The sequence below is a fragment of the Ranitomeya imitator genome, chromosome 2, assembly GCF_032444005.1.
Source record: "Ranitomeya imitator isolate aRanImi1 chromosome 2, aRanImi1.pri, whole genome shotgun sequence".
Taxonomy (NCBI): domain Eukaryota; kingdom Metazoa; phylum Chordata; class Amphibia; order Anura; family Dendrobatidae; genus Ranitomeya; species Ranitomeya imitator.
In genome coordinates this window covers 376063640-376305161 of record NC_091283.1, presented here as the reverse complement: position 1 = coordinate 376305161, position 241522 = coordinate 376063640, and the positions used below count along the sequence as shown (strand labels likewise).

General features: G+C 43.8%; 2 protein-coding genes across 2 annotated transcripts; both read right to left on the bottom strand.

Moving 5' to 3' along the window:
• Positions 1–28036: 28036 nt before the first annotated feature.
• LOC138666614 (uncharacterized) lies at positions 28037–167928 on the bottom strand. Its single transcript, XM_069754810.1, has 31 exons — positions 167873–167928; positions 162722–162871; positions 162413–162592; positions 162207–162330; positions 162029–162123; positions 154794–154940; positions 154485–154664; positions 154278–154401; positions 154091–154188; positions 153802–153892; positions 142448–143879; positions 139733–139871; positions 97081–97188; positions 96780–96959; positions 96573–96696; positions 96396–96493; positions 85277–85426; positions 84968–85147; positions 84769–84892; positions 79055–80389; positions 42646–43223; positions 35918–36067; positions 35609–35788; positions 35402–35525; positions 35221–35318; positions 34300–34449; positions 33991–34170; positions 32977–33100; positions 32800–32897; positions 32510–32600; positions 28037–30621 (listed from the first exon to the last, which is right to left on the bottom strand). The coding sequence occupies exons 2-31, from the start codon at positions 162797–162799 to the stop codon at positions 29147–29149; spliced, it is 8235 nt and encodes a 2744-aa protein (XP_069610911.1). The 5' UTR covers positions 162800–162871; positions 167873–167928; the 3' UTR covers positions 28037–29146.
• An 11395-nt stretch (positions 167929–179323) lies between these two features.
• On the bottom strand, positions 179324–241018 carry LOC138664020 (zinc finger protein 432-like). Its single transcript, XM_069750423.1, has 14 exons — positions 240953–241018; positions 236126–236379; positions 217458–217607; positions 217149–217328; positions 216942–217065; positions 216775–216860; positions 210710–210800; positions 205714–205838; positions 199104–199259; positions 198799–198978; positions 198592–198715; positions 198411–198508; positions 198144–198234; positions 179324–182247 (listed from the first exon to the last, which is right to left on the bottom strand). The coding sequence occupies exons 3-14, from the start codon at positions 217512–217514 to the stop codon at positions 180794–180796; spliced, it is 2766 nt and encodes a 921-aa protein (XP_069606524.1). The 5' UTR covers positions 217515–217607; positions 236126–236379; positions 240953–241018; the 3' UTR covers positions 179324–180793.
• Between the last annotated feature and the right edge of the window lie 504 nt (positions 241019–241522).

Here is a 241522-nt window from a genome sequence, read left to right as displayed (position 1 = left end):
AAGGTTCTCGTATTTAGGCAGTTTCTATCTTACTAAAATGCTCTGTATATCAACAAGATCAGTGAGTCTCATTATTCTGAGTAGAGAAGCTCCAGGGACAAATACCCCGTCTCTTATTAATATGCTGGAATCCAGGCCCGAAGTATTCAGCCACGGGACCCGAATTCTCTCATTTCTACCTCTAGCGTTTCTTTTAGAATAAATCTCTTTCTCATGCAGTCCTGTAGTAATGACTTTATCACGTTTTGTAGGAGGGTTAATCTGAATCCATATAAATGTTATCAATTTATGTACAAGAAACAATAAATATCCTACCGCAGTTTTACCATGTGTGTCAAGTTTAATTTATTCTACATTCCCCCAATAAAAAATACCTTGGTGTGTCCAACCAAAAACCTATCAATTATGATTACACAATTGTAGAATCTTTACTCTTAACAAGTATTTTTAATCCCACAGCATGTGTCTAAGATCAGCAACTTCCGTTAAGTACTTCGGATCTTTGACCTCCGTACGTATTCCAACTTCGTGGAGAAATAGGTGCTATATATCCCCTATGGATAATATAATTGTGACAGACTACTACTTCCCTCAGGTACTGTATATAGATCTGACCACTTCAAGGATGCTTGTCCATTGGTCATCAGTAATGGGCCCAAAGTCCATTTTCCATGTGCCCATAATTACGAAGGGATAATTTTCCAAAAAATTAGATGGCGACATTTTATAAAGTCCAGAAATCATAACAGACGTTCTGCCTGAATTTGTTATTGTGTTCAGCAACGTCTGACTGCATTTAAGGTTTCTTAATCCTGTTTTGTGCATCAAATGTTTGTCATATATAAATATGATAAAATCTATAAGGAGGTTCTATTCCTCCTGAAATTACAGGATTAACAGAAAGCATTATTGGACAATAGACGTCGGAGTCTCGTTTTACCTGATGAAATCCAGTTTTCAAACCCATCTAGATGTAGGAGTTCAGGTGGCGTCCAGTTGTTCCACACAGATGTATACAGAGTGAGGCCTGCTCTACAGAGTTGGGGATCAATCCAATGAAAATAAAAAAAACAGCAGCAACACTTTGTTCTTTCGTGGCAAGTAAACCTTAGTGGTTTATTACAAAAAGTTTTTCATGGACATGGTTTTACGGGCAGGACAAATGCAGATAAAACAGGCAAAAGGACAGGACCCTGTTTTATCTGCACTTGTCCTGCCCGTAAAACCATGTCCATGAAAAACTTTTTGCAATAAAGGACTAAGGTTTACATGCCACGAAAGAACGAAGTGTTGCTGTTCTTGTTTTTCTTTTCATTGGATTGCTTCATGTGTGATTTCTTCAGCAAGCACCTTCATCATCGTGTTTTTACTCTATGTGCCGTGGACTCGGAGCTCATCTATACCAGTAGACAAATTTCTTAGTGCCATTCGATTTTTTTTCTCTTTTATTGGCAGAGTTATGGATCAGCCCAACAGTGGTCCGGACCTAACTTAATTAAATGTTACATTTTTAGGTATCTTCCTCTAAACTACTGATATCCCTCATATATAAATACCTAATATCAGGCTTTCTGAAACCGTTCCCTATAAGTTCCCTATACGACTCTCAATAGGGAAGATGTCGGCCATTTAAATGAAGGACAATGGAGCAAAATTGTGGAACACTCAACATTTACCAATATATGAAGCGCAAAGGTTGACACAATTGTATCTCATACATAGAAAGTATAGAACTCCTAGCTTCTTATATAAAATAGGAATAAGATCAGATGACAAATGTGTAAAAGGGAAAATGCACATTTAATGCATATGATTTTTGAATGCTCTTCTCTGGAAAATTACAGGAAGGGGATACTTAGGTTAATTCACAGAGTGTACAAGTATTTTATAGGATTATATATAGTATTGACTTACAGATAAATCCTAAAATATCTATCCTGGCAATCCTAGAGGATGAAATGGATTTTGACCTGACACAAATAGGTATCTGTAGAATCTTATTCCCAGCCAGAAAGTGCCTAAAGGTACCGTCACACATAACGATATCGTCAACGATATCGTTGCAACGTCACGCTTTTGGTGACGTAGCAACAATCCCGCTAACGATCTCGTTATGTGTGACAGCGACCAACGATCAGGCCCCTGCTGGGAGATCGTTGGTCGTTGGGAAATGATCAGGACCATTTTTTGGTCGCTGATCACCCACTGTCATCGCTGGATCGGCGTGTGTGACGCCGATCCAGCGATGTGTTCTCTTGTAACCAGGGTAAATATCGGGTTACTAAGCGCAGGGCCGCGCTTAGTAACCCGATATTTACCCTGGTTACTATTGTAAAAGTTAAAAAAAAAAAAAAACACTACATACTCACATTCTGATGTCTGTCACGTCCCCCGACGTCCACTGTGTCCGCGCCGGACTTAAAGCAGAGCACAGCGGTGACATCACCGCTGTTACTGCCGGCGCTGACACAGTGCAGGGAAACTCTCGGCAGCAGCGCGTGCATTAGCAGCGCTCTTGCCGAAAGCAGTTTTAACCCTGTGGACACCGGCGGGGGGACGTGACAGACATCAGAATGTGAGTATGTAGTGTTTTTTTTTTTTTTTACTTTTACAATGGTAACCAGGGAAAATATCAGGTTACTAAGCGCGGCCCTGCACTTAGTAACCCGATGTTTACCCTGGTTACCCGGGTGCTGCAGGGGGACTTCGGCATCGTTGAAGACAATTTCAACGATGCCAAAGTCGTTCCCCTGATCGTTGGTTGCTGGAGAGAGCTGTCTGTGTGACAGCTCCCCAGTGACCATACAACGACTTACCAACGATCACGGCCAGGTCGTATCGCTGGTCGTGATCATTGGTAAGTTGTTTAGTGTAAAGGTACCTTAACTATTCGATAGATTCAAAGTAAACACTCCATCGTTATCAGACTTTAAAAACAGAATGAATCCCATAATTAGAATAGAGAAGAACATATATAAGAAAATAAATGCTATGCGTAAATATGAAAAAGTCTGGGGTCCATGGCTAGATGCTCCTGGTTTACGGTCCATACAATTACTTAGGGATAGAATGATGGATGACCCCGCTGTAAGCAGGATATACGAGATTGAAGGCTAACCCAAATTGCTAAACATGGGGCTTTAGAGTATGCAATAAGGACTAAAGGATAATGAAACTAGGGCATATGAGACATTACTTTCAAATATTTGTGTGGATATATATTTGAGGTATAATAAAGTGTTTGTTCTTTTCATATGTATGTACCATATAAATATTTAATTGTATTTATGCATGGAAATGATTTTTGTGGTTAATAAAAATATCTGATTAAAAAAATGTTCCATTTTCCAAAGCAGAAAATAAATCCATATACTTGATAATGAAACATGTCACCACTCACAACTATTCTTAGTCCCTCTCGCCACCACCTTAAATGATGGCTTTGTGCTGCAAGGTAATAAGAAAAAAGGATTTTCCAACACTTCCATCCTTAAACTTTTTATTCAAAATCTGCTTAAAAATAGGAGGATCCATCACGAGGATCAAACCTTACACGTTTCTACGCTCTTAGGCCAGTGTCACACTAGCAGTATTTGGTCAGTATTTTACATCAGTATTTGTAAGCCAAAACCAGGAGTGGGTGATAAATGCAGAAGTGGTGCATATGTTTCTATTATACTTTTCCTCTAATTGTTCCACTCCTGGTTTTGGCTTACAAATACTGATGTAAAATACTGACCAAATACTGATAGTGTGACGGCAGCCTTAATCATAGGAATAAACACACAACCATTGGCAATACTTGTCATAATTTGAATTAAATAAGCATGCAAACTGCGGCCCTAGCAGCCCTTGTCATAGTTGATTTTTTTTTTTAAACCGTAAATTTTTTATTCAGTTAAATCTTATAACACCAGAAACAACTTGTTTACACAATTACATCAATATAGCAGTCATGTCTACATAATCACCACTAAAATAAACCAAATCTAAAGTGGATATTATAGGAGTGGGGAGTAAAAGAAAGGATCACGCAGAAGGAAAAGGCGTCGGAATTGGGCACAGAAGGTAAATTAATGGATAGTGTTGTGTGTGTGTGTGTGTGTGTGTGTGTGTGGGGGGGGGGGGGGGGGTTATGAGCTTTAGGAGCTTTGTTTTAAACATTTTAGTATATCAATCTGATTATGCGAAGACCAGAAAAGCCAGGAAAAATATTAAAACCGTCCATAGTGTTAGCTAATGCCAATGCAGAAGTCTCCCAAATCACCCACTGGCAACTGACTTGTTCTTTATGCTTTATCAAGTGAACCAAACAACATTCATGTAGATCAGGGGTGGGGATCGTCCGGCCCGCGATATCATCGGGTGCGGCCCGCAGCCACTTTGCCTGTTTTTTGGCCACGGGCCCTTTAATTCTTCAGAGGTTCATGCGGTATTGAGTCTGACATCCTGTGTGTGTCGTAGAAGAATGAATGACACTGCAAAGACTACAATTCCTGGCATGCCACACTCTGGAAATCCTTGCTTGGTGACAGGCTGTGTGCTGCTCTAGGAGAAGCTAGCGTTGGGAGAGTGCAAGTGAGAAGGAGAGAAGGAAGTCTGCAGGTATGCTGCTGGGCTAGGGAGGGCAGCCGGACTACTAGCCGACCACAACCGATGCCCTGAGGAGTGTAATGGAGTCCAGCCGCCAGTTCTGTAGGGTGTGCTGAGGTAATTGTGGCAGTCACTGCTCGGTGCGGAGAGTGGCTGGTCCACAGAAGGCAGATCATCTGTACTCAGAACCTCCTTGTATCCCAGCTGTTACTGAGGTCATCCAGGGAAGGCCACGCTGCTGGTAGTAATTGGGGGGCACCATATACTGCAGAGGAAATGGTCATCATGATGATGATGATGATGGTGAAGGTCCTGCTGTAGCCACTGCATGGTCTCTAGTACAGCAATTCAGCTGCTTAGGTGTAATATTTACAAATGTGTTGGAAGCAAAATGCTAATATACAGGGATGTACCCTGCTACTGTGCAGGGATGTTCCACCCATGTGCTGTATACCTCAGGTCCCGTGTACTCCCCATGCGCTGTATACCTCAGGTCCCGTGTACTCCCCATGCGCTGTATACCTCAGGTCCCGTGTACTCCCCATGTGCTGTATACCTCAGGTCCCTTGTACTCCCCATGTTCTGTATACCTCAGGTACTGTGTACTCCCCATGTTCTGTATACCTCAGGTCCCGTGTACTCCCCATGTACTGTATACCTCAGGCCACATGTACCACCCATGTGCTGTATATCTCAGGTCTCGTTTATCACTCGTGCTGTATACCTCAGGTCTCGTGTATCACTCGTGCTATATACCTCAGGTCCTGTGTATAACCCATGTGCTGTATACCTCAGGTCCCGTGTACTCCCCTTGTGCTGTATACCTCAGACCCAAGAAATAATGCTAATCTGCAGGTTAGTAGCTTTCTGAACCTGCCTGGCTTCTGCATATAAAACCCCACTTCTGGGAGGAAATGAACCCTAATCCTCCCGGCAGTGTTCAGTAATGGCTTTGTAAATCTAGAGCAGCGGCTGTAACTGCACCTCCCCACACACACACGGTTTCCAATACAGAGCAGTTGTCGGTTAGTGCGGGAGGCTTTGGTTATAGCCGCTGCTCTCCATACACAGCGATGACTGGACCCGCACAGTGCCCCCTCCATGATGGAAGCCATAACACTGCTGGGAGAATTAAAGTTCAGCGGGGTTCAATATGCAGGCGCCAGGCAGGATTTGCTCAAGACTGACTGATGCAAACTTAGAAAACCAGTTGCGAGTAGCAAAATCATCAATACCTCCCAACATCGCACGTCTCACCAAAGAGAAGTAATTCCAGCCATCACAGTAAGTAGGAGTTATTTAAATGTTTGAATAAATATAGTTGGCTAATGTTTAAGTTAACAATTTTATACAGCCCCTGAACGCTATTATAAAATTCCAAATTGCCCTTGGCAGAAAAAAAGATTCCCCACCCCTGATGTAGATAATGAAAATTTATCCTACCAATGAGTTCCTCCTGTGTGGGGGTAGTAGCTTCTCTCCAATGCCTAGCCAAGCTCTGACGGGCTGCTGTCAAAACGTGGTTAACACTGGGATTAATTTTGGGAAAGAAAGTCCAACCCGATATTTAAGACTGCCAAGGACCCTTCTAGTGTTAAAGGGAAACCTATCAAAGTCCTAATTAAGTCTGCCACTTGATTCCAGAATCCTCTTATCTTGGGATACCACCAACACACATGACCTAGAACCCTAGATTTTTTACCACACCCCTTCCAGCATAATGAGGAATATGATTTCTTAAATGTGGAAATTTTATAAGGGGTCAGATACCAGTTCATATGTATCTTCTTTAGTTGTTCAAGATGATTAATAAAGGAGGGGTACCTTTGAGTGAATGTGGCTTCAGTCCACCAGTGTTCAGGGGTGGAAGAGAAAGAGAGTGCTTTCTCCCACTGCAGCGTGCCCAATAGCCAGTACATAACAGGCAGCCTGTCTGGTGACTAATTACCCCAGGTGCAGTACCTAATCTGACCTGAGAGTAAGGGGGGCGCCAGAGAGCTGCAAGTTTTAAGTGGAACTGTAAGCGGGATATACATAAATCCCTGCAGTTCGTGGTATATTGAAGAGCAGTAGGATACCTAGAATAAGCCCCTGCTGTAAACTAAGAGGTCAATAGCCTTGTGTGTGTTTTTTTCATCACATTGTGGAGTGGAGGGATAACTAAGATAAGCCCCCCTGCACATGTGATAGCCGTCTGTTGGCCTAAAGTCACCCCGATCCGTGATGTAGAGGTGACGGTCACGGTGTGAATCGTTACAAATTGGCAATCTGCATATTATATTACCCAGAGGAGCATTGCATGGCGAATAAGCCTCCTTAGCTTGACAAGCCAGAGATGGTATGTCACTCTCACATAAGGAGAAACAATACCCCTTAGACCCCAGTCCAGAGCCTCTCACCTAGCCAAATCAGTTTTCATGCTTCGCACTGACGAGGGCCAACAGCCCGAAACACCATGTCTGCGAATTGAGATATTGATTTGGCTTTTATCCTAAGTCATATTGCACGACTCGTTAAAGGGTTGATTGTGACTTGTAGGATCGCTACTTCCAACAGGTGGCGCTATAGAGTTTAAGTCCTCTTTTTCTCAGAAGAGGCAATTTGCATGCTTTCTCCCAGACATTCATATAGGGGAATTTGACCAACTTTTCTGGTGATTTAAGAGTCCTATAAAACTGAGACAATCCATGTTTATTTGGATATTCTACTTAACAGTATTTCTGTATCAAGTCTGATGGGTCAGGACTTAGCCAAGCTGGAAGTGTACACAAATGGATAAAATGACGAAATTGGAGGTACTGATAAAAGCACGTTTTGGGAATCTTATAAAGTTGGGACATCTGCAAAGGAGAAGAAAACAGGGCCATCAAAGAGTTTGTCAAGGGTGCTTACACCTGACCCCACTCACAGGTCTAGCAACAACCCAGAGATGTGTGCCTCTATCGCTTTTACAGAAATGAATGTAAATAGGGATTTTATCAATGTTCTATCAAGGTTATTCCAATAATAAATCAACGAGGACATCGCCTGTAAAGGAAACTTCGAATTCAGGGGCTTCAGTAGTTCAATCTCTAGCAAAAGTCTAATAGACCTGTGGGAAGCAAACTGCCTTTCTATTTGGAGCCATCTATAACTAAGATCCGCAACCCACCCTTTGTGGCCTCGAGTATGGCTGCCTTGTGGTATGAAGAAAGATTTGCTACACCAATGCCACCTCGGGAATATTGGAAACGCAGAGCTCCGACCGTCACCCTTGGTTTTTTGTTTTTCAAAATAAACTTACCTGGCAGGGATTGTAGGAGCCCTATCATCTAGATCGGAATTTGATTGGGAGACATCTAAATAAGTAGGTAATTTTAGGCAGCAACATCATTTTTAGCATATTGTAGGTGTTTGACTCACTCAGGTGCGACGGCTGATACTCAGGAGGCACATTTCTTTAAAAGTTCACAGGGTTTATTGCTCCATAAACCACATAGCAAAATAACAGAAAGCAAATAACCTTTAGCTCAGGAAAAGAAAAAACAAGTGTCCAGTCCTTCAGGCTCAGTCTTGGAGTCTTAACACACTCTGGAGGGTTTCACCTCCACACACATCTGCTGTGTTAAACATTAGCCTTTCTTTTATAGGACTAACCACACCCAGGAACCCATCACATGATTAGCCATGTGGTTATAGTTAAGTAAATAAGGCAGCACACTGCAGCGCTAAAACATGCAAACATGAAATACGAAAATTGAACTGCATTACTGCACTAGAAATATGAAAAATGAGAGCGTTTAGCGCATAAAAATGGCCAATTTTATGTGTACCTGGTAGCCACATTAGGGCATCTCTCTTATACCAGGTCCTAAACTTGCCTTTCCTCGCTGAGAATAAACGTCTCCATCTGAATGGGTACATGTGAAACCTCTTCTTAGACTAAAATTCTCTCTCTCTGTGGAGGAGTATGAGACTTGCTGTAATTAAAAGACCTGTGACTAGGAGGTGGGAGTGCTCAATCAGAAGGCTAGAGAATACATTTAACCCCTTCCCGACCTTTGACGCACCGTATGCGTCATGAAAACCTGTGCCATTCCGAACTGTGACGCAGCATATGCGTCATGGCCGGATTGGGCTCCTGCAGGCCGGGTGAAAGGGTTAACTGTAATTTCACCCGGCCTGCAGGGACAGGAGGAGTTGTACTTTAGCCCGGGGGGGTGGCTTCACGCCCCCGTGGCTACGATCGCTCTGATTGGCTGTTGAAAGTGAAACTGCCAATCAGAGCGATTTGTAATATTTCACCTAAAAAACTGGTGAAATATTACAATCCAGCCATGGCCGATGCTGCAATATCATCGGCCATGGCTGGAAACACTGATGTGCACCCACCCCACCGATCGCCCCCCCAGCCTCCGATCTGTGGTCCGCTCCCCTCCGTCCTGTGCTCCGCTCCCCCGTCCTCCTGTCCGCTCCCCCGTGCTCCAATCCCACCCCCCTGCAGTCCGATCCACCCCCCCGTGCTCCAATCCCACCCCCCTGCAGTCCGATCCACCCCCCCCGCACTGCGATCCACCCCCCCATGCTCCGATCCACCCCCCGTGCTCCCCACCCACCCCATCATACTTACCGAGCCTCCCAGGGTCCGTCCGTCTTCTTTCCTGGGCGCCGCCATCTTCCAAAATGGCGGGCGCATGTGCAGTGCGCCCGCCGAATCTGCCGGCTGGCAGATTCGTTTCAAGTACATTTTGATCACTGTGATAAAACCTCACAGTGATCAAAATAAAAAAAATACTAAATGACCCCCCCCCCTTTGTCACCCCCTTAGGTAGGGACAATAATAAAATAAAGAAATTTTTTTTTCTTCCACTAAGGTTGGGATTAGGGTTAGGGTTAGGGCTAGGGTTAGGGTTAGGGCTAGGGTTAGGGTTTCGGTATGTGCACATGTATTCTGGTCCTCTGCGGATTTTTCCGCAGCAGATTTGATAAATCCGCAGTGCTAAACCGCTGCGGATTTATTGCGGATTTACCGCGGATTTTCTGCGCATTTCACTGCGGTTTTACAACTGTGGTTTACTATTGGAGCAGTTGTAAAACCGCTACAGAATCCGCAGAAAGAAGTGACATGCTGCGGAATGTAAACCCCTGCGTTTCCGTGCAGTTTTTCTGCAGCATATATACAGCGATTTTTGTTTCCCATAGGTTTACATTGAACTGTAAACCGCAGCGTTTTCCGCAGCGTGTGCACATACCTTTAGGATTAGGCTATGTGCACACGGTGCGGATTTGGCTGTGGATCCGCAGCGGATTGGCCGCTGCGGATTCGCAGCAGAGTTCCATCAGGTTTACAGTACCAAGTAAACCTATGGAAAACCAAATTCGCTGTGCACATGGTGCGGAAAATACAGCGCGGAAACGCTGCGTTGTATTTTCCGCAGCATGTCAATTCTTTGTGCGGATTCCTCAGCATTTTACACCTGTTCCTCAATAAGAATCCGCAGGTGAAATCCGCACAAAAAACACTGGAAATCCGCGGTAAATCCACAGGTAAAACGCAGTGCCTTTTACCCACGGACTTTTAAAAAATGGTGCGGAAAAATCTCACACGAATCCGCAACGTGGGCACATAGCCTTAGGGTTAGGGTTGGAATTAGGGTTGTGGTTAGGGTTGTGATTAGGGTTATGGCTACAGTTGGGATTAGGGTTAGGGGTGTGTTGGGGTTAGTGTTGGAGGTAGAATTGAGGGGTTTCCACTGTTTAGGCACATCAGGGGTCTCCGAACGCAACATTGATTCCAGCCAATCTTGTATTCAAAAAGTCAAATGGTGCTCCCTCACTTCCGAGCCCCGACGTGTGCCCAAACAGTGGTTTACCCCCACACATGGGGTATCAGCGTACTCAGGAGAAACTGGACAACATCTTTTGGGGGGGTCCAATTTCTCCTGTAACCCTTGGGAAAATAAAAAATTCTGGGCTTAAAAATTATTTTTGAGGAAAGAAAACGTATTTATTATTTTCATGGCTCTGCGTTATAAACTTCTGTGAAGCACTTGGGGGTTCAAAGTGCTCACCACACATCTAGATAAGTTCCTTTCTGGGTCTAGTTTCTAAAATGGGGTCACTTGTGGGGGGTTTCTACTGTTTAGCCACATCAGGGTCTCTGCAAACGCAACATGACGCCCACAGAGCATTCCATCAAAGTCTGCATTTCAAAATGTCACTTCACTTCTGAGCCCCGGCATGTGCCCAAACAGTGGTTTACCCCCACATATGGGGTATCACCGTACTCAGAAGAAACTGGACAACAACTAGAGAATACATTTCAAAAAACCTTCAGATTCAGATGGAGACGTTTATTCTCAGCGAGGAAAGGCAAGTTTAGGACCTGGTATAAGAGAGATGCCCTAATGTTGCTACCAGGTACACATAAAATTGGCCATTTGTATGCGCTAAACGCTCTCATTTTTCATATTTCTAGTGCAGTAATGCAGTTCAATTTTCGTATTTCATGTTTGCATGTTTCAGCGCTGCAGTGTGCTGCCTTATTTACTTAACTATATTCGAGTTGGCAACTTTAGGTTCAGCACCTGTTCACACTTAGTCTATGTTTGGATGTGACGGTCAGGTTTTTTGAAATGTATTCTCTAACCTTCTGATTGAGCACTCCCGCCTCCTAGTCACAAATGTTTTAATTACAGCAGGTCCCATACCCCTCCACAGAGAGAGAGAATTTTAGTCTAAGAAGAGGTTTCACATGTACCCATTCAGATGGAGACGTTTATTCTCAGCGAGGAAAGGCAAGTTTAGGACCTGGTATAAGAGAGATGCCCTAATGTTGCTACCAGGTACACATAAAATTGGCCATTTGTATGCGCTAAACGCTCTCATTTTTCATATTTCTAGTGCAGTAATGCAGTTCAATTTTCGTATTTCATGTTTGCATGTTTCAGCGCTGCAGTGTGCTGCCTTATTTACTTAACTATATTCGAGTTGGCAACTTTAGGTTCAGCACCTGTTCACACTTAGTCTATGTTTGGATGTGACGGTCAGGTTTTTTGAAATGTAGCCATGTGGTTATGACATCACCACAGGTCCTGAAACACACATAGATAGGCAGGGTTATGCTACAGCGACAAGCCACCCATGTGACACATATCTCCCGTCGACTATAAAACCTTTAGCCATGCTACAATATGTATTCTGGCAACTCAGGACAGTGGGAGGAGGGTCTGCCTCTCCAAGTCCCCACAAACTTCCAAAATCAGCGATTCACAGTTCGACTTAACGAGATTTCCAAATTTTGTAATTTTAATTCCCAAATATGTAAATCCCTCTTCCTCCTACTTAAAGGGAAAATGCTCTAGTATTCCATCCTTTTCCAAAGGTGCAATATTCATGGATAATATGATAGACTTTGTGGCATTTAATTTGTAGTATGAAATTCTGGAGAATTCAGTCAGGGTGTCCATGACACCTGCCAGTGACCCCTCCATGCCGGTGAGAGATATCACATTATCTGCACACAATCTCACCACATGGTCCATACAGTGCCTTGCGTAAGTATTCGGCCCCCTGGAACTTTTCAACCTTTTCCCACATATCATGCTTCAAACATAAAGATTCAAAATGTAAATTTTTGGTGAAGAATCCACAACAAGTGGAACACAATTGTGAAGTTGAACGAAATTTATTGGTTATTTTAAATTTTTGTGGAAATTCAAAAATTAAAAGTGGGACGTGCAATATTATTTGGCCCCTTTACTTTCAGTGCAGCAAGCTCACTCCAGAAGTTCATTGTGGATCTCTGAATGATCCAATGTTGTTCTAAATGCCTAATGATGATAAATATAATCCACCTATGTGAAATCAAGTCTCTGTATAAATGCACCTGCTCTGTGATAGTCTCAGGATTCTGTTTGAAGCACAGAGAGCATCATGAAGACCAATGAACACAACAGGCAGGTCCGTGATACTGTTGTGGAGACGTTTAAAACTGGATTTGGATACAAAATGATTTCCAAAACTTTAAACATCCCAAGGAGGACTGTGCAATCGATCAAATTGAAATGGAAGGAGTTTCATACCACTGCAAATCTACCAAGATCCGGCTGTCCCTCTAAACTTTCATCTCAAACAAGGAGAAGACTGATCAGAGATGCAGCCAAGAGGCTCACGATCACTCTGGATGAAATGCAGAGATCTACAGCTGAGGTGGGACAGTCTGTGCATAGGACAACAATTAGTCGTACACTGCACAAATCTGGCTTTAAGGAAGAGTGGCAAGAAAGCCATTTCTCAAAGCTATCCATAAAAAGTGTCGTTTAAAGTTTGCAACAAGCCACTTGGGAGACACACCAAACATGTGGAAGAAGGTGCTCTGGTCAGATTAAATCAAAATCGAACTTTTTGGCAACAATGCCAAACTATATATTTGGCGTAAAGGCAACACAGCTCATCACCCTGAACACACCATCCCCACTGTAAAACATGGTGGCAGCATCAAGGTTTGGGCCTGCTTTTCTTCAGCAGGGACAGGAAAGATGGTTAAAATTGATGGGAAGATGGATGGAGCCAAATACAGGACCATTCTTGAAGAAAACCTGTTGGAGTCTGCAAAAGACCTGAGACTGGGACTGAGATATGTCTTTCAACAAGACAATGATCCCAAACATAAAGCAAGCTCTACAATGGAATGGTTCACAAATATACGTATCCAGTTGTTAGAATGGCCAAGTCAAAGTCCAGACCTCAATCCACTCGAGAATCTGTGGAAAGAGCTGAAAACTGCTGTTCACAAACGATCTCCATCAAACCTCACTGAGCTCGAGCTGTTTGCCAAGGAAGAATAGGCAAGAATTTCAATCTCTCGATGTACAAGACTGATAGAGACATACCCCAAGTGACTTGTAGCTGTAATTGCAGCAAAAGGTGGCGCAACAAAGTATTAAGTTTAAGGGGCCGAATAATATTGCACGTCCCACTTTTCAGTTTTTGAATTTCAACAAAAATTAAAAATAACCAATAAATTTCGTTCAACTTCACAATTGTGTTCCACTTGTTGTTGATTCTTCACCAAAAATTTACATTTGGTATCTTTATGTTTGAAGCATGATATGTGGGAAAAGGTTGAAAAGTTCAAGGGGGCCGAATACTTTCGCAAGGCACTGTATCTCCCACACGGACACCATGTATGTTTGGATTAGTTCTAAGAGCCTCTGCCAGCTGCTCCATTAGCAAAGCAAAGATAACCGTTGAAAGAAGGCAGCCCTGCCGGGTGCCCTGCCGGTCTGAGGTGAAGCCAGACGCACTCACCACCGCATTCGGATTAGAATATAGGGCCAATATAGCTTTTTTAATATCTCCCACAAATCCAAACTTATCAAGAACCTCTGCCATATAACCCCAGTGCACTCTATCAAATGCCTTCTGGGGAGTTTACTAGTCTCCATTATCTCCAACAGATCTATGACTGTTCTAGTGCCATCCTTGGCCTATCTCCTAGGGACAAACCCAACCTTATCAGGTACTATCAGTGAGGTAAGAACTGACATTGTTCTGGCCGCCAGAATTTTAGAGAATATTTTTAGATCACAGTTTATTAAGTAGATATGCCTAAAATTACCCAGAGTGTTTGGGGGTTTCTCTGGTTTAGGAATAGTTGTAATTACTACCTCAAGGTTTTCATGGCTTATTGAACTACATTTCCAAAAATTGAAAGTTTTTATTAGGTAAGGAGCTAAAATTTTGACAAAACAATGATAATAGGAGTTAGAAAATCCGTCCGGGCCTAGAGCAGAAGACTTTTTAGTATAACGGATTATTTGTTCTATTTCACTGATAGGGCAGTATTTTAGATCACTCAGCTGAACTGCAGATAATTTGGTGAGATTCTTTTCCACGATGTTACCAATTTCCTGTGGATTAGGCTGAACTGTATGGGGATCCTCTTTTAGGTTGTATAGTGAAAAATAAAATTGCCTAAATTCTTTAGCAATGTTGATTGAATTTAGTTCTTTTGTCCCATCAGATTTATTCAAGTATGCAATACGACTTCTTATCTCCCTTTTTTTCATTCTCCTAGCTAAAATCTTTCCTGCTCTATCTCCCATTGCTTAATATTTTGTTTTGGACTTTTTAAGAGCTTTTTCATCCTGGAATAAGAGTAGAGCACGCAGCCTCATTCTATGTTACATTATTTTTTGGGACAGCTGTGGGGTACGATTTTTCTTGTTGATTTGCTCCATATTGTTAATTAGAGTTAGTAGTTCTGACACTGCCGCATCTCTCTTTTCCTTTCTATTGCTGCCATTTTAATAAAAATACCTCTCATATATGCCTTGTGGGCTGACCAAACCACTTCATCTGAGGTGGTTATTATCATTTATGTCAAAGAAGTCCTTTAACCTGGCCTCTATTAACTCAATGGTTTGTTTGTTAGTCAGCAAAAAATTATTTAAACGCCATCTACTAGCTTTGACCAAAGAATCACTATCAGATATGGTGAGCGAGACAGGAGCATGGTTAGACCACGAGATGGCAACTATGCACAACCTACAGTTCTATCATCAGCAAGAATATACTCTATCTTGCTATAGGAATAAAATCTTGAATAGAAGTGAGAATAATCTCTCCCAGAGCTGTGGAGATATCTCCAGATATCATGTAAGGCCGGTTTCACACGTCAGTGCCTTCTGTATGTGTAGTAACAGTTTTCTCACGTACTGGAGACACCGACACACGTAGACCCATTCAAATGAATGGGTCTATGCAGGTGTCAGCATGTTTTGACGGACTGTGTGTCCATGTGCAAAATATGCAGACATGTCTGTTTTTACCCGGACAAACATCCTGCACACGTGTATAAAGAGAACAGTGAACACTGTCCTCTGTGCTCACAGACGGCCACGGGAGAAGCAGCGCTACTGTAAGTCACTGTTCCCTTCTTGTGGTGCTGAACCTGGCTTTCATCCATTGTCCCCTGCTGTGACGGCGAGCAGCTCAAGCAGGGGACAATGAATGAAAGGAAAAAACGACGTGGGGTCCCCCCTATATTTTACAATCAACCCGGCAAAACTCAAAGGTGCGAGCTGCTATTGTCAGGCTGGTAAGGGGCCATGGATATGGGCCCCCGGCCTAAGAAAAGAAGCCTGCAGCTGCCCAGAAATCCCTTCTATTAGATGCACCAATTCTGGAGCTTTGCCCGGTTCTTCCCACTTGCCTGTAGTGGTGGCAAGTGGGGTAAATGTCACCTTCCTATTGTAAGGTGACATTAAGCCGGACACCATCGATAAGACACCTATCCATTACTAAACCTATATTTGTTAAAGGGATAATCAAACACACCACACAGTTAGGAAAAGTATTTTAATGAAATAAAACAATATACACATTTTTCCATCTTTATTACTCTGCCATTCCAAGCAAAGCCCTCGATCTCCTGGAAAAAAATGTCAAAAAATAAACCAACAATATACCATACAGTTATTCCCACACAGTAATCCATATATAGGGGAATTTACAACCGGGAGCACTGCTAATGTAACCGCTCCCAGCTGTAAACTACTGGTGAATGAATGAAATGCTGGGACCAGAGCTTCGGTGAGTATCGGTGACATCACCGAAGCTGCGCTCTCTGGCGGCCTGAACTAAAATGAACTCTTCAGCGAGGGAAAATCAGCTGCTGAAGAGTTCATTTTAGTTCAGGCCGCCAGGAGCTCAGCTTCGGTGACGTCACCGCTATTCACCAAAGCTCCACTCCCAGCATTTCATTCATTCACCAGCATTCATTGCCACTCCAACTCTTTTAGTCTTGTTGTTTGCAAAGAACTGATGTGGATATCATGGGTTATTTATAAGAGTATTATCCTGCGCCAACAAGTGCCTTTCTTGAACACAGATTACATCAGCAGTTTGCAAATATTCTTCCAAAAGATGGATCCTTTACCTGGTAAGTTCAAACCATTGGCATTTATAGATAAAACTGTAACATGCACTATTAATACTATATACTGCTTTATGTGAAACCACTGCTCCTAAATGAGTGCCAAAAATGGGGAGAACAGACAAGGGGAGGACGGACAGGGGAATAAATATGTTTGTATAAAGAAATGAAGGGTCATCAAACCTAGATTTTTGCTTCAACATATGAGGAATCCCCTTATAGTTCAAAGAACAAGCAAACAGTAAAGAAAAAGAGTAAAAAAAAAACTCTGTGGGCAACTGTGTCTGGTTTCAACATCGCCATAGAGGCACCAGGTAAAGAGTAGAAAGCAGGAAACCCAGAACGGCTCTCCAGTAATCAATCATGCCTTAAACCAGTCTGGGTCCAGTTTTTTCTTTTCCTGTGCCTGAGGAGCTCTTTTGTCATTCAGATATATAGGCTTAATCTTCCACTTTCACAATAAGCCTTTTCCAGGGATGTGCAAACAAATATGGAATTGTCCCTCGAGACTTTCAATTTCATGGGGAATCCCCAGTTGTACTTTATCCCTTATTCTCTGAGGGCTGTAGTATACGGCATATATTCCCTCCTCTGAGCTAAAGTACCTGTCGATAAATCAGAGAATACCTTCAGCTGGGCCAAATTATCTGGAAGCTTCAGCCTTTTACTAAGGCAAGCCACAAAAGCCTGTATAGAAATGAATGTGGGCAATAACGGCTCGTGATAAATCTGGGCTGAGGCCTTTTGGTTTGGGAACTCTGTGTATTATATCAATCATTAAAGGTACCTTCACACTGAACAACTTTCCAACGAGAACGAAAACGATCCGTGACGTTGCAGCGTCCTGGATAGCAATATCGTTGTGTTTGACACGCAGCAGCGATCAGGATCCTGTTGTGACATCGCTGGTTGTCGCTGAAAGTCCAGAACTTTATTTGGTCGTCAGGTCGGCGTGATTCGTCATGTTTGACAGCAAAAGCAACGATGCCTGCAATGTTTTTTCATGGAGCAACAACCAGTGAGAACGATAAGTTCGTCACTGGATTGCTCCTGCATCGTTCAGCTGTTGCTGGTGTTTGACGTCTCCTAGCGACCTAAACAGCGACGCTCGTTGTCTATATCGCTGCAGCGTCGCTTAATGTGACGGTACCTTAACTCCTTGCTGTTTGCAGAAGGGATCACTGTTTGTATAAAGCTCTGCAGGAGACCTGGCAAGTCTCTGTCAGGAGTAGATTCATTAATCCCTCTAATGTGAATATTGTTCCTCCTGGACCTGTCCTCAAGGTCCAGGCTTTTGTTGTAAATTTTCATTAGCATCTATTAGTTTATTATTAGTGACTAGATGGTGGCCCGATTCTAACGTATCGGGTATTCTAGAATATGCATGTCCACGTAGTATATTGCCCAGTCACGTAGTATATTGGCCAACCACGTAGTATATTGCCCAGCCATGTAGTATATTGCCGAGCCACATAGTATATTGCCCAGCGATGTAGTATATTGCCCAGCCACGTAGTATATTGCCCAGTCACGTAGTATATTGCACAGCGACGGAGTATACAGCACAGAGCCATGTAATATAGAGACTTAAAATAAAAAATAAACATATACTCACCTTCCGAAGGCCCGTTGAAGTCCTGCTATACTCACCATCCACTTCCTCGGGACGCTCCATTGCAAGTGGCAGCTTCCGGTCCCAGGGATGGTATGAGCGCAGGATCTGTGATGACGTCGCGGTCACATGACCTTGACGTCATGGCAGGTCCTTGTCGCATACAATCCTTGGCACCGGAACCTGCCGCTTGCATGGAGCGTCCAGAGGAGCGGGAAAGGCGGCGGATGGTGAGTATAGCAGATTTTTGTTTTTTTTATTTAACATGACATATTGTTACTATTGAAGCTGCATAGGCAGCATCGTAAATAGTTGGGGACACACAGGGTCAATAGCAGCGGAAACGGAGCGCGTTACACCACGGCCTGTTACCGCTGCCATTAACCCTGTGTGAGCGGTGACTGGAGGGGATTCTGGAGCGGGCGCTGGGCACACTGACTGCAGGGGAGTAGGGGAGGGACTAATCGGACTGTGCCCGTCGCTGATTGGTCACGGCAGCTGCCTGTCATGGCTGCTGCGACCAATCAGCGACGCGGGATTTCCAGGACAGACAGACGGAAGTACCCCTTAGACAATTATATATAGATGAGCGAGTGTACTCGTTGCTCGAGTTTTCCCAAGCACGCTTGGGTGACCTCCGAGTATTTGCTAGTGTTCGGAGATTAAGCTGAATGATTTACAGCTACTAGACAGCTTGATTACATGTGAGGATTCCCTAGCAACCATTCAATCACCACATGTACTCAGCCTGGCTAATAGCTGTAAATCATTCAGCTGAGGTGATGAAAACTTAATCTCCGAACACTAACAAATACTCGGAGGTCACCCGAGCGTGCTCGGGAAAACCTGAGCAACGAGTGCACTCGCCCATCACTATTCATTATGATTCAGTAAGCTCTGTCAGTTTTTTCTCCAGATGATCTGTTCTAGTGCCCAGCTCCTGCAACTCTCTCTTAATGTCTGATATTATGGCTTTCAGATCAGATTGGAGTTCGTGTATCAGAGCAAAGCCTCCATTGTTTTTTTTTGTGTAAGGGGGATATCAGTCTGTTCCTCCTCACCTCTTTCCGAGACTGCTGCCTGTGAGCCATCAAGGCGTGAAACAACAGATACTGGAAGCATGTTCTGGCATTTCTTCAGCGGTGTTGCTATCGGTGTATCAAGAGTGGGAGAAGAGGGTTGCATTGACAATTCAACGCAATGGGCAGCACTTTAGCACATTTTATAAGTGATCATAAACTTGTAAATAACAATTGGTCGCTGAATACTTTTTTCCCCACTGTACCCTTGCGGGCTATGCTCAGGAATCTTCCCAAGTTCACGAGAAGCAGTGTGTTGCTGTGGGACTGGGTAGAAAGGCTGAAAAGCATAATCTGCATGTATCCCTTGACCCCTGCCTCTAAGGGTGAGGTAGCCCTCCTGACCATTGATCGGAAGGCACATCATACGGTTATCACTCACCTAGGACACTGTGGATAAGGTGGTAAAAATCCTGGAGGACATGCATGGCGACAGCATAGACTTAGACCTCCGCATGCGATTATTCCAGCAGGACCAAGGGGAAAGTGAGACCATAGCTCAGTATGTTAATGCATTGCAGGAAGTGATGGCCCATATCACCAAGAAGAGCCAAGATGACCACCGAGGAGATCCATCCATTAGGCAGGTCTTAAAGGAACGACTATGCTTGAATCCAGATCTGGGCTTTCTTGAGGTCGGGGCCGAAGCTAGAGTCCTGGAAAGAGAGGCCTCTTTCCTGACCGGTGCAGTCCGAAGTCATGAGTCCACCCATAATGACACTGACTGGGTACAGAAGATAAGTCAAGAGATCAGGAACAGTCGAGATGAGCTATGCAGTATCAATGGAATCCCTGCCGGCATCCCTACAACTGATCACAGGGCCCTGTGTGAAAGTAGATCAGAGCAGGAAAGTAGTTTCTCCCAAGACCCATCACTTCACCCACATAGCCCAACAGCAGAATGTCGGCCAGAGTGTTGGGCCTGCATATCTCAGGGGGGCATATCTCAAGAGACTGTCCAAGTCAAGAAAGGAGAAGATAGGGTCACCCATTAAGCTACTGCACCCCACAGTAGTGAAGCAAACTGTGGGGTTTCGAGACTCAGAGGGCGGAGGAGAGAACTCTGAGGATATTGTCTTCGAGAGACCCATTATCTGGGCTGAATTCAATGGGCAGGTAACCACTATATGAGAAGTGTATTTACAGAGTCACTTCCCTGAGGTTACTCATTCTAGAAAAGAACACACAATTTGACTGGTAGCGGCATATCAACTACCTATCCCAGTAGCTGGAGTGGTGTGGATGTTTATCCGGGTGTGTGCAAAGGACCTGGGTGGAAAGGGAATAGTGTTGACCATGGGATCCAGAGCAGGAGGACCCATTATAACCCTGGGCATGAACATGCTAAAAGAAATGGGACAGTTCTTGGCTGCGGGCACGGATAAAAACAACTGGACCTGCGCCACTCATGCAAGGTGTTTAAGCAACTCGTGTGAGTCAGCCAAATCCAGAAGTTACCCACTTCTTCCCAGCATCTTGGCAAAGTTTTGATACTGCCCAAAGCTACCATGACATTGCAGATGAGACAGACTGCACTCACTATGCCGGTACTGGCCCATGTGTCTCTGGAGGGTGGAGACAAGTTATAGTTATCATCTAAGTATATCCGTCTTACGAGTCCATCATACAAGTTAGGTCCTTGCTTCATTGGTCCCTTTGAAGTCGTCAAGCAGATCCAGCAGATTAATGTTTGTATACTTGAAGCTGAAGTTGCCAGCCTCCTTATGGATGCCCAATTCCTTCCATGTGTCTCTCCTGAAGCCAGTCATCCTGAGCTCCTTCAAGGTATTACACCTGCTTCCATCAGCTCTGAAGATGTCTTTGAAGTAAAGAATATCCTTGCCTTGAAGAATGTGAGGAAGAATATTTTTTTATTCGATTTGGGCCTGAAGAAAGGTCATGGGAGCACAAAGAAAATATTCATGCTCCACTTCTACAGGAACTCCTTGCAGGCTTGAAGAAGAGGGGGTTCTGTTAGGACACCGCAGGCGCCCCTGCACGTGTCCTCTCCCTCCATCCCTGCAGACACTGGTGTGTGTACTTACACGTCCGCACTCCCCCAGGATCTGTCAGCATGCAGGTCTCCTCGGAGTTGGCTTAGGGTGCATGCACACTCCCTGACTCTTAAAGGGTCAGCGTGCCGCTACTAAAGATGTCACCAGTCAACAGCTGGAGACATCTTGTATATAAGGCATCTTTCCCTATTGGGAGGTAAGTAACAGGGTCATGTCATGAATACTTACCAAGATAAAATCGACAACTGTGTGCCTTTAAATATTCTTGACACAGCTCAATTTATAACCCTACAGGGGGTACCCAATAGTAAGTTCAAATTCACCTATGTAAGGCTGTATCAAAGACTTTAGAATGGAATCAGATTTTGAATGGAGATTTTGTATAGAGTTATTACTCTAATGAGAGTTTATCCATTGCACTTCACCCTATCATTGAAATTAATTGATACTTCAATAGCATGGCTTTTATAACAGAAGAGATTCATGGTGTCCCACAGTCTGCACTTGTTCACTTTCTTAATGGTCCAGGGCAAGGAGGCTCTGTACAACAGGAACAAGCACCCAACACTGGATCCCTGTTGAGAGACCTGAGCAATTTAAGTGCTTGGATTAAAAATATCCCTACTTGGGAAGATATGGAGCATTATGTCTCAAGACTTGAAAATTCATATTGAGCTGTACTGTCCTTATTAAGAGATGAAGTCCAACAATGGGGTGGAAGGATTACTTCGATGGAGGCACCTACTTCTACACTTTCTGTACAAATGCAGTCTCAGAAAACTGTATTATCAACTCACACTTAACTACAATATCTTGCTGATTTGATGGATGATGCAGAGAACAGGGGCAGAAGAAACAATATCAGAGTGCGAGACCTCCCCGAATCAATAGAGCAGAAAGATCTGGATAAAACACTTTGCCATTTATTCAACTCCATCCTGGGTGTCCCTCCTGATTCTCCTCAGGAACTTGATAGGGCCCAGAGATGTGATCTGCCGGGAACACAGATATCAGCAAAAAGATGCTATAATGCCGCAGGCACGTGCCGCAGGTGTTCTACAACATCAAGGAGAATGCTTCAAATACTCCCAGACCTCTCGAGATGGACATTGCAAAAAAGAAAAGCGTTGAAACACCTTTTGAAAACGTTATAATCACACAATATTCCTTATACGTGAGGTTTCCCTTTTCGTTTGAGGGTCCTGCGCCCCAGAGGTATCCAGGTTTTCACAGCAGCTCTTTGTATCCCTCTTGTTGCAATTTCAGACAGACCCTCCTTACCATCAGGGTTCCAAGTAGATGAACCACCACAACTTCATCCACAAGATCAAAGAATGCCCAGACATGACAGAGCAAGAGAGGATTTCCAAAAAATTCAATTTTCTCCTGAATGACTGGATTGTTTCCAACCCTTCTGAAGTATAGAGACTGGTGGCAACATATTGGATTGGTAGATATGAGTAATAGTACATATGTATTTGAATATTTGTCTAGGTGCCTGAGGATCTCTATGTGACTGTGGTTTAATAACAACAGGTGGGGAATGCAGCGCCCCAGAGTCCTGGTCGTTGCAGTAATGTTGCTCTGCCACTAAGGGGAGCGATGTTATGTCTGATTGCACTAAAGGAGTTCACCTGACCAGGTATCACAGTCACACACTACACTTCACACTCCGGCCACCAGGGGGAGCAAAAGGCACTATGTACTAGGCCACTCCTCACACTGGTAAAACTGGGGGTTGGATAGGAAGTCAGGTGAGAACGCAGTCTGAGAGAGGGAGGACCTGTCAGAACTGGGAACCTGGCAGGTACCTAGCAGAAAGGACAGATTGTTACGGGACCGCGCCTGCACTACCTTGCGGCGGTATATCAAGGAAGGACATGAAGAGAAGGATATTGTGGAGAAGTGAGAAGTGGGATTATAGTACGAAGAAGATAGAACCAGAAGGAGTCGTGCCCCGAGATTGGCAACATCCTTCTGAGGCGCGAAGCCGGTGGCCGGAGCACCGAGGAAGTAACAGACTCCACGCATTACTTCAAACAGTGGCAGGACAGTTAATTACAGGTTGGCTGCCTGACTTAAATCACCTAAATGGACATAGGAGGCAATCGTGGGAGAGGGGCGTCTCTAGGGTCCCAGAATAACTCCAGGCCTACTTGCCATATGGGTGCATCCTAGCCATATTATCTGGGGGACAGAGAGAAAGAACAGATACGACAGTTGTGAGGACTATCCCGTGGTGCTCAGCAGGGAAGGACTACAACACACAGGCGCTAGAAGGTAAACACTGATCCCCACCTGCAAAGGGAGCTCTGGATGTGCCTTCGGACCGGCCGGTCTCAGCCAGCCCTGTTAGCAGTGCTCTGGATTGCGGACCCCAAAGCCTTCAGTAAAAAGGTAAAGAGACTGCAACCCTGTGTCCTCATTATTCCTCGCACCTTGCACCATCACCTTTCATTGGACGCCCCATAGCAGGGTCGCGGACCGGGTCTAGCCACCGTGACAACCCCGGACCGAGTACCCCGCGGCCCTGTGTCTGGGGGCGCTCCACATATATTTCACAGACTAGTGCTACTTAGGAGCATAGCAAGGAACAAGGCCCAGGCATCTCCAATTTAAGGGGTAATCCTGTGACAGTAATAGCCAGGGACCCCTAGAATGAGGGTCAGTATAGGTGAACATCTGCTGTACAACAGTCACACCTAAATAGACATATAGGCGGGCACCATCCACTAACAATACTAAATGATATGGTTCTAATATATATCCTGGGGATCACCTAATGCATGTCAGGAAACACGAACCAGAAAACATGAAGAAAAAGTACATGCATATAACAGGGATCACCCAAACCCATAAGAGTGTCAAAAAAGCTTTATTATAGAAAAACAAGGAGCACACATAAAAACAATTAAAAATCCTCAAAGGATAATATACATGAATGCAGATCCATAGATAAAGGGTAAAGTACCCAAAAGAAGGGGTAATCCTGAGCTGGAAGTGACAAATGTAACAATTTCACAGATTACAGCGACAAAGCATACATAAATGCCAATAAATACTACTGAGTGCTGAGTCACAGCATAAAGGCCTCAGCAATCTAAACTAAATGTGTGTAAACAATGAGTAGATGCTGTCACTCCTAAACCTGTGTGTGTGGACACTGAAACATCTTCAATGGCTTAAGTAGAGTGACAGACAACAGTCACACCTACAGCTGTTAACTAGTTCTCATTAAATCCCCTGCCTTGTTCATGGCAGAAGCTCCTATGTCAATTTAGGTTGAAGGTTCCACTCTCTCACTTCCTCAGATATAATTAATCCAATATGATTAATCTGATGGTGATGTTTACAATTTTTTTCTAACACAAGCATGGTGGAAGATACCGTGGCCCCAGTATCAAAAAACATCCAAGACTTCAAGTATAAACATAATGAGCCTATAACAAAACATGATGACCAGAAAACTTGCCGGAAGCACTTTAACTTTTGATTAGTTAGCCTTCCTGAATGTGCAGAAGTAATTGGCAGAGACAGGTTGTCTCCAACCTTAACTGTAGAGCATACACATAGAATCTTGGCAAAACCAAATCCTCTAAGAGTCACATTCAATTACTGAGAACGGGATACAGTGGTCAAGATGACTAGACAACTGGGTCACAGTTCATTACAAATTGCAAAGAAACCAGTACACCAGTTTTCTCAGCAGCAATTCAGAGAAAGCAAGAGGACGCTTTGAGACCTGAATATCAAATAAGCCATGTTATATCCCGAGATTAGCTTAGCTCACGGAAATGCTGTGCACCTGTTTCATAATGCAGAAGGGGTCTTCCCCGAAAAGAGCATTGAAGGTTGGGATCCATTAACCACTGGGAAGATTGCCACAGGATGAGTGGAATATACAATGAGCTATTTACCATTCAATTTGTATATCTTACTGAGCTCTGCAATACTGCTGTGTCATACACCTGCTATGCTATATCACCTTTGCTTTCCACCAATCAAGAAGAGAAGGGCAGTGACATCATATAATTGAGTATTTAAGAGAATACATTTGGAACAGAGGATGTTGCAGGACTTTCCCTTTCAAACCTGTGGCCTTATTAACATGCATCACAAAGCCTGTGCACTATGTCCCGGAACACAGCAAAATCCTTTCGGGACATAGTGCGCTGGCGCATGCGCAATAATGCTTTTCGGCTTTGCCCGCAGTTGGGCAAAGCATACTGCACGTGCGCAAGGCAATATTGCTTTACGCACGCGTGAACTACGGAGGAAACAGACTCATATTCAAGATAATATTGCGGCCAGCGGGAAAGGAAGGGGTGCATGAAAGGAGAGAAAACACCGCCCATCGGACCGCTAACAGAGCCCGCCAAATTCAGGTGACAGATTCCCTTTAAGGACGCCAAAAGTCCGAAGTGCTTAGCGGAAACTGCTGATCTTACGCACATGCTGCGGGATTACAAATACTTTTGTAAAGTTATTACAATTGTTTAATCATAATTGATAGGTTTGATTGAAGACACCAAGGTATTTTTTATTAGAGAATGCAGAAGAACCGACACTGGACACACACGGTAAAACTGCGGTAGGACATTTATTGTTTCTTGCACATAGTAACATAGTAACATAGTTAGTAAGGCCGAAAAAAGACATTTGTCCATCCAGTTCAGCCTATACATGAATTGATAACATTTAGATTGATTCAGACAAACCCTCCTACAAAACGTGATTAACAAAAGTCATTACTACAGAACTGTATGACAAACTGATTTACTCTAAAAGACACACTAGAGGTAAAAATGAGAGAATTTGGGCTCCGTGACTGGATGCTCCGGGCCTGGCTTCCAGCGTGTTGGTATGAGACGACATCTTTGTCCCTAGATCTTCTCTACTCAGTATAATGAGACTCACTGATCTTGTTGATGTACAGGGCGTTTGAGTAAAACAGAACCTGCCTAAATACAAGGACCTTGTCTGATCTACACTACGGTTCAAAAGTTTAGGGTCACCCAGACAATTTTGTGTTTTCCATGAAAACTCATACTTTTATTAATCAAATGAGTTGCCAAATGAATTGAAAATCTAGTCCAGACATTGACAAGGTTTGAAAAAAAGATTTTTATTTGAAATAATAATTTTCTCCTTCAAACTTTGATTTTCATCAAAGAATGCTCCCTTTGCAGCAATTACAGCACTGCAGACCATTGGCATTCTAGCAGTTAATTTATTGAGGTAATCTGGAGAAATTTCACTCCATGCTTCCAGAAGCCCCTCCCACAAGTTGGTTTGGCTTGATGAGCACTTTTTGCGTACCATACGGTCAAGCTGCTCCCACAACAGCTCAATGGGGTTTGAGATCTGGCGACTGCGCTGGCCACTCCATTACAGATAGAATTCCAGCTGCCTGCTTCTTCCCTAAATAGTTCTTGCATAATTTGGAGGTGTGCTTTGGGTCATTATCCTGTTGCAGGATGAAATTGGCTCCAATCAAGCGCTGTCCACAGGGTATGGCATGGCACTGCAAAATGGAGTGATAGCCTTCCTTATTCAAAATCCCTTTTACCTTGTACAAATCTCCCACTTTACTAGCACCAAAGCAACCCTAAACCATCACATTACCTCCACCATGCTTGACAGATAGCGTCAGGCAATCTTCCAGCATCTTTTCAGTTGTTCTGCGTCTCACAAAAGTTCTTCTGCGTGATCCAAACACCTCAAACTTCGATTCGTCTGTCCTTTTTTCCAATCTTCCTCTGTCCAATGTCTGTGTTCTTTTGCCCATATTAATCTTTTCATTTTATTAGCCAGCCTCAGATATGGCTTTTTCTTTTCCACTCTGCCCTGAAGGCATGCATCCCGGATTCACCTCTTCACTGTAGGCTTTGACACTGGCGTTTTGGGTGTACTATTTAATGAAGCTGCCAGTTGAGGACCAGTGAGGCGTCGGTTTCTCAAACTACAAACTCTAATGTACTTGTCTTGTTGCTCAGTTGTGCAGTGGGGCCTCCCACTTCTTTTTCTACTCTGGTTAGAGCCTGTTTGTACACTCCTCTGATGGGAGTAGTACACACCGTTGTAGGAAATCTTCAGTTTCTTGGCAATTTCTCACATGGAATAGCCTTCATTTCTAAGAACAAGAATAGACTATCGAGTTTCACATGAAAGATATTTTTTCTGGCCATTTTGAGAGTTTAATGGAACCAACAAATGTAATGCTCCAGATTCTCAACTAGCTCAAAGGAAGGTCAGGTTTATAGGTTCTCTAATGACCCAAACTGTTTTCAGCTGTGCTAACATACTTGCACACTGGTTTTCAAGGGTATTCTAACCATTAGCCTTCTTACACAGGTAGCAAACACAAAGTACCATAAGAACACAGTAGTGATGGTTGTTGGAAATGGGCCTCTATACAGTTATGAAGATATTGCATTAGAAACCAGACGTTTGTAGCTAGAATAGTCATTTACCACATTAACAATGTATAGAGAGTATTTCTGAATCATTTAAAGTTAGCTTCATTGGAAAAAACTGTGCTTTCAAAAATAAGGACATTTCGAAGTGACCCTAAACATTGGAATGGTACTGTATATATCATTATATAAAGAACTGTGGAGATAGCGCTATTATTCTGTATAAAATATGTGATGTTGCTGTAGCCCTAATATTTCCATACATGAGGTCTCTGAGTAGATAATATTACCCCAGCATTATAAATTTAGATAAGGGAGGTGGAAAGAGGGAGACATTTTATTTTAATAGGAATGATAAAACCAGATGTTCCAACAAAGAAGGAATGGACCGTACATGTGAATAGTAATTTACAATATGAACATGTTTATTATTGTAGTAAAGAAAAGTTATAGACTTTGTTCACACATGGCACACATGGAGATTGTGGATTGAAGAGACTGATGAATGGCAGATTGCTAATATTGAGAGTTAAGAAGAAGAGGGAGGAGGAAATATTGTTTATTATTTGGTAGATTTAAGGGGAGGTGTTGCAATTCTCTAGTTCATATAGGGCATATATAAATATGTAGCTGTGAACTATTAAAAGGAATATTGCATTTCATTTGATTTTTAGATAACAGGTGTACAGTATTTTGCAGAATATAAGACGCACCCCAAACTTTGGGGGTGAAAAATAGGAAAACATTTTACGTAAAATGGGGGTGCCTCTTATAATCCTTTTTAAGGGTAGCTTACCTGGGGGGGCAGTGGTGGAGTGGGATCACAGGAGGCAGGGATGCTGCTTCAAAAGGCTGGTGATGGTGGTAGGAGTGGGGCGATGCTTGAGTGCTCAGATATCGGAGCCTGTGAGCCTAGTCCCCTTTCCCATTCAGTTTCATGCTGTGGGCTTTGGGAAAATGGCCTTCAGATTGAGATTTCAGGAAAAGAGACCTTGTTTCCGGAGATCTCAATATACGCATGCGCCACCTCCGGTGGCCATTTTTCTGAAGCCCACTGAATTGGAAGCTGAACTGAATGGGAAAGGGGACTCCTCTCACCAACATCTAATGAGAGCCCAGGCATTGAAGCATTGCCTCACTTCACTCCTGATTCCGCCGGCCTCCTGAAGCTGCGCCCCTGCCTCCTGTGACCCCGATCCAGCACCAACCCCCCCACCCCAGTAAGCTCAATTCAGATAAGATGCACCCCCATTTTCCTCCCAAATTTGGAGGAAAAGAAAGTGCATCTTATAATCCAAAAAATACAATATATTAAGAACATATGTTTTAATTCAAATGTAAGTTCTAACTTACTTTCTGATTTACTTCTTTGTCGTTACTTTGACTCTCTGATATGTGTTTTTTGTACAGTTTGTCAAAAATATATGGTTTATACATGTGTGAGTTTTCCTTTGCGGTCAACATCATATGATTTTCAAGTAATAAGTGATTTTCATGTGATTTCCCACATTCTAGGCATCGTAATGACTTCTCCCTTCGTGAGATATTTGATGTTTAATAAGACTCTTTTTGTTGGTAAAATATTTCTCACATTCTGAACATGAGAAAAGCTTCTCTCCTGTGTGAGTTCTCTGATGTCTAACAAGAGGTGATCTATCTGCAAAACATTTCCCACATACTATACATGAAAATGGCTTCTCCCCTGTATGAGTTCTCTGATGTGTAACAAGAATTGATTTATATGCAAAACATTTCCCACATTCTGAACATGAATATGGCTTCTCCCCTGTGTGAGTTCTCTGATGTATAACAAGATGTGATCTATCTGCAAAACATTTCCCACATTCTGAACATGGAAATGGCTTCTCACCTGTGTGAGTTTTCTGATGTGTAACAAGAATTGATTTATATGCAAAATATTTCCCACATTCTAAACATGAATATGGGGTCTCCCCAGTGTGAGTTCTCTGATGTATAATAAGATGTGATCTATCTGCAAAACATTCCCCACATTCTGAACATGAAAATGTCTCCTCTCCTGTGTGAGTTATGTGATGTGTAACAAGATATGATTTATCTGCAACACATTCCCCATATTCTGTACAAGAAAATGGCTTCTTCTCTATGTGTGTTCTGTGATGTTTATCAAGATGTGATTTCTGGTTAAAACATTTACCACATTTTGAACATGAATATGGCTTCTCCCCTGTGTGAGTTCTCTGATGTTTAATAAGTGTTGATTTATCTGAAAAACATTTCTCACATTCTGAACATGAAAATGGCTTCTTGCCTGTGTGAATTTTCTGATGTTTAATAAGATCTGACTTGTACGCAAAACATTTACCACATTCTGAACATAAATATGGCTTCTCCCCTGTGTGGGTTCTCTGATGTTTAATAAGATCTGATTTGTATGCAAAACATTTACCACATTCTGAACATGAATATGGCTTTTTCCCTGTGTGAATTTGTTGATGTCTAATAAGGGTTGATGTAATGTTAAAATGTTTCCCACATTCTGAACATGAATATGGCTTCTCCCCTGTGTGAATTCTAAGATGTGCAACAAGTTTTGACTTATTTGCAAAACATTTCCCACATTCTGAACATGAATATGGCTTCTTCATTGCATTATCTTTTTCTTGTCTAACAAGCTCTAATTTCTCATTAAAATGTTTCCCACACTCGGAAGAAGAAAATGTTTTCTCCTCTAAGTAAATTTTTGGATGCGTAACGAAAGACGTTTTGAGGGGAAAACTTAGATTTTTAACGCCTCTTTTGGGACTTTTAGTTTTCTTAATAGGCTCTGATAAATCAGAAGATAAGACCCGTTTAAAAATATCAGATGATCGATCTTTGCCATGAAAGGAAGACTGTATTTCTGGAATAGTGCCATAGACATTAGTTATATCTTGAGTGATATCAAGGTCATTTGATTTAAAAATTAAAGATGTCAGCTGTCCCTCTGATCTCTTCGTGTAGTCACCTGCCAAGAATAAAGATTATTTTTTAATAAATTACGCTGAATTATATTTTTATAACATTTCTAATTTGCGTAAAGAAATTGCAAGTTATGTAGCAAAATTAAATTATTTAGCAAGACAAAACAGCTAATAATTTACCAGTAGATCTTGAAAAGCAACCTGGCTTCATGAGCCAATCCAGCAAAATCTGTCTCATATTTGTTGATAATAGTTCGTGTACCAAACACAAATCAGGACTATAAGGTCATGGGCTCCTTTTCTTGTACATCCTCCAATGTGGTGTACATGATACAATGTACGAGGTGCCCTGGAAGTATTTATATTGGGGAAACTATGCAAAGACTACAAACTAGGATGAATCTACACAGACACACAACCAGGAATGAAATGGACACACCGGTGGGAAAACATTTCTCTGGACCTGGACACAGTATGACAGATTTAAAAGTCTTAATACTAAAAGGTAATTTTAAGGACCACAGGGAAAGAAAAATTTGGTAATACAAACTACTGAATATGTTTAATTCGTTGACACTAGGACTCAATTTAACACCTGGATTTATGAGTCACTACATGGATACAATTCACACCTCCACCTGACATACTCTAGATAACTAAGAACATTAAGGCCCCGTCACACATAGCGAGATCGCTAGCGAGATCGCTGCTGAGTCACAAGGGCCGTGCTTAGTAACCCGATGTTTACCCTGGTTACCATCGTTAAAGTAAAAAAAACAAACGCTACATACTTACCTACCGCTGTCTGTCCCCGGCGCTCTGCTTCTCTGGTCTGGCTGTGAGCGCCGGTCAGCCGGAAAGCAGAGCGGTGACGTCACCGCTCTGCTTTCCGGCCGCTGTGCTCACAGCCAGACCAGAGAAGCAGAGCGCCGAGGACAGACAGCGGTAGGTAAGTATGTAGCGTTTGTTTTTTTTACTTTAACGATGGTAACCAGGGTAAACATCGGGTTACTAAGCGCGGCCCTGCGCTTAGTTACCCGATGTTTACCCTGGTTACCGGGGACCTCGGGATCGTTGGTCGCTGGAGAGCTGTCTGTGTGACAGCTCTCCAGCGACCAAACAGCGACGCTGCAGCGATCCGGATCGTTGTCGGTATCGCTGCAGCGTCGCTATGTGTGACGGGGCCTTTATTCCCACTGCCTCTCCATTTGTAAGAAAATGCCTAATTTGATTATCTTGGCTTATGTATGGACTCCTCACACTTCCCACCCCCTAACAAATGCCCTGCTGTACTATTCTTTAAATATTGTGTTTTTTTCTTATTAATCTATTTGTAATCTTGCCTAAAGAAGGAGCCACTGTGCTCTGAAAGCTTGCAAACATATTATTTTCTGGTTAGCCAATAAAGGCATCACTCCTAGAATACTTCTGTCATCATTGGGCAGAAAAGTATTCACATCGATTTTTCTGGCTAACACGGTACCACAATACAATCTGTTAATTTCTAGCACCTGTCCTTTTGTCCACTGGTGTTCGTGCTTCATACTAAAGAAAAGACTTTACGGTAAGAAATTACGCTGTCCTGGCTACAAAGGTAGAAAAAGTATTAGTGTTTCCCATTGTAGGAGAGATTGTGCAGTAATTTTCATTACTTAGGATTGAAAACATCATGAAATTTATGACATGGAGTCATTAGAGCCATCTTCTTATAAGGAAGGAATGTAATTTTCTGGCCTTGCATATTCAACAATGGATGGCTCTAGTACAATTTCTTATATAAATGCTCAAACTAATAGGGACAGTTTTTGGTGTAGGAACATGTAGTGGTGACCTTCAATGGTGATATGGTTGGACTACACAGCCGATAAAGCAGTGACAGCCAGTGACTAAGGGGAAACTGTGACTTCTCTGCATTTAATGGTTACTACTCACCCGGGTAGTCATAGGTAGAAATCTCCTCTTTACACCACTCATCATCCATCACATTTGTCTCTGTAGTATTAATATGGGTCAGATCTTTACCCTGAAACAAATATTGCAAAAGTCACAAACAAGATGGAGAAGTCACATCTATGATCAGCTCTAATGCTGACATCTCCACCGTTCTCATTACACAAGTATAAAACATATAATACTGGTGGACAAAACAAGACTGAGCACAAGACCCTCACAGCCGTCTACACATCATAGGGGAGATCTCATGACACCTTCTCTCCATCTACCTGATGATCCCAAGGAACATTGGGATTTTCTTCTTTACAGTCCTGTGCAAGAGGAGGACGGGGACATCTCTCTGGTGTTGTCCTCTTAATGAATAGAGCTAGAGGAAACACATACAGGGACTGAATTAATTCCTTCCATACAGATAATTATAGGCCGTGTGTATTTAGTCCTATTACCTGGTGATGTGAGGGGCTGGGGAACCTCCATTATGACGTAGTTGTGCAGATCTTTGTGTCCATCTAAATACTCCCACTCCTCCATGGAGAAATAGATGGCGACATCCTCACACCTTATAAGAATCTGATACATACAATGATACAGTCCTACTCAATAATATTGCCAGAATCCGTCCCTTCCTCAGCCCTCAATCTACTAAAACTCTTGTGCATGCCCTCATCATCTCCCGCCTCGACTACTGCAACACCCTCCTGTGTGGCCTCCCGCTAACTCTCTTGCACCATTCCAGTCTGTCCTCAACTCTGCTGCCCACCTAATCCACCTCTCTCCTCGCTACTCCCCTGTTTCTCCCCTCTGCAAATCCCTCCACTGGCTCCCAATTCCGCAACGAATCCAGTTCAAACTACTAGCACTGATCTACAAAGCTATCCACAACCTGTCCCCTCCCAATATCTCAGAACTAATCTCCCAATATCTTCCCTCACACAATGGTCGATCCTCCCAAGACCTCCTACTCTCCACCACACTGATTCGTTCCTAACACAACCACCTCCAAGATATCTCCCGAATATCCCCCATTCTTTGGAATTCCACGCCTCAACACGTCTGATTATCCACCACCCTCGGATCCTTCAGACGGAACCTGAAAACCCATCTCTTCAGGAAAGCCTACAGCCTGCAATAACCATTCTGCCGCCTCACCACCACCCGAGCTGCCGCCTCACCACCACCAGAGCTGCTGCACCCCGACCTTCTGTCTCTTCCCCATTATCCCGTACAATGCAAGTCCGCAAGGACAGTGTCCTCTCCCCTCTGTACCAGTCTGTCATTGGAAATTTGTTTACTGTAAACAATACCTATAACTCTGTACGTAACCCCTTTCTCATGTACAGCACCATGGAAATAATGGTGCTATATAAATAAATAATAATAATAATAAATAATAATACGGTCATCCCCCGTTCCCTTTATAGTGTTACTGTATAATGTCCCAGATTTCCCAGCAGTGTCACCTCTCCAGTCAGCAGCTCAATCATCTTGTATGTGAGTTCTAGGATCTTCTGCTCATTGATGTCATCATGCATCTGGGGGTGAGGTGCAGGTCCCGTGATTGGGCTCAGGGGTCTTCCCCATCCCTCAGACACAGGGGCCTGACAGCGCTCACTAGGGGTCTTTTTCACTACGGTGTAATCCTGGTTATGGAGAAACACATTAATAAATCTCACTACAGACATTTCCAGAGTCCTCACCTCTCCAGTTCTGTCCATCTGTTATTCCCATAGATAAGAATGATGTTAAGTGATTTTATCTGAATCTCTCACCTTCCGAGTAAGCCGGAAGAGGATCTCTAGGGTGAAGTGTAATATCCTCTCCGCCATCTTGTGCTTGTTCAGATCCATCCGTGATGGATCAACCAGAAAAATTCTCTTATATAGAAGATTTCCACTGAGAGAATCCAATATTGTAGGGACCTGAATGGGGAGAAGATGACGATGTAACATCATAAAGATCCCATGGAATAACACAATTACAGGTGATAATACGGGGAATTTATAAAGAGATAGAAAGTATAGATGTTGTATTCTCAGATTGTATAACGTGGATTGTCATAAACTTTCTGCTTTTCACAATCACTTGTCCATTCAACTACCACAATATGCTGAAAATGAGCTAAGTGCCACCCACAGTCATCTCACACATCCACACCACACTTCTCACAGTCACCACTCGCCATTTTGATAGGCCAACAAGAAGCCTGCCCTGGGTGGCACACTAGCTGACCTTTCAAAGCACCAATTAGGTCCTTCTTACACTTTGCCATACACCAGGGGAAAAAACAAGCTACACTTTTCCTCTTTGATGTGGGTACGTTTAGAACAGCAAGGAACAAACTTATTAAACTTTAGATTTAATATATGAAAAATAAAAGTACAGTGCTTAAAAATTACAAATAAGTAAAATGATAAGATTTGCACAAAAGGAAAAAAATGTACAAAAATAAATGGGTTAAATACAGAAACATGTTATGGATTCACATCTTTACTCTGAAACAAATATTGTAAAAGTCACAGACAAATGGAGAAGTCACATCTATGATCAGCTCTAATCCTGCCATCTCCACCGTTCTCATTACACAAGTATAAAACATATAATACTGGAGGATAAAACAAGACTGAGCACAAGATCTTCACAGCCGTCTACACATCATAGGGGAGATCTCATGACACCTTCTCTCCATCTACCTGATGATCCTGAGGAACATTGGGATTATCTTGTTTACTGTCCTGAGGAAGAAGAGGACGGGGACATCTCTCTGGTGTTGTCCTCTCACTGGTTAGAACTAGAGAAAACACATACAGGGACTGAATTCATTCTTTACATACAGATAATTATAGGCTGTGTGTATTTAGTCCTGTCTATTACCTGGTGATGTGAGGGGCTGGGGAACCTCCATCATGACGTCCTTGTACAGATCTTTGTGTCCTTCTAAATACTCCCACTCCTCCATGGAGAAATAGACAGTGACATCTTGACACCTTATAGGAACCTGACACATACAATGATACCGTCATCCCCCCGATCCCTTCATAGCATTACTGTATAATGTCCCAGCATTCCCAGCAGTGTCACCTCTCCAGTCAGCAGCTCAACCATCTTGTAGGTGAGTTCTAGGATCTTCTGGTCATTGATGTCCTCATGCATCACAGGGTGTGGTGGAGGCCCCATGATTGGGCTCAGGGGTCTTCCCCATCCCTCAGACCAAGTGTCCTTACAGCGCTCACTAGAAGTCTTCTTCACTACTGTGTAATCCTGGTTATGGAGAGACATATTAATATATCTTACTACAGACATTTCCAGAGTCCTCACCTCTCCAGTTCTGTCCATTAGTTATTCCCATAGATAAGAATGATGTAATGTGACGTCATCAGAATCTCTCACCTCTCCAGTAAGCCGGAAGAGGATCTCTAGGGTGAGGTGTAATATCCTCTCCACCATCTTATCCTTGTCCCTATCAATCCTTGATGGGTCAATCAGTAAAAATCTCTTATATAGAAGTTCTCCACTAAGAGTATCTGATATTGTAGGGACCTGAATGGGAAGAAGATGAACCGATGTAACGTCATAAAGATCCCATGTAATAAAACAATTACAGGAGATAATAAGGGGGACATATGAGGAGATAGAATGTGTAGAATCTACAATGTAGATGTTGTATTTTCATAAAAACTGGAATGTCATAAACATCACACACTTGCTGCACTCGTGACTTGGATGTGACTGTAAAGTAGGACTTCGCTTCTCACAATCAACTACCACAATAGGCTGAAAATGAGCTAAGCACCCCCACAGTAGTCTCGCACATCCACACAAGTCGCCATTTTGATAGCCATCAAGATGCCTGCCCTGGATGACACATAAGCTCACATGCACAGCTAACTTTTCAAAGCCACCAATAGGTACTTCTTACACTTCAGTGGCATACACTGGGTAAAAAAAAAAAAACTATACGTGCATTCAGCTAGTGAGCAGTGCAGAGGATTTACACTAAACATTTCTTCCAGATAAGAACCTTCTAGGTTAGGCTAGGGTCACATTGCGTTAGGGCAGTCCGTTTAGCGCATAGCGCTATGGACTGCGCTAACGCAATGTCCCAAAAGGGATTGTGTTAGCCGATCCCGCTAGCGCAGATCCTCGATCTGCGCTAGCGAGGAACGGACCGCGAACACTGCAAGCAGCGTTCACGGTCCGTCACTCAAAATGACGGCACATCGCTAGCGATGCGTTCCCCATAGACAGTAATGGCGGCGTTAACGGACAATGTTACACCGCATCATGCTGCGGTGTAACGTAGTCCGTTAAACGTACCGCCATAACGCAGTGTGACCCTAGCCGTACGTTGTAACCAGTGGATCTGCAGCAGCTTTAAAATACCACACACTCAAAAGACGTCTAATAAGATTAGCACAATCTAACACCTTTACCCCTTTACCTATGGATAACACCTGTCAGCCCCTCTGCCTTTGGATCGGAGACCCCGCAGCATGACGCGGGGTCCCGACCGCTCCCATGGTAACCCGATGTCGTCATGACATCTGGCTTACCAGAGCTGAGAGACTTCCTGTCTTGCGCAGTGCATATCAGGAAGTCTCTGAGGTCAGTGTGCAGATCTGCATGCCATGTAAGTGATCAGCCTGCACAAAATGAGTGTCCCATAGTGGGAAACTGTGTAAAAGTTAGAATGAATAAAAAAAATAAAAAATAATAATTGCAAAAAATATTTAAAAATAATATAAGAAAAAATCATTATTTATTCTATCAATAAATAAATATTTGAATAAAAAAATCTAAATAATAAAAGTACACATATTTAGTATTGCCGAGTCCATAATGACCCAATCGATAACTGTCCCACTAGTTAACCCCTTTAGTGAACACCATTAAAAAAAAAAAAAAAAGGCAAAAAAAAAAGGCTTTATCATCATACCATAGAAGAGAAGCAGGACAAAGGCACAGCTGTGTGACCTCGGGTTGATGAAGCTGCACATACACCAGGGATTACGGGTGCCACTTCCAAAGAAAAAGAATCTGTATGTCCATAGAAAAAAAAGAGGATTGGCACATACAGTCCCGTGCAAGAAAATCCTTTATTGTGGCATCATCATACCAACAGTAGGCAGATAAAACAGTGGAACAAATACAGAGGACGATTGTTTCACGCTTACATTGCGCTTCAACAGGTCATCACCTGTTTATCATCATACCGCCAAACAAAAAGTGGAATAACATGCGATCAAAAAGAGGGATATAAATAAAAGTGGTACCGCTGATAACTTCATCTTGTCCCGCAAAAACAGGCTGCCATATAGCTCCATCACCGGAAAAATAAAAAAGTTATAGCTCTCAGAATAAAGCGATGCAAAAATAATTTTTTTTTTAGATAAAAAAAGTTTTTACTGTATAAAAGAGCCAAAACATAAAAAAAATTATATAAATGAGGTATCGCTGTCCTGAAAAATAAAACTGCTTTATCAATTTTACCAAACGTGGAACGGTATAAACGCCTTCCTCCCCCCCAAAAGAAATTCATGAATTGCTGGTTTTTGTCCATTCTGCCTCACAAAAATCAGAATAAAAAGCAATCAAAAAATGTCATGTGCCCGAAAATGGAACCAATGAAAACGTCTACTGGTCCCGCAAAAAAAACAAGACCTCACATGACTCTGTGGGACAAAATATGGAAAAATTATAGCTCTCAAAATGTGGTCATGCAAAAACTATTTTTTGCAATAGAAAGCGTATTTTAGTGTGTGAAAGCTGCCAAACATAAAAACCCGCTATAAAAACCTGCTATAAATAGTAAATCAAACCCCCCGTTATCACCTCCTTAGTTAGGGAAAAATAATAAAATAAAAAGGGATTTATTTCCATTTTCCCATTAGGATTAGGGTTAGGGCTGGGGCTAAAGTTAGGGTTGACATTATGTTAAGGGTTTGGATTAGGGTTAGGGGTGTGCTGAAGATAGGGGTGTGTTGGGATGTGGTTAGGGTTGGGATTAGGGTTAGGGGTGCGTTCGGGTTAGGGGTGTGGTTATGTTTAGGGTTGGGATTAGGGTTAGGGATGTGTTGGGGTTAGGGTTGGAGTTAGAATTGGGAGGTTTCCACTGTTTAGGCACATCAGGGGCTCTCCAAACGCGACAATGCTTCCGATCTCAATTCCAGCCAATTCTGCGTTGAAAAAGTAAAATGGTGCTCCTTCACTTCCGAGCTCTGCCATGCATCATATGGGGGCATCAGCGTACTCAGGACAAATTGGACAACAAGTTTTGCAGTCCATTTCTCCTGTTACCCTTGTGAAATAGGGATTTTTGTGTTACTCACGTAAAATCCTTTTCTCCGAGACGCTCATTGGGGGACACAGGACTGTGGGTGTATGCTTCTGCCACCAGGAGGCTGACACTAAGTAAACGTGAAAAAAAGTTAGCTCCTCCTCCATCGTATACACCCTGACACTGGCTACCAGAGACTCCAGTTTGGTGCAAAAAGCAGTAGGAGAACAAAACAAAAAAAATAATATAACAGCATAAATACAGAAAACTTATGTCTAGAAAAGATCCTACTGACTAATGTAAACAGATATAGCAAAAGCAGCCATAATGCTACCAGGGAGGGAGCTGTGTCCCCCAATGAGCGTCTCGGAGAAAAGGATTTTACGGTGAGTAACACAAAAATCCCTATTTCTCCTTCGCCTCATTGGGGGACACAGGACTGTGGGATGTCCTAAAGCAGTCCCTGGGTGGGAAAAATAACTCACCAGTAAAAGACATCCAGATAATGGTTGTCTATAAATGCGCTACTGCCGCTTGAAGAATCCTTCTACCCAGACTTACATCCGCAGAGATCTGGGAGTGGACATTATAATGTTTGACAAACGTATGCAGACTAGACCAGGTCGCCGCCTTGCAAACCTGTTCTGCTGAGGCCTGGTGCCGAATGGCCCAGGAAGCCCCAACTGCTCTAGTCGAATGAGCCTTGATTCCGGCCGGAACCATCACGCCCCTGGTGCGATAGGCCTCCTGAATGGTCGCCCTTATCCACCTGGCCAAGGTAGATTTTGAAGCCGCGCATCCCTTCCTGCGACCCTCCGGAAGGACAAACAGAGCATCTGTATGGCGAAAAGGAGCCGTTCGGGAAACGTACCTCCTCAGTGCCCTCACCAGATCCAACGTATGGAGAGCTTTTTCTACACGATGCGTAGGTGCCGGACAAAAAGAGGGCAGAACAATATCCTCATTGATGTGGAATGAGGAAACAACCTTCGGCAAAAAGGACGGTGCTGGTCTGAGCACTACCTTTTCCTGGTGAAAACGCAAAAAGGGGATACGACAGGAAAGGGCTGCCAGCTCTGATACCCGCCTTATAGACGTTATGGCCACTAAAAATACGACTTTCCAAGAAAGAAACATCAAGGAAACATCTTGAAGAGGCTCAAAAGGAGCGTCCTGTAAAGCCCTTAAGACCAAATTAAGGTCCCAAGGTTCCAAAGGAGTCTTATAAGGAGGGACCTTATGAGCGACTCTCTGGAAAAAAGTCCTGACCTGACGATTAGTAGCAATCCTGCGCTGAAAAAGGACTGATAAAGCCGAAATCTGCCTTTTAAGAGTACTTGGAGCAAGCCCAGAATCCAGGCCTGCTTGAAGGAAGGCTAGAATGTTTGGAACGGAAAAACGCAGAGGAGGCAGCCCGCGCTCTCTACACCAAGAAAGGAAAACCTTCCAAGTGTGATAGTAAATCCTGGCCGAAACAGACTTACGTGCACCGATCATGGTATCTGCTACTTCTTGAGAGAACCCTGCCTGAGTTAAAACCCAAGATTCAACGGCCAGGCCATCAAACGTAGGACCCCTGAGTTCTGGTGGTAGATCAGCCCTTGATATAGAAGATCCGGCCGATCGGGGAACCGCCATGGAACCCCGACGAGAAGTTGTACCAGGTCTGCATACCAGGTCCGTTGTGGCCAATCCGGGGCGATCAGGATAGCAGGTACTCTCTCTGATTTGATCTTCTTGATTACCCTCGGGAGCAGTGCCAGAGGAGGGAACAGATAAGAGAGATGAAATTGGTTCCAAGATAGTACCAGCGCATCCACGGCGATTGCCTGTGAGTCTCGGTACCGAGAGACAAATCTGGGCACCTTGGCATTCACCTTGGACGCCATTAGATCCACGTCCGGAGTCCCCCAAAGATGGCATATCTGCAAAAATACCTCGGGATGGAGACCATTCCCCGGAAGCTAGACCCTGACGGCTTAGGAAATCTGCCGCCCAGTTTTCTTCGCCCAGAATGTGGACTGCTGAGATCACAGAGTGATTTCTCTCTGCCCAGAGTAGAATTTGTTTTACCTCCTGCATGGCTGCCTTGCTGCGGGTGCCCCCCTGGTGATTTATGTAGCCTACCGCTGTGGCGTTGTCCGATTGAATTCGGACAGGGCGACCCGCCAGAAGATGGTGGAAATGTAGCAAGGCTAGCCGAACTGCTCGAATCTCTAAGATATTGATGGGGAGATCTGATTCCCGAGGAGACCAGCGCCCCTGAGCTCTGTGGTGAAAAAACACCGCTCCCCAACCCAGGAGACTGTCATCTGTGGTAACCACTAGCCAATTGGTTGGGGGAAAGGGCTTCCCCCTGAGTAGAGATGAGCTGATTAGCCACCAAGAGAGGGCTTGCCTGACCTGGAGAGACAACCGAAATCTGCGGTTGAGAGAGAGAGGATTTCTGTTCCACACTGCTAGGATTGCTTGTTGGAGGGGTCGAAGATGAAGCTGCGCAAACGGAACCGCCTCTATAGTTGCAACCATCTTTCCTAACACCCTCATGCCGGACCGGATCGTATGAGAGTACGGTTGTTGAAGATTCCTCACTTCCTGCCGAAGGGCTAGGACCTTGTCCTGGGGAAGGATTGATAGGGCTTGAGAGGTGTCGACGATCATGCCTAGAAATGAGATCTTCCGAGACGGCTGTAGGGATAACTTCCTTAAATTTACCAGCCAGCCTAGACGAGAAAGGGTGTCCAGAGTGATGCCGACATTTTTCCTGCAAGATTGAAAAGTTGGCCCCTTGATCAGCAGGTGTCTAGGCAAGACAACTATACCTCGGGAGTCCAGAATGGACACCACAGTTGACATGACTTTTGTGAACACCCTGGGAGCGGAAGCCAGCCCGAAGGGTAATGCCGTGAACTGGAAGTGTAGATTGTTTAAGGCAAACCGGAGAAATCTTTGATGAGGTGGAAAGATGGGAATATGTAGATAAGCATCCTGAATGTCTACTGAGGCCAAAAACTCTCCCTTTTCCAGAGAGGCGATGACTGACCAGAGAGACTCCATCCGAAAGTGACGAACGCGGACAAACCTGTTTAAAAGCTTGAGATCTAGGATAGGCCTCACTGCTCCGTCCTTTTTGGGTACTACAAAAAGATTGGAATAAAAGCCCTGAAGGGACTCTACGGAATTGAACAGGCTTTGACGGAGATACTCGGACCTGGGAAGACGGGATGGGAAGAACCGGGGAGGAGGCAGCCGAACCAGCTCTATTTTGTACCCTGATGATACGAGCTCTCCAACCCACCGGTCGTGGATTACCTGAAGCCAGACCTGGCGAAATAAAAGTAGACGTCCGCCTACTCTGTTGGAGGCACACAGAGGAGGCCTCCAGTCACTTAGCCGAAAATCTTTGAGTCCTAGATCCTCTGGATCTAGTAGACTGGGGACGCATTCTTCCCCCCTGGCTGGCCGTATAAGAGATCCGACCGTCTCGGTCCTGATTGGGTCGACCCTGCGCAGGAGAGCCTGATGCTGGGGCCCATCTAACATTGCGAAAGGTTCTAAAACGGGCCTGAAATTGGCGACGAAAAGGCTGTCTAGACCTCTGCTGAGGAAGAAACTTACTCTTCCCTCCGGTAGAGTCAGAAATAAGCTGATCCAGCTTCTCTCCGAACAAACGACCACCCTGATACGGTAGGGTTGTAAGCGATTTTTTAGAGGTAGAGTCAGCCCGCCATGATCTTAACCATAAAGCCCTTCTGATAGCAATGGCATTAGCCGCAGCCAAAGAAGCACAATCTGCTGCATCTAGGGATGCGTTAATCAGATAGCTACCAGCAAGTGCTACCTGAGATGACATTTCCGCCAATTCCGCTGACAAATTACCTTCTTGAAGAGCCTTTGTTAACGACTCTGACCAAGATATCATAGCCTTGGCAACCCAAGTTGCCGCAAAGGAAGGGAAAAGTGCCGAACTTGAGGCCTCAAAGACGGAACGAGCCAAGCTCTCTATAAGACGATCTGTAGGGTCCTTAATCGACGAGCCATTAGGGAGAGATAGCAACGTGTTAGAGGCTAAATGGGACACTGGAGGATCTGCAGAAGGATTTTCTGCCCATTTACTACAAAGATCAGTAGCAAAGGGATACCTAGCCTTCAGGGCCCTTTGCCCCGAAAAGCGCTTGTCCGGGTGCTCCCGGTTGCGTCGAATCAGGTCCTCAAACTCAGGGTGAGAGGAAAACACCCTATGTGCCCGTTTAGCCCGCTTAAAAGAGACCTTATGATCTGAGGATGAGGCGAGCTCGTCCTCTATCCCCAAAGACTGATTGACAGCCTCAATCAGGCTATCTACCGACTCCTGAAACCCAGGATTCTCAAAATTAAGGGACCCTTCTGACTCGTAGTCAGTCTCAACTTCCCCGCTTTCTGCAGGAGGAGAAGGAGAACGAGATACGGAACTGCAGGATGCGGAAGCACCTGAGTGCCTGGGTGACGCTGTGCGAATCCGTTTTCCATGCGTCTGTCTAGTGTGAGCGCGGCCCCTGCAGGCCGAAGGCTCCTGAGACCCCGAGGCCCTCTCCGAGACAGATGGACTACCGGCCCTGACTGCCGGGGTCTGCAGAGATTTGATTGCTTCAGTAAGGGACGCCATGGATTGCGACAAGGACGTGACCCATTCCGGCGGAGCAGCCCCAGCATCTACTTGAGGGCTCGGAGCCGGAGAGATTGCTGGAGAGCTGGCAGGGGGGGGGGGGCTCCTGGGCGCGTTCAGAGTCACAGGCCTCGCAGAGGCGATTACTTTGGACGTGCGGAAAAGGGGCACGACAAGCTACACAACCGGTAAAAAGAAACGTGTGAGTTCTCACCCTTCTAGACATAGTGATCCGAAAAGCTATACCCAGGGCCAGAGACTGGGAAAAAAAGAATGCTTCAGCCAGCTGGAGGGAGAAGCACTTACCCCAGTCCTGTGTCCCCACGAGTACAGCGATGGATCCTGAATGCACGATGCGGAGCCAAAATGAGCTGTCTTATATCCACAGCAGGCCTCAGGGGGGAGGGACCGCCAATCAACGATGCGGCCTGTAGCAGGCCCGAAGCCGGGGCCTCAATTTTTCCCCCTCTCATCACGATTCTGAGAGAGGAAAACCGGAATTGACGCGCCGGAGGGGGCGGGGCCTCACAGTGTGGTCTGCTGGTCGGAAGTCCGGGCTCCAGCAAACTGCCCCACACCCGCAGGAGGCCAGGCAGGGCCTGAAGCCTCTGGGGGGATAGCGGCGCCGCCGCATCATACCGCCGCAGCGCCGGCCGTTGCTAACACCGCAGTGCTGGCCGCATCCTCGCGCTGCAGCGCCGGCCGCATCCTCACGCTGCAGCGCCGGCCGCATCCTCATGCTGCAACGCCGGCCGCATCCTCACACCGCCCGAGAAGGAAACGGCGCCGGAGGCCCGTACAGCCGCAGCCACCTCAGCAGAACAAAAAAGGCACCGCACTCCCAGAGGACGCAGCAGCAGGTAATGAGCCAGGAGCCCCCCTTGTCACACCGCACTCCAGTGAGGGGGAAACAAATGACGGTGCAGGAACCCTATCTCCATTATCCCCAGGATAAGGAGAGGGACCGTCCACCACCCCAGCTAACATCGCCGAGCAGGGGTGTAGGAATCAGGGGGGAACACACGGACATCTACGGGCACCTGTACAGCCTGGAGTCTAGCTACCTCAGGGTGGTCAGGGCCAAGTCCGGTGAAGGATCCCACGTAGCGGGAAAGGATACGTGGAGAAAATCGCACGTACTTGCCCGTTGATGGTTTGGGGAGATCGGACCCTCAAAAAAGTCCGTCGCCCCATCAATCCAAAGATGTTGAAAATCGGGTCCAAAGAATCCAGGACCCAGAGGTGTGCCTCTTTGAGACACTAAGCATAAACTGGAGTCTCTGGTAGCCAGTGTCAGGGTGTATACGATGGAGGAGGAGCTAACTTTTTTTCACGTTTACTTAGTGTCAGCCTCCTGGCGGCAGAAGCATACACCCACAGTCCTGTGTCCCCCAATGAGGCGAAGGAGAAAATAAAAATTTGGGGCTAAAAAATATTTTTTGTGGGAAAAAAAAAGATTTTTATTTTCACTGCTCTGCGTTATAAACTTTATTGAAACACTTGGGGCTTCAAAGTTCTCACAACACATCTAGATAAGTTCCTTGGAGTGTCTAGTTTCCAATATGGGGTCACTCATGGGGGGTTTCCACTGTTTAGGTACATCAGGGGCTCACCAAACGCAACGTGACGCCCACAGACCATTCAATCAAAGTCTGCATTTCAAAACGGCGCTCCTTCGCTTCCGAGTTCTGCCATGCGCCCAAACAGTGGTTTACGCCCACATATGCGGTATCGGCGTACTCAGGACAAATTGTACAACAACTTTTGGGGTCCAATTTCTCCTGTTACCCTTGGTAAAATAAATCAAATTGGATCTGAATTAAATTTTTTGTGAAAAAAAGTTAAATGTTCCTTTTTATTTAAACATTCCAAAAATTCCTGTGAAGCACCTGAAGGGTTAATAAATTTCTTGAATGTGGTTTTGAGCACCTTGAGGGGTGCGGTTTTTAGAATGGAGTCACTTTTGGGTATTTTCTATCATATAGACCCCAGAAAGTGACTTCAAATGTGATGTGGTCCCTAAAAAAATGGTGTTGTAAAAATGAAAAATCGCTGGTCAAATTTTAACCCTTATAACTTCCTAACGAAAAAAAAAAATTTTGGTTACAAAATTGTGCCGATGTAAAGTAGACATGTGGGAAATGTTACTTATTAAGTATTTTGTGTGACATATCTCTGTGATTTAACGGCATGAAAATTCAAAGATTGAAAATTGCGAAATTTTCTAAATTTTCGCCAAATTTCCATTTTTTCACAAATAAACCCAAGTCATATCAAATAAATAAATGTTACCACTATGATGAAGTACAATGTCATGAGAAAACATTGTCAGAATCACCGGGATGCGTTGAAGCATTCCAGAGTTATAACCTCATAAAGGGATAATAGTCAGAATTGTAAAAACTGGCCTGGTCATTAACATGCAAACCACCCTTGGGGGGTAAAGGGGTTACTTTTTTTCCACAGAAAAAGTTACAAGCGTAACAGGAAAAAATGGACCCCAAAATTTGTTGTGTAATTTCTGCCGATCATGCCGATACCACATATGATGGATAAACCACAGTTTGGGAGCACGGTAGGGAAGGAGCTTCATTTGACTTTTTTAATGTTAAATTTGTTGGAATAATTAGCGGACCTAATGTCCCATTTAGAGAGCCCCGGATGTGCCTAAACCCTCGAAATCCCCCACAAGTGACACCATTTTGGAAACTATATGCCTCAGGGAATGTATTTAGATGTGTGGTGAGCACCTTAAACGCCCCAGGTGCTCCACAGACGTTGATAAAGTTGAGTCGTGAAAATAATAACATCAAATTTTCCCCACAAAAATGTTATTTTGGCCACAAATATTGCATTTTCAGAAGGGTAACAGGCGAAACTACACCCTACAATTTGTTGTGCAATTTCTCCTGAGAACGCTGATACCCCATATGAGGGGGGATACTACTTTTGAGGCACAGTACAAAGCTCAGAAAGGAACAGGCGCCATATTGGAGTTCAGATTTTGCTGGAATGGTTTGAGGGTGCCATGTCACATTGGCAGAGCCCTGAGGTGCCAGAACAACAGAAACCCCCTATATGTGAACTCATTTTACAAACTACACTCCCCAATGAATTCATCTAGGGGTGCAGTGATCATACTGACCCCACATGTGCCTCACAGAATTTTATACCATTGAGTGGTGAAGAAAGAATAAATTACATTTTTACCAATAAAATGTTGTTTTAGCCCCAAGTTTTTAACTTTTGTAAAGGCTAATAGGAAAATGTTTTAAAACAAACTGAGGTCAATTTTTTCCTGAGTACGCAAATACCTTACATGTAATAAAAAAAAATATTTTTCAGGGACAGCGCAAAGCTCAGAAGGCAAGGAGCGCCACATTTTACTGTTATAGATTGCAGGTGCCATGACCCACTGGGGAAGCCCATGAAATGCCAGAACAACAGAACCCCCATAAGTGACCCCATTTTACAAACTATACATCTCAATTAATTCATCTAAGGGTGCAGTCATCATATTGATACCAACATTTTGTTTTAGCCCCAGATTTTACATTTTCACACAAGAAGTGGGTAAAAATGGCACCATAATACGTCCCATAATTTCTGCTAAACTTGGCAATATCCCATATGTGGATGTACAGTACTACTTAGCCATATGGAGAGACTCGGGAAGAATGTAATGCCATTTGTCTCCTGGACCGCAGATTTTCCTAGAATAGTTTGAGGACTCCATATACAGAGGCCACTATTGTTATAAGAGCAGAATCACCCCTCAAGTGATCCCATTTTGGAAATTATACCCCTTTGGGAATTTATCTACAGATGTTATGCCAATTTTGACTCCACAGGTGTTTTCCAGAAACAATCAGCAATGAATGTTGCCGACTGAAAATTGCAAACTGCCGTTGTAGTGACCAGTATGTTGTAGCCAACAGTACATTATGCCCAGCCCGTGCTTCTGGAGACATGCACCCGTAAGTTAGGCGGGCTCTCATCGCTTCAGAAATGCCAAACATGTGGATGATATATGTGGTTTAGGTACACTGTGGGGCTCAAAAGGAAGGCATTTGGATTTGAGAGTGACAAATTTGCTATATTTGTTTTGGAGGATGAGGAGCCATTTTGCTTTTCCAGAGTCTTTGTACTACCAGTAACGTGGAAGGCCCCTATATTTCTGTTAACAGATGATGGACCTAAGTGGGGACTTGCTTTTTTTGTGACTTGAGGCTTTTATTGGGAACATTTTATGTTTGGGATCACATTTATCCGACGCTCTTACTTTGGGGTTTCCATCTAAATTTCAGAGTGACGTGATTCAGATGAAACCCCCGAGGGATCCATTCACTATAATGACTCCGTCTGGCCTCTGTTCAGTGGTGTCCTTTTTTTTTCATTAGTACACAAAACTGTGGCCGATGGCACTTTTATGCAACCATTAAAAGACGGACACTACCGTATCACAGGTCAGACGGCATCCACAGTGCCTCCATCTGCCTCATTAGAGGGAATCTTCTGCCGGGGGTTCTGTCTGAATCATGTATTTCAGAGATTTACACAGAAACCCCGATGCAAGCGTTCAGCGCAGAATAAATGTGCGCTGAGCCTTACTACGATCTTTGGGAGGCAGAATGAAAAAATCAACAGCATGTGAAGAATTGGTTTTATTTATTTTTCTTTGCCGTTCCTCGTGTGGCATAAGTGATTAGGCAACTTTATTTTTGGGTAGGTGCAATTACAGTGATACCAGATTTATAGCGAGTTTTTATGTTTGGCTGCTGTCACACAATAAAAGATGCTTTTTATTGCAAAAACTAGATTATTGCATCCCCATATTTTGAGAGCTATAATTTTTCCATATTTTGGCCCACAGAGTCATGTGAGGGCTTATTTTTTGCCGGACGAATTGATGTTTTTCATTTGCACCATTTTCAGATACATGACATTTTTGGATCGCTTTCTATTCCGATTTTTGGGAGGCAGAATGAACAAAAACCATTAATTCAGGAATAGGCAAGAATGGACAGAGCTCCCTTTCACCAGATGACCCCATGCCTCACAGATATATCTTGAAAAAGGCAACAATATGCCAAAACGTTGATGAACTATATCTGTATTCACATGTCTGAATATTTTTGAGTTCCGAAGTTTGCTATTCTTGATTGAACTTATTTTTCTTCAGGGCACCAACATTATCACATAGTGAGTACCCCATAGTCTATTTATACAGTAAAATAAGCACTAATGATGATTAAGCTCTATCATAGTTTATCGCTAAGCAATTTTAAGGTATTATCCTGTAAACTTGTCTTTTTCTCCCTATTATTTATAGGTAAAATCTTTCACTTTCTTCCTACTCATTTACCCTCTTATTAAAAACTATGTTCTCTTTCCTATAAATGTTTACTATACTTTGTGTGGGGGGGTGGCGGCACTGTGTGAACATTATACTGTGTGTATGGGGGATGGCGGTACTGTGGGGACATTATACTGTGTGGGGGGATGGCGGCACTGTGGGGACATTATACTGTGTGTGGGGGTATGGTGGCACTGTGGGGACATTATACTGTGTGGGGGGATGGCGGCACTGTGGGGACATTATACTGTGTGGGGGATGGCGGCACTGTGGGGACATTATACTGTGTGTGGGGGTATGGTGGCACTGTGGGGACATTATACTGTGTGGGGGGATGGTGGCACTGTGGGGACATTATACTGTGTGGGGGGATGGCGGCACTGTGGGGACATTATACGGTGTGGGGGGATGGCGGCACTGTGGTGACATTATACTGTGTGGGGGGATGCCGGCACTGTGGGGACATGATACTGTGTATGGGGGGGATGGCGGCACTGTGGGGACATTATACTGTGTGTGGGGGGATGGAGGCACTGTGGGGACATTATACTGTGTGGGGGGATGCCGGCACTGTGGGGACAATATACTGTGTGGGGGGATGGCGGCACTGTGGGGACATGATACTGTGTATGGGGGGATGGAGGCACTGTGGAGACATTATACTGTGTGTGGGGGGATGGAGGCACTGTGGGGACATTATACTGTGTGGGGGGATGGCGGCACTGTGGGGACATTATACTGTGTGGGGGGATGGCGGCACTGTGGGGACATTATACTGTGTGTGGGGGGATGGAGGCACTGTGGAGACATTATACTGTGTGTGGGGGGATGGAGGCACTGTGGGGATATTATACTGTGTGGGGGGATGGCGGCACTGTGGGGACATTATACTGTGTGGGGGGATGGCGGCACTGTGGGGACATTATACTGTGTGTCTGACAGGGGCGCTATACTATGGGAGCAATATGTGTTTCCTGACTTCCGGTTCTTCATAGTTGGGTCGTATTTATCTATCAGAGGAGAGGGGAGAAAGCGTTATAGCTCTTAGTAATGGGGAATCTCCAGCACCTACCTCCACCTGCAGAGCCGCACACCACATATATGGCTGTTCTGTGCACACAGGACCTGTGATGAGGTCACAGGTGGGGAGGAGTCAGGGGTCACATGATCAGGGGCCTCAGTGTATGCAGGACTCTGCTGTGCTGGTTGTCATGGTGCTGGATGAGGGGAAGTTTCTGTGTGGGGTCAGGAGGGGTTTACAGTGTGGATGTAGCGGAGCCGTGTGTGTACGAGGTGTACGGAGCGGAGCCGTGTGTACGAGGTGTACAGAGGGGAGTCGTGTGTACAAGGTGTACGGAGAGGAGCCGTGTGTGTACGAGGTGTACGGAGCGGAGCCGTGTGTACGAGGTGTACAGAGGGGAGTCGTGTGTACAAGGTGTACGGAGAGGAGCCGTGTGTGTACGAGGTGTACGGAGCGGAGCCGTGTGTACGAGGTGTACGGAGGGGAGTCATGTGTACGAGGTGTAGGAGCGGAGCTGTGTGTGTACGAGGTGCACGGAGCGGAGTCGTGTGTGTGTATGAGGTGTACGGAGCTGAGCTGTGTGTACGAGGTGTACGGAGCTGAGCCATATGTGTACGGAGCTGAGCCGTGTGTACGAGGTGTACGGAGCTGAGCCGTGTGTGTACGAGGTGTACGGAGCTGAGCCGTGTGTGTACGAGGTGTACGGAGCTGAGCCGTATGTGTACGAGGTGTACGGAGCTGAGCCGTGTGTGTACGGAGCTGAGCGGTGTGTGTACGAGGTGTACGGAGCTGAGCCGTGCGTGTACGAGGTGTACGGAGCTGAGCCGTGCGTGTACGAGGTGTACGGAGCTGAGCCGTGCGTGTACGAGGTGTACGGAGCTGAGCCGTGCGTGTACGAGGTGTACGGAGCGGAGCCGTGTGTACGAGGTGTACGGAGCTGAGCTGTGTGTGTACGAGGTGTACGGAGGGGAGTCGTGTGTACGAGGTGTAGGAGCGGAGCTGTGTGTGTACCAGGTGCACGGAGCGGAGTCGTGTGTGTACGAGGTGCACGGAGCGGAGTCGTGTGTGTGTATGAGGTGTTGGAGCGGAGCCGTGTGTATGAGGTGTACGGAGCTGAGCTGTGTGTATGAGGTGTACGGAGCTGAGCCGTGCGTGTACGAGGTGTACGGAGCTGAGCCGTGCGTGTACGAGGTGTACGGAGCTGAGCCGTGCGTGTACGAGGTGTACGGAGCTGAGCCGTGCGTGTACGAGGTGTACGGAGCTGAGCCGTGCGTGTACGAGGTGTACGGAGCTGAGCCGTATGTGTACGAGGTGTACGGAGCTGAGCCGTGTGTACGAGGTGTACGGAGCTGAGCCGTGTGTGTACGAGGTGTACGGAGCTGAGCCGTATGTGTACGAGGTGTACGGAGCTGAGCCGTGTGTGTACAAAGCTGAGCGGTGTGTGTACGAGGTGTACGGAGCTGAGCCGTGCGTGTACGAGGTGTACGGAGCTGAGCCGTGCGTGTACGAGGTGTAAGGAGCTGAGCCGTGCGTGTACGAGGTGTACGGAGCTGAGCCGTGCGTGTACGAGGTGTACGGAGCGGAGCCGTGTGTACGAGGTGTACGGAGCTGAGCTGTGTGTGTACGAGGTGTACGGAGGGGAGTCGTGTGTACGAGGTGTAGGAGCCGAGCTGTGTGTGTACGAGGTGTACGGAGCGGAGCCATGTGTACGAGGTGTACGGAGGGGAGTCGTGTGTACGAGGTGTAGGAGCGAAGCTGTGTGTGTACGAGGTGTACGGAGCGGAGCCATGTGTACGGAGCGGAGCTGTGTGTGTTCGAGGTGTACGGAGGGGAGTCGTGTGTACGAGGTGTACGGAGCGGAGCTGTGTGTGTACGAGGTGTACGGAGGGGAGTCATGTGTACGAGGTGTAGGAGCGGAGCTGTGTGTGTACGAGGTGCACGGAGCGGAGTCGTGTGTGTACTAGGTGCACGGAGGGGAGTCGTGTGTACGAGGTGTAGGAGCAGAGCTGTGTGTGTACGAGGTGTACGGAGCGGAGCCATGTGTACGAGGTGTAGGAGCGGAGCTGTGTGTGTACGAGGTGTACGGAGCTGAGCCGTGCGTGTACGAGTTGTACGGAGCTGAGCCGTGCGTGTACGAGGTGTACGGAGCTGAGCCGTGCGTGTACGAGGTGTACGGAGCTGAGCCGTGCGTGTACGAGGTGTACGGAGCTGAGCCGTGCGTGTACGAGGTGTACGGAGCTGAGCCGTGCGTGTACGGAGCTGAGCCGTGCGTGTACGAGGTGTACGGAGCGGAGCCGTGCGTGTACGAGGTGTACGGAGCGGAGCTGTGTGTGTACGAGGTGTACGGAGCGGAGTCGTGTGTGTACGAGGTGTAGGAGCGGAGCTGTGTGTGTACGAGGTGCACGGAGCGGAGTCGTGTGTGTACGAGGTGTAGGAGCGGAGCCGTGTGTACGAGGTGTACGGAGCGGAGCCGTGTGTACGAGGTGTACGGAGCTGTGTGTGTACGAGGTGTACGGAGAGGAGTCGTGTGTACGAGGTGTAGGAGCGGAGCTGTGTGTGTACGAGGTGTGACGTCACCGCTGTGCTCTGCTTTACGGCCGGCGCTGACACAGTCAGTGCGGGAAGCTGACGCCGGGGGACGTGACAGACATCGGAATGTGAGTATGTACTGTTTTTTTTTTTTTTAACTTTTACAATGGTAACCAGGGTAAATATCGGGTTACTAAGCGTGGCCCTGTGCTTAGTAACCAGATATTTACCCTGGTTACCAGTGAACACATCGCTGGATCGGCGTCACACACGCCGATTCAGCGATGACAGCGGGTGATCAGCGACCAAAAAAAGGTCCTGATCATTCCCAGCAGCCAACGATCTCCCAGCAGGGGCCTGATCGTTGGTCGCTGTCACGCATAACGATTTCGTTAACGATATCGTTGCTACGTCACAAAAAGCAATGATATCGTTAACGAAATCGTTATGTGTGAAGGTACCTTAAGGATTTAGAGTCTCATACTGCCTTGAAGAATCAGAATAGTGGAAAGAGTGGCCTGCCACCAAGAACAGTATACAGCTTACAATCCAGAGAAATGAACATCTATAAAGCTAATTGTGAAGACAGCAGCTTACTGACGAAGCCAAGGCGGTGAAAAGCGCTCTCTCCTGTCCTGTTAGCATGCCTGCTCTCTCTTATCATCATGTCTCAAGGTATGAATTTAGAACCATTATCAACGTAGGTCAATTATTATCCTTCTACTTGGGACTTATTTATGTTTATTAGTGACTTAGATGCTCTGAGGATTCCCTGATCGACCATTAAGTCCACTTATTTTCCCGATATGGCCCTCTCTGCATGTCAATTATAGCAGCAACTGCTCTATTGCATGATATATTGCAGTTGTATCTTCAGGACATATGTGTTTTCTACCAATGTGGTGTTTTACCACCTATCCACATTGAGCTTTAGCTGTTACTTCTTGTCTCACCCTGCACTTTTTATGAATTTATATCTATATATATAATTGTCTAAGGGGTACTTCCGTCTGTCTGTCTGTCACGGAAATCCCGCGTAGCTAATTGGTCGCGGCCGCTAGGCACAGCCCGGCCGATTATTAGTCCCTCCCTACTGCGGTCCAGTCAGTGCCTGGCGCCCGCTCCATACTCCCCTCCAGTCAGCGCTCACACAGGGTTAATGGCAGCGTTAACGGGCCGCATTATGCCGCGGTGTAACGCACTCCGTTAACGCTGCTATTAACCCTGTGTGACCAACCTTTTTACTATTGATGCTGCCTGTGCAGCATTAATAGTAAAAAGATGTAATGTTAAAAATAATTAAAAAAACCCAAAACCTGCTATTCTCACCTTCCGTCTGTGGCTGCCGCCAGCTTCCGTTCCCAGAGATGCATTGCGAAATTACCCAGAAGACTTAGCGGTCTTAGCGGTTGACCGCTAAGTCTTCTGGGTAATTTCGCATTGCATCTCTGGGAATGGAAGCTGGCAGCAGCCGCGCGCACATCGGTCAGCTTCGTTGGACGCGGGAGGGTGAGTATATAACTATTTTTTATTTTATAATTATATAGTGTGGGCTATGGTGCCCACACTGCTATATACTACGTGAGCTGTGTTATATACTGCATGGCTGCTATATACTACGTGGGCAGTGTTATATACTGTGTGGGCTGTGTTATATACTGCGTGGCTGCTATATACTATGTGGGAAGTGTTATATACTACGTGGGCAGTGTTATATACTGTGTGGGCTGTGTTATATACTGCATGGGCTGTGTTATATACTGCGTGCCCTGTTATATACTACGTGGCCTGTGTTATATACTGCGTAGCTGTGTTATATACTGCATGGGCTGTGCTATATACTGCGTGGCTGTGTTATATACTGCATGGGCTGTGTTATATACTGCATGGGCTGTGCTGTATACTGCGTGGGCTGTGCTATATACTGCGTGGGCTGTGATATATACTGCATGGGCTGTGTTATATACTGCGTGAGCTGTGTTATATACTGCGTGGGCTGTGTTATATACTGCATTTGCTGTGCTATATATTAAGTGGGCTGTGTTATATACTGCGTGGCTGTTATATACTATGTGGGCAGTTTTATATACTACGTGGCCTGTGTTATATACTACGTGGGCTGTGTTATACACTGCGTGCCCTGTTATATACTACGTGGCCTGTGTTATATACTGCGTGGCTGTGTTATATACTGCATGGGCTGTGCTATATACTGCATGGGCTGTGTTATATACTGCATGGGCTGTGCTATATACTGCGTGGGCTGTGCTATATACTGCATGGGCTGTGTTATATACTGCGTGAGCTGTGTTATATACTGCGTGGGCTGTGTTATATACTGCATGGGCTGTTATATACTGCGTGGACTGTGTTATATATTACGTGGGCTGTTATATACTGCGTGGGCTGTGTTATATACTGCATGGCCTGTGTTATATACTGCGTGGTCTGTGCTATACATTACGTGGGCTGTGTTATATACTATGTGGCTGTGTTATATACTGTGTGGCTGCTATATACTACGTGGCTCCTATATACTACGTGGCCTGTGCTATGTACTATGTGGCTGCTATATACATACATACATACTCCAGAATACCCGATGCGTTAGAATCGGGCAACCATCTATTATTTATATAATTTTTTTTAAAATAAAGTATTTTTGTATTTATCTAATAAACCCCTATCTGGTATGGATTTTGTACATGGCAGCACTGTGAGTTTATGAATATTATTATTACTCATATATTATTCATCGATCCATCCCATCTTTTTTCCTGTCTACTATATAATTGTCTAAGGGTCACTTCCGTCTTTCTGTCTGTCCTTCTTTCTGTAACGGATATTCATTGGTCGCTGCCTCTGTCTGTCATGGAATCCAAGTCGCTGATTGGTCTCGCCAGCTGCCACAGTCCGATTAGTCCCTCCCTACTCCCCTGCAATCGGCACCCGCTCCATACTCCCCGCAGTCACCGCTCACACAGGATTAATGCCAGCGGTAACGGACCGCGTTATGCCGCGGGTATCTCACTCCGTTACCGCCGCTATTAACCCTGTGTGACCAAGTTTTTACTATTGATGCTGCCTATGCAGCGCCAATAGTAAAAACATCTAATGTTAAAAATAATTAAAAAAATAAAAAATCATTATATACTCACCTTCCGCTGCCTTTCCCGCTCCTGGCTATGCTCCGGTGACCGCTCCATGCAAGCGGTAGTCTCCGGTGGCAAGGATGGTATGGGAGAAGGACCTGCCATGACGTCACGGTCATGTGACCGCGACGTCATCACAGGCCCTGCGCGCCTGCACGAGAAGGACCTGCCATGACGTCATGGTCATGTGACTGCGACATCATCATAGGTCCTGCGCGAGAACGACCTGCCATGACGTCATGGTCATGTGACCGCGACGTCACCACAGATCCTGCGCGAGAAGGACCTGCCATGACTTCACGGTCATGTGACCGAACTACAAGGGGCCCTCGGAAGGTGAGTATATGTTTATTTTTTATTTTTTAACCTGTGACATACGTGGCTGGGCAATATACTACGTAGCTGGGCAATATACTACGTGACTGGCCAATATACTACGTGGCTGGGCAAACAACTTTGCAGGATGCGTTTTTTGCCATAAACGACGCATTGCGACGTCTGGCAAAAAACGCCAGTGTGAAAGTAGCCTAAGCAGCTTACATAGTGCAGACACTGCCTGTGCTGCTTATAAACTGCAACATTGTATGTGAGCTCCTCTGCAGCTAGGAACAGAACAGTCCCCACCATTGCATTCCTGTGTATAATGGCAAATACAGTATCTCTAATTCTCTGCCTGATTTACAACAGCCAGAAAAAAAAAAGACATAGGATCTCATGCAGCCTTCAGTGAAAGATCCAAACGCTTGACTAAACCTACATGGAAGGTCAAAGGGTATGTGCACGCGATGCAGATTTAGTGCAGAAATGCAGCAGATTTTTCTGCAGCAGAAACGCTGCAGAACTGCAGTGATTACAGTATAATGTAAATCAATGTGAAAAAAAAAAGCTGTGCACATGGTGCAGATTTCAAAGAAGTGCATGTCACTTCTTTTGTGCAGTTCTGCAGCGTTTCTGCACCCCTCCATTATAGAAATCCATTGGTAAAATCTGCACAAAAAACGCATAAAAAACGCACCTGCGGATTCTGCCAGGAGATGCAGATTTAGTGCAGATTTTATGCAGAAAATTCTGCACCAAATCTGCATCGTGTGCACACAGCCAAAGAATCTAGAAATTGCCAGATGTGAATTACTTTCCACTGTAACTTCCCTATGGGAAAGGGTGCAGAATAAAGTGACTGTCTTATGTATACTTGTGCTCATGAGTTACCACCAGAGGGAGCCCTGGAATGATTGTACTCAGCATATCAGTCTGTCAAGGACACTTGTGAGAAATATACAGTACCTCTGTCTTGGTGAGACTAAAAATGCCAGAGTCTCTAAAGGAACTTCAGAGCTTTCAACAACACAATTCTGCACTGTGCACGACATCATGAATAAAAAGAAAGCAAAAATCGTGCAGATGTCAGATGTGTCATCTCGCAAATCCAGGTCCGCTAAGTACTCAAAGCACTCATCCAGATCAAGTGCATCACAATTGTCTACCTTCAGTGAACAGCTTATCACGATCTCTGCTCCCCAGATTACTTCCAACGGTGAAGACGCCGGGGTTACATACCTTGGTGGACTACTGAATCAGCCCTATATCTGTCCCCCCCACAGTGAAGTGGAGAGTAAAGCCCCCGTCACACACAGCGAGATCGCTAGCGAGATCGCTGAGTTTTGTGACGCAACAGCGATCTCAGTAGCGATCTCGCTATGTGTGACACGTACCAGCGATCAGGCCCCTGCTGTGAGATCGCTGGTCGTGTCGGAATGGCCTGGGCCATTTTTTGATCGTTGAGGTCCCGCTGACATCGCTGAATCGGCGTGTGTGACGCCGATTCAGCGATGTCTTCGCTGGTAACCAGGGTAAACATCGGGTAACTAAGCGCAGGGCCGCGCTTAGTAACCCGATGTTTACCCTGGTTACCAGCGTAAAAAAACAAACAGTACATACTTACATTCAGCTGTCTGTCCCTTGCCGTCTGCTCCTGCACTGACTGCTGGCCGTAAAGTGAAAGCACAGCACAGCGGTGAGTCACACAGCGGTGAGTCACCGCTGTGGCTGTGCTCTGCTTTCACTTTACGGCCAGCAGTCAGTGCAGGAACCAGACGGCAAGGGACAGACAGCTGAATGTAAGTATGTACTGTTTGTTTTTTTACGCTGGTAACCAGGGTAAACATCGGGTTACTAAGCGCGGCCCTGCGCTTAGTTACCCGATGTTTACCCTGGTTACCGGGGACCTCGGGATCGTTGGTCGCTGGAGAGCTGTCTGTGTGACAGCTCCCCAGCGACCAAACAGCGACGCTGCAGCGATCCGGATCGTTGTCGGTATCGCTGCAGCGTCGCTAAAGTGTGACGGTACCTTAATAGCGTATGTATATACACACAAACCAGATAAGAAGGGAGGACATACCGGGATAAATTAAATACTAAACATACAAGTATGCACTCACAGACAGAAAGGTACACCAGGGAGAAAAGGAAGGAAAACCAAATAGCAGAGGATTAGGATTTGCACACAGCCAAAACACCAAGCAACAGTCTCAGATGAACACTCCAAATGCTTCTACCGGCTCTTCCGCTCCACACTAGGAAGTACAAAACTAACACTGGTTATCCAGATTACCAGAGAGTGAGTATACATAGGAAAGAGGAGTGGCTAATACTTAACAGCTGAGATCATCCAAGCAAGAAGGCATCAGAGACTCTAAGCTGAACAGTGTAACCCCAGCACTGCTAAGCGAAGCCTGCATTGTTTAATATGAAGAAGTGCTTCTAATCAGTGCAGGAGTACATGAAATCAGATGATGTAGTCTTCTTGTCCCTCTCTGTCATGGTAAAGCTGTGACAGTACCCCCCTTATAAAAGGCAGGGTTTGTCAGGGTGTGCTGCATGAAAAGACCAGATCAGCCTAACCGCATGGACATCAGATGCTGGTACTCACATTTTCTTTTCAGGACCATAACCCTCCCATTGTATCAGATACTGAAGACACCAATGAACCAAACAAGAATCAACGATTTTGGCTACCTGAAACTCCAAATTTTCATCAACAATGACTAGAGATGGAGGTGGTGGTGATGGTTCAGAGGAGACAAAATATTTTATGAGCAGACTGGTGAAACACATTACGAAGCCTAAAAGTAGGTGGCAGAGCAAGACAGAATGCTACAGGACTGACTATGGCCACAATGTTATGAGGACCAATTCAACCTTGGACCCAGTTTCCAAGAAGGGACCTTTAACTTTATGTCCCTCGAGAACAACCCCACCAAATCACCAACACACAGGTCCGGACCCGCCAAACCTCTGCGATCAGCCACCCTTATATTTGAACCCCATCTTTTTCAAATTATTAAGAACCCTTTGCCACACAGATGTAATATGTAATAATAAGATGATGAAAACCGTTCCTATTCAGGTACAATTCCTGTTAAAAAAAAAGCTGAACAGAGGATTAAACTAGTAGGCCCCGAGGAAAAGGGACTTACCAGTAGACTCAGTACAGACACAAGTAAGAAACCCAATTGTTCTGATTCTCAGACACAAAACACCATAGATAAGTCTTAAGATTTTGGTTAACATGTTCAGTTTGTACATTAGACTGTGGCTGAAAGGCTGAAGAAAATGACAGATGGACCCCTAACCAAGAACAAAACGCTTTCTCAATTTTGGAAATGGATTATACCCAATGGTTACGCAATAACAATTGGAAACACATGTAATTTCACGCTTTCTTTGATTAAAATTTGCGTCAAGGACTTAGTATTGGGCAGGATAGCACAATAAAATGAGACATTTTGCTGAACCTGTGCACTACCACCAAAATAACTGTATTACCTGCAGAAACTGGTAAATCGGTAAGGAAATCCACTGACAAATGAGTTCAAGGTCTACTGGGAATCGCCAATGAATGGAGAGACCCAAACAGACGAGTATGAGGCAACTTAAAACGCGCACACACAATAAAGGCTGCTATGTACTCCTGGGCAACCTGATGCACCCCTGACAAGCAAAATGACAGGTAAGGAGATCTGTGGTGGCTTTACTAACAGGGTGTCTGGCCAAGACTGAAGTAATGATGGTCAGTCATAACTTTAAAACAGAGATTCATAAGTATGAACAGTTTACATAAAGGGCAAGCAGCAGGGGCGTCCCCCTGATCCTCTATAACTTTTCTCAAGTTTAGAACTTATAGCAGTAATAACTAACTCTTTCTGTAGTATAGGAACCGGTTAACAATTATCTCCACCCCCAGGAAAACAGTGGGATAAGGCATCCGCGTATACGTCACAAAAAAGTTGAATCTGGTGAAGAATAAAGGCCACCTTGCCTTTCTGGGCATCAGCAGATTCAAAATATGAAAACTGTTTATGATCAGTCACGAAGCTTATGCCAATAAAAACAATTATATTTTATTATTCAAAAAACAATAAAAACCTTCAGAGTAAAATGTCAATCAATGGCAATACATACGCAGAATATGCCGTCTGCACTAGAAATACACCACCATACACCTTTAAAAATCAAGTGATATATAATGGCATACAAAGCCCATAATACATATACAGAAAAATGTACAAAGACCGAGGTCTTAAAAATAGAGACGTATTACTATAAAGCACCTCACTAGTATTAAGGAAAAACAAAACATACGATTTTTCAGTTCTATAACACCTACTGTCCAATATAGGAGCATTTAACACCCATTTGCCCATTGGGGTTTATTTTTTACAGTTTGCACATATTCAGTCTAATAGCATATATCATATACTTATAACACTCATTTTTTTATGTGAGCACATAATATTCATTTGTCCACTTGGCTTTATATTTTCTTATGCCCTGTATTTTTTTTTTTTTCTTAGTAAAGTGAATCAGTTGTTTTTTACATATTCTCTTATTGGGTGTTTTGTTTTTCCTTGATACTAGTGAGGTGCTTTTATAGTAATACGTATCTACTTTTAAGAACTCGTTCTTTGTAAATTTTTCTGTATATGTATTATGGGCTTTGTATGCCATTATATATCATTTGATTTTTAAAGGTGTATTATTATTATTTCTTGTTATAGCGCCATTTATTCCATGGCGCTTTACATGTAAGGAGGGGTATACATAATAAAAACAAGTACAATAATCTTAACCCCTTAGCGACCGCCGATACGCCTTTTAACGGCGGCCGCTAAGGGTACTTAAACCACAGCGCCGTTAATTAACGGCGCTGTGGAAAAAGTGAATAGCGCCCCCCAGAGTCGGATTTTCTCCGGGGTCTCGGCTGCCGGGGGTAGCCGAGACCCCAGAGAACATGATTCGGGGTTTTTTTTACCGACCCCGCATTTGCGATCGCCGGTAATTAACCGTTTACCGGCGATCGCAAAAAAAAAACCCGCAATCTCATTTTAATTTCTCTGTCCTCCGATGTGATCGCACATCAGAGGACAGAGAAAGGGGGTCCCAGATAGCCCCCCGATACTCACCTATCTACCCCGGTGCTCCTCGTGGCTCCCGGTGGGCGCCGCCATCTTCAAAATGGTGGGCGCATGCGCAGTGCGCCGGCCGGCCCCAGGAGAATCTTTGGGGTCTCGGCTACCCCCGGCAGACCCCCAAAGAGCATGATCGGGGTCGATTTTACCGACCCTTGTTTTGCGATCGCCGGTAATTAACTGTTTACCGGCGACCGCAAAAAAAAAAAAAAAAGCAAAGTGTAATTCTCTGTCCTCTGATGTGATCGCACATCAGAGGACAGAGAAATAGGGGGATTCGGGAACCCTATTATACTTACCGGTGTCCCTGGGTCCTCCTGCTGCTCCTCCTGGCCGCCGGCATCTTCTGGGCAAAAGAAAATGGCCGGCAGGAGAAGAGCAGTTGGGGCTAAAATTAGGGTTAGGGCTAGGATTAGGGTTAGGGCTAAATTTAGGGTTAGGGTTGGGGCTAAATTTAGGGTTAGGGTTGGGGCTAAATTTAGGGTTGGGGCTAAATTTAGGGTTAGGCTTCTTTCACACGTCGGTACGGTGCCGTTGCAATGCATCGGCCCGACGCAAAAATTGTGCACAACGTGGGCAGCGGATGTAGTTTTTCAATGCATCCGCTGCCCAATCTATGTCCTGGGGAGGAGGGGGCGGAGTTACGGCCACGCATGCGCGGTCAGAAATGGCGGATGCGACGTACAAAAAAACGTTACATTGAACTTTTTTTGTGCTGACGGTCCGCCAAAACACTGATCCAGTGCACGACGGAGGCGACGTGTGGCCATCTGTCACGATCCGTCGGCAATACAAGTCTATGGGCAAAAAACGCAACCCGCGGGCACATTTGCAGGATCCGTTTCTTGTCCAAAACGACGGATTGCGACGGATGCCAAACGACGCAAGTGTGAAAGTAGCCTTAGGGTTGGGGCTAAAGTTAGGGCTAGGGTTGGGGCTAAGGTTAGGGTTAGATTTAGGGTTAGGGTTTGGATTAGGGTTGGTATTAGGGTTAGGGTTGGCATTAGGGTTACGCTTGGGATTAGGGTTAAGGTTAGGGTTGTGATTGGGGGTGTATTGGGATTAGGGTTAGGTTTGAGGTTAGGGTTGAGATTAGGATTAGGGGTGTGTTGGATTTAGGGTTTTGATTAGGGTTATGGTTAGGGTTGACATTAGGGTTGTTTTGGGGTAAGGGTTGTGATTCTCGTTAGGGTTAGTGATTAGGATTATGGATCAGGTTGGGATTAGGGTTAGGTGTGTTGGGGTTAGGGTTGGAGCTAGAATTGGGGGGTTTCCACTGTTTAGGTACATCAGGGGGTCTCCAAACACGACAGCCAATTTTGCGCTCAAAAAGTCAAATGGTGCTCCCTCCCTTCTGAGCTCTGCCGTGCGCCCAAACAGTCGTTTACCCCCACATATGGGGCATCAGCGTACTCGGGATAAATTGGACAACAACTTTTGGGGTCCAATTTCTCCTGTTACCCTTGTGAAAATAAAAACTTGGGGACTACAAAATCTTTTTTGTGGAAAAAAAAAATATTTTTTATGACTCTGCATTCTAAACTTCTGTGAAGCACTTGGGCATTCAAAGTTCTAACCACACATCTAGATAAGTTCCTTGGGGGTCTAGTTTCCAAAATGGGGTCACTTGTGGAGGGTTTCTACTGGTTAGGTACATCAGGGGCTCTGCAAACGCAACATAACGCCCACAGACCATTCTATCAAAGTCTGCATTCCAAAACAGCGCTCCTTCCGAGCTCTGCCGTGCGCCCAAACAGTGGTTTACCCCCACATATGGGGTACCAGCATACTCAGGACAAATTGGACAACAACTTTTGGGGTCCAATTTCTCTTGTTACCCTTGTGAAAATAAAAACTTCAGGGCTAAAAAATTTTTGTGGAAAAAAAAAATATTTTTTATTTTCACGACTCTACATTCTAAACTTCTGTGAAGCACTTGGGCATTCAAAGTTCTCACCACACATCTAGATAAGTTACATGGGGGGTCTAGTTTCCAAAATGGGGTCACTTGTGGGGGATTTCTACTGTTTAGGCACATCAGGGGCTCTCCAAACGCGACATGGCGTCCGATCTCAATTCCAGACAATTCTACATTGAAAAAGTAAAACGGCACTCCTTCTCTTCCAAGCTCTGCGGTGCGCCCAAACAGTGGTTTACCCCCACATATTGGGTATCGACGTACTCGGGAGAAATCGCACAACAACTTTTATGGTCTAATGTCTCCTGTTACCCTTGTGAAAATAAAAATTTGGGGGCAAAAAGATCATTTTTGTGTAAACAAAAGCGATTTTTTATTTTCACGGCTCTACGTTATAAACTTCCGTGAAGCACTTGGGGGTTCAAAGTGCTCACCACACATCTAGATAAGTTCCTTAAGGGGTCTAGTTTCCAAAATGGTGTCACTTGTGGGGAGTTTCCACTGTTTAGGTACATCAGGGGCTCTCCAAACGCGACATGGCGTCCAATCTCAATTCCAGCCAATTCTGCATTGAAAAAGTCAAACGGCGCTCATTCACTTCCAAGTTCTGCGGTGCGCCCAAAAAGTGGTTTACCCCCACATATGGGGTATTGGCGTATTCAGGAAAAATTGCATAACAAAATTTATGGTTACATTTCTGTTTTTACACATGTGAAAATAAAAAAAATGGTTCTGAATTAAGATGTTTGCAAAAAAAAGTTAAATGTTCATTTTTTCCTTCCACATTGTTTCAGTTCCTGTGAAGCACGTAAAGGGTTAATAAACTTCTTGAATGTGCTTTTGAGAACCTTGAGGGGTGTAGTTTTTAGAATGGTGTCACACTTCGTTATTTTCTATCATATAGACCCCTCAAAATGACTTCAAATGTGATGTGGTCCCTAAAAAAAAATGGTGTTGTAAAAATGAGAAATTGCTGGTCAACTTTTAACCCTTATAACTCCCTAACAAAAAAAAATGTTGATTCCAAAATTGTGCTGATGTAAAGTAGACATGTGGGAAATTTTATTTATTAACTATTTTTCGTGACATATCTCTCTGATTTAAGGGCATAAAAATACAAAGTTTGAAAATTGCAAAATTTTAAAAATTTTCGCCATATTTCCATTTTTTTCATAAATAATCGCAAGTAATATCGAAGAAATGTTACCACTAACATGAAGTACAATATGTCACGAAAAAACAGTCTCAGAATCAGCGGGATCCGTTGAAGCGTTCCAGAGTTATAACCTCATAAAGTGACAGTGGTCAGAATTGTAAAAATTGGCTCGGTCATTAAGTACCAAATTGGCTCTGTCACTAAGGGGTTAAACAATACAAGTCAGAACTGGTACAGGAGGAGTGAGGGCCCTGTGTATGGTGGTGTATTTCTAGTGCAGACTGCATATTCTGCATATGTATTACCATTGATTGACATATTGCTCTGAAGGTTTTTATTGTTTTTTGAATAATAAAATATAATTGTTTTTATTGGCATAAGCTTCCTTGTTTCTTTATGATGGAAGTGCTTTAAATTAGGCTTGCAATAGGTGATGTTTATGATCAGTGATTACCATGACCGGATGAACTGCACCTTCCAGAAAATGGCACTCTTCAATAGCCCTCCTGATTGCCAAGAGTTCACTTATTACTAATGTCAAAGTTTTTCTCAGCGGTAAAAAAATTTCTTAGAAAAATATGCACACGGATGCCATTTACTAGGAGATGCACCCTACGATAATACAGCACACATTTCAGATACATCAACTTCTACTATAAAAGGCTGTGTGAAGTCAGGCTGTATAAAGGATTGGCTCAGTTGCAAAACATCTTTTCAAGGTGTCAAAAGCCTACTGAGCAGGACTGGACCATTTGGGAAAGTCCTTCCATTTCCTGGTCTTATTCGTCAGGGGTTTGGCCACTAGTGAAAAGTTTTTGATGAATTTCCGATAGTAGTTATCGAAACCCAAAAACCTTAGTAAGACCTTTAGGTCCACAGGATGATCCCAATCCAGTACTACCCGAATATTCGCCGGATACAGTTAAGTCCATATATCTTTGGACAGAGACAATATTTTTCTAATTTTGGTTATAGACATTACCAAAATTAATTTTAAACAAAACAATGGGTGGCACATGTTAAGGAGCTGAAACTCCAAACCCTTCATCCAATTTTAATGTGAATACCCTCAAATGAAAGCTGAAAGTCTGAACTTCAACTGCATCTGAATTGTTTTGTTTAAAATTCATTGTGGTAATGTCTATAACCAAAATTAGAATAATGTTGTCTCTGTCTAAATATATATGGACTTAACTGTACATGCGAAAACTGGGAGACAATAAAAATAACTCAGAAATGGGATCTCCTGAACCGAGAACATGCATTTCTTTGGTTTGACAAATTTTTGTCTATGCGTATCTGGAAGATCTGTGTGACATGTACTTGAATGTGATTCGAGGTCAGGCAAATAAATCAAAGTGTCATCAAGGTAGATCACAACAAAACTACCTGCCAGTTGGCTAAAAATGTCATTAAACTGCTGAAAGATGATGGGATCATTAGTCATCCTAAATGGCATCACACATTTTCATAGTGTCCCTAAGGCGTATTGAAAAATCAACTGCAAAGCTCTGGGGAAACAAATCAGAGCAAAATAGTGTCTTATCCGGAGGATATTTCTAATTTCTGCTTAGGTTATGCTAACCTGATATATCCATTATTAGAGCGAAAATTATCAGGGAAATGTCAGCTGCAGCAGTTCTACGGGTCAGCAGGCAACCATATCAAGCTTGGAATGAAAGGAATAATGTGGATATTACTTGCGCTGCTGAATAAAATTCCAGTCCAGACGCGATTGTATACAAGTGGTAAATTCCTGATGAAGAAGTAACTGAATACTTCGAAACGCGTAGAATAAATCACCATCTTTCATTCATCTCGTCTGGGTTGGAATTTTATTCAGCAGCGCGGGTAATATCCAGATTATTCCTTTCATTCTAAGGCATATTGAAGTCTGTCTTCCACTCACACCCCCTCCTAAATGCGAATGAGATTATAAGCCCCCCCACCCCGAGATCCAGCTTAGAAAACCATTTGCTCACAAAATCTGATTAAAGAGGTCTGGGATAAGGGGGAGAGGGTGTGCATCCTGGACCGTGACCAGATTGAGTTCGCAAAAGTCTAGGCAAGGACGTAGCACCCGTCTTTTTTCATGACAAAGAAAAACCCTACAGCAACAGAGATTTAGAAGGTTTGATATGACCCTTTGTCAGACTTTCAGCGATATAGTTCTTCATGGCCTTTCTCTCTGAACCTAAGATGTTGTATAACCTACTCTTTTGCATCTTGGCTCCAGGAATCAGATTAACGATGCAATCATAAGGATGATGTAGAGGAAGTTCTTGGCACCCCTGTTCCGAAAATCAGGCAGGTATACTGACAGAGATTGCGTACTCACGCTGGCCAAGCAGTGTTCTTGGAAATAGTCGCTCCATTTCACCACCTCCCTAGTTTGCCAGTCTATCACAGGTTTGTGCAGCGTAATCCAAGGTAGTCCAAGAACCACAAAAGAGGGCAAGTCCTGTAGCACATAACAGTCTATAAATTCAGAGTATATGGCCCCTACTTGTAAATGCAGCATATGAGCAACCTGAGTAAAATACCTCTGGTGCAAGGGTACAGAGAGTCAATAGCGATAATGGGTATTGATCTATACAAAGGGTCCCCAACCAGTAGCTTAGTAGCCACATGTGGCTTGCGGTCCCATGAATTGTGGCTCACGGTTGTCTGCCAGCTTGATGCATTAGCTGCAGGTCTAGCAAACAGGTATGATGAGAAAACCTAAAAATGGTGAATTTTGTGCATAGCCCTGCACAGAAGAGCGGATCTGATGCACATATACTTGTCTTAGGGGTTTACAGATTAAGTATGGTACGCTGGAGACAGGATGATACTACCTGTTGGAGAAGGTGCCTGAAGCTGGGTGTGACAGTGTGTTGAGAGTGCTGGATGGAAGAATACTGAATGGGACTATTGTGGGGACCACTGGATCTTGTTATACTGCTTTGGGGTGATGTCTGTGGAAAACCTTTGGTTATTATTATACCCATAATGGGGGCTCTGGTTGCCACCACTGTGAGGGGGAGGGAGCTAGATGTGGCTCGCGATGCCCTCTCAGAGCGGAATGTGGTTCACAATGCTCTCACAGAGCGGAATGTGGCTCTCTAGGTCAGAAAGTTTGGGGACCACTGATCTAGACAATATTTGACATTTGAGGCCATAAGCCTAGACAAACCCAGCATCAATCAAATTAAACCCCGCCCCACTGTCCAGAAACACAGAAATTACCACCTTATCTTTACCAAATGGATCTCAGCCAACCAGTCATGTATGCTAGAGAGCAAAGAAAAGAGTGGAGATGCTGTAAGGGATCTAATAACTTAGCAACAGTACAGTGTTGGAGTTGTGGAGAAAACGGACATAACTCCAAACACTGCAAAAACCCTAAGAAGGAGACGGAGCAGACTGATTTTCCACCTCCTTTGCCTTTGGCCTAGGAAACTGGAAACCCACTGACAATTATGTATTCTGTTTTTGTCCCCTCAGGACCTGTTGCTAGTTTGATTACGACCATTACAGGGGGGGGGATGAGGCAGAATTTTTGATTAACATTGGGACAGCCAGAACAGCGGTGACAAAGACCAATAGCTTACCACTCAGCACAATTATACCCAGTGATCAGAGGGTCTCCTATGTGTGTCCGTGCTGCAGGGATTGCTGCAGTAATTTTATGGAAAGCATGTAAGATCATACTGACCTTTTTCTTTTCAAAACCAACTTCCCATAACAAAATACAACAGGAATAACGAGGCTATGGCTGAAAATATAAAATAAATAAATGTTTATTCATAACAATTAAAATATGAACAGCAGAAAAATTCTTCCTTTAAAAACACGCTGGGAACAACACACAAATACGCCGCTAAAGTCCAGTCCAGTATAGTCATATGAAATAATGAAGCATAACGGTCTAAGGAAAGCGGCAGAAGCACAGGTGTAAATACCTATCAGTACAAAGACTATTGCTTGCACAACGAGAATACTGAGGAAAGGAAAAAACTTGGAATAAAGCAATTCTCTAAGTGAGGAAAATGCAAAAAAATTTTTTGCTATAAATATCCTCACAGAGGTTCCAAGGTCTCTGTACACTCAGAGTGTCAGCAAAATGTATAACAAAATAATCATATGTACAGGACTAGGCACTATAAAAGGACTAGTAATGAAATAACTTACGCCCCCATGTTGAGGAAGCCAGTCAGGCGAAACGGCGCTGTCGGGGTCGCTGTGGGACGCACTCCATTAGGACCGCTTGTCCATGTAAGTTTCACTCTGATTAGTACTTTGAGCTGATATGGTCTAAGAGTTTATGTGGCAGGAAGGCTAGTGTTGCAGGCTAGTTTGCACCTTGTGGCAGCACTTTAGTTTTCACTTCTATGATTCATTACTAGTCCTTTTATAGTGCCTAGTCCTGCACATATGATTATTTGTTATACATTTTGCTGACACTCTGAGTGTACATTTCAAAAACCTGACCTGCACATCCAAACATAGACTCAGTGTGAACAGGTGCTGAACCTAGAGTCGCCAACTCGTATATAGTTAAGTAAATAAGGCAGCACACTGCAGCGCTAAAACATGCAAACTTGAAAACACGAAATTTGAACTGCATTACTGCACTAGAAATATGAAAAATAAGAGCTTTGAGCGCATAAAAATGGCCAATTTTATGTGTACCTGGTAGCCCCTTTACGGCATCTCTCTTATACCAGGTCCTACGCTTGCCTTACCTCGCTGAGAATAAACGTTTCCATCTGAATGGGTACATGTGAAACCTCTTCTTAGACTAAAATTCTCTCTCTCTGTGGAGGGGTATTGGACCTGCTGTAATTAAAACATCTGAAGCTAGGAGGCGGAGTGCACGATCAGAAGGCTAGAGAATACATTTCAAAAACCTGACCTGCACATCCAAACATAGACTCAGTGTGAACAGGTGCTGAACCTAGAGTCGCCAACTCGTATATAGTTAAGTAAATAAGGCAGCACACTGCAGCGCTAAAACATGCAAACTTGAAAACACGAAATTTGAACTGCATTACTGCACTAGAAATATGAAAAATGAGAGCTTTTAGTACCTAAAAATGGCCAATTTTATGTGTACCTGGTAGCCCCTTTACGGCATCTCTCTTATACCAGGTCCTACGCTTGCCTTACCTCGCTGAGAATAAACATCTCCATCTGAATGGGTACATGTGAAACCTCTTAGACTAAAATTCTCTCTCTCTGTGGAGGGGTATTGGACCTGCTGTAATTAAAACACCTGAAGCTAGGAGGCGGAGTGCACGATCAGAAGGCTAGAGAATACATTTCAAAAACCTGACCTGCACATCCAAACATAGACTCAGTGTGAACAGGTGCTGAACCTAGAGTCGCCAACTCGTATATAGTTAAGTAAATAAGGCAGCACACTGCAGCGCTAAAACATGCAAACTTGAAAACACGAAATTTGAACTGCATTACTGCACTAGAAATATGAAAAATGAGAGCTTTTAGCGCATAAAATGGCCAATTTTATGTGTACCTGGTAGCCCCTTTACGGCATCTCTCTTATACCAGGTCCTACGCTTGCCTTACCTCGCTGAGAATAAACGTCTCCATCTGAATGGGTACAGCAGGTCCCATACCCCTCCACAGAGAGAGAGAATTTTAGTCTAAGAAGAGGTTTCACATGTACCCATTCAGATGGAGATGTTTATTCTCAGCGAGGAAAGGCAAGTTTAGGACCTGGTATAAGAGAGTGGCCCTAATGTGGCTACCAGGTACACATAAAATTGGCCATTTTTATGCGCTAAAAGCTCTCATTTTTCATATTTCTAGTGCAGTAATGCAGTTCAAATTTCGTGTTTTCAAGTTTGCATGTTCTAGCGCTGCAGTGTGCTGCCTTATTTACTTAACTATATACGAGTTGGCGACTCTAGGTTCAGCACCTGTTCACACTGAGTCTATGTTTGGATGTGCAGGTCAGGTTTTTGAAATGTATTCTCTAGCCTTCTGATCGTGCACTCCGCCTCCTAGCTTCAGGTGTTTTAATTACAGCAGGTCCAATACCCCTCCACAGAGAGAGAGAATTTTAGTCTAAGAAGAGGTTTCACATGTACCCATTCAGATGGAGACGTTTATTCTCAGTGAGGTAAGGCAAGCGTAGGACCTGGTATAAGAGAGATGCCGTAAAGGGGCTACCAGGTACACATAAAATTGGCCATTTTTATGCGCTAAAAGCTCTCATTTTTCATATTTCTAGTGCAGTAATGCAGTTCAAATTTCGTGTTTTCAAGTTTGCATGTTTTAGCGCTGCAGTGTGCTGCCTTATTTACTTAACTATATATGAGTTGGCGACTCTAGGTTCAGCATCTGTTCACACTGAGTCTATGTTTGGATGTGCAGGTCAGGTTTTTGAAATGTATTCTCTAGCCTTCTGATCGTGCACTCCGCCTCCTAGCTTCAGGTGTTTTAATTACAGCAGGTCCAATACCCCTCCACAGAGAGAGAGAATTTTAGTCTAAGAAGAGGTTTCACATGTACCCATTCAGATGGAAACGTTTATTCTCAGCGAGGTAAGGCAAGCGTAGGACCTGGTATAAGAGAGATGCCGTAAAGGGGCTACCAGGTACACATGAAATTGGCCATTTTTATGCGCTCAAAGCTCTCATTTTTCATATTTCTAGTGCAGTAATGCATTTCAAATTTCGTGTTTTCAAGTTTGCATGTTTTAGCGCTGCAGTGTGCTGCCTTATTTACTTAACTCTGAGTGTACAGAGACCTTGGAACCTCTGTGAGGATATTTATAGCAAAATTTTTTTTTGCATTTTCCTCACTTAGAGAATTGCTTTATTCCAAGTTTTTTCCTTTCCTCAGTATTCTCATTGTGCAAGCAATAGTCTTTGTACTGATAGGTATTTACACCTGTGCTTCTGCCGCTTTCCTTAGACCGTTATGCTTCATTATTTCATATGACTATACTGGACTGGACTTTAGCGGCCTATTTGTGTGTTGTTCCCAGCGTGTTTTTAAAGGAAGAATTTTTCTGCTGTTCATATTTTAATTGTTATGAATAAACATTTATTTATTTTATATTTTCAGCCATAGCCTCGTTATTCCTGTTGTATTTTGTTATGGGAAGTTGGTTTTGACATGAATTATTGGAGGTGTGCTTTACACTATTTATGTACATTTGATATTATTATATGACCTTTTTCTTTGACAACTTACTCTCAACATGACAACCTTGTCATACTTGTACAAGTTCAACCAAAACAACTGTCTATGGCCAGCCTCAAGACTTATTGTTCTGAATCCAGCCACCCCTTTGCCTATGGATTCAGAAACGGGGGGATTGGTGACAGTGTTAGCGAGGGAGAGTACTTTGACATAACACGCAAACATGACTGACATGACCTGATAAACCTGTTCCTAAAACAGATTTTGAGGTCTTGTAAATGGCTGCAGATACCACCAGGATGGGCGATTCTACTCTGGATATGCAGTAGTATCTTCACATGAGGTAATCTGAATTGAAACTCTCACACCTTCCATGAAAGTGTGAAGGAGACAGAATTGAAGGCACTCACTGAGGCATGTAGAGCTAGTGCAAGTAAAGTCACTAACTTTTATTTTGGCCCTATGTGGAGAAGCAAGCTTTTCTTTCATCAGCTGGTAAGCATATTAATAATTCAGTGCTGGTGAAGCAATTAAATGGAGGCATTGTTACCAGTCCAGGTAGGCATAATCAAGGTGAAAACACGACAAAAGGGTGACTCCTTGAAGGTAGAAGGTAGCAGATGGGCTAACGAAGCTGCTAAAAATAGCAGCAAGGAGGCCTAGGGAGCAGAGGACGGTGGCCAGGAGTCGGCAAGTTCAAGCCACGGTGAGCCTAGAGATAGTGAAATCCCTCCAGCAACAGGCTTACCTGAGACAGATGGAACACTGAGGAAAATGGGAGACTAAGGATAAGTTTACCCAAGTCACAGTGATGGCGCAAGTAACACATGGCCCACTCAAGCCTCATAAAGTGACGTGTACAATGGTAAACGCCTTCTGGATTGTGTCATGTCAGATGCTATTCACACTAGGGTGTCCGACAGACAGCGGTAATTCCATTTACGACCACTATACGCTCAGTGGCGCTGGCTAGACTTTACTAGACTTTATCCAGGTTTCTCGGGGTTAATTTAGTTGGTAATCGGGTTGGAGGTTGGGTTACGCCCATGGCCTTTAAATAGTCTTGCTGGACTTTGGGCGTCGCCAATTATAGCTCGTGCCTAGTGATTCCGGTCTGGAGTGGTGGTCTTGGAGAAGTAATATCGTATCTGGTGGTGTATGATCCGTTGTTATATTTCTCCTTCCTATATTTGTATTTGTTTTGCCCTGTGCACATTATCGTAGTTTCCTGTGTGCTTGCGGCGTGGTGCGTTTTTAGTTTTCCCTGTCTGTGCTTTCTGTGGGGGATTGGTATGAGTGTATCAATATGTCCTGGTATGTGTAGATCTCTTCTCTGGTTGGCCAGAAGCCTATCAGACCAAATGTGCTAATGCAAAAACTACTGCGGACAAACTGGTGAAAGAACTAATCTGCAGATATGGTGTCCTAGAAACCATAGAAAGTGGCGGGTACACACTTCACTGGAAAAATAATTAAAGAACTGGGTAGAGTGTTTATTCCTTGCACTCTTGTCAGTCAGAGACACTCCAAATAGAAATACAGGCTTGTCTCCTTTTGAAGTCCTGTTTGGTAGAGCCCCAAAGACGGGTCTGTACTTGCTAGAAATACAACACGGTACTATGACAGCCTATGTCCAGGCCTTGCAGAAAAGACTTAATGTGATGCATAAACATGTGTTTTCATCCATTTCAGATCCTAATGCAAGTGCAGATGTGCATCAGCTGAATCCAGGTTATTGGGTGGTCATATGCAGACATGTGAGGAGTCTAAATCCATGGTTTGATGGCCTTTTCTAAGTTCAGCTGACCACATCCACCTCAATGAAGCTTAAGGCAAAGCCCACTTGCATCCACACCAGTCACTTCACCGACAGAATGACTGTTCTAATCACCTTGCTGGGAGTAGCTGGATTATTGCACCCTACAGAGACACTGGATAAACTTTCAAATAAGGACTAGGACAACTAACTTTTTTGACATTTTTTCATATAATGGACATGGAAGGAGAAAAACCAAAGGACTATTGGATCTGTACACACAGCCCAGTTTCTGCAAGAACTGTGCCATAATTAGCCTTACTTCAGGAGCCACAGAAGCAATTAACACCACACTGCATACACAAAGAAACCTGGAATCCATCTAAGTTTTGGGGAAAAGATGTGCTTTGTGACATATCTGCCTCATTGACTATAGGCGGATGGGTCACCAATCCATGATTTTAGTAAATATAAAACGACTAAATAGACTCCTGGTGGGGGAATACAGTCTCCTTTTTAAATCCATCCAGCTGGTTTAAGGGCCTAGCAGGGTTGGATTTTTAGCATCAGACTTTCAGGCTGATTTGTAGATTTTATTGTTTTGGTAATTGCTCTATTAAGACATAAAAATGCTGATATATATCTATCTCTCTCTCTCTCTCTCTCTCTATATATATCTATATATATATACACATATATATATACAGTGGGGCAAAAAAGTATTTAGTCAGTCAGCAATAGTGCAAGTTCCACCACTTAAAAAGATGAGAGGCGTCTGTAATTTACATCATAGGTAGACCTCAACTATGGGAGACAAACTGAGAAAAAAAAATCCAGAAAATCACATTGTCTGTTTTTGCAACATTTTATTTGCATATTATGGTGGAAAATAAGTATTTGGTCAGAAACAAAATTTCATCTCAATACTTTGTAATATATCCTTTGTTGGCAATGACAGAGGTCAAACGTTTTCTGTAAGTCTTCACAAGGTTGCCACACACTGTTGTTGGTATGTTGGCCCATTCCTCCATGCAGATCTCCTCTAGAGCAGTGATGTTTTTGGCTTTTCGCTTGGCAACACGGACTTTCAACTCCCTCCAAAGGTTTTCTATAGGGTTGAGATCTGGAGACTGGCTAGGCCACTCCAGGACCTTGAAATGCTTCTTATGAAGCCACTCCTTCGTTGCCCTGGCGGTGTGCTTTGGATCATTGTCATGTTGAAAGACCCAGCCACGTTTCATCTTCAATGCCCTTGCTGATGGAAGGAGGTTTGCACTCAAAATCTCACGATACATGGCCCCATTCATTCTTTCATGTACCCGGATCAGTCGTCCTGGCCCCTTTAGAGAAACAGCCCCAAAGCATGATGTTTCCACCACCATGCTTTACAGTAGGTATGGTGTTTGATGGATGCAACTCAGTATTCTTTTTCCTCCAAACACGACAAGTTGTTTCTACCAAACAGTTCCAGTTTGGTTTCATCAGACCATAGGACATTCTCCCAAAACTCCTCTGGATCATCCAAATGCTCTCTAGCAAACTTCAGACGGGCCCGGACATGTACTGGCTTAAGCAGTGGGACACGTCTGGCACTGCAGGATCTGAGTCCATGGTGGCGTAGTGTGTTACTTATGGTAGGCCTTGTTACAATGGTCCCAGCTCTCTGCAGTTCATTAACTAGGTCCCCCCGCGTGGTTCTGGGATTTTTGCTCACCGTTCTTGTGATCATTCTGACCCCACGGGGTGGGATTTTGCGTGGAGCCCCAGATCGAGGGAGATTATCAGTGGTCTTGTATGTCTTCCATTTTCTAATTATTGCTCCCACTGTTGATTTCTTCACTCCAAGCTGGTTGGCTATTGCACATTCAGTCTTCCCAGCCTGGTGCAGGGCTACAATTTTGTTTCTGGTGTCCTTTGACAGCTCTTTGGTCTTCACCATAGTGGAGTTTGAAGTCAGACTGTTTGAGGGTGTGCACAGGTGTCTTTTTATACTGATAACAAGTTTAAACAGGTGCCATTACTACAGGTAATGAGTGGAGGAAAGAGGAGACTCTTAACGAAGAAGTTACAGGTCTGTGAGAGCCAGAAATCTTGATTGTTTCTGACCAAATACTTATTTTCCACCATAATATGCAAATAAAATGTTAAAAAAACAGACAATGTGATTTTCTGGATTTTTTTTTTCTCAGTTTGTCTCCCATAGTTGAGGTCTACCTATGATGTAAATTACAGACGCCTCTCATCTTTTTAAGTGGTAGAACTTGCACTATTGCTGACTAAATACTTTTTTGCCCCACTGTATATACTTATTACCCAAGCTATTGAATAGTGTAGGTGTCAACAGATCTAGTGATGAACCATCCGTAGTGTATTGTAGACCCCAGACAACCTCTGCTGACAGGGGAGTGGATGTCCACACTGAGGGTGGATGGGCGAAGCAGGTAGGAAGCCCCTAGACCCATAAGACAGTAGCTCCTTTTTGGACAACTAACCCTGTGGATAATTTTATACCATTTCCAAAAGGGGGACATTGATATAGAAGGGTTAATATTTTTCCTTTCTGTTCTACATATTGTTTAAGCAACATTATAGTCTCATAGACAAGACAAGGGTTTCATACTTTATCAAATACTTTCTAATATCTTAATGTGGTCTCACTAGTGATCCTGCAATTAACATTGGGTCAGAACATAATCAGCCATTTGAAAGCACTGAAGTTCGGGTCGACATTGACTTCTATGAGGTTCTGGGTCAAGTTTGGATGCCGAACCGAACTTTTAACTCTAGTTCAGCCAAACCAGACGAACCTGAACATCCACTCATCCCTATTCTTAAGTGCAAATAAGGCATTATTTTCTGGGGGATTAAAATTCTGTCCTCTTCCAGAATTCTATGTAAATTGCATAATATCTGATCTGTCATCTATAATTTGTCTGTATATTACAATTATAAAATAGGTTACGCCACAGCACCTCAATATGCATATGGAGAATTGAATTATATAGAAATATGTAGGAGTAATCTACAAGATTAAATATGGTGAATTTAATGTTGTCAGAAAATAATCCATTGGCTTTAACTAAAATTATGAATCCATCCACATTAATTAGGAAACTGTACATAAAAATATCAATTTAAAGCATACAATTTCTAAAAAATTATATACTGTATATATGCATTCATCTATGACGTGCTACATTATTTGACCATTATTTTCTACCATCAATAATTATATTAAAATTTCTAAGAGCATATCATACGCATCTTTCTCTCTATGATGTGCTGCACCATAGGAATAATTCTGATATCATTTATCCCATTGGCTTTTAAAGTGTTCAGTCTATACATCCAGTAGATCGCTTTCCTGTTCAGTTTTTGAATGTGATTTGGAGTTCACCAGGATTTGTTCAATTTATGTTCCTTATTATGTTCAATTGTGCAATGCTGAGAACAGCCATGTTTGGGGGAATCCTTTACTGGTGGGAATTAACTCTATGTTGGAGTGTTTGGGTTGTCCTCTCAACATATTGTTTATTGCACATCACGACATATGCTACAAAATTAGAGTTGCAGGTAAGATGTTGATTACAATAGCTGAGAAACCAGACCGTATAGTCCTTCATAAAGGATTATGGACACCACATAGTGCTCCATACAGAATAATGAGCACCATATATTGTTCCATACAGTATAATGAGTCCCGAGTCCAATATAATGCTCCATGCAGTAAATGATGGGCCCCATATATTGCTCCATACAGAATGGGCCCCTTATAACGCTCCATACAGAAAAGGTTCTATATAATGCTCCATATATAATGGGCCCCATATGATGGGTCCATATAACACTCCATATATAATGAGCCCCATATATGATGCTCCAGTGTATGATGGGCCCATATAATTGCTCCATATATAATGGGCCCTGTATATGATGGGCACTTATAATGCTCCATATATAATGGGCCATGTATATGATGCTCCCCATATTTTGCTCCAAATATATAAAAACAAAATGAAATACCTCTCCTCGCGGGCGCTGCTCTGCTCTGGACTCCTCGGCGTCGCCGTTTTCCGGCTCTCTGAGCTGTTCCGAGCAGAGGGTACACACTAGTAACGTCATCGTGCCCTCTGACCTGAACGTCACAGTCAGAAGATGCGTGATATGCCGTTTCGGTGAAACTGGGAGAAGTATTGCTATTACCGGGGCCCTGATCAAATGGGAAGCCGACTCGTGGGTGCCGACACTGGTGTCCCCGACAGCAAGTGGGCCTGCTCAGGGACCCGGCACCTGCAGGGTGCTGACGCCAACCTTGCATAGCACCTTCTTCCTCATCCTGGTATGCATGGCCCTCTCATCCCCATCCTGGTCCTGTTATATATGGCCCCATCAGAAAAAATAAAAAAATCCCAAACCTTTCTACATGTATTCCCTGCGCTCCTTCACAGCGTCCTGTCCTGATTGCAGCAGTCGATTTATGCTTGTAAACAGCGCATGGCAGTGAAATCATGCGCTTCTTATAAGCCGAGGACAGCTTCCAGGTTACTCGCGGCTCATCACACCCGGGACTATGGGAGTGTGGAGCAGTGAATATTATTTTCACTTTAATAGCATGCACAGTGTTAGCCGCAGGCATCCTGCAGCAGCTGGGCAATCACGTGTGTCCGCTACTAAAGGGAATGAATATTCACTGCTCTCTACTCCCATGGGCGTGGGTAGCAGTGAATATTCATTCTCTTTAATAGCGGGCACATGTGAGGGCCCAGACGCTGCAGGAAGCTGGCTGCTGTGGCTATCAGTGTGCCTGCTATTAAAGAGAAATTAATATTCACTGCTCCACACGCCTATAGTCACTCCCACATCTCAGTGCTGGCTTCAGTGCATAGAAGTGAGAGGCATTATGGGCATGGGGAGCAGTGAATATTCATTTCTCTTTAATAACAGATACAAGGGTTAACAGCAGCAGCAACTGCTCCTGCCTCCTGTGACCGACTGCTCCACAGCTGCCGTTCCCCCACCTCCCCATCTAAAGCAGGTACATCTGGACTATAAGACGCACCCCCATTTACCTCCAAATTTTTGGAGGAAAAAAGTGCATCTTATAGTCTGAAAAATATGGTATATATCATTGTATAAAGAACTATGGATATCCCGCTATTCTTCTGTATAAAATATGTGATGTTGCTGTAGCCCTAATATTTCCGTACATGAGGTCTCTGAATCGATAATCTTACCCCAGCATTACAAATTTAGATAAGGGATGTGGGGAGTGGGAGACATTTTATTTTAATTGGAATGGATAACACCAGATGTTCTAACAAAGAAGAAATGGATCGCACATGTACATAGCAATTTGCAATATGAACAAGTTTATTATTGTAGTACAGAAAACTTAAAGACATGGAGATTGTGGATTGAAAGAGACTGATGAATGGTTGATCGCTGAGATTGGGAGTTAGGAAGAAGAGGGAGGAGGAAATATTGGGTATTTTTGGTAGGTTAAAGGGGAGATGTTGCAATACTCTTGTCCTCCAAATAGTGAATATATAAATATGTAACTGAAATATTCAAAGGAATATTGCATTTAATTTGATTTTCAGATTACAGATGTATATTAATAACTTTTTAGAATTGAGAGTCCTCAGTGGTTGATACCTTTTAATGGCTAACTGAAAAGATGGTAACAAATTGCATGCTTTCGAGACTACATGCGTCTCTTCATCAGGCAAAGACTAAAACAAATTCTGAAGAATCACATATTTATGCACAACATAGTATAGAAAAAAAAAGATGTTACCATCTTTTCAGTTAGCCATTAAAAGGTATCAACCACTGAGGACTCTCAATTCTAAATATTTTTCTATCTACTGGGTAACACGGTACCAAGATATATTTCTTTCCTGTATTAATAACTTCACGTTTTAATTCCAATTTAAGTTCTAACTTACTTTCTCGTTTACTTCTTAGTTGTTACTTAGACTATTGGTTATGTCTATCCTTGTCGTTCGCCAAAAATATATGGTTTACACCTGTGTGTTTTCTTTTGCAGTCAATAAAATACGATTTACAGGTAAAACATTTTCCACCTTCTAGGTATGATAATGGCTTCTCCTTTTGTGGGATATTTGATGTTTAGTAAGACTCCTTTTGTTGGTAAAATATTTCTCACATTCTGAACATGGAAATGGCTTCTCCCCAGTGTGAGTTCTTTGATGTGTAACAAGATGTGATTTCTGGTTAAAATGTTTCCCACATTCTGAACATTGAAATGGCTTCTCACCCGTGTGAGTTCTCTGATGTTTAACAAGACTTGATTTATTTGAAAAATATTTCCCACATTCTAAACATGAAAATGGTGTTTCCCCTGTGTGAGTTCTCTGATGTTTAATAAGAGTTGATTGATCTGCAAAACAATTACCACATTCTGAACATTGAAATGGCTTCTCACCTGTGTGAATTCTCTGATGTGTAACAAGACTTGATTTATTTGAAAAACATTTCCAACATTCTGAACATGAATATGGCTTCTCACCTGTGTGAGTTCTTTGATGTGTAACAAGATATGATTTATCTGCAAAACAATTACCACATTCTGAACATGAATATGGCTTCTCCCCTGTGTGAGTTCTCTGGTGTGTAGCAAGATACGATTTATTTGCAAAACATTTACCACATTCTGAACATGAAAATGGCTTCTTCCCTGTGTGAATTTTCTGATGTTTAACAAGATACGATTTATCTGCAAAACATTTTCCACATTCTGAACATAAAAACGGCTTCTCCCCTGTGTGAGTCCTCTGATGTGTAACAAGATAAAATTTATCTGGAAAACATTTACCACATTCTGAACATGAAAATGGCTTTGTTCCTGTGTGAGTTCTCTGATGTTTAATAAGATTTGATTTCTTGTTAAAATGTTTCCCACACTGTGAACATAAATATAGTGTCTCTCCTGCTTGAGTTCTCTGATGTGCAACAAGTTTTGACTTACTTGCAAAACATTTCCCACATTCTGAGTTCCTTGTCTGAACTCTTTTTTGCCTAACATGCTCTAATTTCGGATTAAAATATTTCCCACACTCGGAAGAAGAAAATCTTTTCTCCTCTACGTGAATTTTTGGATCTGAAACAAAAGATGTTTTGAGGGAAAAACTTTTTTCACATTCTACACTTGAAAATTGCTTGTGTGCTGTAAGAGCAGTCAGATTTTTACCACCTCTTTTGTGACTTTTATTTTTCTTAATAATCTGTGATGAATCAGAAGACAGGACCTGTTTAAAAGGATTAGATGATAGATCTTTGCTGTGAAAGGATGACTGCATTTCTGGAACAGTGGCATACATGTCAGCTATATCTTGAGTGATAGAAAGGTCATCTGATTTAAAAATTGAAGATGTCAGTTGTCCCTCTGAACTCTTGAAGCAGTCACCTGCCAAGAATAAAGAATATTTTTTTAATAAACTATGTTGAATTATGGTTTCATAACATTTCTAAATTACCCAAGAAACTGCATGTTATGAAGCAAAATTAAGTTATTTACCAAGACAAAAACAGTTAACAATATAACAGCAAACCTTGAAAAACAACACCCATGAACCAATCCAGCAAAATCTGTTCTCCCAAAGCCAAACCCCTCGTTTCGGAGTCCTGCTGTCTGCTCAAATACGGCTTCCATCCACATTTTTAGCATTGCTGTAGCAGCGTATCCAGAAGCACAAGCTGGGCACCGCTTATTGGGCACTAAAATGGCATATCTGCAATTTTCACTCTCCAGGATCAACTGCATGCTTGTTTTCAGAGATTAGCTGTGGAGTCAAAATAGTCACACTCCTAAAGATGAATTCTATGAGCAGGGCCGGCTCCAGGTTTTTGAGGGCCCCGGGCGAACGAGTCTCAGTGGGCCCCCCCAACCCCCCCTTTAACACATTCATACCACGATTCATGATGCACAGATAAGAAATAAAACAGTATAGTACAATGCCAGAATTAACTTCTTACATGAGCAATAGCTATGAATTTTTTTTCCCCGTTTTCACCGTATTATATGGGAATATAACGCAGTCAGTCACATCTACAGCTCGTACTTCAAAAAGTAAAATAACAAAATGCTAAATCCGGATAGAACCACAGGGGACGGGAAGAAAACGCAACATAAGAAGATGGAAAGGAGACAAGCAATAATAATAATAATAATAATATTATTAAAGTCGCCGGGTCTGCAAAGGGTTAAGAAAGGGGGGTGCCCCGGAATCCCCCTGAGATCACGTCACAGTGGCCCCGGAGCTCCCAAAACCACGTCCAGCACATTACACCCGGCCTGGGGACAGTGCAACACCTACATAATCACTGGCACTGCGCGCAGCTTTCTGCCCATCTTGCTCCTGAATGAGCTTTATTAATTTGAGGGTGTCACGCAGCAGACCCAGCCAGGCTCAGCAGCAGCCAGCCTGCATCCCATATTCCACTCCCCCTCCCCTCCCTGCAAAGTGCAGCGTTGGGACGGGACCCTCACCCACCCCCCTCACCGAAGATGAGTCACTGACTCACTCACTGCTTCGCCGGCCCCCTCGTTGTGGACACAGCAGGAGAGGGTGCACCGACCGTACACCGTCCTCACTGCAGGCTGCAGCTGCTGCTAGTCTTCTCCTCCTGCTTGGCGCTGCCAGACCTGTCCTCTCCTCATGTCCTGGATGGTGGACGCTGGACTGGAGTGGAAGGCTTCAGCGGCGCCAGCGAACGGTCCGACTCTGAACGGCTCTCTCTCTGTCCTCTCCTTCTTGCTCTAGGATGATGAGCCCACCGACCGGATGTAACAGGAGAGGAGATGACCCAGCGACCCGGAAGTGTCTTCTGTATCCATGGTGAGGGCCGGCAGAGGTGAGTATTGCTGCTGCTATTGCAGCTGCGCAGCGCCAGGCGCCAGCGAAACGGCCTCAGACAGAGCTGACTGTGCCCCCTGCAGCCAAGGCGCCGCCGGGCGATGTGGATGTAGTGAGTGACGCTGACGTGTACTACCATAAATGGGCCCCCCCGTCTTGCCAGGGCCCCGGCATTTGCCCGGGTGCGCCGGGTGCTGACGCCGGCCCTGTCTATGAGGGTAACACAGTCACTTTATGCGCTTTTCTACTGTTCTGTTTTTCCACAATTTTGGCACCTTCGGTGATCTTCAAATGGTGCCCTCAATCTATTCCAGCAAAATCTGAATTCCCATAGCCAAATTGTGTTCCTTCCCTTCTGAGCTCTGCTATGTGACAAAAAAAGTATGATATTGTCCGATTCAGGAGAAATTGGAAAATATATTATAGGGTCAATTTTTTTCTATTTCCACTTGTGAAATTGAAAAAAATTGGGAATACTTCAACAATATATTGAATTTCTGTTTTTTTTTAACTTTTTCATTGCAATTTTTGTTAATTATTGTGATACAAGAAATTTAACCTTTTAAGTGTATTATTCACAGTTTTAAGGTTCAAGGTAGAATTAAGTCCATCGAGTTTAACCTATAGCTCAACATGTTGATCCAGAGGAAGGTAAAAACCCAATGGGACAGACAGTAATGACAGGCAGCACGGTGGCGCAGTGGATAGCACAGCAGCCTTGCAGCGCTGGAGTCCTGGGTTCAAACCCCACTAAGGACAACATCTGCAAAGAGTTTGTATATTCTCTCTGTGTTTGCGTGGGTTTCCTCCGGGTACTCTGGTTTCCTCCCACATTCCAAAGACATACTGATAGGGAATTTATATTGTGAGCCCCAACAGGGACAGCGATGATGATGTGTGCAACCTGCAAAGCTCTGCAGAAGATGTTAGCGCTATATAAAGATTATTATTAATGACTCCATATTAAGGAAAAAATTCCTTCTCGACTCCACATACAGCAATCAGACTAGTTCCATGGATCAACGTTCTCTCAAAGATTATAATATCCATAAACTATAATATATTTTTCAAAAAAGGCATCCAGACCTTTCTTGAATTTTAGTAGTGAATCTTCTATTGAAACATAATGTGTCAGAGAGTTCCATAGTATCACTGTCCGTGATTATCATTAAACCTCCTTTCCTCTAGACGTAGAGGATGCACACTTGTCTCTGTCGCAGGTCTAGTTGTAAAAAAATCATTAGAAAGATCTCTTCACTGTCCCCACATATATTTGTACAATATAATAAGATTGCACCTAAGCCTTCATATTTCCACACTGAATAACCCAAACTTTAATAATCGGTCTTGGTATTATACTTCACCCGTTCCCTTATTAACCTTAGTTGCTCTTCTCCGCACCCGCTGTAGTTCAGCTATGTCCTTCTTATACACTGGAGACTATAACTGTCTGCAGTATTCTAAGGGTGGGTGCAGTAGTGACTTGTATAGAGGCAAAACTATGTTCTCATCATGAGCATCTATGCCTCTTTTAATGCATCCCACTAATTTATTTAAAGTAATTTGGTCCCCAAAAATAGGTTTTGTAAATTTCCTTGAACATATGATAACTGGTTGTTTAAGTCTTTTGAAATCCTAAAAATATAAAAAGGGTGTTTGAAAAATGCTGTAAAGAAGAAATACGGTAAATGCTATTTATTAGATATTTTGTGTGGTATCAATATTTGCTTTCAAGGCATACAAAAATCAATGTTTGAACTTTTCTAATTCTTTAAGGGTATGTGCACACGATGCAGATTTAGTGCAGAACTGCAGCAGATTTTTCTGCAGCAGAAACGCTGCAGAACTGCACTGTGATTTACAGTACAATGTAAATCAATGTGAAAAAAAAAGCTGTGCACATGGTGCAGAAAAATCTGCGCAGAAACGCTGCAGATTTCAAAGAAGTGCATGTCACTTCTTTTGTGCAGTTCTGCAGAGTTTCTGCACCCTCCATAATAGAAATCCATTGGTAAAAAACGCATAAAAAACGCATCAAAAACGCATCAAAAACGCACCTGCGGATTCTGCCAGGAGATGCAGATTTAGTGCAGATTTTATGCAGAAAATTCTGCACCAAATCTGCATCGTGTGCACACAACCTAAAACTTTTTGGCAAATTTCAGATTTTTTCATAAAGAAACTCAAAACAAATTAACCTAAAATTACAACAAATTAAAAATACAATGTGTCATGGAAAAAAAACAATCACAAAATCACTTGGATCAGGTGAATTATTTTACAGTTATTTACTACATCAAGTGACACATATCAGATTAGAAATATGGGGGAGAAAACTGGCTACGGAAGAAAGGTATTAACTGAGAGAAACTTGTGCTATAACTACTGTAGATAAAAACTGTGACATCTCCGGGGTAATTAGAGCAGGCCTGCACAACATATGGCCCCATAGGCCACATACGACACACTAAAGGATGTGCCTTGGAGCTGAAAGGGAGGGAGACACCGCTCCCTCCATAGTATATTGAAATGTATTCATGTTGTTTAGATATGAATACATGTCCCGGCTTACATTTGCATGGTCAGGTCAGCACGTCACTTATCTCATCACACTGCTGCTGGAGCCAGACCACCGTGGTGGCGAGGATGCAGCGGGCACCAATAAGATCTCCAGGAGACACTAAAGATGAAATTTGTTTTGTGTTTGGTATTACTTTCCAGGGGATATTATGGGGCAATGGAGGACATTATGGGACAATAAAGGAGGGGTTGTGAAAGAGGGCATAGTATAGTGTAAGATGAAAGGGGACGTCACGTAGACGAGCAGTGTGGGGAGATATAATGGAACTGGAGGAAACACATACAGGGACTGAATTCATTCTTTACATACTGATATTATAGGCCATGTGTATTTAGTCCTGTGAATTACCTGTTGATGTGAGGCGCTCAGGAACCTCCATCATGACGTCCTTGTACAGATCTTTGTGTTCTCCTAAATACTCCCACTCTTCCATGGAAAAGTAGATGGCGACATCCTGACACCTTATAAGAACCTGACAAATACAATCATACCGTCATCCCCCAGATCCCGTTACTGTATAATGTCACAGCATTTACAGTAGTGTCACCTCTGCAGTCAGCAGCTCAATGATGTTGTAGGTGAGTTCTAGGATCTTCTGGTCATTGATGACCTCATGTATCAGGGGGTGATATGAAGGCTGCTTGATTGGGCTTAGTGGTCTTTCCCATCCCTCAGACACAGAGGCCTGACAGAACTCACTAGAGGTCTTCTTCACTACTGGGTAATCCTGGACAAAGAGAGAGACATTATTAAATTTCACTACAGACATTTCCAGGGTCCTCACTTCTCCAGTTATGTCCATCTGTTATTTGCATAGATAAGAATGATGTAATGTGACATAATCAGAATCTCTCACCTCTCCAGTAAGCCAGAAGAAGATCTCTAGGATGAGGTGTAATATCCTCTCCGCCATCTTCTCCTTGTCCATATTCATGCTTAACGGGTCAATCAGGAAAATGTTCTTACATAGAAGATCTCCACTGAGAGGATGCACTATTGTAAAGACCTGAATGGGAATAAGATGATGATGTAACATCATAAAGATCTCATGTAATATCACAATTACTGGAGATATGTTCTCCGTATTATCAGGAGATAGAACGTATAGATGTTGTATTCTCAGATCGTATAACCTGGAATGTCATAAACATCACCCACTTGCTGACTTGGATGTGATTGTAAAGGGGGACTGCACTTCTCACAAACACTTGTCCATACACTACTACTACTATAGGCTGAAAATGAACTAAGCGCACAATCATCTCACATATCCACACCACACCACACTTCCAAACTTCTCGCAGCCACCACTCGCCATTTTTTTAATCGTTTTATTGAAAATTGCTACACAACAATACAGGTATTCCAAAAGATTAAGGTAACGTAGGTAACTAAAACAATATGCATTGTTCTCGTTGTGATTGAGCCCTTATACTCTCATGGGGATGAACAAACCAAGGGAGATGTTTAAACTGCACACCTCAGGTTCATATACACAGACTATGAAAATTCCTAACCTGACCCTGATTTGTTCTTGCCTGACCTCAGATGTTGTCCTTCTAAAATGACACAATGGCGCCCCCAAACAATGTTGGCTGACCCTGAGTGTTCTTAACTGCGGAGTCTATGCCTGATGAAGAGACCTGTGTAGTCTCGAAAGCTTGCAATTTATTACCATCTTTTCAGTTAGCCATTAAAAGGTATCAACTACTGAGGACTCTCAATTCTAAATATTTTTCTTAACTGCACCCTTAACTTTACACAGAGTAACCTGAAACAGCCTCAAAAGAAAGTGCACAGAGAAAGAGGATGAGACACAAAGCTAAAGACATGTTCACAAAGTAATATATTAAAAAAGAAAGGAACTCAAAAAGACCTTTGGTATAAGTGAAAACCCACAGATCTTAAATATAACTAAAGGGAAAAGCGCAGAGACGGGGAACACGCAAGCAAACCGTAGGAGACGGAATACAGAAAAACATAGCAAGATAATCCTCCACTGGGGAGCTGGGACACGAAACATCCACCTAATTTGGAATATAGACAGCAAAGATTGCATGTGCCAGGTAAGTAAAAATAACCCATCCCAAGATGTGATATGACAAACCAAAACAAGAAAGTTAAAACACCTGACAAGAGCATCATCATTAGCAGTTGGACAGAGACAACACAGGCTGTGGTCCAACAGTGAGGGAAACTAACCCACAGCCAGAAGTTACCGGATCATGCTCAGCAGACGACCCAGGACAGTTCTTCAAAAGATGTACAGTGGGTACGGAAAGTATTCAGACCCCTATAAATTTTTCACCCTTTGTTTCACTGCAGCCATTTGGTAAATTCAAAAAAGGTAATTTTTTCTAATTAATGTACACTCTGCACCCCATCTTGACTGGAAAAACCCAGAAATGTAGAAATTTTTTGCAAATTTATTAAAAAAGAAAAACTGAAATATCACATGGTAATAAGTATTCAGACCCTTTGCTCAGACACACATATTTAAGTCACAAGCTGTCCATTTCCTTGTGATCCTCCTTGAGATGGTTCTACTCCTTTATTGGAGTCCAGCTGTGTTTAATTAAACTGATAGGACTTGATTTGGAAAGGCCCACACCTATCTATATAAGACCTCACGCTCACAATGCATGTTCGACCAATGAGCATCATGAGGTCAAAGGAACTTGCCAAGGAGCTCAGAGACAGAATTGTGGCAAGGCACAGACCTGGCCAAGGTTTCAAAAGAATTTCTGCAGTGCTCATGGTTCCTAAGAGCACAGTGGCCTCCATAATCCTTAAATGGAAGAAGTTTGGGACCACCAGAAGTCTTCCTAGACCTGGCCATCCAGCCAAATTGAGCGATCATGGGAGAAGACCCTTGGTGAGAGAGGTAAAGAAGAACACCAAGATCACTGTGGTTGAGCTCCAGAGATACAGTAGGGAGATGGGAGAAAGTTCCACAAAGTCAACTATCAATGCAGCCCTCCACCAGTCAGGCCTTTATGGCAGAGTGGCCTAACTGAAACCTCTCCTCAGTGCAAGACATATGAAAGCCTGCATAGTTTGCTAAAAAACACATAAAGGACTCCCAGACTATCAGAAATAAGATTCTCTTGTCTGATGAGACAAAGATAGACCTTTTTGGTGATAATTCTAAGTGGTATGTGTGAAGGCTCTCCTCATCACCTGCCCAATACAATCCCAACAGTGAAACATGGTGGTGGCAACATCATGTTATGGGGGTGTTTTTCAGCTGCAGGGACGGGACGACTGGTTGCCATTGAAGGAAGCATGAATGCGGCCAAGTACAGAGATATCCTGGATGAAAACCTCTTCCAGAGTGCTCTGGACCTCAGACTTGGCCGAAGGTTCACCTTCCAGGAAGACAATGACCCTAAGCACACAGCTAAAATAACAAAGGAGTGGCTTCAGAACAACTCTGTGACCATTCTTGACTGGCCCAGCCAGAGTCCTGAACTAAACCCAATCATCTCTGGAGATAGCTGAAAATGGCTGTTCACCAACGTTCACCCTCCAACCTGATGGAACTGAAGAGGATCTGCAAGTAAGAATGGCAGAGGATCCCCAAATCCAGGTGTGAAAATCTTGTTGCATCACTCCCAAGAAAACTCATGGCTGTAATAGCCCAAAGGGTGCTTCTACTCAATACTGAGCAAAGGGTCTGAATACTTATGACCATGTGATATTTCAGTTTTTCTTTTTTAATAAATTTGCAAAAATTTCTACATTTTTGTTTTTTTTTCAGTCAAGATGGGGAGCAGAGTGTACATTAATAAGAAGAAAAATAAACTTTTTTGAATTTACCAAATGGCTGCAATGAAAAAAAAAGAGTGAAAAATTTAAAGAGGTCTGAATACCTTCCGTACCGTACTGTATATAAAGGATATGCTCAGGTACACATATCATTGCATAGTTTTATACTAGCAAGTCAATTAAAACCAGATTTGTGTTGAAGAAACATATAAACACTATACACGTTACCAAATCTGAAAAACAAGCTCAGAATTTAAATCATTGAGAAATAACAATAAAACAGTTTGCTGTCCACTGTAAAGGTACCGTCACACTAAGCGACGCTGCAGCGATACCGACAACGATCCGGATCGCTGCAGCGTCGCCGTTTGGTCGCTGGAGAGCTGTCACACAGACCGCTCTCCAGCGACCAACGATGCCGGTAACCAGGGTAAACATCGGGTTACTAAGCGCAGGGCCGCGCTTAGTAACCCGATGTTTACCCTGGTTACCATCCTAAAAGTAAAAAAACAAACGCTTCATACTTACCTACCGCTGTCTGTCCTCGGCGCTCTGCTTCTCTGGTCTGGCTGTGAGCGCCGGGCAGCCGGAAAGCAGAGCGGTGACGTCACCGCTCTGCTTTCCAGCCGCTGTGCTCACAGCCAGATCAGAGAAGCAGAGCGCCGGGGACAGACAGCGGTAGGTAAGTATGTAGCGTTTGTTATTTTTACTTTTAGGATGGTAACCAGGGTAAACATCGGGTTACTAAGCGGCCCTGCGCTTAGTAACCCGATGTTTACCCTGGTTACCAGCGAAGACATCGCTGAATCGGTGTCACACACGCCGATTCAGCGATGTCTGCGGGGAGTCCAGCGATGAAACAAAGTTCTGGACTTTCTTCCCCGACCAGCGACAGCACAGCAGGGGCCTGATCGCTGCTGCCTGTCACACTGGACGATATCGCTAGCCAGGACGCTGCAACGTCACGGATCGCTAGCGATATCGTCTAGTGTGACGGTTCCTTAAGAGTCCGACCTACATTTCCAAACTACCGTATATGTAACCTTTAACAGGTAATATAAATAATACCTCAACTGTGAAAGAGCATGCAGCGATGAGTTCCATATGTCACATACCCTGAGGACATCCTCTATTTTGATACATTGTTTTCTCATATGTGATTGCTGTGTTTACGGAATCAACCCAGACTATTAACATTGGGGGAGAATTACCCATCCATCTTGCAGCTATCAATTTCCTGTCAAGAAGTAAAGTTTCTCTAAGGCTAGGGTCACATTGCGTTAGTGCAACCCGTTTAGCGCTAGCGGGTTGCGCTAACGCAATGTTTTTAATGTGGCCGCGTCCCGGGGTCGCGGTAACGTCCCCGCTCTCGCAGATCCCCGATCTGCGAGAGCGGGGAACGGACCGCGGGCGCGCCTCGGACGCTGCAAGCAGCGTCCGCGGCGCGCCAGGAAACACCGGCGCGTCGCTAGCGCGTGCCGAACATGGCACGCGCTAGTGCTGCGCGTTCCCATTGCCGTGAATGGGCGCGCTAACGGACGCGTTACACAGCGTTAATTTCGCCGTGCAACACTGTCCGTTAGCGCGTTCCCATTAACGCAATGGGAACCAAGCCGAAAGATTCTGGTATGATGACTCCATATTTCCTGTTCTATTACTCCAAATAAACATATTTTATGATCTAGTGGAACGGGAATGGATATCAAGGAAGATAGGAAGGTGACAATACTTTGCCAGAAGGAGAGAATAATTTAACAAACCCAAACCATGTGCTAGAAATCTATGTTTAAGGTGTGACACTGAAAAACATTTTGAAAGGGTTACTCTACCCATTCGGTACGATCTTCATGGGGTTATGTAGTCTTGGTGAATAATATATACGGTAGTTGAGTCATACAGGTTGGGGATTGCAAGATCTCCTCCTAGTGCTCCTCATTAACTGTGGGAATAAGGAGCTCCCTACTTGTCTTTCGCCTTCAGTGAAGTAGAACAAATACCTATTGATACCATGTATGTGTGCAGGCTGATATGAATCATAGAATGGTAAGAGTTGGAAGGGACCTCCTGGGTCATCTGGTCCAACCCACTGCTCAAAGCAGAATTTACTAAATCATCCCAGACAGATGTCTGTCCAGCCTCTGTTTGAAGACTTCCATGGAAGGAGAACTCACCATCTCTTGTGGCAGCCTCTTCCACTCATTGATCACCCTGTCAAAAAGATTTTTCTAATATCTAATCTGTGTCTCCTCCCATTCAGTTTCATCCCACTGCTTCTACTTGCGGATCTTGCGATTTAAGAATACCTATCAAAGGTGACTCTGCCACTCACTTTTTTGCATCAGATGGTCGTGAATTTACCATTACGCATACCATCAATTGTCTGACCACAATGGTGGTATATCATGGGACATGCCCTTGCAATAAAATATATGTGGGGCTCACAACACGTGCCCTCAAAATTAGGGCACGTGAGCATGTCCGGGATATCTTGGCGGCTGCCAAGGTGGACAATGTGGAGTGTTTAAAGACCATCCCTAGACACTTTAAATTACACCATTCTTGTGATCCCTCTGGTTTCAGGATTAAGGGCATTGACCATCTTATAACTAATTTGCGAGGTGGGGATTTGAGCCGCCTTTTGGCGCAGAAGGAAGCACGATGGATATGGAGACTTCAGACACTCCATCCTTTGGGCCTTAACGAAACACTTAGTTTTGCCTCTTTCCTTTGATCATCATGGCCACACTTTTTAATTGGCATTGTTATTGTTTATTTGTTTTTATTAACTTTTTTCTTGTTTTTTATTTTCTAGATTTTAGGTCTTTTTGGATTGATCATTATCGTGGGCATTTGACTGTGCACCATTATCTTTGGACTATTACGGGACATCGATTTTCTATGAAGACTAATGCACGTTACACACTTTTCCTTCATATGCTCAGCATATATTTATTATGTATTGCTGTGTATTTGAGACACGGCTTGTTATCACATGACTATTGTTATTGCCGAATTGTTTAAATACATTGATATTTTATTGGCTACAGTGATTTGTGCCTCCTCCATGATGTATATTTGGTATTGTCAGCTGTATTTGTACTATTTATGTCACATTGCACCTTGCACTTTAATTGTCCCCTATTTTATATTTATTATTTTCTATTTGTCCTTTCTGTTCATTTGCCCGCAATGGTTAATAATTGCGTTTGATATTTTAATGGGCTTTTGTTAGTTTATGACATTGTTCTGTATGCCGTTCTTATATACACTCATCTGACCCAGTGCGCATGGGCGCCGGCGCTCCGTTGCCAGGCGATGCTGACGGCGTCTCCTTCGGCTTGGCTGGATCCCCGCCATCTGTTCCGCTCATGTGACCTCACGTGGGCGTATCCGGTGACGTGGGTCCTGGTCTTGCTTGACGCCCTCGGTGTCGCGCTGCCTTCTGGATGCGGCCGACAGCGCATGCGCCGATTCATGGGCATTTGTGTTACGGCCATTTGGATTGGCTGTTTCAGCCTTTAAAACCCTGCCTGTTATTCTTAATGCCATACCCCCAGAAGAAGGCACGGAGCCGAAACGCGCGTTGGGGTGGGTGACACCGTGGTCTCTGCAGGTAAACCTTTTTGTATCATACTTCATGCTCATTTGTGCTCGTCCTCCTTTTTCGGACATAGCTCCCTGTTGGTGCTTTATAGCTGTTGGTACGTACCCACGCACCCCCATTGGCTTTGCACTGCTGCTTTATATTGGGCCATATATTGTATAGGTGTGCTATAGTTATTATCTCTGTACAAAGGTTTGCCTGGTGGACACCATGTTGCCACCCTTTGTGGTGTGTTCCCTGTCGTTTGTCTAGCGCTCCTGTTGCGATATATGTTTTTAATTCCCCTTTTTTGTTTAATAAACTATTATATATTTGTTATACTGGTTCTGCTGGTGCTCTTTTTTTCGTTTTGGTTATTTGTATTTATATGCACTGAACCCCTATATGTGCATCCTGGCACCCCTTCTATGTTAGTGTGGTTGCCTTAATTCTTTTCGGGTTTGCTATCAAAGGGAAGGTAGATATGATTACCCTTGCATTTTGTGAATGCAATTGTGATTGGAGAGCAGACCTTAATTTAGGAGATCTAAAAAAATTGGGATCTCGTTACTTCATATTTATTCCTCAACTGATAGTAAAATAACAGTATATTTTGGTCAATAAGGTCACCAAGTAAAAGGACGTTTTGTGTGCTCTAAAAATGGAGAAGACCATGGATAGAAAGTAAGGGTTCTGCGATAGAGGCATGTCCGCTAAAATATGAGTATTTGATACTCGTTTCGCCTGTCTTCAGACTAACTGTGCCATCATGAGCACAGGCAACATTTTAGGACGGTCAGGTTTATCAAGCTACAAAAATCCTACTAGACAGCTATGAATTTGGCAGTTGAGAATCTGGCATCAAACTACTTAGTGTCTTTAGCTGGCCTGCTATGTAATATAAAAAGAAGTTGGCGATGCAGTACCCCCAAGCTTTTTTTAGTCTTTGAAGGGTAGATAATTTAAGTTTGGGCAGAGAACTACCCCACACAAATGAAGACATTAGCGAGTTTAGTGTTGTGAAAAAGTAGAACTGAATTTTTGCAAGAATATCATCTCAATTAGGTTTTTGCGTACTGGAACTGATAAAATTAGTTTAGCGCAGAGATTAAACTTCAGTTTAGCATAATCGAATAGAGGCAGAATGTTAGAAGAGAGATTTCTTTTACTGTCTTGATAAATGTTGATCCCTGGATATTTAAAATGTGTGACCACAGGTAAGTTACAAAGAATCTAAATAGGTGGAAGGCCCACATGAAAGAGGCATTTAGGCTGACTTGTTACAGTTTGTTGAAAGGCCTGAAAATCTATCTATCTATCTATCTATCTATCTATAGTAGAGATAGCATAAGGTAAAATGGCCTCGACCCTATCCATTAAAATGATCACGTCATCACCATATAACCCAATGGTATCATTCTGATCAGCTATAGATATGCCTTTAAATAGTGGCGTGGGGTGTAGGCTAATCGCTAATGCTTCAATAGTCAGAGCAAATAAAGCAGGGGAAAGCCATGACAGGTTCCTCTTTCAAGTGAAGTAGATGCAGATAGCAGGCCATTCACTACTACCTTAGCCTTAGGGGCCACAAATAGAATATATATCTCTTTACGGAATTTGGTGCCAAATTAAAAGTTTTGAACACGTCGCATGAAATGGCCATTCTACTGAATCAAATGCCTTCATGGTATCAAATGAGGCTAATGCCCAGCTGTTCTCAGGCCGTAGTGAAAAGTGTTGGATTACGGAATGTACCCTTATGATATTTATGGAGGTGCTCCGTTTGGTCGGGATGTATTAAATCTAGAATCACTTTTATTCATTTTATGAACAAGGCAATTAGATTTGTATAAAGTGTCATAATACACTTGAAAACAATGAGTAACGCAGACGTTACTATAGAGCCATCTCCATAGCTCTGACCTTAACAACAAGATTAGACATATTTTGCTGATGAACCATAAAAGCCAATAGTTTCCTAAATCGACAAGTAAAAAACAACTTTCGTTTAAATTTAGTATTAGTATGCTGCGCATAAAAGGAGTTGAAACTGTAACCAAATCCCTTTATTTGGATCACTCTCCATTTTGATAGGTCTCCAAGACGCCTGTCCTGGGTGGCACACTAGCTCACATGCACAGATAACTTTTCAAAGTACGTGATAGGTACTACTTACACTTTGGCATACACTGAGTGAATACTTTTCCTCTTTGATGTAGATATGTTTAGAATATATTAAAAATAAAGTACACTGCTTAAAAAATGACAAATAAATGAAATAAGATTTAACCCCTTTACCCCCAAGGGTGGTTTGCACATTATGGACCGGGCCAATTTTTACAATTCTGACCACTGTCCTTTTATGAGGTTTTAACTCTGGAACGCTTCAACAGATCCTAGTGATTCTGACATTGTTTTCTCGTGACATATTGTACTTCATGATAGTGGTAAAATTTCTTTGATATTACCTGCGTTTATTTGTGAAAAAAACCGGAAATATGGCGAAAATTTTGAAAATTTCGCAATTTTCCAACTTTGAATTTTTATGCAATTAAATCACAGAGATATGTCACACAAAATACTTAATAAGTAACTTTTCCCACATATTTACTTTACATCAGCACAATTTTGGAACCAAAATTTTTTTTTGTTAGGGAGTTATAAGGGTTAAAAGTTGACCAGCAAATTCTCATTTTTACAACACCATTTTATTTTAGGGACCACATCTCATTTGAAGTAATTTTGAGGGGTCTATATGATAGAAAATACCCAAGTGTGACACCATTCTAAAAACTGCACCCCTCAAGGTTCTCAAAACCACATTCAAGAAGTTTATTAACCCTTCAGGTGTTTCACAGGAATTTTTGGAATGTTTAAATAAAAATTAACATTTAACTTTTTTTCACAAAAAATTTACTTCAGCTCCAATTTGTTTTATTTTACCAAGGGTTACAGGAGAAAATGGACCCCAAACCTTGTTGTACAATTTGTCCTGAGTACGCCGATACCCCATAAGTGGAGGTAAACCACTGTTTGGGCGCATGACAGAGCTTGGAAGCGAAGGAGCGCCATTTGACTTTTCAATGCAAAATTGACTGGAATTGAGATGGGACGCCATGTTGCGTTTGGAGAGCCACTGATGTGCCTAAACATTGAAACCCCCCACAAGTGACACCATTTTGGAAAGGAGACCCCCTAAGGAACTTATCTAGAGGTGTGGTGAGCACTTGACCCACCAAGTGCTTCACAGAAGTTTATAATGCAGAACCGTAAAAATAAAAAATCATTTTTTTTTTCACAAAAATTATCTTTTCGCCCCAAATTTTTTATTTTCCCAATGGTAAGAGAAGAAATTGGAACCAAAAAGTTGTTGCACAATTTGTCCCGAGTACTCTGAGACCCCATATGTGGGGGTAAACCACTGTTTGGGCGCATGGGAGAGCTCGGAAGGGAAGGAGCGCCGTTTGACCTTTCAATGCAAAACTGACAGGAATTGAGATGGGACGCCATGTTGCGTTTGAAGAGCCACTGATGTGCCTAAACATTGAAACCCCCCACAAGTGACACCATTTTGGAAAGTAGACCCCCTAAGGAACTTATCTAGAGGTGTGGTGAGCACTTGACCCACCAAGTGCTTCACAGAAGTTTATAATGCAGAGCCGTAAAAATAAAACAAAAATTTTTTCCCACAAAAATTATTTTTTAGCCCCCAGTTTTGTATTTTCCCGAGGGTAACAGGAGGAATTGGACCCCAAAAGTTGTTGTGCAATTTGACCTGAGTACGCTGATACCCCATATGTTGGGGTAAACTCCTGTTTGGGCACACGGGAGAGCTCGGAAGGGAAGGAGCACTATTTTACTTTTTCAACGCAGAATTGGCTGGAATTGAGATCGGACGCCATGTCGCGTTTGGAGAGCCCCTGATGTGTCTAAACAGTGGAAACCCCCCAATTATAACTGAAACCCTAATCCAAACACACCCCTAACCCTAATTCCAACGGTAACCCTAACCACACCTCTAACCCAGACACACCCCTAACCCTAATCCCAACCCAACCGCAAATGTAATCCAAACCCTAACTTTAGCCCCAACCCTAACTGTAGCCTTAACCCTAGCCCTAACCCTAACCATAACCATAGCCCCAACCCTAGCCCAAACCCTAGCCCTAACCCTAATGGGAAAATGGAAATAAATACAATTTTTTAATTTTTTTATTTTTCCCTAACTGCGCGATGCTTCCCTGCACCGCCGGCACATCGCGCCGGCACATTTGCGATAAGCAGCTGACACCCGGCGGCCGATCACCTATGACGTACTATTCCGGCCTTGGGAAGTAGGGCCCACCCCACATGGACGGAATAGTACGTCTAATGGCAGAAAGGGGTTAAACACAAGCAAAAAAAAAAACAATCCAAAAACTGGGTTAAATACAGAACTGTCTTACAGTCACAGACAGATGGAGTATTCCCATCTACGTTCAGCTCTAATCCTGCCATCTCCACCGTTCTCATTACACAAGTATAAAACATATAATACTGGAGGATAAAACAAGACTGAGCACAAGACCTTCACAGCCGTCTACACATCATAGGGGAGATCTCATGACACCTTCTCTCCATCTACCTGATGATCCTGAGGAACATCGGGATTTTCTTGTTTACAGTCCTGTGGCAAAAGAGGCCGGGGACATCTCTCTGGTGTTGTCCTCTTACTGGATAGAACTGGAGGAAACACATACAGGGACCGAATTAATTTTTTACATACAGATAATTATAGGCCGAGTGTATTTAGTCCTATTACCTGGTGATGTGAGGAGCTGGGGAACCTCCATCATGACGCTCTTGTACAGATCTTTGTGTCCTTCTAAATATTCCCACTCCTCCATGGAGAAATAGACTGTGACATCCTGACACCTTATAGGAACCTGACAAATACAATAATTCCATTATTCCCCTGATTCCTTCAAAAAGTTACTGTTTAATGTCCCAGTATTTCCAGGAGTGTCACCTCTCCAGTCAGCAACTCAATTATCTTGTAGGTGAGTTCTAGGATCTTTTGGTCATTGATGTCCTCATGTATCAGGGCGTGTGGTGGAGGCCCAGTGGTTCGGCTCAGGGGTCTTGCCCATCCCTCAGACACAGAGGCCTGACAGCGCTCATTAGAGGTCTTCTTCACTACTGGGTAATCCTGGTTATGGAGAGACACATTAATAAACCTCACTACAGACATTCCTCACCTCTCCAGTTCTGTCCATCTGTTATTCTCATAGATAAGAATGATGTAATGTGATGTCATCAGAATCTCTCACCTCTCCAGTAAGCCGGAAGATGATCTCTAGGATGATGTTTAATATCCTCTCTGCCATCTTTTCCTTGTCTATATCCATCCTTGATGGGTCAATCACAAAAACTCTCTTCTATAAAAAGATCCTCACTGAGAGAACCCGATTTTGTGGGGACCTGAATGAGAAGATGAGCCAATGTGACATCATAAAGATCCCATGTAATAACACAATTAACACCCACTTTTTGCACTCGTGACTTAAGGTACCGTCACATTTAGCGACACTGCAGCGATATAGACAACGATGCCGATCGCTGCAGAGTCGCTGTTTAGGTCGTTGTGTGGTCCGCTGGAGAGCTGTCACACAGACAGCTCTCCAGCGACCAACGATGCCGAAGTCCCCGGGTAACCAGGGTAAACATCGGGTTACTAAGCGCAGGGCCGCGCTTAGTAACCCGATGTTTACCCTGGTTACCATTGTAAAAGTTAAAAAACAAACAAACAGTACATACTTACATTCCGGTGTCTGTCCCCTGGCGTCAGCTTCCCTGCACTGTGTCAGCACCGGCCGGCCGTAAAGCAGAGCACAGCGGTGACGTCACCGCTGTGCTCTGCTTTACGGCCGGCCGGCGCTGACACAGTCGGTGCGGGAAGCTGACGCCGGGGGACAGACACCAGAATGTGAGTATGTACTGTTTGTTTTTTTTAACTTTTACAATGGTAACCAGGGTAAACATCGGGTTACTAAGCGCGGCCCTGCGCTTAGTAACCCGATGTTTACCCTGGTTACCAGTGAACACATCGCTGGATCGGCGTCACACACGCTGATCCAGTGATGACAGTGGGTGATCAGCGACCAAAAAAAAGGACCTGATCATTCCCAGCGACCAACGATCTCCCAGCAGGGGCGTGATCGTTGGTCGCTGTCACGCATAACGATTTCGTTAACGATATCGTTGCTACTTCACAAAAAGCAACGATATCGTTAACGAAATCGTTATGTGTGAAGGTACCTTTAGATGTGATTGTAAAAGGAGGACTTCGCTTCTCCCAATCACTTGTCCAAACAACTACCACAATAGGATAAAAATTAGTTATGCGTCCCCCACAGTCTTCTCACACATTCGCTTTCATATTAACCTGTGTTGTCTTGGATTTTAATCTGTAGTTGCTAAACATTTTGCTTTGTACAGACCAGATAAATTTTGGTTGGATCTAATGTTATGATCAATAAGAGAGCACTTACATTTATACACTATGAGATGAATTATGTGGATGCATTAGGAATTTTTTTGAATTGTTGAGTAATTCTGGTATATCTTTTGGTGTTATAATCGTGGTTATTGTCACCTTAACCCATGGTTAAGCAGGGCCAGAAGGGTCAGCCATCAGTGAGCGGGGATACCATTTGTACAGATATAGGATGTCAATCTCAACAAGTTACGGATAGGACAGCGACCTTGTAGGGTGAGGCATTGTTCCCCCTTGGTGCTTATTTGTTGTCATCCCTTTAGCATTTTTGGTGATGCTAGTTCTATTTTTGTTCACATATACGTGGTATTTTTAATTAACTATTAAAGGTTACATTTTAATATATCTTACAAGTACAGAGTTTTTTTTTGCTGTGAAATAATTGTCTGATATACTGTATATACTAATTGTTCCCTTTGGTCTGTGAACTTAAGGGATCGTGGGGGAAAATTAATATAACTATTACTATTTTTATTATTTTATAGTAGTCAGTTTTTTTCTTTACATTTACTAATAAAACCTATATATTTGAGGCCACACACAACAAGCAGTTTTTTCCTTGGACTCTTCAGCTGAATATGTTTCCCATAGACTCATCTTCCATAACGTTAATTCATTTCTCATTTACCGACACTGGGATCAGGATTAGCAATACTGCAGGTGATATTCATTACACGTGACATGAGAAATAACTACCGCATTTTTCGCTTTATAAGACGCACCCCCAAATTTGGAGAAAAGAGAAAAAAATATTTATTTTTATCTTTTTATGTTAAATGGGGGTCTGTCTTATAATGCCAGTGTCTGTCTTACAAATCATATATACGGTATGTCCCTCATCCTGGTATCTATATAACCCCCATGCTTGTGCTGGCACATGGCCCCCCTGTACTGCTGGCAGGCACATGGCCCCCCCGGCCACTATATGCCCCCCCTGTGCTGCTGGCATGCACATGGCTCCCCCGCGCTGCTGGCAAGCACATGGCCCCCCCGGTCACTATATGCCCCCCTGTGCTGCTGGCAGGAACATGGCCCCCCTGGTCACTATATGCCCCCCTGTGCTGCTGGCAGGCACATGATAAAATAAACACTTAACTCACCTTCTGATGATGGCTCCGTACTCCCAGCTTCTCGGTTGCGCTTCCTGTTTCTCGGGCATCAGATCATGTGACCTGGACATCACTGTACTGTGCCGATCACATGTCGGCACAGACACAGGAAGAGCCATGGGGCCGGGGGGGGGGTCCATATCCATGATTGGAGGGGGGGATAGTGCAGGCACATGCAATATGCGCCGCTCCCCTGTCAACCAACTCGGCGCGGCTTCAGCACCGAGGTGATGGACAGCGGGTGCAGTGAATATTACATGAGGCTAATGAGCGGGAGCACAGGACCTCCCGCTGTCTCTGCAGCCCGCAGCCAGCCCACTCCAGCCCCTCAACACCACTCCAGAGCTGCCCCCCCTCCTTTACAGCACATCAGATTCGGATTATAAGACGCAACCCCCACTTTCCCCCCAGATTTGGGGAACAAAAGTGCGTCTTATAATCTGAAAAAATACAGTACTTCATAACGAGGACGACATCTTCATTTTTACTACAGATCTATAACATATTTGGTCAGAGTCCATCGATGACTACATTACCACCAGCTGCCTAAAGTGGTGTGAGAAAGTGTTTGCCCTCTTCCTGATTTCCTATTCTTTTGCATGTTTGTCACACTTAATCACACAGATCCCGAAACAAATTTAAATATCATACAAAGATAACACAAGTGAACACAAAATGCCATTTTTGAATTAAGGTATTTCTTATTAGGGAAAAAGAAATCCAAACCTACAGGGGCCTGTGTGAAAAAGTGACTGCCCCAAAACCTAATAACTAAATAAGCCACCCTTAGCAGCAACAACTGCAATGAAGCGTTTGAGATAACTGGCAATGAGTCTTTTACAACGCTCAGGAGGAATTTTAACCCACTCATCTTTGCAAAATTGCTGTAATTCAGCCACATTGGAGGGTTTCCAAGCATGAATCACATTTTTTAAGGTCATGCCACATCATTTCAATCGGATTAAGGTGAGGACTTTGACTAGACCACTCATAAGTATTAATTTTGTTTTTCTTAAGCCATTCAGAGGTGGACTTGCTGGCGTGTTCTGGATCATTATCCTGCTGCATAACCCAAGTGCGCTTCAGCTTGAAGTCACAAACAGATGGAAGGACATTCTCCTTCAAGATTTTTTGGTAGACAGCAGAAGTCATGGTTCCAATTACCAAAACAAGTCTTTCAGGTCCTGAAGCAGCAAAACAGCCATAGACCATCACACTACCATTACCATATTTTACTGCTTTTTTGGTGCTCCTTTTCTGAAATTTTGTGTTACAACTACACCAGATGTATTAGGATATACACCTTCCAAAAAGTTCTATTTTCGTCTTGTCAGTCCATAGAGAATTCTCCCAAAAGTCTTGGGGATCATCAAGATAATTTCTGTCAAAACTGATATGAGCCTTTATGTTATCTTACAGCTCAGCAGTGGTTTTCATCTTGGAACTCTGCCATGCAGGGCATTTTTCCCAGTCTCTTTCTATGGTGGAGTCATGGACACTGACCTTAACTGAGGCAAGTGAGGCCTGCAGTCCTTTGGATGTTGTTGTGGAGTATTTTGTGACCTCTTGGATGAGTCCAAAGGGAGAAGAAAGGAGGGGCGCTCCTGGTGTAATACCCGGTGATCAAATGGAGGAGATTGAGAACAAAGTACACTAACCTGATGTGGTTATGCTGCCGGCATAACCACGTTAGCAGGGCATGCGGTGTTTAGCGCACACCATTCGCCATCCCTGCTTCCATGTTCAGGGGTTGACCGGTCATGTGGAATGACATGTGATGCTGATGTCACCCAGGTCCTACGTCTTACAGGTTCTACAGGATGGTAGATGGTCTGCTGGGACTGTGCTGAACCCATCCGCTCACTCAGAAGGGGTGTAAATTACAAGGAAGGAAAGGTGCGACTGATTAGGGCGCTCAGACCAAGACAGATATTTATTATACAGCTCTGGCGAAAATTAAGAGACCACTGCAAAATTTTCAGTTTGTCTGATTTTTCTCTTTATAGGTATATTTTGGAGTAAAATGTAAATTGTTCTTTTATTCTATAAAATATTGACAACAGGTCTCCAAAGTTCCAAGCAATACATTTTGTATTTATTTTCTGAAAATTAGAAGTGGTCAAAATAACAAAAAAATGCATTGCTTGCAGACCTCAAATAATGCAAAAAAAACAAGTTCATAATCATTTAGACACAGCAATACTATTGTTTTAATGTAGCAAAAAAAGGAAAATCCAGCTTCCAAAAAAAATCCAAATTTATTGTGAATACAACATGAAGTCCAGTAGGATGAATTCACATGATAATGAGTAACAGATTACTCGTTTCGAACAACAGCTTGCTCTTTCTCAAAGGCTAGGGGTTAGGGTTGGAGTTAGAATTGGGGGGTTTCCACTGTTTAGGCACATCAGGGGCAATCCAAACATGACATGGCGTCCGATCTCAATTCTGTGTTGAAAAAGTCAAATGGCACTCATTATCTTCTGAGCTCTGCCATGCGCCCAAACAGTAGTTTTCTCCCACATATGGGGTACCAGCGAACTCAGGACAAATTGGACAACAACTCTTGGGGTCCAATTTCTCCTGTAAACCCTTGTGAAAATATAAAATTGGGGGATAAAAAATAATTTTTATGGAAAAAAAAATATTTTGTATTTTCATGGGTCTACATTATAAACTTTAGTGAAACAATTGGGGGTTCAAAGTGCTCACCACACATCTAGAAAAGTTCCTTGGGGAGTCTAGTTTCCAAAATGGGGTCACTTGTGGGCAATTTCCATTGTTTAGGCACATCAGGGGCTCTCCAAACACAACATGTTGTCCAATCTCGATTCCAGCCAATTCTACATTGGAAACGTCAAACGGTGTTCCTTCCCTTCCGAGCTCTGCCACGCACCCCAACAGTGGTTTACCCCCACATAAGGGGTATCGGCATATTCAGGAGAAATTGCACAACAAATTTTGTGGTTCATTTTCTCTTTTTACATTTTAAAATAAAAAAACTGGTTCGGAAATAAAATGTTTGTGACAAAAAGTTAAATGTTTATTTTTTCCTTCCACATTGCTTCAGTTCCTGTGCAGCAAGTAAAGGGTTAATTAACTTCTTATATGTGGTTTTGAGCACCTTGAGGGGTGCAGTTTTGTAGTGCGGTGTATTATCCCGCTGACTGGAGGGGAGTATGGAGGGGACACTGACCGAGAGTAGGAGGGGGCGAATTCGCAGCCGGGCCATGCATTGCGGTCTCGCGAGACCGCTAAGTCATCTGGGTAATTTCGCAATGCATCGCTGGGAACGGAAGCTGGCGGCCGCATCGCGTGCTTAGGGACAGCTTCGCTGTTCACCGGAGGCCGAGTATATAACGATTTTTTATTTTCATTCTTTTTAACAGGGATATGGTGCCCACAGTGCTATATAGTACTTGGGCTGTGTTATATACTGCGAGGCTGCTATATACTATGTGGGCAACGTTATATACTGCGTGGGCAGTGTTATATACTACGTGGGCAATTTTATATTCCACGTGGGCAGTGTTATCTACTACGTGGGTAGTGTTATCTACTACGTGGGCAGTGTTATATACTACGTGGGCAGTGCTATATACTACATGGCTTTGCTATATACTACGTGGCTCCTATATACTACATGGCTGTGCTATATACTACGTGGCTGTCTGTGTTACGTGGCCTCTGCTATGTGGCTGCTATATATATTTATATACATACATACATACATGCATATTCTAGAATACCCGATGCATTAGAATCCTGCCACCATCTAGTATACTATAAACTGATGAAGAGACTGGAGGAGTCTGGATAGCAGCTATTTGTTCCCATCTTTTCAGTCATTAAAATGCATCAACTACTGAGGACTCTCAATGGTGATTATTTGTTATTTGATTGGAGGAGCACAGAGAGGGAGGGCTGTTCCCACCAACACACCCTAATATATTGCCATGACAGCCGGGGCCTAACAATGGGGTCCTACATCAGTGTCATTAAGATTATAAAGTGAAGAAAAAGCTAATATACAACTACATTGTCTACAGAACTAAAAAGTTCTATGGCTGCACTATGGGAAAATTATACTGTGTGTGGGGGATGGCAGCACTGTGGGAACATTATACTGTGTGGGGGGGGATGGTGGCACTGTGGGGACATTATACTGTGTATGGGGGGGGATGGTGGCACTGTGGGGACATTATACTGTGTGTGAGGGGGATGGCGGCACTGTGGGGACATTATACTGTGTGTGGGGGATAGAGGCACTATGGAAACATTATACTGTGTGTGGGGGGATGGCGGCACTGTGGGGACATTATACTGTGTGTAAGGGGGATGGCGGCACTGTGGGGACATTATACTGTGTGTGGGGGGGATGGCGGAACTGTGGGGACATTATACTGTGTGTGGGGGGATGGCGGCACTGTGGGGACATTATACTGTGTGTGAGGGGGATGCCGGCACTGTGTGGACATTATACTGTGTGTATGGGGGGATGGCGGCACTGTGGGGTCATTATACGGTGTGTGAGGGGGATGCCGGCACTGTGTGGACATTATACTGTGTGTGGGGGGACGGCGGCACTGTGGGGACATTATACTGTGTGTGGGGGGGATGGCGGCACTGTGGGGACATTATACTGTGTGTATGGGGGGATGGCGGCACTGTGGAAACATTATACTGTGTGTGGGGGGATGGCGGCACTGTGGGGACATTATACTGTGTGTAAGGGGGATGGCGGCACTGTGGGGACATTATACAGTGTGTGGGGGGGGATGGTGGCACTGTGGGGACATTATACTGTGTATGGGGGGGGATGGTGGCACTGTGGGGACATTATACTGTGTGTTGGGGGATGGCGGCACTGTGGAAACATTATACTGTGTGTGGGGGGATGGCGGCACTGTGGGGACATTATACTGTGTGTAAGGGGGATGGCGGCACTGTGGGGACATTATACTGTGTGTGGGGGGATGGCGGCACTGTGGGGACATTATACTGTGTGTGGGGGGATGGCGGCACTGTGGGGACATTATACTGTGTGTGAGGGGGATGCCGGCACTGTGTGGACATTATACTGTGTGTATGGGGGGATGGCGGCACTGTGGGGACATTATACGGTGTGTGAGGGGGATGCCGGCACTGTGTGGACATTATACTGTGTGTGGGGGGACGGCGGCACTGTGGGGACATTATACTGTGTGTGGGGGGGATGGCGGCACTGTGGGGACATTATACTGTGTGTGAGGGGGATGGCGGCACTGTGGGGACATTATACTGTGTGTGGGGGGATGGCGGCACTGTGGGGACATTATACTGTGTGTGAGGGGGATGCCGGCACTGTGTGGACATTATACTGTGTGTATGGGGGGATGGCGGCACTGTGGGGACATTATACGGTGTGTGAGGGGGATGCCGGCACTGTGTGGACATTATACTGTGTGTATGGGGTGACGGCGGCACTGTGGGGACATTATACTGTGTGTGGGGGGGATGGCGGCACTGTGGGGACATTATACTGTGTGTATGGGGGGATGGCGGCACTGTGGGGACATTATACTGTGTGTGGGGGGATGGCGGCACTGTGGGGACATTATACTGTGCGTCTGACAGGGGCGCTGTACTATGGGAGCAATATGTGTTTCCTGACTTCTGGTTCTTCTTAGTTGGGTCGTATGTATCTATCTATCAGAGGAGAGGGGAGAAAGCGTTATAGCTCTTAGTAATGGGGAATCTCCAGCACCTACCTCCACCTGCAGAGCCGCACACCACATATATGGCTGTTCTGTGCGCACAGGACCTGTGATGAGGTCACAGGAGGGGAGGAGTCAGGGGTCACATGATCAGGGGCCTCAGTGTATGCAGGACTCTGCTGTCACTGTGCTGGTTGTCATGGGGCTGGATGAGGGAAGTTTCTGTGTGGGGTCAGGAGGGGTTTATAGGGTGGATGTAGCGGAGCCGTGTGTGTACGGAGCGGAGCCACATGTGTGTACGAGGTGTACTGAGCGTAGCTGTGTGTACGAGGTGTGCGGAGCCGTGTGTGTATGAGGTGTATAGAGCAGAGCCATGTTTATGAGGTGTACGGAGCGGAGCTGTGTGTACATGGTGTGCAGAGCAGAGCTGCGTGTGTATGAGGTGTATGGAGCGGAGCCGTGTGTGTACTAGGTGTGCGGAGCAGAGCCGCGTGTGTACAAGGTGTACGGAGCAGAGCCGCGTGTGTACGAGGTGTACGGAGCGGAGCCGCGCGTGCACGAGGTGTACGGAGCCATGTGTATGAGGTGTACAGAGCGGAGCCGCGTCGCCCGTGTGTGTACGAGGTGTGAGGAGCGGAGCCGCGTGTGTATGAGGTGTACAGAACGGAGCCGCGTGTGTACAAGGTGTACAGAGCGGAGCCACGTGTGTACGAGGTGTACGGAGCGGAGCTGCATGTGTACGAGGTGTGCGGAGCCGCGTGTGTACGAGGTGTACTGAGCAGAGCCGCCGATGTACGGAGCGGAGCCGCGTGGGTACGAGATGTTCGGAGCGAAACCGCGTGTGTACGAGCTGTACGGAGCAGAGCCGCGAGTGTACGAGGTGTTCGGAGTGAAGCTGCGTCTGTACAAGCTGTATGGAGCGAAGCCGGGAGTGTACGAGGTGTACGGCGCGAAGCCGCAATTGTACGAGGTGTACGGAGCGGAGCCGAGTGTGTACGAGGTGTACGGAGCGGAGCCACGTGTGTACGAGGTGTACGGAGTGGAACCGCGGGTGTACGAGGTGTACGGAGCGGAGCCGCGTGTGTACGAGGTGTACGGAGCGGAACCGCGGGTGTACGAGGTGTACGGAGCGGAGCCGCGTGTGTACGAGGTGTACGGAGCGGAGCTGCGAGTGTACGAGGTGTACGGAGCAGAGTCGCGTGTGTGTACGAGGTGTACGGAGCGGAGCCGCGTGTGTACGGAGCGGAGCTGCGAGTGTGCGAGGTGAGCCGAGCTGCGTGTGTACGAAGTGTACGGAGCGGAGTTGTGTGTGCACGAGGTGTATGGAGCGGAGCCGTGTGTGCACGAGGTGTATGGAGAGGAGCTTCGTGTAGGATAAATAATGGGAAACTTTTAGGGTATGTGTCCACGTTCAGGATTGCATAAGGATTTGGTCAGGATTTTATGCAGGTAAAATCCTGACCAAATCTGCACCTGAGGTCACTGGCAGGTCACCTACGCTGTCCTTGCGTTGTTTCTGCAATGTAAGGACATGCTGCATTCTTAAAAGACGCGCCTCATGTGCGTTTTCGCGGGTCTGCCGCATGCGTCTTTTAATGCACAGTGGAGGCGGCATTTCATTAAATCCCCTCCACTATGCTGTAACATCTGGACGCTGCGTTTTTGACGCTGCGGCTCAACGCAGCGTCAAAAACGCAGCGTTTCCTGAACGTGGAAACATACCCTTATAGATCGGTTTGTTACAAAAGGGCCAATTCCCAGTAGGTGTACGTTTTCTTGTTTTATTTTTACATAACGACAGTGTTTTTAGTGACTAAATATTTTTCAGGACATTTTGGACTTAGATGGAAAATAGAAAAAGTCTTTGTTTTTCATTTGTCAACATTTATTTTTACATAGAAAACTATTTTAGTGGCTCAACATTTTTCTATTTTTTTTTTAAATATTATTTTGTTGAGGTTTTTTAGATCTATTTTTACAAACCTTATTTGGCTTTTTTTAATAATTTGTCTGATCTTATCTGATGGCCGGTTTATTAGCTTCAAAACCACAGAAATGAGCCGGACTATGAGCTGTTATATGTGCAGAGTGTAAGAGCACGTTCACACTGTGGCCATTTCACAGAGAAAACCCAAGAAAAAACCTAAATAATCATATACCCTGCAGTAAGGTAATAGTACATGTAATAACATCAGGGACTTCGTTATCGCTATTTTGATAAATACGCATAATATTAATATTCCCATTGTTACTTGGCCTGGGGTCTCCATGGCAATCACTGACAATGCACAATTGTGGGTGGTCTATGAGGATAAAGAGGGGGCCCCATCCCTCATATAACCCTCTAGCTACTGCAGTTACCAGTGACAACAGCATTGGGGGGATTATATGGCTGTGGTCAGTACCGGCCCAGATCGCAGCTGTTGCGGCACCTTAATAAAGGTACCGTCACACTTAGCGACGCTGCAGCGATACCGACAACGATCCGGATCGCTGCAGCGTCGCTGTTTGGTCGCTGGAGAGCTGTCACACAGACCGCTCTCCAGCGACCAACGATGCCGGTAACCAGGGTAAACATCGGGTTACTAAGCGCAGGGCCATGCTAAAAGTAAAAAAAAACAAACACTACATACTTACCTACAGCCGTCTGTCCTCCAGCGTTGTGCTCTGCACTCCTCCTGTACTGGCTGTGAGCACAGCGGCCGGAAAGCAGAGCGGTGACGTCACCGCTCTGCTTTCCGGCTGACCGACGCTCACAGCCAGAGCAGGAGGAGTGCAGAGCACAGCGCTGGAGGACAGACGGCTGTAGGTAAGTATGTAGTGTTTGTTTTTTTTTACTTTTAGGATGGTAACCAGGGTAAACATCGGGTTACTAAGCGCGGCCCTGCGCTTAGTTACCCGAAGTTTACCCTGGTTACCAGTGAAGACATCGCTGAATCGGTGTCACACACGCCGATTCAGCGATGTCTGCGGGGAGTCCAGCGACCAAATAAAGTTCTGGACTTTCTTCCCCGACCAGCGACAGCACAGCAGGGGCCTGATCGCTGCTGCCTGTCACACTGGACGATATCGCTAGTGAGGACGCTGCAACGTCACGGATCGCTAGCGATATCGTCTAGTGTGACGGTACCTTAAGTCACAATATTATTGTCCAACTAGGAAGAATATTGCGACATTTGCCGTTAGTACAAGAAATGGCAGAGGGCCAACGTGAGAGGAAGAAGATACTATCCGCACCCTCATTGTTACAGAGTAAGTGGTGCTCTGTCCACAGCAGCGGTGAGTGCGCTAACAGCAGATACATCTCTTGGCCGGGAGACTTCGGTGACACTCCATTACATCGGCCTTCACTTACACTGCTACTGGAATATCCGAGAGCGGAGGAACTGCCGGAATTCCGCCTGTGCTCTGCTCCAGGTCAATCCACATCTCTCTGCCCTCAGTATAATGACAGATCGCAGGACTCAAGAGATATCTTCAGAGAGGAAGAGGAGCTGATCTCTAGTGCCACCTATGAGAAGTAGCAATCCTAAAAGTCAATATAGACCCTTTTGCCTTGCCACATGACATGAAACTATTTACAGTATCAATAAGTCTTGCCACATCACTTAGGCTAATAGTCAAAGCAGAAACTATTTGCAGACACATGTTTCGGGGTGTTTGCCCATCATCAGTGCAAACAAAAATGTCTGATTTTGCTGTATGTGAGGCCACTGACCAACGTCTAAGATCTACTGTCTCTGTGTGCAAAATGCTAAGGAGAGTGCATGTGAACAGTGTGAGGAGACTTCTAGGCAATGAAATGTTCCTCTGGTAAATTACAAATAGCCCATTATAAAAGGAAGGATACTTGAGCTCTAGTGCCATCTATTGGAAGAACATGGGTCTCTGCAATTAACATCAAAGTCAGGTTAAGATTAGATAAAATTGTAAAGGATTAAAGAGTACATGTTGCTTTAATTCTTTTCACTCTAAGGCTAGTTTCACATTTGCGTTAAAAAATGCAGCGTTTTTAACGCAAACGCATTTGGTGCAAAAACGCATGTAAACGCGGGCAAACGCTGCTTTTTTTAGACGCATGCGTTTTTGCATGTAAAAAAAACCGTGGCGTTTTGACGCGTTTACATGCGTTTTTTCCTGCGTTTGCGTTTTTAAAACGCATGATGAGAAGTGTGTGACAGCTGCCGATCATCAAAATCAACTAGAAAACCCACTATAAACAGAAATAGTTAGGGTTAGGATCCCTAGGGTTACTAGGGATCCTAACCCTAGGGATCCTAACCCTAACCCTAGGGACCCTAACCCTAGGGATCCTAACCCATAGGGTTAGGATCCTAACCCTTAGGGTTAGGATCACTAGGGTTAGGGTTGGGGGGTGGCTTATCAGTGTGTATTCTTGTGTTTTTCTATTGAAAAGCATGCGTTTAAAAACGCATGAACTTAAAAACGCATGCGTTTACATAGACAGCAATATGTTTTTTTGCGGCAAAAAAACGCATGCTTTTTTTGCGGCAAAAAAACGCCGCTAGAAATTACTACAGGTTGCATTTCCGCAACAAAACGCAAGCATAGAAACAACGCATGCGTCGTCAAAACGCATGCAAAAAACCGCATGCGTTTTTAATGTTAGGTATAGAAAAAAAAGCATGCGTTTTTTTGCGCTAAAACGCAGCGGCAAAAAACGCAAATGTGAAACCAGCCTAATCTACATAAGCTTTTGTACAGACTAGAGTGCAGGGCACAAGCTGTGTCACATTGGTAATTGCAGGCAGTTACTTACCCTGAGACTGCTACCTATCAGCACAGGTCTCTGCAATTCACTCCAAAGTCAGTTTAACCCTGCTGTTGTTTTGGTCAAAAACGACCGACCTTGAACTTCAATATTCTTTAAAATATTCAAGATGCGGCTCTGAAACCCGTGGCCGACCAACCCATCCTCATTTAAGTCAATCAACCACAAGTTTCAGAACCGCATCTTCAACACCCCAAAAAATACCAACGTTCAAAATAGGTCTCCCCAGACCGAAGACAACAGCAGGGTTAATATACACTGCTTAAAAAAACAAAAATGAACACTAAAATACCGCATCCTAGATATCACTGAATGAAATATTTTGGCTACAAATCTTTATTCAGAAGAATGCATTGAGAACTAAAAATCATAAAAATGGTCAATGTAAATCAAAATTAATATCCTATGGAGGTATGGATTGGAATGATACTCAAAATCAAAGTGGAAAATCACATAATCAAATTACAGGTCGATCCAACTTCAGTGGAAATGCCTCATGACAGGGAAATGATGCTCAGTAGTGTGTGTGGCCTCCAAGTGCCTGTAGGACCTCCCTACAACGCCTGGGCATGCTACTGATGAGGCAGCAGATGTTCTCCTGAGGGATCTTCTCCCAGACCTGGATTAAAGCATCAGTCAAGTCCTGGGCAGTCTGTGGTGCAATGTGACGTTGGTGGATGGAACAAGATATGATGTCCCAGATATGCTCGATTGGATTCAGGTCTTGGGAATGGGCGGGCTAGTCCATAGCATCAATGCCTTCATCATGCAGGAACTGCTGACACACTCCAGCCACATGAGGCCTAGCATTGTCATGCAACAGAGGGAACCCAGGGCCCATTGTCTTGCTAATTGCCTATAATGTCTACTTGTTTCTGTTGCATTTGCACAACAGCAGGAGAAATTGATTCACAATCAGTGTTGCTAATAATTGGATAGGCTGATTTCCCAGAAGTGTGATTGACTCCGACTTACATTTTGTTGGTTAACTGTTCCCTTTATTTTTTATACAGTGTATATATAAAGTATTGTGCACATTTACCACTGAGACTAAGTGGTAATAGGCGACCAAAGATGTGTGTGGACTCTGCAGCTGCTCCTGCTGAGCATCTGAATGCTGATCACTATCTCTGCAGGACGATCAAGTTAAGTACCAACCTCTTACAGGTGCAGCACGTCGTGATCCGCCTTGTCGTTTTATTACCCTCAAGTGCTTCTCACAAAATTAGAATATCAAAAAGTTCAGTTCTTCAATACAAAAAGCGAAACTCATCATATAGAGTCATTACAAACAGAATGATGTATTTCAAGTGTTTATTTCTGTTAATGTTGATGATTATGGCTTACAGCCAATGAAAACTCAAAAGTCATTATCTCAGTAAATTAGAATACTTTATAACACCAGCTTTAACCCCTTTCTGACCTCTGACGGGATATTATGTCCGATGGTAGATCACCTGTTTTGATGCGGGCTCCGCTGGTGTTTTGAACAGCTGACATGTGCCCGCTATAGCGGCAGGTAGAATTGCGAATCCTTGAGACCTCTATGGTTGTTGATGCCGGATTGCTATGAGCGCCACTCTGAGGTCGGTGCTCATAGCAATGCTGTAATTCTGCTGCATAGAGGTGATCTGTGGATCATCTCTATGTAGCAGAGGCGATCGAGTTGTGCCAGCTTCTAGCCTCCCATGGTGTTAGGACTGGCGGAACGCACCAAGAAAGATGTAATAGATGCGTTCGCAGTCCGGGGTCCACCGTGCAGGTGAAAACCTGCTGCTAGTAAATGGCAGCGTAATATGGCGGTGGAAGCGAACCTGGTAAAGCCACAGGTCCGCAATACCGCACTAAAGAGTGCAAGCAAGGAGTCAGCGGACACAACCCCAAGACTCAGGATTGAAGTCCGATTAGACCACTTGCTGACACAACACCGCAACTGGGTGTGTTAGGTAACTATTATTATTAGAGCACCGAAGTGCGAACTGTGCCATGCTGGCAAACACCACTAAGCACCCAGACGTGGGTCAGGAAGCGCACTACTGGCGCGTGGCGCCGCACTGGCGGACACAGCAATAGACGCTGATACGTGTGTGACACGAGTGGTTAGTCGGGCGCTAGATAGCAGCCATACTCCATACGCGAACAGTCATACAATAGGGTAGGGGTATTTAATGAACGACTTGCACTCACAACAAACACACGTATACAATTGTACACTAGCGCATGGCCGAGCGGTCATGCGCAGTTTATATAGTTGCAGCACAGGAAGTAGCTACAGAAGTTTTGCCCTTTCAGGACCTGCCAAGAGGACCAATGGGATGTGCTGCAGTGCCTGAGCATGTGACCCTCGATCTCCAACAGGAGATCTTGCCCTGGGCATGCTCAGTGTGTGCAAATAAGGACTTAGTCCCAGAGAAGCCCGCTTGCTGCTGCCCAGCACTGGCTTTAATGGCAAAAGCTGGAGAAGCAACAGCAAGCCTAAGCACCGAGTGAGACTGAGCCAGACGCAAGGACCGTCGTCTCTGCTGAGCAGGTTTACCTGCGGCAGGAGAGGAATGGGAGACCGCAGCAGAAGCGGCCCGAGATTCCCCCTGTGCAGAAGCGGGAACTCGACCCCTAACATTACCCCCCCTCCTAGGGCCTCGCTACGTTCGAAGGCAGCAATGAGCTGCGGAGCCCAAATGTGCTCAGCAGGCTCCCAGGATCTATCCTCAGGACCGTAACCCCTCCAGTCCACCAAATAAAATTTTTTGCCACGAACCACCTTGTACCCCAAGATAGCGTTCACCTCGTAATCGTCCGTAGACGAATCCGACGTCCCAGTAGATGACTCAGAAAACCGGGACATGTACACGGGCTTAAGGAGGAACACATGAAAGGTGTCGGTGATACCTAGGCGTGGAGGAAGGGCCAGACGGTATACCACAGGATTAACCTGTTCGAGAACCTTAAAAGGACCTAAGTAGCGAGGTGCAAACTTGGTAGACTCAACTCGCAGCCTGATGTTACGGGCGGAGAGCCACACTAAGTTGCCAGGAGCAAAGGTTGGAGCGGGGCGCCGATGTGCGTCGGCGGAGGACCTCATTCTTTCCTTGGAAGCCCGAATGGCATCCTGAGTGCGATCCCAAATGTCCCGTGCCTCCACAGCCCAGTCTGCCACCCTGGAATCGGCGGAAGACACGGGCATGGGCACAGGTACCCGCGGATGCTGACCATAGTTAAGGAGGAATGGGGTCTGTCCAGTGGAGTCAGCTACAGCATTGTTAAGAGCAAACTCCGCCCACGGTAGCAAAGATGCCCAGTCATCTTGCTTAGCAGAGACAAAATGTCGCAGATATGTGACCAAGGTCTGGTTGGCTCTCTTCACCAACCCATTCGTCTCGGGATGATATGCTGAAGAGAGATTTAACTCGATACTGAGAAGATGACAAAGCTCTCTCCAGAACAGAGATGCAAACTGGGGACCCCGGTCACTGACAATTTTGTCTGGCATACCGTGAAGGCGGAAGATGTGTTTAATAAACAACGCTGCCAAGGCCTGTGCAGAAGGTAGCCGAGGAAGCGGCACCAAATGCACCATTTTAGAAAAATGGTCGGTGATTACCCAAATGATGGTACAGCCACGAGACTTGGGCAAACCCACCACAAAGTCCATATCGACCATCTCCCAGGGCCTGTCTGCCACCGGCAGAGGGTATAACAAACCAGCTGGCCGTTGACGGAGAGACTTATTTTTGGCACAAGAGACACATGCCCGAACGTAGTCTCCAACGTCACGAACCATATGTGGCCACCAGTACATTCTCGCCAGCAACTCAGATGTCCTCTTTGCCCCAAAGTGTCCACCCACTCTGGACGAATGAGCCCAAGAGAGAACCTCCGGTCGCAAATTGATGGGAACAATAGTCTTGCCCGGAGGCACAGACTCAAGCGAAACCGGAGCTACGGTTCTCAGACTCTCCGAAGGGACAATAAGCCGAGGCTCCTCCTCCTCCTCCTCAGTTGACACAAGGGAGCGAGAGAGAGCGTCAGCACGAATGTTCTTCTCCCCGGCGAGATAATGTAGAGTGAAGTGGAACCGGGAGAAAAACAAGGACCATCTGGCCTGACGAGAATTCAGCCGCTGGGCTGTACGCAAATAGACCAAATTTTTGTGGTCCGTGAAGACTTGGAATGGAAACCGAGCACCCTCCAAAAGATGTCTCCACTCCGAAAAGGCCAACTTCATTGCTAGCAACTCCCTATCCCCGATGGAGTAATTTCTCTCCGCTGGTGTGAAGGTCTTTGAGAAGAAGAAGCATGGATGCTTCCGACCTTGAGCATCCTTTTGATAGAGAACTGCTCCAGCACCAACGGATGAGGCATCCACCTCCATAAGGAATGGCTTATCCACATCGGGACGATGTAAGATGGGAGCGCTAGCAAAATGGGACTTTATAGAAGTGAAGGCCTTGGAGACCTCTTCCGACCACAATTTGGGATTCGCTCCCTTCTTGGTGAGGGATACCAAGGGAGCTACCAAAGTGGAGAAGTGGGGGATGAACTGGCGATAGTAATTTATGAACCCATTAAAGCGCTGCACCGCTTTAAGAGAATGGGGTTCTTGCCAGTCCATCACAGCCTGTAGTTTGGCAGGATCCATAGCCAATCCCTGGGCCGAGATGATATAGCCCAGGAAAGGTAAAGACTCCTGCTCAAACACACACTTCTCCAACTTTGCATAAAGAAAATTCGCCCGTAAGAGTTCGAAGACTCTGCCAACATCTCTCCGGTGGGAGTCAATATCTGGAGAGAAGATGAGAATATCATCCAGATAGACTACAACCGAGGTGGAAAGCATATCCCGGAAGATATCGTTGACAAAGTCCTGAAAAACGGCTGGGGCATTACAGAGCCCGAAGGGCATCACCAGGTACTCATAGTGCCCGTCCCTGGTATTGAAAGCCGTTTTCCATTCGTCCCCCTCACGGATGCGAATCAGGTTGTAGGCACCCCGCAGATCTAGTTTGGTGAATACCTTAGCTCCCCTTAGCCTGTCAAAGAGCTCCGATATCAGGGGCAACGGGTACTTATTTTTAATGGTGATAGCATTGAGACCCCTGTAATCGATGCAAGGACGTAATTCCCCTTTCTTCTTCTGTACGAAGAAAAATCCCGCCCCTGCAGGAGACACTGACTTCCTAATGAACCTCTTGCCAAATTCTCCTGAATGTATTGAGACATAGCCTCCGTCTCTGGGAGAGAGAGGGGATATACCCTTCCCCGAGGAGGTTCAGCTCCAGGCAAGAGGTCAATAGGACAGTCGTAGGGGCGATGAGGCGGTAGAGTCTCAGCAGCCTTTTTAGAGAATACGTCAGCATAGCACCAATAGCACTTGGGAAGAGAAGAAAGGTCTGCGGGTACCTCGGTAGTAGAAACCTGTACACACTCACTCACACACCTGCCCATACAAGACTTACTCCAACCCAATATTCTCCCTGAGGACCACTCAATATGTGGGGAGTGGAAATGGAGCCAGGGTATTCCCAGCAAAATCTCATCCATTCCCTCGGGAAGAACAAGAAGGGAAATAATCTCCTGGTGGGAAGGGGACATGGACAGCGAGAATGGAACTGTCTGGTGTGTGATTTGCAGTGGAAGTGTCGCCCCATTCACAACTCTAACTGTTAGGCCGCCGTCACACATGCGAGTTTTACGGACGTAAGAGCGCAGAATCTACGTCCGTAAAACTCGCAAAAAATACGGCACAATTATTCTCTATGCCCCTGCTCCTATTTGCCGTATTTTACTGATCAGTATTATACGGCTTTCTACGGCCGTACAAAATCGCAGCATGCTGCGTTTGTCACCGTACTGCGCAAGAAATACGCCAATGAAAGTTTATGGAAGCGTGAAAAATACGGATTACACACGGACAAGCAGTGTGACTTGCGAGAAATACGCAGCGCTGTTAGAGAGAAAAGCCGGTAATTCAGTGCGGTGTACAGTAAAATCACACTGACAGCTTACAGTAGAATAGGTAGAATAAATGTGTACACATAGAATAGGTATATATATATATATGTCAGTGAGACACATATATGTATATATATTAATATTTATTCCAGCGCTAGACAGCTTGAAAGCCGGTAATTCAATTACCGGCTTTTTCCTTCTCCTTCCTAAAACCCGACATGATTTGAGACATGGTTTACATACAGTAAACCATGTCTTCTCTCCATTTTTTTTGCAGATTCCACACTACTAATGTCAGTAGTGTGTATCTGCAAAATTTGGCCGTTCTAGCTCTTAAAATAAAGGGTTAAATGGCGGAAAAAATTGGCGTGGGCTCCCGCGCAATTTTCTCCGCCAGAGTAGTAAAGCCAGTGACTGAGGGCAGATATTAATAGCCTGGAGAGGGTCTGGGAGCTTTCTAGGTAATTTCCCACGATCTATGAACAGCCAGCAGAGGGCGCCTCACCGCAAATGAAGCTAAATATAGATCATTGATCTATAATATAGCCTCATTCCCTGGGGTTTTGCAGCGAGGAGCAGCCTGCATTAGCACAGCTCCTTGCTGCAAAATGTTTTAACCCCTTCAGAAGGATTTACATCGTTGGACGTTACAGATCTGCGGAGGGTAAGTATATTGTTGGTTTATTATGTTTTTTTACTCACAGAACGAGGGTCTTCAGTGACTGGATTGGGCGTTGAATAAAATACTGCAACAACCATTGTTTTTATTTCATTAAAATAATTTAAAAAAATGTGTTTGTGTTTTATTTAACCCTTTACTAGTATTGGATTAATAATGGATAGGTGTCATAATTGACGCCTCTCCATTATTAATTAGGCTTAATGTCACCTTACAATAGCAAGGTGGCATTAACCCTTCATTACCCCATATCCCACCGCTACACGGGAATGGGAAGAGAGTGGCCAAGTGCCAGAATAGGCGCATCTTCCAGATGTGCCTTTTCTGGGGTGGCTGGGGGCAGATATTTTTAGCCAGGGGGGGGCCAATAACCATGGACCCTCTCCAGGCTATTAATATCTGCCCTCAGTCACTGGCTTTACTACTCTGGCGGAGAAAATTGCGCGGGAGCCCACGCCAATTTTTTCCGCCATTTAACCCTTTATTTTAAGAGCTAGAACGGCCAAATTTTGCAGATACACACTACTGACATTAGTAGTGTGGAATCTGCAAAAAAAATGGAGAGAAGACATGGTTTACTGTATGTAAACCATGTCTCAAATCATGTCGGGTTTTAGGAAGGAGAAGGAAAAAGCCGGTAATTGAATTACCGGCTTTCAAGCTGTCTAGCGCTGGAATAAATATTAATATATATACATATATGTGTCTCACTGACATATATATATATATACCTATTCTATGTGTACACATTTATTCTACCTATTCTACTGTAAGCTGTCAGTGTGATTTTACTGTACACCGCACTGAATTACCGGCTTTTCTCTCTAATATATGTGTCTACTGACATATATATATATATATATATATATATATATATATAGACAGTATATATATATTTTCTTTTCTTTTTGGGACACATGGATCACTTCTATAGCGGTATGTTGGTTTTGCTAGCCTGCGAGAAAACCACGCAGTACGGATGCCATACGGATTACATACGGAGGATGCCATGCGCAAAAAACGCTGACACACCCTGCCTACGGAGGAGCTACGGACCACTTTTTTCGGGACTTTTCAGCGTATTACGGCCGTAATATACGGACCGTATTGTTTTACGCTGTGTGTGACGCCGGCCTTACAGGTTTGGCGAGCATGACTAGCGGTATAGCATGGCGCAGAGCAAAAGCAGAGGACATGAAGTTTCCCTCTACTCCTGAATCCACACAAAGCTCGACTGTTAGAGTGGAGGAGCCTAACAGGATTGTCCCTTTAAAGGACAGTTTGGAGGAAAATGCAGCTGTGTCTAGTGAACCTCCCCCAATGGTTACTAGACGCGATCGTTTCCCGACCGCCGCGGACATTTATTGGCGTAATGTCCTAGTTGATGACAGTTTTTACAAACCACGGGTACTCGAGCGGCCTGAGACTTAAGTCCCGCTCGAGAAACCTCCATGGCCTCATGGGAGTCAGACGCCAAGACAGGAGATTCAAGAGGTCTGGCGAAGGTGGGAGCCAGCCGAAACCTCTGCCTACACTGGGTCCGCTCCAACCTCCGCTCGTGAAAACGGAGGTCGATGCGGATAGATACAGAAATAAGTTCCTCCAGTGTGGCGGGTATCTCCCTGGTGGCCAAGGCGTCCTTCACATGGTCTGCCAGTCCCCTCCAGAACACCGGAATAAGAACTTTGTCTGGCCATGTTTATGAGGTGTACGGAGCGGAGCTGTGTGTACATGGTGTACGGAGCAGAGCCATGTGTGTACGAGGTGTACGGAGCAGAGCTGCGTGTGTACGAGGTGTATGGAGCGGAGCCGTGTGTGTACTAGGTGTGCGGAGCAGAGCCGCGTGTGTATAAGGTGTACGGAGCAGAGCCGCGTGTGTACGAGGTGTACGGAGCGGAGCCGCGTGTGCACGAGGTGTACGGAGCCATGTGTATGAGGTGTACAGAGCGGAGCCGTGTGTGTACGAGCTGTACGGAGCGGAGCTGCGTCGCCCATGTGTGTACGAGGTGTGAGGAGCGGAGCCGCGTGTGTATGAGGTGTACAGAGCGGAGCCGCGTGTGTACAAGGTGTACGGAGCGGAGCTGCGTGTGTACGAGGTGTGCGGAGCCGCGTGTGTACGAGGTGTACTGAGCAGAGCCGCAGATGTACGGAGCGGAGCCGCGTGTGTACGAGGTGTGCGGAGCGGAGCCGCGAGTGTACGAGGTGTTCGGAGTGAAGCTGCGTCTGTACAAGCTGTATGGAGCGAAGCCGGGAGTGTACGAGGTGTGCGGAGCGAAGCCGCAATTGTACGAGGTGTACGGAGCGGAGCCGAGTGTGTACGAGGTGTACGGAGCAGAGCCGTGTATGTACGAGGTGTACGGAGCGGAGCCACGTGTGTATGAGGTGTACGGAGCGGAACCGCGGGTGTACGAGGTGTACGGAGCGGAGCCGCGTGTGTACGAGGTGTACGGAGCGGAGCTGCGAGTGTACGAGGTGTACGGAGCAGAGTCGCGTGTGTGTACGAGGTGTACGGAGCGGAGCCGCGTGTGTACGAGGTGTACGGAGCAGAGCTGCGAGTGTGCGAGGTGAGCAGAGCCGCGAGTGTACGAGGTGAGCGCAGCCGCGAGTGTACGAGGTGTACGGAGCGGAGCTGCGTGTGTACGAAGTGTACGGAGCGGAGTTGTGTGTGCACGAGGTGTATGGAGCGGAGCCGTGTGTGCACGAGGTGTATGGAGAGGAGCTTCGTGTAGGATAAATAATGGGAAACTTTTAGGGTATGTGTCCACGTTCAGGATTGCATAAGGATTTGGTCAGGATTTTATGCAGGTAAAATCCTGACCAAATCTGCACCTGAGGTCACTGGCAGGTCACCTACGCTGTCCTTGCGTTGTTTCTGCAATGTAAGGACATGCTGCATTCTTAAAAGACGCGCCTCATGTGCGTTTTCGCGGGTCTGCCGCATGCGTCTTTTAATGCACAGTGGAGGCGGCATTTCATTAAATCCCCTCCACTATGCTGTAACATCTGGACGCTGCGTTTTTGACGCTGCGGCTCAACGCAGCGTCAAAAACGCAGCGTTTCCTGAACGTGGAAACATACCCTTATAGATCGGTTTGTTACAAAAGGGCCAATTCCCAGTAGGTGTACGTTTTCTTGTTTTATTTTTACATAACGACAGTGTTTTTAGTGACTAAATATTTTTCAGGACATTTTGGACTTAGATGGAAAATAGAAAAAGTCTTTGTTTTTCATTTGTCAACATTTATTTTTACATAGAAAACTATTTTAGTGGCTCAACATTTTTCTATTTTTTTTTTAAATATTATTTTGTTGAGGTTTTTTAGATCTATTTTTACAAACCTTATTTGGCTTTTTTTAATAATTTGTCTGATCTTATCTGATGGCCGGTTTATTAGCTTCAAAACCACAGAAATGAGCCGGACTATGAGCTGTTATATGTGCAGAGTGTAAGAGCACGTTCACACTGTGGCCATTTCACAGAGAAAACCCAAGAAAAAACCTAAATAATCATATACCCTGCAGTAAGGTAATAGTACATGTAATAACATCAGGGACTTCGTTATCGCTATTTTGATAAATACGCATAATATTAATATTCCCATTGTTACTTGGCCTGGGGTCTCCATGGCAATCACTGACAATGCACAATTGTGGGTGGTCTATGAGGATAAAGAGGGGGCCCCATCCCTCATATAACCCTCTAGCTACTGCAGTTACCAGTGACAACAGCATTGGGGGGGATTATATGGCTGTGGTCAGTACTGGCCCAGATCGCAGCTGTTGCGGCACCTTAATAAGTCACAATATTATTGTCCAACTAGGAAGAATATTGCGACATTTGCCGTTAGTACAAGAAATGGCAGAGGGCCAACGTGAGAGGAAGAAGATACTATCCGCACCTTCATTGTTACAGAGTAAGTGGTGCTCTGTCCACAGCAGCGGTGAGTGCGCTAACAGCAGATACATCTCTTGGCCGGGAGACTTCGGTGACACTCCATTACATCGGCCTTCACTTACACTGCTACTGGAATATCCGAGAGCGGAGGAACTGCCGGAATTCCGCCTGTGCTCTGCTCCAGGTCAATCCACATCTCTCTGCCCTCAGTATAATGACAGATCGCAGGACTCAAGAGATATCTTCAGAGAGGAAGAGGAGCTGATCTCTAGTGCCACCTATGAGAAGTAGCAATCCTAAAAGTCAATATAGACCCTTTTGCCTTGCCACATGACATGAAACTATTTACAGTATCAATAAGTCTTGCCACATCACTTAGGCTAATAGTCAAAGCAGAAACTATTTGCAGACACATGTTTCGGGGTGTTTGCCCATCATCAGTGCAAACAAAAATGTCTGATTTTGCTGTATGTGAGGCCACTGACCAACGTCTAAGATCTACTGTCTCTGTGTGCAAAATGCTAAGGAGAGTGCATGTGAACAGTGTGAGGAGACTTCTAGGCAATGAAATGTTCCTCTGGTAAATTACAAATAGCCCATTATAAAAGGAAGGATACTTGAGCTCTAGTGCCATCTATTGGAAGAACATGGGTCTCTGCAATTAACATCAAAGTCAGGTTAAGATTAGATAAAATTGTAAAGGATTAAAGAGTACATGTTGCTTTAATTCTTTTCACTCTAAGGGTACCGTCACACTATAACATTTCGATCGCTACGACGGTACGATTCGTGACGTTCCAGCGATATCGTTACGATATCGCTGTGTCTGACACGCAGCAGCGATCAGGGATCCTGCTGAGAATCGTACGTCGTAGCAGATCGTTTAGAACTTTCTTTCATCGCTGGATCTCCCGCTGTCATCGCTAGATCGGTGTGTGTGACACCGATCTAGCGATGCGATCCAGCGATGCGTTCGCTTGTAACCAGGGTAAACATCGGGTAACTAAGCGCAGGACCGCGCTTAGTTACCCGATGTTTACCCTGGTTACAAGCGTTAAACTAAAAAAAAAAAAACAGCACATACTTACATTCTGGTGTCCGTCAGGTCCCTTGCCGTCTGCTTCCCGCACTGTGACTGCCGGCCGTAAAGTGAAAGCAGAGCACAGCGGCTGTGCTTTCACTTTCACTTTACGGCCGGCAGTCACTGAGTGCGAGAAGCAGACTGCAAGGGACCTGACGGACACCAGAATGTAAGTATGTGCTGTTTTTTTTTTTTTAGTTTAACGCTTGTAACCAGGGTAAACATCGGGTAACTAAGCGCGGTCCTGCGCTTAGTTACCCGATGTTTACCCTGGTTACCCAGGGACCTCGGCATCGTTGGTCGATGGAGAGCTGTCTGTGTGACAGCTCCCCAGCGACCACACTACGATTTACCTACGATCACGGCCAGGTCATATCGCTGGTCGTGATCGTAGGTAAATCGTATAGTGTGACGGTACCCTAAGGCTAGTTTCACATTTGCGTTAAAAAATGCAGCGTTTTTAACGCAAACGCATTTGGTGCAAAAAACGCATGTAAACGCGGGCAAACGCTGCGTTTTTTAGACGCATGCGTTTTTGCATGTAAAAAACCCCGTGGCGTTTTGACGCGTTTACATGCGTTTTTTCCTGCGTTTGCGTTTTTAAAACGCATGATGAGAAGTGTGTGACAGCTGCCAATCATCAAAATCAACTAGAAAACCCACTATAAACAGAAATAGCTAGGGTTAGGATCCCTAGGGTTACTAGGGATCCTAACCCTAACCCTAGGGATCCTAACCCTAGGGTTAGGATCCCTAGTAACCCTAGGGACCCTAACCCTAGGGATCCTAACCCATAGGGTTCGGATCCTAACCCTTAGGGTTAGGATCCCTAGGGTTAGGGTTGGGGGGTGGCTTATCAGTGTGTATTCTTGTGTTTTTCTATTGAAACGCATGCGTTTAAAAACGCATGAACTTAAAAACGCATGCGTTTACATAGACAGCAATACGTTTTTTTGCGGCAAAAAAAGGCATGCTTTTTTTGCAGCAAAAAAACGCCGCTAGAAATTACTACAGGTTGCATTTCCGCAACAAAACGCAAGCATAGAAACAACGCATGCGTCGTCAAAACGCGGCAAAAAGCATGCAAAAAACCGCAGGCGTTTTTAATGTTAGGTATAGAAAAAAAACGCATGCGTTTTTTTGCGCTAAAACGCAGCGGCAAAAAACGCAAATGTGAAACCAGCCTAATCTACATAAGCTTTTGTACAGACTAGAGTGCAGGGCACAAGCTGTGTCACATTGGTAATTGCAGGCAGTTACTTACCCTGAGACTGCTACCTATCAGCACAGGTCTCTGCAATTCACTCCAAAGTCAGTTTAATATACACTGCTTAAAAAAACAAAAATGAACACTAAAATACCGCATCCTAGATATCACTGAATGAAATATTTTGGCTACAAATCTTTATTCATTATATAGAAGAATGCATTGAGAACTAAAAATCATAAAAATGGTCAATGTAAATCAAAATTAATATCCTATGGAGGTATGGATTGGAATGATACTCAAAATCAAAGTGGAAAATCACATAATCAAATTACAGGTTGATCCAACTTCAGTGGAAATGCCTCATGACAGGGAAATGATGCTCAGTAGTGTGTGTGGCCTCCAAGTGCCTGTAGGACCTCCCTACAATGCCTGGGCATGCTACTGATGAGGCAGCAGATGTTCTCCTGAGGGATCTTCTCCCAGACCTGGATTAAAGCATCAGTCAAGTCCTGGGCAGTCTGTGGTGCAATGTGACGTTGGTGGATGGAACAAGATATGATGTCCCAGATATGCTCGATTGGATTCAGGTCTTGGGAATGGGCGGGCTAGTCCATAGCATCAATGCCTTCATCATGCAGGAACTGCTGACACACTCCAGCCACATGAGGCCTAGCATTGTCATGCAACAGAGGGAACCCAGGGCCCATTGTCTTGCTAATTGCCTATAATGTCTACTTGTTTCTGTTGCATTTGCACAACAGCAGGAGAAATTGATTCACAATCAGTGTTGCTAATAATTGGATAGGCTGATTTCCCAGAAGTGTGATTGACTCCGACTTACATTTTGTTGGTTAACTGTTCCCTTTATTTTTTATACAGTGTATATATAAAGTATTGTGCACATTTACCACTGAGACTAAGTGGTAATAGGCGACCAAAGATGTGTGTGGACTCCGCAGCTGCTCCTGCTGAGCATCTGAACGCTGATCACTATCTCTGCAGGACGATCAAGTTAAGTACCAACCTCTTACAGGTGCAGCACGTCGTGATCCGCCTTGTCGTTTTATTACCCTCAAGTGCTTCTCACAAAATTAGAATATCAAAAAGTTCAGTTCTTCAATACAAAAAGCGAAACTCATCATATAGAGTCATTACAAACAGAATGATGTATTTCAAGTGTTTATTTCTGTTAATGTTGATGATTATGGCTTACAGCCAATGAAAACTCAAAAGTCATTATCTCAGTAAATTAGAATACTTTATAACACCAGCTTTAACCCCTTTCTGACCTCTGACGGGATATTATGTCCGATGGTAGATCACCTGTTTTGATGCGGGCTCCGCTGGTGTTTCGAACAGCTGACATGTGCCCGCTATAGCGGCAGGTAGAATTGCGAATCCTTGAGACCTCTATGGTTGTTGATGCCGGATTGCTATGAGCGCCACTCTGAGGTCGGTGCTCATAGCAATGCTGTAATTCTGCTGCATAGAGGTGATCTGTGGATCATCTCTATGTAGCAGAGGCGATCGAGTTGTGCCAGCTTCTAGCCTCCCATGGTGTTAGGACTGGCGGAATGCACCAAGAAAGATGTAATAGATGCGTTTGCAGTCCGGGGTCCACCGTGCAGGTGAAAACCTGCTGCTAGTAAATGGCAGCGTAATAAGGCGGTGGAAGCGAACCCGGTAAAGCCACAGGTCCGCAATACCGCACTAAAGAGTGCAAGCAAGAAGTCAGCGGACACAACCCCAAGACTCAGGATTGAAGTCCGATTAGACCACTTGCTGACACAACACCGCAACTGGGTGTGTTAGGTAACTATTATTATTAGAGCACCGAAGTGCGAACTGTGCCGTGCTGGCAAACACCACTAAGCACCCAGACGTGGGTCAGGAAGCGCACTACTGGTGCGTGGCGCCGCACTGGCGGACACAGCAATAGACGCTGATACGTGTGTGACACGTTGAGTGGTTAGTCGGGCGCTAGATAGCAGCCATACTCCATACGCGAACAGTCATACAATAGGGTAGGGGTATTTAATGAACGACTTGCACTCACAACAAACACACGTATACAATTGTACACTAGCGCATGGCCGAGCGGTCATGCGCAGTTTATATAGTTGCAGCACAGGAAGTAGCTACAGAAGTTTTGCCCTTTCAGGACCTGCCAAGAGGACCAATGGGATGTGCTGCAGTGCCTGAGCATGTGACCCTCGATCTCCAACAGGAGATCTTGCCCTGGGCATGCTCATTGTGTGCAAATAAGGACTTAGTCCCAGAGAAGCCCGCTCGCTGCTGCCCAGCACTGGCTTTAATGGCAAAAGCTGGAGAAGCAACAGCAAGCCTAAGCACCGAGTGAGACTGAACCAGACGCAAGGACCGTCGTCTCTGCTGAGCAGGTTTACCTGCAGCAGGAGAGGAATGGGAGACCGCAGCAGAAGCGGGAACTCGACCCCTAACACATGGAGGCTATTGAAACATGGCAAAAGTAAAAAAAAAAATGTTTTAAAAAATTTGAAAAAAATAAATAAAAGTTTAAATCACCCCCCCTTTCACCCTATTCAAAATAAAAAAATCAAATATACACATATTTGGTATCGCCGATTTCAGAATCACCCGATCTATCAATAAAAAAGGATTAACCTGTTTGCTAAGCAGCGTAGCGAGAAAAAAATGAAACGCCAGAATTACGTTTTTTTGGTCGCCGCGACATTGCATTTAAATGCAAAAACAGGTGATCAAAAGAATGTATCTGCACTAGTGATGAGCGATTGTACTCGTTGCTCTGGTTTTTCCAAGCATGCTCGGGTGGTCTCCGAGTATTTATGACTGCTTGGAGATTTCGCTTTCATCAGCGCAGCTGAATGATTTACAGCTACTAGCCAACTTGAATACATGTGGGGATTCCCTAGCAGCCAGGCAACCCCCACATGTACTCAAGCTGGCTAGTAGCTGTAAATCATTCAGCTGCTGTGAGGAAAACTATATCTCCAAACACTAACAAATACTCAGAGACCACCCGAGCGTGCTTGGGAAAACCTGAGCAACGAGTACACTCACTCATCACTAATCTGCACCAAAATGGTATCATTAAAAACGTCAGCTCGGCACGCAAAAACTAAGCCCTCACCGACCCCAGATCACAAAAAATGGAACCGTTACGGGTATCGGAAAATGGCACAATTTTTTTTTTTTAGCAAAGTTTGGAATTTTTTTTCACTACTTAGATAAAAAATAACCTAGACATGTTTGGTGTCTATGAACTCGTAATGACCTGGAGAATCATAATGGCAGGTCAGTTTTAGTGAACATGGTAAACAAAATACAAAAAACAATTGTGTTATTGCCCTTTTTTTGCAATTTCACCACATTTTGAATATTTTTCCTGTTTTCTACTACATGACATGCTAAAACCAAGGATGTCGTTCAAAAGTAAAACTCGTCCAGCAAAATATAAGCCCTCATATGGCCATATTGACGGAAAAATAAAAAAGTTATGGGTCTGGGAACGAGGGGAGCAAAAAACAAAAATACCCAGGGTCATGAAGGGGTTAAAAATTATTTTTAAATCCAAAATGTTGGCCTATTGAAATGTATTTTCAGTAAATGCACTCAATACTTGGTCAGGGCTCCTTTTGCATCAATACGGCATGGCATGGATGCGATCAGTCTGTGCCTCTGCTGAGGTGTTATGGAAGCCCAATTTGCTTTTATAGCAGCCTTCAGCTCGTCTGCATTGTTGGGTCTGGTGTCTCTCATCTTCCTCTTGTCAATACCCCATAGATTCTCTATGAAGTTAAGGTCAAGCAAGTTTGCTGGCCAATCAAGCACAGTGATACTGTTGTTTTTACACCAGGTATTGATACTTTTGGGAGTGTGGACAGGCGCCAAGTCCTGCTGGAGAATGAAATTTCATCTCCAAAAAGATTGTCGGAAGAGGGAAGCATGAAGTGCTCTAAAATTTCCTGGTAGACGGCTGCGCTGACTTTGGTCTTGATTAAACACAGTGCACCTACAGACAGCAAATGACATAACTCCCCAAACCATGACTGATTGTGGAAACTTCACACTAGACCTCAAGCAGCTTGGATTGTGGCCCCTCCACTTTTCCTTCAGACTCTGGGACCTTGATTTTCAAATGAAATGCAAAATTTACTTTAATCTGAAAACACCTTGGACTACTAAACATTGTCTATTGGTCATGTGTGGCTTGACCCAAGGAATGCGACACTCGTAGCCCATGTCCTGTTACATCTGTGTCTGGTGGCTCTTGAAGAAATGACTCCAGCAGCATTCCACTCCTTGTGAATCTCCCCCAAATGTTTGAATGGCCTTTTCTTAACAATCCTTTAAAGGCTGCGGTTATCCCGGTTACTTGAGCACCTCTGTCTACCACACTTTTTCCTTGAAATCAACTTCCCATTAATATGCTTGGTCAGCTTCTTTAGCAATGACCTTTTGTGACTTACCCTCCTTGTGGAGTGTGTCAATGACTGCCCTCTGGACATCTGTCAAGTCAGCAGTCTTCCCCATGATTGTGGAGCCTACTGAAACAGACTAAGGGACATTTTTAAACACTTGGGAAGCCTTTGCAGGTGTTTTTTCGTAATTACTCTAATTTACTGAGATAATGACTTTTAGGTTTTCATCGGCTGTAAGCCATAATAATCAACATAAACAGAAATAAACACTTAAAATAGATCACTATGTTTGAAATGACTATATATGAGTTTCAATTTTCGTATTGAAGAACTGAAATAAATTAACTTTTTGATGATATTCTAATTTTGTGAGAAGCACCTATAGACTCTTCAGTTAAGCAATACAGCTATACTGTGAATGCTCTCCTTGTGCTTTTAAGCTAGTGGATAGCATAAACTAGACTCGGATGCTGGCATATAATGAAGATACTTGAAGAAAAGGATCACAGTTCCAGCTCCTTAAAACGATTAGTTTATTAAGTTCAAAATATAAAATCCAAATATCCAAGGTGAGTAAACTCCCAACGGTTGGTGCTAAGATAGCGAAGACTGACTGGCAACGCGTTTCGATCACATTGATCTTTATCCGAGCCACATGTCAGTATGGTTGCGTCTTTCCTATATAGGGAGACTTGTCCAACCATGACACAGATTTAAGTCATATGACTACCTCGAAGGTCCTGTCTAAAACCAAATACTATTACAATAGAGATGCAATAAAACAGTAAAAATAAAAATAATCATCTTTAGCAATAGTGTAGCATAATTTCGTTTCTCTTATTTAGTCCCATTGGAGCCCGGGTATTTAATTGTAGAATCCAATACGCTTCCCGTGTGAGAAGTCGGCGTCTGATATCACCGCCGCGGGGGGAGGGATTAACCCTTTCTATTCCCTGGACCTGAAGACAGCTTATGCTGCGTGCATGATGAATGACAAAGTGTTTTGATGCCACTGACATGTTTCTATTTTGGTTATCCGTATTTTTTATATCATATAGGTGTTCCCTAATGCGTATTTTTAATTTTCTGGATGTACATCCAACATACATTAGATTGCATTCTGTGCATCTGATGTTATATACTACGTTGGACGAGTTGCAATTAATATATTGCTTTACATCAAATTCCATAGTTCTATCCGCATTATGGAAAGTTTTAGCAATGGCAGCCACTTTGCATGTGCCACAATTTTGTATGCCGCATCTGAAAAATCCTGGATAATTCAACCAGGTTTTTTTATTTCTTTCCGAACTGAACATGCTAGGAGCTATTTTGCTGCCAATCGTTGGAGCCCTCCTGGACACAACATTAATACCCGAATTCAAAATTTCGTATAATTGATCATCCTCATACAATAATGGCGAGTATTTGTAAATGATATTTTTAATTTTAGGGAACTGGGGACTATATTGAAAACATATAAATGGTTTCTTATTTATTTGTACATTATCTTTGTTTTTTTGGGGTGCAATTAGCTCTTTTCGATTTTTTTCATTAACAATTCCCTTAGCCCGATCAATTGTCCATTGAGGATATTTACGGCATTTTAGTTTTTTCGTTATCTGATTGAACTCACCATTTAGATCTTTTGATGAGCTACAATTACGCTTGATCCTGGTGAGTTCGCCCACAGGTATTGATTTAATTGTGTGCTTGCTATGGCTACTATGGGCATGCAAAATTGTGTTTGCCCTAACTGGTTTATGATGTGTTTTAGTTGCAATTCCCTGATCACCATGTCCTGTAAGTTCCAGATCTAAAAAAGAAATATTATTTTTATCCACTTTGTGCGTAAATCTAATGTTATACATATTACAATTCAAGTACTCCATAAAGTGTGGTATGGTAGATACATCCCCCTCCCAAATTATGAGGGTATCATCTATGTATCTACCATACCACACCAGATGTTCCAGAAAAGGATTAGCCACAGAAAATACATACTCCATCTCCCAAAAGGCCATGACTAAATTTGCGAGGGAGGGTGAATATTTAGCACCCATGGCCACTCCTGCTTGCTGAACAAAAAACTGACCATCAAATGAAAAATAATTATTAGTCATCAGAAAATGTATAGCCATAAGCAAATATTCAATCAGGTCCACAGAATAATTACTATGTTTCTCAAGATGATATTGTATAGCCCTCATTGCCAGATCATGCGGAATGCACGTATATAAGGATATCACATCGCAACAAAGCCATGAGTAATACGACTGCCAGACTTTATTCTCAAAGATACATAGGACCTCTTTGGAATCCCTGATGTGTCCTGGAGTGCGTTTGACCAGTGGTTGGAGGAGAGAATCGACCCACTGGCAAAGTTTTTCGTTACATGATCCGATTCCGGACACAATGGGACGCATGGGGGGAATACCTTCTTTTTTGTGTATTTTTGGTACCCCATAAATGATGGAGATAACCGGATTTCGTACTGTAATGTAGTATATTCATTTACTTCGCATGTAATTTCTTGTTGCGTGTTACCATCCCCCCTTCGTCTGTGCTTTTTCCCCCCCCCCCCGCCTCTTACGTTTTTTGCCTGGCGGTGACCATCTTTCGAGGTACATGCTCTATTTTCATTCAGAGAAACATCTGAAGCGCTACCTTGATTATCTGAAGATTCCGGATCTGATGATGTAAAATATACATGTGACTTTGTTCTTTTTTTAAAACTTTTCTTTTTATGTTGGAATTAAAACGATTATGTGAGGACACAATAAGTAAAAGGAATAGTAGTCAAAAAAATATATCTATAAAACATCGCAATGCAATAAAAGAACTTCAAGACATGTCAGACTTAACTATTAAGATGTCAGATAAAGGGGGAGTAGTTGTGGTACTTAACACAACGGATTATCAGAAGAAGATGGTAGAATTATTATCTGATCATACAATATACAAAAAATTGAAATATAATCCCTCTCAGGAAATCATTGACAAAAGAGATCAAATCATAAAAGAAGGACAGAATTTGGGGGTATTAACTAAAAAGCAAATAGAATACCTTACAGTACGAAATCCGGTTATCCCCATCATTTATGGGGTACCAAAAATACACAAAAAAGAAGGTATTCCCCCCATGCGTCCCATTGTGTCCGGAATCGGATCATGTAACGAAAAACTTTGCCAGTGGGTCGATTCTCTCCTCCAACCACTGGTCAAACGCACTCCAGGACACATCAGGGATTCCAAAGAGGTCCTATGTATCTTTGAGAATAAAGTCTGGCAGTCGTATTACTCATGGCTTTGTTGCGATGTGATATCCTTATATACGTGCATTCCGCATGATCTGGCAATGAGGGCTATACAATATCATCTTGAGAAACATAATAATTATTCTGTGGACCTGATTGAATATTTGCTTATGGCTATACATTTTCTGATGACTAATAATTATTTTTCATTTGATGGTCAGTTTTTTGTTCAGCAAGCAGGAGTGGCCATGGGTGCTAAATATTCACCCTCCCTCGCAAATTTAGTCATGGCCTTTTGGGAGATGGAGTATGTATTTTCTGTGGCTAATCCTTTTCTGGAACATCTGGTGTGGTATGGTAGATACATAGATGATACCCTCATAATTTGGGAGGGGGATGTATCTACCATACCACACTTTATGGAGTACTTGAATTGTAATATGTATAACATTAGATTTACGCACAAAGTGGATAAAAATAATATTTCTTTTTTAGATCTGGAACTTACAGGACATGGTGATCAGGGAATTGCAACTAAAACACATCATAAACCAGTTAGGGGAAACACAATTTTGCATGCCCATAGTAGCCATAGCAAGCACACAATTAAATCAATACCTGTGGGCGAACTCACCAGGATCAAGCGTAATTGTAGCTCATCAAAAGATCTAAATGGTGAGTTCAATCAGATAACGAAAAAACTAAAATGCCGTAAATATCCTCAATGGACAATTGATCGGGCTAAGGGAATTGTTAATGAAAAAAATCGAAAAGAGCTAATTGCACCCCAAAAAAACAAAGATAATGTACAAATAAATAAGAAACCATTTATATGTTTTCAATATAGTCCCCAGTTCCCTAAAATTAAAAATATCATTTACAAATACTCGCCATTATTGTATGAGGATGATCAATTATACGAAATTTTGAATTCGGGTATTAATGTTGTGTCCAGGAGGGCTCCAACGATTGGCAGCAAAATAGCTCCTAGCATGTTCAGTTCGGAAAGAAATAAAAAAACCTGGTTGAATTATCCAGGATTTTTCAGATGCGGCATACAAAATTGTGGCACATGCAAAGTGGCTGCCATTGCTAAAACTTTCCATAATGCGGATAGAACTATGGAATTTGATGTAAAGCAATATATTAATTGCAACTCGTCCAACGTAGTATATAACATCAGATGCACAGAATGCAATCTAATGTATGTTGGATGTACATCCAGAAAATTAAAAATACGCATTAGGGAACACCTATATGATATAAAAAATACGGATAACCAAAATAGAAACATGTCAGCGGCATCAAAACACTTTGTCATTCATCATGCACGCAGCATAAGCTGTCTTCAGGTCCAGGGAATAGAAAGGGTTAATCCCTCCCCCCGCGGCGGTGATATCAGACGCCGACTTCTCACACGGGAAGCGTATTGGATTCTACAATTAAATACCCGGGCTCCAATGGGACTAAATAAGAGAAACGAAATTATGCTACATTATTGCTAAAGATGATTATTTTTATTTTTACTGTTTTATTGCATCTCTATTGTAATAGTATTTAGTTTTAGACAGGACCTTCGAGGTAGTCATATGACTTAAATCTGTGTCATGGTTGGACAAGTCTCCCTATATAGGAAAGACGCAACCATACTGACATGTGGCTCGGATAAAGATCAATGTGATCGAAACGCGTTGCCAGTCAGTCTTCGCTATCTTAGCACCAACCGTTGGGAGTTTACTCACCTTGGATATTTGGATTTTATATTTTGAACTTAATAAACTAATCGTTTTAAGGAGCTGGAACTGTGATCCTTTTCTTCAAGTATGAACATTTCGCCTGTCTGCAGCGGAGTTCCGTGCACCTGCGGTGATTACTGGTGAGCTGGTTACATACCCCTTCTCTATAACATATAATGAAGACCAGTGTGTGGACATCAATTCATTATGGCGCCTTCAAGGAATGCAGCAAATAAGAGAGAGGATGGAAAAGAAAATTCAGAACCCCTGCTGTGCCTGGATGGTCCCCACCATCTTAGAGAAGGGCATGACAGTGATTGGCTTGCTTTCTGCGGCGTCACAGGGGCTATGAAGGGGCGTGCACGCCGACCGCCATCTTCTGCCGATCTTAACATAGGGAGAGGTTGCTGCAGCTTCATCAGAAGAAGGGATATAGTTAGGGAGGGAAGATTAACCCCCAAACTGCTTGTGCTGTAGCGATTTCCACTGTCCAACACCACATTTTTTTGCAGGGACAGTGGAGGCTATATTTTTGTGCATCAGCTCTGTAGCTTATTAGGCTGCCTTATAAGGCTCCCTGATAGCTGCATTACTGTTTGTACGCTGCTGTGCAAACCAACTGCTTTTTAAAAGCAAAAACCCTGTTCCTCCATTCTGCACAGTTATCTTGTTTATTTGTCCACACTTTTGTGTGCAGCAGTCCTTTTTATTGCTGCCATACTTGTCCTGAGATCATTGTAGGGAGATTGAAATTATACTACAGTCCTTGTATTTTTTCATATATCTTTCTGCCACTTACATTGTGTTGTTTTATACACTGGGCCTGAGTTTTGGTTCAGTCTCCCCCCAAAAAAGGGAGATTCAAATTCTCACAAAGTGGATATACTGCAGTCCTGATAGTTTGTTGTATGTCAGCCAGCCACTTTCTGCCACTTACACTGTGTTGTTTTATGCACAGGGCCTGAGTTTTGGTTCAGTATCCCCCCAAAAAAGGGAGATTTAAATTCTCAACAAGTGGATATACTTCAGTCCTGTTAGTTTGTCGTATATCAGCCAGCCACTTTTTGCCACTTACATTGTGTTGTTTTATGCACAGGGCCTGAGTTTTGGTTCAGTCTCCCAAAAAAAGGGAGATTCAAATTCTCACAAAGTGGATATACTGCAGTCCTGATAGTTTGTTGTATGTCAGCCAGCCACTTTCTGCCACTTACACTGTGTTGTTTTATGCACAGGGCCTGAGTTTTGGTTCAGTATCCCCCCAAAAAAGGGAGATTTAAATTCTCAACAAGTGGATATACTTCAGTCCTGTTAGTTTGTCGTATATCAGCCAGCCACTTTTTGCCACTTACATTGTGTTGTTTTATGCACAGGGCCTGAGTTTTGGTTCAGTCTCCCAAAAAAAAGGGAGATTCAAATTCTCACAAAGTGGATATACTCCAGTCCTGTTTGTTTGTCGTATATCAGCCAGCCACTTTGTGCCACTTACATTGTGTTGTTTTATGCACAGGGCCTGAGTTTTGGTTCAGTCTCCCCCCCAAAAAAGGGAGATTCAAATTCTCACAAAGTGGATATACTTCAGTCCTGTTAGTTTGTCATATGTCAGCCAGCCACTTTCTGCCACTTAGATTGCATTGTTATATACACTGGGCCTGAGTTTTGGTTCAGTCTCCCAAAAAAAGGGAGATTCAAATTCTCACAAAGTGGATATACTTCAGTCCTGTTAGTTTGTCGTATATCAGCCAGCCACTTTCTGCCACTTACATTGTGTTGTTTTATACACTGGGCCTGAGTTTTGGTCCAGTCTCCCCCCAAAAAAGTGAGATTCAAATTCTCACAAAGTGGATATACTTCAGTCCTGTTAGTTTGTCGTATATCAGCCAGCCACTTTCTGCCACTTACATTGCGTTGTTATATACACCGGGCCTGAGTTTTGGTTCAGTCTCCCAGAAAAAAAAGAGATTCAAATTCTCACAAAGTGGATATACTTCAGTCCTGTTAGTTTGTCGTATGTCAGCCAGCCACTTTCTGCCACTTACATTGTGTTGTTTTATGCACAGGGCCTGAGTTTTGGTTCAGTCTCCCAAAAAAAAAGGAGATTCAAATTCTCACAAAGTGGATATACTTCAGTCCTGTTAGTTTGTCGTATATCAGCCAGCCATTTTCTGCCACTTACATTGTGTTGTTTTATACACTGGGCCTGAGTTTTTGTTCAGTCTCCCCCCAAAAAAGTGAGATTCAAATTCTCACAAAGTGGATATACTTCAGTCCTGTTAGTTTGTCGTATATCAGCCAGCCACTTTCTGCCACTTAGATTGCATTGTTATACACACTGGGCCAGAGTTTTGGTTCAGTCTCCCCCCCCCCCCAAAAAAAAAAGGAGATTCAAATTCTCACAAAGTGGATATACTTCAGTCCTGTTAGTTTGTCGTATATCAGCCAGCCACTTTCTGCCACTTACATTGTGTTGTTTTATGCACAGGGCCTGAGTTTTGGTTCAGTCTCCCAAAAAAAAGGGAGATTCAAATTCTCACAAAGTGGATATACTTCAGTCCTGTTAGTTTGTCGTATATCAGCCAGCCACTTTCTGCCACTTACATTGTGTTGTTTTATACACTGGGCCTGAGTTTTGGTTCAGTCTCCCCCAAAAAAAGTGAGATTCAAATTCTCACAAAGTGGATATACTTCAGTCCTGTTAGTTTGTCGTATATCAGCCAGCCACTTTCTGCCATTTAGATTGCATTGTTATATACACTGGGCCAGAGTTTTGGTTCAGTCTCCCCCCCCAAAAAAAAAGATTCAAATTCTCACAAAGCGGATATACTTCAGTCCTGTTAGTTTGTCGTATATCAGCCAGCCACTTTCTGCCACTTACTTTGTGCTGTTTTATGCACAGGGCCTGAGTTTTGGTTCAGTCTCCCAAAAAAAAGGGAGATTCAAATTCTCACAAAGTGGATATACTTCAGTCCTGTTAGTTTGTCGTATATCAGCCAGCCACTTTCTGCCACTTGCATTGTGTTGTTTTATACACTGGGCCTGAGTTTTGGTTCAGTCTCCCCCCAAAAAAGTGAGATTCAAATTCTCGCAAAGTGGATACACTTCAGTCCTGTTAGTTTGTCGTATATCAGCCAGCCACTTTCTGCCACTTACTTTGTGCTGTTTTATGCACAGGGCCTGAGTTTTGGTTCAGTCTCCCCCCCAAAAAAGGGAGATTTAAATTCTCAACAAGTTTATATACACCTTCTACCTTGTTTTACAGTACCATATAACGGTTGTTATTTTGGTTAGATTTTCCAAAAAATTAGGAAGTCTGGTGGAAGAGCCCGTGGGTGGTGGTTGCCAGCTGGTACTGATGGTGGTGCATCTAGTGGTAGTGGCAAAAGCACAATAGCACCTAAGGCTGGAGGTGTTGAGCCAGCGTCATCGTCTGGCTACACAAGGCCTCGAAGGCTCCCTTATTTGGGAGTGGGAAAACAGCTTTTAAAGCCGAAGCAGCAGGAAAAAGTTTTTCCTTTCCTTGCTGACTCAGCCTCTAGCTCTTTCGCCTCTTCTTCAGAAAGTTCCAAATATAAATGCAGCGAGTCGTCAGTGGATGCTCCCGGTCAGGAACAAGACGTTTCCTTGTGTCCTTCACCCAAACCAAAAGTGAAGGATACGTCAGGCAACACCACAGGTTACTCCATGGAGCTCTTTACACATACCGTGCCTGGGTTAGAAAGGGAAATTGTTAACTGCCCATTACAAGATGAATCGGACATGGAGTGCACTGATGCACAGCCACAGCTAGATTATTATGCTGTTCCATTGACTCATATCACTACATTGCCCTCGCAGTGTACTGAGCCAGAATCTGACCCTGATGAGACTATGGTGCCTCGTCCCGAACGCTATAGCACCTTACACGGTGACACAGAGGAAGGTGCACATGACATTGAAGAGGAGGTGATAGATGACCCAGTTGTTGACCCAGATTGGCAGCCATTGGGGGAAGAGGGTGCCGCTGCCAGTAGCTCAGATGCGGAGGAGGATGATCCGCAGCAGCCATCTACATCGCAACAACTGTCATCTGGCAGGCCCGTATCAGGCCAAAAACGTTTGTCAAAAACAAAAACAGTTTTAGGACAGCGTGGCCATCCGGTGAAAGTAGCACAGCGTGCAATGCCTGAAAAGGTATTCCATAGTAGGAAGAGTGTAGTGTGGCAATTTTTTAACCAAGATCCGAATGATCAGTCAAAAGTTATCTGTAAGAAATGCTCAAAGACCTTTAGCCGAGGGAAGAATCTTCAAAATTTAAATACAACGTGCATGCTTATACATTTAACCAGCATGCACTTGCAAGCCTGGACTAACTACCAAATGTCCTGTACCGTTGATGCACCTGCTCAGAATGAAGGTAGTCAGCAACACTACATTGCTTCCCTCACTGTAAGCCCACCGGTTAGGACACCACCAGCAGCAAATATGGAGGTATCGTCGCAAGGCCAAAGCAGTCAGGGAATCACAAGGTTATTGGTAGGAAACACTGTATGTAGGCCAACATCAAAAATACCATCACCAACCCTCGCTCAATCCGCCATGTCCACCACCACCACCGCTAGTTCCAACATATGCAGCTCTCCAGTCCAGCTCACCCTACAAGAGACTCTCGTTAGGAAAAGAAAGTACTCATCCTCTCATCCGCGTACACAGGGTTTGAACGCCCACATTGCTATACTAATCTCTTTAGAGATGATGCCCTACCAGTTGTTTGAAAGCGAAGCTTTCAAAGACCAGATGGCCTACGCAGTACCACGCTATGACCTACCCAGTCGGAGCTTCTTTGCGAGAAAAGCCATCCCAGCCCTCCACCAGCATGTCAAAGACCGCATTGTCCATGCACTGAGGCAATCAGTCAGTGGAAAGGTGCACCTTACAACAGATGCATGGACCAGTAGGCATGGCCAGGAACGTTATGTGTCCATCACGGCGCACTGGGTTAATGTGGTGGATGCAGGGTCCACAGGGGACAGCCATAGTGGGACAGTTCTGCCTAGCCCACGGTCTAGGAAACTGTTGGCTGTAGGTGTTCGCCACCCCTCCTCCTCCTCCAGAAGCGAAAGCTCGTCCACAGAGCGCAGTCGCACGACCACTCCATCCACAGCTGCCAGTGTTGCACACGAGGTGTCCCATTATCGAAGAGCTAGTGGTAAGCGTCAGCAGGCTGTGTTACAAATGAAGTGTTTGGGCGACAACAGACACACCGCGGAAGTACTGGCCGAGTACTTGCAGCAAGAAACTCAGTCATGGCTGGGGAGTGTACATCTTGAGGCAGGCAAGGTAGTCAGTGATAACGGAAGGAATTTTATGGCTGCCATAGCCCTTTCAGAACTTAAACACATACGTTACCTGGCTCACACCTTGAACCTGGTGGTGCAGTGCTTCCTCAAAAATTATTCGGAGTTACCAGCCCTGCTCCTGAAGGTGCGAAGACTTTGCTCGCACATCCGCCGGTTGCCCGTACACTCCAGCCGTATGCTGAACCATCAGCGATCGCTGAATCTTTCCCAGCACAGCCTAATAATCGACGTTGCAACAAGGTACAACTCCACACTGCATATGGTTCAGAGGCTGTGCGAACAGTGGCGTGCTGTAATTAATTTGTGGGAGGATACACATACACGGGCAGGCACTTGGATGGCAGACATGGAGTTGTCTTGTGTGCAGTGGTCGAAGCTACAAGACCTCTGTCAAGTCCTTCAGTGTTTTGAGGAATGCACACAGCTAGTAAGTGCAGACAATGCAATCATAAGCATGAGCATCCCACTAATGCGTCTGCTGATGCAAAGTTTGACGCACATTAAGGAGCTGGCGTCTGCAGCCGAGGAGGAGGGAAGCCTTGATGACAGTCAGCCATTGTCTGCTCAGGGAACTCTCCTGGATGAGGAGGCGGGGGAAGAGGAGGGGGATGATTATTTATGGGAGGAGGATGCTTCTCAGGGGGCAATAGAAACTGGTGGCGTTGCAAGGTCAGGTACAGGGTTTTTGCAGGACACAAGTGATGTTGACTTGCAAGAAAGTGCTCCTAAACCCAGCACAAGCAGTAAATTGACACCTGGAACATTGGCCCACATGGCTGAGTATGCCTTGCGTATGCTAAAAAGGGACGCCCACATTATCAAAATGATGACCGATGACGATTACTGGTTGGCCTGCCTCCTGGATCCACTATATAAAGGAAAATTACAAAATATCATGCCACATGAGAACCTTGAGCAAATATTGGCTACCAAACAAGCAACTCTTGTAGACCGTTTGGTTCAGGCATTCCCAGCACACAGCGGCGGTGATGGTTCTCACACGAGCCGTAGGGGGCAACATGGCAGAGGTGTTAGAGGTGCACAAATCCGAAGTGGTGTTGGACAGAGGGGTTTTATGACCAGGTTGTGGAGTGATTTCACAATGACCGCTGAGACGACAGGTACTACTGTCCAGTATGGTTACGAACTACTTTTCCTCCCTTATCGATGTTCTCCCTCACAGGTCATTCTCCTTTGATTACTGGGCATCTAAAATAGACACCTGGCCTTAATTGGCAGAATATGCATTACAGGAGCTCGCTTGCCCTGCTGCTAGTGTGCTATCAGAAAGAGTCTTCAGTGCTGCTGGTTCAATACTGACCGAAAAAAGGACATGTCTGGCTACCCAGAATGTTGATGATCTAACCTTCATTAAAATGAACCAATCATGGATTTCAAATTATTTTGGACACCTGTTACAGGTAGCATATTTTCAGGTATGCGGTTTAAAGAACAAGAGGAACGGCTCTATAAAATTTTATGAAACTTAATCCGGAAAGGAAGGCAGTGTTTATAAAAAATAAACAAAAATGATACAAAATGGGAAGAGAATAATTCGGTATATACCATAAAAAAAAATTAAAGTGATAACAAAAAGAAGGTACTAAACCCGTGTCACGGAAATGGCTCAGAGGTTAACGGATCAAGGTACTCCTTAAGAAAACAAACAGAACTACAACAAGCTGTACCTTCCAGGACTGACAAATGACCAAAACTCAAACTCTGGTTTTTATTAGATCAAGGTAACAGCCACATACCTCCCATTGGTGATCGTGGAATGTGCTAGGTCTTTTAGAATTTTATGAGATCCCTTATTTCATGATATTTTTGACCCTGTATGTTCCAGAAGGAAGATGTCGCTCCCATGTTTCCTATCACCATTTTACCTTTCTATACAGATGAAACATGGCATGGATAACATCATTCATCTATCGTTATTAAGTTGGACATTTTTGCCTGGCCTTATGGTGATGTGACTGAACGTGTTATGTTTGTCACGATGCGAAAATATATCTCCCATAAATATAGGATCTATGCAAACCTCAATATTAATGGTTCTAGAGCATCTAAGACAATTCCTTTGAACAGAGGAAGCTAATTCCTTTGAACAGAGTAAGCACTTGAACTTCTCCGTCTCTGAATATAGGAATCCTACTCTTGTTGGTTGGTTCTCATTAAATCACCTGTTCATGTCGATAGGTCCTACTTCAATGGAGAGTAAAGTGTCCGCTCTTTCACACTTTCTAGTGATATTTAGTTTCTCACTTCTCGTGTTACAATTAATTCAATATGTTCAATGTGAGGGTGATATGTTCCCTTCCTGGAGATGTCTTTATGGATTTTACACTTTTTTTCTACGACAAGCATGGCGTACGATACTGTGGCTCCAGTATCCAAAAACATCCTAGATCTCAAGTATAAAGATAATGAGCTTATATCAAAACTTGATGACTAGCAAACTCGTCAGAGGCGCTCTAACTTAACATTTGTTGATCTTCCAGAGGATGAGTGGAATATACAATGGGCTACTTACCATTCAATTTTTATATCTTATTGGGCTCTGCTATACTGCTGTGCCACGCACCTTCTGTGCTATATCAACTTTGTTTTTCCACCAATCAAAAAGTGAAAGGCAGTGACATTGTATATACGTTTATTTTAGAGATTTAATTTGAAACAGAGGATGTGCCGTGACTGTTTCTTTCAATGCTGTGGCCTTGCAGCACAAAACAAGCTTTTAAGGTGTTGACAACTAGGAATAGGTGTTAGTGGTGACATCTTTCAATATCAAATATACGGATTTATTATCTATTTTGGAAAATGGAACATTTAATGAAGTTAGGTGTGTACCACCTACTGTTTGGCTGATTCATAACTCTGTAAAGCAGACCTCACTTTGTATACATCTGTGGGGAACAATCAGACGCTACCTAAACTCCTACATCTAGATGGGTTTAAAAACTGGATTTCATCAGGTAATACGAGACTCAGACGTCTATTGTCCAATAGTGCTTTCTGTTCATCTCAGCAATTACAGGAGGAATGGAAGCTCCTCATAGATGATTTTATCATTGTATTCAGATACAACAATCCTTTGATGCACAAAATAGGATTAGCAAATCTTAAATGCAGTCAGTCATGTTCCTGAACACAACAGTAAATCCAGAGAGAACGTCTGGTATGATTTCTGGACTTTATAAAGTGTCGCTATCTAAATATTTGGAAAATTAAAAGTAAGTATGGGTAAATGGAAAAGGGACATTGGGCCTGTTACTGACCAATGGACAAGCAACATTGAAGTAGTCAGATCTGTATACAGTACCTAAGGGAAAGTAGCAGTCTGTCACAATTATATTATACAAAGGGGATATATGACCCTTCGGTTTCTCCATAAGGTCAGAATACGTACGGAGGCCAAAGGTCCGAAGTGCTTAGCGGAAGCTGCTGATCTTATACACATGCTGCGGGATTATCTAATATATAATTGCCTAGAATACTACTTCCTGCAATTTGTGCCAACTTCCTGTCCGGAGCTAATGTCCGGAGATAAGTGACGTCAACAGTGTCCAGTGTCTGATTGGTTGCCGCCTGCTGCGAGCGACCAATCAGAAACGTGCCGTACTGTGACACACTCCGCCCGCCATTTTGGTGTGATTTTTGAATTTTTACCTCACAGCAAGTTTCTACTGCGTGGAGGCGGGCCCAGTGACGTTGCTCTTCAAGCTCCTGCCGAATTTTAAGTATATATGGATTCTAGACTCCCGATTCTTTAGAATCGGGCTGCCATCTAGTAAATTATTATAAATGTGTAATCATAACACAAAAGAAAAAAAGAATATGCACACAATAGGATCAACTTAATGTAACAAATGTTATTATATATAACACCTCACCATGCACAAAGGCAAAGTAGGGAGAAACAGACATGTTTGGTTGGAGAAAATAAAGTATTTGTTTTAATGGAATGTAGAAGAACTGACACTGGACACACATGGTAAAACTCTGGTAGGACATTTATTGTTTCTTGCACATAAACTGATAACATTTAGATGGATTCAGATGAACTCTCCTACAGAACTTGATTAACAAAGTCATTACTTCTGTGATTTATTCTAAAATAAACGCTAGAGCCAAAAATGAGAGGCCAGGCTCACAACATGTTAGTACCAGACAGGGTCTTTGTCCCTAACGCTTCTCTATTTGGTATAATGAGACTCACTGATCTTGTTAAAATACAGAACATTTCAGTAAAATAGAAACTGCCTAAATACGAGGACCTTGTCTGGTCTATATGTCCTTGCATAAAGAACTATGGAGATAGTGCTATTCTTCTGTATAAAATATGTGATGTTGTGTAGCCCTAATATTTCCGTACATGAGGTCTCTGAATAGATAATCTTACCCCAGCATTACAAATTTACATAAGGGAGGTGGGAAGAGGGAGACATTTTATTTTAATTGGAATGAATAATACCAGATGTTCCACCAAAGAAGGAATGGATCGTACATGTGAATAGTAATTTACAATATAAACATGTTTATTATTGTAGTATAGAAAAGTTGTAGACTTTGTTCACATACGGAGATTGTGGATGTAATGAGACTGATGAATGGCAGATCGCTGAGATTGGGAGTGAGGAAGAAGAGGGAGGACATCTTCGGTATTTTTTTTGAGGTTTAAAGGGAGAAGTTGCAATACTCTTGTCCGTATGGTGAATATATAAATATGTAACTGAAATATTCAAAGGAATATTGCATATAATTTGATTTTTAGATAACAAGTATGTTAATAACTTCAGATTTTTTCAAATTCAACTATAAGTTCTAACTTACTTTCTCGTTTACTTGTTTGTCGTTACTTTGACTCTCTGCTATGTGTTTTATTGTACAGTGTCAAAAATATAAGGTGTATACCATTGTGAGTTTTCTTTTGTAGTCAACAAAATATGATTTTCAAGTAAAACATTTTCCACCTTTTAAGTATAATGGCTTCTCCCTTTGTGAGATATTTGGTGTCTCGTAAAATTACTTTTGATAGAAAAACATTTCTCACATTCTGAACATGAAAAGGGCTTCTCACCTGTGTGAGTTCTCTGATGTCTAACAAGAATTGATTTCAGAGTAAAATGTTTCCCACATTCTGAACATGAAAATGGCTTCTCCCCTGTGTGAGTTCTCTGATGTGTAACAAGATTGAATCTATTTGGAAAACATTTCCCACATTCTAAACATGAAAATGGCTTCTCACTTGTGTGAGTTCTCTGATGTGTAACAAGATGGAATCTACTTGGAAAACATTTCGCACATTCTACACATGAAAATGGCTTCTCACCTGTGTGAGTACTCTGATGTGTCACAAGATGGAATCTATTTGCAAAACATTTCCCACATTGTAAACATGAAAATGGCTTCTCACCTGTGTGAGTTCTCTGATGTGTAACAAAATTGAATTTATTTGTAAAAGATTTCCCACATTCTAAACATGAAAATGGCTTCTCACCCGTATGAGTTCTCTGATGTGTAACAAGATGTGGTCTATGTGCAAAATATTTCCCACATTCTAAACATAAAAATGGCTTCTCTCCTGTGTGAGTTCTCTGATGTCTAACAAGATGTGATGTTTCTGCAAAACATTTCCCACATTCTGAACAAGGAAATGGCTTTTCTCCCGTGTGAGTTCTCTGATGTATTATAAGACTTTTTTTATCAGCAAAACATTTCCCACATTCTGAACATGAATATGGCTTTTCACCTGTGTGAGTTCTCTGATGTTTAACGAGATATGATTTATCTGTAAAACATTTCTCGCATGCTGAACATGAAAATGGCTTCTTCCCTGTGTGAATTTTCTGATGTCTAATAAGAATTGATTTCTTGTTATAATCTTTCCCACATTCTGAACATGAAAATGGTTTTTCCCCCGTGTGAGTTCTCTCATGTGTAACAAGATATGATTTATATGCAAAACATTTCCCACAATCTGAACATGAATATGGCTTCTCACTAGCATGAACTCTTTCTTGACTACAAAGCTCTAATTTCTGGTTAAAATACTTCCCACACTCTGAAGAAGAAAATCTTTTCTCCTCTATGTGAGTTTTTGGATGTGTAACATAAGACGTTTGAAGGGAAAAACTTTTTTCACATATTACACTTGAAACTGGCTTGTTTGCTGTAAGAGCAGTTAGATTTTTAACGCCTCTTCTGTGGATTTTATTTTTCTGAATAGACTGTGATGAATTAAAAGATAGGACCTGTTTAAAATGATCAGATGATAGATTTTTGGTGTAAAAGGATGACTGTATTTCTGGAATAGTGGCAAAGATGTCAGTTATATCTTGAGTGATATCAAGGTCATCGGATTTAAAAATTGAAGATGTCACTTGTCCCTCTGATCTCTTGGTGCAGTCACCTGCCAAGAATAAAGATTATTTTTAATGAATTAAATGGAATTATATAACATTTCTAAAATACCCAAAGAAATTGTAAGTTAGGTAGCAAAATTACATTATTTACCATATTTCCATTCCTCTTCAGTAGCGCAATTTTTTAAAATCTTTCCTGATTAAGAAGGCATCTACCACCAGTGTTTTTTTCTCTGGGGTTGAGAGAACAGAACTGCCTCACTTTCCTGTTCTTCCTGGTGGCAAAGAGGTCTATGTCTGGATGACCCCTCATCCGCACAATCTGTTCAAAGATGGAACTTTTCAGTGTCCATTCTCCCTGCCTGATTAGACTGCGGCTTAAAAAGTCTGCTCTGATGTGTAGAGCCGTCAGAGACAAAAAAATGTTCCTCTGCTACTTGGAATAGCCGCTCCGTCACTTCCATTAGGGGTCTGGACTGAGTTCCCCTTTGATGGTTGATGTATGCTACCACAACCTGATTGTCGGAGAGGATCCTGGCATGATGACCCTGTAGGGATATAAGGAGCCTTCTTACCTCTAGCTCCACTGTCAAGGTTCTTGTATGAAACTGAGCCCACTGACCCACTGGGATGCAGGAGGTTTGTGACCCCAACAGGGACATAGCCTTCCTAATGAACATAGTGGGATTGTTTGATGCTTTCATTACTTGGTGCCAAAGGTTAACCAATTTATCAGGTGGCAAACAACACTCTTGCCTCTCTGAGTCCAGAATAAACCCCAGGAACTGCTGCACACTTAAGGGCTGTAGCCGTGATTTTTTAATGTTCAGTAGCCACAGTAAATACTCCAGGGTGGCCATTATCCCCATTACTTGTGCTAATCAATGATCTGCTCACCAGCCTACAATAAGAAAATCGTTCAGGTAGGGAATAATCAAGACATTGCATTCACGCAGGTGGGCCATTATCTCGGCTACCAACTTTGTAAAAAAGTGAGGGGCCACGGCACATCCAAAGAAAAGAGCTGTAAATTGGAAATGCCTAACCATGCCCTCTATGACTACCACCACCCTTAGGAACCGCTAATGATCTCTGCTGATGATCTGTGGCACATGGTAGTACACATCTTTTAGATCCAACACCGCCATAAAACAGTTTTTAAAGATCAGCTTTATTGCTGATCCAATTGACTCCATTTTCAAGAAGTGCATTACCAAGAACTGATTTAGAGCTCTAAGGTTAATAATGGTCTTGAAAGAGCCATCCGGCTTCTAAATCAGAAGGTTGGGGGTGTAAAACCACTTGCCCCTTTCTGGCCCAGGAACCTCCACTAAGACTGCCTTATGCCACAGTTCCAGGACCTCAGCCTCCAACGCTTCCTGCTCCGAGGGGGATGACCGGGAAGGGGTTATCATGAACCTGTCCAGTGGGATAGAAGAAAACTCTAATTTCAGCCCTTATGATATCAGACTACGATCCCAGTGACTATTAGTAATCTTTGACCAGGCCGGAGAGAAGGCCGGCAGCCTAACTGCCCCCTACCTTGGCCGGCAGTCATTGGGGTGGTTTCTTACGCTCTCGTGAGGAGCCCCCAAACATGAACCCCGTACCTTTCCTTTTTCTCTCATCCCACTTGGCTCGGTCCCTGAAAGGCTTCCTACGATTAAAGCTCCTCGTACTGAAGGGATGCCTGTAGGAAGGAGCTGACTGGGGAATTTCTTTTTATTGTCCCCTGCCTTCTCCAGAAGCTCATCCAGGATCCGTCCAAAGATGTAATCCCCTTCGAACGAAATAGTACACAGTCTAGACCTGGCCTGAAAATCCTCAGGCCAGCACCTCAGCCATAACACTCTCCGAGCCGCGTTTGAGACACCGGCTGCTTTAGCCGCTATCCTGACCGAGTCCACACAGGCATCTGACAAGAATGCCGCGGCACCCTGTATCACTGGTAATACGTTTAGATTAGATTCTCGCGAGGCTCCTTCTTTTAATTGAGTATCCGGTATAGCCAGATCATCATTGACCTGGCCGTACATGTAGATGCCAATGCTGGCCTCAGGGCTCCTGCCGACATTTCCTATGACCCCTTAAGGAATGTGTCCACCTTTTTATCCAGAGGGTCTTTTACGGTCCGCATGTCCTCAAAGGGCAATGAAGATTTTTTTGATGCTTTAGCTACCACCACATTGAGTTTTGGGGCTGTGAGGCAGTGAGGGTGATCATATGAGAGGGTCGATATGTATCCCGAGGATGCGGACAGTGGCCTATTAGAACCGCTGGAGTGCCTTGTATTCACAGCAGGATGCCTGTGAGTCACAAGGCAAAGTAAAAGTAAGTGTGGACCTGGTCAAGTTATTTGGCCAAGGCAATGTTCAGGAAAACCCGGTAAGGGCTTTTATTTTTGAAGCGGACTACAAGATGGTAGTGGGCCAGTCTGTTTCCTCCAAGCTGAGTCTTACAAGTGGCCCATGGCTACAGATTCCAGTCAAAAACACTGCAGTACAGAGTTTGGGTGTGTCAGTGTTTGTTTGCAAGTAGCAGAGCAGGTGGCTCTGCAGCATCCAACCTGTGTGCGGTAACACAGAGCCAAGAGCAGTGAACGCCTGGCACCCCACAGTGCGATACGGTGATGCAGTCGCCCTCAGCAACCGGTCTCGTGAAAGGACTGTTGCGACGCCCCGACTGCGATCCGGAGGATACCGTGTGCTGTGCACTGTGTGAATTGTTTGGCCATTAAACACGTTTGCTGTGAACTTTCCTGTGGTCCCTGCCTATCTGTCACACTGCACCAACCCCACTGCACTACAGGGCCTTATCCCAAGTGTTTGCTACTGAGTCCTCAAAAGAGTACCTCCTGTTAAACAATGGATGAAGGAAACCTTTCTTCTCTGGTCTCTTCCACTACCGGCGCACCAGAGAATGGATTTTATCGCTTAAGGGGAAGGACCTGCGCTTCCTCTGCTCTAGCCCCTCAAACATGACATCCTGAACAGATCGCTCAGGCTTTGACTTGACTATCCCCATAGTGCTTCTGACCACTTTCACCAATTTATCCACCCGGACAATGAAGAAACAGAACCGGCCAGAGTCATCTTCCGAAGAAGAGGATGCTGAAGGAGATGATCCGGAAGAGTCATCATCCCTAATTATTATTATTTATATAGCACCTGTACATGAGACAGGGTTACATCAAAATAAAAATAAGCTTTAGTGTAGTTTATTGTGAACTTATTTGAAGTTAGACAGATCTTTTCTCACAGAAACTGAAAAAGTCAGGATAACGGGGAAACTCATAGTAACATAGTAACATCTTCCGAAGAAGAGGATGCTGAAGGAGATGATCCGGAAGAGTCATCATCCCCAATTATTATTATTTATATAGCACCATTAATTCTATGGTGCTGTACATGAGACAGGGTTACATCAAAATAAAAATATCACTTAAATTAAACAAACTAACAATGACAGACTAATACAGAGGGAAGAGGACCCTGCCCTTGTGGGCTTACATTCTACAGGAATATGGGGGAGAAAGTAGGTCGGGTGTTATGTTTGCTAATGACAGGTGTTATGAAGGCAATCCAGAAACACAGTGTGCTTAGCGATCAGAGCGCACACAGTGATCTGACAAATACCCAAAAATACAAGAATGAGCTCTGAGACGTGGAAACTCTGTAGACTGCACACCTGATCCTATCCTAAACACAACTAAAAGCGGCTGTGGATTGCGCCTAACAACTACCTAGGCAACTCGGCACAGCCTAAGAAACTAGCTAGCCTGAAGATAGAAAAATAGGCCTGACTTGCCCCAGAGAAATTCCCCAAAGGAAAAGGCAGCCCCCCACATATAATGACTGTGAGTAAGATGAAAAGACAAAACGCAGGGATGAAATAGATTCAGCAAAGTGGGGCCCGATATTCTAGGACAGAGCGAGGACAGTAAAGCGAACTTTGCAGTCTACAAAAAACCCTAAAGCAAAACCACGCAAAGGGGGCAAAAAAAAACCACCGTGCCGAACTAACGGCACGGCAGTACACCCTTTGCGTCTCAGAGCTTCCAGCAAAACAAAAGACAAGCTGGACAGAAAAAAAGCAACAAAAAAGCAAAAAGCACTTAGCTATACAGAGCAGCAGGTCACAGGAACAATCAGGAGAAGCTCAGATCCAACACTGAAACATTGACAAGGAGCAAGGATAGCAGCATCAGGCGGAGTTAAGTAATGAAGCAGTTAACGAGCTCACCAGAACACCTGAGGGAGGAAGCTCAGAAGCTGCAGTACCACTTGTGACCACAGGAGTGAATTCAGCCACAGAATTCACAACAGTACCCCCCCCTTGAGGAGGGGTCACCGAACCCTCACCAGAGCCCCCAGGCCGACCAGGATGAGCCGCATGAAAGGCACAAACAAGATCGGAAGCATGAACATCAGAGGCAAAAACCCAGGAATTATCTTCCTGAGCATAACCCTTCCATTTAACCAGATACTGGAGTTTCCGTCTAGAAACACGAGAATCCAAAATCTTCTCCACAATATACTCCAATTCCCCCTCCACCAAAACCGGGGCAGGAGGCTCAACAGATGGAACCATAGGTGCCACGTATCTCCGCAACAACGACCTATGGAATACATTATGTATGGAAAAGGAGTCTGGGAGGGTCAAACGAAAAGACACAGGATTGAGAACCTCAGAAATCCAATACGGACCAATAAAACGAGGTTTAAATTTAGGAGAGGAAACCTTCATAGGAATATGACGAGAAGATAACCAAACCAGATCCCCAACACGAAGTCGGGGACCCACACGGCGTCTGCGATTAGCGAAAAGTTGAGCTTTCTCCTGGGACAAGATCAAATTGTCCACTACCTGAGTCCAGATCTGCTGCAACCTATCCACCACAGAATCCACACCAGGACAGTCCGAAGACTCAACCTGTCCTGAAGAGAAACGAGGATGGAACCCAGAATTGCAAAAAAATGGAGAAACCAAGGTAGCCGAGCTGGCCCGATTATTAAGGGCGAACTCAGCCAACGGCAAAAAGGACACCCAATCATCCTGGTCTGCAGAAACAAAACATCTCAGATATGTTTCCAAGGTCTGATTGGTTCGTTCGGTCTGGCCATTAGTCTGAGGATGGAAAGCCGAGGAAAAGGATAGGTCAATGCCCATCCTACCACAAAAGGCTCGCCAAAACCTTGAAACAAACTGGGAACCTCTGTCAGAAACAATATTCTCAGGAATGCCATGCAACCGAACCACATGCTGAAAGAACAAAGGTACCAAATCAGAGGAGGAAGGCAATTTAGCCAAGGGCACCAGATGGACCATTTTAGAAAAGCGATCACAGACCACCCAAATGACTGACATCTTTTGAGAAACGGGAAGGTCAGAAATGAAATCCATCGAAATATGTGTCCAAGGCCTCTTTGGGACCGGCAAGGGCAAAAGCAACCCACTGGCACGAGAACAGCAGGGCTTAGCCCTAGCACAAATCCCACAGGACTGCACAAAAGTACGTACATCCCGTGACAGAGATGGCCACCAGAAGGATCTAGCCACTAACTCTCTGGTACCAAAGATTCCAGGATGACCAGCCAACACCGAACAATGAAGTTCAGAGATAAGTTTATTAGTCCACCTATCAGGGACGAACAGTTTCTCTGCTGGACAACGATCAGGTTTATTCGCCTGAAATTTTTGCAGCACCCGCCGCAAATCAGGGGAGATGGCAGACACAATGACTCCTTCCTTGAGGATACCCGCTGGCTCAGATAAACCCGGAGAGTCGGGCACAAAACTCCTAGACAGAGCATCCGCCTTCACATTTTTAGAGCCCGGAAGGTACGAAATCACAAAGTCGAAGCGGGCAAAAAATAACGACCAACGGGCCTGTCTAGGATTCAAGCGCTTGGCAGACTCGAGATAAGTCAAGTTCTTATGATCAGTCAATACCACCACGCGATGCTTAGCTCCTTCAAGCCAATGACGCCACTCCTCAAATGCCCACTTCATGGCCAGCAACTCTCGATTGCCCACATCATAATTACGCTCAGCGGGCGAAAACTTCCTGGAAAAGAAAGCACACGGTTTCATCACTGAGCAATCAGAACCTCTCTGTGACAAAACCGCCCCTGCTCCAATCTCAGAAGCATCAACCTCGACCTGGAACGGAAGAGAAACATCTGGCTGACACAACACAGGGGCAGAACAAAAACGACGCTTCAACTCCTGAAAAGCTTCCACAGCAGCAGAAGACCAATTAACCAAATCAGCACCCTTCTTGGTCAAATCGGTCAATGGTTTGGCAATGCTAGAAAAATTACAGATGAAGCGACGATAAAAATTAGCAAAGCCCAGGAACTTTTGCAGACTTTTCAGAGATGTCGGCTGAATCCAATCCTGGATGGCTTGGACCTTAACTGGATCCATCTCGATAGTAGAAGGGGTAAAGATGAACCCCAAAAATGAAACTTTCTGCACACCGAAGAGACACTTTGATCCCTTCACAAACAAAGAGTTAGCACGCAGGACCTGAAAAACCATTCTGACCTGCTTCACATGAGACTCCCAATCATCAGAGAAGATCAAAATGTCATCCAAGTAAACAATCAGGAATTTATCCAGATACTCACGGAAGATGTCATGCATAAAAGACTGAAACACAGATGGAGCATTGGCAAGTCCGAACGGCATCACTAGATACTCAAAATGACCCTCGGGCGTATTGAATGCAGTTTTCCATTCATCTCCTTGCCTGATTCTCACCAGATTATACGCACCACGAAGATCTATCTTAGTGAACCAACTAGCCCCCTTAATCCGAGCAAACAAGTCAGATAACAATGGCAAGGGATACTGAAATTTAACAGTGATCTTATTAAGAAGGCGGTAATCAATACACGGTCTCAGCGAACCATCCTTCTTGGCTACAAAGAAGAACCCTGCTCCCAGTGGTGATGACGATGGGCGAATATGTCCCTTCTCCAGGGATTCCTTCACATAACTGCGCATAGCGGCGTGTTCGGGCACGGATAAATTAAATAATCGACCTTTAGGGAATTTACTACCAGGAATCAAATTGATAGCACAATCACAATCCCTATGCGGAGGTAGAGCATCGGACTTGGGCTCTTCAAATACATCCTGATAATCAGACAAGAACTCTGGGACCTCAGAAGGGGTGGATGACGAAATCGACAAAAATGGAACATCACCATGTACCCCCTGACAACCCCAGCTGGATACCGACATGGAATTCCAATCCAATACTGGATTATGGGTTTGTAGCCATGGCAACCCCAACACGACCACATCATGCAGATTATGCAACACCAGAAAGCGAATAACTTCCTGATGTGCAGGAGCCATGCACATGGTCAGCTGGGCCCAGTATTGAGGTTTATTCTTGGCCAAAGGTGTAGCATCAATTCCTCTCAATGGAATAGGACACCGCAAAGGCTCCAAGAAAAACCCACAACGTTTAGCATAATCCAAATCCATCAGATTCAGGGCAGCGCCCGAATCCACAAACGCCATGACAGAAAACGACGACAAAGAGCATATCAAGGTAATGGACAGAAGGAATTTGGACTGTACAGTACCAATGACGGCAGACCTAGCGGACCGCTTAGTGCGCTTAGGACAATCAGAAATAGCATGAGTGGAATCACCACAGTAGAAACACAGACCATTCAGACGTCTGTATTCCTGCCGTTCAACTCTAGTCATAGTCCTATCGCACTGCATAGGCTCAGGTTTAACCTCAGGCAGTACCGCCAAATGGTGCACAGATTTACGCTCGCGCAAGCGTCGACCGATCTGAATGGCCAAAGACAAAGACTCATTCAAACCAGCAGGCATAGGAAATCCCACCATGACATCCTTAAGAGCCTCAGAGAGACCCTTTCTGAACAAAGCTGCCAGCGCAGATTCATTCCACTGAGTGAGTACTGACCATTTCCTAAATTTCTGACAATATACTTCTATATCATCCTGACCCTGGCACAAAGCCAGCAAATTTTTCTCAGCCTGATCCACTGAATTAGGCTCATCGTACAGCAATCCGAGCGCCAGGAAAAACGCATCGACACTACTCAATGCAGGGTCTCCTGGCGCAAGAGAAAATGCCCAGTCTTGAGGGTCGCCGCGCAAAAAAGAAATAATAATCAAAACCTGTTGAATAGGATTACCAGAAGAATGAGGTTTCAAGGCCAGAAATAGCTTACAATTATTTTTGAAACTTAGAAACTTAGTTCTATCTCCAAAAAACAAATCAGGAATAGGAATTCTTGGTTCTAACATAGATTTCTGATCAATAGTATCTTGAATTTTTTGTACATTTATAACGAGATTATCCATTGAAGAGCACAGACCCTGAATATCCATGTCCACACCTGTGTCCAGAATCACCCAAATGTCTAGGGGAAAAAAAAAAAGTGAACACAGAGCTGAGAAAAAAAAAAAAAAAAAATGATGTCAGAACTTTTTCTTTCCCTCTATTGAGAATCATTAGTTGGGCTCCTTGTACTGTTATGTTTGCTAATGACAGGTGTTATGAAGGCAATCCAGAAACACAGTGTGCTTAGCGATCAGAGCGCACACAGTGATCTGACAAATACCCAAAAATACAAGAACGAGCTCTGAGACGTGGAAACTCTGTAGACTGCACACCTGATCCTATCCTAAACACAACTAAAAGCGGCTGTGGATTGCGCCTAACAACTACCTAGGCAACTCGGCACAGCCTAAGAAACTAGCTAGCCTGAAGATAGAAAAATAGGCCTGACTTGCCCCAGAGAAATTCCCCAAAGGAAAAGGCAGCCCCCCACATATAATGACTGTGAGTAAGATGAAAAGACAAAACGCAGGGATGAAATAGATTCAGCAAAGTGGGGCCCGATATTCTAGGACAGAGCGAGGACAGTAAAGCGAACTTTGCAGTCTACAAAAAACCCTAAAGCAAAACCACGCAAAGGGGGCAAAAAAAAAACCACCGTGCCGAACTAACGGCACGGCAGTACACCCTTTGCGTCTCAGAGCTTCCAGCAAAACAAAAGACAAGCTGGACAGAAAAAAAGCAACAAAAAAGCAAAAAGCACTTAGCTATACAGAGCAGCAGGTCACAGGAACAATCAGGAGAAGCTCAGATCCAACACTGAAACATTGACAAGGAGCAAGGATAGCAGCATCAGGCGGAGTTAAGTAATGAAGCAGTTAACGAGCTCACCAGAACACCTGAGGGAGGAAGCTCAGAAGCTGCAGTACCACTTGTGACCACAGGAGTGAATTCAGCCACAGAATTCACAACAGTCGGGGGTTACAGTGGCTCCAATGGTGTTGAGGTGGCAGCGTGGTCATTAGAGCCATCAACCACACATAGCTTAGATATACTGTATATCATGGCATAAGTGTAATAAGCTTTAGTGTAGTTTATTGTGAACTTATTTGAAGTTAGACAGATCTTTTCTCACAGAAACTGAAAAAGTCAGGATAACGGGGAAACTCTGCTGTTAATTGTAAAGGAATTTGCATTTGGACAAGATTAAAAATTACTACAGTTAACTTAAACTACTAATAAGGGGGACATTTTATTTTCTGGCCTTGCAGATTCAACAATGGATGGCTCCAGTACAATTTCTTATATAAATGCTCAAACTAATAAGAAAAATATTTAGAATTGAGAGTCCTCAGTGGTTGATACCTTTTAATGGCTAACTGAAAAGATGGTAACAAATTGCAAGCTTTCGAGACTACACAGGTCCCTTCATCTACTGGCTAACACGGTACTAGGATATATTTCTTTCCTGTATCAAACTAAGGACAGCTTTGGGTGGAGGAGCATGCAGTGTTATAGTAACAGAATGCAGACCTTTAACTGTAATATGGTCAGACTACACCACCGATAAAGCAGTGACAGCCAGTGACTGAGGAGAATCTGTGATTTTTCTGCATTAAGTGGTAACTACTCACCCGGGTAGTCATATGTAGGAATCTCCTCTCTACACCACTCATCATCCCTCACATATGTCTCTGTAGTATTAATATGGGTCAGATCTTCACCCTGAAACAAATATTGTAAAAGTCACAGGCAGATGGAGAAGTCACATCTATGATCAGCTCTAATCCTGCCATCTCCACCGTTCTCATTACACAAGCATAAAACATATAATACTGGTGGGTAAAACAAGACAGAGCACAAGACCTTCACAGCCATCTACACATCATAGGGGAGATCTCATGACACCTTCTCTCCATCTACCTGATGACTCTGAGGAACATTGGGATTTTCTTGTTTACAGTCCTGTGGAAGAAGAGGATGTGAACATCTCTCTGGTGTTGTCCTCTTACTGGATAAAACTGGAGGAAACACATACAGGGGCTGAATTAATTTGTTACATACATCAGATAAGCATTATAGGCTGTGTGTATTTAGTCATATCTATTACCTGGTGAAGTGAGGGGCTGGGGAACCTCCATCATGACGTCCTTGTACAGATATTTGTGTCCTTCTAAATACTCCCACTCCTCCATGGAAAAATTGACGGCGACATCCTGACACCTTATAGGAACCTGACACATACAATGATACCGTCATCCCCCTGATTCCTTCATAGCGTTACTGCATAATGTCCCATCATTCCCAGCAGGGTCACCTCTCCAGTCAGAAGCTCAATCATCTTGTAGGTGAGTTCTAGGATCTTCTGGTGATTGATGTCCTCCTGTATCTGGGGGTGAGGTGGAGGCCCCGTGATTGGGCTCAGGGTTCTTCCCCATCCCTCAGACACAGGGTCCTGACAGCGCTCACTGGAAGTCTTCTTCACTACTGTGTAATCCTGGTTATGGAGAGATACATTAATAAATCTCACTACAGACATTTCTAGAGTCCTCACCGCTCCAGTTCTGTCCATCTGTTATTCCCATAGATAAGAATTATGTAATGTGGCGTCATCAGAATCCCTCACCTCTCCAGTAAGCCAGAAGAGGATCTCTAGGGTGAGGTGGAATATCCTCTCCATCATCTTGTCCTTGTCCATATCCATCCTTGAGTCAATCAGGAAAATTCTCTTATATAGAAGATCTCCACTGAGAGGATCCACTTTTACAGAGACCTAAATGGGAAGAAGATGACTATGTAACATCATAAAGATCCCATGTAACTACACAATTACAGGAGATAATAAGGGAAACATATAATGAAATGGAACGTGTAGATGTTGTATTCTCAGATCTTATAAACTGGAATGTGATAAACATCATCCACTTGCTGCACTTGTGACTTGGATGTCATTGTAAAGGGGGACTCTGCTTTTCACAATCACTTGTCCATTCAACTACCACAATAAACTGAAAATTAGCCTGGCTCCCCCGACAGTCATCTCACACATCTACACCACACTTTTCGCAGCCACCAATCAACATTTTTTAATTGTTTTATTGAAAACTGAAGCACAATAATAATACATGTATTCCAAAAGACTTATTCAGCAGCAGGTAACTAAAATACAACAATATGTTCATGTTGTGACTGAGCCCTTACACTCACACGTGGATGAACAAACCAGGAGAGATGGTAAGCCTGCACACCTCAGGTTCAGACGACACAGATCCCTAACATGACCCTGACTTGTCCCTGCCTGACCACAAAGATTGGTACCCTAAATTTACATAATAGTGCCCCCACTCAATGTGTCTTTAACTGCACCCTCAACTATACAGAGTTCAACCCAAAACAACCACAACAGAAAGTAGTGCAACAGAAACAGAGAGTGAGACACAGGACTAAAGACTTGTTCACACAGTCATACATGACAGTTGAAAGAAAAAGAGTGGAACAAAAGAATATCCTTTGGAATACGTGAAAACCCCCAGACTATGAATGTAACAAAATGCGAGAAGAACAGAGAATGGGAACACACAAAAAACCATTGGAGAAGAAATAGAGAAAACCTCAGCAAGATAATCCTTCACTGGGGAGCTCGGTCTCCAAACATCCATCGAACTTTAATATAGCCAGCAAAGACTACATGAGCCAGTAGTAGTAGTAAATAGCCTCTCTCAAGAAGTGATAGTACAAACCAAAACGAGGAAGTGAAAACACCAAAAACACAAGAACATTATCAGCAGTTGGACATAGACAGCACAGGCTGTGATCCAACAGAGAGGGAAACTAACCCACATCCTGAGGTCACTGGATCGAGCCATAACAGTTCTTCAAAAGATAAAAATAGATAAAGAGAATATATATATATATATATATATATATATATATATATATATAGATAGATAGATAGATAGATAGATAGATAGATAGATAGATAGATAGATAGATAGATAGATAGAGAGAAAATCAGGCAGCACTCCAGTTCAAGGAAAAATTGTGGGCTTTAATCCAGCACAAAGTGGAGCAACGTTTCAACCTCACATCGCAGTCTTTGTCAAGCATTGGACAACCGCATTATTCAGGAAGTATTGCACCCAAAATCTGCTCAAGTTATTTTTTTTATATAGCGCTAACATATTCCGTAGCGCTTTACAGTTTTGCACACATTATTATCATCACTGTCCTCGATGGGGCTCACAATCTAGAATCCCTATCAGTATGTCTTTGGAATGTGGGAGGAAACCGGAGTACCCGGAGGAAACCCACACAAACACGGAGAGAACATACAAACTCTTTGCAGATGTTGTCCTAGGTGGGATTAGAGCCCAGGACCCCAGCGCTGCAAGGCTGCAGTGCTAACCACTGCGCCACCGTGCTGCCCTCAATATAATATATAGTTGCATATATATATATATATATATATATATATATATATATATATATATATATATATATATATATATTTGCTCAGGTACACGTATTATTGCATAGATTCACATTAGCAAGTCAATTTAAACCAGATTTGCATTGAAACAAGCATATAGACAACAAACATGTTACTCTATATTCAAGCCTGGATCCAAGGGGTAAGGTTTCTCCTTGTGGAGAGTGACATGTTAAGCATGCCGAGATGACAACTCATAAAGTCCCATGGATTCCAGTACCACCTCTATGCTGACGACACTCAGATCTACCTCTCTGGCCCAGACGTCACCGCTCTGCTGTCCAGAATCCCAGAGTGCCTATCAGCCATATCCTCCTTCTTCTCCTCTCGCTTCCTCAAACTCAATGTGGACAAATCTGAACTCATCATCTTTCCTCCATCCCACAAATCTTCCTTACTTGACCTATCTATCGCAGTCAATGACATCATGCTTTCCCCTGTACCCGAAGTCGGCTGCCTCGGAGTAACCTTCGACTCTGCCCTGTCCTTCAAACCACACATCCAAGCTCTTTCCACCTCCTGTCGCCTCCAGCTCAAAAATATCTCCAGGATCTGTCCTTTCCTCAACCCCCAATCTACTTAAATGCTTGTGCACGCCCTCATCATTTCCCGCCTTGACTACTGCAACATCCTTTTCTGTGGCCTCCCTGCTAACACCCTTGCACCTCTCCAGTCCATCCTTAACTCTGCTGCCCGACTAATCCATCTCTCTCCTCGCTACTCCTCCGCTTCCCCCCTCTGCAAATCTCTTCACTGGCTCCCATTCCCTCAGCGTATCCAGTTCAAATTGCTAATACTGACCTACAAAGCCATCCACAACCTGTCTCCTCCATATATCTCTGAACTAATCTCTCGATATCTTCCCTCACGTGACCTCCGGTCCTCCCAAGACCTCCTTCTCTCCTCCACACTTATTCGCTCCTCATCCAATCGCCTCCAAGACTTCTCCCGAATATCCCCCATCCTCTGGAACTCTCTGCCCCAACACGTCCGACTATCAACCACAGTCGGATCCTTCAGACGGAACCTGAAAACTCATCTCTTCAGGAAAGCCTACAGCCTGCACTGACACCGCTGGTGCCTCATCACCAACGAAGCTACCGCCTCACCAACACCGGAGCTACCGCCTCACCAACACCGGAGCTACCGCCTCACCAACACCGGAGCTCCTGCAACCCTCAACCTACTGTCTCCTTCCCCATAATCCTGTAGAATGTAAGCCCGCAAGGGCAGGGTCCTCGCCCCTCTGTATCAGTCCGTCATTGTTAGTTTGTTTACTGTATGTGATATTTGTAACTTGTATGTAACCCCTTCTCATGTACAGCACCATGGAATCAATGGTGCTATATAAATAAATAATAATAATAATGATGAGACTTAAAGTCACAATGTTCTTCTGGGAAATATGCAAATTGTCTCTTCAGAGAGGAAGACGATTAAAGCTCTAGTGCCACCTATAGGAAATAGCATTCCTAAAAGTCAATGTCGACCGAGTTTTGTCATATGACTTAGGATAAAAGCTGGTTTTGGCTTTTATCCTAAGTCATGTGACAAGGCATGTTAAAGGGTCGACATTGACTTTTCGGATCACTACTTCCTATAGGTAGCACTAGCGTTCTAGTCCTCTTCCTCTCTGAAGAGATAATTTGTTTATTCAAGCCTGAAATACAAGTTCAGAATTTAAACCGTTCAGATCTAACAATAACAATGAAATCTTTTGAAGTCCACCGTAAGAGTCCCAACATTTCCAAACTATACGTAACCTTTAACTGGTAATATAAAGAACACCTCAATTGTGAAAGACCATATGAGTTCTTTATGTCCCATACCCTATCAAACTTCTGAGGGCATTGTCTGTTATATACACTTTTTTCTCATATGTGATTGCTGTGTTTACAGAATCAACCCAGGTCCTTAAAGTTGGTTTAGAATTACAAATCCATCTTGTAGCTATCAATTTCCTGGCGGAAAGTAAAGATTCTACAAGAAAGATTCCGGTATGATGACTCCATATTTCCTCCTCTAGTAGTCCAAATAAACATTTTAGGATCTTGTGGAATGGGAATGGATATCAAGAAAGATAAGAAGGTGACTATGCTTTGCCAGAAGGAGAGAATAATTGGACAAGCACAAACCATGTGCTACAAATCAGCGTTTAAGGTGTGACACCATGGGTAATTACCCATTTGGTATAATCTTGATGGGGTTAGGTAGGCTTGGTGAATAATGTAGAATTGAGACCAAATTGCAAGTGGAATTTGGACTCAAGCGCTCGGGGGAATATCAGTATGTGCAGATGAGGCACGCATTTGGAGCTCAAAACAGGGATGAATGTATTACAATCCAAGGAGATATAGTGTTGGAATATGTGTGTGGTGAAGGGACTACGAGGGGGGTTATTTCTACCCTATATAAAGATCTGTTACATTCATACCTTTTGGGATTTTCGATAAATGCGAGAGCTAAGTGGGAGAGGGATCTGGGCCCAATGGTGAAGGAAACCTGGGAGTCATTGCTGGAGTGGGTTCCACGGCTGAACAGTATAGGCTGTCACAGCTCTATATAATACACAGTTTACAAATCTCCAGAAGTATTGCATAACGCAGGCTTGCGTGCTGATTCTGAGTGCCTGAGGTGTAAGACTATAAATGTTGGAATATATCATATGATGTGGACGTGTCAGAGACTGGCTGCTTTTTGGTTGGTGGTTTGGAGTCGGGTGGAAGGAACGTATAGATGCACGGTACCAAGGGATCCGGTGGTGTGCTTACTGGGGAATGTAGATGAGATTGGAGTAGACAACACCTTGAAGATAGCAATTGCCAGATTGTTGTATATGGTCCGAAAGGTAATAGCACGAAACTGGATTAAGGAGGAACCGCCCACGAGACGAGAATTTCTTCAATATGTGAAACAGGGTCTGACACTGGAAAAAGGGATTTATAAGAAGCGGGGGAAAATAGAAATGTACGATAAAATGTGGTCTTCGTGGCTCGAAATGGGATAGAGGATAGGTGAAGGGGAAGGGAGAGTCAAGGGCCTGACTCGGTGAGAACAAATATGGTGTATGCAGGCCTAAATAGGATAAAATTCATTAAGGATTACTGATGGAGGTGTTATCAAAAAAGGTGAGCTGTCTTATTGGGGTGGGGAGGGATTAGTTGGGAATGTTGGGGTTTTGAAATGGGGAAAACTTTATACTGAAAATAAGAATATGATATGTACATTGCAATGTTATACTTAATAGAAATCTATTTCTGAGTTAAAAAAATAATAATGTAGAATTGAGACATTTGCTTGTTCACTGAAGGGGAGACATAAAGGGGGGATTCCAAGATGTCCTCCCAGAACTCCTTATTAATAGTGGCAATAAGCAGTTTCCACTTGTCTTTCCCCTTCAGTGAAGTAGAACCAATACCTATTTATAGCATGTGTGTGTATAGGATTGATATGAGACCTTGTGGGACTTGCGATTTAAAAATACCTAGCAAATAATGGTAGAAATGGTAAACGCTGCATTTTGTGAATGCAATTGTGATTGGAGAGCAGACCTTAATTGAAGGTATCTATAAAGTTGCGATCTCGGCACATCAGACTTTGTTCTCAACTGATCAAAAGATAACAGTATACTCAGGTCATAAAGGTCACAAAGTAAAAGAACGTTTTGAATGCTCCAAAATTGAGAGCATGGGATAGATACCAGAGATGGAAAGTAAGGGTTCTGCTATGTCTGCTAAAATATGAGTAAATCTGACACTCGTCTGGACTGTCTCCAGACTAACTACGCCATCTTCATAGGCAACATTTTGGGAATGTCAAGTTTATCAAGCTCCAAAAATTCTATTAGACTAGTACCTCTCGCTTCCGCCAAGTGACTCTCTGAATTTGGCAGTTGAAGACCTGGCATCCAACTACTTAGTGCCTTTAGCTGGCCTGCATGTAGTAAAGAAAAAAATCTGGGTCGAGACTTACCCCACACAAATGAAGACATTAGCGAGTTAAGTGTTGTGAAGAAAGATTAAGGGATATGTACCGTACTGTATTGCAAAGTATAACTGAATTTTGGCAATAATATCAAATTAATTTAATTTAGGAGTCCCGGCACTGATAAAGGTAGTTTACGCCAGAGATTAAACTTCAGTTAACCATAATCTAATAGAGGCAGAGTTAGTCCAATCTCTAAAAGAACGAAGAATTGGAATTTTGTCTCCGGCGCTTCAGGCTTTTTCACCAGAGACAAAAAACGTTGCTCTGGACGTTTTTTCAAGAAACCGGACGAAACAGAATGTCATCCGGTGCAATCCGGCACTAATACAAGTCTATGGGAAAAAAACCTGATCCGGCGGCAACATTCGCCTGATCTGGTTTTTTGAAAATTAGCCGGATTTAGCCTGAAAACCCGATGTGTGAAAGTAGCCTAACATACGACTACAGTGGTATCCCATCTGGGCCTGGTGCTTTATCGGAGGCCATATCACTCAGGTCCGTGCTAATTTACTCTACAGTGATATCAGCATCAGAAAGATTTGCCGCCTCTCTCATTTTGAGAAAGGAACTGTAAATCTGATCAGTACAACAGGCAGTCATTACATTAACAGGGAACTGAGATTTGTATAAAGGGTAATAATATGCTCAAAAACAATGAGTAATGCAGATGTTACTATAGAGCCATTCATAGCTCTGAACTCAACAATAGGATTAGACATATTTTGCTGATGAACCATAATAGACAGTAGTTTGCTAAATTGACTTCCCCATTTAAACTAAGGCTGACAAGTAAAAAAACAACTGACACTTAGATTTAGTATCAGCATCTTGGGCATAAGGGAATTGAAACTGCAACCACCTTACTTTATTTTCATCACTCGCCATACCGATAGGCCACCAAGATGCCTGTCCTGGGTGGAACACTAGCTCACATGCACATCTAACTTTTCTGAGCACCAGATAAGTACTTCTTACACTTTGGCATACACTGGGTAAAAGAACTAAGCTATACTTTTCCTCTTTCATGTAGATACGATTAGAACAGCAAAGAACAATTTATTAAACTTTAGATGTAATATATAAAAATGTACAGTGCTTAAGAAATGACAAATTAATTAAGATTTAAAGAAGGAATAAACACTACAAAAACGGGTTAAATACAAAAATGTCTTAGTTTCAGATCTTTACCCTGAGGCAAATATTGTAAGTCAGAGACAGATGGAGAAGTCACATCTATGATCAGCTCTAATCCTGCCATCTCCACCGTTCTCATTATACAAGTATAAAACGTATAATACTGGTGGATAAAACAAGACTGAGCACAAGACCTTCACAGCCTTCTACACATCACAGGGGAGATCTCATGACACCTTCTCTCCATCTACCTGATGATCCTGAGGAACATTGGGATTATCTTGTTTACAGTCCTGTGGAAGAAGATGGGGACATCTCTCTGGTGTTGTCCTCTTACTGGATAGATCTGGAGGAAACACATACAGGGACTGAATTCATTCTTTACATACAGATAATTATAGGCCGTGTGTATTTAGTCCTGTCTATTACCTGGTGATGTGAGGGACTCAGGAACCTCCATCATGACATCCTTGTACTGATCTTTGTGTCCTTCTAAATAATCCCACTCCTCCATGGATAAATAGATGGCGACATCCTGACACCTTACAGGAACCTGACACATACAATGATACCGTCATCCCCCGATCCTTTCATAGCATTACTGTATAATGTCCCAGCATTCCCAGCAGTGTCACCTCTCCAGTCAGCTGTTCAATCATCTCGTAGGTGAGCTCTACGATCTTCTGGTCATTGATGTCCTCATGTATCAGGGGGTGAGGTGGAGGCCCCGTGATTGGGCTCAGGGGTCTTCCCCATCCCTCAGACACAGAGACCTGACAGTGCTCACTAGAGGTCTTCTTCACTACGGTGAAATCCTGGTTATGGAGAGACACATTAATAAATCTCACTACAGACATTTCCAGAGTCCTCACCTCTCCAGTTCTGTCCATCTGTTATTCCCATAGATAAGAATGATGTAATGTGACGTCATCAGAATCTCTCACCTCTCCAGTAAGCCGGAAGAGGATCTCTAGGGTGAGGTGTAATATACTCTCCACCATTTTGTCCTTGTCCCTATCCATCCGTGATGAGTAAATCAGGAAAACTCTCTTTTATAGAAGATCTCCATTGAGAGGATCCAAAATTGTAGGGACCTAAATGGGGAGAAGATGAGCCAATGTGATATAATAAAGATTCCATGTAATAATACAATTACAGGACATAATAAAGGGAACATATGAGGAGATAGGATGTGTAGATGTTGTATTCTCAGATCGTATAAACTGGAATGTCATAAACATCACCCACTTGAGCACTCGTGACTTGGATGTGACTGTAAAGGGAGGTCTCCGTTTCTCACACTCACTTTTCCATTCAACTACCACAATAGGCTGAAAATGAGCTAAGAGCCTCCCATAGTCATCTCACACATCCACACCACACTTCTTGCCCCCACAGCTCACCATTTTGATAGGCCACCAAGACGCCTGCCCTGGTTGGTACACTAGCTCACATGCACAGACAACTTTTCAAAGAACCTGATAGGTCCTGTTTGCAATTTGACATACACTGGGTGAAAAAAAACAAGCTGTACATTTCCTTTTGATGTGGGTACATTTAGAACAGCAATGAACAAACTTATTAAACTTTAAATTTAATATTTAAAAAACAATGTACAGTGCTTAAAAGCAGAAATGACATAATTTACACACAAGGAAAAAGGTACAAAATTGGAGAGAAAATTCTGACGGAGATCACCACAGAAATTAAGATAGATCTACAATTCACGTTGTCTCTCCTGAATCTGACTATGAGCTTTTCTGGATGAGATATTGTAAAGGGTCTCAGGTGAGAGGAGGATGTCTCAAAATAAGGCTGTCCTTAAATTATCTAATGTAATGTGTTCTGTAACTAAGAGCGTTAATGGGCATTTGGGTCCACATCTTTTGATAGTATAGGTATAGGGCAGCACGGTGGCGCAGTAGTTAGCACAGCAGCCTTGCAGCGCTGGGGTCCTGAGTTCTAATCCCACCCAGGACAACATCTGCAAAGAGTTTGTATCTCTGTGTTTGCGTGGGTTTCCTCCGGGCACTCCGGTTTCCTCCCACATTCTAAAGACATACTGATAGGGATTCTAGATTGTGAGCCCCATCGGGGACAGTGATGATAATGTGTGCAAAACTGTAAAGCGCTGCGGAATATGTTAGCGCTATATAAAAATAAAGATTATTATTATTATTTGGCAGGATCGTTTTAAGTACTTCTATTGTTTACCTCTCTATCGGTTATTTCTTGAAATAGTATACTCTCTTGGTTGGATTAGCCCTTATTCACATCTTCGATATATAGGTCCAAGCAGGCATTATTACACATCTTTTATTTATTACTATATATACCATATATAAGCCTAGCCTGGACTTTACTTAGTGTCCTATGTTCCTATGTCTTACAGTACTAGCCTCTTATCCCATTTATCTTAGCAACACTTTTTATTGTGTACTGTACATCGCTCTTTAGACATTCAAGTCGAAATAATTATGAGACTTTGAGCACATTAGGATTTATCGACACCACTGTGCCCTCTATCTACACAAATGGTCAAAATTGTTGAACCCCTCTCGTTTAATAACAGAAAAACCCACAATGGTCACAGTAATAACTTGAATCTGACAAAAGTAATAATAAAAGATCTATGAAAATGAACAAATGAAAGTCAGACATTGCTTTCAACCATGCTTCCACACAATAAAAAAAAAAATAAAACTCATGAAATATGCCTGGACAGAGATGATGGTACACTTAATTTAATATTTTGTTGCACAAGCTTTTGAGGCAATCAAACGATTCCTGTAACTGTCAATGAGACTTCTGCACATCTCGACAGGTATTTTGGCCCACCCCTCAAGGGCAAACTGCTCCAGTTGTCTTGTGTTTGAAGGTTGTCTTTTCCAGATGGCATGTTTCAGCTCTTTCCAAAGAGGCTCAATAGGATTTAGGTCAGGGCTCATAGAAGGCCACTTCAGAATAGTCCAATGTTTTCTTCTTAGCCATTCTTGGGTGTTTTTAGCTGTGTGTTTTGGGTTATTATCCTGTTGTAAGACCCATGACTTGCAACTGAGACCAAGCTTTCTGACACTGGGCAGCACATTTCTCTCTAGAATCCCTTGATAGTCTTGAGATTTCATTGTACCCTGCACAAATTCTTGACACCCTGTACCAGATGCAGCAAAGCAGCCCCAGAGAATAATAGAGCCTCCTCCATGTTTCACAGAAGGAACAGTGTTCTTTTCTTGATATGCTTCATTTTTCCGTTTGTGAACATAGAGCTGAGGTGCCTTGCCAAAAAGTTAAATTTTTGTCTCATCTGTCCATAGGACATTGTCCCAGAAGCTTTGTGGCTTGTCAACATGTAGTTTAGCAAATTCCATTCTCGCATTTTAATGATTTTTTAACAATGGTGTCCTCCTTGGTCGTCTCGCATGAAGTCCACTTTGGCTCATACAACAACGGATGGTGCAATGTGACACTGATGTTCCTTGAGCTTGAAGTTTTTCTGGGTTCTTTTATTACCATTCGTATTATCCGTCTCTTTAATTTGTCATCAATTTTCCTCCTGCGGCCATGTCCAGGGAGGTTGGCTACAGTCCCATGGATCTTACAATTCTGAATAATATGTGCAACTGTAGTCACAGGAACACCAAGCTGCTTGGAGATGGTCTTATAACTTTTACCTTTAACATATTTGTCTATAATTTTCTTTCTAATCTCCTGAGACAACTCTTTCCTTCGCTTCCTCTGGTCCATGTTGAGGGTGATACACACCATGTCACCAAACTGCACAGTGAGTATCTGTAGCCGTATATACAGGCCACTCACTGATTCCAAGATTGTAGACACCTGTGATGTTAATTAGTGGACACACCTTGATTTAACATGTCCCATTTGTCACATTATTTTCAGGGGTACCATCATTTCTGTCCAGCCCTATTTCATGAGTTTTATTTATTTTTTATTCTGTGGAAGCATGGTTGAAAAGTAATGTCTGATTTTCATTTGTTCATTTTCTTAGATGTTTTATTTATTATTACTTTTGTCAGATTCAAGTTATTTCTGTGACCATTGTGGGCTTTTCTGTCATTAAACGAGGGTATCAACAATTTTGACCACGTGTGTATGAGGAATGTTTTTAAAATATGGAATTTATATTTTAACATTTTCTAAGTACATTTTGGTATTTTATCTTGGAGTTGTATTGCACGTTTTAGTTTTCCCCCAATATTTATAAGAACCTGATGTTTTCGTTGTAACAAATATACTATAAACTGATGTAGAGACTGGAGGAGTGTGGATATCGCCTATTTGTTCCCATCTTTTCAGTCATTAAAATGCATCAACTACTGAGGACTCTCAATGGTGATTATTGCGGAAGCGCACAGAGGGAGAGGCATGTTTCCACCAACACACCCCAATATATCGCCATGACAACAATGGGGTCCTAGAACAGTGTCATTAAAAATATAAAGTGAAAAAAAAGCTAAAATACAGCGACATTGTCAAAAGAAATAAAAAGTTCTACTTCTAGGATAATCTGTCCCCAGAATGTCTCCATTACAATGCACAGCTCACACCGCAGATAACAGCCCCTCACACATCTATAGCACCGGCCCAGGGCAACATCTCCTTACTTGGGAAACTGATCTAGGAGGTCAGTGCTGTGTCCCGGGGCCATCTGTATCAGGAGTGGGGAGAAGGCGGCATTTATTTATTATCATCTGGGTGGGTGGTACTGTGGGGGGCATCTTCTAGTATATGAATGTGTGATTGGCGGTACTGTGGGGACATTATTCTGTGTGTGGGGGATGACGGCACTGTGGGGACATTATACTGTGTGTGTGGGGGGATGGTTCTACTGTGGGTACATTATACTGTGTGAGGGGGATGGCAGCACTGTGTGGACATTATACTGTGTGGGGGGGATGGCGGCACTGTGGGGACATTATACTGTGTGTGGGGGATAGAGGCACTGTGGAGACATTATATTGAGTGTGGGGGGATGGCAGGACACTGTGGGGACATTATACTGTGTGTGGGGGTGGTGGCACTGTGGGGACATTATACTGTGTGTGGGGGGATGGCAGGACCCTGTGGGGACATTATACTGTGTGTCTGGGGGATGGCGGGACTGTGGGGACATTATACTGTGTGTGGGGATGGCAGCACTGTGGGAATATTATACTGCGTGTGAGGGATGGAGGCACTGTGGGGACATTATACTGTGTGTGGGGGAGATGGCAGGACTCTGTGGGGACATTATACTGTGTGGGGGGATGGCGGCACTGTGGGGACATTATACTGTGTGTGGAGGGATGGCTGCACTGTGGGGACATTATACTGTGTGGGGGGATGGCAGCACTGTGGTGACATGATACTATGTGTGTGGGGAGGATGGCGGCACTGTGGGGACATTATATTGTGTGTGGGGGTGGCAGCACTGTGGGGACATTATACTGTGTGTGGGGGGATAGCAGCACTGTGGGGACATTATACTGCGTGGGGGGATGGCGGCACTGTGGGGATATAATACTGTTTGTGGGGGGATGGTGGCATTGTGGGGACATTATACTGTGTGTGGGGGGATGGTGGCACTGTGGGAACATTATACTGTGTGTGTGGGGGGATGGTGGCACTGTGGGGTCATCATACTGTGTCTGGGGGGATGGTGGCACTGTGGGAACATTATACTGTGTGGGGGATGGCGGCACTGTGAGGACATTATACTGTGTGGGGGGATGGCGGCACTGTGGGAACATTATACTGTGTGTGTGGGGGGGATGGTGGCACTGAGGGGATATTACACTGTGTGTGGGGGGATGGCGGCACTGTGGGAACATTATACTGTGGGGGGATGGCGGCACTGTGTGGACATTATACTGTGTGTGGGGGATGGTGGCACAGTGGGGACATTATATTGTGTGTGGGGGATGGCAGCACTGTGGGGACATTATACTGTGTGTCTGACAGGGGCGCTGTACTATGGGAGCAATATGTGTTTCCTGACTTCTGGTTCTTCATAGTTGGGTCGTATGTATCTATCTATCAGAGGAGAGGGGAGAAAGCGTTATAGCTCTTAGTAATGGGGAATCTCCAGCACCTACCTCCACCTGCAGAGCCGCACACCACATATATGGCTGTTCTGTGCACACAGGACCTGTGATGAGGTCACAGGAGAGGAGGAGTCAGGGGTCACATGATCAGGGGCCTCAGTGTCTGCAGGACTCTGCTGTGCTGGTTGTCATGGTGCTGGATGAGGGGAAGTTTCTGTGTGGGGTCAGGATGGGTTTACAGGGTGGATGTAGCAGAGCTGCGTGTGTACGAGGTGTACGGAGCGGAGCTGAGTATATATGATGTGTACGGAGCGGTTTTTGTAGGATGCGTGCAGAGTGGAGTCGTGTGTGTTTGCAACATGTATGGCACGGCGTCGTGTGTATGTAGCAGAGCCCTGTGTGTATGATGTGTACGGAGCAGAGTCGTGTGTGTACGAGGTTTATGGAGCAGAGCCATGTGGGTACGACATTTGCGGAGTTGTGGTGTAGGAGTCGTGTGCGGTGCAGAGCCGTGTGTGTACGAGGTGTATGGAACGGAGCCATGTGTGTACGAGGTGTATGGAACGGAGCCATGTGTGTACGATGTGTATGGAGCAGAGCCGTGTGTGTACGAGGTGTACGGAGCGGAGCCGTGTGTGTACGAGGTGTATGGAACGGAGCCATGTGTGTACGATGTGTATGGAGCAGAGCCGTGTGTGTAGGACGTGTATGGAGCAGACCCATGTGTATAGGACGTGTACGGAGCGGAGCTGTGAATACGATGTGTACAGAGCAGACCCGTGTGTGTATATGATGTGTACAGAGTGGAGACGTGTTTGCCACGGAGCGGAGCCGTGTCTGTAGGACGTGAATGGAGCAGACCCGTGTGTGTAGTACGTGAACGGAGCGGAGCTGTGTGTATATGACGTGTACAGAGCAGACCCGTGTGTGTATATGATGTGTACAGAGTGGAGACGTGTGTTTGCCACGTGTATAGAGCGGTGTTGTGTGTGTAAGATGTTTGCGAAGTGGAGTCGTGTGTGTAGGATGTGGGTGCATGTACAATGAGTACAGAGCGGAGCCGTGTGTAGGATTTGTGCAGATTGGAGCCGTGCATGTTCAATGAGTGCCGAGTGGAGCCATGCATGTTAGTTGCTGCCCACTGCTCCAATTTATTTATATATTTTTGAATCCTCCCTCTCTCTTCTCTAGTATTAGCCATCCCTCCTATCTTTGTGTCATCAGCAAATTTAATCAGTGTACCCTCAATTCCTTCATCTAAATCATTGATAAAGATGTTGAACAGTACAGGGCCCAGGACAGAACCCTGTGGTACCCCACTTGAGACATTCTTCCAACTGGATGTGCAGCCATTTACGACCACTCTTTGGGTCCGATCACTAAGCCAGTTATGAATCCACCTAGCAGTTGCCTTGTCCATTCCATACTTAAGTCATTTTTTTCAATAAGGATTGTGTGAGATACTTTGTCAAATGCTTTGCTGAAGTCAAGATATATTATATCTACAGCATTCTCTAGGGGCAGCACGGTAGCGCAGTGGTTAGCACTGCAGCCTTGCAGCGCTGGAGTCCTGGGTTCTAATCCCACCCTGGACAACATCTGCAAAGAGTGTTTGCGTGGGTTTTCTCTGGGTACTCCGGTTTCCTCCCACATTCCAAAGACATACTGATAGGGAATTTAGATTGTGAGCCCCATCGGGGACACCGATGATAATGTGTGCGAACTGTAAAGTGCTGCGGAATATGTTGGTGCTATATAAAAATAAAGATTATTATTATTATTTCCCTGATCCATCCAGTCAGTGATTCTGTCATAGTAGGAAATTAAGTTAGTCTGACATGACTTATTAATTACAAACCCAAGCTGACTCTGTTTAATCACTTCATTCTTATCCAGGTACTTAAACACATGTTGTTTAATAATTTGTTCAAAGATCTTTCCTGTTATAGACGTCAGACTCACCGGCCTATAGTTCCTTGGGTCCACCTTCTTCGCCATTTTGAAGATAGCACCATTTGAAGATAACATTTGCTCTTCTCCAGTCTTCTTGGACTTCTGTTCTACAAGAATTTTCAAAGATTATGGAGAGTGGTTCAAACGTTTCTTCTGCTATCTCCTTCAATACTCTGGGGTGTAATTCATCTGGACCTGGAGATTTGAATTAATTTATGTTAGCTAAGTGTTTCTTCACTATCTTTCTGTTTATAGATATCCTGGATTCTTCTATACCCTTAATAGGACAGTGAAAATCAGTTGATGTTAGATTTTCTTTCTGAGAGAAAACAGATGCAAAATAGGAATTTAAAAGTTCGGCCTTCTCAACATCCTTTCTTAGCATTTCATCATTTTAATCCTGTAAAAATCCTATAGCATCTTTGACTTTTCTTTTACGTTTGACATACCCCCAAAATCCTTTTTATTGTTTTTGATGTCTCTTGCAAGCCCTAATTCATTGTCAGCTTTAGCAAATCTGATTTGTGCCCTGCAGGTCCTGCAGACAGCATAATATTCTTCTTTAGAAACGCCTCCCTCTTTTCCTTTTTAGCATGTGTTTAAGTTCTGTGTTCATTCATCCTGGTTTCCTTAAACGCTTCCTATTCTTCCCTCTTTTCGGAATTGTTAACGATTGTGCTTTGAAAATCTCATTTTTCAAGATTTCCCATCCTTCCTGGACATTTTTGTCCTTAAGGATATACAGCCATTGGATCCCTCCCACTCTCTTTCTGAGTCCCTAAAAATCTGCCTTTCTGAAATCTAACCTTGAAGTCTGAGTCTTGACAGGTCTTCCTCCTCTAGATATCCAAAATTCTAAAATAGCATGGTCCCTACCTACTAGGGTCCCAGCCACTCCTACCTCAACCATTTCCTCCCTGTTTATAAGGATTAGATCCAAGGTGGCAGATCCCCTTGTTTTCTCTCCTACCTTTTGGAAGATAAAATTGTCAGCAAGAGAGGATAAGAATTTGCTTGACCTGTTAGTCTTGCCTGAGAGAGATTCCCAACAAATACCTGGATAGTTGAAATCTCCTATGACAACTATGTCATATTATTTGGGGAACTTGGCCATTTGATGCATAAAGAGTTCATCCATATCTTCAGCTTCCACAGGCGGCCTGTAGTAAATGCCTACAATGGTGTCCTTTCCGTTGTTCTCTCCTTGTATTCTTACCCAGTTTCCACAGAACTCCCAGTCTCTGAAGCTTCAATCTCTGTGCAGATATACGCTTTTCTAACATACAATGCGACTCCTCCTCCTTGCTTATCAAGTCTGTTTCTTGCAAATAAGTTGTATCCTTCTAGCCTTGTATTCCAATCATGTGTATCGTCCCACCAAGTTTCAGTGATTCCAATGACATCATATTTCTTCTCCTGTGTTAGTAGTTCCAATTCTCCTTGTTTGTTGCCCATGCTTTGTGCATTCATATAGAAGAGGGCTCAATATGGTGCGCTTAGGTTAAAAATCCCCATGATAGCCCATAGCTAAAAAAGATGGTATCCCAAGGTATTATGGTTCCATGCTTATGCGAGGGAAGATTAGTTCCTCCCGTCTTACCTTAGAGATACACTGCACAGTGCGTACGTCCGGAAGATGTTCCTGCATTCCAGCAGTAAAAGACAGCGCAGGATCACAACCAATTCCAAAATGGAGGTGCGTTCCAGCACAAAAGCGGCAGGACCAGAAATATGTCTGTTCCGGTATAGAATAGTCATGCGTTCCACTTAAAATATAGTTGGAACGCATACAAAAAGAGAAAAGAAATATAAAACAGAGGATTTAACAGCGCTCATATCATGGGTACCATCGCTAATTTGTACTCGATTTCTAGTTTTAATCATCAATATTGTTCATAAACTCCCATTTTGCAATACATCCCACTAAGATAATAAGACGCCAGCCTCGAATAATATTCATGTAGCATCAAAGTTATAGTGAGGACTGCCCTGTGGACAGATTACTAAATATAAAGTCATCCAAAGATAGGGAGGAAAAACAATATATGTTTTATATTTCTTTTCTCTTTTTGTATGCGTTTCAACTATATTTTAAGTGGAATGCATGATTATTTTTCCCCCGCATAAGCATGGAACCATAATACCTTGGGATACCATCTCTTTTAGCTATGGGCTATCGTGGGGATTTTTTACCTAAGCGCACCATACTGAACCCTGTTCCTGGTGGAACGCGATGCTGACATGCACGCCGACAGTGATTTGGAACAGGTGCTACTGCATGATACTATTTAAGGTGAGCGTTGCTATGTGGACATGTGGCATTACCCCAGAGGGGTATTATCCCCAAGCGTCGGGTATTATGTGGCTATTGAGTCCCTTTTGAGAATGACAACAATAAGCTAAGTACTCTTTGTCTTATATCACACTCCTGATGAACCTTGGAAGAGGGGAAACGTGTTGAGTTGCAGTGAAGCTTTGAGTGATATTTGGTGTCGTTAGATTTTGGCTCGATTTGAGGTGTGTTCTTGTGTTATGTTTGGCGCTATAACATTCTATCAAAAAGAAGGAATCATTCTCTGATGAATAAGGAGACTAGACCCACAATATGAGTTATTGATATGTATTATGAATAAGAGCCACAATACCTTTTGATATGTCATCAATGACAATATGATTGGCTAGTATTGTTCAAGGCCACAAAATGAGAGCAATACAAAATGGGCCATGTGCAATAGCCTTATGAAATGGTTATATAAACTGTGCCACTAAGTCTGTTATGGTTGGAAAATGTCCAACTAGAGAGAAATAATATAACTGTCTCCCAATACTGGGAAGGGTCAAAGCAAAGGTTATATCTGTGGGGTTATATATATCTTATTTCCAAGATTTATGGATGTGGCTATGGATGTATGACTCCTATATCTCTCCTATATATCAAACTGACCTGAGTACATATATTCCCAACATAATAGATCACGACTGGTTCTGATAGCACAATGCACACTCAAGAATTAGTAAATAGTGCTGAGTATCCCAATAAGAACAAGCACTATTTAGAAATGTCTACTTGACTCCTAGAGGAATAAAAAGGCTATATAGATTAGTTATGTCAAAGAGGGAGGAAGAAAAGGCTATACAGACCAGCTTCATCTTTAAAATGATCTAATTTATTGAGACACGGTTTCCTTTATCACCTTCTATTTCTTCACTCCCCTGCCAATATAGGGCCCACTAGAGTTAGCAGGGTGAGCCACTGACAAGCGGGAGTGCCATTGCGCAGGTTCTAGGGTGCCAACCTCCGCAGGTAGGTAGGGACACTCAGGCCAGTACAGGGGTAGGCACTTCCCTGTGATGTTTGTTTTTGCTTGATCTGATGATGGTGGTGTAATCTAATACATTGTAGAGAATTTTTCAATAAAGATATTTTTAATGTAAGTTATACTCAAATAGGACCACACTCTTGCTAAATACCTACTTGACCATCCATCAATCACCTACAGGAGATCATCTAATCTTAGAGACCAACTTGTCCATAGCTACTATTTTGGACCACAATTGGAGAAGGCCTTCACATCCATGGGTCCGAAATGGGGATTCTTTCCCTGTGGCAACTGCATCGCTCGGCCTAACATGTCTCGTGTTACCACATTTGAGTCAAGTGACGGTAAGAAAACCTTTACAATCACCCAACATATCACATGCAATATTATAGGGGTCCTTTATTCTGCAGTTTGCCCAAGCCCCAAACTTTATGTGGGTCTCACATCTAGACCTCTCAAGATTAGAATGAGGGAACACTATCGTGATATACAAAATGCACGTGACATGGAAGATTTCACCCTTTTAAAACCGGTACCCAGACTCTTCAAAACCTTGCACGACTGTAATGGCAAATTATTGATGGTCACTGGTATGGACAAAGTATATTTTGATTTAAGAGGAGGTAATTGGAGAAAGAGTCTTGCCCAATTAGAAGCCCGGTGGATCTCCAGGATAGGGTCAGTTCAACCATCTGGTCTCAACGAAGTTTTAAGTTTTGCCCCTTTTTTAAAATTTTTTGTTTTTTACTCTTTTTACCGTGTTTTTAACTTCATTGTCCTTTCACTTTTCCTTATACCAATACTTTATATACTTACCGTTGACTCCGTTGGTGTGTCTTCTTGGCTGTTGCACCCCTTTGGATCTTGTTGCGCTCCCCATGCCACTGGTGTCTTGCCTTTGTCTCCTCGCCTCATGTGTTCGACACCACTGAACTGGAACACTGGAGGAGCCAACGATGTGAATAGAAGAAATGGGACGTTTATGCAACAATAGTGATATTTTCTATAATCTTACAACCATGGGATATACAAAAAAATTTCTTTTGGATTCCTTTTCCTTAAGATCATTTTTGCTATACACGTTTTGTCTGGTTCCTTCAAAACATGGCGATTTTTTTTAGCTATCTTTATTATGGTTTTTGTTACTTTCACTATTTTATCCAGCATTACTTATCGCACTAGTAACACTTTTAATGCACACTATTACTTTATAAAGGAGTCTTATGATTATATTGCATTGTTTATTTCTCTTCACTGTATCACTTTCATATGTTACATCCAATATTCCTTTTTCATTTATTTGTGCACCTCTCTTTTTATTTCATCATGCAACTTATGATTATACCGCATTATTTAATCCAATGCACCTGTCTTATCTTTATATGTTATGGCGACACTTTCCCATTTAATGCATTAATCTTTCCCCTCACATAACTATGCCGCTTTTATGTCCATGCCATACCATCTATCCCTCTGTATATAGTCACTTTCACTTGACCCACTTTCATTCCCTTTTATTAATTAATATTGCATTTGTCAAGATCCTGTCAGCACCGAAACACTGTCACGGCTGAACAGGGTGACTCACCCACACTACAGGAGGACTCGGGGTCAGATACCAAGGAAAACTCAGACAGACGGGACCTGCACAGCGTTCTGAGTATGGTAGAGAACAGGAGGACCTGCGATCATGTGACCACAGGAGGTGGGGCTTAGCGTCCTGCTGCTGGAGATGGGTGTAAGTCTTTACAGGGAAACTAAAGTAAAGGAGAGGGGAACTCAGGTCGGACAGGCGGGGGTCATACACAGAGAGGGCGGCGCAGTACACAGGGGCAATCAGAAGAATAGTCAGGACGTAGCAATAGATCAGAAAAACCAGAACGGGCAATAGACAGTACAAAAACAGCAGGCAGAAATCACAACAGCGACAGAACCAAATCAGAAACCAAACAGACAGACTAGTACTTGCATAAAGCAGAGGCACACCAGGGTCAGACACACTCAGCCAATGGTCAGAGTATAAACGACAAGGACTGACCTCAGAGTGAGGCTATAAAAAGCCTCCCAGGACCCAGAAAGAGGCCATAAGAGTTAACCCTGCAACTACCTGACCCGAGAGCACAGTAAACCATGACAGCATTCCCTTCACTTCATACACAGTTTCGAATCAGTTTTTCACTTTGATTCCTTCACACATCTTTTACCTTTTTTTTACATCAGGCATATCTCTTAACACTCTTAACTCCATTTCTGATATACTTAACCAAGATCCCTTGAATGCATCCTCCATACCTACCATATTAGGCTTTTCTTCCACATATTTCTTCATGAATCAGACGCATCCAGTGAACCCTCCCAGCGGTGAGCGCTCCTGTCGGCTTCATGCTCTGGAGGCGCCTAGGAGACGAGTTTCTGCTGATGCCTGCTCCACCCCCCGCTCTGACGCGTCGAGCGGTGATGTGGTCTGGCGTTACATGACGCCGACCCATGGTGACCTCACACGGGCTCGCCAACGGAAGCACCGCAATCCAGCCGCTGCCACCAATGACAGAAACATGGTATACATATAAGCATCTCACATGGCCATTTTGATATACACTCTCCCCTGGATAAAGCTACACGCGAAACGCGTGTCGGGGTACCGCCACCATTGAAAGGTAATGTTGCAAAATACCTTCTCTATGTGAGCTTTCTAATACTGGGTCCTAAGACATCATTAATGGTAACACTCTTGCACTTTATTTGTACATAGGTACCTTTCTTGTTGGCACTCCTGCACTTTAGAAGTATAACCCTGCTCATTTATTATCCTTGATTAGTGTTACACTCTTACCAGAATATTAGGATATATATTGAATCTCTGCCACCATATATACATTTTGGAAATCGCTATCTATATGCACTTCTTTGGCCAATTATATTCGTTATAGGAAGTTTACTTTCAATTCCTCTTTTACATTTATCTTTAACTCAGGCCTCTGAACAGTTCATTTTTGACTGTGGCATTTCCATGCATTTTACTAGTGGCTCATTACCAAACACTGAGTGGCTCATTTTGTATATGTTGTCCCTACATAATATTATTTCTCTAAACTGTTTATAACAATTTGGTTGGATTTTGGGTCTTCTGACAGCCTGTGGTGTGCTTGCCTTGTGTTTTAGAAGAGAAGCTTCCAGAATTTTCCTGCCATGCTTTTCTGACATTAACATTATTTGTTTAGTTGTCTCAAGTGGAGGATGTCCAAATTATGTTGTAGGGTACTGATATGAACCCAGATGCTGCTTAAAAAAATCACTTTTGGCTATAAGGTAACATAATTCTGAGTTCATGCATACATTTCACATCCTACTTAACAATGCCCACATAAGGCTATTTAGAAGTGGTAGAGTTCCAATATCACTATGTCGTAGAAGATGGACACTTATTTTATACATCTAATATGGTCTTGTCTTAGTATATGGAACTTTGGGAATGAGATAGCAAACCCTGTTTCGAAGGTTACCCAATGACAGGTACCTCTTGGGTAAGCAGTTTTGATAGTTATCAAACCCTACTCTCCCTAGGAAGTTAAAGGGCAGTAATTATTTGGATAGGACACATCCACAGTGTAATATGATTAATACAATTATCCTCTATGAATAGACAATTTTCAAAAACATTGTCTTAGAAATATGGGATCCAAAGTCTGACGAGTCATATTCTAAGGAATGTGTCACGGAACCTACAGTGGGGTCAAAAAGTACTTAGTCAGCCACCAATTCTGCAAGTTCTTCAACTTAAAAAGATGAGAGAGGCCTGGAATTGATATTATAGGTTGACTACAACTATGAGAGTCAAAATGAGAAAACAAATCCAGAAAATCACCTTGTCTGATTTGGCAATATTTGCAAATTATGGTGGAAAATTAGTATTTGGTCACATAAAAACATGCAAGATTTCTGGCTCTCACAGACCTGTAACTTCTTCTTGAAGAGGCTCCTCTGTCCTCCACTCATTACCTGTAGTAATGGCACCTGTTTGAACTTGTTATCAGTATAAAAGACACCTGTCCACAACCTCAAACAGTCACACTCCAAACTCCTCTATTGTGAAGACCAAAGAGCTGTCGAAGGACACCAGAAACTAAATTGTAGCCCTGCACAAGGGTGGGAAGACTAAATCTGCAATAGGCAAGCAGCTAGGTATGATGAAATCAACTGTGGGAGCAATAATAAGAAAATGGAAGGCATACAAGACTGTTATGACCTGGTGGTAAGGACAATAATGGACCTGGTGGTTAAGAGCACACGGAATGACCTGATAGTTACTAATAATATAGGACGAGCTCTGAGACGTGGGAACTCTGCTGACCGCAATCCCTAATCCTATCACACACACTAGAAATAGCCGTGGATTGCTCCTAACGCTCCCTATGCAACTCGACACAGCCTAAGAAACTAGCTAGCCCTAGAGATAGAAAAACAAAGCCTACCTTGCCTCAGAGAAATTCCCCAAAGGAAAAGGCAGCCCCCCACATATAATGACTGTGAGTAAAGATGAAAATTACAAACACAGAGATGAAATAGATTTAGCAAAGTGAGGCCCGACTTACTGAACAGACAGAGGATAGGAAAGGTAACTTTGCGGTCAGCACAAAAAACTACAAAAAGACCACGCAGAGGGCGCAAAAAGACCCTCCGCACCGACTCACGGTGCGGAGGCGCTCCCTCTGCGTCCCAGAGCTTCCAGCAAGCAAGACAAAAATCAAAATAGCAAGCTGGACAGAAAAATAGCAAAACAGAGAAAAACAAGCAGGAACTTAGCTTCTGCTGGGAAGACAAGTCACAAGAACGATCCAGGAGAGAACTAGACCAATACTGGAACATTGACAGGTGGCATGGAGTAATGATCTAAGTGGAGTTAAATAGAGCAGCCAGCTAACGAATTAACCTCGTCACCTGTGGAAGGAAACTCAGAAGCAGCAGCTCCACTCACAACTACCAGAGGAAGCCCATGGACAGAACCAGCCGAAGTACCATTCATGACCACAGGAGGGAGCTCGACAACAGAATTCACAACACAAGACCACTGATATAATCTCACTCGATCTGGGGCTCCACGCAAGATCTCACCCCATGGGGTCAAAATGATCACAAGAACGGTGAGCAAAAATCCCAGAAGCACATGGGGGGACCTAGTGAATGACCTGCATAGAGCTGGCACCACCGTAACAAAGGCTACCATCAGTAACACACTACACCGCCAGGGACTCAGATCCTGCAGTGCCAGACGTGTCCCCCTGCTTAAGCCAGTACATGTCCAGGCCCGTCTGAAGTTTGCTAGAGAGCATTTGGATTATCCAGAAGAGTATTGGGAGAATGTCATATGGTCTGATGAAACCAAACTAAAACTGTTTGGTAGAGAGGAGGAGACAGAATGCTGAATGCATCCAAAGTACACCATACCTACTGTGAAGCATGGGGGTGGCAACATCATGCTTTGGGACTGTTTCTCTGCAAAGGGACCAGGACGACTGATCCGTGTACATAAAAGAATGAATAGGGCCATGTATTGTGCGATTTTGAGTGCAAATCTCCTTCCATCAGCAATGGCATTGAAGATGAAATGTAGATCAGTCTTCAGCATGATAATGATTCCAAGCACACCGCCAGGGCAATGAAGGAGTTGCTTCATAAGAAGTATATGAAGGTCCTGGAGTGGCCTAACCAGTCTCCAAATCTCAACCCCATAGAAAACCTTTGGAGGGAGTTGAAAGTCTGTGTTGCCCAGCAACAGGCCCAAAACATCACTGCTCAAGAGGAGATCTTCATGGAGGAATGGGCCAACATACCACCAACAGTGTGTGCAAACCTTGTGAAGACTTACAGAAAACGTTTCACCTCTGTCATTGCCAACAAAGGATATATAACAAAATATTGAAATGAACTTTTGTTAATGACCAAATACTTATTTTCCACCATATTTTGCAAAATAAATCTTGCCAAATCAGAAAAGGTGATTTTCTGGATTTGTTTTCTCATGTTTACTGTCATAGTTGTGGTTTACCTATGAGGCCTCTCTCATGTTTTTAAGTGGGAGAACGTGCACAATTGGTGGCTGACTAAATACTTTTTTCCCCACTGTATGTGCCATCACAAAGTCATCAGCATTGCTCACCTTTTCATGTTGAAGTCAACATCTGAAGGTGAGACAACTCAAAATGATAAAGAAAGACAAAATCCAAGCATATAAGTTTTGGAGGAAACATTTATTATTGTTTAACAAGTTTTGAGACACTTAACTCAATGTGAAACATCCATTGAATTCAGTATGCTTTATACAGCTCTGGCAAAAATTAACAGACCACTGCAAATGTTCAGTTTGCCTGATTTTTCTCTTTATATGTATATTTTTGAGTAAAATGTAAATTGTTATTTTATTCTATAAACTTCTGACATGTCTCAATAATTTTTGTATTTTTTTTTCTGACAATGAAAAATGGTCAAAATTAAAAAAAAAACACAGGGCTTTCAGACAGCAAATAATACAAAGAAAAACAGTTCGTAATCATTTAAAAACAACAATACTAATGTTTTAACTCAGGATGAGTTCAGAAATCAATATTTTGTGGAATAACCATGATTTTTAATCACAGCTTTCATGCGTCTTGGCATGCTTTCCACCAGTCTTTCACACTGCTTCTGGCGCAAACATTTAAGCAGTTCTTCTTTGTTTCATGGCTTGTGACTATCCATCATTCTCTTGATTACATTCCAGAGGATTTCAATGGGATTCGGGTCTGGAAATTGGGCTGCCCATGACAGGGTTTTGATGTGGTGGTCTCTTAATTTTTGCCAGAGCTGTATAGCATGTTATCTTTTTTTGGGTAATATAAATTATTGGTAATTGCAGACAAGGGTTCACATGAAAGACTGGAAACCAATCGACTGAATTCTGTGTAATATTAATTTTATCACTTTATAAAAAGCCATAACATGTATGATTTTGATTAGCTAATACTGGTCAGTCTAAGATCACATGAGCATATAAAGAAAATGGCTGATTTTTCATCTGTAATGTCATCACCAGTCAATTAAATTTACAGGACCAAATACAGTTTTCTATGTAAATAATTTCAGTTCATTAGTGAAAATAGGATTTTAAACTGGTGATCCATATGGGATCGATGTTTTTTCTACACACTCGAAGACTTGACTAGAAGGGACTCTGAAAATCGGCACGAAATAGTACACGCTGCGATGTATTTTTTTTCACACGGCCATTTGGTCCATGTGAAAAACCTATCATCAAAATACAAATGAAAATTGTCATCTTTAACTTTAGGCCTTTTAGAGATCATTTCCTCTTCAACATGCATAACTATTCACAATAACTGTAATTTTGACCAGGGGTGCCCAAACTTTTACATGCCACTGTATGTGCAGAAGATGGATAAGGAACTCACTTCCACCGATAAAAATATGCTGTCGGGGTGGGGCCACAAAAAAATTATAATTTTGACAAAAATCAATAAAATGGATCAGTTCAATCGATCTCTTCAATCCTTTGACTATCCCTGTCACCAGGCCAGGCAGACACAGCCAAAGGGACAGAGGTAGCACATAGGCTGCAATTTGCCCAGGTCTGTTCCAAACTTTTCTCTCTCATGTATGACTTTATGTATGACTTTATTTTGACTGTTTCTGTTGTGTACTTTTTTCAGTTATGTCCATCTCTTTTTTGATGTTTGACAAGACTTGTTTTCCGAGTAAAACATTTCTCACATCCAAGGCATGAATATGGCTTCTCCCCTGTGTGAGTTCTCTGATGTGTAACAAGAGTTGACTTCTTTGCAAAGCATTTTCCACATTCTGAACATGAAAATGGCTTCTCCCCTGTGTGAATTCTCTGATGCACAAGAAGATCTGATTTCATGTTAAAACTGTTTCCACATTCCGAACATGGGAATGGCTTGCACCCTGTGTGAGATTGCTGATGTAAAACAAGATATGATTTACTGCTATAATGTTTTCCACATACTGAACATGAAAATAGCTTATTTGCTTGAATTCTCTCTCGTGCCATTTTTGAATTAATGCTGTATTTCCCATGTTCTGAAATTAAAAATAATTCGACACCCGTGTGAATTTTTTGATGCGCAACAAGATTTGCCTTTAAACTGAATTTTTTCCCACATTCTGGACATGAAAATGGTTTTTCCCCTGTGTGACTTCTCTGATGTCTAATAACATCTGATTTCAGTTTAAAACTATTTCCACATTGTGAACACAAAAATGGCTTCTCCCCTGTGTGAATTTTCTGATGGAGATCAAGACCAGACTTATTGCTGAAACGTTTCTCACATTCTGAACATGGATATGGCTTCTCTCCTGTGTGACTTCTCTGATGTACAACAAGTTTTGATTTTTGCTGAAAAGAATATCCACATTCTAAACACGTAAATGGCCTTTTCCCTGTGTGATTTCTCTGATGAATAACAAGAGAGGCTTTAATCCTAAAACATTTACCACATTCTGAACATGAAAATGGTTTTTCACCTGTGTGAATTCTCTGATGCATAATCAGTTTGTATTTGAATCTAAAACATAACTCACATTCTGAACATGAAAATTCCTGTTTATCCGTGTGACTTCTCTGATGTCTTATAAAAGATGATTTGTGATGAAAACATTTCTCACATTCTGGGCATGAATATGGTTTCTCCCCTGTGTGAATTCCCTGATGTGTAACAAGTTCTGATTTCAGGCTAAAACATTTCCCACATTCTGAACATGAAAACGGCTTCAACCCTAGATGAATTTTTTCATGTTTAATAAGAGTTGATTTAAGATTAAAACATTTCCCACATTCTGAACATGTAAATGGTTTCTCTCCTGTGTGAATCCTGTGATGTTTAGCAAGATCTGATTTCTGGCTAAAACATTTCCCACATTCTGAACATGAATATGGTTTCTTTACAGGGTGGGCTGCTTGTTCTTTATCAACCCTTTTGTGATTTTTAGTTTGTTTAATAGTCTTTGATACGACCTGTTTAAAATGTTCTGACGAAAGATCTTTGCTTTGCTCTTCATGTGTACGTTGTGTTATGCCACCATCTTTTGCTTTGAAATCTGAAGATATCCGATGTCCTTGCAACGCCCTGGAACAGTAATCTGCCAAAAACATAATCTTTATTAAAAGAGTTAAGTTTAATATACGTAGATGTTTTACAAACCCTCAAGCGACTCACTATTAGAGTTGAGCAAATATGTTCGGAAATGATCGTCATATCGTGCCATATTGGTACCGTATTCGTGCCAAATTTATGTTAGATGATTGGTTCTGAACATATTTGCTCCTTTCTACTCCCATTAACTCCAATGGTGTTTGGAGAATATTGCAAATACAATATTCGCCGGCGAACGCAATCCAAACCAAATATTGAAAAATTCGCTCAACTCTACTCACTATCATATCAGATCCAGGGCGTTTTTGTAACATGATGGCGACAAAGCATTTGATTTAATTGAGTGGCGATTCTTGTTCTGTAAACTTTAAAATTTAGGGTAGACTTCAGAACCCTTTCAGCTACCATGCAGCGCCAGGAAAAGCTGTGTTTTATCATGTGTTTTATAATGTGTGCAAACTGTAAAGCGCTGCGGAATATGTTAGCGCTATATAAAAAATAAAGATTATTATTATTATCAACACTTTTAATCACCTTAGTGATAGAAACCCTGACAATACATCTATGACAGGACCCTGAAGTACTCGGTCTTGATGTACTCCTGGTGAGTGGACCCCGATGTCTCGCTCTAACACATTACGGACCATCTACATCATTCTGGTTTCATGTTTGGATACCAAAATTAATTAATCCGAGTCCAATTTGTTACCTATTTTATGTGTTGCAGCACTTCACTATATATATTCCCAAACTTATGACTTTCAAACACTGGAGAGAATGACAGGCTCATTTGTGTGGAATAGCAGCCGGCATGGGGTATCCAATAGACATTGTGTGGTGCCATGGGAGGCTGGCGGCATGCCATTACCGGTCATTAGGTTACACTATCAGCGAGTCAATTATCACATCTCAATAAACGGCAAACATCAGAAGCGATGATGGTGCAGGCACTTCTGGCATAAGGCCTGGTTTATCACACTGATTTCTGATTCTCCAGGAAAGGTAACTCTTGCTCTCAAGGTTCTTTACTATAAAGTAGGTTCTATCAGGATGAATAAGTTGTATTAATTTAAGAGGACCTTGTACATAGGTGAGCACTAACCAACAATAAAAATGAGGATAGGGACAGGGAGGAATAAACTAAACGAGAACAGGGACCAGGAGATAAACACACACGTAATATAGCAAACCACAGAACACTTCTACAACAACTCTACTCCAAACACTTAGCTTTACCACACAGCACAGGAAGACGAATCTTTCACCGGCAGAGACAAGAAGGTCCTGATAAGTATATATAGGAAGTGGTAATGACCAGATCAGAAGCAGCTGAACTGGAGCTGTATGTTTCTGGTCAGCATAAAATAGGTTGTTAAGCTGTTCAGCAGCAGAAGAAACAAAATCCATTTAATATGAAACACAAATCATACCATCTCTAAAGACCTGCAATTCATTACATGACTGTCTAAGGCCAGGTTCACATTAGCGTATGTGTGCGCACCGTATGATCCACATGCGTCATGTGTACATATCTTTAACATGGTGTACGCAGGGGCATGCGTTTGCATGCATTCGCATGCGGATGCGTACGCAGGCGGTGTGCAGCGGTGTCCGGCAAACGCAACATGTTGCATTTTTTAGGCATCACATATTGCGCGCATGAGCATGATTGCAGATGAGTGCATCCAAACAATGCATTACTGTCTATGGGAACGCATTGGTACGCAAGGACATGCGTACGCATGCGTTGTGTACTTCGGACTGCGCATGTCCAGGAACCGATTGACACATGCCCATTAAGACACGCCCTCCTGTAAATATGTGTATAAACAACACAAATGCAGGCAAAATCGCCTACAAACACATGAACACCCTGCGTTTTGTTTTGCGTCATGCGTAAGCTAATGCAGATAAATAACGCAGCGTAACCATGCCTTTGCATGCGTTTTGGCATGCGTTTTGCGTATGCAGATGATACGCTGTGCAGAGAAACGCTAATGTGAACCTAAACTAACTCTTCCAAGGGGACGTGGCACCCTCGTGACAGGTGTCTGGAATATCAAGCTTTTTCTACTAATTACTTTTGTTACAAGTATTAGGATATGGTGCATTCATACCTTTGCATAATCTCAGTTACTAAATGGTGGTCCTATATATTTGCCTCCTGCTATATATATAAATATTTATAGTACAGTTGCATACCATCCAATTTTTACAGAACAGAAAAAACATCTACCCTGGCAAGAGGAGATGTCAGAGGAGGCATAGTAGCAGGGAGTGACCTTTATCAGATGTCTGAGAAAGCGGTATTCAGATCCAAATCCAGGACAGTCCTGTTGTATCCGGAATGATTGGGACTAATGATTTTATTTTTTTGTCCATTCATTTATAGTTGCAGTCAGCCATGACTCTATAGCTGCACTCCAGAACACATATGTCAAACTCTGGCCCGCAGATGAGTATATTTGGCCAGCAACGCTGGGCGGGTCCTCCGAATATATTTAGCCTGCAACCTCCTGGCATTGCACTTTCAACTATATGCTGATACAATTGACAGCAATAATGGAGGAAGAAGCGTTAGCTGATCAATCTCCCATCATTCCGCCTCTACGTTTTTTCTAATGTTGGGTGTATTATACTGTTTGGAGCACTATGTGGCACCCTTTATACTGTATGGAGCATTATGTGGGGCCCTTTATACTGTGTGGAGCATTATGTGGGGCCCTTTATACTGCATGGAGTACTATATGGGGCTCTTTATACTGTATGGAGCACTATGTGGGGACCTTTATACTATTTATTACTATTTTAATTTTGACCTTCTGTGTATTTGAGTACGAAATCCCTGTTCTACAAGGTCTGGGCTTTTTTTTGTATACTATTTATTACTATTTTAATTTTGGCCTTCTGTGTATTTGAGTATGAAATCCCTGTTCTACAAGGCCTGGGCTTTTTTTGTGTTTGTAAGGCCATGTTCACAGGTTGCATAAATACTTTTATTCCTGCATATGTTCAGTGTTCCCTGTGAACTATTAAAAAAAAAAACAATAAAAAACTCTGCTTTAAATCTACATAAAAAAAAAACCATTAAGTAAGAGTGAGAAAGGCATAAAAAATGCAATAAAAATGCAACAATCAGTTAAGATTTTTATTGCACAGTGAGGTGTGGACACCTGAAGAAAACACGTAGATAAAAATTCATACATGTAAACCCAATCACATTTTTATTACATTTTCATGGGTTTCATGAGGAAGCAAAATCAATCATGCCAGTTTTTACGCTAGGTATTTATTACCGTAAATACACTGCTAAAAATAAATAAAGGGAACACAAACTACAGAATATAACTCCAAGTAAATCAAACTTCTATGAAATCAAACTGTCCACTTAGGAAGCAACACTGTCTGACAATCAACTTCACATGCTGTTGTGCAAATGGAATAGACAACAGATGGAAATTATTGGCAATTATCAAGACACACTCAATAAAGGAGTGGTTCTGAAGGTGGGGACCACAGACCACATCTCAGTACCAATGCTTTCTGGCTGATGTTTTGGTCACTTTTGGTTGTTAGTTATGCTTTCACACTCGTGGTAGTATGAGACGGACTCTACAACCCACACAAGTGGCTCAGGTAGTGCAGCTCATCCAGGATGGCACATCAATGCGAGCTGTGGCAAGAAGGTTTGCTGTTTCTGTCAGCGTAGTGTCCAGAGGCTGGAGGCGCTACCAGGAGACAGGCCAGTACATCAGGAGATGAGGAGGGGGCCATTGGAGGGCAACAACTCAGCAGCAGGACTGCTACGTCAGGATTTGTGCAAGGAGGAACAGGAGGAGTCCTGCCGGAGCCCTGCAAAATTACCTCCAGCAGGCCATAAATGTGCATGTGTCTGCACAAACGGTTAGAAACCGACTCCATGAGGATGGTCTGAGTGCCCGACCTCCACAGATGGGGGTTGTGCTCACAGCCCAACACCGTGCAGGACGCTTGGCATTTGCCACAGAACACCAGGATTGGCAAATTTGCCACTGGCACCCTGTGCTCTTCACAGATGAAAGCAGGTTCACACTGATCACACGTGACAGAGTCTGGAGATGCAGTGGAGAGCGATCTGCTGCCTGCAACATCCTTTAGCATGACCAGTTTGGCAGTGGGTCAGTAATGGTGTGGGGTGGCATTTCTTTGGAGGGCCACACAGCCCTCTATGTGCTCGCCAGAGGTAGCCTGACTGCCATTAGGTACCGAGATGAGATCCTCAGACCCGTTGTGAGACCATATACTTGTGCGGTTGGCCCTGGGTTCCTCCTAATGCAGGACAATGCCAGACCTCATGTGGATGGAGTGTGTCAGCAGTTCCTGCAAGAGGAAGGCATTGAAGCTATGGACTGGCCAGCAGGTTCCCCAGACCTGAATCCGATTGAACACATCTGGGACATCATGTCTCGCACCATCCACCAACGTCACGTTGCACCACAGACTGTCCAGGAGTTGGTGGATGCTTTATTCCAGGTCTGGGAGGAGATCCCTCAGGAGACCATCCGCCGCCTCATTGGGAGCATACCCAGGCATTGCAGGGAGGTCATACAGGCACGCGGAGGCCACACACACTACTGAGCATCATTTCTTTGTCTTGAGGCATTTCCACTGAAGTTGGATCAGCCTGTAACTTCATTTTCCACTTTGCTTTTGAGCATCATTCCAACTCCAGACCTTCGTGGGATATTAGTTGTGATTTACGTTGATAATTTTTAGGTTTTATTGTTCTCAACACATTCCACTATGTAATGAATAAAGATTTACAACTTTAATATTTCATTCAGTGATATCTAGGATGTGAGATTTTAGTGTTCCCTTTATTTTTTTGAGCAGTGTAATTTGTTTACTGTATTGTCTTGTCTGTCACAATTGCAGGGATACCAAATGTATTTTTAAGTGCATTAAAATGTCATTATTGAGCATTCTGGGGCTGGGACCTGAGCAGACGTGTCTAACACGAGCTCCCCAGATTTTCCCAACTTGGGACCCCAAACCCGCACTTAATCGCCTGAAAATACCCCTCGTGCCTGGAGAACATAAGGATTTCAACCTTGTCTCACCTGAAGCCTGAGAGACCCTGTCAAGGAGGGACGCTGAACAGCGTCTGAAGCATCCTAGGGGAGAGACGCCATCGCCGCTTCCCTGTGAGACTCCGTGACAGATCGACTACCAGCGGCAGAGATTGAAACTGTGGAGCAGGCGCTGGGACGTGAGGCAGGGAGGGAGACCGCGGCACAGCACAGGGAAGAACCGGTGAGTGTGGGAGTGCCGGTGGTGCAGGGAGAGGACGCTCGTAGCAGCAGCGGCCATTTTGATACATGAGACACTGGGAGTCGGTTGGCTCATGATAACGCTGCATCTACTGTCTTGCTCAAAGCTCATACAATCCCAAGCCATATCCCCTACTGAGCTTGAAATCCTAACAGGGGAAAGGCACTTGCTGTTGGAGAGGCTGGATAAATGATGTAGACATTCTTGCCTCACTGGTCCCCCCCCACAACCATATATTAGCCATTAAGACCCACTGGTGTACATGGGCAAAGACAAAAAACATACTGGACTACCTCTGGATTCTGACACTCACTCTGGCGACATGGATCGTTTCCTAAACACAAATAGCTAGCATAGGAGCACAAGATCCAAATCTTCTACTAAGATCTCTAATGACAGTTCCTATCCACATGATTTGTCAGCTTCCCAGGGCTCACCTGATAGAATAACTGATGAGGAGGATGATAATAATGAACTCTCAAATCAGAATTCACATCTCGAGTAGAGGATGTGGAAAAGTCCCAGGAAATTATTTTACAAGAACTACCAAAAAACACAGAGAGGTCATTACTAGCCACGCTCTGAGATTGGAGGAGCTTGTAACAGGAATGGAGGACTTAGAAAACCGTAATAGGCGAAACAACATCAGAATACGTGGCCTTCCTGAGTCGGTAAGCCCATCTGACCTAGATTCCACAGTACAAAAACTGTTCCTTGACTTGTTAAACGACGAGGAGGGGGGTTCAATAGAGTTTGACCGCATAAACAGATCTCTTGGACCTAAGCCGTCATCAGAATCAAGACCTAGAGATGGTATTTGCAGAGTACAGTATTATAAAGTCCAGGAGGCCATCATGTCAGCCACCAGACAGAGGGGTACTATCAACTACTGTGGAACGCAGATTTTATTACTCTCAGACTTATCTAGGCATACACTACAGCTCAGGAGGGCGTTACAACCCTTATTATCTCTCCTTAAAGAAAGAGACATTACATACAAGTGGGGATTTCCATTCCAACTGATAACCTTTAAAGGAGGGAAAACCGCCACTTTCCGTAACCTGGGAGACCTGACCAAACTTCTGGGTACTTTTGAACTGCCGATGACTAATCTTCCTGATTGGCCACACTCTCCCCAACTCCCAGATAAATTTGTTATAACATTTTATTGCTTAGGTTGTGGGGGTGACAAATAGAGACTAGTTCTCTCCTTCGGCTTCTTCCCACCCCGATTGTTATATTTGGTGGTCTCCCGCCATACAACCACACTATGATTTCTTACTCTAGGTATCCATTCACCACACATTTAGCCTTTCTCTACTATTTTCAATTTTCTTTTGTTTTCCTTCTTTTCTTTTCCCCATCCTCCTTCCTCCAACCACCTGACCTATCCCCAACCCAAAAACCACACAAAAATTCACCCAGGATCTGGTCCCAATGTCCATATTACCAATTCTTTAAAATTTACTCTAGACATGACTGGAATTAAACTATGCTCCCATAATGTTAAAGGGTTAAATATACCCGAGAAAAGGAGACAGATCTTGTACTCTAACCATAAACAACACATCTCAATTTTAATGTTCCAGGAGACACACTTTAAGACCGGAGTGACACCTAATTGTACATCCCATCATTACCCAAAATGGTTCCATAGTACAAATCCTTATTCTAAATCTAAAGGAGTATCTATAGGCTTCCATAAATCCTTTATACCCGAGGTTTTTGATTCTTTAATCGACACGGACAGATGATATATTTTCTTGAAGGTGGCATGGGGATCGCGTATACATATCTTGGCAAATGTTTATTTTCCCAGTCAGGGCCAGCAGATACTTGGCTACATATGCAAGCGACTCCTAGAAAAATTTGCAGGTGCACTACTCATAGTTCTCGGGGGTGACTTTAACCTCCCAATGAATCCCCTGGTTGATTTCATGGAGAAATCACCAACCACACAACTGAAGAACCGATATCAAATCTTTGTAGAGGATGAAGATGGCACACCTAAGGATGAAGCAATACCAGCAAGCAAAAAAGAAAATGGCACACAGCAACAAGTGACAGCAAAAAGTACAGCCAAGAAGCAACGAAGAGTGGTGGTGGTGGGAGACTCACTACTGAGAGGCACAGAAGCAGCCATCTGCAGACCGGACATAACTGCAAGAGAAGTATGCTGCCTTCCAGGTGCGATGATCAAGGATGTGACTGATAGGATACCAAAGCTCTTCAACTCCAAGGACGTCCACCCATTTCTTCTGATACATGTTGGCACCAATGACACGGCAAGGAAGGACCTACCGACAATCTGCAAAGACTTTGAAGAGTTGGGGAAGAAAGTAAAGGAACTGGATGCACAGGTAGTTTTTTCTTCTATCCTTCCAGTAGACGGGCATGGCACCAGGAGATGGAACAGGATCCTTGATGCAAACAACTGGCTAAGACGATGGTGCAGACAACAAGGATTCGGATTCCTGGACCACGGTGTGAATTACTTGTACGATGGACTCCTCGCCAGAGACGGACTACACCTCAACAAACCTGGGAAACACACATTCGCCAGAAGACTCGCTACACTCATCAGGAGGGCGTTAAACTAGAAGAAGAGGGGACGGGAAGAAAAACATTAGACTTGAACAAAGAAGATCCAGGAAAACATACTCAGAAGGGAGGTAAGAACATTTCTAAAACAATCCACAGCGAGGAGATTGGAACAAAACAAAATCCTCTAAACTGCATGCTCGCAAACGCCAGAAGCCTGACAAACAAGATGGAAGAACTAGAAGCAGAAATATCTACAGGTAACTTTGACATAGTGGGAATAACCGAGACATGGTTAGATGAAAGCTATGACTGGGCAGTTAACTTACAGGGTTACAGTCTGTTTAGAAAGGATCGTAAAAATCGGAGAGGAGGAGGGGTTTGTCTCTATGTAAAGTCTTGTCTGAAGTCCACTTTAAGGGAGGATATTAGCGTAGGAAATGAGGATGTCGAGTCCATATGGGTCGAAATTCATGGAGGGAAAAATGGTAACAAAATTCTCATTGGGGTCTGTTACAAACCCCCAAATATAACAGAAACCATGGAAAGTCTACTTCTAAAGCAGATAGATGAAGCTGCAACCCATAATGAGGTCCTGGTTATGGGGGACTTTAACTACCCGGATATTAACTGGGAAACAGAAACCTGTGAAACCCATAAAGGCAACAGGTTTCTGCTAATAACCAAGAAAAATTATCTTTCACAATTGGTGCAGAATCCAACCAGAGGAGCAGCACTTTTAGACCTAATACTATCTAATAGACCTGACTGAATAACAAATCTGCAGGTGGTCGGGCATCTAGGAAATAGCGACCACAATATTGTACAGTTTCACCTGTCTTTCACTAGGGGGACTTGTCAGGGAGTCACAAAAACACTGAACTTTAGGAAGGCAAAGTTTGACCAGCTTAGAGATGCCCTTAATCTGGTAGACTGGGACAATATCCTCAGAAATAAGAATACAGATAATAAATGGGAAATGTTTAAGAACATCCTAAATAGGCAGTGTAAGCGGTTTATACCTTGTGGGAATAAAAGGACTAGAAATAGGAAAAACCCAATGTGGCTAAACAAAGAAGTAAGACAGGCAATTAACAGTAAAAAGAAAGCATTTGCACTACTAAAGCAGGATGGCACCATTGAAGCTCTAAAAAACTATAGGGAGAAAAATACTTTATCTAAAAAACTAATTAAAGCTGCCAAAAAGGAAACAGAGAAGCACATTGCTAAGGAGAGTAAAACTAATCCCAAACTGTTCTTCAACTATATCAATAGTAAAAGAATAAAAACTGAAAATGTAGGCCCCTTAAAAAATAGTGAGGAAAGAATGGTTGTAGATGACGAGGAAAAGGCTAACATATTAAACACCTTCTTCTCCACGGTATTCACGGTGGAAAATGAAATGCTAGGTGAAATCCCAAGAAACAATGAAAACCCTATATTAAGGGTCACCAATCTAACCCAAGAAGAGGTGCGAAACCGGCTAAATAAGATTAAAATAGATAAATCTCCGGGTCCGGATGGCATACACCCACGAGTACTAAGAGAACTAAGTAATGTAATAGATAAACCATTATTTCTTATTTTTAGGGACTCTATAGCGACAGGGTCTGTTCCGCAGGATTGGCGCATAGCAAATGTGGTGCCAATATTCAAAAAGGGCTCTAAAAGTGAACCTGGAAATTATAGGCCAGTAAGTCTAACCTCTATTGTTGGTAAAATATTTGAAGGGTTTCTGAGGGATGTTATTCTGGATTATCTCAATGAGAATAACTGTTTAACTCCATATCAGCATGGGTTTATGAGAAATCGCTCCTGTCAAACCAATCTAATCAGTTTTTATGAAGAGGTAAGCTATAGGCTGGACCACGGTGAGTCATTGGACGTGGTATATCTCGATTTTTCCAAAGCGTTTGATACCGTGCCGCACAAGAGGTTGGTACACAAAATGAGAATGCTTTGTCTGGGGGAAATTGTGTGTAAATGGGTTAGTAACTGGCTTAGTGATAGAAAGCAGAGGGTGGTTATAAATGGTATAGTCTCTAACTGGGTCGCTGTGACCAGTGGGGTACCGCAGGGGTCAGTATTGGGACCTGTTCTCTTCAACATATTCATTAATGATCTGGTAGAAGGTTTACACAGTAAAATATCGATATTTGCAGATGATACAAAACTATGTAAAGCAGTTAATACAAGAGAAGATAGTATTCTGCTACAGATGGATCTGGATAAGTTGGAAACTTGGGCTGAAAGGTGGCAGATGAGGTTTAACAATGATAAATGTAAGGTTATACACATGGGAAGAAGGAATCAATGTCACCATTACACACTGAATGGGAAACCACTGGGTAAATCTGACAGGGAGAAGGACTTGGGGATCCTAGTTAATGATAAACTTACCTGGAGCAGCCAGTGCCAGGCAGCAGCTGCCAAGGCAAACAGGATCATGGGGTGCATTAAAAGAGGTCTGGATACACATGATGAGAGCATTATACTGCCTCTGTACAAATCCCTAGTTAGACCGCACATGGAGTACTGTGTCCAGTTTTGGGCACCGGTGCTCAGGAAGGATATAATGGAACTAGAGAGAGTACAAAGGAGGGCAACAAAATTAATAAAGGGGATGGGAGAACTACAATACCCAGATAGATTAGCGAAATTAGGATTATTTAGTCTAGAAAAAAGACGACTGAGGGGCGATCTAATAACCATGTATAAGTATATAAGGGGACAATACAAATATCTCGCTGAGGATCTGTTTATACCAAGGAAGGTGACGGGCACAAGGGGGCATTCTTTGCGTCTGGAGGAGAGAAGGTTTTTCCACCAACATAGAAGAGGATTCTTTACTGTTAGGGCAGTGAGAATCTGGAATTGCTTGCCTGAGGAGGTGGTGATGGCGAACTCAGTCGAGGGGTTCAAGAGAGGCCTGGATGTCTTCCTGGAGCAGAACAATATTGTATCATACAATTAGGTTCTGTAGAAGGACGTAGATCTGGGGATTTATTATGATGGAATATAGGCTGAACTGGATGGACAAATGTCTTTTTTCGGCCTTACTAACTATGCTACTATGTTACTATGTTTCGTCGGGCGGGACCTCTTACCCATTATCCTCCATCAAAAAAGTGAAGAAACAGATGCATGACTTACAACCGGGCACGAAAGATTATAGTTTTTATTCTCAAATACATTCTACTTAAGTAGAATCGATTATTTTTTGGTCTCCCATTGTTTGCTAGATTTTGAGGTTGTGGACTGACCATGCGCCCATTTATTTTTTCATACACTTAGATCCTTCTGTGAGATCTAGTTTTTCCTGGCAGCTTAAGGACAGCCTATTACAGGATCCGATTTGTGTATCAGAGGTGATACGTTCTATTGAGGGCTTTGGGGCGGACCATGCTGATGACCCAACGTCCCCCTCAATGCAATGAGAAGCCCTGAAGAGTGTGTTACGGGGTGTCTCACAGGGAGCCTGTCTTAAGAAAGAACGCTTAGCAACCATAGCGGATCTATCCTCACAGATTCACAAACTTGAGACACAACACAAACAGGACCTTTCCCCACTCACTTTGTCAAGTTTGTCCACCGCTAGACAGAAACTACTTACTATCTTAGATCAGAAATCTCGTTGTTATAGAGAAAGAGTCAGAAGCCGTTTTTATCATCTAGGGAACAAAAGTGGAAAACTCCTAGCGAGAGCCTTACATCCACGAGGCCCACATACATTTCTTTCACACATTAAAAATGCCAAGGGCAAGAATGTTCATAGCCCCAAGGACATTTTATCTAGCTTCAATGACTACTATAGATCTCTCTATAATATAAATGGCCAATTCAAAGACCTTCCCGTCCACTCATTTCAAGAAAAAATTAAATCTTATATCCAACTGAACAAATTGCCTACAGTCTCTGAGGAGATCTTAGCTGATCTTGAGAATGATATTTCGTTAGATGAGGTCACCTCTGTGGTTCGGGACTTGAAATTAGGTAAAAGTCCAGGCCCTGACAGTTACACAGCAGGCTTCTTTAAGCAATTCTCGGATCTGCTATGCACTCCATTCTTATCAACGTGCAACTTTATTTCCTCAGGAGGTTCCTTTCCCCCTCAAGCCCTAACTGCCCATATTACAGTTATCCCAAAGCCGGACAAGGATCCGTCACTGTGTAGCAATTATCGCCCTATCTCACTTATAAATATAGATGTAAAAATTACGCCAAAATTATCTCAAAGAGACTTAGTTGCCTCTTGCCCCACCTGATTAACCAGGATCAAGTGGGTTTTATTCCTGGAAGGGAGGCAAGGGATAACACCATTAGATCCATTTCCCTGATCGACCGAGCCAATAGAAGAGGTGACCCTATGTGTATTCTGTCGATAGATGCAGAAAAAGCATTCGATAGAGTAGGATGGGAATTTATGTGTCAAACGCTTGAAGGCATTGGACTACAAAGGAAGGCACTGTGGAGTATTATGGCCCTTTACGAATCCCCTTCTGCTCAGGCTAAAGTAAATGGCTCGCTGTCGAATCCTTTCTATATACGAAACGGCACAAGACAGGGGTGTCCATTGTCCCCATTACTATATGTTTTGACTATGGAACACTTAACAGTGGCAATTCGCAACTACCCATCTATAGCTGGTCTTAAGATCCAATAGTCACCAAGTCACTAGTCCTGCTGCTACCACGTGTCGTTTGTATACTCGCTTACCCAGGAGCTGCAGTATGTCCGACCTTATTCCTGTACGGTCAGACACAGCCATTACATAGTACACAGCAGGGTCACATTTATAAGATTATCTCCGTACAGGACCATTTTTTTAACACATCCAATTGTCGAAATTATTATTATTCCAAAATCTATTCATTAAAATGTATTTTGTTTTATGGGACAACCCTTTTAAGGTCCCTGATATATGTAAGGCTACAGTCAGCCAAGCCCACCAATTTTATTGGGATCTGATGGCAGTCTAATATGTATATGGTCCTCCCGACTCCCCCTTACATCAAAATTTTGAATAAGAAAAGAAAACCAGCCATGACTGCACACTTATATTCCCTCCCTTGGGTGCTGGTAGCTAGAAATATAAAGAATAAATGGATGTATTATTTGGAATGTACACTAATCTGCGGAGTTCCTCTAATGCTCTGTAAAACAAGTGATGCGGAGAGAGGAGCCGCCCTTTTTATCTTGAAGGTTTCCTGTCCTTGAAGGGAGAATCCCCTCTCTTGTGGTGCCGTTATCGGTCATGAAAAAACACAATACCAGGTAAGTAATACCCGTGTTTTTGACGATATTCTAATTTTGTGAGATGCACCTGTATATTTGAAACTGCACAGTCAATTTACCAACATTATAGGGTGAATCAGCTAGGGAGGTGGTTCCTTACTAGTAACCCTGACTACAGTACTAAGTGAAAAAATGTTATTGCATGATGACTCTTTGAGGTTGCCCAGCCAGTATCAGAAAGGTTCAACCAAAAAGATTATTTCCCTCAAATCTCCTTGGGATCAATGTTATGAACAGATCCAAATATTTTGGTCTATTTGTGCAGCTCCTTAAAGTGTAGCCTTTAAGTGCACATTAGAAATACACCAGAAATGTACTAGAAGTGACCAGAAGGTAAAAGCTACCACAGTTTAACAACTTTATCTGTCTTTTCATCTTCCCACAAGTTATTTTCACCATACTTACATATGCCCTTACAGTTATTGTTCCACTAATCCTTAGTTTCCTTTGCTATCCCCAAATCCTAAAACCCACCAATCAAATATTTATTTCTCCTTCCTTTTTATCTCCATACCTAACCTCATCCGCAGACCCGCTCCTGAACCTCTGATCCCTCCTTCTAAAACACATAACAAGCTGGTTACTCTTCTTCTCCCACTTGTTTGCTCTCTTTTGCTTCTCCTCACTGCTGGCAATATGTCTCCCAATCCTGGACCTCCACAGCTAATACCCCCATTATTTCTCCCTACTATCATTTCCCATCTACAAGAAACTATAGCAACTTCTCCAACAGAAAACCCATTCACTTAATCTCCAACTCCACCGCTTCCTCTATCTGGAGCACTATGGAACACTCGTTCCATCAGCGATAAACTCAATGTCATTCACAACCTGTTTACCTCTCGCAACCTATCCTTCCTGGGCATCACAAAAACATGGACAACACCATATGACACAGCCTCCCCTGATGCGCTGTGTTACTGTGGCCTTCACTTCAACCGCACGCCTTGCACCTTCAACTCAATCCCACCTCTACCCTACCATATCCTCCCTTCTTTTGAAGCGCACACTATCCATATCCACTCTACCTCCAACTGGCCAGAATGGATATGGGACTGTCCATTACCATATAGACCACTTCACCTAGATTTTGCATTTTCTGTTTTTTCCACCTCTTTCCAGCTAAAACTTTCACATTCAAGTCAGCCCTCACCTCAGCTAAATAGGACGACTTTGCAACCATCAAATCTTCTAAATCCCATAACCCCAAACATAATCCCAAACATTCAACATTTTTAATTTCCCCTTTCTCCAACCATTGCCCCTCCAACCTCCCTCATTTCTGCAGAAAACTTTACTTTTGCAAAGTCTTTACTGCTCAACCATCACAACCCCTCCACATAACAGACAAATGTCCTTCCCCCAAAACTTACCGACCCACTATCACTGAAGGTAAGCATACTCATCTTCTCTCCAAATTGCGGCTCACCACTTGTGAACTGAAACCCATCCCATCCTAGCTCCTCCCTAACCTCGCCCCCACACTTATCTCAGCCTTAACCTATCTCTTCAACCTATCATTAACTTCTGGTACTTTCCCGTCTGCTTTCAAACATGCAACAGTCACACCCATCCTCTTCATTCAGCTAGTGCCTCATATCGTTGCTTGTGAAACTCCTCGAATAGCATATACACAACAAACTTTCCTCCCAACTCACTCTTTGAAAAACTACAATCTGGATTCCGTCTCCTCCACTTCACCAAAACTGCCTTAAACAAAGTTACTAATGTCTTACTCACTGCCAAAGCTAACAGACAATTCTCTATACTCCTTCTAGACCTGTACTCTGCCTTCGACACAGTCGACCACTCCCTCTTACTACACACTCTTTCCTTGGCATCAAAGACCTTGACCTTTCCTGGATCTCCTCATACCTCCCCAACACAAATTTAGTGTCTCCTATTTCTATACGAACTTCTCATCCTACCCTATTTTTGTCAGTGTCCCTCAAGGCTATGTCCTTGGACCCCTGTTCTTCTCTGCCTATACTTTTCACCTGGGACAACTAAAAGTCCTATGGCTTCCAGTAATATCTATCTGCTGATGACACTCAGATCAACCTCTCTAGCTCAGATATCACCTATCTGCTGTCCAGAGTCCCAGAGTGTCTCTCAGCCACATCCTCCTTCTTCTCATCACGCTTCCTAAAGCTTAATGTGAACAAAACCAAACTCACCATCTTTCCTTCATTCCACTCAACTTCCTTACCAGATCAATCTATCACAATAAACAAAATCAAGCTTTCCCCTGTTCCAGAAGTCCACTGCCTCGAAGTAACCATTAACTCTGCCTTGTCCGTAAAATCGCAAATCCAATCGTTTATCACTTATCGCCACATCTAATTGAAAAATATTTTGTCCTTTTCTTAACCCTGAATATACTACAATGTTAGTGCATGACCTCATCCTTTCACGCTTCGACTACTGCAATATCCTCCTCTGTGGCATCTCAGCTAACACTATTGCACCTCTCCAGTCTGTTCTTAACTCTGCTACTCGCTTAATCCACCTCTCTCCTTGCTACTTCTCCAATTCTCCCCTCTATAAATCCCTTCATCAGCTTCAAATTCCCAAGAATTCAGTTTAAACTACTAACGTAGACTTTAAAAGGCGGTCCATAATCTGTCTACTACATAAATCTCCAAGCTAACCTCTCGTTATCCTCTCACAGATATTCTCAAGTTCTCCAATGACCTTCTCTCCTCCACACTTCTACATTTAGTGGTTCCTACTCACCTGAGTCATCATCTGTAGGAATCTCCTCTTTACACTGCACATCACTTATTACATATGTCTCTGTAGTAGTAAAATTGTTCAGATCTTCACCCTGTAACAAAAGTCACAGACAGAGGGGAAGTCACATCGATGATCAGCTCTAATCCTACAATCTACACTGTTCTCATTACCCAAGTGTAAAACATATAATACTGGAGGATAAAACAAGACCTTCACATCCTTCTACACTTCATAGGGGGAATTTCATGACACCTTCTCTCTATTTACCTGATGATCCTGAGGAACATTGGGATTTTCTTGTTTACAGTCCTGTAGCAGAAGAGGATTTTGATATCTCTCTGGCGTTTTCCTCTTACTGGATAGAACTGGAGGAAACACATACAGAGACTGAATTCATTCTTTACATAGGCATAATTATAAGCCTTATGTATTTAGTTCTGTCTATTACCTGGTGATGTGAGGGGCTGGGGAACCTCCATCATGACATCCTTGTACAGATTTTTGTGTCTTTCTAGATATTCCAACTCCTCCAAGGAGAAAAAGACGGCGACATCCTGACATCTCATAGGAATCTAACACATACAATGACACCATCATCCCCCAGATCCCTGCATAGAGTTATTGTATAATGTCTCAACATTCCCAGCACTGTCACCTCTCCAGTAAGCAGATCAATCATCTTGTATGTGAATTCTAGGATCTTCTGGTCATTGATGTCTTCATGTATCAAGGACTGAGGTGGAGGCCCCGTGATTGGGCTTATGAGTCTTCCCCATCCCTCAGACACAGGGGTCTGACAGCGCTCACTAGAGGTCTTCTTCACTACTGTGTAGTCCTGGTTATGGAGAGACACTTTAATAAATCTCACTACAGACATTTCCAGAGACCTCACCTTTCCAGTTATCTCCGATATTTCCATAGATAACAATGATATAATGTGACGTCATCAGAATCTCACACCTGTCCAGTAAGCCGGAAGAGGATCTCTAGGGTGAGGGGTAATAATCTCTCTTCCATCTTGTTCCTGTCACTATCCATCTTGTTCCTGTCATTATCCACCAGGAAAATTCTCTTATATAGAAGATCTCCACTGATAGGATCCGATATTGTAGGGACCTGAATGGGAGAAGATGACGATGCAACACCATAAACAATTACTTGAGACAATAAGCGGAAATTTATGAGGAGATATAACATGTAGATGCTTATTAGTAGTTAGGAGTATTTCATGTGTGCTTATTGAAAATGGTTTCCAAGTGGAAACTGCTTTATTGAAAAGAGCCGATAGTAAGAAATTCAAATTTGCCAGCTTCATTTAAATAAAGGTGTATTCCCATCTCCGAGATCCAGTCCCAACATGTAGATGTAATAATAATAATATTAGCAAATACCTCCAATTAGAAATGTAGTATAGTTTTTCTGATTCTGAAGTCGCTTACCCAATTTAGAAACAAAGAGAGAGAGGAGCGCACATGAGTGGTATCAGCCGGGAAAAGAATGCAGAAAGGTCACTGCAGACAGTTATGCTGAACAAGCATAACAATGTGGAATGGCTCAAAAGGATTCCCAATCCTGTCCGACAGATGAACGGCAGCTCACAGACCTCCACACGGAAGGCACAGGGCAATGATGGACTGTTGAAGTCCAGAGATGTGCCGGCGTGCAGGAGACTCCGAATACTGCGTCCCACCTGATCAATGACCAGCCGGTCACGTGATGGAAGTTCCTGGAGTGCTGAAGAGTAACTGCAGTTCCCACCACGGTCCCTCAAGGAGGGAGCAGCAATGCAAATAAAAAGAATATAGTGGTCTCTATATATTTATATCTATTTTGGTTTTTAATATTTTTAATATTTTATAGCATAGTTGCATTTTGTGTATACCATCTTACTGTTTATTTATCACTTTTTGTACCTCCTCCCCCCTTTTCCTCTTTTGCACCTCCCTCCTTAATTTTCATTGGTCTTGGTCCCTTTAACCCCTTTACACCCAAGGGTGGTTTGCACGTTAATGACCGGGCCAATTTTTACAATTCTGACCACTGTCCATTTATGAGGTTATAACTCTGGAACGCTTCAACGGATCCCAGTGATTCTGACACTGTTTTCGCGTGACATATTGTACTTCATGATAATGGTAAAATTTATTTGATATTACCTGCGTTTATTTGAATTTTTGGAATGTTTAAATAAAAATCAACATTTAACTTTTTTTCACAAAAAATTTACTTCAGCTCCAATTTGTTTTATTTTACCAAGAGTAACATGAGAAAATGGACCCCAAAAGTTGTTGTACAATTTGTCCTGAGTACACCGATACCCCATATGTGGGGGTAAACCACTGTTTGGGCGCATGACAGAGCTCGGAAGCGAAGGAGCGCCATTTGACTTTTCAATGCAAAATTGACTGGAATTGAGATGGGACGCCATGTTACGTTTGGAGAGCCACTGATGTGCCTAAACATTGAAACTCCCCACAAGTGACACCATTTTGGAAAGTAGACCACCTAAGGAACTTATCTAGAGGTGTGGTGAGCAGTTTGACCCACCAAGTACTTCACAGAAGTTTATAATGCAGAACCGTAAAAATAAAAAATCATATTTTTTCACAAAAATTATCTTTCGCCCCCAATTTTTTATTTTCCCAGGGGTAAGAGAAGAAATTGGACCCCAAAAGTTGCTGTACAATTTGTCCTGAGTACGCTGATACCCCATATGTGGGGGTAAACCACTGTTTGGGCGCATGGGAGAGCTCAGAAGGGAAGGAGCGTCATTTGACTTTTCAATGCAAAATTGACAGGAATTGAGATGGGACGCCATGTTGCGTTTGGAGACCCCCTGATGTGCCTAAACATTGAAACCCCCCACAAGTGACACCATTTTGGAAAGTAGACCCCCTAAGGAACTTATCTAGAGGTGTGGTGAGCACTTTGACCCACCAAGTGCTTCACAGAAGTTTATAATGCAGAACCGTAAAAATAAAAAATCATATTTTTTCACATAAATTATCTTTTCGCCCCAATTTTTTATTTTCCCAAGGGTAAGAGAAGAAATTGGACCCCAAAAAGTTGTTGTACAATTTGTCCTGAGTACGCTGATACCCCATATGTGGGGGGGGGAACTACCGTTTGGGCGCATGGGAGGGCTCAGAAGGGAAGGAGCACCATTTGGAATGCAGACTTAGATGGAATGGTCTGCAGGCGTCACATTGCGTTTGCAGAGCCCCTAATGTACCTAAACAGTAGAAACCCCCCACAAGTGACCCCATATTGGAAACTAGACCCCCCAAGGAACTTATCTAGATGTGTTGTGAGAACTTTGAACCCCCAAGTGTTTCACTACAGTTTATAATGCAGAGCCGTGAAAATAAAAAATCTTTTTTTTTTGTCCACAAAAATTATTTTTTAGTCCCCAGTTTTGTATTTTCCCAAGGGTAACAGGAGAAATTGGACCCCAAAAGTTGTTGTCCAATGTGTCATGAGTACGCTGATACCCCATATGTTGGGGTAAACCCCTGTTTGGGCACACGGGAGAGCTCGGATGGGAAGGAGCACTGTTTTACTTTTTCAAGGCAGAATTAGCTGGAATTGAGATCGGACGCCATGTCGCGTTTGGAGAGCCCCTGATGTGCCTAAACAGTGGAAACCCCCCGATTATGACTGAAACCCTAATCAAAACACACCCCTAACCCTAATCTCAACGGTAACCCTAAACACACCCCTAACCCTGACACACCCTTAACCCCAACCCTATTCCCAACCGTAAATGTAATCCAAACCCTAACTTTAACCCCAACCCTAACTTTAGCCCCAACCCTAACTTTAGCCCCAACCCTAACTGTACCCTTAACCTTAGCCCCAACCCTAACCCCAACCCTAACCCTAGCCCTAACCCTAATGGGAAAATGGAAATAAATACATTTTTTAATTTTTTTTTAATTTTTCCTTAACTAGGGGGGTGATGAAGGGGGGTTTGATTTCCTTTTATAGCGTGTTTTTTAGCGGATTTTTATGATTGGCAGCCATCACACACTGAAAGACGCTTTTTATTGCAAAAAATATTTTTTGCGTTACCACATTTTGAGAGCTATAATTTTTCCATATTTTGGTCCACAGAGTCATGTGAGGTCTTGTTTTTTGTGGGACGAGTTGATGTTTTTATTGGTAACATTTTCGGGCATGTGACAATTTTTGATCGCTTTTTATTCCGATTTTTGTGAGGCAGAATGACCAAAAACCAGCTATTCATGAATTTCTTTTGGGGGAGGCGTTTATACTGTTCCGCGTTTGGTAAAATGGATAAAGCAGTTTTATTCTTCGGGTCAGTACGATTACAGCGATACCTCATTTATATCATTTTTTTATGTTTTGGTGCTTTTATACGATAAAAACTATTTTATAGAAAAAATAATTATTTTTGCATCGCTTTATTCTGAGGACTATAACTTTTTTATTTTTTTGCTGATGATGCTGAATGGCGGCTCGTTTTTTGCGGGACAAGATGACGTTTTCAGCGGTACCATGGTTATTTATATCTGTCTTTTTGATCACGTGTTATTCCACTTTTTGTTTGGCGGTATGATAATAAAGCGTTGTTTTTTGCCTCTTTTTTTTTTTTTTTACTGCGTTCACTGAAGGGGTTAACTAGTGGGACAGTTTTATAGGTAGGGTCGTTACGGACGTGGCGATACTAAATATGTGTACCGTACTTTTATGTGGGGGCATCATGTTATAGTGTAAGATTGCTGATCTGACAGTTTGCTGTGCACTGTGTCAGATCAGCGATCTGACATGCACAGCTCCAGGCTTCACAGTGCCTGCTCTGAGCAGGCGCTGTGAAGCCACCTCCCTCACTGCAGGACCCGGATGCCGCGGCCATTTTGGATCCAGGGCCTGCAGCGAGGAAAGAGGTAAGAGACCCTCGGGGGGCTCCAGGGGTCTCAGGGAAGCACGCAGGGAGCCCCCTCCCTGCGCGATGCTTCCCTGTACCGCCGGTACACCGCGATCATGTTTGATCGCGGTGTGCCGGGGGTTAAGGTGCCGAGAGCGGTCCGTAAGCGCTCCTGGCACATAGCGCCGGATGTCAGCTGCGATAGGCAGCTGACACCCGGCCGCGCTCCCCCCGTGAGCGCGGCCGATCGCCTTGACGTACTATCCCGTCGGTGGTCATACGAGCCCACCCCACCTCGACGGGATAGTACGTCATATGTCAGAAAGGGGTTAAATACTTACTTTTAACCTTTTTATCTATTGCTACCTGAAGAAGACAGCGATTGGCTGTTGAAACGCGTTGTGATTAAAGTTTTTAAACTCCTAAATCTGTGCTCCGGTGGCCTCTGTCATCAGCGCTCCATCGAGACTGCTATATTCTTTTTGTTTGGTACCCAATTTAGGGCATTGCAATAGCTTGTATATCCATGTTTACTACCATTACCAGCGAATTAACTGTCATTGTAACAGTGGCCGTAACCATGGATACCTAAGCTCCTGAAATGCCCTAAATGAGGAAAGCGACATAGCGAATCAGAAGAACTATACGGCATTTCAAATTGGAGGTATTTACTAACATTATTAATATTACTACACCTACTACATATTGGGATAGGATCTTGGAGAAGGGGATACCCACTTAAACTAAAAATGTTGATTTGTCATGAATAAGTTCACACAAATTGCATTTTTAAAAAGCCTCAAGTTGCCTGGAAAATATTAGTAGTACATTGTGACTTCCTCTAGGAGGCACTTGAACATGTTTTGTACTCTATAATGCAAAAACAGCATACTGCAGTATCCTCTTTTTAGACTACCTAAATTGTATAAACATTCAACTTGTCCATTTTAGAGGCCTGCGGTGCAAACAAAAGAATTCGTTTTTTTCACATCTTTTTTTTCTGATTGACAAGATTTGTTTTCTGAGTAAAATATTTCACACATCCTTAGCAAAAAAATGGCTTCTTCCCCGTGTGAATTCCTTGATTCACTTCTTTGTAAAGCATTTTCCACATTCTGAACATGAATCTGGCTTCTCCCCTGTATGAGGTCTCTGATAGAAAAATAGAATTTAGTACTAAAATGATTCCCATAATCTGAAAATGACTTATTTGTTTGAATTCTCTGCTGTGCAAAATTTCAGTTAATGCTTTATTTCCTATATTCTGCAGTTAAAAGTAACTCGACCCTATAAAAATTCTTTGATGTGCAACAAAATTTGCCATAAAACTGAAACATTTCCCAAATTCTGAACATAAAAATGGTTTCAACCTGTGTGACTTCTCTGATGTCTAACATCTAACGTATATACTCGTGTGTAAGCCGAGATTTTCATCACATTTTTTGTGGTAAAAACACCCTCCTCGGCTTATACATGAGTCATTGTCCCAGAAAGACGGCGGGGGAGGGGGAGCGCCGGTGACAGGAGGAAGAAGCCGGCGGCTAATCTGTGCCTGCTGCTATAGAGAAATGAATATTCACTGCACTAGCAGTGAATATTCATTTTTCTTATAGCGTGCACAGTTACTGCCACAGCCGCCGCGTTCCAGCACACATCCTACTTACCTTCCTGCGCACCCTTGCTGCAGCTCTTCTGGCCGAGCGATCACATGGCCCTGCTCATTAAGGTAATGAATATTCACGACTCTACACTCCCACGCCTATGGAAGTGGAGAGGCATGAATATTCATTACCTTAATAAGCGAGGCAACATGATCGCTCGGCAGGAAGAGCTGCTGGCGCCGGAACGAGATGCAGCAAGGGCACGCAGGAAGCTAAGTAGGATATGGGTTTTTGTTTTCATAGGAACCATGCATACAAAGATAGGGGATAAGGAGTGATGCATATAAAGATAGGGGATAAGGAGCCATGCATACAAGGACATAGACGGGGGAGCCATGCATACCAGGATAGGGATGAGGGGACAATGCATACTCGGCTTATACTCGAGTCAATAAGTTTACTCAGTTTTCGTGGTAAAATTCGGTGCCTCGGCTTATACTCGGGTCAACCTATACTTGAGTAGATATGGTAATTTCAGTTTAAAACTATTTGTACATTGTGAAAATGAAAATTTATGAATTTGTAATCTAATTGTTGAAAGGTTTCCCACATTCTAAACATGAATATGGCTTCTTCCTTGTGTGACTTCTCTGATCAGGTAAATGGTTTGTTTCCCTGAGCAATTTGTCTGATGCATAATGTGAGGATTTAAGGTTAAAACATTTTCCACCTTATAAACATGACAAAAAGGCTTTTCACTTTTGTGAATTATTTTGATGTGTAAAGAGTTTGTATTTGTATCTAACACATTTTCCACCTTCTGAAAATGACAATTCTTTTTTCTCAGTGTGAATTCTATGATGTCTAATAATAGATAATTTGTTATGAAACATTTCTCACATTCTGGGCATGAATATGGGTTCTTTCCTGTGTGAGTTCCCTGATGTTTAAAAAGATCTGAATTCTGTCTAAAACATTTTCTGCATTTTTAACATGAATATGGTTTCTTTACAAGATGGGTGGTTTGTGCTTCATCGCCCCTTTGGTGATTTTTACTTTGCTTAACAGCCTTTGATAGGACCTGTTTAAAATGTTCAGATGATAGATCTTTGCTTTGCTCTCCATAAGTATGTTGTGTTTTGCGGCCATCTCTTGCTTTGAAGTCTGAAAACATCTGATGTCCTTGTAATCTCCCGGAACAGTCATCTGCCAAAAATATAACCTGTATTAAAGGGGATGTCGAGTTAAAACAATGAATCACCTATCTAAAGGATAGGAGAAAACTTACTGATCAGTGGAAGTCCAACCATTGGGACCCGGGTTGAACAGCAGAACAAGGAATTCTTATCCTCAACATAGCACTTTTCTCCCTGTTACAAAGTGGAGCAGCAGGTCGAATGATTGACGAAGGAGTCATTACAATGGAATTTTCTTACCTTTACTGTGTCAGAGCTGGTGCTTAACCCTCCCACCTGATATTTACCTTATATCCAATACTCCCTAATAATTCTAGGGAATCTTCCCTCATTCTTTTAAAACAGCGGTCTGAAATTAAAATTTCTTTTAATCCTAAATCTCTATCTAATATCATAATCAAATCTGTTTTCTAATATACATTAATTAAAAAAATCCCTATCATCCCCTCTCTAGTATAACTGCTTCACTTTTTACTGCTTACTATGTGATGATGCTTCATTTAAGAATGCCAGTACATGCTGGGATACACAAGTCGTCATCCGGGACAGAGGCTGCGGTCACTGCCATAGCCTCTGCCCACACTCTGAAACCAAGCGTCATCAGTGATGTCTGTTTCAGGGGATGTTTTAATTCCTGCTCTACTGAGCATGCAATGGTTGTCAATTTTGACAGTTGCTCAGTAGGATCTTATCACTGTGCACTAGTCTTCTCGGTGCACAATGCACTCTCTTGCCAGCTCTCGTGAAAAGTGATGAGCCGGCAAGAGAGTGCACTGTCAATACGCATTTTAAGGAGAGAGCCGGATGGAGAGGAGAGAATGAAAGATCAGATGTGCGAATGAATCCAACGTGCATGGCCAGTTGAAAGGGAGAGGGAACTGCGCATGTTTGGCCTCTTGAGAGAACTAGATGGACGGACATAGGTACCAGTAATGCTATCACTAGGAGGCACCATACTGACCTTCAAAGGTACATATGTTTTGAAATATACATAATTTATAATCGGTTTAATTTACAAAAGCGTTTCTTTATGTGCTTTCTACAGCATTACCTATATATTCTATGGTGGCACAACCCCTTTAAAGTTGGGGCCATTTGTTCATAGGGTCAAAAAACGGAGACAGTATCCCTTCAAATAGCATAGTGAGGGAACAATAGGAAGTTTTTAATGTGTATTAGAAAACAGATTAGATAATAACATTAAATAGATAAACATTTGGGATTAAAATCCATCTTGGTTTTGGACCATCCTTTTTATGTTTGAATAAATAAAAAAATAAAAAAACAAAGAATATGCAGTATCATTCAATTTTAATGAATGATCAGGTGAAAAACAAGAGGGTTTTTTTTGTGCGTATGTGTTTTACATTTCCTCACACTATCAGTATTTGGTCAGTATTTTACATCAGTATTTGTAAGCCAAAACCAGGAGTGGATAATAAATACAGAAGTAGTGACGTGTTTCTATTATACTTTTCCTCTGATTGTTCTACTCCTGTTTTGGCTTTCAAATATTGATGTAAAATACTGACCAAATACTGAACATGGCCTAAAAATGATAATGACCTTAGACACACAACAGGCGGAGTTTACATGAAATAACATCTGATTTGCTTAGACAGTTATATGCAGCAGAATTTTTTAGCAAAAAACAAAGCATAAAAAAAATGCAGCATTTATACTATCGATCACCGTAAATCTGTTTACTGTATTGTACGAATGTTTTGCTACAATTACAGGGACACCACATATACGGTACATATTTTTTTTAAAAAGTGCATTAAATGTTGTTATTGTAATTGCTTTTCATTATCTTTTAGTCATTTTATAGTTAAAAAAAATTGACTTATTTTACCCTAAAACACAGGCCTATAGAAATGCACTACTGTATACAGTTGTACCTCTATTTACCAGTACAACTTGCCTGTAATTTAGAACAGTACAATGCATATTCAAGTACAGACAATTCTCCAATACTTGACAGTGCAGATGTTATAATTGTGCACACACTCACACGTGGGTAACTGTAAAAGGCTGGCTCAACCACAGGAAGACGCCGCATCTACACCCCACTGGTCCCTATAAAGACTAATAAAACCCTAGACACACAGGTAAAAACATCACCTCAGACTAACTCTCTTAAAGGTAGTCGAGGGGTTTCGAGTACCTCCTGAGGAATCAGACGGGAGGCCACAACACACTGCAAACAAGGGAAGAGGAAAGTTTGAAGTAAAATACGAAAACCCAGGGTGAGAAACTAAAACATCTTCACATTGGGTTCGGAGGGAAAACAAAATAAAAAGGAACAAGTAACATCCCAGAAACCTAACAGTAGTAAAACTAAATGGTGCTGGGAAGGAAAGCAAACAGACTCACTGCAGGAAAACAACTGGAATTTACCAAACAAGGTAAACCCCTTAGCTGAAGAGCCGGAACTTATGAACACACATCCACCAAGAGGTTTAGCCAGCAAGGAAGTAAAGTGAAGGGTGAATATATAAAACCCCACCCAGAATATGATAGGGCAAACCAAAATGAGAAAATGAGAAACACCTGGAAAGGAGCAAGCCAAGGAGGGAAAAGAAAGACAATAGAAACCATCAGTATTTGGACAGGGAACAAAGGGAAATCACTCAAGAGAGGAACGGACCACGCAACAACAGGTCACCAGATCGAATCCCCAAACCAAGCCATGACAGCAGGCTGTGGCTTGTAGTTTTTGCTGCTTACTGCAATGATACGGTTTGGGTGTTTGAATCAAAGGTAGACCAGATCTCAAGAAAAGAAAAGAATTACTTATTTAATTGACTGTGTGTAAAGAGCCGACATGCTGGCACCGCCTGCTAAAATCAGGGGTGGAAGAGGGACTATGGAGCAGTGGAAATGGTAGGAAAGAGACTTTGCACAGTGAGTGAAAATTGCAATATTGCCCTGACCTCCCAGGATGGTTGGGAGTTAGGCAATTAAATCCAGTGACTAATTGCTTGCTTTCCCTTTTCTTTTGACCACAAAAGGTGGCAACACATTTATCTGCATGTCTTATGATAGTAGTGAGTGTTTCTGCTGAATCATTAGATTTTCTAATTGCTGATCATTTTATTTTCGAGGAATAAACACCGCTACCAAAGGAGTTTAGCAGCCCTATCATAGAGAACAAAGGACTAGTTGGCCAAGCTATGTTTTCCTGTGTATGGAGAAGTCAGGAGAGATAGTTGTCAGCTGAATGGTCATTTGGCCGAAAGCTATCTAATGTATATGGGAACCTTTAACCCATTATCTACCAATGTCTTTTTTTTGGGATGCCTAATCTTTAGCTTCTAGCAACTAAGATTTTATAATTTTTATAATTAGGTCCAATTTTTTGTGTTGTGTTTGTAAAATGAATGTTTTCAAAATAGGAAATCATGTCATTGTCATTTTTAATTGAATATTGGGATGCCCTTTTCTGAGAAATCCGTACTTGTAAAAATTTTGATTTGGCAAGTAATGGGTTAATACTGTTGTCACGCGGCTGCGGTGCAGTACAGCGCAACCTACACCAGGGGGAGCTTGATAGGGAAGAGACTGCACACACTGAGCAGCTGAACAGACGCCACCTAGTGGCGAAGTCAGGAAGGCCAAGTCAGAGCACAAGATAGCACAACAGTACAAAAGGATTAAGACAGAATGGATAGTCAGGACGTAGCAAGGGATCAGTAAACCAGGACGGGCAAATTACGGTACAATAGGGACAAAACTGAAGTGGAGTCAAAAGCCAAGCCAGGAGGTCAGAACAAGAGAGTCAAGCAAATCTACAGACAAACAAAGAGACGCTGGGAAAGGGCAGGCAGGGAGATAATAGACACAGGACAAGTCAGGGTTCGCAGTAGGACAAATCAAGGGCTTCAAGAGTCAGGTTCACATGCCAAAGACAGAGCTATAGCTGACACCACCCTCAGGATACTTGGGAGCTAAATAGCAAACCTGAGCCCAGAATTAGGCAGAGCAAAGTTAACCCTTGACATGATCCACCCAGAGAAAGAGCAGTCAGGACTAAACTCCGGAACGGATAATGACAACTGTGAATTTACTACCAAGAGAAATGGAAGTGGGATTGTTACTATCTTGGGAAGAATGTTCCAAACTGAATCTGTGCTGAAGAGGAAAGCGAACAAACTCTTATACTATGAATCTGTACGCTGTGAGGATGCTCTATGCGATATGCCTACTCTAGGCCACATTCCAACTAGATTGGCTCAGCCACGCTCAATGCAAGTGTTTTGAGCGAGGCCGGAAACAGTCTAGTTGGAATGTGGCTGGGAGTATGCATAACGCATACTTGTGGTCACATGACTGCCAGCTCCTGAAGACAGCATCAGAGAACACTCACAGTGTGTAGTGTCTGCGATGTGAGGACTCACAAGTCTGCAGTTACAGAGTGACTGCAGACTTGTAGCTTAAGACCGGACAGCCCCTTTAAATTTAAAATGAGGTCAATTTTGAGAAAACAAAGAATTCCACTGATTTAACTTGAACCCCTAGCGCTTTATATATTTCAAACTGTACAGTAAATTTACCAACATTATAAGGTATATCCGCTAGGGAAGATGGGTAACTGCTTGTACCCCTGTCTGTAATACTAAGTCACAAATGATATTGTCTGATGGCAAGTCTACAAATTGTTTGTACCAGTAGAAAGGCAGAAAGCTTGGACACACTTTATCCTTATTCTTAGTTTTAAGGTTATTCATGTACATTCACCTGAAGAAATGGCTTTAGCAGATAAAATCACTCTCCAATTTCAGAATTAGATTGCTGGGATTCAGACATTCTATCGTGACAAATTGGCTTCTATGTGGAATTAAAACCAGGACTTCTCTACAATTAGTGGTTACTACTCACCCGAGTCATCATCTGTAATAATCTCCACTTTAAACCAGTCATCACCCCTCACATATGTCTCTGTAGCATTAATATGGGTCAGATTTTCACCCTGGAACAAATATTGTAAAAGTCACAGACAGATGGAGAAGTCACATCTATGATCAGCTCTAATCCTGCCATCTCCACCGCTCTCATTACACAAGTATAAATCAGAATTACACAAGTATCGTATATACAGTTAGGTCCATATATATTTGGACAGAGACAACATTTTTCTAATTTTGGTTATAGACATTACCACAATGAATTTTAAACAAAACAATTCTGGTGCAGTTGAAGTTCAGACTTTCAGCTTTCATTTGAGGGTATCCGCATTAAAATTGGATGAAGGGTTTAGGAATTTCAGCTCCTTAACATGTGCCACCCTGTTTTAAAAGGGACCAAAAGTAATTGGACAGATTCAATAATTTAAAAAAAAATATTCATTTTTAGTACTTGGTTGAATACCCTTTGTTGGCAATGACTGCCAGAAGTCTTGAACTCATGGACATCACCAGACGCTGTGTTTCCTCCTTTTTGATGCTCTGCCAGGCCTTCATTACGTTGGTTTTCAGTTGCTGTTTGTTTGTGGGCCTTTCTGTCTGAAGTTTAGTCTTTAACAAGTGAAATGCATGCTCAACTGGGTTGAGATCAGATGACTTACTTGGCCATTCAAAAATATTCCACTTCTTTGCTTTAGTAAACTCCTGGATTGCTTTGGCTTTATGTTTTGGGTCATTGTCCATCTGTAGTATGAAACGGCGACCAATCAGTTTGGCTGCATTTGGCTGGATCTGAGTACACAGTATGGCTCTGAATACCTCAGAATTCATTCGGCTGCTTCTGTCCTGTGTCACATCATCAATAAATACTAGTGACCCAGTGCCACTGGCAGCTATGCATGCCCAAGCCATCACACTGCCTCTGCCGTGTTTCACAGATGATGTGGTATGCTTTGGATCATGAGCTGTACCACGCCTTTGCCATGCTTTTCTCTTTCCATCATTCTGGTAGAGGTTGATCTTGGCTTCATCTGTCCAAAGAATGTTCTTCCAGAACTGTCCTGGCTTTTTTAGATGCTTTTTAGCAAAGTCCAGTCTAGCCATTTTATTCTTGATGTTTTAGAGTGGCTTGCACCGTGCAGTGAACCGTCTGTATTTACTTTCATGCAGTCTTCTCTTTATGGTAGATTTGGATATTGATACGCCGACCTCCTGGAGATTGTTGTTCACTTGGTTGCTTGTTGTGAAGGGGTTTCTCTTCACCATGGAGATAATTCTGCGATCATCCACCACTGTTGTCTTCCGTGGGCGCCCAGGTCTTTTTGCATTGATGAGTTCACCAGTGCTTTCTTTCTTTCTCAAGATGTACCAAACTGTAGATTTTGCCACTCCTAATATTGTAGCAGTTTCTCGGATGGGTTTTTTCTGTTTTCACAGTGTAAAGGATGGCTTGTTTCACCTGCATGGAGAGCTCCTTTGACCGCGTGTTTACTTCACAGCAAAACCTTCCAAATGCAAGCACCACACCTCAAATCAACTCCAGGCCTTTTATCTGCTTAATTGAGAATGACATAGTGAAGGGATTGCCCACACCTGTACATGAAATAGCCTTGGAGTCAATTGTCCAATTACTTTTGGTCCCTTTAAAAACAGGGTGGCACATGTTAAGGAGCTGAAACTCCTAAACCCTTCATCCAATTTTAATGTGGATACCCTCAAATGAAAGCTGAAAGTCTGATCTTCAACTGCATCTGAATTGTTTTGTTTAAAATTCATTGTGGTAATGTCTATAACCAAAATTAGAAAAATGTTGTCTCTGTCCAAATATATATGGACCTAACTGTATATATAATCGTTTTATGAAGTTTTTTCTTGGATAAGCACCCAGTATCCTATGGTATAGTTGAAGAATGTGTGCCACATATGTGATTATCAGACTTTGCTGCTAAGTGGTGCCGTCACCTTTTTTTTTCCTCTCCTTTTTTTATTGTGGATATATATAATCGTCTAAGGTCCATTTCCGTCTGTTTGCCTGTCTGTTTCTCTGCGACGGAAATCCCGCATTGCTGATTGGTCGCGGCCGGCTGGGCGCAACCAATCAGCGCCAGGCACAGTCCGGCCGCGAATTGGCCTCTCCCTACTCCCCTCCAATCAGTGCCCCCTCCATACTCCCCTCCAGTCAGCGCCCACATAGCGTTTGTCACGCTCGTGCCCAGACTGGTTTTGCGCGGGCGTGCGGGGGTGTGGCCGCACTGGACCACAGACCAGACTTCCCTGGAAGGGGCGTAACTAAATAGCTTCCTAGGTGTTTGCTGGAGCCTCCGATGGTGAGGTCAGACTTGTGCAATAGGAAGCTACCAGGTACTACTCCAGGGTGGAGTCTGACTGTGAATGCTGATCCCACCAGGGGAACGGACCATAGACAGGCAAGCGGGGCGGCTGGCACTCTGGCAGGCGGGCACGGCTGGGACACAGGCAGACGGCCGGGTACAACAGAGACACTGGCAGGCTGGCACGGCTGACTCTCTGGCAGGCAGGGCTGATACTCTGGTAGGAACTGGTATACAGGCGGGTGTATGGAAACAGGTAAGAACCTGTTCAGACTGGAGGGTATAAAGAAACAGGTAGAGACCTGTAAGGCAAGTTGCTCAACAGAGGTAGAGCAAGAGCAGATGCAAAGCAGAACCACAGGAGGCGGAGTAAGAGCAGAGAAGGAGAAGGCAGAGCTAAGAGCAGAAAAGGAGAAGGCAGAGCCAAGAGCAGAGATGCTGGAAGCGGAGCCAAGAGCGGAGACGCTGGAAGCGGAGCCAAAAGCGGAGAAGCTGGAGGCGGAGCCAAGAGCTGAGACGCTGGAGGCGGAGCCAAGAGCTGAGACACTGGAGGCGGAGCCAAGAGCGGAGACACTGGAGGCGGAGCCAAGAGCGGAGACGCTGGAGGCGGAGCCAAGAGCGCAGGCGCTGGAGGCGGAGCCAAGAGCAGAGACGCTGGAGGCGGAGCCAAGAACTAGAACTGCAGGAAGCAATGCCAAGAGTCAGAACCGCAGAAGGCAATGCCAAGATCCAGAACCGCAGAAGGCAATGTCAAGAGCAATGGATGAGGATGCCTTAAGCATCAGAGGCCTCTAGGCAATTGGCCAGAGACACCTTAGGGAGGCGCACACAGTCTCAATAAGAATCTGGAGTTGCTGGCGCAACCCCATTATGCACACAGCCAGGAAGTGTACACAGAGTAAGTGGCCATGGAGCACATGGCATGGAACCGGCAGCAGACAGATCTCACAGCATGGCACTGGGTGAGTGAGTTGATGTAACAGGCAGGTGGGAAATGGAAGGCCATGCAGTGCTGCCGGCAGAGTTGTTACAGCGTTTTAGCAGTCCGTTAAACGGACTGCGTTACACCGCGGCATAACGCAGTCTGTTAACGCTGCCATTAACCCTGTAAGTGTGACCAACTTTTTACTATTGATGCTGCCTATGCAGCATCAATAGTAAAAACATATAATGTTAAAAATAATAATAAAAAAATCATTATATTCTCACCTTCCGGCATCCGCGGCAGCCTTTCCCGCTCCTCGCGATGCTCCGGTCCCAAGAATGCATTGCGGCAATCACCCCAGATGATGTAGCGGTCTCGCGAGACCGGTACATCATTACGGGTTATTGCCGCAAGGCATTACTGGGAACAGAGCGTCGCAAGGAGCATCACTAAACGCCTGGGCTGCATCCGGGGGCCGCCGGAAGGTGAATATATAACTATTTTTTATTTTAATTCTTTTTTTAACAGGGATATGGTGCCCACATTGCTATATTCTACGTGGGCTGTGTTATATACTGCGTAGGCTGTGTTATATACTGTGTAGGCTGTGTTATATACCATGTCGCTGTGCTATATACTACGCTGGCTGTGCTATATACTACGTGGCTGTGCTATATACTACATCGCTGTGCTATATACTACGTGGGCCGTGCTATATGCTACGTGGCTGTGCAATATACTACGTGGCTGTGCAATATACTACGTGGCTGTGCAATATACTATGTGGCTGTATTATATACTGCGTGGGCTGTGTTATTTACTACGTGAGCTGTGCTATATACTATGTGTTAGGGCTAGCGGAATGCACCAAATAATTAAATAGATATAATAAGGTGCGTTCGCAGCCCGGGGTCCACCGTGCAGAGATGGAACCTGCTGCTAAGTAATGACGGACTATATGGCGGAACAATGAGGATACACACAAGGGTTAACTTCACCCTGTATGAAGAAAGCGATACCTGTTAAGTCACAGGGTCGCGGTACCGCATAGAGAGAGCAAGCAAGGAACCACAGAACTCTATCCCAGGACACAGGATTAGAGTTAGTGTAGACCTCTTGCGATCGACACAATAGGGGTATCAGAGGTAACTAATACGCACAGAAGTGCATGCTGTGCCACACTAGCGGACGCCACTAACCACCCAGACTTGGGTAAAGTAAGCGCTCTAATAGCGCACGGCGCTGCACTGGCGGTCACAGCAGTTAGACGCTGTTTCGTGTGTTAAAGCTGTGAGTTCAGCCGGGCGCTAGATTGCAGCCGTACACCTTACGCGAACAGTCATACACAAGGGATGGGTTTTTAAGGAACGAATTGCACTCATCAACACACACACGATAACAATTGTATACTAGCGCATGGCCGTGCGGCCATGCAAACCTTTTATAGCTGCAGCAAGTACAAGACCTTCCGAGAAGGACCAATGGGAGTCTGCCACAGAAGAAGAACACCTTTAGGACCTTCCTAGAGGACCAATGGGATTAGCTGCAGTATCTAAGCATGTGACCCCCGACCTCCAATGGGAGGTCATCCTGTGGGCATGCTCAGAAAGGGAAAATCTGGACTTAGTCCCAGAAAGACCTGCTTGCTGCTGAACATTGCTGGCTACAAGAAGAGAGCCTGGAAGGGCAGTAGTAACCATTCGTCCAGTATTAGCCTGAGCTAGATGCTGGGACCGACGTCTCCGCTGAGCAGACTCCACTGAGGCTGGAGAAGAATGGGAGACAGCAGTGGAGATGGTTTGAGATTCCCCCTGTGCAGAGGCTGGAACTCGACACCTAACACTATGTGGGCTGTGTTATATACTGCGTGGGCTGTGATAAACAGTATACTACGTGGCTGTGCTATATCTTACGAGGCTGTGCAATATACTATGTGGCTGTTATATACTGCATTGGCTGTGTTATATACTACGTTGCTTTGCTATATACTACGTGGGCTGTGCTATATACTACGTGGCTGTGTTATATACTGCGTGGGCTGTTATATACTACGTCGCTGTGCTATATACAACGTGGGCTGTGCTATATAATATGTGGGCTGTGATATATACTACGTGGCTGTGCAATATACTACGTGGCTGTGTTATATACTGCGTGGGCTGTGTTATATACTACGTCGCTGTGCTATATACAACGTGGGCTGTGCTATATAATATGTGGGCTGTGATATATACTACGTGGCTGTGTTATATACTGCGTGGGCTGTGTTATATACTACGTCGCTATGCTATATACTACGTGGGCTGTGTTATATACTACGTGGGCTGTGCTATATTATGTGGCTGTGCTATACACTACGTGGCTGTGCTATACACTACGTGGCTGTGCTATATACTACGTGGGCTGTGTTATATGCTATGTGGGCTGTGAGACTCTTTGGCCTGGGGCCCTCAAAAACAAGGAGCTCGCCCTGCCTTTACTGATTGGTCGCGTCCGGCCGCGAACAATCAGCAACAGACGCAGTCAGGCCGCAAATTGGCGCAGGATTTGAACCACGCTTCGCTAATTGGTCGTGCCTGGCCAGCCGAATCCTGTGTATTCATTGCATTAATTCTGAAATCTTCATAAATAAACTACATACATATTCTAGAATACCCAATGCCTTAGAATCGGGCCACCATCTAGTAAAACATATAATACTGGTTGCTAAAACAACACTGAGCACAAGACCTTCACAGCCGTCTACTCATCATAGAGGAGATCTCATGACACCTTCTCTCCATCTACCTGATGTCTGATGATTTCTTGTTTACAATCCTGTACAAGAATTGCACGGGGACAAAAGTTTGGTGTTGTCCTCTTATTTGACAGAACTGTAGGAAACACAAAGGGACTAAATTAATTCTTTACAAACAAATAATAATAGGCCCTGTATATTTGGTCCTGTCTATTACCTCCTGATGTGAGGGGCAGGGGAACCTCCATCATGATGTCCTTGTACAGATCTTTATGTTCTTCTAAATACTCCCACTCCTCCATGGAGAAATAGATGGTGACATCCTGACACCTTATAGGAACCTGACACATACAAGGATATCGTCATCCCCCCGATCCTTTCATAGCGTTACTGTATAATATCCAAACATTCCCAGCAGTGTCACCTCTCCAGTCAGCAACTCAATAATCTTGTAAATGAGTTCCAGGATCTTCTGGTGAATGATGTCCTCATGTATCAGGGGGTGAGGTGGAGGCCCAGTGATTGGACTCAGGGCTCTTCCCCATCCCTCAGACACAGGGGCCTGGCAGTGCTCTCCAGAGATCTTCTTCACTACTGTGTAATCCTGGTTATGGAGAGACACATTAATAAATATCACTACAGACATTTCCAGAGTCCTCACCTCTACAGTTCTGTCCATCTGTTATTCCTGTAGATAAGAATAATACAATGTGATGTTATCAGAATCTCTCACCTCTCCAGTAAGCCAGAAGAGGATCTCTAGGGTTAGGTGTAATATTCTCTCTGTCATTGTGTCCCTGTACGTATCCACCCTTGATGGGTCAATCAGGAAGATTCGCTTATGTAGAAGATCGCCACTAAGAATATTTGATATTTTAAGTACCTGAATGAGAAGATGAGCCAATGTAAAATCATGAAAGACCCCATGTAGAAATTCAAATTCAGCGACTTCAACTAATTTTCACAAAAAAATTGATTTGCGTTGAATATATTCACACAAATTGTTTAATAAGGAAATATCCAAAAATAGAAACAGAACGGAAGCTTTGTGCCAATAAAAAACATTAAATTTTATTAATAATATTTAAAAATATCAATAAAGTCCAGTAACAATCAGTGGAGATACAAAGACAGAATATACTGTCTGCTACGGAAAATATATATACAAGACCTAACAAAAATTATAGTAATCCCAAAAATTATTTAATAAGGCTCAGTAAGTTACAAAGAGGCATGAATAGTAATCCGTAATAATTACATAGGAACCATGAATATATCATAATAAAACGAATGCCTACAGTATTTGAGCTGAATAGATATGCCTAAAGTGTAACCACATGTCTAATGCCACATAGATAAAGGATGTACAGGGTTAAATGGATAATAAAATGTATGCTGGCAAAACCTAACACATATAGTAAAAAGAACCCAGAAGATCCTACAAGTAGTGTTGCTCTATGTTTTCATACGGTGGTCGCTGTGTGCATATAGTGCTAAAGTGCAAGGCATAGGGAGAGGTAGAGATATATTTACCTGAGATAGCAGATCAGTAAATGGACCCCGACGCGCGTTTCGCGGTTAAGCTTCGTCCAGGGGGATAGTTTCAAACAACAGTGGCCATATGGGGGTTTATATAGCGATAAACCACAATGGGGGGAGCGGTCTGTAATGGCGCTCACATCCACAACGCCGGCTCAGACGTCACTGCCGCTAAGCGTCACAAGGAGCTCGTCCACTCCCCTACCCGACGCGTCAGAGCAGGGGGGCGGAGAGAGCCACAGAAGAGACGCGTCGCTACAGCAACCCGATACCAGGAGTCTCAGTGAGCGCACACCGCCGGAGATAAGGAGATGGATCAGCTGGGATCAAGGGAACAGACGTCCGCCTATGTGTGCGATAGTGAAAAGACTAATGTGAACAGCGCATCAGACATCAGGTTGTGTGCGCTCTATATGTGCTATACCCACAATGCTTCAACTAGGAATATTAGAGAAATATACATAAATAAAAGTGTACTAAATACATAGCTTAATTGGACAATCATAAATGTGAGTATATTATAAACGTGTGATAGTGCCACTGGATGATACTGGCAAAAGGGGCCAGATAAAAAAAAACTGACTAATGTCAGCACAATACAAGGAACACTTAAACATATTAGAAATATGTAACAGCAATTCACAAAGTACATACATAAAAAGTTACCACACATATACATACATATATATACATACACATATATATATATATATAAGTATACACGTACATACATATATAGTGCACATATAAGGAATACAATAATTTCATCATATATTATAGCCCAAACGGGCTTTAGTGTATATATAAATATAATGAGTTTTATATTGATTGAAGTGTCATCCCAGCTTCAAGTAGTTGGAGGACTAAAAGGAATAGGTCATGCATGGCAGATCATCACATCAGATGTAAAGGACTAATCAGGAGCTAAAAACTAAAAAAAGAATAATTAAAATCAAATACCAATAACATTAAAAAACCGCTACATAAACTTGACATTAAAGAAGTTATCCACTACTATAAAGTTTTTGTTTTTTTTTCATAAATCTTGCTATTATGTGCCACTGAAAACATCTACTGTGTTTATTTTAGCAATATTAGCTGTTATCATGCTGTAGCAGCACATCTTCAGTGCTGGATTCAGCTCTCATGGGGTTAATCGACTACTTCCTTATTGTGACCTAATACTACAAGTTCCATGATGCTTTGCAATGCCACTAAGCCCGAATCTAGCACACCCACTCCAAAAACACACCCAAACCCCTCCCTCCTCTCCCTCCTCTCTCTTCAAAAAGATTTGTGGTGTCATTTCTGTCCAACTCCTCTTTTACATTTGTCCAACCCACACTCCATTACACAGAGAGATAGATAGATAGATAGATAGATAGATAGATAGATAGATAGATAGATAGATAGATAGATAGATAGATAGATAGATAGATAATAGAGAGATAGATAGATATTAGATAGAGAGAGAGATAGATATGAGATAGATAGATAGATGTGGGATAGATAGATAGATAGATAGATAGATAGATAGATAGATAGATAGATAGATAGATAGATAGATAGATAGATAGATAGATAGATGTGGGATAGATAGATATGGGATAGATAGATAATAGACAGACAGATGATTGATAGATAGATAGACTCAGACAGATAATAGATAGATAGATATGGGATAGAGAGATAATAGATAGATAGATATGGGATAGAGAGATAATAGATAGATAGACACAGACAGATAATAGATAGATATGGGATAGAGAGATGATAGATAGATAGATAGACACAGACAGATAATAGATAGATAGATATGGGATAGAGAGATAATAGATAGATAGATAGATATGGGATAGAGAGATGATAGATAGATAGATAGATAGACACAGACAGATGGATAGAATTAGATAGATATGGGATAGATGGATACATACAGATATATCTATATATCTATTTCCATAGATATGTCCATATCCATGTTTCTAAACCCCTTCACCCCTGGAGCTTTTTTCGTTTATCGCTCCCCTTCTTTCCAGAGCCATAATGTTTCCGTCAATATGACCATGTGGGGGCTTATCTTTTGCGGGATAAGTTCTACTTTTGAACGACACCATTGGTTTCACCATGTCGTGTAACAGGAAATGTGAAAAAAATTCAAAGTGCGATGAAATTGCAAAAAAAGTGCAATCCCACACTTGTTTTTTGCTTGCCTTTTTGCTAGGCTCACTAAATGCTAAGGCTGTGTGCACACGTTGCGGATTTGATTGCAGATCCGCAGCGTTTTTTGCCGCACAGAATTGCAGCAAATCCGCATTGTAGTGCACAACCAATGTAAGTCTATGGGAGCCGCAGACTTGTTGTGCACATGCTGCGGAAAAGGCCGCACCGAAACGCAGCTTTTTTTTTTCTCCGCAGCATGTCACTTCTTTTGTGCCGAACTGCAGCGTTTCTGCACCCTTAGGCCGGGATCACACACAGCGAGATACGGCCGAGTCTCACAGGTTAAAACCAAGCTCTGGCACCGGCACTCTGGAGCGGAGCGTGCAGCCGCACAGCAATACATGGAGCCGCACGCTCCGCTCCGGAGTGCCGGTGCCAGAGCTTGTATTTAACCTGCGAGACTCGGCCGTATCTCGCTGTAGTGTGACTCCGGCCTCAAACTTTCATTGAGATGTAGAAAATATCTGCAGTTTTGCTGCGGATGTGGGTCCAAGAAACGCTGCAGTTCAGGAGGAGGGAAGTGTGTGGGTGGTGACCAGGGCCGAACTGGCCATCGGGCACTTCTGGCAAATGCCAGAAGGGCCGGTGCCAGTAGTGGGCCGCTGCACTCTTTCCCCCCTACTCCCGCCAGTGTCGCCGCCGCATTCAACTATACCGGCGTCCATGACGCCGGTATAGTTCAATGCAATGATGGAGGAGAGAGCGTCCGCTGACGCTCCCTCTCCCATCATTCCCCGCTCTGCCTCTGACACTGCGGGTGCGCGATGACGTCATATCATCACAGACCTGCAGTGTCCCGGGCAGACTGCAGACGCCGAGACAGGAGCAGCGCGGGCAAGAGGAAAGGTGAGGAGAGTGTGGAGCCATTATCGGGGGGATGAGATGTGGGTTGTGCTGTATATACCACTGTGTGGGCTGGGCTGTGTATGTACCACTGTGTGGGCTGTGCTGTGTATATACCACTGTGTGGGCTGTGCTGTGTATATACCACTGTGTGGGCTGTGCTGTGTATATACCACTGTGTGGGCTGTGCTGTGTATATACCACTGTGTGGGCTGTGCTGTGTATATACCACTGTGTGGGCTGTGTGTTGTGTATACTACTACGCGGGCTGTGCTGTATATACTACTACGCGGGCTGTGCTGTATTTACTACTACGCGGGCTGTGCTGTATATACTACGACCCGGACTGTGCTGTATACTACTACACGGGCTGTGCTGTATACTACTACACGGGCTGTGCTGTAAACTACTATTCGGGCTGTGCTGTATATACTACGACCCGCGCTGTGCTGTATACTACTACATGGGCTGTGCTATATACTATGCAAGTTGTGCTATATTATATGCGGGCTTTGATATATACTATGGGAGGTATATTATATTCTATGGGGGAGGCCGTGTTATATACTACTAGCTATTGAACCCGTTCTACGCCCAGGTGGCGAGCATTTATATTGGTATATGGTCTCCATCCTGTCATGTGCTGCTCCATCCTGCGCCCCCATCCTGTCATGTGCTGCTCAAATCCTGCACCCCTGTTCTGTCATGTGCTGCTGCCATCCTGCAGCCCCATTCTGACATGTGCTGCTCCCATCCTGCGCCACCGTTCTGTAATTTCCTGCTCCCATGCATATGGCCGGTACACTGCTCCATTATGGTTCATGGCCCCCATAACATGCTCCATAGTATATGCCCCATACACTGCTCCATAAATGTTGATGGCCCCCATAAGATGCTTCATAGTATTATATGCCCCGTATGCTGCTGCGATATATATATATATATATATATAAAAAAAAAAAAATAACATACTCACCTATCGTCGCTGGGCACCGAGTGCTGGGGGGCCTGAGCAGGCGGGGACACCGGCGCGCTGTGGGGGTCAGGTGCCGGTATTGCCGCTAGCTCAGGCCCCCGACACTTGCTATATTCACCTGTCCCCTGTTCCAGCGCTGCACGCCACTTCTTCCGGTCCTCTGGCTGTGACTGTTCAGTCAGAGGGCAGCGCGCATTAAGCGCGTCATCGCGCTCTCTGAACTGTGAAAATCACAGGCAGAGGACCCGGGAGACAGAGCCGCACGCAGCGCTGGAACGGGGGACAGGTGAATATAGCTTATACTTACCCTCCTGGCGCGTCCCTGCCTCTCCGTTGGAGATCGTGGTGTGCGTTCAGTGTTTACGCATACCTCGATCTCCTGGGAGCGTCACTCTGTGGGGTCCAGACTGCGCCGGCGCTTGCGCAGTCTATAAAGGCTTCGGACAGAGTGACGCTCCCAGTGTTATATTATAGATGTGGCTGTGTTATATACTACTGCGGGGGTATATTCTATTCTATGGGGGAGGCTGTCTTATATACTATGTGGGGTATATTATATTCTATGGGGGAGGTTGTCTTATATACTATATGCGAGCACATTTGCAGGATCCTTTTTTTTTTTTGCCGGATCCGTTTTTTCTCAGAGTTGTATTAGCGCCTGATGGCCACACGTTTCATCCGTTTTTTGCTAGATCCGTCGCTGTGCATTTTTTCGACGTACCGAAAAACCGTTTCTCTGTATGTGTTTTCCGTCCGGCGGAAACAGCTTTTTTGACGTATCCTGCCAAAAACGGATGAAACGTGTGGCCATCAGGTGTAATCCGGCGCTAATACAACTCTATGAGAAAAAACGGATCTGGCGTAAAAAAAAGGATTCGGCGAAAATAAACGGATCCGGTGGAAAAAACAGATCTGGTGGAAAAAAAAAAACATCCGGCGGAAAAAAAACATCCCGGTGGAAAAAAATGGATCCTGCAAATGTGCTCGCAGGATGCGTTTCACCCATAGACTTGTATTAGCGACAGATGGCCACAAGTCGCGTCCGTCGTGCTACGGATCAGTCGTGTTTTGGAATACCGTCGGCACGAAAAAACGTTCAAGTGAACGTTTTTTTGGCCGTTGCGGCAGAAACTCCGCCCCCTCCTCCCCGCACTTCAGAATGGGCAGCAGATGCGTTGAAAAACTGCATCCGCTGCCCACTTCGTACACAAATTTCACAACGTGCGTCGGTACGTCGGCCCGACGCATAGCGACGGACCTGTACCGACGCAAGAGTGAAAGAGGCCTTAATGAGCGTTGAATTTTTTAAAAATAAAGAAAAAAACGGCGTGGGCTCCCGTGCAATTCTCTGCGCCAGAGGGGGAAAGCCGACGGCCGGGGGCCAATATTTGTAGCCTGCTATGAATATCAGCCCGCAGCTGTCTGCGTAGCCTTTACTGGCTATTAAAATAGGAGGACCCCCCCAAAAAAATGATGTGGGGGTCCCCCTATATTTTATAGCCAGAAAGGCTACGCAGACAGCTGCGGGCTTATATTCATAGCCTAGAGAGGGGCCATGGATATTGGCCCCCCCCCCGGCTACAAATACCAGTCCGCAGCCATCCCAGAAATGGCGCATCTGTAAGATGCGCCAATTCCGGCACTTAGCCCCTCTCTTCCCACTCCCGAGTAGCGGTGGGATATGTGGTAATAAGGGGTTAATGTCACCTTGCTATTGTAAGGTGACATGAAGCCGGGTTAATAACGGAGAGGCGTCAATAAGACGCCTATCCATTACTAATCCAATAGTAAGAAAGGGTTAATAAAACACACACATTTGGAAAAAAATATTTTAATATTCTTCATTTAACCATACTTACCATACTTCTGCGCCTGCAAAAAAAAGTAAAATAATAAACTGTATACTACCTGTCCGACGCAGTCCAATTAATAACGAGTGTCCCACGACGATCTCCCCTATAGAACAGTGACATCGGGTGATGTCACTGCTCTATAGGACCCTCAGTGACACACTGACAGGAGACAATGGCTCCTGCAGTGCATCACTGAGGTTACTCTAGTTCACTGGTCTCACTTTATGGCAATTGCTGCGTGGGAAAATGTCTCACCCAGCAATGCCAATAGTGAGACTAGGGACTATTTTCTCACAGGGGCGTAGGAATACCTTGTGAGGAATACATGATGGAAGGATACCTTCCATCATTGTGTTCCTGGAGCCCCTGGAGAGTGGTCGCATCAACTGATGCTCCTGCTCTCCACGGGAGATCGTCGTGGGACACTCGTTTTAATTGGATTTCTGCGGACAGGGAGTATATTGTTTGTTTATTATTTTAATATTTTTTACAGGTGACAATGGCTTCGGGGAACAAAGTGACAAGTGATGGTGAGTATGTACTCTATGTTATATGTACTGTATGTCTGTAGTATGTATGTACTGTATGTCGCATGTCGTCGCATGGTGCATGTCGTTGCATGGTGCATGTCGCATGCCGGCGCATGGTGCATGTAGCATGTCGCATGGTGCATGTCGTCGCATGGTGCATGTCATCGCATGGTGCATGTAGCATGTCGTCGCATGGTACATGTCACATGCCGTCGCATGGCGCATGTTGTTGCATGGTGCATGCCGTCGCATGGTGCATGTCGCATGCCGCTGCATGGTGCATGTTGCACGCCTCTGCATGGTGCATGTCACATGCCGCTGCATGTCGTCGCATGGTGCATGCCAGCGCATGGTGCATGTAGCATGTCGCCGCATGGTGCATGTCACCGCATGGTGCATGTCGCATGCCGTCGCATGGTGCATGACGCATGTCGTCGCATGGTACATGTCGCATGCCGTCGCATGGTGCATGTAGCTGCATGGTGCATGTCGCTGCATGGTGCATGTCGCTGCATGGTGCATGTCGTCGCATGGTGCATGTCGTCGCATGCCGCTGCATGGTGCATGTCGTCGCATGCCGCTGCATGTCGCTGCATGGTGCATGTCGCATGCCGTCGCATGGTGCATGGCGCATGTCGTCGCATGGTACATGTCGCATGCCGTCGCATGGTGCATGTCGCTGCATGGTGCATGTCGCTGCATGGTGCATGTCGTCGCATGGTGCATGTCGTCGCATGGTGCATGTCGCATGCCGCTGCATGGTGCATGTTGCATGCCGTCGCATGGTGCATGTCGCTGCATGGTGCATGTCGCTGCATGGTGCATGTCGTCGCATGGTACATGTCGCATGCCGTCACATGGTGCATGCAGCATGTCGTCGCATGGTGCATGTAGCATGGTGCATGTAGCATGGTGCATGTCATCGCATGGTGCATGTAGCATGTCGTCGCATGGTGCATGTCGTCGCATGTTACATGGTGTGTGTTGTATGTATGTACTGAGTGTTTTTTTTTTTTCATTCAACACATTAGCCGGATGATGGGACTACAACTGTCCCATCATTGGCTAATGTGCCAGTCACTGTCAGTGTAGCAGGCAGAGCCCGATGGGACTTGTAGTCCCATCGGACGATGCCTGCACACACATACATACACATATATATACACACACACACACACACACACACACACACCAACAACCCCCCACAGGAGACCCCCGGCGCCGAGCGGCACAGGAGACCCCCGGCGCCGAGCGGCACAGGAGACCCCCGGCGCCGAGCGGCACAGGAGACCCCCGGCGCCGAGCGGCACAGGAGACCCCCGGCGCCGAGCGGCACAGGAGACCCCCGGCGCCGAGCGGCACAGGAGACCCCCGGCGCCGAGCGGCACAGGAGACCGCCGGCGCCGAGCGGCACAGGAGACCCCCGGCGCCGAGCGGCACAGGAGACCCCCGGCGCCGAGCGGCACAGGAGACCCCCGGCGCCGAGCGGCACAGGAGACCGCCGGCACCGAGCGGCACATGCCGGCACCCAGACCCCAGCGTCAGGCATCCACGCACTCCCCCCAGCAGAGCCAGCACAGCCCTGTCCTCAGATCCCAGCGTGAGCAGTGAGCACACATAGCCCCGCCCGCCCCCAGCACAGCCCTGCAGGCAGCCCCGCCCCCAGCCCAGTCACTTTTGCTGAGTGACTGCAGACTGTGGGGGCTGGTCACGCCTGCTGCTGACGTCACGTCAATTTTCAGAGCCTGGAAATTGACGTGACGTCGGCGGAAATGAGCGGCGGCTGCAGTCTGGGGGTCATGTGACCCGTACCCAGCTGCAGCCATAGCGCCGCTCACAGGCAAAAACGACAACGCAAGGTATTTACACAATTCAATAGGGGCCCTGGGGGGATACATTGGGGGGTTACATGAAAGTAGTGGACAACCCCTTTAAAGAAAGGGGGCATAACTAAGCACCTCATTTAGACCCAGCGGCTGCACTGAGTTCACTCTAGAGATCCAGCGAGCTTCCAATTGTGCAAGGTTCTTCCTCCAGTTACCTCCTCTTTGATCTACAAATACTTTGTCTATTCCTATCACTTTTAGGAGTTTCGCATTGCAGTTATGATGAGATTTAAAATGTCTCGCCAATGGTTTTAGCATAGTTGTTTCGTCAGCTTCCTCTGCATTATTGATGTCCCTGTAATGTTCTCTTACTCTTACTTTTAATGCTCTAGATGTCAATCCCACATACCCCCATAGATGATGACAGTTTTCGTACTAGATGGGAGGAGGTCTGTAACCTCTGCTCTAGATCCCTTATGGAGTTATTGATTGGCAATAATAAGAAAGGATTGGACAAACTGGATGTGGACATAGATGACACCCGGAAAAAACTGACAGAATGTCTGACTGCAGTAGAGATGGAAACATTGAATAAGGACATTGAGGCCCAGTTTCCTACATGGGAGAAAGAAGTAAAAGAAACTAAAACCAAGAAGTTTCAGCGAGATCTGGATGACTTTAAGAATGGTACTGTGTATAGATGGCAAAGTAATAGATCCAATCGGGAGGGCAGCATATCCAGGGCGTCTTCTTTATCTTCTATATCATCTAGAGAAAATGATAGTACATCCACTAACCGCATTTACAACTTGAGGAAGAATATTAATAAGAGGAGAAATGACAACTACAGGAGAAGAGATAAATGGGTTGATAATCCGGGTAAAGCGAGATTACAGGTAATCAATCTATCTGAAAAACAACTGACAGAACCACAGATGGAAGTTTTAAGTTTAGGACTAACATTTTCACCATCTTCTTCCTTTGACTCTTTCCTAGCGGTAAAAGATTTGAATCTTTTTCCCGAAAATTAGTTTTAAAGAAATTGCACGGTAGATCAGAGATAGGCATGGAATGGACGGAACAGGAATTAGAAACGATTGCTACATTGGAGGAACTGAGTGGGGAACAAGATGAAATAACGAACAAAGGTAAGTTTATACCACCTAAGCCCAAGAAATTCCCCCCTTTGAACTTGTATCCTAATATAGACCTGTTTGTTAAACTAGTGTCTAAAGAATTTGGAGAAATCCCTAACAAGATAATGAAAGACAACTTATCTGTTGATCAGAGAAAAGCTCTCAAAGAATTGAAAGGTATGAGAGATATAATAATCAAACCGGCGGATAAAAAGGGGGGAACATCGTCATTCAATCGACTAAAATATATGAAAAAGAGGCATTCAGGCAACTGAGGGATACCAGCTGTTACCGTAGACTTACATATAACCCGACTCTTACCTTCCAGGATGAACTGCAAGAAATTTTGGAGAGCGCATATCAGGAAGGAGTAATCAGCAATGAGCTTAGAAGCAATCTAATCCCTATGTATCCGAAAACGGAATGCATATATTTCACGCCAAAAATCCACAAGAGTATGACTGCACCTCCAGGACGCCCGATCGTATCGGGAAATGGAAGCCTGTGTGAGGTAATTGGGAAATACTTGGACTTCTACTTAAAACCACTTGTATATAATCTACCTTCATATATTAGAGACACGGGAGATGTCCTTAGCAAAATTGAGGGGATACCCATGGAGGATGATATGTGGCTGGTATCATTTGACGTTGAGTCTCTTTATACTGCAATAGAACACCAACATGGCATTACGGCTGTTGAATCCTTTCTGCTCGCTTCAGATGTTGATAAGAGACTGATAGACTTGCTTCTTGAACTGTTAAAATATGTGTTGGAACATAATTACTTTATGTTCAAGGAAACAATATATGTACAGCAAAGAGGGACTGCTATGGGGGCGGCTTTTGCCCCTCATATGCGAATTTATTCATGGGCAACTGGGAGAGGCAGATTTTCTTTGTCAATCCCATTGCATACATCGAGAAGGTCCTGTTCTGGGTTCGCTTTATTGATGACATTCTTATGATTTGGCAAGGCTCAGAACAGGACCTTCTGGCCTTTCGGGACATCCTCAATGATAACAAGGTCAACATCAAACTGACTTGTAAATATAGTCAAGTCTCATTGGACTTCCTAGATATTCAGATCATGAAGGGAACCACTGGCTTTCTAGAGACAAATGTGTTTAGGAAGGAAACGGCGGTAAACTCTCTGTTACACGCCTCTTCATTCCATCCTAAGGCCTTGATCAAGGGTATACCAACTGGGCAGTTTATCAGAATTAAAAGGATCTGTTCGAATGACGAATTCTTCTCTGAACAGGCGGAGAGTCTTACATCAAGATTTGAGGAGAGAGGCTACTCGAAGCGTAGCATCAAGAGAGGACTACATAAAGCAGCCAGAATGACGCGTTCCACCTTAATGAAACCCAAGATTAAACCAGCGGTGGAGCAAAAGGTGAGATTTATATCCACCTATACCGAACAATGGAGCCAGATGAGAGATGTATTGGAAAAATTCTGGCCACTTCTACAGACTGATAAAGATCTGATGAAGTGTCTGCCAAAACACCCCTCCATCACCTACCGGAGATCAAGCAATTTAAAAGATCAGTTGGTGCACAGCTATTACGCTGGCCCCAAGATAGAGAAGGCATTTGGGTCTAAAGGACAGAAATGGGGTTGCTTCCCCTGCAAGAATTGCATAGCATGCCCGAATATTGTTCCAGCCTCTAACTTTAGCTCCAGTGATGGCCAAAAAATCTTTACCATAACCCAGCACATCACCTGTAATACAACGGGAGTGGTATACTATGCACAATGCCCTTGCCCCAAGGTGTATGTGGGATTGACATCTAGAGCATTAAAAGTAAGAGTAAGAGAACATTACAGGGACATCAATAATGCAGAGGAAGCTGACGAAACAACTATGCTAAAACCATTGGCGAGACATTTTAAATCTCATCATAACTGCAATGCGAAACTCCTAAAAGTGATAGGAATAGACAAAGTATTTGTGGATCAAAGAGGGGTAACTGGAGGAAGAACCTTGCACAATTGGAAGCTCGCTGGATCTCTAGAGTGAACTGAGTGCAGCCGCTGGGTCTAAATGAGGTGCTTAGTTATGCCCCCTTTCTTTAATGTCAAGTTTATGTAGCGGACGAGCTCCTTGTGACGCTTAGCGGCAGTGACGTCTGAGCCGGCTATATTCACCTGTCCCCCGTTCCAGCGCTGCGTGCGGCTCTGTCTCCCGGGTCCTCTGCCTGTGATTTTCACAGTTCAGAGGGCGCGATGACGCGCTTAATGCGCGCTGCCCTCTGACTGAACAGTCACAGCCAGAGGACCGGAAGAAGTGGCGTGCAGCGCTGGAACAGGGGACAGGTGAATATAGCAAGTGTCGGGGGCCTGAGCTAGCGGCAATACCGGCACCTGACCCCCACAGCGCGCCGGTGTCCCCGCCTGCTCAGGCCCCCCAGCACTCGGTGCCCAGCGACGATAGGTGAGTATGTTATTTTTTTTTTTTTATATATATATATATCGCAGCAGCATACGGGGCATATAATACTATGAAGCATCTTATGGGGGCCATCAACATTTATGGAGCAGTGTACCGGCCATATGCATGGGAGCAGGAAATTACAGAACGGTGGCGCAGGATGGGAGCAGCACATGTCAGAATGGGGCTGCAGGATGGCAGCAGCACATGACAGAACAGGGGTGCAGGATTTGAGCAGCACATGACAGGATGGGGGCGCAGGATGGAGCAGCACATGACAGGATGGAGACCATATACCAATATAAATGCTCGCCACCTGGGCGTAGAACGGGTTCAATAGCTAGTAGTATATAACACGGCCTCCCCCATAGAATATAATATACCTCCCATAGTATATATCAAAGCCCGCATATAATATAGCACAACTTGCATAGTATATAGCACAGCCCATGTAGTAGTATACAGCACAGCGCGGGTCGTAGTATATACAGCACAGCCCGAATAGTAGTTTACAGCACAGCCCGTGTAGTAGTATACAGCACAGCCCGTGTAGTAGTATACAGCACAGTCCGGGTCGTAGTATATACAGCACAGCCCGCGTAGTAGTAAATACAGCACAGCCCGCGTAGTAGTATATACAGCACAGCCCGCGTAGTAGTATACACAACACACAGCCCACACAGTGGTATATACACAGCACAGCCCACACAGTGGTATATACACAGCACAGCCCACACAGTGGTATATACACAGCACAGCCCACACAGTGGTATATACACAGCACAGCCCACACAGTGGTATATACACAGCCCACACAGTGGTACATACACAGCCCAGCCCACACAGTGGTATATACAGCACAACCCACATCTCATCCCCCCGATAATGGCTCCACACTCTCCTCACCTTTCCTCTTGCCCGCGCTGCTCCTGTCTCGGCGTCTGCAGTCTGCCCGGGACACTGCAGGTCTGTGATGATATGACGTCATCGCGCACCCGCAGTGTCAGAGGCAGAGCGGGGAATGATGGGAGAGGGAGCGTCAGCGGACGCTCTCTCCTCCATCATTGCATTGAACTATACCGGCGTCATGGACGCCGGTATAGTTGAATGCGGCGGCGACACTGGCGGGAGTAGGGGGGAAAGAGTGCAGCGGCCCACTACTGGCACCGGCCCTTCTGGCATTTGCCAGAAGTGCCCGATGGCCAGTTCGGCCCTGGTCACCACCCACACACTTCCCTCCTCCTGAACTGCAGCGTTTCTTGGACCCACATCCGCAGCAAAACTGCAGATATTTTCTACATCTCAATGAAAGTTTGAGGCCGGAGTCACACTACAGCGAGATACGGCCGAGTCTCGCAGGTTAAATACAAGCTCTGGCACCGGCACTCCGGAGCGGAGCGTGCGGCTCCATGTATTGCTGTGCGGCTGCACGCTCCGCTCCGGAGTGCCGGTGCCAGAGCTTGGTTTTAACCTGTGAGACACGGCCGTATCTCGCTGTGTGTGATCCCGGCCTAAGGGTGCAGAAACGCTGCAGTTCGGCACAAAAGAAGTGACATGCTGCGGAGAAAAAAAAAAGCTGCGTTTCGGTGCGGCCTTTTCCGCAGCATGTGCACAACAAGTCTGCGGCTCCCATAGACTTACATTGGTTGTGCACTACAATGCGGATTTGCTGCAATTCTGTGCGGCAAAAAACGCTGCGGATCTGCAATCAAATCCGCAACGTGTGCACACAGCCTTAGCATTTAGTGAGCCTAGCAAAAAGGCAAGCAAAAAACAAGTGTGGGATTGCACTTTTTTTGCAATTTCATCGCACTTTGAATTTTTTTCACATTTCCTGTTACACGACATGGTGAAACCAATGGTGTTGTTCAAAAGTAGAACTTGTCCCGCAAAAGATAAGCCCCCACATGGTCATATTGACGGAAACATTATGGCTCTGGAAAGAAGGGGAGCGATAAACGAAAAAAGCTCCAGGGGTGAAGGGGTTTAGAAACATGGATATGGACATATCTATGGAAATAGATATATAGATATATCTGTATGTATCCATCTATCCCATATCTATCTAATTCTATCCATCTGTCTGTGTCTATCTATCTATCTATCTATCTATCATCTCTCTATCCCATATCTATCTATCTATCTATTATCTCTCTATCCCATATCTATCTATCTATTATCTGTCTGTGTCTATCTATCTATCTATCATCTCTCTATCCCATATCTATCTATCTATTATCTGTCTGTGTCTATCTATCTATTATCTATCTATCCCATATCTATCTATCCCACATCTATCTATCTATCTATCTATCTATCTATCTATCTATCTATCTATCTCTCTGTGTAATGGAGTGTGGGTTGGACAAATGTAAAAGAGGAGTTGGACAGAAATGACACCACAAATCTTTTTGAAGAGAGAGGAGGGAGAGGAGGGAGGGGTTTGGGTGTGTTTTTGGAGTGGGTGTGCTAGATTCGGGCTTAGTGGCATTGCAAAGCATCATGGAACTTGTAGTATTAGGTCACAATAAGGAAGTAGTCGATTAACCCCATGAGAGCTGAATCCAGCACTGAAGATGTGCTGCTACAGCATGATAACAGCTAATATTGCTAAAATAAACACAGTAGATGTTTTCAGTGGCACATAATAGCAAGATTTATGAAAAAAAAACAAAAACTTTATAGTAGTGGATAACTTCTTTAATGTCAAGTTTATGTAGCGGTTTTTTAATGTTATTGGTATTTGATTTTAATTATTCTTTTTTTAGTTTTTAGCTCCTGATTAGTCCTTTACATCTGATGTGATGATCTGCCATGCATGGCCTATTCCTTTTAGTCCTCCAACTACTTGAAGCTGGGATGACACTTCAATCAATATAAAACTCATTATATTTATATATACACTAAAGCCCGTTTGGGCTATAATATATGATGAAATTATTGTATTCCTTATATGTGCACTATATATGTATGTACGTGTATACTTATATATATATATATATGTGTATGTATATATATGTATGTATATGTGTGGTAACTTTTTATGTATGTACTTTGTGAATTGCTGTTACATATTTCTAATATGTTTAAGTGTTCCTTGTATTGTGCTGACATTAGTCAGTTTTTTTTTATCTGGCCCCTTTTGCCAGTATCATCCAGTGGCACTATCACACGTTTATAATATACTCACATTTATGATTGTCCAATTAAGCTATGTATTTAGTACACTTTTATTTATGTATATTTCTCTAATATTCCTAGTTGAAGCATTGTGGGTATAGCACATATAGAGCGCACACAACCTGATGTCTGATGCGCTGTTCACATTAGTCTTTTCACTATCGCACACATAGGCGGACGTCTGTTCCCTTGATCCCAGCTGATCCATCTCCTTATCTCCGGCGGTGTGCGCTCACTGAGACTCCTGGTATCGGGTTGCTGTAGCGACGCGTCTCTTCTGTGGCTCTCTCCGCCCCCCTGCTCTGACGCGTCGGGTAGGGGAGTGGACGAGCTCCTTGTGACGCTTAGCGGCAGTGACGTCTGAGCCGGCGTTGTGGATGTGAGCGCCATTACAGACCGCTCCCCCCATTGTGGTTTATCGCTATATAAACCCCCATATGGCCACTGTTGTTTGAAACTATCCCCCTGGACGAAGCTTAACCGCGAAACGCGCGTCGGGGTCCATTTACTGATCTGCTATCTCAGGTAAATATATCTCTACCTCTCCCTATGCCTTGCACTTTAGCACTATATGCACACAGCGACCACCGTATGAAAACATAGAGCAACACTACTTGTAGGATCTTCTGGGTTCTTTTTACTATATGTGTTAGGTTTTGCCAGCATACATTTTATTATCCATTTAACCCTGTACATCCTTTATCTATGTGGCATTAGACATGTGGTTACACTTTAGGCATATCTATTCAGCTCAAATACTGTAGGCATTCGTTTTATTATGATATATTCATGGTTCCTATGTAATTATTACGGATTACTATTCATGCCTCTTTGTAACTTACTGAGCCTTATTAAATAATTTTTGGGATTACTATAATTTTTGTTAGGTCTTGTATATATATTTTCCGTAGCAGACAGTATATTCTGTCTTTGTATCTCCACTGATTGTTACTGGACTTTATTGATATTTTTAAATATTATTAATAAAATTTAATGTTTTTTATTGGCACAAAGCTTCCGTTCTGTTTCTATTTTTGGATATTTGCTTCAATGTTGGAAGTGCCTACTATATAGGCTATTATTTTGGATGTATGTTTAATAAGGAAGTTTAAAATTGCCTGGAAAATGAGTTGAACCCAGAGATTAATCTTGGAGTCAACTGAACACGTTTTGAGCTCAATAATACAAACACAGGCTTAATAATGTCCAAATGACTTCAACCTATCTGGCACGGATGGTTACCAGAGGTAATTAACAGCACATTTAAAAAAAAGACCTTTTAGGCTACATAAATTAAATAAACAGTTAAAAAAGATCTTTTATTGGGGTAGATGCGTGCATTGCTATTGTATGTAGACGGGCGGTGCAAACGGAAGAAGACGTTGCATTTTGTTGGGTGCAATAATTATTCCTGTTTGGGGAGTATAAATAGTTTTGCACTTTATAGCTTATGAAAAAGCTTATGTAAGAGCTATCCCTATATTTAGACAGACAAAACATGTCTACTATTTTGAATATGAAGAAGTAATGGCCTCTGAACTAAAAAGTAAAAAAAAATATCCCATTTTTGTGGTTCGTACCGAATTTTCTAACTACAAAATGAATAGGCAATTGCAAAGACTTTTTATCAAGTCTTGCAAAAATTATCCCTTTTTTTGGGGGGGGGTGGAGGGGATACAAAACAGGAGTCTTGTTTTGAATATGAAGAAGGTATAGGTGGTTGTTAAAAAGTCTGTTCAAAACAAAGCCCTACTTTGAGAACTGTTTATGGGGATGACTTTCGCAGCATCAGTAGTACTGTCTAGCACAGTGTTCCCCAACTTCGGTCCTCAAGAGCCACCAGCAGGTCATGTTTTCAGGATTTCCTTAGCATTGCACAGGTGATAATTGCATCCCCTGGACAGGCAAGCATTCAATCACCTGTGCAATACTAAGGAAATCCTGAAAACATGACCTGTTGGTGGCTCTTGAGGACCGGAGTTGGGGAACACTGGTCTAGCACTATAAAACACAGTGTCCCAAGCTATAACTGAACCCACAATATATATATGGCTATAGGTCTGTTTGTATGCACAGGTAGCGAGATTAAAGGGAACCTGTCAGCAGGATTGTGCTGAGTAAACTACAGACAGTGTCAGGTTGGCGCCGTTATACTGATTACAATGATACCTTGGTTGATGAAACCCATCTTGTGATTGTTTTTTAATCTTTATTTGCAGTTTTCAGTTAATTAGATTTTCGTGCTTTGAGGCGGACTTGTGTGCGCGGGGTCTTTATGTGGTGCTCTGCTAACATATTCATCCTTATGGCTTATGACTGGTCACTGATCCCTCAGTGACCTGCCCCTTATTTTACATACTGAAAAATATGGTCTAAAAAAAAAAATCACATTCAGAAGGAAGGCGCCTGTGCGCCTGTAAATATTCAATATGTAACTGAAATTAAAAATTAAACAACAACCACAAGACGGATTTCATCAAACAAGGTATCATTTTAATTTACAATAGGTATAGGGAGGCGCTAGTTGAATGAGGAGGGTATAAGCTGCAAATAGAACAACACCACAAAGTTGTCACAGTGGATATTAGAAATAAAAGATATATATTTGCGCTACAGATACCTTCATGATAAGGTGGAATAATCAGTTATTACATAAAAATATACAGTGAATCAGACGGATGGATTCCCAGCGGTAATACAAGTGACATGCAGTTACACTGAAGATCACTAGTAATTATTAGAATAAAAGCATATTCAGAATAGAGTTCAGAATAATCAGTGATTAAAAAGTCAGTAATAAAAACAGAGTCAGATGTAGGCTTATGGATGGCCTGTTGATTGTTAATAGTAATGTTTTACCTTTTTCCAATTGGCAAGGCGCTGTTACGTTTCTGGTTATAAAAGATGGAGGGTCGTTGGTGGGTATACCCCACGAGGCAGAGACTTGTGGCAGCGATGTGGTTAATCTTCCGGAGCGCTGTCCCGGCCGGTGACATGCGCTCCTCCAGCCTTTTCTCCGGGGGTGCACAAGCATAGGTACCTGTGAATGCTATAGATAAGCCCCTGATGCCGGTGGGCTTAGCTCACCGTCGATTTTGGGGGTGACAGGTTCCCTTTAACAGAAATAAACCCTTGAAATAGATCACTCTGTTTGTAATGTTAAAGGGTATAACTATGAAGATCATACAAATCACGGATGCTTACACATAGATCATGGACGCTTATATTCAAAATGGATGCTTTGCTAAATGTGTTCCTTAATTTATGCCTGCCAATACGTTAACCTTCAGTAGACTCTGACATGATTAACCTACTGAACCTATCAAGAACGAATGGAAAATGCACATGTACTCAGGAGTTATCAATCCCCACACCTGTCAATTCCCACAGGAATCAGCAATCATTAGCAATGAGATAATATGTTGAAAAACACCTTGCTATAAATACTCGCCATTTCAACCAATAAAACCAGAAAGCATTTGAGACACAATGTGTTTTTGTCTTCTGTGTTCTCCGTGCATGTAAAATATCTCCCTACGATTTGGCCGTAGACAATTAAGAGGAATCACACCTTAGCGTGAGAACCTCCACAGTTGTGACTCTATATAATATATGAGTTTCACTTTTTGTATTGAAGAACTGAAATGAATGAACTGTTTGATGATATTCTAATTTTGTGAGAAGCACCTGTACATTAAATGGGAGTATACTCGGGACTACAGAACAGGAGAAAGATTTGGGTATTCTGGTTACAAGTAAGCTGAGCAGCAGTACTCAATGTCAGGCAGCAGCTGCAAAAGCAAACAAGAGAGAAAAAATCCTGCGATCCCAACGTGTTATTACCCTTTTATAAATCACTGGCGAGGCCACATCTAGAATATGGGATCCAGATTTGGGCTCCACATTTTAAAAAGGATATTCAGAAGTTAGAGTCAGTTCAAAGACGAGCAACTAGGGATGAAAGGCCTCTCATATGATGAGAGGTTGGAAAAGTTTGGTTTGTTTAGCTTACAAAAAAGACGCCTCAGAGGAGATCTCATTTATATGTATAAATATATGTGTAGTCAGTACAGAGGATTGGCACAACTTATTTTTTCCAAGGTGCATACTAAGGACCAGGGGGCACTCATGAGGGGTGGAGAAAAGATGATTCTAGCAGGTAAATAGGAAAGGGTTCTTTACAGTTAGAGCAGTCAGACTGTGGAATGCCGACCACAAGAGGAAGTAATGGAAGACACTATAAGGGTAGGTGCACACAGTTAGTAAATGCTGCGGGATGGACGCTGTGTACTTGTGCAGCGTCCAACCCACAGCGTCCAGATGTTACAGCATAGTGAATGGCATATCAAGAAATCCCATGTCCACTATGCGTCCAGAGATGCCCGCTGCTCATCTGCATAGACGGACATGAGGCATGTCTTTCCAGACCGCAGCATGTCAATTTCTCTTGCGGAGACGTGAGTCTCCACAAGATAAATTTCAACCGTACAATGTACTGGACGCGGTGACCCCGCACGGTTCAGTGAACACTGAGGATGCACTTGCGTTCAATAGCCAACAGCGCTTTGGACGCAGCTGGCATGTGCTGCCGATTACTGACCGTGTGCACCTAACCTAACAGCTTTTATAAAGGGCTTGATGCTTTTCTCACAACAAATGGCATTGTGGGGAATAAATAATCTAGTGATGGAGGATGTAGAACCAATGGAGAAAGGTTGAACATGATGGGCCGAAGTCTTTTTTCAACCCTTATAAGGCCTCATTCCCACGTCCATGTTTACATTTGCGCAATAAAATGGTCTCGGTGAGTTTTGCATCAGTGCGCAGTCTGAATGTCTGCTCTTACCATCAGTGCCCGCTCCCAGTGTGAGCTCTTACCATCAGTGCCCGGTCTGTGTCAGCTTTCACCTTCAGTGCCCGGTCCGTGTGTCCACTTTTATCATCAATGCCCGATCCATGTGTCCACTTTTATCATCAGTGCCCGGATGGTAGAAGCGAACACTCGGACTGGGCACTGATGATGAAAGCGGACACACGGACAGGGCACTGATGGTAAAAGTGGAAACACGGAACAGGCACTGATGGTAAAAGAGGATAAACAGATCGGGCATTGATGATAAAAAAGGACACATCAGTGCCCGGTTCGAGTGTCCGCTTTTACCATCAGTGCCCGTTCCGAGTGTCCGCTTTTACCATCAGTGCCCAGTCGGTGTGTCCGCTTTTACCATCAGTGCCCGATCCGAATGTTGTGTTTTACCATCAGTGCCCGGTCTATGTGTCCGCTTTTACCATCAGTGCCCGGTCTGAGTGTTTGCTTTTACCATCAGTGGCCGGTACAAGTGTCCGCTTTTACCATCAGTGCCCAGTCTGTGTGTCTGCTTTTACCATCAGTGCCCGGTCCGAGTGTCCGCTTTTACCATCAGTGGCCAGTCGGTGTGTCCGCTTTTACCATCAGTGCCCGATCCGAATGTTGTGTTTTACTATCAGTGCCCGGTCTATGTGTCTGCTTTTACCATCAGTGCCCGGTCTGAGTGTTTGCTTTTACCATCAGTGGCCGGTACAAGTGTCCGCTTTTACCATCAGTGCCCAGTCTGTGTGTCTGCTTTTACCATCAGTGCCCGGTCCGAGTGTCCGCTTTTACCATCAGTGGCCAGTCGGTGTGTCCGCTTTTACCATCAGTGCCCAATCCGAATGTTGTGTTTTACCATCAGTGCCCGGTCTATGTGTTTCTGCTTTTACCATCAGTGCCCGGTCCGAGTGTTTGATTTTACCATCAGTGGCCGGTCTATGTGTCCACTTTTACCATCAGTGCCCGGTCCGAGTGTTTGCTTTTACCATCAGTGGCCGGTACAAGTGTCCGCTTTTACCATCAGTGCCCAGTCTGTGTGTCTGCTTTTACCATCAGTACCCGGTCCGAGTGTCAGCTTTTACCATCAGTGCCTGGTCCGTGTGTCCGCTTTTACCATCAGTGGCCGGTACAAGTGTCCGCTTTTACCATCAGTGCCCAGTCTGTGTGTCTGCTTTTACCATCAGTGCCCGGTCCGAGTGTCCACTTTTACCATCAGTGCCTGATCCGTGTGTCCGCTTTTACCATCTGTGCCCGGTCCGTGTACCCGCTTTTACCATCAGTGCCTGGTCCGAGTGTCCTCTTTTACCATCAGTGTTTCTCACAGATGACTATATAGATGACTAAGCTCCTCTTATTCTTTGCAATGATAAATATGGCGACACAAGGCAATGATGGGGATGGTGGGGGAGGAGGAAATGATGGAGGTGGTGGAAAGGGCAATAATGGGAATGGAGGAAATGATGGAGGTGGTGGAATGGGCAAGGATGGTGGTGGTGGAAAGGGCAATGATGGAGATGGTGGGGAGGGGGGAAATGATGAAGGTGGTGGAATGATGGGGGTGGGGAGAAGGCAATGATGGTAGTAGTGGAAAAAACAATGAGGAGTGGTGGGGAAGAAGGCAATGATGGAAGTGGTGGAGGAGAAGGCAATGATGGAGGTGGAAAGGGCAATGATGGGGTGGTGGCTAAAAAAGCAATGATGGAGATGGTGGAAAGAACAATGATGGGGTGGTGGTGGAGAATGCAATGATAGTGGTGGTGGAAAGAACAATGATGGGGTGGCGGGGGAGAATGCAATGATGGTGGTAGTGGAAAGAACAATGATGGTGGTGATGGAAAGGGCAATAATGGGGGGTGGGGAAAGGCAATGATGGTGGTAGTGGAAAAGACAATGATGGGATGTTGTGGGGAAGAAGGCAGTGATGGAGGTGGTGGAGGAGAAGGCAATGATGGAGGTGGTGGAAAGGGCAATGATGGGGGGTGGGGAAAGGCAATGATGGTGGTAGTGGAAAAGACAATGATGGGATGTCGTGGGGAAGAAGGCAGTGATGGAGGTGGTGGAGGAGAAGGCAATGATGGAGGTGGTGGAAAGGGCAATGATGGGAGTGATGGAGAGAGCAATGATGGGGTGGTAGGGGAGAAAGCAATGTTGGTGGTGGTGGAAAGGGCAATAATGGGGGTGGTGGAAAGGGCAATAATGGGGTGGTGGGGGAGGAGGAAATGATGGGATGCGGGGGAGGACAATGAGGGGTGTGGGGGATTGGGATGGGAGGAAGGGGGACTTATAATGGACTTAGGAACAGGGGGAGGTGGAAGAACACATTATTATCGCTTATTATGTCTAACACAGTCCCTTAGTAGATATTGCACTCACTTATTATGTCTAACACAGTCCCTTAGCATATAGTGTACGTACTTATTATGTACAACACAGTCCCTTAGTATATAGTGTACTCACTAATTCTGTATAACACCATCCTTAGTTACAGTTGTTACAGTTTCCTCTTTTATCATGTATAACACCGTTCCTTATTACGTACCATCCACTTATTATTTAGCTTCCTCTGCTGTGTGTGTATATATATATATATATATATATATATATATATATATATATATATATTGTGTATATATATATATATATATATATATATATATATATATAGCTTTGTCACCATAAAGGAAAGGGGGCCCAGACACATTTCTTGCCCAGGGGCCCCAAGCTGTCAGTGTCTACCCCTGCTTATATCAAAGGGGGTCCAGGGACCAAAACTATAGATAATCGCACCTGCAGAACAGGAGGTTTCTCTGGTAATGGAGGGGTTAATGTCCACATACCTCCACCTGCAGAGCCGCACACCACATATATGGCTGTTCTGTGCGCACAGGACCTGTGATGAGGTCACAGGAGGGGAGGAGAAGGGGTCACATGATCAGGGGCCTCAGTGTATGCAGAACTCTACTGGTTGTCATGGTGCTGGATGAGGGGAAGTTTCTGTGTGGGGTCAGGAGGGGTTTACAGGGTGAATGTAGCAGAGCCGTGTGTGTACGAGGTGTATGGAGTGGAGCCGTGTGTGTATGAGGTGTACAGAGTGGAGCTGCGTGTGTACGAGGTGTACGGAGCGGAGCCGTGTGTGTGCGAGGTGTATGGAGCAGAGCCGGGTGTGTGCGAGGTGTACGGAGCTGAGCCGTGTGTGTGCGAGGTGTACGGAGCGGAGCCGTGTGTGTACGAGGTGTACGGAGCAGAGCCGTGTGTGTACGAGGTGTACGGAGCAGAGCCGTGTGTGTACGAGGTGTACGGAGCAGAGCCGTGTGTGTACGAGGTGTACGGAGCAGAGCCGTGTGTGTACGAGGTGTACGGAGCAGAGCCTCGTGTGTGCAAGGTGTACGGAGCAGAGCCGGGTGTGT

Excerpts from the sequence above, each read along its gene's own strand:
- LOC138664020 (XM_069750423.1), bottom strand. The coding sequence starts at position 217,514 with ATGACAGAGAGAATATTACACCTAACCCTAGAGATCCTCTTCTGGCTT. Across the intron at positions 198,235-198,410 it reads ATGTTCCTCAGGATCATCAG|GGTGAAGATCTGAACAATTT; the intron begins GTAAATAGAGAG and ends CTTTTGTTACAG. Across the intron at positions 182,248-198,143 it reads TCCTACAGATGATGACTCAG|ATTACTGTTCCAGGGCGTTG; the intron begins GTGAGTAGGAAC and ends TGTTTTTGGCAG.
- LOC138666614 (XM_069754810.1), bottom strand. The coding sequence starts at position 162,799 with ATGGATAGGGACAAGGACAAAATGGTGGAGAGTATATTACACCTCACC. Across the intron at positions 139,872-142,447 it reads AAAGGGAGAAGCCATTATAC|GATGTTTTTGGATACTGGAG; the intron begins TTAAAAGGTGGA and ends CTTGAGATCTAG. Across the intron at positions 96,960-97,080 it reads TCTTCCGGCTTACTGGAGAG|GATTACCCAGTAGTGAAGAA; the intron begins GTGAGAGATTCT and ends CTCCATAACCAG.